General features: G+C 44.1%; 2 protein-coding genes across 7 annotated transcripts; one reads left to right on the top strand and one right to left on the bottom strand.

Moving 5' to 3' along the window:
* Positions 1-21,775: 21,775 nt before the first annotated feature.
* LOC141100009 (transmembrane channel-like protein 8) lies at positions 21,776-118,587 on the bottom strand. Of its 2 annotated transcripts, none has more exons than XM_073588184.1 (16): positions 118,461-118,587; positions 75,357-75,486; positions 69,617-69,762; positions 69,027-69,173; positions 68,855-68,931; positions 55,194-55,333; positions 53,011-53,158; positions 52,366-52,536; positions 52,135-52,286; positions 50,442-50,562; positions 47,902-47,999; positions 43,936-44,119; positions 42,410-42,540; positions 31,793-31,951; positions 26,126-26,204; positions 21,776-22,885 (listed from the first exon to the last, which is right to left on the bottom strand). In XM_073588184.1, exons 2-16 carry the CDS (start codon positions 75,470-75,472, stop codon positions 22,811-22,813), a joined length of 1,944 nt encoding a protein of 647 aa, XP_073444285.1. In that variant the 5' UTR covers positions 75,473-75,486; positions 118,461-118,587; the 3' UTR covers positions 21,776-22,810. The 2 variants fall into 2 exon arrangements, with proteins under 2 accessions (XP_073444285.1, XP_073444284.1); XM_073588183.1 differs by lacking the exon at positions 118,461-118,587 and adding an exon at positions 76,263-76,375.
* Positions 76,530-229,172, top strand: TMC6 (transmembrane channel like 6). 5 transcript variants are annotated; one of them, XM_073588181.1, is made up of 21 exons: positions 76,530-76,548; positions 118,909-118,989; positions 123,819-123,919; positions 144,086-144,163; positions 170,640-170,786; positions 171,734-171,839; positions 177,750-177,834; positions 177,938-178,192; positions 178,460-178,653; positions 178,744-178,888; positions 179,901-180,056; positions 182,428-182,600; positions 182,698-182,779; positions 183,667-183,764; positions 193,943-194,038; positions 196,128-196,203; positions 206,894-207,027; positions 208,075-208,251; positions 217,666-217,744; positions 221,301-221,378; positions 228,959-229,172. In XM_073588181.1, the coding sequence occupies exons 2-21, from the start codon at positions 118,952-118,954 to the stop codon at positions 228,977-228,979; spliced, it is 2,319 nt and encodes a 772-aa protein (XP_073444282.1). In that variant the 5' UTR covers positions 76,530-76,548; positions 118,909-118,951; the 3' UTR covers positions 228,980-229,172. The 5 variants fall into 5 exon arrangements, with proteins under 5 accessions (XP_073444282.1, XP_073444278.1, XP_073444280.1 ...); XM_073588177.1 differs by lacking the exon at positions 76,530-76,548 and adding an exon at positions 117,523-117,728; XM_073588179.1 differs by lacking the exon at positions 76,530-76,548 and adding an exon at positions 117,523-117,700.
* Positions 229,173-241,221: the final 12,049 nt, after the last annotated feature.

Consider the following 241,221-nt stretch of genomic DNA (forward strand, 5'->3'; position numbering starts at 1 on the left):
ACAATGGGTGCAATGTCCGCCCTGACGGACGCCACTAATCAGCCTGTCACGGTGCTGGAAAGTGCACAGAAGGCGCATGGCGCTACTGTGGCGGACGCTGCGGTAGCAGTGTCAGAGAGGCCTGTACTGGCCGATGCCCTAGGTGCTAGAAGACGATGTGGAGCAGCACTGCGGCGCTATGCAGTGTCAGAGCCTATGTGCTGACTCTAATTCCTAACCCTAACTCATATGTAATATCCAAGGAGGGGAGAATTATAATGAGTCAGTCATCAGGCTCAGTCATCCATCATCATACACACACTAAGTACCATAGCCTCAGAGTCTATCTTAGCGCAAGGCGGGGACCGGGACCTTCCTGATCCTCCAGATGGACCAATCAGAACTGGAGAAGGACCTGAGCATGTGACTCCCGATCCCCAATGGGAGATAGTCTCATGAGCATGCTCAGTAGACTGAAGGAAGGACTTAGACTCTGGAGTCTTTTGCTGCTGGACAGGTTGCATTGCCATAACAGGACCAGAGGTGACAGCAGCAACCGAACCCACAATGCTGGTGTGGGCATAACGCCAGGATCGTGGAGTCTGCTGAGCAGGCTCCACTGCGGCCGGAGGGAAATGGGAGACTGCTGACGGCAAGGCTCAGGATTCCTGCTGTGCAGCGCCCGGAACCCAACCCCTAACAGAGATTAAGGCATAGTGTTCATCCCTTATCTTTGTGGGCTAGTTCTTCTTGGAGGTAGTATACAAAGTCTAAACACTCTTCTATTGTAAAGAGAAGGCTATTCTTTCCCTTTGTGCCAAACCAGCAATTTAGTCAGAAATCCTCATCTATAGGGGGTTCCCAGATCTCTAAGTTTGGACGTTACTTCTCCAAAAGCCTTTCTAGCCTCCATCTTGGCTTTTGAGAAATCCAAGTAAATTTCGAGTTTGTTATATGAAGGTGGGAAGGATCCCTTTTCTCTAATGGATTTCAAGATTAGTTCTTTCATTTGGAAAAAATGTAAGCGCAAGATAATATCTCGCGGTTTGTCAGCGGCGATGCCTCGTGGACTCGGCAGCCTGTGGATCCTGTCTATAGTGAGCTGTAGCTCAGATAGAGAAGGAGCTGTTTTTTTAAAAAGGGACTTGGCGTAATCTGCAAGGTCATTCTGCCAGACATTTTCTGGGATTCCCCTGATCTTAATATTGTTTCTTCTGCTCCTATCTTCAAAGTCAGTTATTTTTTTTATCTCAGGAGTAGGAGCTCCATTTTTAATTCCAAATTTTTTTTTGCCAGGAATTCTGATTTATTTTCCACTTTTATTATTCTTGCCTCATTGCTTTCAAACCTCTATGTGAAGCTCCTACATACGTCTTATAGGGAGTCTTTGTTCGCTTCGAAGCCGAGTCTAATAGACTCGGTCAGGGCTTTGCAAAAGTTAGCTATGAATACCTCAGTAGCTACCTTGTTTGATGTCAAAAACTTATCAAAATTAACCAGTAAAAATGAAGGATCTGCTAAGCCAGTAGACTAGGGGCACCCCCTTTTTGGTTGTGGTTTAGTAGAACTATGGTTGGGGGAGCAATTATGCGACGCACAGGTTGAACCCGTTGCTCGAGGGCTGCCTCCCAACGCTCCCTCCTCTGGGCCCAACATTTAGACATTTGTGTACATTTTACTGTACAAGAGAAGTGGACACAATTGTATATAATTTCTATACTGATTTTGCATAATCCATTTTTCCTTTATTTCTTTATTGTTTTATTACTGAAGATATATTTTTGTTTGGTCTCAGTATAGCATTTGCATTTTTTCTTAAAATGATGCATCCTTTTTAAATACAGCAATTTCAAATCATTTCTGTGTGATTTAGTTTTGTTCTCACATCGGTATAGTAGGCTTGGTTTTGTTGCCATTTCTGCATAGTAAACTTGGTTCTCGTATTCTGTTATTTGTATCAGTGTAATTCGTTGGTTCTGTGACCAGATCACATTTTTATTTCTGTAGTGTTAGGGCTTTTGTGCTGACGCTGTATTATCGGTCTCAGTGCGATCCGTGAAATAAAACATTGGATCTCATTCGGACCAATGTTAGTGTAGGGGCCCTGCACCTGTCCAATTTTTTTTCCTCAGACAGAGCTAGCCGAAGAAACAATTGCTGCATGTCCAAGTTTGATCTGATATTCGGATTTTACTCAGTCATTCAAGTCAATGAGTGCATGGAAAACATTGGACTGTACTCCGATGACAGAATGGAGAAGATGGAGAAATTTCTCCTCAGTGTTCTCTGCTTCTCTCATCCTAGAGAATCGTACCACACTATGCTGACGCTCGGATCAGAGCTTGATCATGTAATTTGTATAATTGACCCGATTCTCTGAGATGAGAGAATATACAGTATTGTCGTCTGCATCAGCCCTTAGAGTAATTCTTGTATTCAGTGTTTGCAGGGTCCTGTAGCTTAGTGCTCGTATCTAAGGTACGTGTTGTGGTATGGAGACTGGTCATGTGATTAATGGGCGGTATGTATCACAGAGATGGGTGGCCCTGTGATGGAAGCCTTTGGCTTGTTTTCCTCAGCAGGTCAACTGCTGAGGGTTTTGCTATACATTGGGAAGGCTTCCAGGTGACTTGGAGAGATGGATGGGTCCAGTCACCTACATACCCTACCCAAGGGGGTGTGTCTGAACACCCAAGATGGAGCCTGTGTGTTTGTGTACGGGCAGCAGGGCTGTTAGTCTGAGCCAGCGTGAACAGGGCTGTGATATACCTATGGAGAGGATGCCTCTGAGGATAAGAGGTATCCGAGAACCTGTGCGGTCATCACAGACAGTTAATGGACACTAATCTGTGTTAGGCACACCAGGCTCAGCGAAGACCGTGGGTTCTATGAAGCTGAAAGGTGGTCTGGCGGTGCACGGGGTGCTGCATGTTACCAAGTACCTGAGATTCGGCTTATGCTGTGTACTAAACAACCAAATGGACTTGTTTTAACCCTGAGTGTCCCAGCACATTCCTTGAAGAGGATAATGGAGACGTGTTACAGTTGGTGGAGAATGCAGGCATCTGTCCAGGAGGTACCTGGGAGGACTACAGCAGGTTTTTCCTGTGGATAGGCGGGTCCATGAACTCCGGGCGGCTTGCTGTTGATCGGCGGGTCCATGAACTCTGGGTGGCTGCTGTTGATCGGCGGGTCCACGTAGTCTGCAGAGCAGAGTGGTGCAGAGCCATGCAGAGTGGAGCTGAGCCTTGCGGAGCCGTACAGTGTGGTGTGGAGCCTTGCGGAGCCATGCAGAGCTTTGCAGACCAGTGCGGAGCCTCGCTGTGCAGAGCCTTGCGGAGCCGGACAGTGCCTGGCAGAGCGGTGTGGAGCTTCACTGTGAGGAAGTGTTGGGGCAGATAGACTGCTGTGCACAGGCGGTGAGGGGCCTGAGAGGACCATGGGGAGTCCACAGCATGCATCCCAAGGAGGGATGGTTGCCTGAAGGGGGGTGGAATCTCAAAAGGAGGTGGTGACCCAAGGAGGGGTGGTTGCCAAAAAGGGTGGAGTCCCAAAATAGGGCAGTGCCCCAAACGGGTGGTGGCCCAAAAAGGGGCGGCGGTGAATGCGCCGAGAGACAGTTGCCGGGAACAGTGTTCAAACAGCATGTGTGTGGTATCCTGTATCAGTTATCCATCTGATAAGACAGCACAGAGGTGTTCTGTGGAAGTCAATGAAGAGAGCATGGCCAGACTTCTGGACTCAGGTTGCCCAGTGACCCTGGTGAGCACCACACTCCCTTTTTTATCTAATTCCCGGAAGGAAGATGGAAGTCCACTGCGTCCATGGGGTCCCTAGGGATTATCCGGTGTCTAGGGTAATCATTGAGATGCCCACGAATATCACCAGCCATGATGTTCTGTAGTCCGGGACTTGCCATACATTATTGTAATAGGTTGGGACTTTAAATTCTTTTTGGGAGTTGTGGGAGATGCATTATGAGGAGGAGGTAGTGCCCCCTCAGGTCGATGTCCCAGAGTTTGGGGTGACCAGGGAAAAGAGTGGGTCTGGCCAACTCAGGGACTTAGCTGGGGTGACCAAATGTGTGACCGTTGAAAACGGGGTAGCTACAGGAAAGGGGTACGACATCTGTTTTAGTGGGGACTTGTTGCTCCAGGGTGACAGCGTGAGTAGTGGTGACTCCCATTCAGACTGTGGCGCAAAGGGGAAAGAGTTTGGTAAGGTGGACCTGAGTAAAAATGGCAAGTCTTCCTTTCGGCGCCAGGGACACGTCGGCCTCAGAAAAGCAGGACAGGCTACACCATCTGAGAATAAGGATGAAGAAGAGACAGGGTCAGGTGCCAATCAGGTTGATATCCTTGATAAGGAGGTCACTTTACCACTAACAAACCCCTGCACAGAGGTAGACGATGATGTGACGGAAAATGACAACTGCGCCAAAACTCTGTAAAGAGAATGCAACTGTACTGAGGCTTGTGACACCAGGACAGTAGGTGGTGAGAACTCCAGAGAACCCGAGGCTGGGGAGATGGAGTCTGGGAACGAGGACATTGAATCTTCAGAGAGCCCAGCAGAGACCCTAGAGGCAGTTGAAGATAATGGAGGGAAGTCCCAAGAGACAGCTGAACCTGCTGATGAACAAACAGCCTGTCTGAATCATGTTCATTTAGACACTGTTCATATGTTCAGGTTTTAAATACACTAGATAGGGACTGCTCCGTTAAGGGTTACCGTGACGAGGTGGAGTAGCTTGGTATACATTTTTTTGCAAAAAACGTATCGACTAAATGCCCTGTATTTGTTATCATCTCTTTACCAGCACTTGCTGACTACTGTCATATTTTTTCGACTGCAGAGTATTTTTGCAAATTTGTCATTCTGTGTTTTCTTCTTGTGCTTCAGTCAGTGGGTGGTGTGAACACTGTCCGACCAGCTTGTTCACATTTGTGCATGTCACATGTGTTTTTAATCCATTTTTTCCTTGCTTTTGCATGATTTGGGAGACCCCACCCCTCTCTTGTGTGACATGCACATAAAGAGCTGTCTTACACCACGTGCTCACACTAGGAAGCACCTGACTGAGTCCTGTTCATTTAGACACTGTTCATATGTTCAGTGTTATGAGTGAGTCACCGAAGGAGGAAAAAACAAAAATACAAGCTAAGTCCAGAAAACCGGAGCGGTTGGTAGCTATCGGATTGCAGACCCCTGATCCTATCCACAACAACTAACAGTAGCCTTGGGGGGTTCCTACGATGCCCTAGACCCCTCGATCACAGCCGGAGAACTAAATAGGCCTAAAGAAAGGGGAAATCTAAACTGCCCCAGAGCAGAGCCCAAAGCAATAGGCAGCCCCCAACATATAATGACAGTGAAGCAAGATGAAAACACTAACACAGGTAGAAAGATAGGTTGAGCAAACGATGGGGCCCAAGCTAACTAAAAAGGACAGGATAGAAAAGCTGCTGTCTGCAATCCGTAAAAAACCCTACCAAAAAATGTCCCAACCGTCTGATAGGAAAAACAGGCCCTGAAGTCGCTAGGACTTCAAAAAGACTATATCAGCACTCAGGTAAATTCTGAAGACAGAGCAAAGAGACAAACTGATCAGATACAAAAATGGAACTCAGCACACCCCAGACCGGGGATGGCTGAACTCCAAAAAAACAAGGAAAACAAAGCAAAACTAATAAGTTCAATAGCAGAGCAAAAACTTATCTTTGGGAAGCAGGAATCAGACTGGTCTCCAAGAATCCAGCAGAGAAATCACCAGCGACTCAGAAGGGCGTCGGCTGCCTTATATCCAGTCAGAATTTCCTGTTACCCAGTCATAATCTACCAGATCAGGTGTTTGGTAATCAGCCTCACTACCTTCCTTCACCAGAAGAGGGAGTTCATCAGACATCGACGGTGAAGGGGAAAATGAACTCACAACAGTACCTCCCCCTTGAGGAGGGGTCACCGAACCCTCATCCACGCCACCAGGGCGATCAGGATGGGCCCGATGAAAGGCACGAACCAATCTTTCAGCATGAATATCGGATGCAGGGACCCAAGAATTATCCTCCTGGCCATAACCAAATACTGGAGTCTCCGTCTAGCCAGGCGAGAATCCAGTATCTTCTCAACCTCATATTCCACATTACCTTCAACCAATACCGGGTCAGGAGGTGCCCCCACAGGAACTACTGGCTCAACAAACCTCTTTAACAGAGACTTATGAAACACGTTATGGATCTTAAATGTAACAGGAAGAGCCAATCAAAAAGAGACCGGATTAAGAATCTCAAAAATCTTGTAAGGTTCAATAAATCTAGGTTTAAACTTTGGAGAAGCCACCTTCATAGCGATATTCTTTGATGACAACCAAACCATATCACCCACCTTAAACTGGGGACCAATGGTCCTATGCCGCTTGGAAAACCGCTGGGCCTTTTCCTGGGAGAGAGACAACTTATCCACCACTTGGTCCCAGATCTGACCAAGAAGGCTCCACCTGCCCTGAAGAGACATGAAGGATGAAACCCAAAGTTACAAAAAAAAGGTGACATCAAAGTGACAGAACTAGCTCTATTATTTAAAGCAAATTCGGCCAAGGGCAAAAATGAAACCCAATCATCCTGATCAGCAGAAATAAAACATCTCAAATACGACTCCAAAGTCTGGTTTGTTCTCTCCGTCTGCCCATTGGTCTGAGGGTGAAACGCAGAGGAGAAGGACAACTGAATTCCCAGTTTGGAACAGAAAGTCCTCCAAAATCTAGACACAAACTGAACTCCTCTGTCAGATACAATGTTCTCAGGAATCCCGTGCAAGCGAACCACCTGTTGCAAAAACAAGGGCACCAACTCTGAGGAAGATGGCAACTTAGGGAGTGGTACAAGATGGACCATCTTAGAGAATCTATCACAATTCACCCAAATAACAGTCATTCTCTGAGAGACAGGCATATCAGAAATAAAATCCATTGAAATATGGGTCCATGGCCTCCTGGGCACTGGCAAAGGTATCAACAACCCACTAGAGCGAGAACAAGGTTTAGACTGAGAGCAAGACCCACAGGACTGCACAAAATTCCTGACATCACGAGACAAGGCGGGCCACCAAAAAGACCAACTCACCAAATCTCTAGTACCAAAAATACCTGGATGACCAGCCAATGCAGAGCAATGAACTTCAGACATCACTCTCTTCCTCCACTGGTCAGGAACATACAATTTTCCAATGGGACAACGCTCAGGTTTGTCCTCCTGAAACTCTTCCAGAGCACATCTCAAATCGGGCGAGATGGCAGAAAGAGCTACCCCCTCACCTAAGATGGTAGCAGGCTTGGTCACAACTGGAGAATCAGCAAAGAAACTCCTAGAGAGGGCGTCTGCCTTGACATTCTTAGTGCCCGGAAGAAAAGAGACCACAAAATCAAAACGTGTGAAAAACAAGGCCCACCTAGCCTGTCTAGGATTCAAGCGTTTGGCCGACTCCAGGTAAATCAAATTCTTTTGGTCAGTGAGGACCACGACTTGATGTTTAGCTCCCTCCAACCAATGTCTCCAGTCCTCAAATGCCCATTTCATTGCTAACAGTTCCCGATTCCCCACATCATAGTTACGTTCGGATGGGGAGAACTTTCGGGAAAAGAAAGCACAGGGATTCATTTTAGATGTTACAGGATCTTTTTGGGACAAAACAGCTCCTGCACCAATCTCAGAAGCGTCCACCTCTGCCTGAAACGGGAGTGAGACATCAGGTTGCCGCAAAACCGGAGCAGAAGTGAACCTTCGCTTCAGCTCCTGAAAGGAAGAAACAGCCTCCGGAGACCAATTCAGCACATCAGCACCCTTCTTAGTCAAATCAGTCAATGGTTTGCAATACCAGAAAAATTAGCTATAAATTTACGATAAAAATTAGCAAAACCCAAAAATTTCTGGAGGGCCTTCAAAGAAGTGGGCTGAACCCAATCATAAATGGCCTGTACCTTGGCCGGGTCCATTTCAATAGTTGACGGAGACAAAATAAATCCCAAAAATGAAATCCTCTGTACACCAAAAAGGCATTTCGATCCCTTGACATACAGGGAATTCACCCTCAAAATCCGGAACATAGTCCGAACATGTTCCACATGAGAGTCCCAATCCTTGGAAAAGATCAAAATATCATCCAGATAGATGATCAAAAATGTATCCACCAAGTCTCGGAAAATATCATTCATGAAGCACTGGAAGACAGAAGGGGCATTAGTGAGCCCAAAAGGCATCACCAGGTACTCAAAATGTTCCTCCGGAGTATTAAACGCCGTCTTCCATTCATCCCCATGCTTAATGCGAATAAGATTATATGCCCCCCTGAGGTCAAACTTTGTAAACCAGCAAGCACCTTTAACTCTGGATAATAGATCAGAAATCAGGGGTAACGGATACTGATATTTAACAGTAATTTTGTTGAGGGAACGATAGTCTATACAAGGCCTTAATGACCCATCTTTCTTAGCCACGAAAAAAAAACCAGCACCTAAGGGTGAAGAGGATGGTCTAATATGACCCTTCTCCAACGACTCCTTAATATAGGATCGCATAGCCTCGTGTTCGGGTACAGATAAATTGAAAAGTCGACCCTTGGGAAATTTACACCCAGGGCTCGGCTCAATTGCACAGTCATAACTCCTATGAGGAGGCAAAGACGCAGACTCATTCTCACTAAATACATCATAATAATCAGCCAAATAGTCAGGAACATCATGCGACTGGGGAGAGGTGGAGAAAACAGGAGCATCACTAAGGGCATACCGACAACCCCAACTCACCACAGACACAGATTTCCAATCCAAAACTGGATTATGGATTTGCAACCAGGGAAACCCCAGAACGATGGTATCATGCAAATTATGCAACACCAAAAATCTGCAATTTTCTTGATGGTCTGGGGTGACCCGCATTACCACCTGGGTCCAAAACTGAGGTTTATTCTTCGCCAAAGGAGTAGCATCAATACCCCTCAAAGGGATAGGTGTCCGCAGAGGTGTCATAGGAAACCCACAACGTTTGGCAAAATCCAAGTCCATCAGGTTCAGAGCTGCTCCCGAATCCACAAAAGCCTTAGCGGAAAATGTGGACAGGGAGCAGATCAGAGTAATTGCCAGAAGAAACTTAGGTTGAACACCACCCACAGCAAATGTGTGTGCAAAACGTTTCTCTCGTTTAGGGCAGACAGAAATAATATGTGAGGCATCACCACAGAAGAAACACAGCTTATTACGCCTTCTGAACTCCTGACGTTGCGCCCTAGACAAAACTCTATCACATTGCATAGGTTCAGACATTTGTTCAACAGGTGGCAACACCTCTTGTGCGGTTTTGCGTTTACGCAAACGTCGATCAACCTGAATGGCTAATGACATAGAATGGTCAAGACCAGAGGGAACAGGAAATCCCACCATAGTATCTTTTACGGTTTCTGACAAACCCTTCCGAAAGAGAGCTGCCAAGGCACCATCATTCCAGGTAGTAAGGACCGCCCACTTTCAGAATTTTTGACAGTACAACTCTGCAGAATCCTGACCCTGGCTCAATGCCAACAGGGCCTTTTCAGCCTGATCAATAGCATTAGGTTCATCATACAACATCCCCAAGGCCTGAAAAAATGCATTCACATCAGTCAGAATAGGATCATCAGGTTTCAAAGAAAATGCTCAATCCTGGGGATCGCCGCACAGCAAAGAGATGACAATTTTAACCTGCTGCGCGGAGCTCCCCGATGAGTTAGGCTTCAAGGCAAAAAATAATTTACAATTATTCTTTAATTTCAAAAATTTAGACCGATCCCCAAAAAACACATCAGGAGTAGGGATCTTTGGTTCAGCAGCATGTGAATGAGCAAGATAGGCGGAAATTCCCCACACTTCAGCAGTGAGCTGCTCCACATGATCAGACAATTGCTTAATCTCCACTGAGAAAAAACTCTTCCTACGGCATCAGAGAAATAGAGGAAAAAATATACACACAAAAAAAAAAATTCTGACACTTTTTTTTTTTTACAATTCTTTCCTGCTATTGAGTACCCTAGAATCTGCGGTATGGCTGGTGATTCTGTTATGAGTGAGTCACCGAAGGAGGAAGAAACAAAAATACAAGCTAAGTCCAGAAAACCGGAGAGGTTGGTAGCTATCGGATTGCAGACCCCTGATCCTATCCACAACAACTAACAGTAGCCGTGGGGGGTTCCTACGATGCCCTAGACCCCTCGATCACAGCCGGAGAACTAAATAGGCCTAAAGAAAGAAAGGGGAAATCTAAACTGCCCCAGAAAAGACCCCAAAGCAATAGGCAGCCCCCAACATATAATGACGGTGAAGCAAGATGAAAACACTAACACAGATAGAAAGATAGGTTGAGCAAATGATGGGGCCCAAGCTAACTAAAAAGGACAGGATAGAAAAGCTGCTGTCTGCAATCCGTAAAAACCCTACCAAAAAATGTCCCAACCGTCTGATATAAAAAACAGGCCCTGAAGTCGCTAGGACTTCAAAAAGACTATATCAGCACTCAGGTAAATTCTGAAGACAGAGCAAAGAGACAAACTGAACAGAGACAAAAATGGAACTCAGCACACCCCCGACCGGGGATGGCTGAACTCCAAAAAAATAAGGAAAACAAAACTAATAAGTTCAATAGCAGAGCAAAAACTTTTCTTTGGGAAGCAGGAATCAGACTGGTCTCCAAGAATCCAGCAGAGAAATCACCAGCGACTCAGAAGGGCGTCGGCTGCCTTATATCCAGTCAGAATTTCCTGTTACCCAGTCATAATCTACCAGATCAGGTGTTTGGTAATCAGCCTCACTACCTTCCTTCACCAGAAGAGGGAGTTCATCAGACATCGACGGTGAAGGGGAAAATGAACTCACAACAGTTCAGGTTTTAAATACATTAGATAGGGACTGCTCCGTTAAGGGTTACCGTGACGAGGTGGAGTAGCTTGGTATACATTTTTTGCAAAAAACGTATCGACTAAATACCCTGTATTTGTTATCATCTTTTTACCAGCACTTGCTGACTACTGTCATATTTTTTCTACTGCAGAGTATTTTTGCAAATTTGTCATTCTGTGTTTTCTTCTTGTGATAAACAAACAGGTAGTACTCTGAAGCAGCAGAGAGGGGTGGGCAAGCTGCTCCATTTGAAAAAAAAATTAAAGAGTTTATAGTGCGACACGTGTTAGCGAAAAGGGAACAGGATCACAAAATGGACTTGTTTAAAGAGACAGTAAGAGATCATGTCGAGCGAGAAAAGGTCCTGAGGCAAGCGGCTGAACACCGAGTGGATGAGCTGGAGAAGGAAGTCTCGGAGCTCAGAGGTCACCTGTCAACGTGTCAAACCATGAACCAGGCCATTTTGAAAGATATGGAGGTGCTCAAAGAAACATTAAGAGGACTTCTACAAGAGAAGGAGATGGTGGTCTCAGACTTTCAGTACCCATGCCAGAGTGGTAAGGAGGTGGAGCTGCAAATGCCAATCTTGGCAAGGGGTCTTGAAGAGTGTAAAGCTCAGGGAGAGTTTGCACTAAGAGCTGAACAAGACAATCACCCGGTCGTGGCAGCTGATGGAAATGTCCAAGGCAAAGCAGGAGCCGTCCGTCCATGAAGAGAATGAGACCTCGTTCTTCAAGTGCATTGTCGAGGTACCTGAGGACGTGCGAGAAGCTTGTGCCCATGAGGCAGTGCATGAAGGATTTAGAAAGGCAGTGGAAGCGTGTAGTGTGTACTGGGTGCCAGAGACTAAACAGTTGATTATCCTGTCAACTAGGGAAGTCACAGTGAATAAGGTGGCTATCCCAAGTGATATACATCTACACTGTCTTGGCACCAAACGGATAATCCTAGTGAGGAATGAGGAAGCCGCTCGACGTCTGAAGCGTGCAAAGAAAGCTCAAAATCGGTTGGAATTGGTGGAGGACATCGTTCAACTGCCCTGAAATTTGGTGAGAAAGGTTACTGGGAGACGAGTAAGAGTCATGCAGGAAATCATAGATAAATCCAGTATGGCGAGAGTGAGGATTCCGGCTGATGACGAAACCCAGGTAGCTGGTGAAGATGGGATGGTCCCATTCTTCGTTGTCGGATCAATAGAGAGCCTTAAGAATATCCGACTGCTCCTGGAATATTGCATGGCGATAGAGGTAGAGCAGCTAAGACTTGAGAGACCGCAAATTAATAAACAGCTGCAGGAAATACGAAGAATATGGCGGCCACTTTCAACCCAAGGTATGGAGAGATGAAGGGGTTCTCTAAAGGGTGGAAGTGCTCAACCTGAAGATAAATGGAAAGACTGTTCTCTGGGGAATAAAAACAATAGCTATCTTTGCTACTTCTATACAGAAGGCAAGGCAACGGTAAAGTGGTAAATGATGCACTACACATGGGCCGGTGATGTGTACTTGGATCACCCCCAGGGCAAGTTGGGGTTTGCTTCACTCACTTACTCGGTACCGGGCCGGTGTCTTAAAGGGGAAGTGTCACGGCGGCAGTGACCTGGTCCGTGGCCCTGGGTGTCCATGTAAAATAGGTGGAATGAAGCTGAATTGTTGTGAGTTCATTTTCCCCTTCGTCACTGAGGTCTGGTGAACTCCCTATTCTGGTAAAGGAAGGTAATGAGCCTGATTATCAGGCACCTGAGCCTAATGATGATGACTGGCTGAGTGGAGTCACGGACTGGATATAAGGCTGCCGGCGCCCTTCTGCCCTGCGGGTGATTTCTCTGTGGACTTCTAGGAGACCAGTCTGATTCCTGCTCCTCTAAAGCTAAGATTTCTGCTTTGCCTGTTAGCATTTGTGTTTTGTTTTTGTTTTCCTTGCTTTTCTGGATTCTGCCATTCCCTGCTGGGGTGAGCTGAATCTCCTTTTGCCGGTTGCTCTGTCTTCAGAATATTCCTGAGTACTGACATAGCTTTTTTGAAGCCTAGCGTCTTCAGGGCCTTTTTCACTGTCAGTCTGTTGGCTCTTATTTTCATAGGGTTTTTCACGGATTGCAGACAGCAGCCTTCCTGTCCTTTCCTATCTAGTTAGCTTGGGCCCCGTCTTTGCTCAGTCTATCTTTCTGTCTGTGTTAGTGTTCTTTCTTCTTGCTTCACCATCATTATATGTTGGGGGCTGCCTTTTGCTTTGGGGTCTGCTCTGGGGCAGTTTAGATTTCCCTTTCTGTCTTTAGGTTATATAGTCCTCCGGCTGTGATCGAGGGGTCTAGGGCATCGTAGGAACCCCCCACGGCTACTGCTAGTTGTGTTGATAGGTTCAGGGGTCTGCAATCCGATAGCTGCCAACTTCTCTGGTTTTCTGGACTTAGCTAGCATTTCTGTTTTTGCCTCCTACGGTGACTCATTCATAACACTGAATAAAGTTTATAGGTAGATAGTTTGTGATGCCACCTGTGGTATCTGGTCAGAAGGGGGGACAAGCTCTGCAGTGCAGATCCTCTGGGATAGATGGCATGATGCAGCAAAGTTAGTAAAGCTCTCCACAGGCAGAGCTGTAGTCCCAGGGCAGTAGTAATAGATGCTGAGGTAGATTATGTAGTGTTGGGCACAGAGATGTAGCAGTGCTGAGTAGGTTGGCGCAGGAAGAAGGCAATGACACAGCTGAATGCAGTTCTGAAACTTTACTCACATTTCTGGCATAGACAGGTGCCCGCTTCAGTGCCGTGTCCTCCACGTCAGGGGCTCAGCCAACTCCCAGGTAGATGGAATAAACCCTTCCAGCACTCCCTTTCAAATGTGCCTTTTCTGAGCGTCTCCTTTCTAGGGCTAATCTGAAGTACTTGTAGTTATGAATTACACTCAAGTTCCTCTTTCTTCCTGTTACTTATAACTCCACTCACATGACAGGCAGCTGTAGCCTACTTCGGGGACTCCATACCATCATGTCCCGGCTCACACACGTTGCTGCTGTGTCTTTGAGTCTTAGGTGGGCATAAAGTGGTCACAACTTCTATTCCTCTGGTTTCTGCAGTAGGATCATTAGTATTACACACAGCCTCGGATACTGGCACCCGGCCTTTGGAGAATTAAACTTAGGGAAGGGCTCTGCTCTAGCCCTAATCCCCAGCTCTCTCCTCCTCACGTTCCGTATTTTTCTATCTTCCTTCTGAAGAACTGATCCTTCCTTCTTTCTCTTTCCTTGCCAGCAGCTCCAGCTCACTGCTGTCTACATCCTTTCCCTCCTTCCTCCAAAGGGGAACTCTCTAACTTCCTGCCAGCTTTCCCCTCTAGTGTAATCTAAGCTCCACCCACCACCCAGCACCCTTCATGAACCAAAGCAGCTGCCATAAAGGGTGCTCTGCTGTTCTAAGGTGTCTGTGCTGAATGTAGGTGCTGGAGTCTAGTTAGGTGTTACCATCTTACCTGAGGAGTGGGAGACTACACCTCTGGAGGAGGTGCAGTACATCTGTGGCAACTGAACCCTCAGGGGCGCAACATACTTCCCCCCAGACTGAAATGTGTCAGCCCCTGGTTTTTACCATCAGTATTTGAAAAAATATGTCACGGTAATTAAAAAGCTTCTCCTATACATTACAATGTTAATCACAGACCACGCAGACAGTACACTGGTGCTATTAGTGTGATGTCATTGATTGTCACAGGTTCATAGACTTGTATAGGTGATTTTGTCTGGGACACCGCTAAAAACAAAAACGTCTGATATTTTTGAGAGGGAGACACAGTTTGCAAAAACATAAGGGCCTATGAACAACAACATAGACTATAATGGAAAATAAATAATGAAAACCACAGAACATGTATGTGAGAAATGAGACTTTACTGTCATCATTGTATTATAGCACGTACATGACCACCGATCAGCTATACACATGTCAGTCAGCGTCCTATACGGCCAACTCACACAGGAGGACCGCACATCTCTGTACACAGCGACTGTTAATATGCTTTGTGCACATAGAATGTCCTGTTCTCAGGAGCACATGTCCTGTTTAAAGGGAGCAATATACTACCAAGAACCTTGATTTTTAAGCCAGCTAAAATCGTCGCATGTTACTAATAATCATTTTGCTCTTACATTAGGTGATTACTGACCTCTTTAAATGAGCCAATAACCAGGAAGCTGCGCTCTTACCATCACACATTTCATGATTATTGGCTCATCTAAATTGGCCATAATTCAGTGGCTGTTAGCTATGCAGGTCTGCAGCACAAATTGTTTTCATAATATGCTGCTGACCTGTAGTTAGACTATATAGAGAACAAGATTACAGAAGTTACAAGAAGTGGGCCTGTGTTCTTAAAAATGCCAGGGCTGAATTTGAGTCCCAGTCCGTCCCTGCTCAGATATACAATCAAATGTGGTAATATTTTTGGTTTACAAATGGTTTCTTAACTGCGGCACTGCAGGTTTCCTTGCGTGGCATCCACCGAGGTGTGCTGGTATTTTTCTCTCTTTTGAGCATTTTTTTAGTGATCACATCACATTTGAAGACTTTGAGGGGTCTATATGATAGAAAATACTGCAAAGTGACACCATTCTAAAAACTGCACCCCTCAAGGTGCTCAAAACCAAATTCAAGAAGTTTATTAACCCTTCCAGTGCTTCACAGAATTTTTGAAATATGGGGGTTAAAAAATGTATTATTATTATTATTATTATGCATTTATATAGCGCCATTTATTCCATGGCGCTTTACATGTGAAAAGGGGAAGTATAGACAAGTATAATAAACATGTGTAAGACAAGGGGCACACAAGTACATAAGGAGAGGGGACCCTGCCCGCGAGGGCTCACAATCTATAGGGATGGGTGAGAATACAGTAGGAGAGGGTAGAGCAGGTCGTGCGGTGGTTCAGTAGACCAAGGATCGTTGCAGGCTGTAGGCTTGTCGGAACAGGTGGGTCTTCAGGTTCTTCTTGAAGGTTTCCATTGATGGTGAGAGTCTGATGTGTTGCAGCAGAGAGTTGCAGAATATGGGGGAAGCACGGGAGAAGTCTTGTATGCAGTTGTGGGAAGAAGAGATAAGGGGGAGTAGAGAAGGAGATCTTGAGATGATCGAAGGTTGCTTGCCGGTATGTACTGTGAGGTAGCGTTGTCATTCGGGTAGGGGATACTCGCTTGGCAGCCACAAAACTAGATCCAGCATGGGTTTTCATAAACTCAACTCCATGCAGTTTATTAAAAATCATAAACCTACAGCAGCAACTGGAAACAGCATATGAACTGCAGAGCGTCCATGACAAAGCTTCACTCTGTAAACCCTGTGTTTATACAGGTTGTACAATGTGCAGCATACAGGCTCTCTTAGCCTTACTTATCTCACCCACATCCGGATTTCCTCATGGCTGCTTCAGCTTACTGCAGACGTTCATTCCCTCCCCTGGGAACTCTCAGACACGTGCAGCCATTCACCACAGCTACTTCACAGGCTGTTAGCCAGGAAGCTCCATCTCAGCGGGACCTTCCACACTGGACCAACCGGGTCCCAGCATTCACTCCATGTGACCTACCCTTGCCACATTATATGGTCCATAGCCACGCCCACCGGGTCACATGACTCTGACCTCATCACAGGTCCTTCAAGCCTTTACACACTCTTTACAATAGTGTTTTAAACACACCCCCTGGGTGGGTTTGTAGGTAACTGGTCCCTGACACATTGAACCAGCACCTCAGCAGTATCACTGCTGATTAACACACACAAAAATCTCCATCTCAAGGCCACCCACCTTGAGATACATAACGGTCATTCAGTATCTTGCCATTCATCCACTCTCCTGGGACATCCATACAGCGCCCCCTAGTGGACGCAGTGGTTACTACACCACAGTACCTAGAGACTATGTCACAGATGTATGGAGGAGACAGGTTGTGGATGGCTTTGTATGTCATGGTTAGGGTTTTGAATTGGAGCCTTTGGGCAATAGGAAGCCAGTGAAGGGCCTGGCATAGGGAGGAGGCTGGGGAATAGCTGGGAGACAGGTGGATTTGTCAGGCATCAGAGTGTAGGATGGACTGGAGCGGTGCCAGAGTGCTAGAGGGGAGGCTAGAGAGTAGGAGGTTGCAGTAGTCGAGGCGGGAGATGATAAGAGCATGCACTAGTGTTTTTGTGGTTTCGTGGTTGAGGAATGAGCGGATCCAGGAAATATTTTTGAGTTTGAGACGGCAGGAGGAGACGAGGGCTTGGATATGTGGTTTGAAAGAGAGCGCAGAGTCGAAGATCACCCCAAGGCACCGAGCGTGCGGGACTGGGGACAGAGAGCAGCCATTGCCATTGATGGATAGGTCTGGTGGAGGGGTAGAGTGAGATGGGGAAAGATGATGAATTCTGTTTTGTCCATGTTCAGTTTGAGAAAGCGAGCAGAGAAGAAGGCTAAGATAGCAGACAGACATTGTGGGATTTCAGTCAGTAAGGAGGCGAGGTTGGGTCCAGATAGGTAGATCTGCGTGTTATTGGCATAGAGGTGATACTGCAAACCGTGGGATTCTATGAGCTGTCCCAAGCCGAATGTGTACATGGAGAATAGTAGGGGTCCTAGGACAGAGCCTTGAGGAACACTGACAGACAGGGGGCGAGGTGAGGAGGTGGTGTGTGAGGGGGAGACACTAAATGTTTGGTCTGTTAGGTATGATGAGATCCAGGATAGGGCCAAGTCTGTGATGCCAAGAGATGAGTCTGTAGCAGGAGGGAATGGTCTACGGTGTCGAAGGCATAGGACAGATGACATTCCTGAGTCAGGGCTTCCTTTTTTTGTGGACTGAGTTGAAGATTTTATTGGGAACATTTTACATAACGTTTGGGATCACAGTTATCCAGCGCTGTATGCTGACTACTTACTTTGGGGTTTCCATCTAAATTTCTGAGTGACGTGATTCCGATGAAATCCCGAGGGATCCATTCACTATAATAAGGCAGCAGAGATACTCTGGACTCCTTCTGGCCTCAGTTCAGTGGTCTCCTTTTCAGAAGTGCACAAAACTGTTGCCGACAGTACTTTTATGCAATCCAAAAAAGACGGACACCGCCGGATCACAAGTCAGACGGCGTCCACAGTGCTTCCATCTGCCACATTACAGGGAATCTTCCGCCGGAGATTCCGTCTGATTCACGTACTTCAGAGATTTACATAGAAATCCCAATGCAAGTGCTCAGCAAAGAGCACAGGATAAATGTGCGCCGAGCCTTACTGCAATCTTTGGGAGGCAGAATGAAAAAATCAACAACAGGTGAAGAATTGGTTTTATTTATTTTTTTTACGTCATTCCTCGTGCAGTATAAGTGATTAGGCGACTTTATTCTTCGGGTCGGTGCGATTACAGCGATACCAGATTTAAATCAGGTTTTTATGTTCAGCTGCTTTCACACACTAAAAGACGCTTTGTATTACAAAAAATAGTTTTTGCATCACCACATTTTGTGAGCTATAATTTTTCCATATTTTGGCCCATAGAGTCACGTGAGGACTTGTTTTATTGCGGGATGAGTTGACGTTTTATTGGTACCATTTTCGGGCACATGACATTTTTTGATCGCTTTCTATTTCCGATTTTTGGCAAGCAGAATGAAAACTAGCAATTCAGGATTTTTTGGGGGGCGGGTTTATGCCGTTCCATGTGTGGTAAAATTGATAAGGCAGCTTTATTATTCAGGTCAGTACGATTACAGCAATACCTCATTTATATCTTTTTTATGTTTTGGTGCTTTACACAATAAAAACTATTTTACAGAAAAAATAATTATTTTTACATTGCTTTATTCTGAGAACTTTAACTTTTTTTATTTTTCCGCAGATGGAGCTGTATTGATGCTTGTTTTTTGCGGGACAAGATGATGTTTTCAGTGGTATGAAATTGGGTCACCATGGCAACAATCGGGATCCCGCGTCACGCCGTGTGGTCTCCGATCCAAAGGCAGAGGGTCTGTCAGCCCTCTGCTGGCTCCCGAAATGCTGCGATCGTTTTCGATCGCAGCATTTATGGGGTTAAAGTGCCGGAAGTGGTGTATGACTGCTCCTGGCACTTAGTGCCGGGTGTGATCACAAAAGTTGCCCAATAAATCACAAAAATCCCCCAATTAAGGGTAATATACCACCAAAATTCAGTATCATCTTATGGTAACCAATTAATCTATTAAAGAAGTCTGGTACCACACAATGGTATAAAGTTATAAAAACACATCTTTATTAATAAAAAAACACAATACAAGGGAAAGGTGTTAGACAATGAATAAGGGACTAAAAAAGTCCACAGAAGATCCTACCATAACAAATTGTCAGCGACATAAAGCACACCCACATGATGTGTAATAACAAAGAGGGACTTAAAGCAAATACAGCCACTGTTAGCAAGTGTTATTGTCCGTTACTGACATATATATAAAATACTAATAGCTGAATAACATGTAGTTCCCAAAACGGCACTAACTGCAGGAAGAGGTGAGCGATAAGGATAAAGTACCTTATGAGTGTCAGCTGGTGAGTCCCGGGATGATGGTGGGATCTTCTATGGACTTTTTTAGTCCCTTATTCACTGTCTAACACCTTTCCCTTGTATTGTGTTTTAGATTAATAAAGATGTGTTTTTATAACTTTATACCACTGTGTGGTACCAGACTTTTTTAATAGATTAATTGGTTACCATAAGGTGATAAATAGTGCCGGGTGTCAGCTATCAGAATCTGCTGACATCCGGCAGTGATCGCCCACGCACAGCCTGTGTGCGCGGGCGATCGTGATGTCATATTAATAAGTCCCAGGTCAGATAGACCAAGGGCACAGGGACGTATTATTAAGACAAATGTCAGAAAGGGGTTAAAAGTTCTTGTGGAGATGTTGAAGCTTCATTCTGGTGAAATGTGCATCTCAGACAAAGCCACCACTGATTTAAGGCTTTAGCTATGGGTCTTTTTAATCAAGTAAATTTTTATTAATATTATAACAGTTACCACATACACAAATAACATTCTCAACCAAAGGTGTTTACCCCCTCCCCCTCCCCTGGACACCTCCCCCCGCCCTAACATTTGTTATTCAGAATACCATATCATAGATATACAACCATACAAAACAGAATAAATCAGACCGGTCAAGACCAGCCATGTCGAAAGGCACACAGCCGATTGGCATTTGTAAACGCAATGCATAGTGATTCCATAGTAACTGATACACATCTAACAAGATCCTATCAAGGCTGATCGCTTGTTACCTCTAAACCAGGGACCCCAAAATATTTACAGTGGGGCAAAAAAGTATTTAGTCAGTCAGCAATAGTGCAAGTTCCACCTCTTAAAAAGATGAGAGGCGTCTGTAATTTACATCATAGGTAGACCTCAACTATGGGAGACAAACTGATAAAAAAAATTCCAGAAAATCACATTGTCTGGTTTTTTTTCATTTTATTTGCATATTATGGTGGAAAATAAGTATTTGGTCAGAAACAAGCAATCAAGATTTCGGGCTCTCACAGACCTGTAACTTCTTCTTTAAGAGTCTCCTCTTTCCTCCACTCATTACCTGTAGTAATGGCACCTGTTTAAACTTGTTATCAGTATAAAAAGACACCTGTGCACACCCTCAAACAGTCTGACTCCAAACTCCACTATGGTGAAGACCAAAGAGCTGTCAAAGGACACCAGAAACAAAATTGTAGCCCTGCACCAGGCTGGGAAGACTGAATCTGCAATAGCCAACCAGCTTGGAGTGAAGAAATCAACTGTGGGAGCAATAATTAGAAAATGGAAGACATACAAGACCACTGATAATCTCCCTCGATCTGGTGCTCCACGCAAAATCCCACCCCGTGGGGTCAGAATGATCACAAGAACGGTGAGCAAAAATCCCAGAACCACGCGGGGGGACCTAGTGAATGAACTGCAGAGAGCTGGGACCAATGTAACAAGGCCTACCATAAGTAACACACTACGCCACCATGGACTCAGATCCTGCAGTGCCAGACGTGTCCCACTGCTTAAGCCTGTACATGTCCGGGCCCGTCTGAAGTTTGCTAGAGAGCATTTGGATGATCCAGAGGAGTTTTGGGAGAATGTCCTATGGTCTGATGAAACCAAACTGGAACTGTTTGGTAGAAACACAACTTGTCGTGTTTGGAGGAAAAAGAATACTGAGTTGCATCTCAAACACCATACCTACTGTAAAGCATGGTGGTGGAAACATCATGCTTTGGGGCTGTTTCTCTGCAAAGGGGCCAGGACGACTGATCCGGGTACATGAAAGAATGAATGGGGCCATTTATCGTGAGATTTTGAGTGCAAACCTCCTTCCATCAGCAAGGGCATTGATGATGAAACGTGGCTGGGTCTTTCAACATGACAATGATCCAAAGCACACCGCCAGGGCAACGAAGGAGTGGCTTCGTAAGAAGCATTTCAAGGTCCTGGAGTGGCCTAGCCAGTCTCCAGATCTCAACCCTATAGAAAACCTTTGGAGGGAGTTGAAAGTCCGTGTTGCCAAGCGAAAAGCCAAAAACATCACTGCTCTAGAGGAGATCTGCATGGAGGAATGGGCCAACATACCAACAACAGTGTGTGGCAACCTTGTGAACACTTACAGAAAACGTTTGACCTCTGTCATTGCCAACAAAGGATATATCACAAAGTATTGAGATGAAATTTTGTTTCTGACCAAATACTTATTTTCCACCATAATATGCAAATAAAATGAAAAAAAAACAGACAATGTGATTTTCTGGATTTTTTTTATCAGTTTGTCTCCCATAGTTGAGGTCTACCTATGATGTAAATTACAGACGCCTCTCATCTTTTTAAGTGGTGGAACTTGCACTATTGCTGACTGACTAAATACTTTTTTGCCCCACTGTACTTCTATCCCTTTTGAGGTATATCCCTTTTTCCAATGGGAATCAGGTATCAGACTCAGGTAATCAGAATCAGGTATCAGAATCAGGTTTCAGAATCAGAATCAGGTATCAGTCAGGTATCAAAATCAGGTATCACACTCAAGTATCAGAATCACAGAATCAGGTATAAGACAGAGTATATCTGATGTTTGACTTTGATATATGATCATGTCCAGTATCAGAATCAGGTATCAGATAGAGTATATCTGATGTTTGACTTTGATATATGATCATGTCCAGTATCAGAATCAGGTATCAGACAGAGTATATCTGATGTTTGACTTTGATATATGATCATGTCCAGTATCAGAATCAGGTATCAGACAGAGTATTTCTGATGTTTGACTTTGATATATGATCATGTCTAGTATCAGAATCAGGTATCAGACAGAGTATTTCTGATGTTTGACTTTGATAAATGATCATGTGCTAAAATGTACACTGTACTCTCTGCCTGTCAGGGGAGTTGCAGAAATCCAGTTTTTAGCAATCAGTTTTCTAGCCATGTATAGTAATCGAGCTACGTCAAGTTTCCCAGTCTCAACAGTACACAGTTCATCTACAAATCCCAGTATGCGAGAGGATTACTAGTCACCACGCACCCATAGGCTGATTCTATATGACCCAAAACTACTCCCCAATATAAGTGCAGACGCGGGCATGACCATAACATGTGCAATATTCCTGCTTCCTGTTAGGCGCACCTCAGGCATCCAGAATCATGTCTAAGACCTATTTTAAACATCATTTTAGGTGATCTGTATACTCTGTGAATGACATAGAGCTGCGAGAATTGATTGGGCTCACAGCCATGGGTCTTTAATGTTACTTCGGAGGGTAATTTAAAAAATCACCAGGAAAAAATTCTTCTTCAATTACTACAGCTCCATGATAAAGTCTTTCGTTTTTTCTCCACCCATAAAGTGAAAGCTTTCCATCTACGCTTTAGTAGGTCCCATCACTTTTATGGAATTATTGATCAACCATATTACTCTGAATATCTTGTTCTTTCAGTCTTCGAACCAAGAATTCTTTATCTTCTATTTGCTAAGATGAGAAAACAAGATAGCTTTAATAAGTTCTTAACACATCAATTAACTATAGCTGGCAACCATTTTTATTCTTTCTTCTTTGAATTTTGGCCTTAAAGGGGTTTTCCAGTTCTTGCTTTGTTATTAAAGTGGAAACAATATACGGTAAACAAAAGAATAAAAGAAACTATGCTATACACTGGAATCCGCTCTCTACTACAGCGCTGCAGCTCAACCGGACCAGAAGTAATGACATCCCGACCACTTGTCTCCTGACCCTGCTACCAACCAGTCACTGGTGCTTGTAACATTATTAATTGTGGTTTAATGGAGCATCAGTGCTGGAGAGGGGAGTGGAAAATTAAGGTGAGTACAGCTTCTTTTCTTCTTACATGGTTTCCTACAATGAAATTTAAAAAAAGAAGCTGGAAGACCCCCTTAAAGGAAATTTGTCAATAGGATCAACCTTCCCAAGAGATCTATATGAGCATGTAGGTCATAAAAACCAGAATAAAATGATTCCTTGCTATCTGCAATCCGATGTCTTATTCCACAGATTCCATGTTTTGTAAATGAGGACTATGGGCCGGACACTGATGGGCGTGAAAATCTGCCTTCGGAGCTTAAAATGAGTTTTAAAATGAAAGGGGGTGTTCTTATATAGACAGATTAGGATGGCCTATCCTACTGACAGATTCCTTTAAAAAGATGTCGATCTGAAAATCATAATGACTTTAATTGCTTTTTAAAGCTTTATGTTTTAATTTTTTATTAATTTATAAAATTATATAAAAAATATCACAAAAGGGCCTCATTGAGTGTAAAAACACAAAAGCGGTCGGAGAGTTTTTTAACTAAACATATAGAGTTTATTAATTACACACATAAGATCCATATTATTCAATGTAACGCTACCAGAGCAGGACAATAGGGAAATAAATAGGAGTACGCCTATGGTATCGCATACAACTCAAATAGGAGTACAGCTGTAATGTACTATTCAATCTCAACGATAAATTAAGTATAAGAGCACTAGGCAAGAATTATTTTACCTATTATGCATCTAAACAAATAACAATATTAGAACTAATATGTATTGAGAACAAACCATAATAGATCAAATTTGCATGAGCATACCAGTAGACCTATGGAGGTATAATACTCAAATGAGAAGGTGCTTACGAAGTAATGATCCTGATTTAAAAAGTGCTAAAGTACATAATGAGGTGGCACAAAGGATATAATAATCCTAGTATGAAAGTGCTCTAATGCATAATGTGCAAATTAAGCAGTAAATTGAATAAAGTATCCATGCCCAGCTGTAACTCACATGGTGTCAGTAGGTGAAGAAGATTAAGCGAAACGCGCGTAGGGGCTGCAGACAGGGACTTTATCTACTGAAACTATGTGAGATACATCTGGGCACGGATACTTTATTCAAATACTTTAGCACTTTATAAGCGCACCTGGTTTTTTTGCACATTTTAGGTTAAACATATGTTAAACTATTTGCCCCAAAAAGCATAGTATTTTTTATATGTTTGAAACTTGCTCCTAAAAATTTAAATTGGGCATGGCATGGGAATGGCTACATTTAAGACATTATGACTAGTGATGAGCGAGTATACTCGATAGTGCTCATACTCACATGCGAGAAACTCGGACGAGTTTTGCACGTCAATACCTGACACTGCCGCTGGAACGTTCAGCTGCATGTATTTCTATGCAGCTGAATGCTCCGATCCGAGTGCCGTTGGCAGTGCTGGGTATTGACGTGCGAGACTCATCCGAGCTTTTCGCATGTGAGTATGAGCTCTTACTCGAGATTTCAAAGCATGCTCGGGTGTTCTCCGAGTAGTTTGGGCGTGCTCGGACATTTAGTTTGTGTCGCCGCAGCTGCATGATTTGCGGCTGCTAGACAGCCTGAATAAATGTGGGGGTTGCCTGTTTGTTAGGAAATCCCCACATGTACTCAGGCTGTCTAGCAGCCGCAAATCATGCAGCTGCAGCGCCACAAATAAAATCTCCGAGCACGCCCAAAAATATTTGAAGAACACCCAAGCATGCTCGGAAATCTCGAGTAACGAGTATACTCGCTCATCACAAATTATTGCTAGTTTTCAACAAAATGTGGCAAAAACTGGCAATACTATCAGGAAGGCACCTGATTGGTTCCAAGTTAATTCTGAAGAAGGACAACGACCCCAAACTTACAGCCTGTGTCACTAAGAACTAACTTTAGTGTAAAGAAGAAAAAGGAGTCCTGAAAATGATGACAAGGACCCTGCAAGGCCCTGATCTCAACATTAATGAGTCTGTTAGGGATGACATGAAGAGACAGAAGGAAGTGTACAAGCGTACATCTACAGAAGATCTGTGGTTAGTTCTCTAAGATGTTTGGAACACTTGTCCTGCTAAGTTCCTCCAAAAACTTTGTGCAAGTACCCAGAAGAACTGAGGCTTTGATGCTGTTTTGAAGTGAGAGGATGATCACAGCAAATATTGCTCTGATTTAGATTTGTCTTTATATTAACATGCTATAGTTTGCTATCTTAAGTTTATTTTCTGAATGATGATCACTTTTTGTCCACAATTTTTGCCCCTTTACAATCAATAATTTTGGCACAAGATACAAATATTGCTGCAAATGTTAACAGAAAAAGTACACTAATTCCTACTTTTGGACAAAACTGATGAATGTGAGTGTCACAGAATCATAAATATTTCTAAAACTTAGACTATGGGTCCGATTTATCAACATCTGCATCCATCACGCCAGTCTTGATAATGTACACACTTCATGAATCTGGAGTGTCTGATGAGTGGTGTTTTCCTCTGTGCAAAACGCCAGAAATCTCACCACAGTTAATGACTGGAGTGAGATTTCTGGCATAAGGAATGCCACAGCTTGTCATCGCCACACCCCTGTCCTGGACGGCTCCACCCATTTTGGTGGAGCTAGGAGAAACTAGTGTGAAAATGCCAAAAAACTAACTTAAGGTGCCACTTCGAGTTGGCTTAAATTTTGTGACTTTTCAAAGCTTTTACTCCAGAATTAAGTTGTGAAGGTTTTGGTGAATTGGGCCCTGTAAGGCTAAGTTTTACACTGTGCAATCTTAGACACTCTTCATAAATATACCCCAATGTCTTTTACTACTGTCTAAAGAAAATTTGAGAATTCTGCAACTTCCATCTACAGATGAAAAGACATCACATACTGTATAACTAGATCATTTTTTAATCTTATGTTGCTTACATTAGAAAGGTGGTCCTTGAGCAGCTCCACATCTAGTTCGTTCTGGCGGACACGGGAGACATAACAAGTGAGAACAATACTATAAAGAAGAGCACAAAAAAGGTCAAATTTTAGAATTTGTATAAGACTGGTATAAAGATTAAGTGTCCAATTCATTAACGTGGCAGATGAAAATTTGCTTAATAAATAGTTATGCTCCGGCATAAATTTGAAGCGGTCCCATCAGGTATGCCAGTACGAGCAAAGCATAGATTGAATGGAGGCTATGCACACCTGTCAAATTCATGAAAAGTTACACTATTTTTGACACATCAAACGTGGTGTAACTTACTCCAGAAATGTACTCCAGTTCTCGACAATTTCTGGTGGATGGCACTTATACGATGCACCTAATTCATTATGTGGCGAGTGCCCCTTAGTGAAGTGAATTAGGTGCCGGTTACTCCAGCAGTCCTGTTCATTAATTCAGGCGTGCACAACATCAGTCTTAATGAATCAGGGTCTAAGTAGCACTACACTTTTTAAAGGGAATTTGTCACCAGGTTTTTGATATCCCATTTGAGAGCAGCAAGATATAGGGGCAGGAACCCGGATTCCAGCAATGTGTCACTTACTGGGCTGCTTGCTGTAATTTTATAAAATCACATTTTATCTTCTGTAGCTCTACTAGGTATCTGAAAGCTGAGCTCTGTATTACCCCACCCACACCACTTTATGCGCATGTACAGAAAATACAAAAAGCTGCCAATTAGTGGTGGGTGACGATTTATACAGAGCTCATGAATATGCCTGACTACCTTGATGCAGGTTTACTAGTCCTGTAATGATAACCTCCTGCTGACAAAACAGTGCTTTTTTCAAAACTACAGCAAGTAGCCCAGTAAGTAATACATCACTGGAATCAGGGTCTCAGCCCTTATATCATGCTGCTCTCAGACTACATAGCAAAAATCTGGTGACAGATTCAATTTAAGAACCAGAGAAGTTTCTACACTTTTGTTTTCCCTTGCTTTCTTTTACAAGCCATTATATTTGTATTTTTCCATCGACATAGACATATGAGGGCTTGCTTTTTGGGGGACAAGTTGTAGTTTTGAATGGCACCATTCATTTTACCATGTAATGTACTGAAACACAAGAAAAATGTTCCAAGTGTGATAAAATGTTTAAAAAATGCAATTCTGTCATTTTTTTTATTTAATAGCGATCATTGTGTGTGAAAAATGACCTGGGAGCATGATTGATTATGTCAGTCTGATTATGGCAATACTAAACATGGATCGATTTAGTTTTTTTCTATTTAAGTGATAAAAAGAAAATGTATCACCATTTTCCAAGACGTTTAACACTTATTTTTTGTTAATAGGGATCTTTTAGGGCTCATTTTTCCACAATGAGCTGTTATTTCATTGATAATAATAATCTTTATTTTTATATAGCGCTAACATATTCCGCAGTGCTTTACAGTTTGCACACATTTTCATCACTGTCCCCGATTGGGCTCACAATCTAAATTCCCTTTCAGTATGTCTTTGGAGTGTGGGAGGAAACCCACGCAAACACGGGGAGAACATACAAAATCCATGCAGATGTTGTCCTTGGTGGGATTCAAACCCAGGACCCCAGCGGTGCAAGGCTGCAGCACTATTCACTGAGCCACCATGCTGGCCATATTGATACCAGTTTCATGTACATATGATACTTTGCTTATTATTTTATTTTATTTAATTTGTTTAGGGAGGCAACAAAAAATGCCGGGTGTAAAGGGAACTCATTAAAACCACACTAAGCAGTCAAGTAAGTGACACATCACTGAAGTCAGGATTTCTGCCCCTACATCATACTACTGTCACATTAAGGTTGTGTGCCCACAGTAACTTTTTGTGAGATTTTGATGCTGCTTATTTTCGTAGTGTCAAAAACACAACGTCTTACAGTTCCAGCAAAGTGGATGGGGTTTATAGAGATCCCGTGGCCACGGTGCTTCTTTCTTACTCAGCATAAACTGACCCACGGTGCGGGTTTCAAATCCACAACATGTCAAATTCTCTGGCAGTTATACTGAGTTTTCTGTGCGAATTTTCACCACAGACTTGCATTAGATGTGAAAAATCTACTGATAAAATGTATCAAAAACACATATAATCTGTATATGACTGTATCAATAAAGCTTTATCAAAGCCAAATACCAGTAAATGTAAAAAAAAAGCAGCTTTATTTAAAGCACAACATACCAAAAAGTGAAAAAATGCAGTAAGTAACCTAATTTACATAATACCGCTCAGCACCCTTAAGGTACTGTCACACTTAGCGATGCACCAGCGATCCCGACCAGCGATATGACACGGTCAGGATCGCTGGTGCATCGCTAAGTGGTCGCTAGTGAGCTGCCACACAGGCAGATCTCACCAGCGACATCGCTAGGGACGGGGGTCGCTACTTACCTGTCACAACAGGCGATCCTGCGTCCTCCCGCCCGGCTCCACAGGAAGCGCCGCAGGAAGCTGACGACGAGAAACAGTCCAGCCTGTTCTCGCGCAATCAGCGATAACCAGCGGGGGAGCGGGTCGGAGGTAAGTATCACACACAGCGATATCGCTAGCAATATCGCTATAACGTCACAAGTTATAGCGATATTGCTAGCGATATCTTTTAGTGTGACAGGCCCTTTATTCACTCAACCTTGAAGGTTTTATCTGCGAGCTATGCCTGGTTTCCTTTTCACTCCCCATGCAGATGAGGTCTGGTTCAGCACATGGAGAGAAAGGTCATTAGTGTTTAGGGATAAGATGCAAAAAGGGGGGCCTGAACACGCTGGCAGCCCGGTCCACTCGGGTCCCCCTCTCTTTGCTTCTGCTCATCGGGCAACTGGACATTTTCTTCAAGGCAAGCTGCCGAACGCCCGATGCATAACACTGTGGTCATTTAAAGATACACTTACAGTGTTGTTAATGCATCCAGCAAACGGAAATCGGCACTGTACCTTTAATGTTTTGCCCGGGTGCATCATGGTCTTGACGTGTGACGTCACACGCTGCTTGCACTTTGATTCCGAAGAGCAGCGTGCAGTGTGCCACGTGTGGGCGGACAGCGGAAGAGAAGGCGGCGGACAGACTGGACATGCAGGTGGAGGTGGCGGACAGACCGGAGGCACAGGCTGAGGCAGCGGGCCTCAGACGGACAGGCAAGCAGGGTGAGTCTCTCTCAGTGAGAAAAGGCTTCAGCTGGCTCACTGTGGCTGGCAGGCTGCGACTAATAGCAATAGCATGTGTGTGGATGATGAGAGAAGGCGAGTGGTGACTAGGGGCTCGCGTCCAACAGGGCCCAGGGGGAGGCTAGTGGGGACTGGGGGCTACGTCCAACAGAGTGAGGGGAGGCTTCTCAGTGGAGTGAGAGGAGGCTGCTCAATGGAGGTTCACTAGGTGGAGGCGGAGCTTGGTTGGAGGCAGAACTGGGGTGGAGCCTGGGCGGAGTCACAAGGGGGCCCTGAAAATTTAGACAGTATGAGGTCCCAAAATTCCTAGTGGCAGCCCTGTTGCTGCTAGCTGCTGTGTCGAAACTCTGCCCACTTATTACAAGCTAATAGACATTCAAATAAAATATAAAATTCTCTTGACTGCAGGTGGTCGATGTTTTAGATATGCGACCAGCAGCATAGTGAGGATGTACCCTTAAGAAAACGGTAAAACAAAACAATTTTGGTGATCTTGCTATACAGACAAATTCAGCTCATGTGGATAAAATTAAAAGCTACCAAATACTGTTCTGCAACTGATCTAAGACTAATATCCGCCATAATCCGAAACTCACACCTCTGTCTCCAAGACTTCTCTCATGCTGCACCAGTTTTCTTGAATGCACTACCCTGGATGGAACAACTAATGCCTAGCCACTACATTTTTAAACAAGCTTTAAAACACATCTATTTAGACATGATTATCATCTCATGACACTAATATAATTCTTCCCTGTTCCACCTTTGTAAATTTTCCTCAGAATCTGGTCCCGCCTGTTCATCTGTGTCCACATTTTCTATGCACCCAATAGCAATTGGTAACTGTTGTGGTGGATTAGCTCACTCAGATCTCACAGAGGCAGACGAAGGGATGTTCTTTGTGTTAATCTTCTGCTGGTTTATTAGAACACACTATAAATCAATTTGGGCTTCAACAAAATAAACATGGCTTTTCTGGCATGATGGGAAAACAAAAGATAACGTATAGCACCGTCCATATGCTAACGGGGTTCCGCCCGCTCAGAATATAACAACAGAGTTCACCTAAACAATTCTGTGGAGCTCTCCAGACTCCACAACCACAGACACAGAAAAAAATTCAGTGGCAGGACATTTAACTTGCCAAACCACATCCTTGGGGTGGAGAAGTGGTGTTTAACCGTCCCGCCCATCTCTTAGGCCCTTTTCACACGTCAGTGTCTCCGGTACGTGTGGTGACAATTTTCTCACGTACTGGAGACACTGACACACGTAGACCCATTCTAATGAATGTGTCTATGTACATGTCAATGTGTTTTGACGGACAGTGTGTCCGTGTGCATAACACGCAGACATGTCCGTTTTCACATAGACACACGGAACGCAAAACAGGCCGCACACTTGCACACGGAGAACAGTGCACACTGTCCTCCGTGTGCATGGACGACCGCCGGGGAAGAAGCGGCTACTGTAAGCCACTGTCCCCCGGCGGCTGGTGCTGAAGCCGGCTGTCATTCTCCCTGCTCTGCCTGCAAGCAGAGGAAAACGATGAACGGTATTTTAAAGTCCGAATGACTGCAGATGTTACCCCCATCATCCGACACCTGCTGTTGTTCGGACTTTAATATACAGCTTATCGTTCTCCTCTGCTCGCAGGCAGAGCAGGGAGAATGACAGCCGGCTTCAGCACCAGCCGCCGTGGGACAGCGGCTTAACAGTAGCGCTACTTCCTCAGCGGCCGTCTGTGTGGAACTGATGTGGCACATGGGTGGCACACGCTTGCCACAGGTGTGCCGCACGTAGTACACACACGGACACATGGACACTGATATATCCGTACAGTTTTTCCCGGTACCGGAAATACAACGTGTGAAACCGGCCTTACATAAACTAAAAAAAGAAAAAAACCCTGTCATGGTCAATTAACCCCTCCCAGCACATTACATGCTGGAGAGAAACTTCTTGGTTTTCACATCACGTAAGATAGTAATCTTTGTGATACATATAGTATCTCCCTCATTTTGTCAGTAACCTTGTCACGCTGTAATTAGTCAGGTAATGGTTGATAACTGTTTCATGCAGCTTTATATCATAACCCTTATTAATTATAGTCATGGATGGACCTTATATGACAAGCACTTTTTACCTATTGTGTCCCCTTATTTCCTTATAGAATGTAAACTTGCGAGCAGGCCCTCAATCCCTCTGTCACTGTTGATATGTGTTACTTTGCGTTGTCTTTATTGTCTGTATACGTCCCCGCTTAATTGTAAAGTGCTGGGGAATAGGTTGGTGCTATACAAATAAAAATTATTATTATTATTATTATATTTAACATATGGCATAATACATGAAGCAGGTAGAGAAAGAATATTAGTGATTACTAGTAACGTTACATATATCAATAATATACAAACATAACATTCTACTGAATTTGACTTAGCTAGACTTACCAAAGTATTAACAGCAGTCCATAAGCTCCTATGTCTGATGTCAAGTATGTAAGTGCAGTCACGGCTATAGGGGGCAGTGCTGAGCGAGTACTGTTTTGCAAAGCTTCCCACGGAGTATTGTAGTCAGTAAAAAGACCACAGGAGTGAGATGGGCGAGCACTGCCAGAAGAAACACATGAAAAAGAATTATTCAAAATGTAAAAGGTTTCGCTGCTTGGTCTAATGACTCTGTTGTTGCACAAGCCTAAAATGGTGTCCAATGTGGCTGCCAGTGGCTATTCTTCCCATTCCGCCGACTAGAGGTAAAGTCCAATTGTATATGAGTTCTGCCTTGATGTACAATTGTTAAAAGGGAACCTGACAGCTGATACATGGAGCCCAATATACGAGCAGCATGTATCAGGAACTGCTTGTATGATTTCAGCCATGTATATTTGAACACTACGGTGTTTTAGAGAAAAACATACTTCACCCCTCAACCTGTTTTCACCTTCCTGACTAGGCATAATTTTACAATTCTTACCAGTTTCACATTATGAGGTAATAGCTCTGAAGCACTTCAAAGAATTCCAGCGATTCTGAGACTGTTTTTAGTGACACAATGTTCTTTATGTGATTGGTAAATGTAGATCGAAATTTGTAGCATTCATTTGTAAAAAATATCAGAATTTTGGAGAAAATTTAGAAAATTTCGCAATTTTCAAACTTGCAATTTTTATATTCTTAAACCAGTTAGACATGCTGTACAAAATAATTTATAAATAACATATCCCATATGTCTACTTTACATCAGCCTCATTTTTTACATTTTTTTTTTGTTAGGAAGATTAGAAGGGTTAAAAGTTTATAATTTTTTCCTAGAAAAATTTTCGTTTAGCCCCAAATTTAGCTTTTTTTACAAAGGTAGCAGGAGAAAATGAACCATACAATTTGTTGTGCAATTTCTCATGAGTACGCCGATGCCCCATATGTAGTGGAAAACTTGGGCGCATGGAAGGATTTAGCACGAAAGGAGCGCCAATTGAATTCTGGGGAACAAAATTGGCTGGAATAGATAGAGGACGCCATGTTGAGTTTGCAGAGACCCTGATGTGCCTAAGCAGTGGAAACCCCCCACAAGTAGGCCGATTTTGGAAACTAAGCCCTCAAGGAATTTATCTAGAGCTGTTGCGAGCACCTTGAACTCACTGCTGAATGTGGCAATACCCTATATGGCTGCACGATATTTGACTCTTGGAGAACAAATTATTGTAGAATAGTTTGCGGACTCCATATACAGAGCCTCTAAGTGTCAGAAGAGCAGAATCCCACCTCAAGTGACTTCATTTTACAAATTACACCCTTTTGGGAATTTATCTACAGGTGTAGTGAAAATTTTGACTCCAAGGGTGTTTTCCAGAAACATTTAGCAGTGAATATTGCTGAGTGAAATCAGCCACTGTAGTGCCCATGTGTTATAGTGCCCTTACGTTGTAGTGTCCAGTATATTGTGGGGCCCAGTTTGTGCTTCTACATACATGAATCGCATAAGTTAAGTGGGATCTCATCACTACAGAGATGCCAAACATGTGGACACTAAATGTGGTTTAAGAACACTCTAGAGATCAGAAGGGAGGGGGGTATTTGGATTTGGGAGCACAGAATTTGCTGGATTTCGATTAAGGGACAAGGAGTCATAGCGCTTTTCCAGAGCCTTTGTGCCACCAGTAACATGGAAGCCCCATATTCTTACATTGACAATGACGGACCTGAGTAGGGACTTGCTTTTTTTGTGGATTGAGTTGAAGCTTTTATTGGGAATTTTTTTACATACAATTTTAGATCACATTTATACTGTATTCTAAGCTGAGCACTTACATTGTGGTTTCCATCTAAATCTCCGAATGACGCAATTCAGATTAAATCCCCGTCAGATCCATTCACTATAATGAAGCTGCAGAAAAACTCCGCCAGATGGTGTCCATGGTGTCTTCATCTGTCTCATTATAGGCAGTGTTCCATCGGGGGATTAGTCATAATCATGTATTTCAGAGATTTAGATGGAAACCCCGGTGAAAGCACTCAGCGTAGAGGGCAAGATAAATTTGAGCCAAGCCGTGGTCTTTGTGAGGCAGAATGAAGAAATAGCAGGTAAAGTAATGGTTTTATTTATTTTTTACGCCGTCCATTATACAGTAAAGTGATATGATTGCTTTATCCTTCAGGTCGGTGCGATTACAGCGATGCCAGATTCATATTTTCTTTTATATTTGGTTGCAGTCACATTAAAAGATGCTTTTTAAAAAAAAACAACATTTTTACATCTCCTTATTTTGACAGCTATAATTTTTACATATTTTTTGCCAACAGGGTCATATGGAGGCTGGTCTTTGTGGGAAGAGTTGACGTTTTTATTGTTACCTTTTTGGGGCACATAACATTTTTTGATCGCTTCCTATTCTGATTTTTGGGAAGCAGAATGAACAAAAAACAGCTATTCAGGAATTAGTTTTTTTTTTGGGAGGGGTTATGCCATTCACCTTGTGGTTAAAATGATAATACAGATTTATTCTTTGGGTCAGTACAGTTACAGCAATACCACATATATATTTTGCCGCTTTTACACAATAAAAATAATTTTATTAAAAATTTTTTTTTCGCATCGCTATATTCCAAGAGCTATAGCTTTTTTATTTTTCCGCTGACGGAGCTTTATGATGGAAGTGGCAATATCAAATATGTGTATTTCATTTGTCTAATTTTTTACATGAATATACCGTATGTATTTATTTGATTAATATTTTTTTTTTGCTCTTTATTTCGAGATTTTTAAAATATTTTTACAATTTTTAAAAACTTTTTTTTTTTTTTACTTTTTATCCTTGTCACAGTCTGGTACATCAACTTTCCCTACTCTGATTGCTGATCTAATACCCTGAAAATGCTTTTGTATTGCAGGGCATTAGATCTGTGTATTGTACACAGGGAGGAAGCATGTCCGCTCCTCATCTGAGCAGGTGCTTGCAGGCCACAGTACCTGGGTGTCACTGCAGCCATCTTTTACCCCTGGTTCACCATAAAGACCATCGGCACAACGCAATTGCATTGTGCCGATCGGAGCAGAGAGGGAGCTCTCCCTCTACAACCCGATCGATGTTGCTATCACTATTGACAATGGCATCACAGAGATTAAGTTCCCGTGAGCCACCCTAGCACCGATCTTGGCTGTTGCCGCAAGGGTTTCGGCTCTTATATAGCGCTGACACCCGCTATTGACTGTCTTCACACTCAGAGTGAGTGTCACACCGTACATGTATGGTAGCTTCCAGGAACGCACCTCCCGCAGCACCATACATGAATGGTGGATGTGGTGAAGGGGTTAAAAGCCGCTGGCTTCTCCCTGCTTGCTTCCCTTGAGTGACAAGTCTATCCTTGCGAGCATGCATAGAGAGAAATTTATTATTCCACAGCGGCTTTTAAGGAGGACCTTTCACCAAGTTTTCATGTTGAACTGGACAACACAGGATGTAATAGTGGTTTCAGAGCGGAATTAAACATTTTGTTTTTTCCTATTTCGCCTCTTTGTTGCAGAGATATTAGAAATTAAAGAACCATTGCAGACTTTCTTTATTTTACTGCTGGAGTGGAGCTACTAATATAAGTTCCCTGACACTAGTATTGTACCTACCAGCCATCATCTTCAGCTGTTCCCGTGCTGCTCAAGTCCCACTCCATTATCTTGTGACTACTGACCATAAGTCAGAGGTAACGTTCGCAGACTCAATGTAAGGCTGGAGTCACACTAACCTGCGCAAAATACGGTCAGTATTTTACATGCGTAATACGGATGACAGATCCCTAAATAGTGCTCCGTATGTCATCCGTAATCAAGGTGTGGTCGCGTATTTTGCGCATGTCAGCATCCGTATGTAATCCGTATGGCGAGAATTTCTCGCAGGCTTGCAAAATGGACATATAATGGAGTCCTATGACAGGGTTTCTAAAAGACACCGGGTGCGTATTTCTCGCAAGTCACACGTGTGGTCCGTGTGTAATGCGTATTTTTTGCGCACCCATAGACTTGCATTGGCGTACTACGGGCGTAGTACGCTGACAATCGCAGCATGCTGCGAGTGGCATGGAGCGTAGGATACTGAGGAGAAATATACGGCTGGTGCGAGTGACCCCATAGAGAATTATTGGTCCGTGTGTAATGCGTGCTTTTTGCGCCTCTCACTCTCCCGTATTCCTCGCCAGTGTGACCCCGGCCTAAGTTTATTAGGCCGGAGTCACACTGGCGAGGAATACGGGAGAGTGAGAGGCGCTAAAAGCACGCATTAGACACGGACAAATGATTCTCTATGGGGTCACTCGCACCAGCCGTATATTTCTCCTCCGTATCCTACGCTCCGTGCCACTCGCAGCATGCTGCGATTGTCAGCGTACTACGCCCGTAGTACGCCAATGCAAGTCTATGGGTGCGCAAAAAATATGCATTACACACGGAACACACGTGTGACCTGCGAGCAATACGCAGGTCTTTTGGCTGGTGAACAGGAAATGGGCCAATCCATCATCAGGAAGCCTAGACATGTAAATGAGCTCAAAAAGCGCTCCAGACATCCAGGAAGTACGCCTCCACGGAGTACAGCAGCAGCATGGCGTCCACATATATTAATGTAGAGATGCTAATTGTGCTGGTGCAGGAGCGTCCAGAAATATAGGACCCACGCGACGCAAACTATGCGAACCGCACAAGAAAGGAGGCGTCATGGAGGCGCATCTGTGGCCAGATGTACCATGACTTTGGTGACAGACCACGTGATGAGCAGCATAAAATTCGTAAGTGCAACCATAAAAATATAATTAACGTTAGCGCGCGCTCTAAAATGAATCTACAATCAGCCCCCCCCCTTCCTGTGCATGTACTTTTATTAGCCTCATGAGGCCGTTACATTAGGATGTGACACGTGGCTTCACACAGCCATAATTAGGGGTTAGGCCACAAGCTCCTCATCCTCCTAGCCAATAAAATTAGCTTCAGTGGAGCTAATGAGACCCTGGGTATCGGCCCAATTACATATGCCACCATGGGTAGAACGCACACCCCATAAGGCCCCATGCCTAGACTACTGTTTGAAAATGTGACCTCTCAAATATCTGATTTTGACAATCTTTCCTGTCACATTGCAGTGGAAGATGTGATGAAACGGTGGAGAAGCATCCGGGACCAGTACCGCCGGGAACGCCAGCAGCGGTCCAGGAGTGGGGATGCTGGCCATGTCAAGCGCAAATATATCTACTAGGACCGGCTGAACTTCCTCGCCCCAATTCTGGCTCTGAGACCGTAAGTACATACCTCACACCACATGACACAAAAACATTACACAAATACTTTACAGGGACAAAAATATTGATGTATTTTTGCCTCTGTTCGATTTCATAACAGAACTCAATCCAACCTTACGGATCGAGGAACGGCCTCAGAGGCAGAGCCCATTATAGATCCTGTAGGGGATGAGGTGGCTGGCCCATCTTCTCCCCCTACAAGAAGGATGGCTGAAGAGGAGGCATCACCAGAACACACAATGGCTGCCCTCCACAACACACCACCAGGACGGTCTGCAGCTGCAACCTCACCCATCCTGGAAGAGATGGGCAACTTGAGCAGCAGCCCAACTGCCCAGATCAGGCCCTCCCCACAGGCTGCTCTAGCATCACGGCGAATAAGAAGAAGGCGCCAGGTCACCATTCAAGAGAGCAGGACCAATGTGGACACTGGGGTGCTGAATTACTTGTCCAGAGTCACTACAGATGATGGTGAGGAGGCCTATGCACGTAGCCTCACCCTTTATCTCCGTGCCCTTACCCGTGAGGTCAGGCTCCGTATTAGGGGGTGTATTCAGATCCTGCTTGATGCCAGCACCCCCCCCAATACCCCATATGAGGTGTTTGAATTTCTGGAGAGGTGGCAGCTTTCACCAAGAAATTTAATGCGCATGAGACCATCCACACAGATGCTTGCTCAAGCAGGGTCTGAACAGCCCCTAATACGTGGGCCAACACCTCAACCCCTTCCTCCCCCTACCCATCCTTCTATTCCGCAGCCCCAAATGTCTTCATCAAGCCAACCCCACCAATATGGCCACTTGTACCCACCCAGTGTTGGAGGCTGGTCCCAACCTGGTTGGGGACGATCTGGCTATCTTGGTGGGTATGAGCCACGGGCCTACCAGAGCCAACAAGAAGCCCCTCACCATCATCATTATTACTCTGGCCAGTATCACCAACAGGCCCAGGAGGCTGGACAACAACAGCATCATGGGCAACAGTATGGCCCCACACAGGGCGATGTTGGCCACAATGTCCAGCAGCACCCACAGGCTGTTCCTCCCCGTTCCCCTTCCCCTACATATGAGGATTTATGAATCAAAAGTTTGGAGATGTCCAGTAACAGGTAACTGGTGCTTCTAATCTAGACAAAAAAACAGGTGTTCTCCTTCACCAACATTTAGAACATAATTTAACACTCACATTTTTAAACAAAGTTTTCCAAACATATGAAACAATCCATCATGACAGGCAACGCTACCTCACGCCTTTCACACAGATATTACATGTGTGTTTAAAAGAGAATATTTAAATGCGCTATACTGTTACCTGAAAGGATGAAAATACACTAATCACTTGCTAATGCATAGGAAAGGCGCGCTTGACTTTAGGTAAGTAGTCAACTTTGTTATTAGCTTTCTCTAGTAAACCAATTTGAGGCGACCAGCATTCACAATATCACGCTCTCTCTATGTCTTAACAAGTGAGTTTTGTATTTTCATGCTTTCCAGTATAGCATGCTTAAATATTGTCTGTTCTACAGTCAGGTAATATCTGTGTGAAAGATGTGAGGTAGCCTTGCCTGTCATGGTGGAATCTTTCTATGATTGGAAAACATTATGAGGAAATGTGAGTGTTATCTTATTGACTTTATTTATGTGATGGAGCTCACCCTTTGTTGCCTAATCAAGGTTAATGTAGGCATGCAGCAATGTTGTTATTGCATAATGTTTGTTGCAGTTTTTTTCTGTAATGTTAATGTTACACCAAGTTAAAGAAGGCCCAAAGGGTCATTTTGGCCATTGCCAAATTTGTGTTATGGCAAAATTATGTTTGCCTTTAAAACCAAAAAAAAAAGGCAAAACTAAAAATTTGGCTACTCTAGTTAACGTCTCTGTGCGATTTCTCACTATCCCTCACAACATACTAACAGACACCAACCAATGCAAAGAAACACTCATAGAATCATAAAAAGGCTTGAGTAATATATATTTAGACACACTTTGAAAAAAAAAAATTATAACATAGACACAGCATTCTCTTGCCAAGAAGTTGACCCTCAGGTGAGATAAAGTAATTTGTGAATATATCACGCACTTTGAGGCCAGAGAGCGGTCTACGTTGAGGGATGATAGGCGGTCTCACCCTGCGCACATTGTCCGGCCTACGCACAACACCATCAGAGGAGGAACAATCATGTATCCTGTTGAAGTTATGCAGAACAACACAGGCTTTGACAACTTCATTCACATTTTGCTCACTCAACTGAATGGCAGACTGGAGTACCCGCCATTTGGCACAAAGAATCCCAAAGGAACACTCCACCAGTCGCCTAGCACGTGATAGGCGCAAGTTAAAAATTCTGCGCCTGTGGTCAAGTTTGCGCCGGGGATATGGCCTCATGACATTACGTGATAACTGAAAGGCCTCATCTGCCACAAGGACAAAAGGGACTGATTGTTCGGGGGAGCCTGGTAGCTGGCGTGGTGGTGGTAGATCCAACTGGTTGGTGCGTAGCCGCCGACCCATTATGGAAGTATTGAAGACTCTAGAGTCTCCCGTCCTTCCATAGGCCCCAATGTCAACAATTATAAACTTGTATTGAGGGTCTACCAGAGCCAACAATACAACAGAAAAGTATTGCTTATAATTGAAGAATTGGGAGCCTGAGTTCGGCGGCTTACGCACCCTGATATGTTTGCCATCCAGGGCCCCAATACAATTTGGAAACTGGCAGTCCTCCTCAAAGTCCCTTGAAATCCTTAACCAGTCTTCCATCCTGGGCTCGGGTAGGACCACCTGATGGAGTCTTGTCCAGATTTCTGCACATGTAGACCTCACTATGCCTGAAATGGTTGACTTTCCAATGAGAAACTCATGGTGGAGGGCGGCATAAGACAGGCCAGTGGACAGGAAGCTGTAGAACAACAGAAATAGTACAGGTTAGAATGGGTAAAGTAAAAAAAAATCAGCTACATGCCGACCAAACTTGGTAGGGAATGAGAGAGAACAACACACACATATTTGGTGGCACAATGACTAAGTGATATGCAGTACATATTAGATGTAACATTCTGCTGTGTCAGGTGAAACATATTTTGAGTAAGATGAGGGTATTAAACTTTGTCCAAGAAGGCCAAAAAACATAAATTAACACACACATTATGAACATAGAGAATGTGGTCGTGGAGTACATACTGTATTGTGAGTAGAAGTCGCTCCTCTGCAGATATGGCTTTGCGCATCCTAGTGTCCTGAAAGGTGATCCCAGGGCGCACTGTCTCCAAGAGGCGATCAAATGTGGAAATGCTCATTCGACAGTACTGGTAAAATTTGTCCGGATGCTCCCGCAGAGACGAATAGAGGCGCTGAAAATGACCTCTTGTGAGTCGTTGCCTCAAAAGTGGATGTACCCACATGCGTCTCCTCCTCCGCGGATCCACTATCACAGGATATGGTTGGCCAAAGCGCCGTGACAAACGCCAGGTAAAGAGAACCTGCTCGGTTGTATTGAATGTCAGACCCTCAGCCATGCTGCACAAAGAACACCAACACACCTCGTGAAAGCAAGGTGAGAAATGTACAGAATGTAGGCAGCCACCTGTTTCTGAGTGTCTAAATAGGGTGCAGGCTAATGATTTAAATTCTTTGCAGGCCTCAAAACCGTTAAATGTCCATTTTGCAAGGCTGCGAGAAAATCTCGCCATACGGATTGATTACAGATTTCATACGGATACACACATGCGCAAAATACGCGACCTCACCTTGCTTACGGATGACCTACGGACCACTATTTAGTGGTCATTGATCCGTATTACGCATGTAAAATACTGACCGTATTTTGCGCAGGTTAGTGTGACTCCAGCCTTAGAGCCTTGTTCTGGCCTCATTATGGCTCTCATAGACTTACATTGAGTTGTGACTTCCAGATCCCCTAGGAAATGCTGCAGCGATCAGGCAGGTCACAAACCTGCTGGAGATCGACTGAACCATAATGCACAGACTGGCCATGGGTCTGCCAACACAAGCGTGACAGCTTCATATATATCTATGAATCTAAACGCTCAGGTCGAGAGACCTGCGACCAGTCCGTGCATTCGGTCCGATCTATATATTGTATATAGTTGCAATGTTGTCAGCCAAATGATTGTTTAGTAAACAGCTCTCCCATTATAATACTTGTTCAAATGTGCATGTTATTTCCATAGTAGAAATTATGTTATGTGTATTTTTGGGAAAGTGATAGGATTAGACAGCTATAAATACAACCTGTTTAGTGGTGCGGACTTACTTAACGCTGAATGTTGCTATATAAACAACAATGTAAGATAGATTCCTGTGTATTACAGAGCAGAAGAAGAGGCTAGCTCATAAACAACACAAGTAAGGCCGGGATCACACATGTGAGGAATACGGCCCAGTCTCGTATGTTAATAACCGGCACTGCCACCGGCACTCGGGAGCGGATCGTGCGGCCGCATAGAAATACATGGAGCCACAAGCTCCGCTCCTGAATGACGGCGGCAGTGCCAGGTATTAACATGCGAGACTTGGCCGTATTCCTCGCATGTGTAATCCCGGCCTAAACTGTGTCACAGTCACAGCCTTCTTGTCAGTGTGGTATGGCTACTGCTCACTCTGTCTGAATGTAGTAAGAAAATGACATTGACCCTTTACAAACAGCTATGACCTCTTTTAGAAATCTAACTTCTTAGTGGCAGCTGCAACATTTAAGCTTCTGGATTAAAATGGTAAAACTTTAAGTTTTGCGCATTCGTTGTCCATTGGTTAATTTACTTAAAAATAAAAATTGGTGAATTATTTCAGAAAAAAATCAAAGTAAAACTTGCATCTGTGTAATACTGAGAGAAATCATCTGATTCACTAATGATATGTATTTGAGAAGAGTCTTAAATAAGATTTAAATAAGTAGTATATAAAATGTCTTACATCATTTTAGCTACTATTTCTTTCAGTGTCATGGCTCGTGCACAATGCACATGAATGATTTTCTCCTACAAGTGCTATCTGTGGTTATCTGACGGACTGCCAGAAAGGAGAGGTTGGAGAAACTTTTACATCGTACGAGAAATACTGATGTCACTCAAACCACACTCTAATCTAATACTGATTAATACAATGGGTCCATTTTTCTCGTACGTGAGAAAAACAGAATTCTTAATGAGGCCTTGTTCACAGAACCAGCAGGTCGTCTTTATGATCATTCATGTTCACGTAATGAAAAAAAAAAAAAGGGTCCTCACCATCTACAACTTTTATCTAGGGTTTCTCTGCTCACTTACTTACTGTGTCAGCAGGTAGCATAAGGGAAGGAAAACTGTCAATAGGCCCAGGAGCAGGACAAAGTAAAACTGGATTCTCAGGGTTGATTCTTGAAATAATTTTTTGGAGACATCACACAGATGGATCAAGGAAAACTAAGAAAATGAAATGAACAGAGCAATATGCGAGATACATTAATATACTCAAAAATCTTGACTTCATACACTCTTCAACATTTTATGCAAACCTCAGTTCGTCATCCCTTGAATACACTGAAATGTTATGAGTATATTCACATGTGGCAGATATGCTGAACATTCTCCAGCTGGATTTGCAGGCACAAAATGTGCAGTATAAGATCATTTTATTTGGTACGTATACATTTGCTATCCCTTATTTTTAAAGACGTTCACCAACTCATTACAATCAAACCAACTTTTAACAGGTTTTTTTTTTATTGCGGACCAATATCCTATTTTGATCTGTTTGGAATCAAATTTGTCAAAGCAAGCCAAAACAATGGTTAGCACATGTATGTCACCTGTGTGCTATCCATATTGTACTGGTTAATGGGTTGGTGAAGCTATAACAGTTTTTTTCTTCATATGAGAAAAATGGATGCAACAAGGATTGTAAAATTGTCACGCCGAAAATGGGTCCAGCCCACTGAAAACAACACGGGACCATTTTAACATATGAGGAAAAAAATGGCATGTGAAACTGGCCTAATACACTAGAAGAAAAGTGGGTAAGGCTTTATAACATCTCATTCACAAGCTGCAGAAAAAAATCTTCTGCATAAAATTTCCTGTTTTGTGTCCAGGATTTGCGGTGTGGATTACATACTGCAAATCCACGGCTATTTACAGTCCACGTGAAAGGGTTTTCAAAACTGCATCCATATGTAGTGAAAAAAATTCTGCATGAAAATCAGAATAAACTATGGGTTTTCAAATCTGTAGAATGCACATTAACAAACCTCATTCAGACATACGTGTTTTCTATCTAGCATGTACCCATTATAGGCTATGGGAATGTTCGCATTTCCATGTTTGTTCATGGACCATGTGTTGGGGCAAAAATCACGGAGACATGTCCATTTTCTACCGGCATCATGGATGAAAAGTACAAGTATATGGGTCAGTGAAAGTCATGGATGACATCAATGTGTAGTCTGTGTCCTGTATGTGTTGCAAAGGATGGGAAAATATTTGTAATTTACTTATTCATGTGTGAAAATCACTGATAGTAAAAACACATCAAACACCAATGAAACTCAGACCCAAGACACTGATGACATCCAGACCATTTTTTTGCATGAGTGAGCAAACACAGTCAACTGAATGAGGCGTTATGGGGATTTTTTAGCATGGATTTCATGCAATTCTTTGTAATGCACTAAGGTGAAACATGCTGTATCACATTTGCTGTGGATTTCCACTTGTGAACAGTAGTTGTGGATTTTCTATGAAAATCTCACCTTTTATATAGCATAAATCACAATGTAATATAATAATATTTGTACATGTAGGCAGGTGTTGCCTTCAGACCTTTTTAATATAGAAGGTGATGAAGATAAAGATGAGGTTGAGAAGTGGTAGTAATGGGGCATAGAACATCCCTCCCCACACCAAAGTCTGACCATACACTGCATCCAGCACATTTTGGGATAGGTGAAATTTTTCCTTTCCAAGCCAACGAATCACCCAACACTGGTATCGGGAAAACAGGAAACTGGCAAATAAGAAAGAAAGTAGTAAGAGATGGTTGGAATTAGTAGATAGTATTTGTCATTAACCCCTTAACGTCCAATGACAGAGTCTGTCATTGGACGCCTCCCCCTGTTTGGCGCGGGCTCTGGCAATGAGCCAACACCTTTTCCGGGACAAGACAGCTGATCTGATCAGCTGACATGTGCCTGTAACAGCCGCGGGTGGAATCGTGATTCACCTGTGGCTGTTAACATGTTAAATGCCACTGTCAATCTCTGACAGCGGCATTTAACATGCCATGCGCAGGAAGTGCATCATTATCTCCTCCCATCGGCGCCATTGTCACATGACCGCGGGTCGCAGATAGTTTGGCATGACAGGAGAAGACCCCCGTGGTTGTCATTGCTGGTTCGCTATGAGCACCGCCTGGTGGTCGGCGCTCATAGCGAGTGAGCATTTCTGCTACATACAGAAGGGCTGCAGCCCTGCTCTATGTAGCAGAAGTGATCAGACAAATGCAGCTTCAAGTCTCCCATGGAGACTATTGAAGCAAGTAAAAAGTAAAAAAAAAGGTTTTAAAAATATTAAAAAAAATAAAAGTTCAAATCACCCCCCCTTTCGCCCCATTCAAAATAAAACAATTAAAAAAATCAAATATACACATATTTGGCATTGCCGCGTTCAGAATCATCCGATCTAGCAATATATAAAAAGAATTAATCCAATCGGTAAACGGTGTAGCGAGAAAAAAGATCGAAACACCAGAATTACGTTTTTTTTGGTCGCTGCAACATTGCAATAAAATGCAATAACGGGTGATCAAAAGAACTTATCTGCACCAAAATGGTATCAATAAAAAACGTCAGATCGGCACACAAAAAATAAGCCCTCACCCAGCCCCAGATCCTGAAAAATAGAGACGTTACGGGTCTCGGAAAATGGCAACTTTTTTTTTTTTTTTTACAAACCTTGGAATTTTTTTTCACCACTTAGATTAAAAAGAACCTAGACATGTTTGGGGTCTATTAACTCGTAATGACCTGGAGAATCATAATGGCAGGTTAGTTTTAGCATTTAGTGAACCTAGTAAAAAAGCCAAATGAAAAACAAGTGTGGCATTGCACTTTTGTTGCAATTTCACCGCACTTGGAATTTTTTTCACGTTTTCAGTTACACAACGTGGTAAAACCAATGATGTCATTCAAAAGTACAACTCGTCCCACAAAAAAACAATCCCTCACATGGCTATTTTGACCCAAAAATATAAAAGTTATGGCTCTGGGAAGAAAACCAAAAAATTAAAATGTAAAACCAAAAATACCCCTGGTCGTTAAGTGATTAAACACCTATTGTATATAACCATGCCATAAACCCAGAAGTCATATATACATACAGCCATACAAGGTCCTAAGATTAAAGGGGACATGTCAGCTGATTTATGCTGCCTGGACCAGTGACCGGCTCCTTAGTTAAAAAACATATATGTTTTACTCTGAGAAGCGGTAGTGCTTTAGGAAAAAAAACCTGTAAAGAGTGGATGGGAAAGGTGACTAGACCTAGAGTGGTGTCCATGCCATTATTTCTTCCCAGGCTCTGTTAGATTGACGGGTCTCCCCCTATAGGTACAGACCTATCAGTCTAGCTGAGCAGGTGGAAAGAAGACAGTCAGGACATACCTCTTGAACAAGTTCTCTGTCACGGGGTTATCGCAACAGAGAGGAGCCAGAAGGCTGCAGCGTCTGACTTCTCCTACTCCTGCACTGAAAAGAAGCACTTCACCTTCTTTTTAAATGGTGTTAATTACTTTTGGCAGAACAGGGGTTAATCGGCCATGTTGGGAGCTCTGGGAGTATGAGCTCCCTGCTGAGGTCGGTTAGCCACTCCCATCCCCTTTATAATCTGGGTCCTGATTGAAACCCATGTCAGAGCTAGCTTATGCTGCATGGCTTGGAGGAGAGGTGTTTATATGAGGAGTTTGGAGCAGTTATCTGTGACTGTTGAGTGGGTTTTTAAGTGTGAAAATTCCATTCCCTCTTCTTACTTTGGTTTTTCCCCGTCCTCTACTTCCCGATGCACTCCTCTGTTATATGTGAGTGAATATTTGTATTTCTGCCATTTTCAGTTACCCTTGTTCATGTTGCCTTGTTTGTCAGGTTAGTGTTCTGCGGTGCCCGGCAGTACCCCTCTTCCCTGGGTGGGGGAAGAGAACAGACCGAGGGCTGATTCAGGAGATAAGGCAAGTTTGGAGGCGCCGGCATCTTCACCTTCAGAAGTGTCCTGGGGAATAGGGCGAGCTATGGTGCCTCCTAGTGTTAGGGAGAGGGAAGGAGCCCCTAGTCCCAGATCATCTGGCAGCTGAGTCGTGACAATCTTGTTCTTAGCAGTTTTGTCAACTGTTTTTACTCTGAAGCTCTGCAGTGTTTCAGAGTAAGGCTGGAGTCATACTAGCGTGAAAAGTAGAGCAAGTGTAATACGAGTACAATGCGATTTTTATCAACTAACATCCGTATGCAATCCATATGCAATGCATATTTAACATCGCCTTTTACAACCTGTAATTATTTATGCAATTTAAAGCTAGCTTTAAAACTAAAAAAATAAACCTTATACACAGAGATAGATAGATAATAGATAAATAGAAAGATGTACTTGAGATACATAATTAGTGCCGTTCATGTGTAGCTTACTATACGTGTATTTAGCTATTAAATAAATAAATGGGGAAAAAAATGATATAGATGTCCTTCCTATTTTTAATAACCAGCAAAGGCTAAGCAGATAGCTGCAGGCTGATATATCTATATTAAGGACTACAAAGAAGAAGCGTATCATCATGGGACCTCCATTTAGATTACAGTGGACGGGTGTGGATTATATTTTTTAATAAATTAGTGAAAGAGGGAAATTGTTGGGGAGTGATATTGCAAATAAAGAATTTTGTGTCTGTGTTTCTTTCTTTTCACTACGGGGTGTGTATTGGGTGTCTGACAGACACCTCTCCATTACTAATCCCTGGGCTTGACATCAGCGAACATTATACAGCTGACATCAACCCCAAAACCATTACCTCAATTGCCAACACACCAGGGAAATCGGGAAGAGCTGACGCTAAGTGCCAGAATTGGTGCATATAATGGCTCAGGGCTGGTGTTATTAGTTTGGGAGGGAGCCAATATCCATGGACCTTTCCAGGCTATTAATATCAGTCAGTAGGTGTCTGCCTTGCCTTTGCTGGTTATTAAAAATAGGGTGGGGCCACATAATTTTTTTAGGGTCCTCTTTTTTAATAACCTGTAAAGGCATGACATTTATCTAATGTATCTATCTATTCTATATCTCTAATCTATCTATCCTTTCTATATAGCTATCTATTCTATTCTAACGGCTTCGACTGTGAATTTACTGTACTTGGCTGATGAAATATCAGGTTTCTTTTGAGTTGTGTGTGTAAAAATCGGACCGCACATGCATTGATCCATGTGCCTTGCGATTTTTTTTTGTTATCGCACCCATTGATTTGCATTGGTGAGTTGTGGATGTTCTACATGGCAATGTGCAGCATGCTGCAATTTTTTTCTCGGCTCAATTGCAGCTGAGGAAAAACTCGCAGATGAGTACTGCCTTATTTAATAACATTGGTGCAAGTGCAATGCAATTTTTTTCGCGTTGGATTTATACGCAGATGTGAGCAAACCCTATACATACAGTATATGCCCTCTATGGTTCATGAATCAGCTGATAGGTTCCAAATATATATTCCTAAAGGAGAATACAACAAAAACATTCAAGTAGGTCTGTATTTACCTGAGAGGCAATTGTAGCAACAAAAGTTCTACTAGTAGTTTAAGAAAGTTAAACATGGACAACTTGTAAAATTCTTGCCCCATCGTGGTCTCCCAGCACTGTGTGGACAACGAGATGTAGTAAATAACATGTGAAGGGATTAAGAGAATATAAAAAAGAGGTTTTGATTTTTTGTTTCCAAAATCAGTATCACATTTATTCAATGACTGTGTTGTCAAGAAGGCCCCATGAGGTTGATCTCAAATAGTAGACATTTGAGTGATTAAATAAACCACTCTTTCACTTTAACATTCTGGAGATTGCCAGTTTTTGATTCTTCATTGACTTTGTCTGCTGTTGCAGCTTAGGCCTGTTTCACACATCAGTTTTTAAGGTCAGTCGAAATCCGCCAAAATAGCGGAAAACGGATCCGCAGGCGCACTGACAGCAACGGGTGTCACCGGAGTGGCGGATGGACGGATCCGGGGAAGGTTAGAATTTAAAGGAACCCGGTCCCGATTGCAGAGAGAGATTTTAGCGGCTCCCGGGATGGTAGTCAAGGGTTAAATTGCCTCCCGGAGTGAAAATAGCGGACCGTCACTGCAAAAAAAGTTGCAGGGTCGGTCTCATCCGCCCGGGAGCCGCTAAAATCTTGGCGGATCCGTACAATAACGGGTGTGACGGACGAATGTCAGTCAGGATCCGCCAATAATGTAAGTCTATGGGTGTAAAAAACGGATCCGCCCCTTTTTTGGCGGATCCGTTTTTTACAAAAATTGGTGGATCTTGACTGATGGGAAAAAACTGATGTGTGAAACAGGCCTTACCAAGGTTTAATTTCAGGCACAGCTTGTGAAGAAATCTGTGGCTACTTGAAAGCAGACAGCATCTTTTAATAGAGTTAACCACCAATTAAACTAATTGTGTAAAAGGCAACCAGCTGAAAAAGTTTATTTACAGTGCATTAGCAAACTAAATCTGACCATATGTAAGGGTGGTGGACAATGACTATCATGTTCCTATCCCTCAAGACACTAATTGCGTTGTGGGTATTATGTCCTGCATGTGTTGTATATATTTTGTGTCATGTGATATGTTCCTGTGTGGTGTAGTAATATAGGATAACATAAGGTAAGATAAGTAAAGTATGATATAAAATGTGATAATGTATAGTTTTAGCAGTGTAAAATGTAGCATAAGACATAGGTTAGGACATAGGACATAAGGTGGGCAGCATAGATAGTGACTGTACTTAGGTAGCAATATTAGGGTAAGGCTAAAGTTCATCTTTGGGACTAGCCCATGGTGGAAGTTCCTTAGTGTTAGTGATCTGGGACATAAATTTTCTGTAGAGTGCCAGGGCGACATGAAGCAGCAACTTGCACAGGACTACTGCCCTCTGGCACCCTACACATACACAGTGGATACAAAGCTATTCTCCCTCACTTATCCATACACATGCATTCTAGGCTTAGCGTTTTACGTCATCCTCCTCTTCCACGGCATTGCATGTCTGCGCAGGCGCACTTCCCTGCCGAGTGCAGAACAAAGTATTGTAGTGCGCATGTGCCAGAGCTCTTTGTCCTTTCCCTGTGCATGCGCATTACAGTATTTTACTTTACCATCAGCAGGGCAGAGAAAAATGCACCTGCACAGAAGCATGATGCTGAGGACACAGTGTGGATAACATTGGACGCTTCATCCACATGACACAAAAAGAGAGGAGGCTTCGGATCAAGACCAGTGACACCCAATTGACCAGACTGCCCTGTAGATGAATATAATAAATGTTATTTTTGCGTTATGCAGAGCATATTAGGGACATATGCACAACATTGTAGAATACTGTCACATAGGGCTTACAGGTACTGGCCTGGGTGACAGGTGCCCTTTAAGCCACAGTTTGGACATGTGCACATATTGTCTTTAAGATTGCCAGCAGAGTACCTGAGGTTTTCCTAGGCAAAGCCATTTCAGGAAAAAGCCACCACTTTTTCCTGAAGTGCCTTTGCTGGCAATGTCTTTTCCATGTTCTTTCAACTATAAGGAGTAGATGGTTTCCATACCATGAATCAGTTTAAAGAAGTAAGAAAACTACTGAACATGTGCACAGCAATGTCATTTTTACATTGCTGTACACTATGGTCATTTTTTGCGGCACTTTTTCATGTGTGTTCCAGGTGGAATCTGTCTGAAAAAGATGTTGCCTGCAGAAACCCTAAAACACCTCTAGAAGGGGCTTTTCTCTTGTGGGACATCTGCCATAAGAAAATATCCATAAGGTAGTCAGCACATATCCTTTAATGAATATGGATGATGCTAGAATATAGTTTCCAATATTTATCCCAATTTGCAATGTTTCAAAATCTTATAAAAAGAAACAGAAGTGGTGGAATGTTACAGCTAAAACAAGAGGTATTGCACGTGGGTCCAACTATAAAAGACATGGGTGACCAGTTAACTGCTGTGACATTGCCAGCTGCCAGCCTGCGTGTTAGCGCTGCAGACTACTGATGGCACAAGTGTGCTCTCATAAATAGTTTACAAACGTTGATGCTCACCTGAAATTTTATATTGTAGCCACAAATCTGACATGGTGCCTTGGAACCTCCTAAGCATAGGATCTTTTGACCTAGAGTAAGTAAGAAGATTGCCAAAGTTCCGAGTCTGAGGAATACATACCTGTACAAGGAAGATTAATGTTTAAAACATTTTTATTGAGTTTCAAATGTAGCAAGAAACAAAAGGCAAAATATTAGAGGTCAAGTATACGCAGGAAAAGGCATTGAAGAAGCCAAGATGGTCAAGAAGAAAGCCGAATAAACAAGAAGACTATAGTTGTTAAGTCACATTTATCACTAAAGGGATCCCCTTCCCACAGCGAAGCAGAATCCTACTACATTCAGGAGTACAAAGGGAAAAGTACAAAAAACTTCCTTGGTAAGAGGCTTTCTGAAAAGTAATTCTTGGCAGCAAGAAACAAGGAAAACTTCAAGGGCGAAAAAATACAGTAGTTCACGTATCTGCATCATAAAGTTACTGGGCTGTCAGATGGATAGGAACTTAGTAAGATGATTTAAAATCCTCATAATAGTGTTCACCTCCTGAATACATTCTACTATAGATGGAGTTGTTAATGCCCCTCTAAGGTAGTGTTTCTCAACTCCAGTCCTCAAGACCCACCAACAGGTCAAGTTTTCAGAATTTCCTTAGTATTGCACAGGTGATAATTTCATCACCTGCTCAAGAATTAATTTTATCACTTATGCAATACTAAGGAAATCCTGAAAACATGCCTTTGTTATCAAAACCCACCTACCATGGACATCGAGTAGGACAAAAATGAAGGCCACACACCACTCATGAGACAGCATTGAGGAAAGGGCAGACAAATGAGAAGACAGATAATAATAGAGTGAAACTATGGCAGTGACCAATAAGTAATGCCCGTCTGGAGAGGTAAATATCAACTGAAGGGATGCACCTAAGGATCAGGGGAATGCCAGTCAGAGTTGCACAAGAACAGGATCTGGGAGCCGACTCCATACGTATCGCTGTGTGGACCGCAGCTTCATCAGGAGAATGCCAGATAGGCATTTCTTATTGGTCACTGCCACCAATCCTTCCTCTTGGCATACGTTCATATCAGGCTGTCTCTCTTATTTTGGTAACAGCCTCGGCCTTTTACTATTGGTATTTTAGGTACTATTTCCTCATTGTTCGCCTTACCTATGATCAGCTCAGTTCTTCATTTATTTATTTGCTATTAATAGACCTTTATTACTGCTGGGTTTGCTTGTTGCACACTCACTATATCACCATATGGTGCTCCTTTATTGTCTCATTTATTGCTGGATACTGCTATTTTTTGATATGTTATCACACTCACAAATGTCTGGCATTCGGGTTTGGGATTTTCCGCCAGAACGAAATTTGGGGCTAAATTTCTGGCAAGGAAATTCTTCCGGGCATGCTCAGTGTTAAAATGAGGATCCGTTGCCGGATTCCGTCAATTAACGGTTGGCAACGGATCCACCGCCCATAGGCGACCATTATAACGAATGGCGGATAGGTCATTTTTCTGAAGACACATTCCCTATAAAATGGAGTAAGAAGAAGATAAATTCAGCAAAATCAATGTATTAAAAAGGAATAAAGTGAGGAAACCAGTCTACAGTATGACAGGAAAAAGAAGATTTGGCTAATGGCTAGTCATTAGAAGTATGAAAAAATAATGCAATAATTGTCATTCACCTGATCAACGTTACGGTTATCTCTGCACTTGGGGACAAACCTTCAAATTTTACTAGTAGCCTGAAGAAAAATGGTAGGATCAGAAGAACCAAGGAGATGGCAATAGGCACAGCATACTGAGTCACCAGGCTGAGGATTGGGTCATCTGGCCTCTGAGGAACATACTGGCATTAAAGAATATGTCGCTCTATAAGCAGATGATGGACATTTGACAGATAACATTGTACTTACCTCTTCAAAGTCTTGAGAAACACCTGTAGCCAGATATATCAGATAAAATCCTCCAGCCATTAGAGCCAGGATGATACAGTTGATAAAAACACGCAAAGCAAGAGTGCGAGCTCTTTTACCCAGAGATTGTTGAGCCATTAACCAAAACCAATGATCCTCAGCCAAATGAGACTGCAAGAAGGGAAGATATTAGAGCACTACCGATTAAATAGATGAAAGACTGGATTCACAGTTTTGTTAGGAACTCCATTTGTCTGTTCTGTTCTAGGAATAGACTATTAGAATTCATATAAAAAATAGGTCAGTTGTAAAACTGATGCATCTAGAAGCAGAGGGGCCCTAGTGAATATTCCGAGGTTCATCTGGGTTCCATTATGTGTAATTGTTGAGAACTGATAAAAACACATTATCATACAGTACTTTTTTTTCTGTCCTAAAAACTAACACATATCAGTACCCAGAGGGACCCCATAAAAATACATAGCGCCCATCTCCATCAGTTTGTACCAATTATGCAATTGATCTGTTTTTGATGTGAATTCTTTTGTCTATTCCGAAAACAGAACTAACAATCTGAATTCCGGAATGCAAATGTGAAACCAAGCTAAAACATATAGGTAATGGTATGCAGACAGCAAGACAAACCTTGATATGATTACTGAAACTCTTCTGCTTAAGAATAGATGTCACAGTTCCTCTCACACAGAAATCCCAACCCGAAAACACTTTGCTGCTGATCGAGGTCCTGTACTCTCTGCTCCGCACTCGCCTTTGTGTTATTCCTTTCACTGCACTGTGTGTAAAAAGATCAAGCTATGACTTATGACAATCAAGCACACTGTCTCTCACTGACACTAATTTTAGATTTATTTTTTCTTCATGTAACAAATATTGTGCTGTGTGATTGTAATCCAAATGCAGCAGGACAAAGGCAGCTACACTATCTCACTAATCAACACTGAGTCTGGCACCTCTCCTATCTCTCTTTCCCCTATAAAATGAATCGCTGTATTAATCAACTACTACACTTATCTTCTTCAGTGCTGCAGTTGTACAACACATTACTATTTGGGAAATTTGTCCAGTTTGGGGTCTTTCTTACTCTGTCGCTGAGCTGTGATGTCCTCTCAATATACTAAATCACCCTAAAATGGCTGCTGCATTCCCTGCCTAGGCTTTTAAACAGGATGTGATAGTCCCTACTGAATGGCTGTACTGTCCCATGTGATATGGCAGCTGTAAGCAAAGCCCACACGGTCATGCCTGAGGTCATGTCAGCCTTTTGTAGCTGATGCAATCTTCTGCAATGAATAAAATAGTGGAGTGCATTTTTTATGCTATTTGAATCGCAAAGTGCTCAAATTTACTTAGACTTGCAAATTTCATAAAATTCAACACAAATTTAATTTGCACTGAATTGATTCGCTCATCTTTTGTATACAATCACTATTAGTTTTCTGATCATAGTTGCCTTGTATAATCTGTGCTGTTGACCATTGGTTCCCTGTATGTGCTACGTACGGGAATAGATGTGATTTATTGCTTTCATGTTGAAAATTAAATTACTAAATTATTAGCTTCTCACTGATGTTCGAATCTTGTTGATGATCTATATAACATATTGTATATTAAATTAGATAAATGTACAACGTATTATTTATAGTGTATCTACAGAGGTGCATGAGAATCAGCATACTATCACTGTTATTACACTCATTTTAATCTTATTGGCTGTTTTACCCTTGCATTTTGTAGAAATGGAATAAAAGGTAGCCAATGGATGTTTAAATTAGATTATTCAAGAGAAGGATGCGGCAGTCATTTATAACCGCCTCTAACTTGACGGCTGTCACGCTACGTTAAGAGCAAAGCATACTTAAATGCTCTATATAGTTTGAATGGCAAGGCTGATCTTGTTTGCTTAGAATGAGCAGCGTATTATGCTACTGCCATAGCCTGCCATTGCTTAGTTACTGCTTTATTTGTCCAACTTCAATTAATTAAATCTACATGAGCAACCCATCTGATATTACTATTGGTTAAATGCTCATTTTACTAGCAATTTATACCAGGATTGACTTTGTTGATTCATTGAACATCAGTTATAGTTGAATGCAGAAATTATTTAAAGGGAGTCAATCAGCAGGGTTTTGCTGTGTAATCTGAGAACAGCATGCTGTAGGGGCTGAGAGCCTGATTCCAGCAATGTGTCACTGTCTGTTTCAATAAAATCAGTGTTTTATCAGCAGGAGACTATCACTAGGTGATTTGTGCCTCCTAGTCAACTGCTCCATGTAACTCCGCCCCCCAACTGATTAGCAGTTTTCTGTCAATATACTCTGTACACCAAAAACTGCCAATCAGTGGTGTGGAGAGGTGATACAGAGCTCAGTGTTCTGAATACTGCGAGATCTGCAGCAGACAAAATAGTGATTGTATCAAAATGAGAGCATTCCTTACATAGCGAAAAACTGGTTACGACTTCCCTTTAAAGGATAATTTGAAAGGGTTTGTCTTTAATCTATGAATTTTAGCAGCGTCTTCTTCTACCCAGACTGTGCCAATCACTTTAATGCACAGGTAAGGAACTGAGCCTCATGAAAATGAATGTTGTTTGTTGAAAATAATGAAGCTGCCCAGTTTTTTTTTTCCTCTTTTAGACACATAATTCAGACAGCTAAAGAAACCTTGAAGGGTGCTCAGAAATGGGAACTCTACCAGTAACCAAAATGAAACAGCACCAGCTCTGAGCGAGGAGCATTAGAGAGCAGGTCAATGTTAGCAGTCAGGCTTCAATAAGACAAATCGAATAAGCAAAGGGTTTATACCACTGTAAGAGAACAAGGCTGCAGATCAATAAGAAGAAGAAGGGCGTCAGCAGGTAGGACAGCCGGACACTATAGGTATCTTTATGTTCCATCACATCAATGTAATGTCCATAGAAGAAGAAGGTGTCCTGCATAAAGCCCTGAAATGTGAACACACAAAGAGTAGGTATAAATAAGACAAGTTACAGATCTATACAAAGTGTTTCATCAGAAGTTTCATTCTGTTGTGGTGGACCCATAATTCAGCAGAATTAAAAGCACCTCTTCCAAATCAACTTTTATTCGGGTATTGTGCACTTTTGGAAATCAGTGGCAACCCAAATAAGCAGGCTACAATGACCCATTGCAGGTCATTGGATCATTCAAAGATTATATTCTCAGCCCCGTCAGAATTTACTTCCTGGCCAATGAACGCTAGAAGCGGAAAAATGGAAACCAAACCTACACCTGCAACATGAATGACTGCATTGCTCATGGTCAGCTATGGCAGGGGTGGCCAATTAATTTTCCCGAGGGGCCACATGAGAGACCGTGACTGTTGTGGAGGCCCGAATCAATAGGCTGTAATTCTAATCAATATTAATATCTATATATTATAATAATTATATTATTGATAATTATCTTAATATTAATTGTATCACATAATATTGAGCAGAATTAAGTATGCTGACATCCCCCTATATTTTTTTTTAACCCGAGTACAGCCCCTTCTGTATATCATATGAGCCTCCACAAAGAACCTTATATACTGTAAGAGCCCCCACACAGCCTCCCCATATACAGCATGAGCCCAACAAAGCCTCCCCATATACAGCATGAGCCCAACAAAGCCTCCCCATATACAGAAAAAGCCCCACACAGCCTCCCCATACACTGCATGAGCCCCGCACAGCCTCCCCATACACTGCAAAAGCCCCACACAGCCTCCCCACATCAGAGGCGTAGCTAGGGTTTTAGCTCAGGGGGGGCGAAACATCTGAGTGGGCCCCTAACCAGGTAACCCTGATTACAACTATAGTGACACACCCTAATTGTCACCATAGGGGAACTTGCTGATGACCATGGTATTACTGAAAATAAATCTGTATAAAAAAACACTGTTATTACCGCCATATGGTGCTAGATATCTCTACTGCAGAACATACATAACATTTAATATTGTCCTGAGTCCCAAAAGGTATAGCTCACCTATACACAGTATAAGGGACTCACAGATCCACTATACACAGTATATTTCGCCTACAGCTCCCCTAAATAAAGTATGGGTGGCTCACAGCTTCCATATATACAGTATTATGGGTCCACATGTTCCCTATACACAGTATGGTGGGTCCACAGCTCCTCCATGCACACCATGCACAATATAAAGAGCCTACAGCTTCCCTATACATAGCAGGGTGGGTCCACAGCTCTCCTATACACGGTATGAGGGGCCCACAGCTGCCCTATAAACAATATGATGGGCCCATTGCTCTCTCAACCACAATATAATGAACTCCACAGTAGTCCTCACAGTGTATAAAGGCCCCCACAGTAACACCGCACTATATAATGGCCTCCACACTGTCTAATGGCTCCCACAGTAACCCCAATACTATATATTGGCCCTCACACTTTATGTTAGCCTCTACAGTAGTCTCCACACTATATGATGGCCCCTTAACTGTAGAATGGCCCCCATATTAGCTCTCACATTGTACAATGGCCCTACAGTAGTCCCCATACTTTATATTGGCTCCCACACTGTATGAGGGCCTCTCACAGTAGTTCCCATATTAGCCCCCAAGCTGTATGATGGACCTCTCATTAGCGCCCAAACTGTATAATGGCCCCAACAGTAGTCCTCACACTCTATAATGGTCCCCACACCATATGAGGGCCCCCTGAAATTGTATTCACATTGGACTAAATGGATTGTGAATATAATGTAATTCGTGTTACATACCTCTCTTGCGTGCTGAGTTCTACTTATATTAACATTTAATAAAGTCTCCCGAGTCTCCCCATGGACAGTAATTTGGCCCCTTTATCGGAGATGTGAGCAGGCGGTCATGTGACGGCAGGTATACAATTTGCAGTCATGTGTCGACTACACTCTTTTGGCTTTTCGCAATTCTTTTTTATTGAAAGACGCCCAACGTGTCTAGTCGGCATGTGTAAATAGCAAACGTGCACCTGATCGCACCTGATCGGACTCATGGCAGCAGGCACAATGCACCTTGTCATATGGCAGTCTGTAGTCACATATAGTAGATTGACTGCAGACTTTTATCCCAAGCCTGGACTACCCCTTTACAGGGAGCCTGACAGGCGATACAGGCTGCTCAAACTATATGCAGCGTGTTTCAGCACCGGCTGTAGTATCTCACCAGGTATGAATGTCTCTGTAAGGGTATGTGCACATGTTGCGAATTCGTGTTTGAAATTTTTTTCATAGAATCTGCTATTTTTGGCAGAATCCGCAGGTAAAAATCAGTACGTTTTACCTGCAGATTTCCTGTGGATTTATTGCGGATTTATTTCGTTTTTTGTGCGGATTTCCCCTGCGTTTTTACACCTGCGGATTCCTATAATGGAAAGGGTGTAAAAATGCTGCGGAACACGCACAAAGAATTGACATGCTGCGGAAAATAAACCGCTGTTTCCGCGCAGATTTTTCTGCAGTATGTGCACAGCGGGTTTTTTTCCATAGGAAAACATTGTACTGTAATGTTTGGCGGATCTGCAGCGGATCTGCAGGGGCCATTCCGCTGCGGATCCGCACAGCAATCCACGTGTGCACATACCCTTAAGCTGTGATGTTTCAGAGAAAAAAATACTAATACTGTAGCTGCTGGGGAGCTTGCGGCGCTGTGCACTAGTCCTACAGACAGGTCCCTGGCGACCTCTTCCCGCCCGCTGACAGTGACTAAAAGGTGTCATCCTATGTGCATGTATAGCAGAGACTTGTCAGTCACCATCAGCAGCCGGGGAGAAGTCGCCGGAGACCCTTCTGTAGAATTCGTGCACAGCGCCGCAAGCTCCCCAGCAGCTATTAGCATGTTTTTCTCTGAAACGCTGCAGCTTTTTGGTATGTGCAGAAGTTCAGGAATTGGCAGTGCTTTTGATGTAGCACATCTCCGTCTCCGCAGGTGAGCTGCGGATGTCGGTGTACGCATAATGGACATAGGATTTCTTGAAATCCCATCCACTGTGCTATAACATCTGAATGCTGCGGGTTGGGCGCTGTGGATGGACGTGGGTCGCCCTCCCAGGGCTGTGGGGTACTCGGTACCGGGCCGGTGTCAGTTTGATGTGTCGCGGCAGCTGTGACCCGGTCCATGGCCCTGGGTGCCCATATAAATGGTGGCTTGTGATATAGTTTATGTGATAGTTCGTGACGCCACCTGTGGTGTTTGGCAAGCAAGATGTTAAGCCAACGCTGCGTGCAGATCCTCTGGGGCTGATTGTGTGTTGCAGCATAGATGGTGTAGCTCCCCACAGGTGAAGTTGTAACCCCAGGGCAGTATAATTGCAATAGATGAGGATAGGCGCAGGTGGTGTGAGGAATGCTGGTACCCAGATGTAGCGGTGCTGACGGTGTTAGCACACAAATTAATGGAAGACACCAGGTCTTGCAGTTCCAAAGCTTTACTCACAGTTCGTGGTACACACTGGTGCCTGCCTCCTTGCCGTGTCCTCCGGGGCAGAGACTCAATCAACCTCCCGGGCAAGTCAGGATTCTCCTCTCCAACACTCCGCCAACATGTACCTTTCCTGAACGACTCCTCTTCTGCCCCTTTTAGTGTGAAGAGCTCCAGTACCGTGGTACTCTGAAGTTCTTCCTGTCAGATGTTCCTAACAACTCTACTTGTATGACAGACAGCTGTAGCCTCTCTCGGGGACTCCCTTCTTCTCCGGAGTCCTGGCTCTCTATTTAGTTGCTGTTGTGTCCCAAGTCTTAGATGGGAGTAGTGCATTTACAGCCAACTACTCCACCGGTGTCTGCTGCAGAACCATAAGTGTCCATACAACCTCCGGGACTGGGCCCCGGCCTTGCGCTGAGAACCTATAGGCAGGCTTCCTCTTCCAACCCACGACTCCTCTCTGTTCTCCTACTCCTTCGTTCCGCACTGTTCCTTCTCTCTCTTATGGAAGCTTAGGTTGCAGTTCTACGTCTTTCTCCTTCTGTTCCTTTCCCGTGCCAGCTGGCTCAGGTCACTGAGGCAGCTGCAGCACTCCTTCCTCCAACTCTTCTTCCAGGGATCCTCACTCCTGTCTGAGTGACTTCTTACCCGCCTGACCTTCTGCCAGACTGAACCTCTAATTCTAAACCTTCCCAACCTTTTATATATCTCAACTCCACCCACCTCCCAGCACATCTCGTGTTATGAAGCAAGGAACCACGAAAGGTGCTCTGCTACCCTCTAAGCATGGAGCCGCAATGTGGTCAGTGCTGAACTATCCTGTGTGTGGGGTGCAGGTGTTGGAGTGTGGAAAGGAGTTCCCAACTTACCTAGTTGAAGGTGCAGTATCTCTGTGGCGACTGAGCCTCAGGGGCGCCACATACGCATCGTCCAACCCGCAGCGTTTACTGATCGTGGGAACATACCCGGCTGGGATACTGCAGCGACTGCTGATAGAAGCTGCACAACCCATGAGCGTCCTGTATCACTGTTCAGGAGAGCTTTAATAACTTTATTATTATAATAAGTCATTTACTATAACAGTATTACATATAATGCAGCTCATGCCGCGGTTACTGTATGGGGGCTTCTTATACTCACAGGCTGGGCTTATAATAAGACCCCTGGCTGTAAGAATGATAAGCCCCCTACCTCCCTCTCAGCCCCTCAAACAGCACATGTGCTGTAGTGCATGTAGTGCAAAACAGAAAGTAAATACTAATAATAAGCCCCCCCTGCCCTGTTCTCCCTCCACCACCCCTTCAGCTCCCACCCTACCCCATCTCATCACATACACCCCACAGTGATCATTACCTGAATTTACTTAGCATTATACATTCTGGCCTCCTTGGAGGGGTTCCTGGCAATTTCTCATCCAGTGTTGTAGGCTAAAGGGGCCTTTACACATAGCGATATCGCTAGCGATATCGCTAAAGCGTCACCGATTTTGTGACGCAGCAGCGATATCGCTAGCGATATCGCTATGTGTGATACTTACCTCCGACCGGCTCCCCCGCTGTCTGTTGCTGATCGCGAGAGATCGTGCAGCTCCATTTCTCGTCGGGCGCTTCCTGCTAGCGTCGACGAGCGACGCGTGGCCCCGGCGGGAGGACGTCTTCATCGCCTCGTCTGACAGGTAAGTAGCGACCGCTGCTGCGTCGCTACATCGCTGTGAGATCTGCCTGTGTGGCAGCTCACTAGCGACCATTTAGCGATGCACCAGCGATCCTGACCGGGTCGTATCGTTGTCGCGATCGCTGGTGCATCGCTAAATGTAAAAGGGCCTTAATAGAATGAGATGAGCTCAGGCCCAAGCAGTATCAAGCCCAGGTCCAGGAACTCAAAGGTGAGCACCGGGACCCAGAGGAGCTCCAGCCTGCATGAGCCAGAGCAAGGATCGAGCTGACTGAGCTGAGGCCAGCCCGTTAGAAAGTTATCAGGTCAGCTCCGTTACTCTGCACTGAGGACTCTACCACTCTGCTAGCCTGTGTGCAGATTCACAGGAAGGCAGCCTTATGACAGAAGCGATCATGGATTGAGGGGCCCCTTCATGGGATAGGGCCCGGGGCGACTGCCCCCTCTGCCCCCCCCAGTAGCTATGCTGCTGCCCCACATACAGCATAAGCCACACACAGCCTCCCCATGTACAGCATGAGCCCCACACAGCCTCCCTATATACTGCATGAGCCACACACAGCCTCCCTATATACAGCATGAGCACCAAACAGCCTCCCCATAAACAGCATGAGCTCCACACAGCCTCCCCATATACTGCATGAGCTCCACACAGCCTCCCCATATACAGCATGAGCCACATACAGCCTCCCCATGTACAGCATGAGCCCCACACAGCCTCCCTATATACTGCATGAGCCACACACAGCCTCCCTATATACAGCATGAGCACCAAATAGCCTCCCCATATACAGCATGAGCTCCACACAGCTTCCCCGTATACAGCATGAGCACCACACAGCCTCCCCATGTACAGCATGAGCCCCACCCAGCCTCCCTATATACTGCATGAGCCACACACAGCCTCCCCATATACAGCATGAGCTCCACACAGCCTCCCTGTATACAGCATGACCACCACACAGCCTCCGCATATACAGCATTAGCTCCACACAGCCTCTCCATATACAGCATGAGCACCACACAGCCTCCCCATGTACAGCATGAGCCCCACCCAGCCTCCCTATATACTGCATGAGCCACACACAGCCTCCCCATATACAGCATGAGCTCCACACAGCCTCCCTGTATACAGCATGAGCACCACACAGCCTCCCCATATACAGCATTAGCTCCACACAGCCTCTCCATATACAGCATGAGCACCACACAGCCTCCCCATGTACAGCATGAGCCCCACACAGCCTCCCTATATACTGCATGAGCCTCACACAGCCTCCCCATATACAGCATGAGCTCCTAACAGCCTCCCTATATACAGCATGAGCACCACACAGAATCCCCATATACAGCCTGAGCTCCACACAGCCTCCCCATATACAGCATGAGCACCACACAGCCTCCCCATGTACAGCATGAGCCCCACCCAGCCTCCCTATATACTGCATGAGCCACACACAGCCTCCCCATATACAGCATGAGCTCCACACAGCCTCCCTGTATACAGCATGAGCACCACACAGCCTCCCCATATACAGCATTAGCTCCACACAGCCTCTCCATATACAGCATGAGCACCACACAGCCTCCCCATGTACAGCATGAGCCCCACACAGCCTCCCTATATACTGCATGAGCCTCACACAGCCTCCCCATATACAGCATGAGCTCCTAACAGCCTCCCTATATACAGCATGAGCACCACACAGAATCCCCATATACAGCCTGAGCTCCACACAGCCTCCCCATATACAGCATGAGCATCACACGGCCTCCCCATGTACAGCATGAGCCCCACACAGCCTCCCTATATACTGCATGAGCCACACACAGCCTCCCCATATACAGCATGAACTCCACAAAGCATTCCCATATACAGCATGAGCTCCACACAGCCTCCCCATATACATAGAATCATAGAATCATAGAGTTGGAAGGGACCTCCTGGGCCATCTGGTCCAACCCCCTGCTCAAAGCAGGATTCGCTAAATCATCCCAGTCAGATGTCTGTCCAGCCTCTGTTTGAAGACTTCCGTTGAAGGAGAACTCACCACTTCTCGTGGCAGCTTGTTCCACTCATTGATCACTCTAACTGTCAAAAAGTTTTTTCTAATATCTAATCTGTGTCTCCTCCCATTCAGTTTCATCCCATTGCTTCGAGTCTTTCCTTGTGCAAATGAGAATAAAGTTGATCCTTCTACAATGTGACAGCCCTTTAGATATTTGCAGACAGCTATTAAGTCTCCTCTCAGTCTTCTCTTTTGCAAACTAAACAATCCCAAATCCTGCAACCTTTCCTCATAAGACAGGGTTTGCAGACCGGTCACCATTCTGGTCGCTCTTTTCTGAACTTGCTCCAGTTTGTTGATGTCTTTTTTAAAATGTGGTGCCCAAACCTGGACACAATATTCCAGATGAGGTCTGACCAAAGAGGAGTAGAGGGAAATAATGACTTCACGTGATCTAGACTGTATGCTTCTGTTAATACATTCTAGAATTGCATTTGCCTTTTTTGCTGCTGCATCACACTGTTGACTCATATTCAGTTTGTGATCTATTAGTATACCCAAGTCTTTTTCACATGTGCTGTTGCTTAGGCCTATTCCTCCCATTCTGTATGTGCTTTTTTCATTTTTGCCCAGATGTAGTACTTTGCATTTTTCCCTGTTAAAAACCATTCTGTTAGTTGCTGCCCACTTCTCCAGTTTATTTATATCTTTTTCAATCCTATCTCTCTCTTCTCTAGTATTAGCTATCCCTCCTAGCTTTGTGTCATCAGCAAATTTAATCAGTTTACCCTCAATTCCTTCATCTAAATCGTTGATAAAGATGTTGAACAATACAGGGCCCAGGACAGAGCCCTGTGGTACCCCACTTGAGACATTCTTCCAACTGGATGTGCAGCCATTTACGACCACTCTTTGGGTCCGATCACTAAGCCAGTTATGAATCCACCTAACAGTTGCCTTGTCCATTCCATACTTAGTCATTTTTTCAATAAGGATTGTATGATATACTTTGTCAAATGCTTTGCTGAAGTCAAGATATACTATATCTACAGCATTTCCTTGATCCACCCAATCAGTGATTCCGTCATAGAAGGAAATTAAGTTAGTCTGACATGACTTATTAGTTACAAACCCATGCTGACTCTGTTTAATCACTTCATTCTTATCTAGGTACTGACATACATGTTGTTTAATAATTTGTTCAAAGATCTTTCCTGGTATAGAAGTCAGACTCACCGGCCTATAGTTGCCTGGGTCCACCTTCTTCCCCTTTTTGAAGATAGGAACAACATTTGCTCTTCTCCAGTCTTCTGGGACTTCTCCTGTTCTCCTAGAATTTTCAAAGATTATGGAGAGGGGTTCAAAAATTTCTTCTGCTATCTCCTTCAGTACTCAGGGGTGTAAATCATGTGGACCTGGAGGCTTGAATTCATTTAGGTTAGCTACGTGTTTCCTCACTATCTTTCTGTTTATAGATATCCTGGATTCTTCTATTCCCTTAATAGGACAGTGAAGAACAGTTGATTTTACATTTCCTTTCTGAGAGAAAACAGATGCAAAATAGGAATTTAAAAGTTCGGCCTTCTCAACATCCTGTCTTACCATTTCATCATTTTCATCCTGCAAAAATCCTATAGCGTCTTTGACTTTTCTTTTACTTTTGACATATCCCCAAAATCCTTTATTATTGCTTTTGACATCTCTTGCAAGCCTCAATTCATTGTCAGCTTTAGTAATCTGATTTGTGCCCTGCAGGTTCTGCAGACAGCATTATATTCTTCTTTAGATATGCCTCCCTCTTTCCATTTTATAAACATTTTTTTCTTCCTTTTTAGCATGTGCTTAAGTTCTGTGTTCATCCATCCTGGCTTCCTTAAATGCTTCCTATTCTTCCCTCTTTTTGGATTTGTTAACAATTGTGCTTTGAGAATTTCATTTTTTCAAGATTTCCCATCCTTCCTGGACATTTTTGTCTTTAAGGATATCCAGCCATTGGATCCCTCCAATTCTCTTTCTGAATCCCTTAAAATCTGCCTTTCTGAAATCTAACCTTGACGTCTGAGTCTTCACAGGTCTTCCTCCTCTAGTTATCCAAAATTCTAAAATAGCATGGTCGCTACCTCCTAGGGTCCCAGCCACTTTTACATCCTCAACCATTTCCTCCCTGTTTATAAGGATTAGATCCAAGGTAGCAGTTCCCCTTGTTTTCTCCCCTACCTTTTGGAAGATAAAGTTGTCAGCAAGAGAGGATAAGAATTTCCTTGACCTGTTAGTTTTGCCTGAGAGAGATTCCCAACAAATGTCAGGATAGTTGAAATCTCCCATGACAACTATGTCATATTTTTTGGAGAACTTGGCCATTTGATGCATAAAGAGTTCATCCATATCTTCAGCTTGCACAGGCGGCCTGTAGTAAATGCCTACAATGGTGTCCTTTCCATTGTTCTGTCCTTGTATTCTTACCCAAACAGTTTCCACAGAACTCCCAGTCTCTGAAGCTTCAATCTCTGTGCAGATATACGCGTTTCTAACATACAATGCGACACCTCCTCCTCGTTTATCAAGTCTGTTTCTTGCAAATAAGTTGCATCCTTCTAGTCTTGTATTCCAATCATGTGTATTGTCCCACCAAGTTTCAGTGATTCCAATGACATCATATTTATTTTCCTGTGTTAGTAGTTCCAATTCTCCTTGTTTGTTGCCCATGCTTTGTGCATTAGTATAGAAACATTTTAGTTTGTGATTGGTTTCTCTTTCTCCAATATTTTTATTAATTAGATTCTTTTGTCTTTGTTCTTCCTTTCCACTTCTAATAGCAGAGTTCTCAATAGCATTTGTCAGGTGTATGGCTTTTTCTGGTCTTTTGCTTCCCTTCCCATGTTGTTCTAGTTTAAAGCTCTCCTTACAAGTGTAGCAAGACGACTTCCAAATACATGTTTTCCAGTCTTCGTAAGGTGCACCCCATCTCTAGCAAGTAGTCCATCGTAAAGGTAATTCACTCCGTGATCCAGAAATCCAAATCGTTGCTGACGGCACCATCGACGTCGCCAGTTGTTCACCTGCAGAATCTTATTCCACCTCCTTGTTCCATGGCCATCCACTGGGAGGATGGAAGAGAAGACCACCTGTGCTCCCAGTTCTTTCACTTTCTTGCCTAAGTTTTCAAAGTCTCTGCAGATGGTTTCCAGGTCGTTTCTTGCGGTGACATTTGTCCCCACATGTAGTAGCAGGAATGGGTAGTCATCTGTAGGTCTGAAGAGTCCTGATATCCTGTCAGACACATCTTTAATTTTTGCACCTGGAAGACAGCACATTTCTCTTGAAGTTATATCCGGTCTGCAGATAGCGGCCTCTGTTCCTCTCAACAGAGAATCCCCCATGACAACCACTCTCCGTTTCTTCTTCACAACATTTTTCTTTCTCCATCCAGGAGGACTCTGAAGGCGTACAAGGTTGCTGTTTGTGGGCAAAGTCTTATCCTGATGTATTTCTTCATCGTTTTCCTGCGTGAGAGCCTGGTACTGGTTCCTGAGAAGTATGGGTGCTGACTGCCTCCTGATCCTCCTGCTTCTCTGGGTCACATGTCTCCATTCCTCTGTTTCTTCAGGTGCACTTCGAATTTCTTCTCTTTCTGTAACATGAAGAGATAATTCTGCTCTGTCTAAGAACTCTTCACCTTCCTTAATGATCTTCAACGTTGCTAACCTCTCTTCGAGACTTTGCAACTTTTCCTCCAACAGGGACACAAGCTTGCATTTTTGGCATGTGAAGTTTGGCTTTTCCACTGGTAAGTCTGTGAACATGTAGCAAGAAATGCAGCTCACCAAATGGCTCCTGGCCTCTTCCATATTGAGATTTCTTAAAAACGATGAAAGATGAGTCGGCACGCATGAGCTCCACACAGCCTCCCCTTATCCAGCATGAGAACCACACAGCCTCCCCATATACAGCATGAGCTCCACACAGCCTCCCCATATACAGCATGAGCATCACCCAGCCTCCCCATGTACAGCATGAACCCCACACAGCCTCCCTATATACTGCATGAGCTCCACACAGCCTCCCTATATACAGCATGAACTCCACAAAGCATCCCCATATACAGCATGAGCTCCACACAGCCCCCCCATATACAGCATGAGCTCCACACAGCCTCCCCATATACAGCATGAGCTCCACACAGCCTCCCCTTATCCAGCATGAGAACCACACAGCCTCCCCATATACAGCATGAGCTCCACACAGCCTCCCCATATACAGTATGAGCACCACACAGCCTCCACATATACAGCATGAGCTCCACACAGTCTCCCCATATACAGTATGAGCACCACACAGCCTCCCCCTTATACAGCATGAGCCCCACACAGCCTCCCCATATACAGCAAAACCCCACACAGCCTACCCATATACAGCATAAGCCACACACATCCTCGCCATATACAGCATAAGCCCCACACAGCCTCTCCATATACAGCATGAGCTCCACACAGCTTCCCCATATACACTGCATGAGGCCCCCACAGCCACCCAATATACAGCATGAGCCAGACACAGCCTTCCCATATACAGCATGAGCCCCACACAGCCTCTCCATATTCAGCATGAGCCAGACATAGCCTCCAACATATGCAGCACGAGCCCCACACAGCCTCCCCATATATTACATGAGCCCCACACAGCCTCCCTATATACTGCATGAGCTCCAGCCTCCCTGTATACTAAATGAGCCCCACACAGCCTCTCTATACATGAGCCCCACACAGACTCCCTATATACTGCATGAGCCTAACACAGCCTCCCTATATACTGCATGAGCCCCACACAGCCTCCCCATATACATGATGAGCCCCACAAAGCCTCCCCATATACTACATGAGCCCCACACAGCCTCCCCATATACTACATGAGCCCCACACAGCCTCCCTATATACTGCATGAGCCCCACACAGCCTCCCTATATACTAAATGAGCCCCACGCAGCCTCTCTATACATGAGCCCCACACAGCCTCCCTATATACTGCATGAGCCTAACACAGCCTCCCTATATACTGCATGAGCCCCACACAGCCTCCCCATATACATCATGAGCCCCACACAGCCTCCCTGTATACATCATGAGCCCCACAGCCTTCCTATATACTAAATGAGCCCCACGCAGCCTCTCTATACGTGAGCCCCACACAGACTCCCTATATACTGCATGAGCCCCACACAGCCTCCCCAAATACATCATGAGCCCCACACAGCCTCTCCATATACTACATGAGCCCCACACAGCCTCCCCATATACTACATGAGCCCCACACAGCCTCCCCATATACTGCATGAGCCCCACACAGCCTCCCTATATACTAAATGAGCCCCACGCAGCCTCTCAATACATGAGCCCCACACAGACTCCCTATATACTGCATGAGACTAACACAGCCTCCCTATATACCGCATGAGCCCCACACAGCCTCCCCATATACATCATGAGCCCCACACAGCCTTCCTATATACTGCATGAGCCCCACACAGCCTCCCCATATACTGCATGAGCCCCACACAGCCTCCCCATATATATCATGAGCACCACACAGCCTCCCTATATACTGCATGAGCCTCACACAGCCTTCCTGCATACTTCATAAGCCCCACCCAGCCTCCCTATATACTGCATGAGCCCCACACAGCCTCCCAATATACTGCATGAAGCCCCCACAGCCTCCCCATATACTGCATTAGGCCCCCACACAGCCTCCCTATATATTGCATGAGGCCCCCATAGCCTCCTCATGTCCTGCATGAGGCCCCCCATAGCCTCTCCATGTGTAGCATGTCACTCCAATAGCCTCCCCATGTGCATCATAACACCCACATAGCTTCACCATGTGCAGCATGTCACCCCCATATGCAGCACCATGTGCAGCATGACACCCCAATAGCCTCCCCATGTGCAGCATAACACCCCCAATAGCCTCCCCTGTGCAACATGACACCACCATAGCCTCCCCATGCCCACCCAAACATCACACACACATGAAAAAAAAGAACACCATATAGTCACTTTTGGTCCCATTCCCCGGCACTCTGCTTCTCTCCCTGCCTCGGGTGCGCTGTCACTCCGCAGTACACAGCTGATGCGATGAAAAGGCATCATTGCGTCAGCTGTTTCACACGCTTATTGGTGGAGGAAGTGGCCGGAGACCACTCCTCCACCAATGAAGTCAACGCAGATGGAGACAGCGAGGGGGCAGACATGGTGCAGACCGTGGGTCTCTGTTTTCCAGCTCTCTGACTGCCGCACTTTGCCACGGTCTGATCTATAATAATCTATAGTGTAAAATAAAAATCTCAATGTCTCACTTCTCCGGTGAACACGTCCAAAAAAGTGCTCTGCAATAACTGGCTTTCAAAGTTGACTGATGAGTTTCCACAAGGTCCTGATGAGAACATAATAATAACAGTAATGGAGTCAAAGAACAGATTATAAACATAAAAACAGCCATAATTTCTATTCTTGCAAGTGGATTCATACCTATATAGTTGTAGTGGTGTCCTGTCCTATTAACTAATATGGTGGGAAAGATGATCAAACTAGTAGTCAGGATGAAGGAAGCAAAGTTCAAGATCAACAGGAAACGAAGAAACAAAAAATAGGAGCTAATACTCGCACCAAATTTAGCTGCAAGGGGATAAGAAAATACATAGTCATAGATTAGTACCATACGGTCTATTCTGCTGTGAGAACTATTTACATTGACAGTGCTGGGTAGATAGTATTGACCGGGTACATAATACCCTATGCAGGGTTGTCCTACTTTGTAATATACACGCACATTAGTCATTCTAGTGAAAAAATGTCAAAACTGTGAAAGCCACAGATCCTCCACCAAAGCACTTGCCAAATATCCCTCAACAAAAGGGCATCAGCCACAGATCCCTCCACACAGCACCTTCCAGAGCTACCCCAAAAACCAGCCCATACCTGCCTGCTCGGCTAGGCTTCTTCATAAAGAACAGCTTGCCTGCCATTATTTTATGCATCCTAGACCACTGGGCAGAGCTGCATTGTTTGTTCTATGATTAAACATGTCTGATACACACTTTTTTTTCTGAATCTCTCACCTCTGATTGCAATGAGTGTTTTTTCCCACAATATAAAGGATGAAACTAATTGTTGTCCCTTGTTCCAAGCTGGCAACACATAATGTTGTTTCTGAGTCCAAGGAATCCAAAAACTGGTATTATAGCCTTCCGACTGCTTTAGTTCTCTGTAAAAGAAAGGAACCATTACATAATATCATTCTGGAACTATTCTTTTCCTTTAATCCAGAATCAAATTCTGCAGCAAGTGTAGTTAAGCTGACACAAGATCAGTACTGCATTTAGATCTCAGGATCTAAAGTTGATGGGATTATCTCACAGTCTAGCATATGGCCTAATATGTGGCCATAATATGTCTAATGTGGGGGCCTCCCAAAATTGCCCTGACAGATGAGAGGGAGAAAAGAATTCAGATGTTCCTTTTCTTCCTCCAAGTGGTAAGCCGCCGCCTGAAGAGCCAAGTTTTCCTGTGTGGGAGTCAGCAGAGACAGTTTTAGGCCGGGGTCCCACTTGCGAGTGTAATGCAAGAAACTCGCGCGAGTCTCTCGCATCAATACCTGGCACTGCCGCCGGCACTCGGGACCAGAGTGTGTGACTGCATGTATTTCTATGCAACTGAACACTCTGGTCCAACCACCGGTGGTAGTGCCGGGTATTGATTCAAGAGAGTCGCGCAAGTTTCTCGCATTGCACTCACAAGTGTGACCCCGGCCTTATTCTGAGGAAAGCATTCCTGTGTAGGGTAGTCAAAAGACATAGCTGTTGGCTAAAAAATCATCCATTCGATAGCAATCTAATATTTATTTAGGCCTTTGGACTCAGTGTTTTCAATAATCCATACCTTAAAAAAGAACCTAACAGCAGATGCAGTCATGGCCAAGAGTGTTGGCATCCTTGAAATTGTTCCAGAAAATGAAGTATTTCCCCCAGAAAATTATTGTACGGTCATGGCCAACACTTTCGGCCATGACTGTACATGCTATTAAAACTACAGGCAGCATGTATCAGGCACTGGCTGTAGGATTTCAGCCATATACCGTATGTTTGACTTTGAAACACTGTGGCGTTTCAGAGAAAAACATACTTTGAAAACCTCCATTTCCCAGTAGTTTCTCCCTGCCAGATGAAAATGACTGACAGGTCTCTTCTTATACAGTACATAGATGTAGAGAGACATGTGACTCAAAGGGAGCTGAAAGGGGAAAATCCACTGAGAACTGACTATTTCAACTAGTTACAATTCAACTAGTCTGTCACATACGCAGGTTGCGCATGAGGTTTGTGGACCCACTGTGCCAAAGGGTCGGGCTTGCCTAAGAGGGTTGTAGCTAAGAGGCTACCTAGTGTTCACTGGAGCTTCTGATGGTGGAGTTAGGCTTGAGGTGCAGGTAGCCGTCATGGTACACATTCACAGATACGGACTCGGGCTCCATTCAGACTACTAAGTTCCGGATCCTCGGGCAGAACAGTTACTGACATGAAGTCACAGACAAGGCTGATATGGACTGATATGACAGACCGAATGCACATTATTCCGATAGGCACACACTCAGATACACGGGTCATGGATAAAAATAAAAGATTATTATTATTATTATTATTATTATTATGGATACTGACTCCATTACCGCCAGAGCGACTTCAGAGTACAGGTGCCGCCAATGCGGCTTTAGGCTTCAGGGGCCACTGGTATTGCTTCAGGGACTGGCCACACAAGGACTAGAGAGTTAAGTGACTGTCACACTAAGCGATATCGCTAGCAATATTGCTATAACGTCACTGTTTTTTGTGACGTTATAGCGATATTGCTAGTGATATCGCTATGTCTGATACTTACCTCCGACCGCTCCCCCGCTGGTTATCGCTGATCGCGCGAGAACGTCCTGGACCGTTTCTCGTCGTCAGCTTCCTGCTGGGGCTTCCTGCTGTGACGACGAGCGTCACGTGGACGCGGGCGGGAGGACGTCTTCATCGCCTCGTCTGACACGTAAGTAGCGACCCCCAACCACTGTGATGTCGCTGGTGAGAGCTGCCTGTGTGGCAGCTCACTAGCGACCACTTAGCGATGTACCAGCAATCCTGACCGCGTCATATCGCTGGTCGGGATCGCTGGTACATCGCTAAGTGTGACAGTACCTTAAGGTTCAGGGACTGGCCACGTGAGGACCAAGGAATCAGAATCAGGGCGCTGGCCACACAAGGATCAGGGGACCTAACTACTCACTAATTCCACTAACACACTAATGATACAATGTTGCATTGGGCCCTCACTATTGGGGAGGGTGCCTTTTATACAGGATGCCTCCAAGCTATTGGCTGAGATTCATCTTGCGGGAGCGCACACTGGCCCTTTAAGAACAGGGCAATGTTCGCATGCACTAGGCGCGCCACTGGGAACTCGGAGACACAGGACACAGGGAGCACGCTGAGGGACGCGTCGTGTGGCTGGGTCGGTGACTATGTTGGCATTCCTGCATGGAGGGACAGTAGCATTGCATAGTTATTTACAGCACTTGTCTGATGTACCTGCTGCCCTGTAGGTTTGGATTTCTTCTTCCCTTAATAATAAAAACCTTCATTTATAAACTGCATTTTGTGTTTACTTGTGGTATCTTTGTCTAGTATTTAAATTTGTTTGGTGATCTCAAACATTTAATTGTGACAAACATGCAAAAGAATAGGAAATCAGGAAGGGGGCAAACACTTTTTCACACAACTATATACAACCCAGTGGTCTATCAGAGGCCTGCAGTTGATGTTGGTATCCTGTTGCAGGCAGCAAAAATGATGTCACTGAATTGTGCTGCCCACGGCAGCTATGGAGAATTAAGAAGAACCGCAGGTTGATGGACCAGAGACACGTGAGCGGAATCGGTTTCTACTTTTTTAAATTACCATGTGAAGAGCAACAGAATGAGGGGGATATTATTTCTATATTGGAGCCATTATTGCGAACATTATTACTGTATTTGGACAGCCAGAATTGCTGTCTTTCAGTCATCCCACCTAAAAAAAAACTAACAGTAAAATGTGATCAAAAAGTCAAAGCAATAAAAATGTCACCAATGTGAGGTACAGCATATCCTGCAAAAAATAAACCCTCACACAGTTCAAGGGAAAAATAAAAAGTTCTGGCTGATTATGGCGATAGAAAAAATTTTTTTTGTTTGTTTATTTTTTACAAAAGTGCAATTATTATATAAAATTAGAAAACCTGTGCCATACTGTCATGAGTGGGTCACGTCCTCCTGGGAGATCTAGAGTTAGGGCCCCGTCACACATAGCGACTCACCAGTGATCCCGACAATGATATCACTTTGTCAGGATCGCTGGTTTGTCGCTACATGATTGCTGGTGAGCTGTCAAACAGGCAGCTTCACCAGCGATCAGGACCAGCGACACGCGGGTAACAAGCGACGCACGTCGCTTAGTTACCCACAGTGTATCTTAGTTACCAGCGCGCTGATGCAGGGAGCTGGTAACCAAGGTACACATCGGGTTTCTAAGGGGCGCGCTACACTTAGAAACCCGATGTGTGCCTTGGATACCAGCTCCCTGCATCAGCGCGCTGGTAACTAAGGTGCACATCGGGTTTCTAGGCGCCGCGCGCCCCTTAGATACCCGATGTGTACCTTGGTTACCAGCTCCTGCTTGCTGGTCTCCCGCCTGTCACACGCAGCGATGCGTGCTGGCCAGCTGGAGACCAGCGACCTCAAAAATGTCCAGACATTTCAACAACGATCAGCGATACCCGGCAGGGGGGCCGGTCACTGATAGCTGTCACACACAGCGATCTCGCTGGTGAGATCGCTATTGCGTCACAATTCTTGTGACTCAGCAGCGATCTCGCTAGCGAGATCGCTATGTGTGAAGGCGGCTTTAGAAAATCACTACGTATTGCGAATTGCAGATCTTCCACAGGCACTCATACTTGTTCAAAGCAGTTAAAACTTGTTTGAATCAGTGACCGGTAACCAGGTTACGATTTTACTTAAAAAAATGCTTTGTCCCAATTAATTTGCCAGCACTGTAACTTGAATCTGACAAAAGTGATAATAAATCAAAAATCTATGAAAATGAACAAATGAAAGTCAGACATTGCTTTTCAACTGTCCACAGAATTAAGAAAAAACAACTCATGAAATAGTCCTGGACAGAAATGATGGTACGCTTAACTTAATATTTACTTAATATTTTGTTGCACAACCTTTTGAGGCAATCACTGCAATGAAACGATTCCTGACTGTCAATAAGACTTCTGAACCTCTCAACAGGTATTTTGGCCCACTCAAACTGCTCCAGTTGTCTCGTGTTTGAAGATTGCCTTTTCCAGACGGCATGTTTCTGCTCTTTCCAAAGATGCTCAATAGGATTTAGGTCAGTGCTCATAGAAGACCACTTCAAAATAGTCCAATGTTTTCCTCTTAGCCATTCTTGGGTGTTTTTAGCTATGTGTTTTGGGTCATTATCTTGTTGCAAGACCCATGACCTTGTGACTGAGACCAAGCTTTCTGACACTGTGCAACACATTTCTCTCTAGATTCCCTTGATAGTCTTGAGATTTGATTGTACCCTGCAAAGATTCTAGACACCCTGTGCCAGATGCAGCAAAGCAGCCCCAGAACATAACAGAGCCTCCTCTATGTTTCACAGTAGGGACAGTGTTCTTTTCTAAATATACTTCATTTTTCCATCTGTTAATACATATAGAGCTGATGTGCCTTGCCAAAAAGTTCCATTTTTGTCTCATCTGTCCATAGGACATTCTCCCAGTAGCTTTGTGGCTTGTCAACATGTAATTTGTCAAATTCCAGTATGGCTTTTTATGATTTTTTTCAACAATGGTGTCCTCCTTGGTCGTCTCCCATAAAGTCCACTTTGGCTCATACAGATACAGATGGTGCGATCTGACACTGATGTTGCGATCTGACACTGATGTTGCTTGAGCTTGAAGTTTACCTTTGATCTGTTTAGAAGTTTTCTGGGCTCTTTTGTTACCATTCATATTATCCGTCTCTTTGATTTGTCATCAATTTTCCTCTTGCGGCCATGTCCAGGGAGGTTGGCTATAGTCCCATGGATCTTAAATTTCTGAATAATGTATGCAACTGTAGTCACAGGCACATCAAGCTGCTTGGAGATTGTCTTATAACTTATAAATTTAACATGTTTGTCTATCATTTTCTTTCTAATCTCCTGAGGCAACTCTTTCTTTCACTTCCTCTGGTCCATGCTGAGTGTGATACACACCATGTCACCAAACAGCACAGTGAGTATCTGTAGCCCTCTATACAGGCCCACTCACTGATTCCAAGATTGTAGACACCTGTGTTGGTAATTAATGGTCACACCTTGATTTAACATGTCCCTTTTGTCACATTATTTTCAGGGGTACCATGATTTCTGTCCAGGCCTACTTCATGAGTTTTAATTTTTTTTTAATTTTGTGGAAGCATGGTTGAAAAGCAATGTCTGACTTTCATTTGTGCATTTTCCTAGATTTTTTATTTATTACTACTTTTGTCAGATTCAAGTTATTTCTGTGACAATTGTGGGTTTTTCTGTCATTAAACAAGGGGTACCAACAATTTTGACCACGAGTGTAGTTGTTGCTACGGGAGAGAGTGGCACATGAGACAGACGCCGGCCGTTTCGTGCTTGTCTGCACTTCAACTGGTCCTTTCTATTCCATGTCATTCTTACAAAATTCAAGTAAAATTATACCATGTTTTTATAGGATGCCTTAGTATGATTCACTAACCTTAATCTACGTTTCTCTTTCAAGGGCCCAGGATTATTTCGGAGGTCATTATATTTAACTTTTGTCCCCCGCTCTTTATCCCCAATATTTGATTTTTTAGGATTCTTTTTGTTCATTTTTCAGCAATTCTCTGTAAAACAGACATTAGATTTTAATACAGTGGTCCTACAGTATTGGATAGCTTCATTTTGCTATATCAGTATTAAACAGATTTGGGCAAAGAAAAGGTTCTAGAGCTGCTAAGCTTATACTACTGACAAAATGCCATATGGAAATATGAACATGAAGATTGTAAATGATCTGTAACTTGGATGGTGATCTTGTCAGAGGTGAGCAGCACTAATACAAATATTTTGGATCTAGCGTAATACAATATGTAGAAGAAAGTGAGGGGGATGCAGTTGCAGTTGGCTTTACTAAAAGGGGTGCAACAGAAGGAGACAACTGCACCCTAACATCTGGTTAGAGCACAATTCTGACACACAAGCATTAAGATGTGTTCACATTTCACATATCCATTCAGAGCCTCCATAAAAAGTTCTGTCTGGGTTCTTATCATCATTGATGGCAGAAATAGTCCATCATGCAACACTTTTTGCTGTTAAAATGAATTACTCTCAGATGGAGCCATAATATAACTCAAAGAAGTCCATCAATGGCCATTGGGTTACATAACTAGAATAACATAGCCTTACAGAAACCAGAAGAGGGAAGGGAAATCCCTAAAATAAACAGGTTAGACACTATATTACTGACGGCAGTGCATCTTGTACACACAACTTGGCCTGTAACGGAAGCAGCTGCCTTCTTGACTACCGACCTTGTCTATACTTTGGTATAGTTTAGTATTATTTAGGCGTCATTTTCTAAGGCTGCGAGTCACATACAAACATAAATTGCCCTTACCTTATTTTTCCTTCTTATCAGGACCTAACTCTCGTTTCATGTCTTGCGTATGTTGTGCAGAAGATGTGACAGGAAGTTATGAGGCATAAATATGTACAGGAAACCACAAGAAGTGCAACATATCTTTCTTACCCAGCTTTGTATATGCGGTATATCTATTTGAGGCAGTGAACCCATTGGTGGCGCAGATAGGTAAATATTAGGAGGCGGCTGAGTATGACAATGTCATTTTGAGAGCACCGTAGACTTCCATGTCAGATCACTGCCACAACTGACGGCATAAAAGGTAAGAGGGTCCACACTCAATATTGGGGTAAACATTTTGTTGTTTGCCAGGGTTGCATACATTGGAAGCACTGGATTTTTAAACAGTAGAAATACACATTGTATCTTCCTGATACAATGTGTATTTCTAGGATTTGATGATTTGCAAGCTCATAATGCACAATGGATGAGCCTATCTGCTCTCTTAACTTTGCTAAAAGCCTAACTTATATGAAATGTAATATATGCAATAATAGATATATAGCAAATTAACTTCTCATTTGTACAATATAGAGGCACATATTTACTGTAAAGCAACAATCAATAAATGCAATGGAAAATCTGTTTAAAAAGAACCCAAAGGCTGCCCTAGCCCCCCTAAGCTGCCATATATGTATAGCAACCTGTCGCCACATTCTAACAAAGCAATTTTTGTGGTTTAGCAATTGCTGACTTACTGTAAATATCGAAGTTGCGCTATGCAAATTAGTGTTGATTAGTTGGGTGGGTGTTGATTACCCTGTCATAATCCTCCCTCTAATCATGTAAGCACACCCTTTTGGGTGAAATGTCACTGCCAGTGCCAGCTCCTTGTAAATCCCATAGCTGGCTGAAATCTATGGCAATACTATCTCCCTGCGCGTGAACAGTGCATTAATTAAGCTCGAGATATACACCTAGCTCCACTGCACTTTCCCATGGAGGGAGAACATTGCATACATGCACAATATTTGCACTGGGCTTGTGGTGATGTTGCTCATGCAAATCATGTAGCGCACACCCATAGGGTCGTACTTACATTATTACAGGGAGGTTTAGTAATCAATACTCTGTCCACCCTCCACCACCTGACTAATCAACCACTAATCTGCATAGCATGAGCTTAGATGCACAGTTAATTTTATATTAATTCAGCAATTTCTGCAAAGTACATAGTGGCGGTTTAGGGGGGCTAGGGCAGCTGTCAGATTTCCTTTAAGGTGATTTTATTAAGGGGGACATTACAATGAACTGACAAATGATTCTTTCATTCCAGAAATTGTACAAGGAAAGGCAAACATCAGTAAAGGAAAGGCTTCAGTACAGTTAGATCAGACAAGTGATGGAATGTGCCTCTTCAAGAAGTAGTGATGTCAGACACTATAATTCATCTAAGAGAGTTCAATCTGACAGATGGACAGTAGTTCTTTTTTATAATGAACTATGATCACTATAGGATTTTTTTTCTGCTATATGTTTTTCATGAACTCTGCTCTGTCATACAGTACTGTAATTTTTTCATCACATTTATTGTACTGTACGGTAGTTGTGGATTTTGGTGTGAATTTTTAATAATAAAAAAAACTGCAGTAATCTGACAAGTGCTGAGCTAAATAGGAGTACATCGGGACTGCAGGTATGGGGGTCGTGAGGTTCATTCAAGGGAAGGAGGTCACATGTCATTTGCTGGAAGAAGTTGAACAGCCCCATATAGACTAATAATTGGGAACTGTCACAAAGAGGTTTTCTCAAACATCTTCAACTGTCATGGCGGCGTCAGGATATGTGGATTCCATACAAAACAGAAAGGTTAATTTTTCTAGATACAGTTTTTGTGGTGGAACCTGGCAAGAAATCCAAGTTTGGAGGATCACTTTTTTGCAGCCTCTGATACTAAATGTGAAAGTGTTTTAGAACCTTTGTCACATTTGTATTTATTGGGATCTATCCAGCCAAACAAGCCCCAGAGTATGTCGAAGGGCAGAGAAGTAGTGGGGTGTTTTAAGACAAAGGCTCTGATCCTCAGCCAATATTCTCATGTTACTTTACACAAACACTAGTAGTGTGTAAGACGGTATCTGCTTGGGGGGCACTCACATTTGAAGAATGTATCAATGGATAGATACAGTCATATGTTAAAGTTTGGGCACCGCTATTAATGTTAACCTTTTTTCTTTAAAACAATTTTGGTTTTTGCAACAGCTATTTCAGTTTCATATATCTAATAACTGATGGACTCGGTTATATTTCTGGATTCAAATGAGGTTTATTGTACTAACAGAAAGTGTGCAATCTGCATTTAAACAAAATTTGACCGGTGCAAAAGTATGGGCACCCTTATCATTTCCTTGATTTGAACACTCCTAACTACTTTTTACTGACTTCCTGAAGCACTAAATTGGTTTTGTAACCTCATTGAGCTTTGAACTTCATAGCCAGATGTATCAAATCATGAGAAAAGGTATTTAAGGTGGCCACTTGTAAGTAGTTCTCCTATTTGATTCTCCTATGAAGAGTGGCATCATGGGCTCCTCAAAACAACTCTCAAATGATCCGAAAACAAAGATTATTCAACATAGCTTTCCAGGGGAAGGATACAAAAAGTTGTCTCAGAGATTTAACCTGTTAGTTTCCACTGTGAGGAACATAGTAAGGAAATGGAAGAACACAGGTACAGTTCTTGTTAAGCCCAGAAGTGGCAGGCCAAGAAAAATATCAGAAAGGCAGAGAAGAAGAATGGTGAGAACAGTCAAGGACAATCCACAGACCACCTCCAAAGACCTGCAGCATCATCTTGCTGCAGATGGTGTCACTGTGCATCGGTCAACAATACAGCACACTTTGCACAAGGAGAAGCTGTATGGGAGAGTGATGCGAAAGAAGCCGTTTCTGCAAGCACGCCACAAACAGAGTCGCCTGAGGTACGCAAAAGCACATTTGGACAAGCCAGTTACATTTTGGAAGAAGGTCCTGTGGACTGATGAAACAAAGATTGAGTTGTTTGGTCATACAAAAAGGTGTTATGCATGGAGGCTAAAAAACACAGCATTCCAAGAAAAACACGTGCAACCCACATTAAAATTCGGTGGAGGTTCCATCATGCTTTGGGGCTGTGTGGCCAATGCCGGCACCGGGAATCTTGTTAAAGTTGAGGGTCGCATGGATTCAACTCAGTATCAGCAGATTCTTGACAATAATGTGCAAGAATCAGTGACGAAGTTGAAGTTATGCAGGGGATGGATATTTGAGCAAGACAATGATCCAAAACACCGCTCCAAATCTACTCAGGCATTCATGCAGAGGAACAATTACAATGTTCTGCAATGGCTATCCCAGTCCCCAGACCTGAATATCATTGAACATCTGTGGGATGATTTGAAGCGGGCTGTCCATGCTCGGCAACCATCAAACTTAACTGAACTGGAATTGTTTTGTAAACAGGAATGGTCACAAATACCTTCATCCAGGAACTCATTAATAGCTACAGGAAGCGACTAGAGGCTGCTTTTTTTTGCAAAAGGAGGATCTACGAAATAATAATGTCACTTTTATGTTGAGGTGCCCATACTTTTGCACTGGTCAAATTTTGTTTAAATGCAGATTGCACATTTTCGGTTAGTACAATAAACCTCATTTGAATCCAGAAATATAACTGAGTCCATCAGTTATTAGATATATCAAACTGAAATAGCTGTTGCAAAAACCAAAATTGTTATAAAGAAAAAAGGTTAACATTAATAGGGGTGCCCAAACTTTAACATATGACTGTATATACCTATTTTATATCCCCTTCATTGACATATCTGGCCAATGTGTTTTTTTTATAAAATAGGTTTGCATGGTTAATAAGTGGGAGATCACAATGTCAGATATTGAGAGCTTCCAACAAGGAAGGCCTGTCGTGGTTGAGTTGTGTTCAGTGAGTATACGGAGATATCCGAACAGAGCAAATACTGTATATAACCTCTTGTGGTAGCTGAGGAGCCCATGGCCGTGTGGAATGTTTGGTCCCATTTGGAAAGTGAGAGGGTACAGAGGTGTCTACCTGTAACAACCCTGCCGGCATCACTGCATGGCTTCCCATCTCCCATCCCACTCACCACTCCAGGCCATGCTGTGAGTTCTGTCCTCTGCCGGTTCCTTGCTGTGGGCCTCATGTCCTTGCTTGCTGCATACTTCCTGGCTGTATGCTTAGGGCGGTGGCCCCAGCACTTCCTGTGTCTTATAGAGAATTGCCAAGAGGTCTCTGGCACTTAAGGCATCCCCACCCATAGGAGGATGCCTGAGCAACAAATTCTTTCAGTCTGTCTTTGGCTACTGAGTTTCCAGGTCCTGTCCTGCTATTTCTCTTGTTCTGCCTTCCAGGGGGCTGCATACCCTGGCCTGTACCGGTATCACGTGTCTTGTTTTTCGCCTCCCTGAGAGCTGCATACTCAGGCCTAAATCCTGTTTTGTATTTGTCCCGTGTCCATCCTTGTCTGTACTGAGTCCTATACCTGTACCCGTACTTGACCCTGTCTGAACTAAGTCCTATACCTGTGTCCATTTGTATCTGTAGTCTTCCCTATTCTGCTGTGTGTTTCCTTGGGTTCACGACTTCAGCTCTTTGTTCTGCATTCTGTGGTTCTGCTCTTTGCTCCACATCCTGCAGTTCTGCTCTTTGCTCTGCACCTTATGGTGCTGCTCTGCTCTTCGCTCTGCACCTTGCAGTTCTGCTCTGCTCTTCGCTCTGCACCTTACGGTGCTGCAGTGCTCTTCGCTCTGCACCTTACAGTTCTGCTTTGCTCTCCACACTCTGCGACTTTGCTCTGCTCCCGCCCTGCTTCCTGTGTATCTTTGTCCGTCCTGTCTGAACTGGTTCCTAATGGTTCCTGTCTCTTCAGTCTGAACAGGTCCCTACCTTTTCCCATATACCACTCATACCTGTCCGTGTTCCTGTATATACCACTCATACCTGCCTGTGTTCCCATCCCTTCCAAATCAGTGCCTGTCCCTTTAGTCTGAGCCGTGCCCGCCTGCCTGCCAGAGTACCAGCCGTGCTCGCCTGTCTGCCAGAGTGCCAGCCGTGCCCACCTGCCTGCCAGAGTGCCAGCCGTGCCAGCCTTCCTGCCAAGAGTGTCAGCTGAGCCCATCTTTAGTTGCCCGCACCTGCTATTGGTGTTCAGTCCCTCAGTGGGATCAGCTGCTACAGCCAGACACCGCCCTGGAGAGGTACCTGGCAGCTATCTGCCGCACAAGCCTGACCTCACCATCAGAGGCACCAGTGAACACCAAGGTAGCTGCTTAGTCCAGCCCCTTTCAGGGTAGTCTGGTTGTGGCGCAGTGGGCAAAAAATGATGTGGGTAGTGTAACTCTTGCGCCCAGACTGGATGGTGCGAGAGTTACACTACCCACAACATTTTTTGTCTGCAAGTAAGCAAAAAAATTGGATATGTATTTCTGGGTGTTTTTCCCTGAAAGTCTGTGAGCGAGTTGCTCTTCAGGTTTGGTCAACAAGATTACCAATTGAGTGAAGACCTTGTTTGTACCACCTGTCAAAGATTGTATGGAGAGATCTGTGTTGGAAGTCAGAGTTTCTCACAAATGTTTTGTGTAAAGATAAATGAGGGTTTAATTTTTTCAGTGTCCTAGTTTTGTTCCAGGCCTGCCATTGTGTAAGTGTAATGCCGGGGACACACATGCGAGAAACTTAGACGAGTCTCGCACGTCAATACCCGGCTCTGCCACCGGCACTCGGGAGTGGAGCGTGAGGCTTCATAGAAATACATGCAGCTGAATAGGAAGCGGAAAATACATGCAGCGGGAAGATAGAGTGCGCAGCAGGTAGAAGCAAGTGCTCCGTTCCCTGAACACCGGAGCAGTGCAGTCCCGCATCGTAGCATTCACGCTAGCATTGCCAGAGACTGTGATCGAGAACGTGCTGAGCGTCCGCTGCCTCCTGAAAGGCAGAGTGACAGAGACTCTAGGCCCGTAAGTGCCGCGCACTTGCTGCCTAAAAAAGACCAATCCCACTATCGAGAACAGTCTATACCAGCCAAGCCACGCTAAGCTCCGACCAGATTTTGAACTCTATTCTTCTTCTGACTCTGCTTTCCCGGAACCTGGAACCCATGACAGACAGCAAGCACTCACCGCTCCTGCAAGACCCTGCTCATCCATGTCTGGATGACTACGCCGGATTCACCGCACGCTGACTGCTGTTGGCGCCATCTTACTGTTTGTGGACATTCCACTCTGGGAGTCTCCTGGAATGGATAAGTTATACGTTTAAGAACTGCTTGTTGCTCTCCTTTCTACCTGCATCATTTCCTACTGTTTGCATACCCTGCTTCACCCCCATTTATTTTTCTTCTCCCTGCGTGAAGTACAAATCTGTTCATAGCAAAAAAACTGTTAACCATTGGCCTGCTTCCTCTCCGTTACTTCATCCCGCAATCTGCTCACACTTGGCGTAGTCGGCAGGATGCAGTCCAACAGCATGGAGGGGGCATTCCAAGCCTTTGGGGGTGCCCCAAGGTCTAGCATATCCCTGTGGGCAATGTTGAGTAACCTCCCAAAATTTACTGGAAGCAACATTCTGCTAAGGGACTGGACTGAGCGGGTCAGGGTTATGATGAGGATGCACCCCATGACCCTGACTTTAGAGTCAGAGGTTGCTATGATGGCTCTAGATGGGGAGGCGAGGAGTTCTGTTATTCTCCGACCTCCTCATGAAAGGGTCACTTTTGAAAAGGTGCTAAAAATAGTGGAGGAGATGCACGGAGACCCCACGGATGTCGGAGAATTGTGCATGCGTCTATTTGGCCGTATTCAAAGGGAGGATGAGACCGTAACTCAATACATGAACGTGCTACAGGAGATCCATGCTGCAGTTATTAAGCAAGATGGCATAGGTGTAGGGCTCCTTGATATAGTATTGCGTGATCAGCTGGTAGCAGGCTTGAGAGGTGCGCTGTTAAAGCAGGCCCTAAAGGAACGCTTGCGGGTAATGCCGCCCATGACCTTTTCAGAAGTAGGGGGGTGAAGCACGTGCACGCGAGCAGATCCAGGGGGTTACGGTCCCAGCGGGAAAGGTCCGAAGTGGGGAGGTATCCATGCCAATGATCACCGAACCGAGCTAGGTGGAAGAACTACGGAAGGAGAGTCAGAGCATACGAGAAGAGTTGTCCAATTCAAAGAAGAAACCCACTACACCAGTGAGCCCCCCTCCTGGGGGCGGAAGTAGTCTTGAGCCTCATCGAGAAATCAGAACGTCTCGCAGGGAAGTTACCACTACCTACCTGCTACAATTGTGGAGAAATTGGACATTTGGCCCGAGGGTGTGGACAACGGGAGCGACCCCACGACGAGTGGGTACAACTTCAACAAGATGAGGAACTTGCCCGGCTGAGACAGTGGGTGGCCCTACAACTCCTTCCCATCCAGAGGGAGAGGAATGCGCTGTCCCCGGGGCGCTGCAAATCCTTCGACAGTGGGAAAGGCTTCAGCTAAAAGAAGGTCTCCTATACCGAAAGATCCAGATGCGTCAGGAACTGGGAGTTACTTGCCAAGTGATGCTACCTGAGACACTGCTTCCCCAGGTGGCCAAGGAGGCACACGAGAGAGGAGGTCATTTCGGGCAAGAAAAGACGTTCCAGTGGTTGCAGAGGCTAGTTTATCATCCTCAACTAAAAGCTGTGGTGGAAGAGATCTGTCGGCAGGGCAGAAGCTGTGAATAGGCCAAGCCCCCGGAACAGAGAGCTCCCACACAGACTATCGTAACTTCGGATCCCCTGGAAGTGTTAATGATAGATTACCTGACCATTGGGCCGGCACATATGGGGTACGAGCATTGCCTAGTGATGACGGACCACTTTATTAAATTTGCTGTGGTGACACCGACCTGAGATCAGACGGCCGAATCGGCAGCACAAGCCAACTGCAGGGATTTCATCCAAGTATACGGAGGTCCGAAGAGAATCCACTCAGATCAAGGCTCCTGTTTCCAGGAGCAGGTGATGGAGGAATTACATTGCATGTATCAGACTGATAAGTCCCGAAGACACCTTATCATCCTCAAGGAAATGGGGCTAGTGAACGGTTCAATGGTACCTTGATTCAAATGTTGAGAACCCTGGACGAAGACCAAAAAATTCGCTGGCCTGAATTTGTACCCGAGCTCGTTTGGGTGTACAATAACCGAGTACATCGCACCACTTGGTATACATCATACACCTTACTATTTGGCCGGCCAGGAAAAGAAATCACCAAGCTGGTTTTGGATCCAGGGGAAGATTGCCTGCGGATGGGGGTGTCTACCTGGATCCGTGAACATTGTCATCGTTTGCAAACATTGCATCGACTTGTGCAGACTAGATATCGGGAACTTGAACATCCAGAAGTAGCTCCTCTGTGAGGGACAGCTCTCCAAGTTGGAGACCGTGTGTTGGTTTGAGACAAACACCCATGTGGTAAGCTGGAGTACCAGTGGGAGGGAACTCCATATCGGGTGAAACAAAGAATTGTCTCAGAAGGTCCCGTTTATGAAGTTCAACTTGAGGGGGAAAAAGATGCCCCTACTCGATTAGTGCACCGAAACGTATAACGCCCTTGCTTGTCGAAAGATCCTGATCGGGTAGAGGAGAAGTGTGCCAGAAACACCTCTTCCTACAGTTGTGGACTCTGATGAAGAAGAATGCCTAGACTTGCCACGTATGGACTCAGGGAAAGAACAGGCGCTCGAGACCCCTAGATTGACTGCTTCACTGGATTGCACGACGTAGCCCTATTCCTCCGCCAGATTCGACGGTTCCAACTAGCTTACGACGCACCAAACGAGCAGCCGCTGGAATACCCCCCAACAGGTACAATCGGGACCAATTTATTTGGCACAGAGTTTTCCAAGGAGTAGAAGAATGTCAACGGCTATTACGAGAACTCTCGCCCGTGGAATGGCGAGCAAAAGGGGAGAGGGAGTGTAAGAAGAAGGATCGAGCCGGGGTACCTCTTTTACGCCAAGTCTGGAACTGCCGGGGCCGTCTCATCTGTTGTCCCAGGGAAGGCTTAGAGACCCGGACTGACCTTTGCACTTGTTGGCAGGGGGTGTGGCTAGATTAGATAGGGGAGTGCTAGGCGTCGGGTTCCTGCAGCTGCACAGCGGGAATCCAGAGCCTTGCATCCTGCGGTCTCCCATTCTTCTCCGACCACTCAGGAGCCTGCACAGCAATCTCGGCGTCGCAGGCGCTCTGCTTAGACCAGCTCTGTAGGACTGGTTGTTGCTGTCACCTCTGGGTCAGCAATAGCAGCGCAGGCTGCCCTGCAGCAAGCCACTCCAGTGGCTAAGTCCTCTCGTCACGCTACTGGGCATGCTCACGAGATGATCTCCCATTGGAGATCGGGAGTCACGTGCTCAGGTACTTCTCCTGATCTGATTGTTCCATCCCAGAGATTTGGAAGGTCCCACACGGCTATAAAAGGTCCGCATGGCCGCTCGGCCATGCGCTAGTATAGTTTCTAATTGCTACTGTGTGAATGATGATGGATGCATGAACCTGCGAATGACTCATTAAGATCCCCTCCCTCTGATATTACGTGTGTGAATAGGGACTTAGCTTTAGAGTCAGCGACAGTCAGTGGCATGCTACAAGCCACAGTGCTCATCTCCACAGAGTTAGCGTCCGACAGTGCCCCCCTCCTGGGCATTGTCGTAAGGCATTGTTGTATAGCGGCTGAGTCAGTTGCCGCGCTGCAGTCAGCAGTACTTGTGGGCGTCCGCGGTAGCGACGCCGCACGCACGGTAGGTCTAGACGGACACCGACCCTTTGTCTTGGACCCGAGTCCTATGACCATATACCGTGCATGCACACCGCTGAGACCTGTGAGGTCAACAGGCTTGGCATTTATGTTTATGCCTTAAGGCGCCTCTGTGAATATAACAGAGTACGCCCAGTGCACACCGGGTGATGTTCAACCCGTGTGCAATATACCGCCATATTGTGCGTCTGCAATTATATAGCAGCAGTTTAACACCTCTGCACGGTGGACCCCGGGCAGTGATCGCACTTTCTATTATTTTATATTTAGTGCGTTCCGCCGTCCCTAACATTATACTAGCACCAGGGTCTGGCTAGTAATGGCGGACCTGCAGCAGCTACAGCGGTACATTCGGCAGCTGGAGAGCAGGCTGGCGGATATTGAGTGCTCCACCTCAGCTGCGAATGCTACAGTGGCCGCTGCTCAGGCAGTCGCAGAGGCTGTCTCACACGTGTCCACACCCACGCCTATGCCGACAATAACCTGCCTCTCGTTGCCCGATAAGTTTTCCGGTGACAGCACCGCCTGCAGGGGTTTCGTGAGCCAGTGCTCTATCCAGCTGGAGTTACTGGCCACGCGCTTTCCCACAGAGCGGGTAAAGGTGGGGTTTATTGTTTCTCTCCTATCAGGCAGAGCGTTAGAGTGGGCTACGCCATTGGGGGAGCGTGATGACCCCGTGGTTCAGGGTGCTGCTCAGTTCCTCACGGCCCTGAAGCAGGTCTTTTTGGGACCACGGATCACGCACGACACCTCTCTCCAATTATTGGCCCTAACACAGGGGTCTCTCTCGGTCAGCCATTATGCCGTCCGATTCTGGACATTGGCTTCCGAACTGGAGTGGCCTGATAAAGCACTCATCCCTGTGTTTTGGAGAGTGTTAGCGGAGCATATCAAAGATGCTCTAGCAACCAGAGAGGTCCCCACAAGTTTGGAGGAGTTGATTGCCATCTCCACCCGAATTGATCTCCGGTTTATGGAGCGCGGGCTGGAACGTGCGCAATCCAGACGAAGGGTTAATTTGGCTCCCACCTTCTCCGAGCCACTAAGATTTCCCTCTCTGGAGCTTACACCTTCTGAACCTATGGATGTGCCTCGCGCCGGCCCCAAGCCACGTCCGGCACGAAGCTCGGCACGCTGTTACCAGTGCCGGCAGTTTGGTCACTTGGCTAGCACGTGTCCTCTGCGGTCGAAAAAACGATCACGTCCAGTGGTCCTAGGTGGTGGTCTAACTAACATGAAAACCTTTTCCCCCAAACCAGTATTCCGAGGGATGTTAGATTGCTTCCACCTGGAAGGTAGAGGTCACGGTGGATTCCGGGGCAGAAGGAAATTTCATGTCCTCATCCTTTGCCCAAGAGCACGCTATTCCACTGGTACTACTGCCTCGTCCCTTGACCATCAGGGTGGTTGACGGTGCGCCTTTACCATCCCAAGTTACACACCAGACAGCACCTCTTGGTTTCTCACTCTCACCCTCTCATCACGAGACGTTGTCCCTGTTCATTTTGCTAGATGGCATTGACTAGGTGCTTCTCGGACTTCCGTGACTCCATTAACATTCCCTTCATATAGATTGGTCTTCGGGGAGTATACTGGGTTGGAGCAAGGACTGTGAGGGAAGGTGCATGAGGGGCAGTGTTCAAGTAGCATCCACGGAGGTGCCCACGGATCTTTCCGTGCTCCCTGGACACTACCGGCAGTACGCGGACGTCTTCTCCAAAAAATCAGCGGAGACGCTTCCGCCGCACCGTCCTTACGATTGCCCGATAGACCTATTGCCAGGCGCGGGGCCTCCTAGAGGTCGCGTGTACCCTCTATCTCTCCCGGAGACAGAGGCCATGTCACAATATATCCGGGAGAACCTGGCAAGAGGGTTTATCAGAAAATCGGTGTCGCCGGCTGGTGCAGGGTTCTTCTTCGTGCAGAAGAAGAGTGGGGAGTTGCGCCCCTGCATTGACTACAGAGGTCTCAATGCCATTACCGTAAAAAACAAATACCCTCTTCCTTTGATCTGAGTTGTTTGACAGGTTGCGAGGGGCCTGGATCGTTACGAAATTAGATCTACGGGGGGCGTACAACCTGATCCGCATACGCGAAGGAGACGAGTGGAAGACAGCCTTTAATACCAGGGATGGCCACTCTGAGTATCTGGTCATGCCCTTCGGCCTCTGTAATGCGCCTGCTGTGTTCCAGGACTTCGTAAATTACGTCTTTCGCGATATGTTCTCTACCTCGGTGGTGGTCTATCTGGATGACATCCTCATCTTTTCTCCAGATGTGGCCTCTCACCGGAGAGACGTCTGCAAGGTCTTCGACTTTTTGCGGGTGAATTCTCTCTTTGCCAAGCTGGAGAAGTGCCAGTTTGAGCAGGAGTCCTTGCCGTTCCTGGGCTATATCATCTCGTCCCAGGGGTTGGCTATGGATCCTGCCAAATTGCAAACGGTACTGGACTGGCAGGAGCCCCATTCTCTAAAAGCGGTGCAGCGCTTTTTGGGGTTCGTTAACTATTACCGCCAGTTCATTCCCCACTTCTCCACACTGGTAGCTCCTTTGGTCGCTCTCACCAAGAAAGGAGCCAATCCAAAGGTTTGGTCAGAGCAGGTCTCCACAGCCTTTTCGTCCCTGAAAACCCATTTTGCTGGTGCTCCCATCCTCCATCGTCCCGATGTGGATAAACCCTTTATCCTAGAGGTAGATGCCTCGTCCGTTGGTGCAGGAGTAGTCCTTTTCCAGAAGGATGCTCAAGGTCGGAAGAATCCCTGCTTCTTCTTCTCAAAGACCTTCTCACCGGCGGAGTTGCTGGCCATGAAATTGGCCTTTTCTGAGTGGAGACATGTCCTGGAGGGAGCCCGGTTTCCCTTCCAGGTGTACTCTGACCATAAAAACCTGGTCTACTTGCAAACGGCCCAGTGCTTGAACTCTCGTCAAGCTAGGTGGTCGCTCTTCTTCTCCCGCTTCCGCTTCACCTTGCATTACCTGTCTGGAGAGAACGTCCGTGCGGATGCTCTTTCTCGCTCGGTGGTCTCAGCGGAGGAAGAGGAGGCTGAGCCTCGGCTAATTGTCCCCATGGAGAGCCTAAGGACCGTGGCTCCGGTCGCTCTTGAGGCAGTTCCGCCGGGCAAGACCTTTGTCCCTCCTCTCCTGCGGCCGGAGGTCCTCACGTGGGCGCACGCATCCAGGGTGGGTGGTCACTTTGGCATTAAGCGGACCACAGAGCTCCTGACAAGGTCTTATTGGTGGCCACACATGGCTCTGGACACTAAAGAGTACATTCAAGCATGCGTCTCTTGTGCTCGGAACAGGTCCTCAAGGCAGAGGCCGGCTGGGTTACTGTATCCCTTGCCGGTGGCAGACAGACCCTGGGAGATGGTTGGCATGGACTCTGTGGTCAGTCTGCCCAAATCTGGTGGCAGCACGGTCATCTGGGTGGTCACCGATCATTTCTCTAAAATGGTGCATCTGGTGCCACTCGCGCGGCTGCCTTCCGCTCATGGTCTCGCCGCACTGTTCATAAAGCACGTATTTCGTTTGCACGTTATGCCAGACAAAATAGTCAGGGACCGAGGTCCCCAGTTTGTGTCTCGATTTTGGTGGGAGCTCTGCAATCTACTCAGTATCGAGCTCAATTTGCCCTCCGCATCTCATCCCGAAACGAATGGGTTGGTTGAGAGAGCCAATCAAACTCTGGTCACATACCTGCGACATTTTGTCTCTGCCAGGCAGGATGGCTGGGCATCCTTGCAACTGTGGGCTGAATTTGCCCTGAATAACGCAGTGGCTGATTCCATTGGTCAGACGCCGTTCCTTCTCAATTACGGCCAGCATCCGTGCGTCCCTGTCCCGAAGCCAGTGTCTTCCACTGATTCCAGGGTGGCAGACTGGGCAGTGGAGGCTCGCGACATTTGGGATCGCACCCAGGATGCTATTCGAGCCTCTAAAGAGAGAATGAGAGCGTCAGCCGACACACATCGGTGTCCCGCTTCAACTTTTGCCCCTGGCGACTTGGTGTGGCTCTCTGCGCGTAATATCAAGCTGCGGGCCGAGTCCTCCAACTTCGCTCCATGATACATTGGTCCCTTCAAGGTCCTCGAGTGCATCAACTAAGTGGTCTACCATCTGGATCTTCCACCACACTTGGCCATCTCTGACGTCTTCCACGTGTCCCTTCTCAAGCCTGTTCACATGGCTCGGTTTTCCGAGTCATCTGCCGGGACATCAGACCTGTCCTCGGATGAGTTTGAGGTCAACGCCATTGTGCGACGCAGGATTGTGCGTGGCAAAAAACTTTATTTGGGGGACTGGAAGGGTCATGGTCCGGACCTGGGAGTCAGTGGAAAACATCCACGCCCCGCTTCTGATCGCGGCGTTTGACCGTGCCCTAGGAGGGCGGTAATGTTAGGCATCAGGTTCCTGCAGCTGCACAGCAGGAATCCAGAGCATTGCATCCTGCGGTCTCCCATTCTTCTCCGACCGCTCAGGAGCCTGCACAGCAATCTCGGCGTCGCAGGCGCTCTGCTCAGACCAGCTCTGTAGGATTGGTTGTTGCTGCCACCTCTGGGTCAGCAATAGCAGCGCAGGATGCCCTGCAGCAAGCCACTCCAGTGGCTAAGTCCTCTCGTCACGCTACTGGGCATGCTCACGAAACGATCTCCCATTGGAGATCGGGAGTCACGTGCTCAGGTCCTTCTCCTGATCTGATTGATCCATCCCAGAGATCTGGAAGGTCCAGCACGGCTATAAAAGGTCTGCATGGCCGCTCGGCCATGCGCTAGTATAGTTTCTAATTGCTACTGTGTGAATGATGATGGATGCATGAACCTGCGAATGACTCATTAAGATCCACCTCCCTCTGATATTACGTGTGTGGATAGGGACTTAGCCTTAGAGTCAGCGGCAGTCAGTGGCATGCTACAAGCCACAGTGCTCATCTCCACAGAACTAGCGTCTGACAGTGCGCCACTCCTGGGCATTGTTGTATAGCGGCTGAGTCAGTTGCCGTGCTGCAGTCAGCAGCACTTGTGGGCGTCCGCAGTAGCGACGCCGCACGCACGGTAGGTCTAGACGGACACCGACCCTGTGTCTTGGGCCTGAGTCCTGTGACCATATATCGTGCGTGCACACCGCTGAGACCTGTGAGGTCAACAGGCTCGGCATTTATGTTTATGCCTTAAGGCGCCTCTGTGAATATAACAGTACGCCCAGTGCACACCAGGTGACGTTCAGCCCGAGTGCGATATACCGCCATATTGTGCATCTGGCATTATATAGCAGCAGTTTAACACCTCTGCACGGTGGACACCGGGCGTCGAACGCACTTTCTATTTTATATTTAGTGCGTTCCGCCGTCCCTAACAGGGAGAGCGTGCACGGAAGAGATAGCGCGCGGCAGGGAGAACCAAGTGCTCTGTCTCCTGAACACCGGGGCAATCCAGGCCCGCACCACAGCATTCACGATAGCATTGCCAGAGACTGTGATCGAGAACATGCTGAGCTTCCGCTGCCTCCCGAAAGGCAGAATGACAGAGACTCCGGACCCATAAGTGCCACGCGCTTGCCGCCTAAAAAAGTCAAGGCCCGCTATCAGGAACTGTACCCTGAAACCCAGGTCCATACCAGTCAGGCCACGCTAAGCTCCGGCCAGACGCTGCACTCTATTCCTCTTCCAACGCTTTCCCAGAACCTGGAACTTGTGACAGACAGCAAGGACTCGCCGCTCCTGCAGGACTCTGCTCATCCACGTCTGGAGGACTACACCAGATTCACCGCACGCTGACTGCTGTTGGCGCCCTTGCTTTGCTTCCTCTCCGGTACTGCATCCCGCAACCTGCTCACATAATCAGTAGAGGATTTTCCCTTACTGTTGATGGATGGTCTACATAAGGAGACTGTAAAAGGTTGGGTAGGGATAATCAGGGAGAGAAGGTCTGATCTAATAGAGGATAAGTGTAGTATGAAGTATTGTGAAGCCAGTCACTAGTTATTCAAAGCATTAAATATGCTTTTTTTCTTCTACCTTTCTTGTGCCGTTTTAGAGAAAGTCACGTGGTCTTTTAAAATAAATATCACAAGTTAGGCCCAGTACTTGGGATATATGCAGTGTAATGTACAGTATGTGACAAGAGCTGATCGAACACTACAGCTCCCATCTCACAGAGCTCTCATGCTGTGATGCTGTGAGATGAGAACTGTAGCGCGCGATCAGCGCTTGTCACATACAGTGATCGGCATCTATCCCAGGTACCCAGTGCAGTATTCCCGGATACCTAGGTTAGATACAGAGTGGTGTTTGCAATGACACACAGCTCTGCTTTACTCTTACACTATAATTTAAACATCTTTATTAATATAATCATTAAAAAACATAAGGGTCACATTATGGTCTATGATAGGACATGATACACTCTAATAAGAAAGTGGTTCTACTTCATTACACAATAAGTTTATTATTTCACATAGAAAATGACTTTGCCTTTGAATTAAAGAAAGTTACATACAGTCATGGCCAAAAGTATTGACACCCCTGCAATTCTGTCAGATAATACTCAGTTTCTTCCTGAAAATGATTGCAAACACAAATTCTTTGGTATTATTATCTTCATTTAATTTGTCTTAAATGAAAAAACACAAAAGAGAATGAAGCAAAAAGCAAAACATTGATCATTTCACACAAAACTCCAAAAATGGGCCGGACAAAAGTATTGGCACCCTCAGCCTAATACTTGGTTGCACAACCTTTAGCCAAAATAACTGCGACCAACTGCTTCCGGTAACCATCAATGAGTTTCTTACAATGCTCTGCTGGAATTTTAGACCATTCTTCTTTGGCAAACTACTCCAGGTCCCTGATATTTGAAGGGTGCCTTCTCCAAACTGCCATTTTTAGATCTCTCCACAGGTGTTCTATGGGATTCAGGTCTGGACTCATTGCTGGCCACCTTAGAAGTCTCCAGTGCTTTCTCTCAAACCATTTTATAGTGCTTTTTGAAGTGTGTTTTGGGTTATTGTCCTGCTGGAAGACCCATGACCTCTGAGGTAGACCCAGCTTTCTCACACTGGGCCCTATATTATGCTGCAAAATTTGTTGGTAGTCTTCTGACTTCATAATGCCAAGCACACGGTCAAGCAGTCCAGTGCCAGAGGCAGCAAAGCAACCCCAAAACATCAGGGAACCTCCGCCATGCTTGACTGTAGGGACCGTGTACTTTTCTTTGAATGCCTCTTTTTTCTCCTGTAAACTCTATGTTGATGCTTTTGCCCTAAAAGCTCTACTTTTGTCTCATCTGACCAGAGAACATTCTTCCAAAATGTTTTAGGCTTTTTCAGGTAAGTTTTGGCAAACTCCAGCCTGGCTTTTTTATGTCTCGGGGTAAGAAGTGGAGTCTTCCTGGGTCTCCTACCATACAGTCCCTTTTCATTCAGATGCCGACGGATAGTACGGGTTGACACTGTTGTACCCTCGGACTGCAGGGCAGCTTGAACTTGTTTGGATGTTAGTGGAGGTTCTTTATCCAACATCCGCACAATCTTGCATTGAAATCTCTTGTCAATTTTTCTTTTCCGGCCACATCTAGAGAGGTTAGCCACAGTGCCATGGGCTTTAAACTTCTTTATGACACTGCGCACGGTAGACACAGGAACATTCAGGTCTTTGGAGATGGACTTGTAGCCTTGATATTGCTCATGCTTCCTCACAATTTGGTTTCTCAAGTCCTCAGACAGTTCTTTGGTCTTCTTTCTTTTCTCCATGCTCAATGTGGTACACACAAGGACACAGGACAGAGGTTGAGTCAACTTTAATCCATGTCAACTGGCTGCAAGTGTGATTTAGTTATTGCCAACACCTGTTAGGTGCCACAGGTAAGTTACAGGAGCTGTTAATTACACAAATTAGAGAAGCATCACATGATTTTTCGAATTGCAGGGGTGTCAATACTTTTGGCCATGACTGTACTAAAAAGGGAGAGTACACGACCAGTAAACCTGTTTGTGCAGGTAATAGGGGAATATTTAATGGAAAGTGTAATTGAAACTCATGCACTACTTTATTTTTCACCCACTCCTGGTTTTGGCTCACAAATACTGATGTAAAATACTGACCAAATGCTGAACGTGTCCTAAAGTGCATACTAAACTCTAAGGGTGTGTGCACACTAGGGTGACCGGATCTCATATGGGGGGGAAAAAATGTCAGAATCTTGTTCGTCTGGACCCCACAAAACGATTCCCCTTTCCAGATATTGAGAGAGCCAAAATTTGAGCTCGATCAAACGACGTTAACCCGTGCCGCTCGTCGCTCAAAGTTTGAAAAAATCCAAATTGAGGTATTTTAAGATTTAGGTATTTTGCATAGTCTGTTAGACTATAAAGAATGTGACAACAACATTGCAGAAATAGCCCTGACCAAATTTTCGAACCATTTGTGGTATTTGAATGCAGAGTTGGTGGGATTATCGTTTTTTGATCCCACCATTACAGACAATGAAAAGTTGTTAATGGCTAATAAATTGCTCAGTAGCACAGATGAACCATCAGAGCACGCTAACCTACATGAGTTGATCATTTTACATACAGTAGTTATCTTATCTATTCTAGAGCTTTTGTTAAAGTAGTTTTTGAAACGTCAGAATATAATGCTCGGCATTTGCTTACAACTTGCAGGACATATTGCTTTTGTTCTTCATCTTTTGTCAGAAGGTCGTTAAAGTCGGTTACTTCCTACCTCTTTTAATTTTTCTTTCCTAACTTTTGGATTTACAACCCTAGCGTGCTCTGATGGTTCATCTGTGCTACTGAGCAATTTATTAGCCATTAACAACTTTTCATTGTCTGTAATGGTGGGATCAAAAAACGATAATCCCACCAACTCTGCATTCAAATACCACAAATGGTTCGAAAATTTGGTCAGGGCTATTTCTGCAATGTCGTTGTCACATTCTTTATAGTCTAACAGACTATGCAAAATACCTAAATCTTAAAATACCTCAATTTGGATTTTTTCAAACTTTGAGCGACGAGCGGCACGGGTTAACGTCGTTTGATCGAGCTCAAATTTTGGCTATCTCAATATCTGGAAAGGGGAATCGTTTTGTGGGGTCCAGACGGACAAAATTCCGACATCGATTTTTTGCGGTCACCCTAGTGCACACGCTGCTGATTTAGCAAAATCCGCAGGTCAAAAGACCTGCGGTTTATCTGCGGATTAGCCTGCGGTTTTGCCCTGCGGTTTATCACCTCTACAATGGAGGAGATGGTAAACCGCTGCGGAATCCGCAGAAAGAATTGACATGTCAATTCTTTCTGCGGATTAGAAACCGCAGCAAATCCGTGTGGAAAAATCTGCACCGTCTGCACTGCGGTTTCCATTTCCCATAGGATATAATGGTACTATACACCATTTTATGGACCAAACCGCTGCGGATGCGCAGCAGAATCCGCAGCGTGTACACACACCCTAAAGGTATAGTACTCCAAGATGTACTACTCTAGAGTAACAAAGGCACAAAAAAGATGGCTCAAGCATGCGCAAAACTATATACAGTCATGACCTAAAGTGTTGGCACCCTTGAAATTGTTACAGGAAATGTTTTGTTATACACGTTTATTTCCTTTTCCTGGAAAAACACAAGAAAAAAAGGTCAAATTGGACATAATTTCATAAAAAAATCCAAAAAATGGGCCAGACAAAATTGTTGGCACCTTTCCAATATTGTGGGGAAACAATTTTGTTTTAACCCCTTAAGCCCCAAGGGTGGTTTGCACGTTCATGAACGGGCCAATTTTTACAATTCTGACCACTGTACCTCTATGAGGTAATAACTCTGAAACGCTTCCATGGATCCCGGTGATTCTGACATTGTTTTCTCGTGACAAATTGCACTTCATGTTAGTGGTAAAATTTCATTCATATAACTTGCGTTTATTTGTGAAAAAAATCGCAATTTTCCAACTTTGAATTTTTATGCCCTTAAATCACAGAGATACGGCACACAAAAAACTTGATAAGTAACATTTCCCACATGTTTACTTTACATCAGCACAATTTTGGAACCAAAATTTTTTTTTCTTAGGAAGTTATAAGGGTTAAAAATCGACCAGCGATTTCTCATTTTTGCAACACCATTTTATTTTTACGGACCACATCACATTTGAAGCCACTTTGCAGGGTCTATATGATAGAAAATACCCAAAAGTGACACCATTCTAAAAACTGCACCCCTTAAGGTGCTCAAAACCACATTCAAGAAGTTTAGTAACCCTTTAGGTGCGTCACAGGAATTTTTTGAATATTTTAAAAAAATGAACATTTAACTTTTTTTCACAAAAAAAATAATTCAGGTTCAATTTTTTTTATTTTACCTAGGGTAACAGGAGAAATTGGACTGCAAAAGTTATTGTGCAATTTGTCCTGAGTACGATGATACCTGATATGTGGGGGGAACCACTGTTTCGGTGCATGGCAGACCTCAGAAGGGAAGGAGCGCCGTTTGACTTTTTCAATGCAAAATTGGCTGGAATTCAGATCGGACGCCATGTCGCGTTTGGAGAGCCCCTGATGTACCTAAACAGTGGAAACCCCCTACAAGTGACCCCATTTTGGAAACTAGACCCCCCAAGGAACTTATCTAGATATGTGGTGAGAACTTTGAACCCACAAGGGCTTCACAGAAGTTTATAACGTACAGCGGTACAATTAAAAAATCATATTTTTTCCAAAATAATGATCTTTTCACCCCCAATTTTTATTTTCCCAAGGGTAACAGGACCCTAAAAGTTATTGTGCAATTTGTCCTGAGTACGCTGATACCCCATACGTGGGTGTAAATGACTATTTGGGTGCATGGCAGAGATCGGAAGGGAAGCAGCGCCATTTGACGTTTTTGGCTGGAACTGAGATCGGACACCATGTCGTGATTGGAAAACCCTTGATGTACCAAAACAGTGGAAACCCCCCACAAATGACACCATTTTAGAAACTAGACCCCCCAAGGAACTTATCTAGATGTGTGGTGAGAACTTTGATCCCCCAAGGGTTTCACAGAAGTTTATAACGCCCAGGCGTGAAAATAAAAAAATCGTATTTTTTCCACAAACATGATCTTTTAGTCACCAATTTTTTTATTTTCCCAAGGGTACAAGGAGAAATTGGACCACAAAAGTTGTTGTCCAATTTGTCCTGAGTACGCTGATACCTCATATGTGGGAGAAAACTACTGTATGGGCACACGTCGGGGCTCGGAAGGGAAGTAGTGACGTTTTGGAATGCAGACTTTGATGCAATGGTCTGCAGGTGTCACGTTGCCTTTGGAGAACCCCTAATGTACCTAAACAGTAGAAAACCCCCACAATGAGCCCATTTTGAAAACTAGACCCACTAAGGAACTTATCTAGATGTGTGGTGAGCACTTTGAACCCCCAAGGGCTTCACAGAAGTTTATAATGCCCGGGCATGAAAATAAAAAAAATCTTATTTTTTCCACAAACATGATCAATTAGTCTCCAATTTTTTTATTTTCCCAAGGGTAACAGGAGAAATTGGACCCCAAAAGTTGTTGTCCAATTTGTCCTGAGTAGGCTGATACCTCATATGTGGGAGAAAACAACTGTATGGGCACACGTCGGGGCTCGGAAGGGAAGTAGTGACGTTTTGGAATGCAGACTTTGATGGAATGGTCTGCGGGTGTCATGTGCGTTTGGAGAGCCCCTGATGTACCTAAACAGTAGAAACCCCCCACAAGTGACCCCATTTTGGAAACTAGACCCCCTAAGGAACTTATCTAGATGTGTGGTGAGCACTTTGAACCCCCAAGTGCTTCACAGAAGTTTATAACGCCTGGGCGTGAAAATAAAAAAATCATTTTTTTCCACAAAAATGATAATTTTGCCCCAATTTTTTATTTTCCTAAGGGTAACAGGAGAAATTGGACCCCAAAAGTTGTTTTGCAATTTGTCCTGAGTAGGCTGATACCCTATATGTGGGGGTAAAACACTGTTTGGGCGCATGGCAGATCTTGGAAGGGAAGGAGCACCATTTGACTTTTCCAACGCAGAATTGGCTGGAATTGAGATCAGACGCCATGTTGCATTTGGAGAGCACCTGATGTGCCCAAACAGTGGAAACCCCCAATTATAACTCCAGCCCTAATCCCAACACACCCCTAACCCTAATCTCAGCCCTAGCCCTAGCCCTAACCCTAACCCTAATGGGAAAATGGAAATAAATTCATTTTCTTTTAGTTTTATTATTTTTCCCTAACTAAGGGGGTGATAACGGGAGGTTTGATTTACTATTTATGGCGGATTTTATGTTTGGCAGCTGTCACACGCTAAAAGATGCTTTTTATTGTAAAATAGTTTTTGCATCACCACATGTTGAGAGCTATAATTTTTCTGTATTTTGACCCACCGAGTCATATGAGGTCTTATTTTTTGCGGGACGAGTTGACGTTTTTATTGGTACCATTTTCGGGCACGTGACATTTTTTGATCGCTTTTTATTCCGATTTTTGGTACGCAGAATGAACAAAAACCAGCGTTTCATGAATTTCTTTTGGGGGGTGCATTTACAACGTTCCACATGCGGTAAAATTGATAAAGCAGTTTTATTCTTCGGGTCAGTACGGTTACAGCAATATCTCATTTAGGTCTTTTTTTATGTTTTGTCGGTTTTATGCAATGAAAACTATTTTATATAAAAAATAATTATTTTTGCATCGCTTTATTCTGCGAGCTATAAGTTTTTTATTTTTTGCGGATGATGCTGTATGGTCGCTCGTTTTTTGCGGCACAAGCTGATGTTTTCAGCGGTACCATGGGTATTTATATGCGTCTTTTTGATCGCACGTTATTGCACTTTTTGTTCGGCGGTATGATAATAAATCATTATTTTCTGCTTCGTTTTTTATTTTTACTTTTTAAGGGGTTCGCTAAAAGGGTTAACTAATGGGACAGTTTTATAGGGCGGGTCGTTACGGACGCGGCGATACCAAATATGTGTACTTTTATTGTTTTGTTTTTTCAAAAAATGAATTTATTGGGGAATATTTTTTTTTTTTACTAATTTATTTAGCAAATTTTTTTTTCTAATTATTTTTACACTTTTTTTTAACTTTATTATATTGTCCCAGGTGGGACATCACTGTCCTGTGACAGATCGCTAAACTGTCCACTGAAAGAATATTACAGCGCAGGTGCAAGAAAAAGAAATGAACGCTGCACCTGCGCTGTAATATTCTTTCAGTGGTGCAGCAGGACCTGTGATGACGTCAGCACCATGTGACCAGTAGGGGTGGAGCTCACCAGAGCAGTGGGTGCAAGCAGGACCTGTGAAGACGTCAGCACCATGTGACCAGTATGGGCGGAGCTAAGCAGAGCAGCGGTGCAGCAGGCACCAGAAAAAGAAATGAACGCTGAGGAGGCGGCGCCAAATTCAAAAGCAGGACATTACTGATGTATGTGAGGCGTCTCTGTCAGAAGGGGAAAGCCCTGCCCCCTGACAAATATCAGGTATGTCTGAACAATTTTTAAAACGATCATTTCGGCGGTGGAAGGGACGCTAAATAAAAGAGTCACCTTGACAGAATGCAGCATTAGTGTTGCACAAGGTGGCTCTTTTAGTTAAAAACGCCTGGGGGGGGTGACAGGTTCCCTTTAATATTAGACAGTGCAGGACCATCCCGATCAGAGTCACCTTGTCGATGGTGGGATGGCTTCTATACTATTTTTGATCAAAAACAGTATTACTAAGAACTCTGTGTTATTTATTTGCACATTTGCTTTTTACTTATTTAGTTATAGCAGGGTTTTTGCTCATTGTGACTTTTGTAGGTTTTGTATGTTTAATGGCCAATGAGAACATGCCTTTATGTGCTGCATGTTTACCAACTCAAACCAAGCTAATTTTTTGTGTTTTTTCTTTGTATTTTTGCATTCTGTGCAATCTGGGGTGTGGCCTCCCTCTCTTGAGATGGAAATTGTATTTAAAGGCTTCACAAGACTGGTGTTCACAAGTTGGGACCCGGTCCTTTTGTGTGCCCTTATTCACAAATTGAGGTCAACTCTGACACATGGTAAGGTTTTTAATACTAGACAGTGTAGGACCGTCCCGATCAGAGTCACCTTGTCGACGGCGGGATGGCTTTTATGCTATATTTGATCAAAAACAGTATTACTCTAAGAACTCCGTGTTATTTAAATGCACTTTTGCTTTTATACATGCAGCATATAAACGCATGTTCACATTGGCCATAAAATCATACTAAGAATTAATTCAACAGTTAATCTACCTTTAATGTCACCGATCTATTCAAATCCATTGAAAAACATGTTGGAGACACAAATCCGTTGCATTTCAAATCTGCTTGTTCTTACTCATGGCATGCCAGCTAATAAACAAAGATGAATGATAAACATAATGTGTGATACTGGGAATGCATCAGATGGACATTCTTAGTTATAATTTCCTATATAATATCAGAAACAACTCAGTCTACTACAGTGGTATCCAAATCCCCTTAAAACCAGTTTTATTCAAAGTATATTAAAAAACACACCTTTCCCAGTGAATCATTGGCAAATGCCACAAATGAAAAAAGACCTGTTTTGGGATGCTGCACAGCCCTATATTAAGGCTTTCTGATACCTATCAGAAAGCCTTAGGCTGGGTTCACACGTAGCGGAACTCTCGTGGAAATTACCGCGAGAATTCCGGAATTCCATTCCGCAGAAAAACTAGCATTTTGCAAGCGTAATTAGCTTGCAGAATTGCTAGCGTTTTCCAAGCGATCCGTAGCATCGCTTGGAGAACTGATTGACAGGTTGATCACACTCGTCAAACATAGTGTTTGACGAGTGTGACCAACTTTTTTACTATTGAGGCCGCCTATGCGGCATCAATAGTAAAAGATAGAATGTAAATAATAAAAAAAAAAATATTGTTATTCTCACCTTCCGACGTCCCGCCTCTCTCCACGCTCCCGGTCCCAGTAAACCTTTGCGACAATTATCGCGATGACGTCCGTTCTCACGGGATCGCGATGTCTCGCGAATGACCGCGAGACTTCGCGATCCCGCGAGAACGGACGTCATCGCTCGCAAAGGCTTACTGGGACCGGGAGCGTGGAGAGAGGCGGGAAGGCTGCGCGGGACGTCGGAAGGTGAGAATACCAATATTTTTTATTTTAAATTTTATTTTTTACAGGGATATGGTACCCAAAGCCCAGAGGACAGTCTCCTCTCCTCCGGACCGTGGGTACCATCCGCAAATGTTCTGCCACATGCGGAACGTAAGCAGAACAATGCATTCCTATGGGTGCGGGATCGCCGCGATTCCGCAAAATTAATGAGCATGCTGCGTTTTTTACCGCGAAGCAATTCCGCCGCGGTAAAAAACGCAGCATTAGCACAGCATTGCGGAATCCCATAGGAATGCATGGGATGCTTATTTTTCGTGGCAAAATCGCGCGGTTAAAACCATCGCGGAAACGCGAAAAAAACGCCACGTGTGAACTCATCCTTAATATAGGGCTGTGCAGCATCCCAGAACAGGTCTTTTTTTCATTTGTGGCATTTGCCAATGATTCACTGGGAAGGGTGTGTTTTTTGTTTTAATGTTTTATTTATTGAAATCTGCAAGTTACATCCGAAAGAAAGCAATCAACAAAGTAGCTTACAAAATTATTATATACGGTAACCTACAAATTCCACTTTTCGGGAGTTAAACAGATGGTTTGAAATATCAATTCATGGCAAAAACTATTGATATATAGAGGTTTAAGGACAACAACAGCCTTAAAGGAACTTCCAGTAGCAAGATTATCTGGGTTCAAATCTGGGTTCTTCCCATCCACACGCCCCTGCTACATCACATATGCCATGATTTCAAACAAAGATGAAGAAGAACAAAAAAGAAGAAAAGAAAAAAAAAAACAGTATAGGGAGTAAAGGGACAGGAGGTCAAGTAATGAAAGGGAGAAGTTGGGAGATAGGGGTGGAATATAGGGGAAGTAAGGGGAGGGGGGGGGGAGAGGGGAACACTAGGCAACAAGGGTTTCGTCCACTCTGATAAAGCCGAGCAAGGAGGCCACTATAGCCTTATCAACTTCTACTAATGGATCTGAATCGGGTCCATGGGTGCCATACTCTTTCAAAAGCTGAAAGTGAGCCATTCACCAAGGCAGCCAGTTTGGCTACTTGATATAGCATATCTACCTTCTCTTGCAATTGGGATATAGATGGAGTGGTAGTTGTCTTCCAGTTCATAGGTATCAAAAGTTTCGCTGCTGAAAGAATGTGTTGAGTCAACAGAGCAGTATTCTTATGTCCAGTCGGTGACAAAAAATTTAAGAGCACTATCTCCGGTGTCAATGTAAGCTTTTTGCCCACAATTTCCCCGATATAATCCTCTACTAGTCGCCAGAACTGCAGCAGGGGTGGACAGGACCACCACATATGTAAGTATGTTCCCTCCGAGTCACAGCATCTCCAGCATCTAGTAGAAGACCCCGTCTGCCAATAAGTGTTCTGCTGTGGTGTAATATACCATCTGGCGACAATTTTAAAAGAATTCTCTTGTGTTCTAACGCATTGTGATGGGCCATGAGAAGAATTATAAATGTGTGATATTTGATTTGGGGTAAACTTGTATCCCAAATCCTTTTCCCAATGTGTTATATAGGCTCTTTTGAGGCAACAGTCAGTTATATTTAAAATCTGGTAAATAGACGACATTATCTTTTTGGGTTTATCCTTTGTTGCACAGAGAGTCTCAAATGCAGTCAGTGGGCGGGTAACGTCTGCTCCTAAAAGATACTGTGCCAAGGAGTCTCTTATAGAGCCGAATTGTATAAAGGTCAAGTTGGAAAGCCCTGGTTGCTTCTTCAGTTCCTGAAAGGAGGGGAGTGCCCCGTCCGTTAAGAGTTCATCAACCGCTACATTTGCCAGGGAACCGGGTTTGATTAGATCATTGTCTCGGGAATAAGATGCGTGTGGCATTATATCTGCCAACTTGAGTAAGGGGGACAAAGGGGGAACTAGAGTTTTCACCAATCCCTTCCATAATTTTAAGGTAGCTTTGGTGTGTATATTAGGTAAATTTTTGTTTATGTTTTTACAAGGATATGCCAAAAGGATGGATCTCAGGGGATAAGGTGCTAGTGCTTCCTCCACCTCAATCCACTGCTTATTGTTAGGAGACCGCAACAGGTCTACCACTCTGGTAAGCATTGTCGCTTGGTAGTACCTTACTATGTCTGGTGCACCCATCCCACCCCTCGATTTGTTTAATGTTAATGTCCTGTATGCTAATCGGGGCTTCTGCTTTTTCCAAACATATCTGCGGAATAATGTATTAATTTTAAGAAGATACGATTTGGGGATGGTTATAGGGAGCATTTGGAAGATATATATGAACTTGGGTAAGATTAGGCTCTTCAGTAAATTTTTCCTTCCCATCCACGACACATACGAGTCCCTCCATGATTTCATGATGGTTTCTACTGAGGCAATTAGGGGGGGAATATTCTGTTGAAAAAGGTCTCTATCCGATCTTCCTATCTTTACACCTAAATATTTGATATATTGTTTTGGCCAGGTGAATGGGTATGTACTTTTTAGTTTAGCTAAGGTATTCGGGGACATATGTATGTCTAGCGCTTCCGACTTAGACATATTTACTTTAAAATTGGAAATTTTGCTATATTGATCTATGAGATCCATCAATGTTGGGAGTCCCAGCAAAGGATTAGTCATCAAGACTAAGAGATCGTCCGCAAATGCCGCTATTTTATAGTGTGTCTTATTGATACGAATACCCTCTATTCCCTCATGTATTTGTATGGCCTTTAAGAGAGGTTCCATTGCTAGCACAAATAACAACGGGGATAGGGGACAGCCCTGTCTTGTTCCGTTCTTTATAGTAAATGCATCTGTTGTAAAATCGTTAATCCTAATATGTGCCTTGGGCTTATCGTACATTGCCATTACGGCTGCTATAAACGCTTCAGGTATCTCAAACTTGATCAGCACTTCCCGTAGGTATACCCAGTCCACCCTGTCAAAGGCCTTCTCTGCATCTGTTCCAAGAAGCATCAATGGGAGTTTACGATTTTTTGCGTATTGAAGAAGGTGTAATACTTTGTGGACATTATCCCTTCCCTCCCTTCCACCCACAAACCCGGTCTGATTTAAGGAAATCAAATTTGGCAATGACTTGGCCATTCTTTTTGCCATCAGCCCTGCTAGGATTTTTAGGTCCACATTAAGGAGAGAGATTGGCCTATAGCTACTACATTGCTCAGGATCCTTCCCCTCTTTGTGTATTAGGGATATTCTGGCTGTAAGCATTTGGTTTGGCAATGGGTGGCCTTGTAAAACTGCGTTGCAAACGTTCAATAAATGTGGGAGTAGGAGGCCAGAGAAGGATTTATAGTAAAGTGCTGAGAATCCATCTGGACCGGGCGCTTTCCCCTTCGGGCACTTTGACAGGGCGGACTGTAACTCCCCTAGTGAAAAAGGTCTAGTGAGATATTGTTTTTGGGAATCAGACAAGACAGGCAGATCTAAAGTGCTTAGGAAGGACCTAGTGTCCATGCTTCTTTTAAGTGCGGAATCGGCGTTATCTTCCGGACGGAGATTATATAATTTCTTATAGTAGTCAAGGAATGCCCGCTCCATGTGCTCAGGAGTTTGCGAGCTTAACCCTTGTTCATTCTTGATTGAGTTAATCAGCGTACCTGACTGCCGCTTCCTTAGTTGTGATAACATTAATTTGGATGCTTTGTCTCCATGGACGTACATTCTGTTTTTCCATGTTGCATAGAGCTTAGCAGATCTCGAGTTTAATATGTCTTTAAGTTGCTGTCTTTTTTGTTGCAGCTTCTCTAAGCTATGTTGATCTATTTTATGTTTATGTGTAAGCTCCAGCTGTGATATACTATCATAAAGATCCTGGATTTCTTTTTGTTGAAGTTTATTTAGAAAGGAAGTGATAGATATCAACTCCCCTCTGACAACTGACTTATGTGCTTCCCATAGTATCTGTGAGGAAATTTCTGGTGAAGCATTTTGCTCAAAATATTGGGAAAGCACTTTGTTTATACGTGTCTGTACCTCGGTACTTCCAAGTACTGACTCATTGAGCCGCCATACTCTATGTCGGGGAAAGGCTTTAGATAATGAGAATTTTAACAAAACCGAAGAGTGATCGGAATAAATATTCGGGATTATTTTCGCCTGTTGTATATTGGCAAGCATTTTACTGGATATAAAAATATAGTCTAAACGGTGGTGAGATTTATGAGGGTGGGAGTAGAAGGTGTAGTCTCGGTCAGAGGGGTTTAGATATCTCCATGTGTCAATCAATTGTAGAGATCCCAATTGTGGCTTTATTCTGTAAAGATCTTTAGGTGAGAGCGAACTTTTCTGTTTGGTCGTGTCTAGCAAAGGCTCTAATGCAACATTCAAGTCCCCACCCACTATCAATGCACCCTCTCTAAAGCCATCAATTTTTCTCAGTGTTGAGAGTACCCATCTCAATAGTTTTTTATTTGGTGCGTATAAACTGCACAATGTTACAAGGGCACCGTTTAGTAGACCTTTAACAAAGATGTAACGACCCTGAGGGTCCGCCATAGTTTCTCTTAGCTGGAAGGGCACTCCCCTTGCCACTGCTATTGACACTCCTCTGGAACCGGATTGGGTGGTTGTCGCATGAAACCATTTATCATATATCGAGCTTTCAAAGGAGGGCAATTTATCCGGTTTGAAGTGCGTTTCCTGAATAAGCAATACTGCTGCCTGCTGTTTTTTGAATAGTTGTAATGTGTGGCGTCTAGTGTTTGGAGAATTCAGCCCATGTGCGTTAAAAGAGATGAATGTGTGTACCTTATCCGAATCCATCATGTTTCTGTACACAGCAGCATCCTTGCAGCTCACGACGGAGACGAATCCCTGTGCCTATGGGAGTGGGGAGGGGGTCTAGGACAAGTAGACCAGACGAAAGAAAGAAAAGGGTAGAGAAAACAAAAAGGTGAAGAGGGGGAGAACACAATATTAACATTATCCATGTTATTATGTTGCACAATATCATTGACCAATATGCCAACGTACCATAGTTACCTACTGACATTGTTTCATAGAGTGCCAGCTTGAGGAAAATTCCAATCAACCTTATAAACTAAATATGAAATATGAAATGCTCCATTCTAGGAGAATGCCCAGTTTGGGCTGTAACTAGATCTAGGTTGAAACCTTACAACGAATTATTGGATAGATGTGGCAGCAGTGCTTACCCATATTTGGAAAAGCACGCCAACCCCATCAGATTTGCTTCAACCATACTCAATACCCCAACTGGGGTAGACACCAAGAAAACTTAACTGCAAAATCTGGGTCTAACCCAAAGATCAAGTATTGTCTCTGGAGTCCTTAGGAAGCGAGGTCTTTGTCAGCTTCCTTTTCAGCCTTTGTGATTTTGGCGTCAGGGCTATCTGCCACGCCGGGTCATCTGGTAGCGGGTGCAATAGGGTCGCCGAATGGAAGGACTCCAGGTCCGGGTAGGCCTCCAGCTCAATCCCCAAGGATTCACATGCCTCTTTGATGTCTTGTGATGTTCTTGCTGAGATACCTTTGTCTCCATTTGTGATATGTACTCCAAACGGGAACAACCATCTAAAACGGATGCCTTTTTTTATCAATGCTTCAGTGAACGGTTTCAAGATCCTCCGCTTCCTGAGAGTGCTAGCCGATAAATCCTGGAAAAGTTTAATTTGTGAGCCTTCATACGAGATCTCCTGCGCCTCCCGCGCTCTGCGAAGAACTAAGTCTTTTGCTCGATAATCGAGGAAGCGACAGATCACATCTCGTGGAGTTTCCCCTTGAGAAGGCCTCGGACGCAATGCTCTGTGTACTCTCACCAGTTCGATTTCCTGTGGATCTGATTCATTAAGTAGATCTTTGAATATCTCTTGTGTTGCTTTCCATAACGCCTCAAAGGCCACCGTTTCAGAAAGGCCTTTAACTCTTATGTTGTTACGACGTTCTCTGTTTTCATGATCTTCTAGCACCGTGTGAATTGTATGTAGTTGGAGTTCATGGACTTTTAAAGAGTCTAGTACAGCGTTCGAACTTTGTGTCATGGCAACTTGCGAATTTTCCAATGTCTCAAGTCTGTGGCCTTGAAGTTTTAGGTCGTGTTTTATCTCTGCAAGTTCTTGTCCTATTGGCTCAAGAGCTTTAGACAATATACGTTTGATGAACGAACGAGTGACTAAGGCCTCTCTCGCTGTGCTGCCTGTGTCAGAGTCACTCTCCGGTTCAGAATCTGAATCTTCTAATGAGGTCAAATCACGAAGCTTGGGTGGTTTAAGAGAATCTGACGGAACCGTTTGTTTTTTAAGAAAGTCATCCATGTCTGTTTGCGTAGTGGATTTTGTAGGTTTGGGCATGCTCTTTTGCGTTTTTACGCTAGATCTCCCCATTTTTGCAGTTATCTAAAGCAGAGAAGAATAGAGCAGTTTGAAGATTAGAATTCCTCTCGCTGGCTATGAATTTAGCTAATGTTCCATTTTATGCCCAATCTTATAAGTGATAAACAATGGAAAGAGATGTCGTTCTGGCTCTGGTCACTAGATGGCAGTCTATAACCACTTTCTGCTGGTTTTCCAGAAAATCCTCTCATATCCGTTCAGCTAGGTATAACATGGGTTAATTAGAAAGCAGATAAGGGGGGGAGGAAAGGTGTAGGGACAGCACTGGTGGGGGGGGGAGCGCTTAATACAGATCTAAGGCTCCTTATATTACTCCCTTCTCTCCTCGCACCCCTCGGGTCAGACAGTCTCAGGCCCCCACTTGATTAATTGATTATCTCCTTTATTGCTACGGAGTTAGGGAGAATGACCATGCTCTCCTGATCCTCTGTCCCCTGAATCAGACCCCCCTGCTCAAGACACTCCGTCACCTTGCTTCTGTTATTTCAGCGTTACCTCAGCTCCCGGAGACGCTTGATTCCCTCAGATCTCTCTCACTGATTGCAGAGAGGGGAGGAGGCTGAAGCGTGCCGCTGCACGTCTATTCTAGGTCCCGGGCCGCGTGTCTTCTGCAAGCCCGACGGGACTATTTTCAATGCTGCGGCGTGATACACACTCTCTGTAGCCGTCCCCCAGCTATGAGAACAGTAGCGATTTTGTGTGTCCTGGTCTGGGGATTTCGCAATGGTACCTTATCTGCAGGGGAGGGTCAGCTCCGGGGTCTCTCTTGTCTGACAGCCTTAGGTCAGGGGTGAAGTCTTCTGCCCGAGGCGATGGTGCTGTTAGCAGTATATCCTTCCGCCACTCCGGCAATCTCCCGCCTGCAGGGCCTCAGTTAGATGAATCCCTTCTTTATCCCGAACGTGACTCACCACCCAGGGTCTATGCGATCCAGTGGGGTCCTGGTTTGGGTTGTAATGCGGGGATGGTATAAAAAGAAGGCTCTGGTGATATTAGAGCCCCTTTTGGTGCATTTGTCCGGGAGCTCAGGTTTCCTGCTTCTTGCTCCACCAACGTTCAGGCTCCGCCCCGGGAAGGGTGTGTTTTTTAATACATTTTGAATAAACCTGGTTTTAAGGGGATTTGTATGTTCACTCTACTTTCTGATTCCCATGAGATATGTTTTTTGTTCAAACTACTACAGTGGTATCCTCATGTTTTATGTTTTGATCGTTAAATATGTAAGTACCTTCGTTCTTGGTACACTTTTGAGTGTAAATCACTACACTGTACACCTAGTCTTGCCAAACAAACTAGATGGCTGTTGGCCAAACAATGCTTCGGTCGATTGTTTGGCCAACAATCATGTCAGCCATGTGCAGGTAAACTTTGTATATAATTACAAAGAGTTGACACACAATCTTGATAAATAATTTGCACCTTATTATTCATGATCAGGTGTTATGTGGCTCAGGACCACAAGGTGCCTTCACACAGAAAATAAAGTAATAGCTGTTGTGGATCCTGGGATAAAATAATATGAGTTAATTCACCTACAGTTGTGGCCAAAAGTATTAACACCCCTGCAATTCTGTCAGATAATGCTCAGTTTCTTCCTGAAAATGATTGCAAACACAAATTCTTTGGTATTATTATCTTCATTTAATTTGTCTTAAATGAAAAAACACAAAAAGAATTGTCCTGAAGCCAAATTGGATATAATTCCACACCAAACATAAAAAAGAGGGTGGACAAAAGTATTGGCACTGTTCGAAAAATCATGTGATGCTTCTCTAATTTGTGTAATTAACAGCACCTGTAACTTACCTGTGGCACCTAACAGGTGTTGGCAATAACTAAATCACACTTGTAGCCAGTTGACATGGATTAAAGTTGACTCAACCTCTGTCCTATGTCATTGTGTGTACCACATTGAGCATGGAGAAAAGAAAGAAGACCAAAGAACTGTCTGAGGACTTGAGAAACCAAATTGTGAGGAAGCATGAGCAATCTCAATGCTACAAGTCCATCTCCAAAGACCTGAATTTTCCTGTGTCTACCGTCCGCAGTGTCATCAAGAAGTTTAAAGCCCATGGCACTGTGGCTAACCTCCCTAGATGTGGACGGAAAAGAAAAATTGACGAGATTTCAACGCAAGATTGTGCGGATGTTGGATAAAGAACCTCGACTAACATCCAAACAAGTTCAAGCCGAGGGTACAACAGTGTCAACCCGTACTATCCGTCGGCGTCTGAATGAAAAGGGACTGTATGGTAGGAGACCCAGGAAGACCCCACTTCTTACCCTGAGACATAAAAAAGCCAGGCTGGAGTTTGCCAAAACTTACCTGAAAAAGCCTAAAACGTTTTGGAAGAATGTTCTCTGGTCAGATGAAACAAAAGTAGAGCTTTTTGGGCAAAGGCATCAACATAGAGTTTACAGGAGAAAAAAAGAGGCATTCAAAGAAAAGAACACGGTCCCTACAGTCAAACATGGCGGAGGCTCCCTGATGTTTTGAGGTTGCTTTGCTGCCTCTGGCACTGGACTGCTTGACCGTGTGCATGGCATTATGAAGTCTGAAGACTACCAACAAATTTTGCAGCATAATGTAGGGCCCAGTGTGAGAAAGCTGGGTCTCCCTCAGAGGTCATGGGTCTTCCAGCAGGACAATGACCCAAAACACACTTCAAAAAGCACTATAAAATGGTTTGAGAGAAAGCACTGGAGACTTCTAAGGTGGCCAGCAATGAGTCCAGACCTGAATCCCATAGAACACCTGTGGAGAGATCTAAAAATGGCAGTTTGGAGAAGGCACCCTTCAAATATCAGAGACCTGGAGCAGTTCGCCAAAGAAGAATGGTCTAAAATTCCAGCAGAGCATTGTAAGAAACTCATTGATGGTTACCGGAAGCGGTTGGTCGCAGTTATTTTGGCTAAAGGTTGCGCAACCAAGTATTAGGCTGAGGGTGCCAATACTTTTGTCTGGCCCATTTTTGGAGTTTTGTGTGAAATGATCAATGTTTTGCTTTTTGCTTCATTCTCTTTTGTGTTTTTTTCATTTAAGACAAATTAAATGAAGATAATAATACCAAAGAATTTGTGTTTGCAATCATTTTCAGGAAGAAACTGAGTATTATCTGACAGAACTGCAGGGGTGTCAATACTTTTGGCTACAACTGTACATTAATTCCTAAAGAAAACAAGTCAACCAGTTATTACAGGGAAAAAAATGTTGGGGTCTACGATATAATGACCTAACTTTAGGAACAGAATTATGGAAAATAATATGAGGGACCCTGGTCCAGATGCCATGTCGGTAGTCTCTGGCAGCCAGACCAGAGCTAGTGAATGACCTAATACTAGCCGACATCCTAGGCATCTTCCAATATTATCACTATACTCTTATGGAATAAGAAAGACATGTCTGTATAGGGGGGTCAGAAACCAGTTTTACATAGGCTGACTGAGGTAGAGTCTCATAGGGAACTTTTTTTGTGTATGTCTAGTTTCCAATAAAGAATATTGCACTAATTATTACTTAATAGTTAGCCATATGATTGTTTTGCAGTGTAATTATGGGTCATTTATGTTTTCTACAACGGTAAATGGCATAAACATGCAATGTGGATGCTGATAGTATTGTACCAACTACCGTACCCCTACTGTATCAGGCAACTCTCCCACTCATCCAAAATGGTGTGGTTTCCCAGATTTCAACACTAAACGGTGATTAATTATAAAGCTATGGGAAAGCATGTGAAAAACAGAATTAGCATGAAGCATTCCAGCTCGCATATATCACAGTAAACGTGAAGTCAAAGACAAGTCTGGGCACGAAGCATGGGATGTAAGTCAGCTCATATCGGTTTGGGAGTCGCCTGTACTATTTTTTTCTTCTTCCTTTTTTTTTAAGAAAAGATTAAAAAGTCCATAATGCTTCAAACAGGGGCACAGCTAGCTACAGCCATCAGATGTGCACCAATTGTCCACAACTTATTTTGAGCAAACGTGTCTGAATGATGTCTCATTCCTTATGATTTAAAATACACACTTACATAATAATATCTCAGTTATCTGAACTAAGAAACCCTGTAATTATTATACTTGGGTTTACTACATAGATCAGTCTTTTCCAATCTCTGCACAAAGGACTAATGTATACAGCCAAGCTGCGGAGTGCTGTGCCGTGATTCATCAGGCTCTGCATGTACAGACCATGGTGGCTCAGTGGTCAACACTCCTGCATTGCTAAAATCCTAGGTTTGAGGCTAGTTTCACACTAGCGCTACCGGGCGCAGTGCAGGGCAGCCGCTAAGCTCCGCCCCCAGCCATGCCCCCTCCGGTCAGCTCCTCCTCCGATCGCATGACGCTGCATGCGATCAGCGCACCCTATACTTAGCGTTGGGTACGCTGGTCGTGCGCTGCTACACTTTTGCCCACGCATCTGCCCTTTTTGCGCTGCGCTGACGTGCGCCAAACGCACTGTGTTGCATTTTTGTGCGCTCATATTAACTTTCCATTGAAAATCCATCCTACATCACATCACGCCCATGACTAGAATTTCCAAGCTGTGGTTTGAGTCCCTTGAGTAGGAAAAACTGGAGAACCTACAATGATGAATTAGGCACCGAGCGTCTAAGCAACAAATCTAGATTATTTTGCCACAAGAAGCAGTGAGGAAAAAAAAAGTTGTTCTGTGAATGCAACTACATTGTTGGTGTGGCCAACTTCCTGAGCGGGATGCTTCTTCACCACCCAGCACCCGGTGGCTTGTATTCTCATAGCATAGAAAAATAGTGACAGACTCTATTTTAGGATTCTTTTCCACATACACAAACCTAAAAACCAGGTGGTCACTAATAATAGGTAGTACACTTAAAGGGGCTGTCCAAGAAAGGAAGTTTATTCTGTATCCCATGGATAAGGGCTACGCCACATTCAGACATCCGTGATTTTCATGTTTTTTTTTTATCAGGACTTCATCAGAGATTGGTCAGTGAGTCAGTGTGAATGGAATATTGGTCGATTATGTGCACATCGCTCCACTCATTCTTAATAGTAGTGCCGAAGAGGAGCCAAACGATGCGCTCGGTTGTCTTGCGTGTTCCCATTTTGAGTGAATGAAGTGATGTGTATGATCGTCAACTATTTTATTCACACAGAGCTCCATCCAAAGCGCGGTGATTTTGCATGTGTTCATTGAACCATGCGGAATCACCACATCCTATACATAGGATGGTGATATTTTTCTTGAGCGTCGCCGCAAGATAAGTACTGTAGACATGCTGTGGTCTAGAAAGACGCACCGCATGTCTGGTTACTCAGCGTAGTGGAGATGGGATTTCATAAAATTCCCTCCACTATGCTGTACCATCTGGCCGCTGCGGATTGGACATTGTGGCTGTACGCAGTGTCCAATCTGCAGCGTTTACTGACCGTGGGAACATACCCTTGGGCTGATTTTCACAAACAGTGGCCGCACCACGGCTTAAAACCACACAACCTATGTTGTGTGGTCTTCTCACTGCTCCCCTGAACAATCATTTACTTTTGCAGTGAAATAGCTGATTATCCTCCAAGACCACGCAGCTGGGAAACAATGCAAAGACCCCAGTGGCACACAGTTTATAGAATACTTTTGTAGGCATATTCTGGGTGGTGAAAACAACGACATGCACACATACCCTCAAGGCTTGAGAATATGGACTGAATACAGAGCGGATTTTCCATCCAGAGAATGAACTTTGTTTTACTGTACTATGCGCTGCTGAGAAAATTCAAATCAGAAATTAACTCACGTTACGGATTTCAAACTAGGGCTTATACCTATCATCGTTAAAAAACACAGTCCGATTTCGGTCCAGAAAAAGTGGGACGAGTGTCATGCAAGGGTAATGCGATTTTCATGCGAGCACAAACCAATTTTTAACACCTAACATCCAAATTTTCATCCTATTTACATGTGAATGCGATCCGATTGTAATACGATATAAACGTGAGTGTTTACATATTCTCTGTGCCATTTACATGTAGGTTTTCAATGAAATATTATTCAAGATATATAAATATAGAGCGAGAGATTAGACATAGATATATAGATAGATAGATATATAGATAGATACAAAAAGATATATATAAATATATCCTGTGAGTAACAGTATGGAAGGTTACGAATAACATAATATTATAGGTAGATGGTTGACCCAGCTTAGGCCTGTTTCACACTTCAGTTTTTTGTGTCAGTTAAAATCTGCCAAAATGGCGGAAAGCGGATCCGTAGCTAAACTGAGGTGAACGGATGCCACCGGACCGTTTTTTTGACGGATCCGATTAATTTTAAAGGAACCGTAGCCCGTGGAGGAGAGAGAGAGATAGATAGATTGATTCAGGGTTAAATTTCCGGCTGACTTCTTTCTTCCGGGCATGCGCACTATAAAATACGGATCCTGCAGCACAAAAAAACGTTGCTTGGTCCGTCCGGGCATGTCGGCGGATGCAAAAAATTTGGCAGATCCGCAAAAAAGTGGATCCAACGGATGGCCATCCGTCAAGATCTGCCGGTAATGCAACTCAATGGGAAAAAAACGGATCCAAAAAACAAAATGGCGGATCCTTTTTTTTTGCAAAACGGCGGATTTTGACTTGATGGTCAGAAACGGAAGTGTGAAACAGGCCTTAGGAGTCGGGAAGGAAATTTTTTCCCTATGGAGAAAATTGGCTTCTACTCTGTGGGTTTTTTGCCTTCCCCAGGATCAACAATGCAGAACAGCTGCACTAAAAATAGGATGAACTAGATGGACATAAGGTCTTCCTTCAGCCTTCAAAACTATGTTACTATGTTAATATGTGAGATATATAATCAGTGCTTTGTGTGTGTAGTTTACTTTGGTTTTTTTTACTTGATAAATTATATATTTTTTTAAATATCGTGGGATCCTCCAACATTTCATTAACCAGCAGAGGGAAAGCGGACAGATGGGGGCTGATGTTTATAACCCGGGAAGGGGGTAATACCCATGAAGTTTCCCAGGCTGTTCATATCAACTCACAGCTGTATACTTAGCCTTTCTTGTTTATTAAAATGGAGGAGCCCCCCCCCCAAGAAATGATGTAGGGTCCCTCTATAATTAATAACCAGCAAAAATTAGGCAGACAGCTGCGGGCTGATATTAATAGCCTAGGAATGTGCCATTGATAATGGCCCCCTCCCAAACTAAAAAAGATCAGTTCTCAGTCATCTCAGAAAAAGCGCATACAGCTCAGGGCCTTGTGGTGGCCTCCTTTCACCTCACTGATATCACCACAAGCGTGAAAAAGTTCTCACCCTCGCATTGCCATCAGAAAGGTCCTGGGAGTTCACAGCCAGGGAACTCAGCTCAACTCACTGATGCCAGTGATTACAGGACACATTGGCTTCAGTGGATTGGATGATGACGTGAGTATAGCTGGTTTGTTTTAATTTAGATTCATTAAAGAGTCTGTGTCATTATTTCAATTAAAGGATTTTATTCAGGGTGTTTGCTTTTTTTTATACAATATCACTATGAGGTTAGTAATGGGGGCCTCTCCATTACTAACCACTGGACTTGTTGTCACCAATGCAAAGATGGTATCAACCCCCCCCAACTATCATCCCACTTGCCACCGCACCAGAGCAAGTGGGAAGAGCAAGGCTATGTGCCAGAATTGGCGCATCTTATGGATATGCCTTTTCTGGGGTGTCTGAGAGCTGATGTTTTTAGTCTGGGAGGGGGCCAATATCCATGGCCCTTTCCTATGCTATTTATCAGCCCGCAGCTGTCTGCCTAGCCTTTGCTGGTTATTAATTATAGGGTGAGCTGTGAGCTGATATTAATAGCCAGGGAAGCGCCATGGGTATTACCCCCTTCCCAGGCTATAAACATTTGCCCCACACCATTTTTTTCAGAAAACAATTTAGTAAGTAAAAAAAAAAGTACAGTAAGCTACACAATCACTGTACTAATTACCGTATATACTCGTGCATAAGCCGACCCGAGTATAAGCTGAGGCACCTAATTTTGGCACAAAAAACTGGGAAACCGTATTGACTCGAGTATAAGCCGGATATGCACTATCCCCTAATCCCTATTCTGGTATGCATGGCTCCTTATCCTCATCATTGTCTGCATGGCTCCTCATCCCTTGCCTTGTATGCATGGCTCCTTATCCCCATCCTTGTATGCATGTCTCCTTATCTCCATCCTGGTCTTCATGGCTCCTTATCTCCATCCTTGTATCCATGGCTCCTTATCCCCATCCTGGTCTGCATGACTCCTTATCCCCATCCAGGTATGCATGGTTTTTTATGCCCATCCTTGTATGCATGGCTCCTTATCTACATCCCTGTCTGCGTGACTCCTCATCCCTGTCCTGGTATGCATGTTTCCTCATCCATATCCTTGTATGTATGGCCACCATGAGAAAAGCATAAAAAAAACAAAAACATCCTACTTACCTTCCTTGTGCGCCCTCGCAGCATCTTGTTCTTGTGCCAGCAGCATCTGTGGCTGAGCCATCACGTGTCCTCAAGCATTAAGGTAATGAATATTCACCTCTCTCCACGCCTATGGGAGTGGAGAGAGGTGAATATTCATTACCTTAATGAGTGGGCACCCATGATAGCCGGCAGCTACTGGAAGCCGGCGACTGCTGCTGACACTATCATTTCTCTTTAGCAGCGAGCACAGGCTTTAGCCGCAGCCGCCAACCCCTGCCTCCTGTGACCCGCTGCTCCGTCGCTCCCCCGTCTTCTTCTGGGACAATGACTCGTACATAAGCTGAGGGGGGTATTTTCAACACAAAAAATGGGCTGAAAAACTCAGCTTATACGCGAGTATATACTGTATGTATATCACTGGCATCTTTATATCTATCTATTCTATGTGTATATATTTATTCTATTCTATTCTGTCGGGTCACACTGTAATTTTACTGTACGCTGCGGATGAATTGACATCTTTTCAAAGGACATCAATGTGTAAAAATCGGACAGCACTCGCATGGTCCAAGTGCTGTGCGATTTTTTTTCTAGCACCTATTGACTTCTATTGCCAAATGCGATCCAATTTCCGATTACAATCACAGTATGTTGCAATTTTTTTCCAGTCCGATCATGATCAGATTTGAGCTAGATAAAAAACATCGCAGATGAACACACAATGATAGAATAACATTGGTACGAATGCAATCCGATTTTTAATTGGATTGCATTCGTCCGAATTCATCGCAAGTGAGAATGAGCCCATACGAGGACAATCGCAGTATGCTGCAATTTTTTTCTCATCCCGATCTGAGGTGAGAAAAAGAAAAAAAAAAAAAAAAAAAAATCGCAGATGAGCAGGGACTCCTAGATTAACATTGGTCTGAGGGCAATCCGATATTTTATCAGATTGCACTGGTGCGTTTTCTTTGCAGATGAGTATGAGCCTTTGTTCTGTGGATTTTTACAAGTTTTCTCTTTGCATTGTAATTTGGAGCGGATTCTGTGCAGGTAATAATTTCTACATCTTTTTATTTTTTTTTACTTAAAATTTGTTACTAACCACAAGGCAAATGTAATCAAGCAAGTAGCAGATCAAACACAACTGGAAACCTGAGGGAAGTCAGAAATAGGTTTTACCACTTCCGTCTTCTTTGCTACTTGTGATTCCTTTGGGCACACACCCAGTTGCTGAATCTGCTATTACTACATTGCTGTTCACATGTTTTGTCTTTAGTTACTTCTTTCAACCACTTCAGATTTCTGAAACTATGAAGCGGTTAAAAAAAAGTACCATATACATTCTTCTGGCCACTTGTAAGAAGGACCGTGCCACGGGTACCTGTTCTGTGCCGATTCCAGAACTGTCGGGGCTGTCTCCTCTGTTGTTCGGGGGAAAGCTTAAGGAACTGGACCAATCCTTGCATGCGGAAGCAGGGGGCGTGGCTAAGGGGGTACAGCTTCAACGCGGGCGGAAACAAGCAGACTTGGCGGGAACATACAGTGTGCAGCAGGGACCAGTGAGTGCGCCGGCCCTGGAGCGTCCGTACAGTGCAGGTCTGAGCCCGAGCATCGCCACCGCCGCTGGCAGAGACTGTGAGGAGAGACGTGCAGTGTGCCTGTTAGTCCCCACGAAGCGAGGTGACAAACGATCCAGGCCTGTGAGTACCGTGCCACCTGAGAGACCGGGTAAGGGACCGTCACTTGCGCCCTGGTTCTCCAGTGTATATGAGTTGGACCACGGTGGGCGCAGACAGCGGGGTGGTCCGCACCCTCCCGGCTACATCAGTATATGGACTAGGGGCAGCGGGAAGTAGCTGAGACCAACCGCTGCTGCCAGAAGACGGATCCGCGTTAGACTTAGGATCCCCACCAGACAAGTGCCACGCCGGCCGTTGTTGGCATCATCACCTGCTCTGTGATTCATCCCATCCTGGGGAACAGCTGACAGGATAAGTGACCCAACAAGAACTGTGATACCCTTTCTGCCGTTCTTTAACTCTGCATACTATTTACACTTTGAACCACTTACGTCCCGTTAACCATTTACCTCCCCATGTCTGCAGGTTTTGCACACAGACACATGGTCTGTGTGAAGAACCTGACGTGTGCGCACCACCATTGAATACAATGGGTGTGCGTATTTCCGTATTTGCAGTCCTTAAAAAGCGGACATACAAACGGACGCGGTGGCCTAAAACCCCCATGACCTCCTCGCTGTACACAAGACACCGCCTGGGTTTCATAGCAACTGTTTTTCCCATTGTTTAATACAGTATATGGTAAAATGAGTGGTGTCATTCAAAACTGCAACTAGTCAGGCAAAAAAACAAAGCCCTCTTATGACTGTGTCAGGAAAAAAACAAAAGCACACACAGAAACAAACTGGCCGTGTCATGAATTGGTTAAAAAAAAACTTACTGCACTATAAAGGGTTTCTGTGTTCTCAGCCATTGCCAGCCCCTCATTCAGTCATGTACCCCTCCCATACACCGCACTGTCTGCACCGTGTGTGTCACCACCCAGCACCTGCTGTACACACCGTGAGCAGTCAATGAACCCTGCTCTGGCTCGGCTACACCCTGCAGAAATACGTCCCGGCAGGTCGGGGGGCGGGGATACGCAGTAACACATATCGCCCTGAGGATCCTATCTCCCCCCCGTACTTAGGATGGTAGGGCTTGGAAACAATGCCTGGAGGGGGTGGATCAAACTAAATAGTATCAAGGCTGGGTGTGAATCTGGTAGTATTGTGTTCGGTAGCACAGTCCAGGAGAGCAGGGCAGCAGCTGGAGCCATGTGGCATTGTCTCTGTAACTTTTCCTGTGTCCTGACTTGCTCAGCCATGTTCTGTGCCTCCTTCTCATAGGTGCATACAGCTCTACAGGGGAGTCCTGTGACTGGAGCTCATCATGTCCGTCACATTTCTGAGCATTCCTGAGGACTACAGGTAAGTGACTGCCAGGGTGGGTCCGCAGTGTGACAGTTACTGCCGGGCGACTGCCGGGGTGGGTCCGCAGTGTGACTGGGACTGCCGGGGTGGGTCCGCAGTGTGACTGGGACTGCCGGGGTGGGTCCGCAGTGTGACTGGGACTGCCGGGGTGGGTCCGCAGTGTGACTGGGACTGCCGGGGTGGCTCCGCAGTGTGACAGTGACTGCCGGGGTGGCTCCGCAGTGTGACAGTGACTGCCGGGGTGGCTCCGCAGTGTGACAGTGACTGACGGGCGACTGCCGGGGTGGGTCCGCAGTGTGACTGTGACTGCCGGGGTGGGTCCGCAGTGTGACTGGGACTGCCGGGGTGGGTCCGCAGTGTGACTGGGACTGCCGGGGTGGGTCCGCAGTGTGACTGGGACTGCCGGGGTGGGTCCGCAGTGTGACAGTGACTGCCGGGGTGGCTCCGCAGTGTGACAGTGACTGCCGGGCGACTGCCGGGGTGGGTCCGCAGTGTGACTGCGACTGCCGGGGTGGGTCCGCAGTGTGACTGCGACTGCCGGGGTGGGTCCGCAGTGTGACAGGGACTGCCGGGGTGGCTCCGCAGTGTGACAGGGACTACCAGATGTGGTGGTTTTGTCTGCGTAGTTTCTACAATTTATGGTAGCACTGCAGCACTATGGTCTCCACATATCATTGCTGAGCTCTGCCTCTTACAAAAAAAAAAGTTTACATTTTTATTTTCGTGTTTATTTACTTTTTACCTTCCATCTGCATTTCGCAGAAGGGTTCAGATTATTCAGATCTTGCAGGACCACCTGGCAAAACCCCCACCATCTAACTAGACCTTAAGAGCTGATTGGGATGGTTTGATAACTGTAGTTAAAAAAACTGTCACATTTGTGTATGTGACAATATTTGAAATAAACAAACAAACCCTGCATATGGAGGTGTGCACCACATTTGCACAATAATTTGAGTTTTTGCAGGTTTGAAGAGGGAAGATAGAAGTGCAGAAGTGTGTGGGGTTTAGCAGACGAGGGTGAAGGAAATCTGCCCACGGGAATTGCTATAGATTATGGAAAGAATGGTGTAAACTATGGCGCAAATCCCACAGCTGATGCGTAATCATCGCTTTATAGCTTTGGCCCATCTTAGGCTAGTTTCACACTAGCGGTTTTTTGCGCTGCGTTTGGAGCGCACATGAAACGCATGTTAAAAGCGCATACAAACGCTTGTAAACACTGCGTTTTTTGTAGCATTATTGTGCGCATAACGACCAAAAATCGCAGCGTTTTTATGCGTTTGTAAGCGTTTTTCATGCGTTTGCATTTTTTATGCGCAATAAACTAGAGAAAAATCCTTGGAAAATTCTTGCAACACAAATTTTCTACTGTACTGATGGCCATTGCGGATGCAGACTGTAAGTTTATTGCAGTGGACATTGGGGCATTTGGCCGTGGGAAGGACTCCCAGGCTTTTAAGACATCGGACATGGGCAGGAGGTTGTATGGCAACAACTTCGATTTCCCCATGCCACGGCCTCTTCCCAACACCGAAGGTCCGCCACAGCCATTTGTAATGGTTGGTGATGAAGCATTCCAGATGTGCCAAAACCTCCTCAAACCCTACTCCAGCCGGGACTTGGACCTACAAAAAAGAATTTTTAATTACAGGTGTTGGTGTTTTTAATGCAAGAATATATCTTGCCAAAAAAACACCAGCACCATCGGGACCATAAATCAATGCAGCAGTTGAAGACTAAAATCAATCACTGTTTTCCAGAAGGCATTTGTGTTTTTAATGCAAGAATATATCTTGCCGACAAAAAACCAATGCAGTATCACAGAGCATCTTTATACTAAGGCCTCTTTCACACTTCCGTTTTTGACAATCAGTTAAGATCCGCCAATTTTGAAAAAAAACGGATCCGCCATTTTTCTTTGCGGATCCGTTTTTTTCCCCATTGACTTTCATTATTGGCGGATCCTGACTGATTGCCGTCCGTTGCATCCGTTTTTTTGAGGATCCGCCACAATGTTAGTGTCCGTCAGCATCTCTCTCTCTCTCTGTATTTTAACTGATGCAAATAACTGAAGTGTGAAAGAGGCCTTACTGAACGCCCTTCTGGAAGCTGCAGAGGCGCTGTCCCAGCCATCCATCATCGCTGCGGCCACCTCATTCCAGAGCTGCCGGGTCACCACTGTGTCTTTGTACTGCTGGTCACGGCTGTCCCACAACGGGATACGCTCCTCAACGAGGCGAATCAGGTGCTCGTTGTCAATGTAGACTTCTTTGTCATCCCGTTGTGGAACCTAGAAAAAAAATAAATATATTAGAATGTTTGTAATTTTGGAGAATGAAAAAAAAAGAAACAGAGAAGAAGCAAGATAAAAGATGACAATAAAGACAGAAAAAAAAAAAAGCACATTATATACACACATTGCGTCTCCTCGCCACGACTTGACTACGCTGCTCCCGCTCAGACTGCTCCCGCACTCCATCTTCACTGCCCGTGTCCGATGTCTGTAAAGAAATCAAAAACTAAAACACATTTCTAGAGGCAGCTATACTTACCCAAAGGCAGCAAGATTGTCACCTCATGATCAGCTTGGGCCAGTTCTTGCCGAGATGGTGAATAGACCGATCCAGAAGAAGACATGCTGAAATGAAAACAAAATAAACATTAGTACATTATAAAATTGTACAGGACACACAGACATTATGTTGAAGAATACTCACATTTTGGCTCCTGAAGCTTGAATCCACACTTGGAAGGCTCTTCTGGGCTTTTGTCTGCTCTCTGCAAGGCTGTCTGTAGAGTAATTGTCTGACCCTGAAGACACCTTTTATCTACACTCCTCCCAAACAATGTTGCTTGTTTAGGGGGAGTTTTAGACAAGTGTCTAGACATTGTTTACTCAAAGCGCATGCGCGCACAAGGCGCTGACGTGCGCGGTGCCAAGCGCTCGTCAGCGATCACATAGACTGTAATGCTATTTTTGGGCGCACATCGAGCACACACGTGCGTGCGTGATTTTTTTTTTAAGTATGTAGGCGGAACAAAAAATGCAACATGTAGCGTTCGGCGCGTCTTGGCGCACACCTGTAAAATGCGCAGCGCACGCTAAACGCTGATGAGCGCGTGCATTCGCAAGACCCTGCGATCACCATGTTAAAGATAGGGGAACATTGCGCATGCGCCCGATAGAACATGATGCGCTGCGCGATCGAACGCTAGTGTGAAACCAGCCTTACTCCAATGCTGTTTAAAGGGTTAGGGCCTCGTCACACATAGCGATCTCGCAAGTTTTGTGACACAACAGCGATCTCACCAGCGAGATCGCTGTGTGTAACAGCGATCAGCGACAGGCCCCCTGCCGGTATCGCTGATCGCTGTAGGAAACCGCTGGACATTTCTTTTGTCGCTGGTCTCCCGCTGGCCACCACGCATCGCTGCGTGTGACAGGCGGGAGACCAGCGATCTGCTGGTAACTAACGTACACATCGGGTATCTAAGGGACGTGCGTCCTTTGGATACCCGATGTGTACGTTAGTTACCAGTGCGCTGATGCATGGAGCTGGTAACTAACGTACACATCTGGTATCCAAGGGACATGCGTCCCTTAGATACCCGATGTGTAAGTTAGTTACCAGCTCCCTGCATCAGCGTGCTGGTAACTAACGAACACAGCGATGCCGCGCGCTCGGCATCGCAGTGCTGATCGCTGGTGAAGCTGTCTGTGTGACAGCTCACCAGCGATCACATAGCGACTCACCAGCGATCCTGACACGTTGATATCGTTGTTGGGATCGCTGGTGAGTCGCTATGTGTGACTCCAGCTTTATTCCCATCTCTTCCTTTTATGACCGACACGGGCACAACTTCAGAGATGGGGTTACGAAAACAGCCAAGCTCAGCTGAGTTATGACGTTTTGCCTTTCTCCCATTGATGTGATTGGGAGTAATGGAAAGAGCATTGCAAAGTGACCACTGCTATTTCCGTAGCTCCCATTCATTTTGTGTTACCTAGACGGCGTAATACAACTGTGCCCAGCTCTTTCAGTGCCCCATATCTGGTGCCTGGAATTTAGATGCAGGTATCCCTGTCTCAGCCATGAAATATAGAAATGGGAATTAAAAAATAACTTTCTAATATAGTTGGAGCAGCCACAGTACCCCAAGCCTCCCAAAGCCGCTATTTCCAAGATCCCATTATATCCTGTGCTTGACATAGACCAATGGTGTCAAAACACGAAAGGGCTTGGCTGACTGTTTATTTAATTGCTAAAGCCATCCCCTTCCATCGTGGCTCCTGTATGGACAGGGAAGTGAAGCCACTTAGCTCTTGCAATATGCTGTCAGCCAGCCCCCTTCACACGTTGCTCTAGTCCCGGTGCCATGAAGCACACAAAATTGGGTCATTTCAAACTACTGCCATAAGGTGAATAGAAGAGCTGAACAGAATTGCTTAAAAAATTGAGACTTGTCCTACTTTTTTTTTTTTTTTTTTTGTCTGTGACTGTCACATTTCAGTGGTACATGGGAAAAAAATTTGCACACCACAGTCAGCCAGCCCCCTTTACACATTGCTCTGGCTTGGTCTCATGAGAATGTTTATGTTAGAAAAGGATGTGTTTAGTTTGTGTGTAGAAATATGAAAGAGTGACAAGAAGCGCACTATAGGGCACGACGTGGGCACACTGAGCCTCACCTTGCCAGTGTACGGCATAACGCCTGTATGACCATAGATAGCTCTGCGGGTTGGGCTGCACCACAGCGAAATGTACTTTGTATGTGACATATGTATAGTGCACTGACGCGCCACTGATTTGTGTCCCTTGCAGTCCTTGTGATGAGCGGGAAGTTCACGATTCCTTCAACAGCGTTATTGAAGATGTGGAGAATGAAGCCCTTCTTGAACTTCAGGAGCGTTTCCACAATTCAGGTATTCCTAAAATCGAAAACCTTTAAATGGGACCTCATTTATCAGAACTCTGCTACACAGGGATCAGCGATGGTGATTAGTGTTCCTACCAGTCTGAGTCACAAATGACAAGCACTTTCTACTCTGCATTTTGCAAGAAAAAAACCTCCCCCACTCAGTTTCTTGACTGTATATTCATACAACGCCTGTTTCAGGCTGTTTCTGCCCATTTTAAAGGCGGCCCCAGACACTCACTGTTTTACATATAAGAAAAAAATTAGCGAAATGACCAGGAAGATACTTCAGGAAGTCCTCAGCCACGTGCACATGGCCTGCGGCTAATTTAGATGGACGAAAAATAGGGGAATGAGCGTTCCTAGGAATACTCATTCCCAACTATTGCTCGTTTAAACATGGCAGCAGTCACCCCACGAAAGAGCAAAATACTCATCTTTCACAGTATAGGATGTTTAGGTCTTTTAAAAAAAGAAACCTAGGATGACCTGTGGCTGATAAACAGGTGATGTGCTACAGATTACGTGACATTCTATGCACGCAGAATAATTTATTAATGATTGTTATGTGCAAATTCTAAACAGGTTATTGTACAATCCACTTGCATGTATCTGATTGGTGGTTGTTTAATGGCCTGGATCATACTATATAAACGGAGCAATGAGTAAAGGTAAATATCATTACTAAAGGTAGGGCCACAGCTGCCCACAGTCATCCGTATGCTCTCACCTTTAGGCCTGAGTCATCTATTTTTTTTTTTTCTTTTGTTGCTTTCTTGTATAAAAAAGTTGTTTTTTTTTTTTTAATCAGTTTTTAATATTAGTGATTTTCTCATATGCAAAAAAAAAAAAAATTTGGTAACTAGGAGGAAAATTGGTCTCGTCTCTATAATTTTTTTTGCATACACACTGGCTCGATTCAACAGAATTCTGGTGTAAATTGTTTTGAAAGGTCAATTTAAAAAAAACGTGTAGCCAGGGGCGTGACGCCATAGCTAGTCTGGAGTAAGATTTGTTGTTGCATACATCCAGAGGAAATGAGAACCGCAGCTCTGTCTTCCTCCGGAGGTATGTGATTTGACCAAAGGCGGGAAGAGTGAAGCAGCCGCTGATTGGCCACAGGGATTGCGTGGCGTAACAATGTTACGCGATACCTGGGAGAACCAGTACCGACACGGCTGGAACAACACTAGCTCCAGAGCTGACAATGCTAATTTGGTAAATCTTAGTATTCCCCATGAAATGATTCTGGAGCATTTCTTACAACTCTACATATGTTCCTGTGTTATTCCTCCTGTAAATACATGGATAAATTTACAACTGGGTGTTACCATTGTCAGTGCTGTATGAGTTTTTCACTCCAGAGGAAGCCATTAATGCTGACTTAATGTTTTGGATAAAGTGCTCCTACCTCTCCACGCCTGGAGACTCTTTATTCTGGTTTTAATATACTGGTTTAATTTTTAATTGCGGTAGTTTGCTGTTATTACTTTCCCTTGAATATACTTGCATACTCTTTCTCACCATCTTATTATTTTTGCATCATTAGGGGGTGGGGGGTCCAAGGCTTCTTAATATTTCATGTGTGTCTGGAGCACGACACTTCTGGTGGTGTAATTCCTTTATTATCATTGAAGCTACTGCCCGGCTTTTATTTGTAGGACCTGTAATTACTGTTTTGATTGAAGCTTATTTCTTTTGCATTTATCTGGGAGTTTGTGCAGTATATTTTTCCTGTGCCCTTATCACCTCTTTTTTTCCTTGTTTGTCTTTGCATCAGTCTGTATAGACGCACCCTATTGTGTATGTATACTCTAGTAACAAACAGAACAGTCAGACAAAGAACCCATATGGTAGACTGGCCTCTAACTATCTCATGCACTGAGAGATCAGTGCCAGTCTGCACACGCTAGTGATGTAAAATGGATTCCCATAAACATAAAATATGTATCGCTTTAGGCTGTGTGCACACGTTGCGGATTGGGCTGCGGATTTTTCCACTCGGATTTGGCAAAATCTGCAGGTAAATCCGCAGGTCCAAAGACCTGCGGTTTATCTGCGGATTAGCCTGCGGTTTAGCCCTGCGGTTTCACGCCTCTACAATGTTGAAGGTGTGAAACCGCTGCGTTTTCCGCACAAACAGTTGACATGCAGCGGATTGTAATCCGCGGAAAAATCCACAGCATGTGCACAGCGGTTTTGCTTTTTCATTGAAAATAATGGCACTGTACAACGCAGCTAATTCTGCTGCGGATCCGCAGGGCCAAATCCGCTGCGGATCCGCAGCAGAATCCGCAACGTGTGCACAGACCCTTAAAGATCAATGTTTCCTGAAGGAGACGGAAGTGTTTTTCTCAGATGGAACATAATATATTCCAGGAGGTTCTCCGCCTAAAGGCCTGGTCACACACCGAGATCGCTGATTTTGTGACGCCACACCGATCTCGCCAGCGATATCGCTGTGTATGACGGGGATCAGAGACCGCCCCCCCCCTCCCCCGCCGGGTATCGCTGATCGTGGTCAATTGGCCTGGGCCATTTTTTCATCGTTGGTCTCCCGCTGGCCAGCGCGCATCGCTGCATGTGGCAGCGGGAGCCAACGATCAGCGACGCTCCCAGCACTCTAAGCAGGCACTGGGAGCTGGGATCTAAGGTACACATCAGGTAACTAAGTGACGCGCGCCGCTTAGTAACCCGATATGTACCTTAGAAACCAGCGTCCTCGCTAGTGCTGATTGCTGTTGATACGACCAGGTCGTATCATTGTCTGGATCGCTGGTGCATCTTTATGTGTGACGGGGGCCTTAAGGGTATGTGCACACGTTGCAGATTTGCCTGCAGAATTGTCTGCACAGAATCTGCACCTCTTGGCAGAAAACGCAGGTAAAAATCCACACGTTTTTGAAGCGTTCATGCATTTTTTATACGGATTTTCAGATTTTTTTTCATGCGGATTCTATGCGTTTTTGTAAGCTAAATAAAGATATGTTATTTAACAAAAAAAAAAAGAGATTTGTGATGTCATTTCTGTCCAAGCTCCTCTTTTACATTTGTCCAACCCACACTCCATTACACACAGATAGATATGGGATAGATAGATATGGGATAGATAGATATGGGATAGATAGATATGGGATAGATAGATATGGGATAGATAGATATGGGATAGATAGATATGGGATAGATAGATATGGGATAGATAGATAGATATGGGATAGATAGATAGATATGGGATAGATAGATAGATATGGGATGGATAGATATGGGATAGATGGATAGATATGGGATAGATGGATAGATATGGGATAGATGGATGGATATGGGATAGATGGATGGATATGGGATAGATGGATGGATATGGGATAGATGGATGGATATGGGATGGATGGATGGATATGGGATGGATGGATATGGGATAGATGGATATGGGATAGATGGATATGGGATAGATGGATATGGGATAGATGGATATGGGATAGATGGATAGATATGGGATAGATGGATAGATATGGGATAGATGGATATGGGATAGATGGATATGGGATAGATGGATATGGGATAGATGGATATGGGATAGATGGATATGGGATAGATGGATGGATATGGGATAGATGGATGGATATGGGATAGATGGATGGATATGGGATAGATGGATGGATATGGGATAGATGGATGGATATGGGATAGATGGATATGGGATAGAGATAGATAGATATGGGATAGATTGATAATTAGATAGATAGAAAAAAAATAAGAAACAACAGCACAGGAAAAAGTAGGGTGCAAAGCCTCCCAGGCACATACCAGTCCTTATGAATAGAAAATCAAAAAAGATGGAGTTAGCACACCATATGAAATTTTAGAAAAAAGTGCTTTTTAATAGCCCATGTGGCGACGTTTCGGTCTCAAGTGCAGACCTTTCTCAAGCAGTAACAATAGTGCATATGCTCAGTATTTAAGGCAACCCAAATAACAAGTATTTAGTAGCAATTAGTACACTGTGTAGCATTGTGATAATAATTTCATATAATTTATACAAAAGTGCAATATAGCTCAGTGGTATAAAGTGACACAGTGCAAAATATTGTGCAAAAATATATAATCTAACATACAAAACACATATATAGAGTAATTGCTCATTAAGACCAGCTGTGCATAATCATACATCATGGCTCACCCCATCCTAACACATTGCACCAAAAACCTACTACTAAATACCAGGGCTGTGGAGTCGGAGTTAGTTTTGGTTGGAGTCGGAGTCGGTAGAAATGTTCAGACTCCAGCTTTAAAAAAAATGTATTAATATTTCATAATTGAACTTTCATATGAATTTTATAAATGTTACTCAAATATATATGTTCTATCAAACTATGAACAACAGTGATAAGCAGTTCTGCTGGAGATAGAGACATTTCTTACTTCTTGTGTGTCACTGTTCTCCACTGCCCTTATCTAATCTTATACTTGGTTAACCTCATGCTGCCCCAACCCCCCTACTTACAATGTATGAAACTGAAAGTGAAAATGTGTTGCAAATTCTTAGTAGTAAAGCTCCTCCTCTAGACTAGATCATACTAGGTGTGCATCTTCCAAGCATCTCACAGCTGCCTGCTACTCAGAAGAGGAAGACTGTAAGAAGTATTATCCTTTCAACAAACTTTGCATCAGTTAACTGTGAGTACATGAGGAATAATAACAGTATTACTGACCACTATATCAGTTGTACGACCTGGCAATAATTTTGTACAATTGTTTTTAGGAAAAACAATTGTCATTTGGATTGTGAATGCAGAATTAAAAACCTGAGAATGTCAAAGAAGCATCACATTAAATCAGCTGTATTTGAACATTTCACCATCACTCAAGATAGAAAACATTATGTCTGTCAGTGTATGACAAATGATCCAGACGAAAACAAATGCTGTGAAGCCAAGATGAGTGCATATTCAGGCAAAGATAAAAATGCTCCTACCAGAGCTTCTAATCTAAAGAGACATTTACAGCGCTTTCATCCAGAAGTACTGAAAGCAGTGGATGAGAAAGACTGCATCCAAACCAATGAACCAGTGCCCAGCTCTTCCAGCCAAACAAAGGAGCAGAGAACTTTGCAGCCATCAGTTGCAAGATATTTTGTCAGTGACAAAGTTACTGTGACAATGACAGTAGATACATTTAAAAAACAGATCATAGAGCTTGTTGTAAAGGATAGTGTGCCTATTTCATTATTTTCACGACCAGCTTTTATGTGTCTGAATGGGGAAATGGCCCGCAAGCTTGGTGTTTCTCTGGAGAGAGAGAGTATTAGAAAATTAGTAATCGAAGAAGCTTTTAAAGAAAAGGAAGAACTTAAAAAAACTCTCAAAGGACGCTTTCTGTTTCTTAAAATGGATGCCTGCACACGTCACAGAGTGAACTATTTTGCCATCAATGTCCGATTTGTTTGTGACAAAAATGAAATAGTTACCAAGACATTGGCAGTAAAAGACACCAAAGCTCATCACACCAGTGAGTTTCTCCAGGTCTTGGTGGAAAAGGTTCTGCAAGACTATGAACTTAAAAAAGAGCAAGTTCTTTCTGTCGTAACTGACAATGCTTCAAATATGATAAGTACTATTAAGCTAATGAATGAGAGTAATGATGGTGACCAGCAGCTAGAAGAACATTCTGGGTCCACAGACACAGAAATGTTTGAAATAGAGGAACACAGTATTGTAACTGAGGAGCAAACTGAAGTTGCTTCAGATGAACAGCAACATGATAGTTTAGATGATCTTGTTGAAACTGTGTCAATATGTTCTTTCATTCATCACATGCGCTGTGTTGTGCATACGCTACAGCTGGCTATAAGAGACAGTCTGCAAGAAGGACATGCTGCTGCACTGATTGGCAAGGTGAGAAAATTGGCTACTGTTGCCAGATCCCCCTAAAGTTGACTCAATTTTGAAGAGACATGCTGGAAAAGGGGCAATTATTGATCAAGCCACACGATGGGGCAGTACTTACTTAATGTTTCAGCGCTTGGTTGAACTGAAAACCTTTCTTGTAGACATGTCTAACCCTCAACTGACGCTAAATGAAAGTCAGTGGAATCAGGTGACTGAGCTGGAAAAATTGCTAGAGCACCCATTTACAGTGACTAAAAAATTACAAGCAGAGGACTTAACTCCAGGTATTTTCTTAAAGGAGTGGAAGAACCTGATGTTTCGCCTGTCCCAAAGAGGAGGGTTAATTGCAAGTGGCATTGCTACATCAATGAAATGGAGAGAGGAGCTACTATTACAAAATAACATTCTTTTGGCAGCTGTTTATGTAGACCCAATGCATCGGATTCTTCTAGATGATCAACAGCTAAGTAAAGGAAAAGAAGCTCTGTTTGAAATAGCAGTAAGGATGAAAGGGTTGCAGAACAGTCAGGAGGAACAAGAAGAATTTGGTCGTCCTGCCACATCTTCACCCTCATCATCAACTGATGAAGAATTTAATTTCGAAAAATATTTGGATCACAAGGACCGTGCAAAGCGTTCCCGCATAGAAGAAGAGTCATCCCCATCAAGGAACACAGCCAGTACATTTCAGCAGAATTTTTCATGTGCACTAAAAGAAATTGAGAAATTTGACCGTTCATCAAAAATAACAGTGCAATAAGCGATTCCTCTGTATCCTGACATTGTCAGAGATGTTGCCTGAGTGGTTACTGCTTTGCCACCAACACAAGTTAGTGTAGAGAGGTTGTCCTCTGCTCTCAAAATAATTAGATCAGATTTGAGGGCATCCATGAAGGAGGATCTGACAGAGGCAATACTTTTTCTGAGGACAAATTTATAGATTTCTTCTTATTAACTGCATAAAAGTGTTTATTGCATATTTACTTACAGTTTAGAAAAGTTTATAAAAGTTATTTGCTATATTCTAATTGTATTCTAATAAGTGTAGTTTTTGCTCTAAGTGGTCTGATTACTTATATGATGGTGAGAAACTGAATAAGCATGATGTTTAATATTTTACAACAGTAAATTTGTTGTTATGAATTGGCCATTTATGAAGAAGTCGGAGCCGGAGTCGGAGCCGGAGCCTGATAAAATCCAGGAGTCGGAGTCGCAACTGTGGCTTACCGACTCCACAGCCCTGCTAAATACTTGTTATTTGGGTTGCCTTATGCATATGCACTATTGTAACTGCTTGAGAAAGGTTTGCACTTGAGACCGAAACGTCACCACATGGGCTATTAAAAAGCACTTTTTCTAAATTTTCATATGGTGTGCTGCCTCTATTTTTTTATTTTATTTTTTTTATATCTATCTATAGATATATCTATCCATAGGCATATCTATAGATATATCCATAGACATATCTATAGATACAGTTGTGGCCAAAAGTATTGACACCCCTGCAATTCTGTCAGATAATACTCAGTTTCTTCCTGAAAATGATTGCAAACACAAATTCTTTGGTATTATCTTCATTTAATTTGTCTCAAATGAAAAAACACAAAAGAGAATGAAGCAAAACATTGATCATTTCACACACAACTCCAAAAATGGGCCAGACAAAAGTATTGGCACCCTCAGCCTAATACTTGGTTGCACAACCTTTAACCAAATTAACTGCGACCAACCGCTTCCGGTAACCATCAATGAGTTTCGTACAATGCTCTGCTGGAATTTTAGACCATTCTTCTTTGGCAAACTGCTCCAGGTCCCTGATATTTGAAGGGTGCCTTCTCCAAACTGCCATTTTTAGATCTCTCCACAGGTGTTCTATGGGATTCAGGTCTGGACTCATTGCTGGCCACCTTAGAAGTCTCCAGTGCTTTCTCTCAAACCATTTTCTAGTGCTTTTTGAAGTGTGTTTTGGGTCATTGTCCTGCTGGAAGACCCATGACCTCTGAGGGAGACCCAGCTTTCTCACACTGGGCCCACCATTATGCTGCAAAGTTTGTTGGTAGTCTTGAGACTTCATAATGCCATGCACACGGTCAAGCAGTCCAGTGCCAGAGGCAGCAAAGCAACCCCAAAACATCAGGGAACCTCCGCCATGTTTGACTGTAGGGACTGTGTTCTTTTCTTTGAATGCCTCTTTTTTTCTCCTGTAAACTCTATGTTGATGCCTTTGCCCAAAAAACTCTAGTTTTGTCTCATCTGACCAGAGAACATTCTTCCAAAACATTTTAGGCTTTTTCAGGTAAGTTTTGGCAAACTCCAGCCTGGCTTTTTTATGTCTCGGGGTAAGAAGTGGGGTCTTCCTGGGTCTCCTACCATACAGTCCCTTTTCATTCAGACGCCGTCGGATAGTACGGGTTGACAATGTTGTACCCTCGGACTGCAGGGCAGCTTGAACTTGTTTGGATGTTAGTCGAGGTTCTTTATCCAACATCCGCACAATCTTGCGTTGAAATCTCTTGTCAATTTTTCTTTTCCGTCCACATCTAGGGAGGTTAGCCACAGTGCCATGGGCTTTAAACTTCTTGATGACATGGCGCACGGTAGACACAGGAACATTCAGGTCTTTGGAGATGGACTTGTAGCCTTGAGATTGCTCATGCTTCCTCACAATTTGGTTTCTCAAGTCCTCAGACAGTTCTTTGAGCATGGAGAAAAGAAAGAAGACCAATGTGGTACACACAAGGACACAGGACAGAGGTTGAGTCAACTTTAATCCATGTCAACTGGCTGCAAGTGTGATTTAGTTATTGCCAACACCTGTTAGGTGCCACAGGTAAGTTACAGGTGCTGTTAATTACACAAATTAGAGAAGCATCACATGATTTTTCGAACAGTGCCAATACTTTTGTCCACCCTCTTTTTTATGTTTGGTGTGGAATTATATCCAATTTGGCTTTAGGACAATTCTTTTTGTGTTTTTTCATTTAAGACAAATTAAATGAAGATAATAATACCAAAGAATTTGTGTTTGCAATCATTTTCAGGAAGAAACTGAGTATTATCTGACAGAATTGCAGGGGTGTCAATACTTTTGGCCACAACAGTATATAGATATAGATATAGCTATAGATGCGGACTGGTATTTGTAGCCGGGGGGGGCAATATCCATTGCCCCTTCCTAGGCTATGAATATCAACCTGCAGCTGTCTGCATAGCCTTCACTGGCTATTAAAATAGAGGGACCCCCCAAAAAATGACGTGGGGTCCCCTTATATTTTATAGCCAGAAAGGCCACGCAAACAGCTGCGGGCTGATATTCATAGCCTAGGAAGGGGCCATGGATATTGCCCCCCCCCCCCCCCCCGGCTACAAATACAAGCCTGCAGCTGCCCCAGAAATGGCGCATCTATAAGATGCGCCAATTCTGGTGCTTAGCCCCTCTCTTCCCACTGCCGTGTAGCGGTGGCATATGAGGTTATAAGGGGTTAATGTCACCTTGCTATTGTAAGGTGACATTAAGCCTGGATAATAATGGAGAGGCGTCAATAAGACACCTATCCATTATTAATCTTATAGTAAGAAACACATAAAAATAAAGTATTTTAATGAAAAAATACACGGCCCAGTTTTTCATTATTTTTACTGTCCACCTAAATCCATTGGAAGCCATCGTCTCCTGTAAAAAAAAAAAAATATATATAAAAAACAAACCAGCAATATACTCCCTGTCCGACGTAATCCCATTAATAACGATTGTCCCAAGATGATCTCCCCTATAGAGCTGTCACATCAGCAAATGTGACCGCTTTATAGGCCTCTGATGGCACACTGACCGTAGATAACTCTCCGGGAGTGTGTCATCGGAGATAAGCCTCTCGCTTTATGGCACTACAGCGTGAGAAAATTCTCACAGTGTAGTGCTGCAAAGTGACAGGTGAACTAAGGTGACCTGTCGGCGGCGGAGTGATTCAACGCGGAGGATTATCTCCGTCATGGTATAACTGGAGCCCCTGGAGGGCGGTCGCATCAGCTGATGTGACAGCTCTCCAGGGGAGATCGTCGTGGGACAATCGTATTAGTTGGATTACGTCGAACACAGGAAGTATATTGTTTCTTTATTATTTTAATTTTTCAGGTGAGCAAGGGCTTCTGGGATTAGGTTTAGATGGTAAGTATGTACTGTGTGTGTTTTTTCTTTTTTTTTTTTTTTACATTCAACACATTAGCTGGATGATGGGACTACTACTGTCCCATCATTGGCTAATGTGTCAATCACTGTCAGTGTAGCAGGCATAGCCGGATGGGACTTGTAGTCCCATCGGACGATGCCTGCCTACACACACACGCGCACACACAGCCCCGTCAGACCACCGAACAGCCCCGCCAGACCCCCGCACACACTATACACGCACACAGCCACCGCCCACACTCTTCCCTCCTCCTGATCTGCAGCGTTTCATCAGCAGCAAAATCGCAGATCTTTTTTAGACCAGCGGTTTTGCTGCGGAAGTGCCTGACTCAATGCAAGTCAATTGGTGCAGAAACGCTGCAGATCCGCACAAAGAATTGACATGCTGCGGAAAATAAAACGCTGCGAATCTGCGCGCGTCCACAGATGCCGAGGAAACGCATCAAAAACGCAATGTGTGCACATATCCTAAGGCCTCATGCTGATGTCCATTTTTTATGTATGTGTACAATCAGTGTTTTTCATGGAGAGAGCACATACATTGTAATCTATGGAGCTATCCACAAAAAAAAATTAGATGCATGTACAGGGCTGTGGATTCAGAGTGCTCATTTTGGTGGAGTCGGAGTCGGAATAATGGACCGACTCCAACTCCTAAAATATATAATAAATTGGGTACAGTAGTTGAATGCAGAATGTGCTGAATGTTTTTTCATAGGAATTTGGGAAAGTTATAAAATGTCCTATAAATCGCTGTTCTATTCCTGATCTAAGGCTACATTCAAACACAGCGTTTTTGCTGCATTTTTTGAGGATACGTTTTTCAGCTGCAAAAGCAGATCAGCTTTTTAAAAAACCGCATCACCTGAAAGGTTTTTGCGCTCATAGATGATGTTTTCAATAGCAAAAGCAGATTAGAAAAACACCACACAAACTGACATGCTCATTCAGCCCAAAAACGGATCCTCACAAAACAATGTGTCTGAATGTCATATCTTGAAACCCATTGACTTTGCTGGGATGCCCAGAGTCACTGCAAAAAAAACGGATCCGCAAAAACGCTGTGTGTGAATCGTAGCCGTAGCCAGCGAGCGGCAGGGGGGGCAGCTGCCTCCCCCCCCCAGAAGCAGGGGCACACACCTATCAAAACTCGTATGCTGCAGTTCTCCCGTCCTGCACCGGCTCCATACTGCAGGGGGCAATCTCCCCTCCTCTGTCCTGTCTTCTGCCATCTTCAGAGAGAGGAGGGGGAGGGGTGCCTGCCCTGCACAGGATCCGATTCCTGGGCCCCGAGCTGGAGAAAGTGAGAAAGTTGTGCACACGCTGTAGCTGGCAATAAGAGATAGTCTGCAAGAGGGACATGCTGGAAATCTGATTGGAAAAGTGAGGAAATTGGTTATTGCCGCCAGAACCCCCTAAAATTGATTCCATCTTGAAGAGACGTGCTGGGAAAGGGGCAATTGTCGATCAAGCCACTCGGTGGGGCATCACCTATTTAATAATTGAGCGCTTGTTTGAACTAAAACCGTTTCTTATAGATATGGCGAACCCTCATGTAACCCTAAATGAAGGTCAATGGACACAGGTGGCTGAATTGAAGGAATTGCTTAATCACCCATTTACCGTGACTAAAAAATTACAAGCTGAGGATTTAACTCCTGGTATTTTCATAAGGGAGTGGAAGAACTTACTATTTTGCCTGTCCCAAAGAGGAGGTTTAATCGCAGATGGCATTTCTGCTTCAATGAAACAGAGAGAGACACAGCTATTGGAAAATAAAATTCTTCTGGCAGCTGTTTATGTGGACCCAAGTCATCGTATACTGCTTGATGATCAGCAGCTTACTAAAGGAAAAGAAGCTCTGACTGAGGTAGCAGTTAGGATGAGTGGCCTACAGGAGGACTGCCTGGTGCAAGAGGACTTGGGTCCTGACAGTGCTACTGCTGCCATATCTTCATCCTCATCAGATGAGGAGTTTGACTTTGACAAGTATTTGGATGACATGGAGCAGGCAAAGCGTTGCCGCAAGGAAAAAGACTTCACTCCGTCTCCTATAGCAAGCAGATTAACCATATTTCAGCAAAATGTTTCACTTGCTCTCAAAGAAATAAAAAAATTCAACCGTTCATCAAAACTGACTGTGCATGAGGCTGGAAATTGTTAGAGATGTTGCCCATGTGGTTACGGCTTTGCCTCCAACCCAAGTTACTGTAGAGAGGTTGTTCTCTAGCCTTAAAATTATTAGATCAGATTTGAGGTCCTCTATGAAGGAGGATCTGATGGAGGCAATTCTGTTTCTTAGAACAAATTATATATATATATACATACAGTGGGGCAAAAAAGTATTTAGTCAGTCAGCAATAGTGCAAGTTCCACCACTTAAAAAGATGAGAGGCGTCTGTAATTTACATCATAGGTAGACCTCAACTATGGGAGACAAACTGAGAAAAAAAAATCCAGAAAATCACATTGTCTGTTTTTTTTCATTTTATTTGCATATTATGGTGGAAAATAAGTATTTGGTCAGAAACAAAATTTCATCTCAATACTTTGTGATATATCCTTTGTTGGCAATGACAGAGGTCAAACGTTTTCTGTAAGTCTTCACAAGGTTGCCACACACTGTTGTTGGTATGTTGGCCCATTCCTCCATGCAGATCTCCTCTAGAGCAGTGATGTTTTTGGCTTTTCGCTTGGCAACACGGACTTTCAACTCCCTCCAAAGGTTTTCTATAGGGTTGAGATCTGGAGACTGGCTAGGCCACTCCAGGACCTTGAAATGCTTCTTACGAAGCCACTCCTTCGTTGCCCTGGCGGTGTGCTTTGGATCATTGTCATGTTGAAAGACCCAGTCACGTTTCATCTTCAATGCCCTTGCTGATGGAAGGAGGTTTGCACTCAAAATCTCACGATACATGGCCCCATTCATTCTTTCATGTACCCGGATCAGTCGTTCTGGCCCCTTTGCAGAGAAACAGCCCCAAAGCATGATGTTTCCACCACCATGCTTTACAGTAGGTATGGTGTTTGATGGATGCAACTCAGTATTCTTTTTCCTCCAAACACGACAAGTTGTGTTTCTACCAAACAGTTCCAGTTTGGTTTCATCAGACCATAGGACATTCTCCCAAAACTCCTCTGGATCATCCAAATGCTCTCTAGCAAACTTCAGACGTGCCCGGACATGTACAGGCTTAAGCAGTGGGACACGTCTGGCACTGCAGGATCTGAGTCCATGGTGGCGTAGTGTGTTACTTATGGTAGGCCTTGTTACATTGGTCCCAGCTCTCTGCAGTTCATTCACTAGGTCCCCCCGCGTGGTTCTGGGATTTTTGCTCACTGTTCTTGTGATCATTCTGACCCCACGGGGTGGGATTTTGTGTGGAGCACCAGATCGAGGGAGATTATCAGTGGTCTTGTATGTCTTCCATTTTCTAATTATTGCACCCACAGTTGATTTCTTCACTCCAAGCTGGTTGGCTATTGCAGATTCAGTCTTCCCAGCCTGGTGCAGGGCTACAATTTTGTTTCTGGTGTCCTTTGACAGCTCTTTGGTCTTCACCATAGTGGAGTTTGGAGTCAGACTGTTTGAGGGTGTGCACAGGTGTCTTTTTATACTGATAACAAGTTTAAACAGGTGCCATTACTACAGGTAATGAGTGGAGGAAAGAGGAGACTCTTAAAGAAGAAGTTACAGGTCTGTGAGAGCCAGAAATCTTGATTGCTTGTTTCTGACCAAATACTTATTTTCCACCATAATATGCAAATAAAATGAAAAAAAAACAGACAATGTGATTTTCTGGATTTTTTTTTTCTCAGTTTGTCTCCCATAGTTGAGGTCTACCTATGATGCAAATTACAGACGCCTCTCATCTTTTTAAGTGGTGGAACTTGCACTATTGCTGACTGACTAAATACTTTTTTGCCCCACTGTGTATATATATATATATATATATATATATATATATATATATATATATACCGTATATACTCGAATATAAGCCGAGATTTTCAGCCCGTTTTTTGGGCTGAAAGTCCCCCTCTCGGCTTATATTCGAGTCATATACACCGGGGGGTCGGAGGTGTCAGGTCATACTTACCCGTCCTGACGCTGTCTCTTGAGCCCCCAGCTTCTCCGGGCTCTCTCTTCCTGCCTTCAGCGGTCAAGTGGTACCGCTCATTAAAACTCATGAATATGCGCATATTCATGAGTTTTAATGAGCGGTATCACATGACCGCTGAACGCAGGAAGAGTGAACGCGGAGAAGCTGGGGGCTCAAGCAACAGCGTCAGGACGGGTAAGTATAGCGATACTCACCTGTCCTGCATCCATGGCTGCTTGCTGCTGTCTGTCATCGGTCAGTGACTTCAGACAGCAGAGGGTGCGGTGACGTGGCTAGTGCGCGCCGCGCCCCCTGCAGTCTGAACGTCACTGACCGATGACGTGGCAGATAGCGGTGAGCAGCCATGGACGCAGGACAGGTGAGTATCTGACACCCATCGACGGAGAGGTGAGTATGTCATTTTTTTTATTTTTACATGCAGCAGCAGCAGCGGCAGCACACGGGGGGATATAATCTAAGGAGCTTCTTATGGGGGCAGCATATGGGGGAATAATCTATGGAGCTTCTTATGGGGGCAGTATATGGGGGAACAATCTATGGAGCTTCTTATGGGGGCAGCATATGGGGGAATAATCTATGGAGCTTCTTATGGGGGCAGTATATGGGGGAACAATCTATGGAGCTTCTTCTGGGAACACCATATGGGGGAATAATCTATGGAGCATTTCCCACCCTAGGCTTATACTCGAGTCAATAAGTTTTCCCAGTTTTTTGTGGCAAAAATAGTGGGGTCGGCTTATACTCGAGTATATACGGTGTGTGTGTGTGTGTGTGTATGTGTATATATATATATATATATATATATATATATATATATATATATATATATATATATATATATATATATATATTGTAATCAATATTACATATTTACAATTTATTACAGTTTTTGTGTTCTAAAGTTGTATTCCAATAAATATATATTATGTTCTATCTAAATATCTTGATTATTGCATCATAAAAATGATTAAATATCTGATGTTCACATTGTACTACAATACATTTTTCACTTAAAAATAAGCAGTATATGTGGGAGTCGGAGTCGTGGAGTCGGTGTAAGGGAAATTGAGGAGTCGGAGTCGCAGGTTTGGCTTACCGTCTCCACAGCCCTGGACATGTATGACTTCAAGTGACAGAACAAAATTACAAATACAGTCTATAGGACCGTGAAATCACTACCCGCACACATGACTATCTGTTTGTTGTCCTTTTTTAATGTTGCAGTGGAAAGGAGAAGCTTTTAATTTTTTTTTATTTATTTTTTTAATATGAGAAAATAACTGAAGAAACACTGGTGGTAAAAACTGACCAAACACTGATGGAAATCGGTCAGTGGTTTTACTTACAATTCCATTTTGTAATTGGTGTAAAAGTACCTTGACCTGCCAATCGATGCAGTTCCCCAGTGGTGGGACACTCTCTGATCACCAAGTTACTATCTATCCTGTGGATAAGTGATAACTTTTTTTAACCAGACAAACCCTTTGATACTGCTTTCAGAGGACTTTGACTTAAACCCCTTCACCCAAAGCCTGTTTAAAGGGAACCTGTCACCCTCCCCAGGCGTTTTTAAGTAAAAGAGCCACCTTGTGCAGCACTAATGCCTCACATCCATCAGTCATGTCCTCCTTTTGAATTTGGCGCCGCCTCCTCAGCGTTCATTTCAATTCCTTGGGCCTGCGCTGTAATATCTTTTCTTGGGCATGTGCAGTTAGCGCTGCCCGTGCCCTCACATCATATCATGGCCTTCCTATCGCGCCTGCGTGGACGCGTGGCCAGAGATCCCACCCCGCAGTCACTTATGATTTATTCACACTGCGGGGCTGGGAATCTTGGGCATGCATGCGCAGTAGTTCTCTGCGGCTCTCATGCCCAAGATTCCCAGCTTTGATGGTTCTATATGACAGAAAATACCCTCAAAATGACACCATTTTAAAAACTGCACTTCTAAAAAGGTGCTCAAAAGCACATTCAAGAAGTTTATTAACTCTTCATGTGCTTCACAGGAATTTAATGGAATGTGGAAGGAAGAAATGAACGTTTGACTTTTTTCACAAAAATTTTACTCTAGACCCAATTTTTTTTTATTTTCACAAGGGAAAATGGACCTCAAAATTTGTTGTGCAATTTTTCTTGAGTACGCTGATATCTCATTTGTGGGGAAAACCACAGTTTGGGCGTTTGGCAGGGCTCGGAAGGGAAGGAGCACCATTTGACTTTTTGAACTCAAAATTGGTTGGAATCGAGAGCACATGCTATGTTGAATTTGGAGAGCCCCTGATGTACCTAAACAGTGGAAACCTCCCACAAATGACACCATTTTTGAAACTAGACCCTTCAAGAAATTTATCTAAACGTGTGGTGAGCACCTTGAAGAACCCAGGGGTGCTTCACAGAAATTTATAACATTGAGCCGTGGAAATAAAAAAAATCTAATTTTTTTACACAAATTGTATTTAGCCCCAATTTTTGTTATTTTCACAAGAGTAACAGGTGACATTAACCCCGAAAACTTTTGTGCAATTTACTCTGATTGTGCTGCATATGGGGTATATGTGGTGTAAAACGACTGGGCGCACCACAGGGCTCGGAAGGGAAGGAGTAACTGTTAGAAGTTCAGACTTGGATGGAATGGTCTGCACACCCCATGTGTCACCTTTGGAGAGGCCCTGATGTGCCTAAACAATAGAAATCCCCCACAAGTGACCCCATTTTGGAAACTACACAGTTCTAGTAATGTTTTTAATGCTTTTGGTTCTACTGGTGTATGAAATATAATGTGGTGTTATGTGTAAGTTGTACGGAGTACATCAGATTATAAAAGTGTGTTGTGTCAACAGGGAAACAGCAAATTTTATTAATTTATGGACCTGTGGTTCGCTTTGAGGCTATCATTAATGCAAAGGCCATGTTTCTCAGGACAGGTTTCACAATGGCAAATTTTGTATTTTCGTATTTCCCTCTTGGAGCATGCTCTGCATCTTTTTTGTGATTGTCCCTTCTTCACTGTTTGGAGAATTTCTCCTGGAAAACGTTGACATGGGACAATGCAGGCACCATCATTTTCATAAGTACTGATACCCTCACCTTCCTGAGTGCAAAATATTAAGGCCTTGATGCCTACCTCCTGAAACTGAAGGAAGGTCACCATGTTGCCTGCAGATCGAAACAGCACAAAAGCGTTGTACAGTGCCATGTGAACAATGTGCACGGCCAATTTTTTTTGTATCATACTTTAGCTTTTTGCATTGCACTGTATGGTTTAAGGCCCTAATTTGCGAGATCTACTCCCCATGTACTTATTATAATCCAGTATACAATCTAGCTTTGGGACTTGTTTTGTGGTACCTCTGACATTGACAAGGGAGCTGTAGTCACGTGTATGGTGGTCAAGATGAGATCTCTTTTGTTCTTATGCTTGATCACCAGCATATTGTCGCTGCATTGGGCTCTGCTTTTGCCCTTTTTCAGCAGTTGCCCAGATAGTGGCTTAGGTTGGGTTCACATTGCGTTTAGGGGATGCGTTTAGCGCATCCGTTACATAGCGGCATTAACGCTATGTAACGAATGCGTTAACGCACCCATAGACTGCAATTGACGAGCGCATCGCCAACGCATGTCAAAATCGGCATGCATTAGCGATGTGCCGTCATTCTGTGACGGACCTTTGGACGTGGTCTGCAGCGTCCGAGGGTCCGTCACTGCGACCTTTATTAGGCAGTAGCGTTAACGCAGCCCGTCAACGCTATGCGTTGAACGGACTGCATTAATGCTATGTGAACCTGGCCTTAGGGAGGCCTCTCTTTTTTTTTTTTCCACACGGTGCCGAAGGCAACTGTACCTCTGACAGAGAAGTTCTTGATGAGTTGGATACTGGTGTAAAAGTTATCTACGTAGAGGTGATAACCCTTATCCAGCAGTGGGTGCAGAAATTCCCACACAATTTTCACACTTACCCCCCCCCATGACAAGGAGGCACTCAGTGGGGGTCAATCTGGGTGTCCTTCCCTTAGTAGTCCCTAAATCTGTGGGTGTACTCTGAGGTACTCTCACAGAGCTTGTACAGTTTAATTCCGTAACTTGACCTCTTAGGCTAGTTTCACACTAGCGTTTATGAGCGCAGCGACGGCCTGCGCACGGCCGCCGCTAAGCCCCGCCCCCTGCCGCGTCCCGCCGGTAGCTCCGCCCACCGGCACATGACGCTGCATGCGCCCTGCGTCCCCTATCTTTATCACAGGGGGCGCAGGCCGTGCGCAGTATGCGTTTGGCGGTGCATGCGCCTTTTTGACGGTGCGCCGACGCAACCAAACTGCAGCAGGTTGCGTTTGGCGCAGGGACGCGCACCGTCAAAAGGACGCATGCGCCGCCAAACGCATACTGTGCACGGCCTGCGCCCCCTGTGATAAAGATAGGGGACGCAGGGCGCATGCAGCGGCATGCGCCGGTGGGCGGAGCTACCGGCGGGGGCGGGGCTTAGCGGCGGCCGTGCGCAGGCCGTCGCTGCGCTCATAAACGCTAGTGTGAAACTAGCCTTACTCAGCAGGTATCATCGGAATTTTAGCCTCACTTGAAATGAGCCAGATATTCATCTATGCCCCCTTTTGAGGATTGTATGTCTCTGCAAATTTTCTAATGAAGTGGTCAACTACTGGCTGAATTTTATATAGATGATCAAAGTTAGGATCGTCTCGTTGAGGACACTGTGCATTATCACTATAATGCAGAAAATTTTGGATCGTCTTAAATCATGTCTTTGTCATGGCCATACGGAATACCAGTGTGCTTTAGAGTATATCAGTACTCCAGTATTGCCGAAGCTCTGGTTTTCTGACAATGCCGATATGCAGCACAATGCCTCAAAATGTCATCATCTCTGCTGCATTTATGGGGTCAATCTGGCGTATGATGACATGGGATTTGGGGTGAAAAATTTATGGGCTTACAAATTTCTCTGGGCCACCATAAGATTTTTTTTATTTCCTTACTGAAAAAGAATTTGAAAAAGTCAATTTCAGTGAGGCCGTTGATATCAAATTGGATTCCTGAGCTGCCCAGGATATCTGGAATAACAGGATGATAATTTTCACGGGGTGGATTCCCATATGGGATCAATTGTTGTAGGGGTGGCCTGTTCTAGAGCGCTTTGCTAGATAAGGAGGAGGAAGAGAAATAGAGGAATGTGGGATCTTTCTCACTGCCTCAATCCGTATCAGAGGCAAGGAAAGCTTATTAGGGTTTGATCGAATAACTTTGGATAAGTGCTTATCCGAATAGCTATAGCACTTACCAAATAGCTACATCGGTAACTCGGATACCTGGAGCGCTCCCGATAATCAGTTGTTTGGCGCCGTAGCTGCATTTGTCACGGCTGTATGACAGTCACAACACATACATGGAGAGCCCAACAAACAGGTTCTCCATATGTTTTTGGTCTGGTAAATTTTATTTTCTTCTGATTTTTATATAAAAAAATGTTAATAGGCTTATGTGAACTTAGCCTGAATGTAAGATATCTGTCGGGTTTTATATAGAAGCTTTATACTATTTCTTACTGAGATAAAAAATTAGAACACATTTGTTGGTCCCATCGGGGCTTACGTCCGGACCTCCGGAGGGGGTTCTGCATCTGTTTCTACACTTTTGACACTCAGACATAGTAGACTGCGTCTGGGTGTCCGTCTCCAGTAGGTGTATAAGCCCTAAAATGATGCACCTCATAGCACACGTTGGCCTTGTCGGCACCATTATAGTCTATGGCCCAGTTGGAGCATACGCCTGAATTCCGTTTGGGGGGGCGGGATTTGAAACTTAGCCCCAACAGGACCAGCAAAAGTGACTAAACGCAATGTTGAAAGAACCATAACATTCGAAGGTTAGTTATGGCCTCTCAGCAAATTGCTTCACACCTTCATGAAAACCTACCCTAAGTGCTCCATTAACTTCTAATTGCGTTACATTGTGTTTTGTTTTTTTTCTAGGGACCAGTCCTGATTCAATGGGTGACCACTACTCTGCCACCATGAGAATCCTCGCTAATATGCCAAGTCGTACAATTGGTAAGTATGGCAATTTTGGGATGTGCTACCTCTTGATAAAATAAAACCTCAGGTATTCCAGGTATAAGGTCCACTTAAACAAGTAATGCTCAGACTCGCACATTAAACTTTGTTAATGATAAATTTAGGAAGATGCTGTTGATGTAATATCACCACTGCAGCCAAAACACTGGTGTCGGAACAGTAGCGGGGAGCTGGTGCTGGACCCAGGGAGGTTGAGTACCTGCTGAATTTATTTTAGCGTTTGGAGTCCACTTTCCTGAAAGGGGGCAAGCCCTTTAAGAAGTGGAAACAAGTTTGGATTCTCACAGCCTTAGGGGCTCATCTTAGTTTCTAACACAGAGGAGACGAAACAGCACTTCAAACTTCTGAGAGGAGATATCAGTACAGTAACATTGTAACGTTCCTGACCAATAAGGTGGTTCTCCTTTCTTTGTTTTTCTCATATCCGGATTTCCTAAAGAAGGTTTTCATGGGTGCAGAAATGCTGTTTAGGCACCCTACTGCAAGGCTCTCAAACCAAGGACCACCATTTATATTTCCCCTGTTGGAAACAGCAGTCCATCTGTATGTCTTTTTTTTTTTTACTGCAGGGAGTGTGGAGTTTATGAAAGATGTAATTTCCTGGCACTCGCTGTCTCTTCCTCTTTGTCTCACCAGAAGAAATGGCTACAATGTGTTTACAGGGAGTAAAATACAGCATTTATCACCTCACAGAACTGGGCAAACTCTCTTCACACACCATGTACTGATGTAGTGTCGTCTGTCTCGCATAAAGAGGATGGTATTACCTCAGACATTGTGCTCCTCTACCATTCCCCTTCACTATCTGCCTCACTTGCTCTTCCTGTATTTCCACCAAACATGGCTGACACCTCATACATTAATGGTATTATACACCACATGTGAAGGCTGCAGCTTGTTACCTTCACACTAGGCAAGGTGGAAGTCCCAGAGTGGACCCTCTGGACCGCGGTACCGAGGGGCCCCGGACGAGCAACCAGGTGGACCCGACCCCTATACAGGGACCGTTAGGAGCAGGTCCGGGGATTCGGATGCCGTGGTAGCCGGAACCAAGAGGGGCGGCTCGGAGCGTGCTGGGGAGCTAGGCCCGGGTAGGCGAACTGGAGTAGGACGGCTGGAACGAACCACGGGCAGCGGGACTGAGACTGGAGCACGGACCACAGAAGGAAGGCTGGAGCACGGACAACAGGAGCGGAGGCTGGAGCACGGACAACAGGAGCGGAGGCTGGAGCACGGACAACAGGAGCGGAGGCTGGAGCACGGACAACAGGAGCGGAGGCTGGAGCACGGACAACAGGAGCGGAGGCTGGAGCAAGCACAAGGCAGAGAGGTTAACGCAAGGGGGCCCAGGGTGCTAATGGAACATTAACGATCAGGCGCCTCCACTAAGGGAGGGCGGCCTGATATAGGCAGGGGCCCGCTCCCATTGGTCCGGCGGTGCTAGCCGGTCAGGGCACCGCCGGAATAGTGAGTCAGCCAGGGAGAGCCGGCCGCGGCCTAGGACGCATGCGCAGGATTCGCATTGACGTCACAGGCCGCGGACCGGCCAGAGGAGGACGCTGCCGCCGGCGCTGGGAGGAGGAATGCTGCGGAGCCGACAGGTGAGTATGGAGGCAAGCGGCAGAGTGCGCGGTGGAGACCGGAGCAGGGCGCGCGGCGGTGGTGGCCGTAACACAGCTTCTCCTGGTTCTTGCATGATGGTGACTGTGGGGAAAGTAATGTTACTCTGCTCAATGTGGTGGAGCAGGAAGGATACATGTATTCTTTACACTGCTAGGAGAGGAGTAGCCTGGGGGCCAGGGGATGTCACATAGATGTCAATATGGAGAATGCACTGCTTTCATTGTGCCCCATTTCTAGCCTGCTGTGTGCAAGTTATAAGCCCGGTTATTAACAATTTGCCAAAGGCAATTAATCCGTAACTAAAGACTATAATAACATTTTACTTTTAATCATACTATTAAAGGACCATTTAAAACTTGCTAAGTTAGTGTGTATCCTTGACCAAGATATTATTAAGTAGACCTGTCTATTCCATTTAGGGTTATATGCCTAGTCTTATTTACAATAAAAGGCCTCACCAACATGTTTCACCAAGTATACTGGCTTCATCAGGGTATGAGGCTGAAATGGCAATCAAAGCATGTTACATGGTTTTTTTTGTAACTTTACAAGTTTATAAGCCCCTCTCCATGTATATGGCCTACAGTCAGGGGTGAACATATCATTGGTGCAGCCACACAGGGGCCTGAGAGATAAGAGGGGACTTTCTCAACTCCAAAACAGGGGGAATTGTGCATTATGATGGACTATTGGACTGTAAAGACTATGAAAAGGAGGATGAATGAACTCATGGAGATCAACATCCGACACTGCGGAGACACCATCACGTGTTTCTCAACGCAGTGATTCTAGAGCACTGCCCCCATCCCTTATGGGAAATATGTAAAACATGCAAAACAGAAGCCGCGGAGACACCATCACATGTTTCTCAACGCAAGCAGTGACCAGCCAGGTCTTTGCCCGGGAAGGAACAACCACGGGGAAGGGCAGTCTCCAATGAAGGAAACCACCTATGCCAAAACATGGTATCCATCCACATACAACTGTTTCGGGGTATTGCCCCTCATCAGTGTGGAGTAGGAAACTGGCTGGTAGGAGCAATGCCTAGTAAAAAGACTATGAAAAGGAGGATGAATGAACTCATGGAGATCAACATCCGACACTGCGGAGACACCATCACGTGTTTCTCAACGCAGTGATTCTAGAGCACTGCCCCCATCCCTTATGGGAAATATGTAAAACATGCAAAACAGAAGCCGCGGAGACACCATCACATGTTTCTCAACGCAAGCAGTGACCAGCCAGGTCTTTGCCCGGGAAGGAACAACCACGGGAAGGGCAGTCTCCAATGAAGGAAACCACCTATGCCAAAACATGGTATCCATCCACATACAACTGTTTCGGGGTATTGCCCCTCATCAGTGTGGAGTAGGAAACTGGCTGGTAGGAGCAATGCCTAGTAAAAAGACTATGAAAAGGAGGATGAATGAACTCATGGAGATCAACATCCGACACTGCGGAGACACCATCACGTGTTTCTCAACGCAGTGATTCTAGAGCACTGCCCCCATCCCTTATGGGAAATATGTAAAACATGCAAAACAGAAGCCGCGGAGACACCATCACATGTTTCTCAACGCAAGCAGTGACCAGCCAGGTCTTTGCCCGGGAAGGAACAACCACGGGAAGGGCAGTCTCCAATGAAGGAAACCACCTATGCCAAAACATGGTATCCATCCACATACAACTGTTTCGGGGTATTGCCCCTCATCAGTGTGGAGTAGGAAACTGGCTGGTAGGAGCAATGCCTAGTAAAAAGACTATGAAAAGGAGGATGAATGAACTCATGGAGATCAACATCCGACACTGCGGAGACACCATCACGTGTTTCTCAACGCAGTGATTCTAGAGCACTGCCCCCATCCCTTATGGGAAATATGTAAAACATGCAAAACAGAAGCCGCGGAGACACCATCACATGTTTCTCAACGCAAGCAGTGACCAGCCAGGTCTTTGCCCGGGAAGGAACAACCACGGGAAGGGCAGTCTCCAATGAAGGAAACCACCTATGCCAAAACATGGTATCCATCCACATACAACTGTTTCGGGGTATTGCCCCTCATCAGTGTGGAGTAGGAAACTGGCTGGTAGGAGCAATGCCTAGTAAAAAGACTATGAAAAGGAGGATGAATGAACTCATGGAGATCAACATCCGACACTGCGGAGACACCATCACGTGTTTCTCAACGCAGTGATTCTAGAGCACTGCCCCCATCCCTTATGGGAAATATGTAAAACATGCAAAACAGAAGCCGCGGAGACACCATCACATGTTTCTCAACGCAAGCAGTGACCAGCCAGGTCTTTGCCCGGGAAGGAACAACCACGGGAAGGGCAGTCTCCAATGAAGGAAACCACCTATGCCAAAACATGGTATCCATCCACATACAACTGTTTCGGGGTATTGCCCCTCATCAGTGTGGAGTAGGAAACTGGCTGGTAGGAGCAATGCCTAGTAAAAAGACTATGAAAAGGAGGATGAATGAACTCATGGAGATCAACATCCGACACTGCGGAGACACCATCACGTGTTTCTCAACGCAGTGATTCTAGAGCACTGCCCCCATCCCTTATGGGAAATATGTAAAACATGCAAAACAGAAGCCGCGGAGACACCATCACATGTTTCTCAACGCAAGCAGTGACCAGCCAGGTCTTTGCCCGGGAAGGAACAACCACGGGAAGGGCAGTCTCCAATGAAGGAAACCACCTATGCCAAAACATGGTATCCATCCACATACAACTGTTTCGGGGTATTGCCCCTCATCAGTGTGGAGTAGGAAACTGGCTGGTAGGAGCAATGCCTAGTAAAAAGACTATGAAAAGGAGGATGAATGAACTCATGGAGATCAACATCCGACACTGCGGAGACACCATCACGTGTTTCTCAACGCAGTGATTCTAGAGCACTGCCCCCATCCCTTATGGGAAATATGTAAAACATGCAAAACAGAAGCCGCGGAGACACCATCACATGTTTCTCAACGCAAGCAGTGACCAGCCAGGTCTTTGCCCGGGAAGGAACAACCACGGGAAGGGCAGTCTCCAATGAAGGAAACCACCTATGCCAAAACATGGTATCCATCCACATACAACTGTTTCGGGGTATTGCCCCTCATCAGTGTGGAGTAGGAAACTGGCTGGTAGGAGCAATGCCTAGTAAAAAGACTATGAAAAGGAGGATGAATGAACTCATGGAGATCAACATCCGACACTGCGGAGACACCATCACGTGTTTCTCAACGCAGTGATTCTAGAGCACTTCCCATAAGGGATGGGGGAAGTGCTCTAGAATCACTGCGTTGAGAAACACGTGATGGTGTCTCCGCAGTGTCGGATGTTGATCTCCATGAGTTCATTCATCCTCCTTTTCATAGTCTTTTTACTAGGCATTGCTCCTACCAGCCAGTTTCCTACTCCACACTGATGAGGGGCAATACCCCGAAACAGTTGTATGTGGATGGATACCATGTTTTGGCATAGGTGGTTTCCTTCATTGGAGACTGCCCTTCCCGTGGTTGTTCCTTCCCGGGCAAAGACCTGGCTGGTCACTGCTTGCGTTGAGAAACATGTGATGGTGTCTCCGCGGCTTCTGTTTTGCATGTTTTACATATTTCCCATAAGGGATGGGGGCAGTGCTCTAGAATCACTGCGTTGAGAAACACGTGATGGTGTCTCCGCAGTGTCGGATGTTGATCTCCATGAGTTCATTCATCCTCCTTTTCATAGTCTTTTTACTAGGCATTGCTCCTACCAGCCAGTTTCCTACTCCACACTGATGAGGGGCAATACCCCGAAACAGTTGTATGTGGATGGATACCATGTTTTGGCATAGGTGGTTTCCTTCATTGGAGACTGCCCTTCCCGTGGTTGTTCCTTCCCGGGCAAAGACCTGGCTGGTCACTGCTTGCGTTGAGAAACATGTGATGGTGTCTCCGCGGCTTCTGTTTTGCATGTTTTACATATTTCCCATAAGGGATGGGGGCAGTGCTCTAGAATCACTGCGTTGAGAAACACGTGATGGTGTCTCCGCAGTGTCGGATGTTGATCTCCATGAGTTCATTCATCCTCCTTTTCATAGTCTTTTTACTAGGCATTGCTCCTACCAGCCAGTTTCCTACTCCACACTGATGAGGGGCAATACCCCGAAACAGTTGTATGTGGATGGATACCATGTTTTGGCATAGGTGGTTTCCTTCATTGGAGACTGCCCTTCCCGTGGTTGTTCCTTCCCGGGCAAAGACCTGGCTGGTCACTGCTTGCGTTGAGAAACATGTGATGGTGTCTCCGCGGCTTCTGTTTTGCATATTGGACTGTAAAGGGCCCATATATTGTTCTTGCACTGGGCCCTCTCCTGTCTGAGTCTGCCACTGCCTTCAATTAGATAGGGATGCTGCTGTACAGGTTTCGTCCCCCTCCTTTTATATGACCTGTAATGTTATATACTGAGCCTGCTGTGTGCAGGTCATGAGTTCCCCTTCATGTACTGTATATCCCTCTGTATATACCGAGCCTGCTGTGTGCAGGTCATGAGTTCCCCTTCATGTACTGTATATCCCTCTGTATATACTGAGCCTGCTGTGTGCAGGTCATGAGTTCCCCTTCATGTACTGTATATCCCTCTGTATATACTGAGCCTGCTGTGTGCAGGTCATGAGTTCCCCTTCATGTACTGTATATCCCTCTGTATATACCGAGCCTGCTGTGTGCAGGTCATGAGTTCCCCTTCATGTACTGTATATCCCTCTGTATATACTGAGCCTGCTGTGTGCAGGTCATGAGTTCCCCTTCATGTACTGTATATCCCTCTGTATATACCGAGCCTGCTGTGTGCAGGTCATGAGTTCCCCTTCATGTACTGTATATCCCTCTGTATATACTGAGCCTGCTGTGTGCAGGTCATGAGTTCCCCTTCATGTACTGTATATCCCTCTGTATATACCGAGCCTGCTTTGTGCAGGTCATGAGTTCCCCTTCATGTACTGTATATCCCTCTGTATATACTGAGCCTGCTGTGTGCAGGTCATGAGTTCCCCTTCATGTACTGTATATCCCTCTGTATATACTGAGCCTGCTGTGTGCAGGTCAAGAGTTCCCCTTCATGTACTGTATATCCCTCTGTATATACTGAGCCTGCTGTGTGCAGGTCATGAGTTCCCCTTCATGTACTGTATATCCCTCTGTATATACTGAGCCTGCTGTGTGCAGGTCATGAGTTCCCCTTCATGTACTGTATATCCCTCTGTATATACTGAGCCTGCTGTGTGCAGGTCATGAGTTCCCCTTCATGTACTGTATATCCCTCTGTATATACTGAGCCTGCTGTGTGCAGGTCATGAGTTCCCCTTCATGTACTGTATATCCCTCTGTATATACTGAGCCTGCTGTGTGCAGGTCATGAGTTCCCCTTCATGTACTGTATATCCCTCTGTATATACTGAGCCTGCTGTGTGCAGGTCATGAGTTCCCCTTCATGTACTGTATATCCCTCTGTATATACTGAGCCTGCTGGGTGCAGGTCATGAGTTCCCCTTCATGTACTGTATATCCCTCTGTATATACTGAGCCTGCTGTGTGCAGGTCATGAGTTCCCCTTCATGTACTGTATATCCCTCTGTATATACTGAGCCTGCTGTGTGCAGGTCATGAGTTCCCCTTCATGTACTGTATATCCCTCTGTATATACTGAGCCTGCTGTGTGCAGGTCATGAGTTCCCCTTCATGTACTGTATATCCCTCTGTATATACTGAGCCTGCTGTGTGCAGGTCATGAGTTCCCCTTCATGTACTGTATATCCCTCTGTATATACTGAGCCTGCTGTGTGCAGGTCATGAGTTCCCCTTCATGTACTGTATATCCCTCTGTATATACTGAGCCTGCTGTGTGCAGGTCATGAGTTCCCCTTCATGTACTGTATATCCCTCTGTATATACTGAGCCTGCTGTGTGCAGGTCATGAGTTCCCCTTCATGTACTGTATATCCCTCTGTATATACTGAGCCTGCTGTGTGCAGGTCATGAGTTCCCCTTCATGTACTGTATATCCCTCTGTGTATACTGAGCCTGCTGGGTGCAGGTCATGAGTTCCCCTTCATGTACTGTATATCCCTCTGTGTATACTGAGCCTGCTGTGTGCAGGTCATGAGTTCCCCTTCATGTACTGTATATCCCTCTGTATATACTGAGCCTGCTGTGTGCAGGTCATGAGTTCCCCTTCATGTACTGTATATCCCTCTGTATATACTGAGCCTGCTGTGTGCAGGTCATGAGTTCCCCTTCATGTACTGTATATCCCTCTGTATATACTGAGCCTGCTGGGTGCAGGTCATGAGTTCCCCTTCATGTACTGTATATCCCTCTGTATATACTGAGCCTGCTGTGTGCAGGTCATGAGTTCCCCTTCATGTACTGTATATCCCTCTGTATATACTGAGCCTGCTGTGTGCAGGTCATGAGTTCCCCTTCATGTACTGTATATCCCTCTGTATATACTGAGCCTGCTGTGTGCAGGTCATGAGTTCCCCTTCATGTACTGTATATCCCTCTGTATATACTGAGCCTGCTGTGTGCAGGTCATGAGTTCCCCTTCATGTACTGTATATCCCTCTGTATATACTGAGCCTGCTGTGTGCAGGTCATGAGTTCCCCTTCATGTACTGTATATCCCTCTGTATATACCGAGCCTGCTGTGTGCAGGTCATGAGTTCCCCTTCATGTACTGTATATCCCTCTGTATATACCGAGCCTGCTGTGTGCAGGTCATGAGTTCCCCTTCATGTACTGTATATCCCTCTGTATATACCGAGCCTGCTGTGTGCAGGTCATGAGTTCCCCTTCATGTACTGTATATCCCTCTGTATATACTGAGCCTGCTGTGTGCAGGTCATGAGTTCCCCTTCATGTACTGTATATCCCTCTGTGTATACTGAGCCTGCTGTGTGCAGGTCATGAGTTCCCCTTCATGTACTGTATATCCCTCTGTGTATACTGAGCCTGCTGGGTGCAGGTCATGAGTTCCCCTTCATGTACTGTATATCCCTCTGTATATACTGAGCCTGCTGTGTGCAGGTCATGAGTTCCCCTTGTACTGTATATCCCTCTGTATATACTGAGCCTGCTGTGTGCAGGTCATGAGTTCCCCTTCATGTACTGTATATCCCTCTGTATATACTGAGCCTGCTGTGTGCAGGTCATGAGTTCCCCTTCATGTACTGTATATCCCTCTGTATATACTGAGCCTGCTGTGTGCAGGTCATGAGTTCCCCTTCATGTACTGTATATCCCTCTGTATATACTGAGCCTGCTGTGTGCAGGTCATGAGTTCCCCTTCATGTACTGTATATCCCTCTGTATATACTGAGCCTGCTGTGTGCAGGTCATGAGTTCCCCTTCATGTACTGTATATCCCTCTGTATATACTGAGCCTGCTGTGTGCAGGTCATGAGTTCCCCTTCATGTACTGTATATCCCTCTGTGTATACTGAGCCTGCTGGGTGCAGGTCATGAGTTCCCCTTCATGTACTGTATATCCCTCTGTATATACTGAGCCTGCTGTGTGCAGGTCATGAGTTCCCCTTCATGTACTGTATATCCCTCTGTATATACTGAGCCTGCTGTGTGCAGGTCATGAATTCCCCTTCATGTACTGTATATCCCTCTGTATATACTGAGCCTGCTGTGTGCAGGTCATGAATTCCCCTTCATGTACTGTATATCCCTCTGTATATACTGAGCCTGCTGTGTGCAGGTCATGAGTCCCCTTCATGTAATGTATATCTCTCTGTATATACTGAGCCTGCTGTGTGCAGGTCATGAGTTCCCCTTCATGTACTGTATATACTGAGCCTGCTGTGTGCAGGTCATTAATTCCCCTTCATGTACTGTATATCCCTCTGTGTATGCTCATCTTGGGTCATGGGTGTGTCAGAGGCTGCAGACAGTAGCACAGCATCTGGCTGCAGAAGGTCTCTATGGTTGGCTTTGCAGACGCCTTCCTCGTCCTTCTGACTCTTGGACCCAGTGGCAACCTCCCCCAGCTCTAATTGACACACATGAACCTGGGTGTTTATAGACTTCCTGCCTGCTTCTGGGAATCGCCGGTGATATTTCCATTCTCCCCTGTTGAGGTTTGAAGCTATAACAGTCAGCTATCTTGTCTTTGGTGCTGTTGGGAGGACGTCTGTGTTATCTCTCTGAGTCTACTCAAGGTAAGAGTTCCCCTTGTTTGTCTATCCCATCTGTGTTTAGTTGTAGTGGGGATTGACTAGTGCATACCCCGTCTTTCCCGAAACAGGGCTTAATTGCCAGGGTCAGGCAGGGATTAGGTTCCTGATTGGCGATAGGTGCAGAACCTATATATGAATGTTTAGGGCAGACAGGGTGACTTTAGATCTGCCTAGGGGTCCCCTCTTCCCTAGTGTTGAACCCCCTTCCCCTCATCTCTTGCACTTAGTCTTCCCACACTGTTCGTGACAACTTGCTGCATGCAGGTTATTAGTCTCTCTAGGATAAAGAAGCAGTCTGCTCACCTACAGTTGGGTCTAGAAATATTTGGACAGTGACCGAGTCTTCATGATTTGACCTCTGTATATCACTATTTTTTAAAAAATTTTTAATTTAAAATGAAATTGAGATGCAGTTGAGGAGTAGAATTTCAGGTTTAAATGAAAAATTAGGGGTTGAACAGAAATATCCTGTGACACCTTTAAGGATTGCAACAATGTTTCCACAAAGCTTCCTCATTTCAGGGGTTCAAACGTCATTGAACAAATTCATATTACCATAAATAAAATGTTCGTTTTTACTACTTGTTACTTTGTAGAGAATCCTTTGTAGGCAATGACTGCCTGAAGTCTGGACGCCATGGATGACACAAAAACTGGGTTTCCTCCTTGTGATGCTTTCCCAGACCTTTACTGCAGCTGACTTCAGTTGTTCCTTATTTGTTGGTCTTTCTGCCTTAAGTTTTATCCTAAGCATGTCTTAAAGTTTCTGTCGACCCTTTAACGAGCATTGCCACATGACTTAGGATAAAAGCCAAACCAGAATCTCAATTTGCAGACACTGTGTTTTGGGGTACTGCCACTCATCAGTGCAAAGTGTGAGATCTGGTTTGGCTATGTGAGAGGCGTCTGATCAGGATCCAAGAAGTATCGCTTCTCCTTGCGGAGAGTGACATATTAAGCAAGCTAAGATGAGGAGACTTAAAGCTGCAATGCTCCTCTGGGAAATATGCAAATTGTCTCTTCAGAGAGGACTAGAACTCTAGTGCCACCTATTGGAAGTAGCAATCCTAAAGGTCATTGTTGACCCTTTAACGAGCCTTGCCACATGACTTAGGATAAAAGCCATTGCGGCTTTAAGTCTCCTCATCTTGGCATGTTTAACATGTCACTCTCCACAAGGAGAAACGATACTTCTTGGATCCCGATCAGACGCCTCTCACACATCCAAACCAGATCTCACACTTTGCACTGATGAGTGGCAGTACTCCGAAACACAGTGTCTGCAAATTGAGATTTTTGTTGAATATTAGCAGAAAGTATCGCCCCTGTACACTACAGAATTCATCTGGATGCATCTGTCTTTAATCGCTTAATAGATAAACACTAGAGGCCCAGTGACATTGGAATCCATGCATGCCCATGTCATCACACTGTCTTCACCATGTTTTACAGGCCATGTGATATGCTTTGTATCATGACCGTTACAATACCTCTCCATACTTTTTTTTTCTTCCCATCATTCTGGTACAGGTTGATCTTAGTTTCATATATCCAAAGAATGCTTTTCAAGAACTTTGCTGGGTTCTTTAGATTTCTTTTTGGCAAAGTATAATTTGTCCTTTCTATTTTTAAGGCTGATTAATGTGTTGCACCTTGTGGGGAACCCTCCATAATTTTCTCTCATGAAGTTTTCTTGTTATGGTAGACTTAGATATTGAAACCGCTACTTCCTGGACAGAGTTTGTCACTTGGATGGATGTTGTAAAGGGGTTTTTCTTCACCATGGAAAGGATTCTGCCTTCATTTACCAATGTTGTCTTCCATGGATGTTCATGACTTATTCAGTTCCCAAGACTACCTGTGCACTTTTTATTTATTTTTTTATTTTGTTTTGCAGAATGTACTAAACTTATTTGGCAACTAGTAACATTTCTGTTATCTCTCTGTTATAGATTTTGTTTCCAGCCTAATGATGGTCTGTTTATCTTCCGTTAAGAGCTCCTTTGCCTGCATGTTGTGGGTTCTCTGTAACAGCTTTCAAATGCAAATGCCACACCTGCAATGAACTCCAGACCTTTTACCTGCTTGACTGATGATAGATTAACAAAGGAGCACCCCATTAAAGAGCTTTTAAAATAACTGTCCAAATACTTTCGGCTCCGTTTAAAAAAGAGGCAGCTACATATTAAAACTGTAATTACTAAACCCTTACTCGAATTAGGTAGAAAGCTAAAATGCCAAAACTTGTGTTTCTGCCAAATATTTCTGGACCTAACTGTATATACTAGCTCGATAGTGTATTCTGTGTATTGGGGGAACATAGCTGTTCAATTTCAATTCATAAAATCAGATATGGCAACACTAAAATAGGCATAGGCTTGATTGGGAATAAGGGGTGTAAGGAGGTGAAACCGGACGTATTTCAAACGACTTCTGCGTTCTTAAACCGTTTAAATACACAGCAGTCGTTTGGAACTTGTCTAGTTTTACCTCCTTGCACCCCTTATCCCCAATCATGCCTGTATATATTTTAGTGTTGCCATATCTATTTTAATCATGAAATAAATGGTCTGATTTTATGGATTGAAGCTGGATTCACTTCCTTCACAAGCAATACCAACGTCTGGCGCGTGACGAGACTCCGGGCTTCTCCGCACAAGAACTTGCCTGGTTTCCATCAAGGGTGATCTGAATTTTTTTTTTTTTTTGTTGCTCAGATATTTTTTGATACTGTACCCAGGTCTCCTCTTTTTAGCCACTCATTTATCAGATTTAATACAATACAAGACCTATTCAGGATATGTACAGTATTTCTATGTAGTTAGTAGCCAGGTCTGTTACCTGGCTGGATCCTGACTCTGCCAACTCTACACAGCAGCTTTCATTACTCTGATAGGTGATTAGGTTCCATCGGTGCACCATTGTCTGTGTGGCTGGAAAAGCTGTTCAGTATATTCTTGCACATCATTAGATGCCCCCTTGTAGGGCAATTGTCCCTACAGTCAGTCTGCTTATCATTCATAGCCACTCCATGTGTATTCTCCCCTTGGGTATTATTGGTTGACCTGAACGTTGGCTGCTTGAATCTTTCAGTTGCTTCTCTACGGATAATATGATTTTGCTGTTAGTTATATTAATTTTATTGATGGAATTTATATTTCTGTAATATAATGGTAATATTCCAGACTGCAAGTGTAAGGATCCTTGAATTTACTGAGCAACTTAATTTGAGGGGACGTCTGTAGTGTATTCCTTGGTGTGAAGGATGTCGTGCCCCCTTTTTGAGGCAGGTTTCAAGGGTTGTGATTCCATGTGCCTGCAGGATACAGGTGTGTCAACCCTAAAGCAGAGAAATCTATCCGGATGGCTAGGATGCAGTCCCATATTTTTTTAAAAGTTTGCTGCTTGAAGGACTTGGTTGACATGTTTTTAGCATTACACTCCTAAGGTGGTTAGATTTATTAATTTTCATGTCTACCAGCACATGCAGTAAGTACAGCAATGATGCTCAGAGGACACATAAATATGGGGCCCAGAGCTGGAATTAGCAAGGCTTCTGCCATCATCTGTCAGTGTTTTTCACTTGCATGAGCTGTCCATTTTCCCAGGTTCTGAAATTGACCTAACTGGTGGCGAGGGTATTCAGCTTTCAAATGGCAATCAGACCTGCTTGGGAGCAGATAATTTCTCATAATATACTGTTTTTTCTTTAAAGGGGTTGTCTGGTCAAAACCGATAAGTCTGCAGTGACTCTGTGTGACTGCAGACTTATGAATCCCCCAGTGCATGCACTGTGCGCTGCAGGGATTCGCCAGTTTCAGACTGGGGACCGGTATGTATAAGTTATACATACTGGCCTCGCTCTCCATACACTTGTATGGAGCGAGGCGGCGCCCTATAGTCAAACACGCCTGCTTGCGCACGGCCTTGGCTCAATACAAGTGTATGGAACAATGCCATGCCCGCTACCTACATACCCCCAGTCCCCGGTCTGAAACCGGTAACGCTCCTCAGCGCACAGTGACACAGATTGACTGACTGCAGACTTGTCAGCTTTGACCAGACAACCCCTTTACTAATGTTTGAATCGGCTTATTATGTATTAGCTTCTCTAAGGGGGAGGACATCATGAAGATGGCTTCACTAAACAGTTTAATATGCTGTTTTACTGTTTACAATTCAAGTAAATTTGTTTTTCAGATTCTGGCTACAATTTTTTGATTATACATTGTAGTTTGATGTGTTTAAAGGTTGCAGCCCTAAGGCTGTGGGCACACGGTGCGGATTCTGCTGTGGAATTAAAATGACCTGCGTTTTACCTGCAGTTTTTGTGCGGATTTCCCCTGCAGTTTTCACCTGCAGATTTCTATAATGGAGCAGATGAAAAACTGCAGCAAAACCGCACAAAAGAAGTGACATGCTGCAGTTTTAAATCTGCGCGGAAAAATCCGCAGCATGTGCACAGCGTTTTTTGTTTTACATAGCCTTAAATGGTACTGTACTTCACGTGCAGTTCTGCAGGGCCAAATCTGCTGCAGCACTGCACCAGAATCTGCACCGTCTGCACATACCCTAAGGCTGTGCCAAGCGGGGTTGGTTTGCAATTAGTGGTTTGTGGAATCTACAGGCTGCTAAAAAAAAAAAAATTTGTTTTCCTAATGGAGCATGCATGCTGTTCCAGGTTTTTGTTGACAAGTAGGGGCTCTGTTACATAACTGTTTCACTTAACCATGAATCAGCCATCCAGAATGGTATCCCCTTTAAATGGGCGGACACTGGTGAGTGTTGGCTGATATTTTCCAGAAGCTGAGTAGTGGTGGAGGCTATAGCTGCACATATCTTTACAAATCGGCATATTCATGGAGACTTATATCTATTTTTGCAAACTTTGGTGGTTTAACCCCAATACGCATTAAAACGTCGGCCATTAAGGGGCTTTATTAAAGGGCTAAGTCACTTTTGAGTTTTCTGTGCTGGAACCCTAGAGGCTCCACAAATATCACTCCTGCACACTGTTCTAAGGATCCAAAAGCAACATACCTCTTCTGCCTTCTTAGCCCTGACGTTTGGCCACACAATAGTTTATGACAACATATTTTGCATCATTGCGTATGGAAAATTAGGTAATTGTGGAGTCCAGTTTCACCTATTAACCCTTGTGTACCTGACAAATTTGCAGCAAATAAAAATATTGTATTTCCACCCCCCAATGTTAATAAAATTCTGTGAGGCACCTGTGGGCTCAAAATACTCACTACACCCCTACATGAATTCCTTATGCAGTCAAGTTTCAAATATGGGGTCACCTCAAGGGCTCGCAATTGGAGCTAACAATCTATTCAAGCAGGATCTACGTTCAAAAATTAAAGTTAAAAAAACCAAGCTCCTTCTCATTCAATGCATGCCATGTGCTCAAACAGTTGTGTACAACTACAGTACAGACCAAAAGTTTGGACACACCTTGTCATTCAAAGAGTCTTCTTTATTTTCATGACTATGAAAATTGTAGATTCTCTCTCACCCATGACAGCACCACAGAGAGAGGGGATCCGCCCTTCAGGGACAGGAACCTAAAGATAAAAAGGGCGGTACCTCTCCTCCGCCTTCAGTTGGGTTCCTGTCCCTGACAGTTGACTCACAGGACGGCAGTACCTGTGTGTTCTTGGAAATCCGGGGCCGACCTGACTGATGCATGGCAGCGGGGAGGCCCCTGCCACGGCGGGTGCGGTGCCCGAAGCCGCCACCGCTGGGGCTGATGCGGGCTGCCAGGTGAGCGGGGGAGAGACGTCGGTCGGAGCCGCCGCTCCGGAAAGGAGGTTGGGGCTCGCAGGGACCCGGTAAACATGCGAGCAGCGCCATGGTACAGAGGTGTACCAAGATGGCCGCTGCCCCAGAAATAGAAACCGACTTCCGGGAACCGGCGCATGCGCAGGAGCACTCTCCCCGGCAGACGCGGTGCAGGATGGGAGCGGTGACTTCACACGCCGGGAAATTTAAAATGGTGGGGCTAGAAACACTCCTGGCTGGAAGCGATCCTGAGCAATGGGGGATAGCGACCAGCAACAGGAGCAGCAAGCCAGGCAGCAGCTTAAGCAGCAGCAGCACCACCACCACCATCATCGCCAAAAGGAACGAGACAGGAATGGCCGTTCCAGAAGTCACTCCACGCAGCGCAGCACGTCATCTGCAAGGAGCAAATCGCCACCAGGAGATCAGCCTGTACAGGACCTGACTCCATCTCTCGAATCGGTACCTGCAGCCGCTTACTTTTGGGTGAGAGATCTTCGTGAATGTTCACCATTGTAATAGAATTCCTTTCCCTTACTAGGGAAAGAAGGGGAAAAAGAACAGGGAATGCCCCACTTGTACTAGACCCCTACCTATATCATGGGAGAAAATACTCTGTGAGTCTTGTAAAAAAGAAGTCCTCTGTCAGGAAACCCCGGATTTCGCCTCTGACCTAAGAGCCGCAATCAAATCGGAGGTTCAGAGTGCCCTTACATCCCTTAAGCACAAGGACAAAACAAAAAAGAAAGACACAATAGTGACTTCCCAGTAGGACTCTTCGACGTCGGGAGAAATCACGTCTTAAACCTCAGAATCCGGTTCCTCATCCTTGGACGAGGAAACAGAGGGGCGTCACTGCTTTACCCTAGAAAAGGAAGACAAACTAGTAAAAGCGGTAAGGTCTACCATGGGGGTGTTGGACCCTAGGCCCGATAAAACAGTCCAGGACATAATGTTCGGGGGACTAGGCCAGAAAAAGCGGAAAGTGTTCCTGCTAAATGAAAATGTTCAGGGCCTAATCAAAAAAGAATGGGACAAACCGGACAGGAAAAACACTACTGTCCCTTCTCCTAAAAGAAAATATCCCTTTGAGGAAAAGGCATCTACATCTTGGGATAAAGCCCCGAAGCTCGACGTAGCTGTCGCAAAGGCCTCAAAGAAATTTGCCCTTCCCTTTGAGGACATGGGCACCCTCAGGGATCCCCTAGATAAAAAGGCAGATACCTTTCTTAAAGGGGCATGGGAGTCAGCAGGAGGTAATCTCAGGCCAGCCACAGTAGTGACATATACCTCAAGAGCCCTAATGGTATGGGTGGACCAACTTGAAAAGCAACTAAGGGAATGGACACCAAGGGATAAAATCCTAGACTCTATCCCAGTAATAAGGGGAGCGGCTGCCTTCTTAGCGGACTCATCGGCCGATTCAGTCCAGTTATCGTCCAAAGCAGCAGCACTCTCAAATGCAGCCCGGAGAACACTATGGCTCAAAAGTTGGCCAGGGGACCTACAGACCAAAATGAAATTGTGTTCAATCCCCTGCGAATGGAAATTCCTTTTTGGGGAGTGGTTTAATTGACATCCTCCAGAAAGCGGGGGACAAGAAGAAAGGGTTCCCAAATTTGGGGCCTGCAGCGTTTAAAAGGCCCTTTTGGAATAGAAAGTTTTTTTCAGAGGATACCACCAAGGGAACAAAAGTGGGATGACAGAAGAAGAGAGAGAGGGTTCCTCTTTGGTAACTCGTCCCGAGACAATAAGCCCTCTAAGTGACAGTTTACCCAGGGTGGGGGGAAGGTTAACCCTTTTCCTTCCAGCCTGGAAGAGAATCTCCAACTACCCATGGATAGTAAACCTAATCCAGGAGGGCATAAGAATAGACTTTCTCTCTCTCCCACCTCAAAAGTATGTAATGACTCCGCTGAGATCCAGTACGCAAAAGCAGGAAGCCCTAGAAAGCGAGGTCCTAAGCCTGGTAGAAAAAGGAGTCCTCCAGGAGGTTCCCCTGCAAGAAATGGGCAGAGGGTTCTACTCCCCTCTTTTCCTGGTGACCAAACCAGACGGCACTTTTCGGACGATCATAAATTTAAAAAAATTAAACAGGTACGTCAGGAATCAAAGCTTCAAAATGGAGTCGATCAGGTCCACCACCAAAATCCTGTTCCCGAACTGCTTCATGACGGTGTTAGATCTCAGCGACGCCTATTATAACGTCTCCATTCACAAAGACTCCAGAAAATATCTCGGGTTAGCCGTCTCAATAAAGGGCAAGGTAAAAGAATTCCAGTACAGAGCCTTGCCGTTCGGAATATCTTTAGCTCCACAGGTATTTAACAAAATAGTAGCGGAAATGATGTCCCATATAAGGGAGCAAGACATAATAATAATCCTGTATCTAGATGATTTTTTAATAGCAAGCAGCTTGGCTCAAAAATGCCGGGAACAAAGGGACAGGGTGATGGACACTCTACAGGGTCTGGGCTGGCTCCTAAATCTGAAACAATCAAGATTGGAGCCCAGCAGAGTACAGGAATTCTTGGGTCTAACACTGGACTCAAACATTCAAGAGTGCCACCTCCCACACCGCAGGAGGGAAAAAATCGCTCAAATTATAACAAGAGCAATCCAAAATTCCTCCATGACGTTAAGGAAAGCTGTCACTGATGGGTTCTCTCTCCGCCTGCCTGCCAGCAGTCCAATGGGCTCAGATACACACGAGAGATCTCCAGTGGGACGTATTAGCCAACCAGTCAGCAGTAGGGGGACACCTAGAGGGTCGTATTAGCCTAAATTCAAAAACTATTCATTCCCTAGCTTGGTGGAGAATCCAAGACAATCTTTCCAAAGGGATACCCTGGGTAACAAAAATAACACACATAGTTACCACAGACACCAGTCCCACAGGATGGGGAGCACACATGAACAACGAGGTGGCTTAGGGTGCGTGGGGAGGTCAAGAATTAGAAGTCTCCTCAAACCAGAAAGAGCTCTTAGCAGTGGGCTACGCGTTAACACACTTCCTACCCCTGCTCCAGAATCATCATGTCCGCACATTTTCGGACAATCGAGTCACAGTGGCCTATATAAATCATCAGGGTGGAACCAGGTCCCGAGCCCTAATGGACACATCCTCCAGAGCCCTCAAACTAGCAGAGGCAAACGTGCTATCTCTGCCAGCAATACACATCAGAGGCACGGAGAATCAAAGGGCAGACTTTCTGAGCCGCACCCAATTACGGCAAGGGGAATGGGTCCTAAAGTGGTCCGTTTTTGGCAGATGGTAAAAATGTGGGGGGCCCCGGACATGGATCTGTTCGCCAACTTCATAAACAAAAAAGTGGAAACTTTCTGCTCCCTAGACCCCAGGGGGAATCCTCTAGCTCTAGACGCATTTATGCTTCCATGGACACACAGCCTAACATATGCCTTTCCCCCGATCATGCTTATTCCAGCAGTCCTAAGGAAAGTCAGGGAGGACGAGGCAAGAATGATATTAATAGCCCCCTTCTGGCCCAAAAGAACCTGGTTCTCCTGGCTAAGAATGCTCTCGGTAACCGACCCATGGATCCTACCGGATATCCCTGACCTGCTATCGCAGGGCCCAGTGTTACACCCTCAGGCAGGGAACCTCCATTTAACAGCATGGAATTTGAGAGGGCGCTGATGAGAGACAGAGGATTTTCAAAGAACCTGATAACTACATTACAAAAAAGTAGAAAACTGGTTACGATGAGAGCTTATGGGAGAACGTGGAAAAAATTCTTATCCACTTCCGGGGTAAAGGTTCAGGACGGGGTTCACATTGATAAGATTCTAGAATTCCTACAAAGGGACTTAGACCAGGGTCTGGCGGTCAACACATTAAAGGTACAAGTAGCTGCTTTGGGCGCCCTTTATAACCATGATGTGGCAGGTAACCCTTGGGTGGCACGATTTATTAATGCCGCAACCAGATCTAGGCCAATAGCGAGTCAAAGATTACCGTCATGGGACCTGAATCTTGTACTGTCCACACTGACAGGCCCTCCGTTCGAACCTATTCACTCGGCATCCCTAAGAATCCTGTCATTAAAAACAGTGCACTAACATCAGCTCGCAGGGTGAGCGATATTCAAGCTTTATCAGCAGGGCCACCTTTTACAAAAATTCTAGAGGATAGTCATTTTAAAACCTGACCTGGCCTATCTACCTAAAGGGTCATCACATTTTCATAGGTCCCAAGAGGTAGTCCTTCCTTCCTTCTGCCCAAATCGTAAAAATAAGGGAGAAGAAAAATTCCGCACCTTAGCTGTGAAGAGGTGCCTAGTACACTATCTAGAGACCACCAAAAAATATAGGAAGGAAGGCTCTCTCTTTGTGTATTTCCAGGGACCTCGGAAGGGGCTCAAAGCATCTAAGAGTACCCTGGCAAGGTGGATAAGGGATGTGATTGACCTGGCATATTCATCCAGTGGAAATACCATCCCGGAAGGGTTGAGAGCCCATTCCACAAGAGCAGTGGCGACCTCATGGGCTGAAAGATCTGAGGTATCGATAGAACAAATCTGTAAGGCGGCTACCTGGTCATCACCTTCAACCTTTTTCAAACACTATCGATTAGATCTAGCCTCTACGTCTGACCTGACTTTCGGGAGAAGGGTCCTTCAGGCGGTGGTCCTAAGCTACCAATCTCTGTAATTCTCTCCGTGGTGCTGTCTTGGGTGAGAGAGAATAGCTTAGTTACTCACCGATAACGGTGTTTCTCAGAACCCATGACAGCTCCCGCTTATTGCCCTCCCCTTCACGAGTGTGGGGAGCACGTTTTACTGTTCGTAGAGTGTTTCCGTTTAGGCACAGTGCTTCTGATAAATAAGTGATACTATAATGTTGTGCATATATTTCTGTTGTTTAACTAACCTGGAGACCCTCTGATGATCTGTAACCAACTGAAGGCGGAGGAGAGGTACCGCCCTTTTTATCTGTAGGTTACTGTCCCTGAAGGGCGGATCCCCTCTCTCCGTGGTGCTGTCATGGGTTCCGAGAAACACCGTTATCGGTGAGTAACTAAGCTATTTACTCTGAAGGCATCAAAACTATGAATTAACACATGCGGAATTATATAATTAACAAAAAAGTGTGAAACAACTGAAAATACTGTATGTCTTATATTCTAGGTTCTTCAAAGTAGCCACCTTTTGCTTTGATTACTGCTTTGCACACTCTTGGCATTCTCTTGATGAGCTTCAAAAGGTTGTCACTGGAAATGGTTTTCACTTCACAGGTGTGCCCTCTCAGGTTTAATAAGTGGGATTTCTTTCCTTATAAATGGGGTTGGGACCATCAGTTGTGTTGTGCAGAAGTCTGGTGGATACACAGCTGATAGTCCTACTGAATATACTGTTAGCTGCTTTTTTCTTGCCATAATACAAATTCTAAGTAAAGAAAAACAAGTGGCCATCATTACTTTAAGAAATGAAGGTCAGTCAGTCTGAAAAATTGGGAAAACTTTGAAAGTGTCCCCAAGTGCAGTGGCAAAAACCATCAAGTGCTACAAAGAAACTGGCTCACATGAGGACCGCCCCAGGAAAGGAATACCAAGAGTTACCTCTGCTGCGGAGGATACGTTCATCCGAGTCACCAGCCTCAGAAATCGCAGGTTAACAGCAGCTCAGATTAGAGACCAGGTCAATGCCACACAGTTCTAGCAGCAGACACATCTCTACAACAACTGTTAAGAGGAGACTTTGTGGAGCAGGCCTTCATGGTAAAATAGGTGCTAGGAAACCACTGCTAAGGACAGGCAACAAGCAGAAGAGACTTGTTTGGGCTAAAGAGCACAAGGAATGGACATTAGACCAGTGGAAATCTGTGCTTTGGTCTGATGAGTCCAAATTTGAGATCTTTGGTTCCAACCACCGTGTCTTTGTGTGACGCAGAAAAGATGAACGGATGGACTCTACATGCCTGGTTTCCACCGTGAAGCATTGAGGAGGAGGTGTGATGGTGTGGGGGTGCTTTGCTGGTGACACTGTTGATGATTTATTCAAAATTGAAGGCATACTGAACCAGCATGGCTACCACAGCATCTTGCAGCGGCATGCTATTCCATCCGGTTTGCGTTTAGTTGGACCATCATTTATTTTTCAACAGGACAATGACCCCAAACACACCTCCAGGCTGTGTAAGGGCTATTTGACCAAGAAGGAGAGTGATAGGGTGCTACGCCAGATGACCTGGCCTCCACAGTCATCAGACTTGAGCCCAATCGAGATGGTTTGGGGTGAGCTGGACTGTGAAGGCAAAAGGGCTAACAAGTGCTTAGCATCTCTGGGAACTCCTTCAAGACTGTTGGAAGACCATTTCCGGTGACTACCTCTTGAAGCTCATCAAGAGAATGCCAAGAGTGTGCAAAGCAGTAATCAAAGCAAAAGGTGGCTACTTTGAAGAACCTAGAATATAAGACATATTTTCAGTTGGTTCACACTTTTTTTGTTAATTATATAATTCCACATGTGTAATTTCACAGTTTTGATGGTGTCAGAGTGAATCTACAATTTTCATAGTCATGAAAATAAAGAAAAAGCAGGTTTTTTTCTTTTTAATTTTGATAATTTCTCATTTTCAGAAAAAAACCCTAAATTTATTGCTTGGAAATTCAGGGACATGTTGTTAGAAGTTTGTAGACTAAAAGAACATTTTACTCAAAAATATACCTATAAAGAGAAAAATCAGACAAACTGAACATTTGGAAGTGGTCTCTTAATTTTTGCCAGAGTTGTATATATACTGCACAGTTTTATAAAAATCAGCTTCTCTACGTGTCTGACAGCCATTCCATTCCAGTGTCAGTTGAATTCCAACCAGTAAAGCAGTAATCAAAGCAATAGGTGGCTACTTTGAAGAACCTAGAATATAAGACATATTTTCAGTTGTTTCACACTTTTCTGTTAATTATATAATTCCACATGTGTTAATTCATAGTTTTGATGCCTTCAGAGTGAATCTGCAATTTTCATAGTCATGAAAATAAAGAAAACACTTTGAATAAGAAGGTGTGTCCAAACTTTTGGTCTGTACTGTATGTTAAAAATGCCCAATACACCCCTAGGTCAGTTCCTTGAGAGGTCTAGTTTCCAAAATAGGTTAACTTGTAAGGGATTTCTGCTGTTTTGGTACCTAAGGGTCTCTGCAAATGTAACATGGCATTCAAAATTTATTCTAGGCAAATTTACGCACCAAAAATCAAATGGTGCTCCGCCAGCAGTTTTTGACCATCATATAGGGTATCTTTGTGTCCGGTAGAAATTGCAAAACAAATTATGGGGCCTGTTTCCTATTGTCCATTGTAAAGATTACGAATGTGGGCTAAAAAAAAAAACATTGTAGCAGGAAAAAACTTAAGTTTTTGTTTTCACATCCAAATTTTGAAAAGTTCTGTGAAGCACCTACAGGTACAACAAGCTCAACACACCCCTAGATGAATTCCTTGATGGGTCTGGTCTCCAAAATGGGGTTACTTGTGTTGGTTTCTGCTGTTTTGGTCCCTAAGGGGCTCTGCAAATTAAGGCCCCGTCACACACAGCGATCTCACTAGCGAGATCGCTGATTTTGTGACGCCACAGCGATCTCGCCAATCGAGATTGCTGTGTGTGACGGGGATCAGCGACCGGCCCCCCTGCCGGGTATCCCTGATCGTGCTCGATCGGCCTGGACCGTTTTTTGATTGCTGGTCTACCACTGGCCAGCATGCATCGCTGCGTGTGGCAGCAAGAGACCAGCGATCAGCGACGCTGGTTTCTAATGTAAACAGCAGGTATCCAGGAGCCGCGCGGCTCCTGGATACCCGATGTTTACATTAGAAACCAGCTTGCTCGCTGGTCCTGATCGCTGGAGGGGCTGTCTATGTGACAGCTCACCAGCGAGCAGCCTAACGATGTCCCAGCAATCCCATCCATGTCGGATCGTTGGTGGGATCACTGGGACATCGTTATGTGTAACGGGGCCCTTAGACATGGTGTCTGCAATCTTCCAGCCAAATACCAAACTTCCCTTACGAGCCCTGCTGTGTATGCAAACAGAACCTTTTGACTATATGTTGGATATTGTTGTTTTTTTGCTAGTGTTGTTTTTTTTTCCCACAACTTTATTGCATTGTTTTTTCGCTAACTGCAATATTCAGAGTATATCACCGTAGCTAGATTGGTTTTGTGGCTAGTGGTCTGATGAAAACAAAATTTGGTTACTTAATAACTATTTGTTACTTTTTTTATCATTGCGATGCCCAACTGATTTCCCTATATCTGATTTTGGTTTTGTGTGTAGTGGTTTTTGGTATTTGTTGTTGTCTGTCCTCATCATGTCAGTTTCGTTACATTAAAGGGTTTTTTCCCCTCAAACAAAGTTTATTTTAATCAATACATCTTGGATTAATAATACCTTCCACAATTGCATGTGTTTAAATAAAATATTACTGTGCTGAGATAATCTTTTAAAAGAGCCCCTGTTGTGTATTGTGTAATGGCCGTGTCTCACCGTACAGTAACATGGTCTGATCATACCACAGCTCCTGGGCATGGGAGGAAGCAAAAGAGTATAGAGACATGAGAGCACTGGATAGCAGCTGATTTATAAAAATAAATACCTGTCCATCTTAGCTGTAGGCCAGGCTTATTGCAGCAAGCTCCCGTATCTTCCTAGGCTCTGACTTGCTCTCTACACTAGGTGTAGACATTTGTAAACCTCAGTTACAAGCCCAGCTTTTCATGCGCTAAATGGTCTTTCCCCAACATACTTACTGGATTCAGAGACCTCACTACTTTCCATTATATAAATAGCCACACGCTTTACCAAACACTCATAGTTTTGCAGAGAAAACAATTTCCTTGGTATTTTCATATTCTCGAGTACTTTGACAACAAGCTTACATATTGTAAGCCAGCAGCTGGAGGAAGTCATATCTGTTATTTGTGATCTTCCTTATTCTCTTTACACATTGCACAACCATATTCATGTTCAACAACAGCTATTTATTATTATGCGTTGCTTATATAGCACTATCTTATTCCCCAGCGCTTTACACACATTATCATCACAGTCCCTGATGGGGGTCCCAATCTAAACTCCATATGTATATTTTTGGAATGTGGGAGGAAACCGGAGTACCCGGAGAAAACCCACACAAACACGGGGAGGACATACAAGCTACTTGCCGATGTTGTCCTTGGTGGGATTTGAACCCAGGACCCCAGCACTGCAAGGCTGCCGTGCTAACCACTGAGCCACAGTGCTAATATGACAGAGTGTACATGCCAAATTTTCAAGAAGCTGGCACTGCTCAGATACAAGGTAACATGGCCAAGTGCTGACTGACAAATGAATCATAATTTACACCAAAAGTGGCGTAAATTACTTTAGTTGGAGACTAAAGTACTTCATTTGGGGACCAGAGTAATTTTTCACACTGTTGCACACCTACTGAAAGAAGTGGCAAATTCTTTACAAGGCCTGGAGCACTGGCTCAATCCTACCAGCCCAGCCGACATCAGTGAAGTGTGTCTCCGAAGTGACGTTTGGTGGTGCCGACCTCCAATTTTCTCAAAGTACGCATAACGGTGTAAGATGTGTCCTTCAGCCATGTTGGAGAAGGGAAAAAATATTATTTTTAGCTAAGGCGCAATGGAAAGAAATTTAAGGTTTTTTTTTTTTTTCTCTTTTTTTTTTTTTTTTTACTCAGCTGTATACCAAATTAAAACCCTATAACAACTGGAAAAAAAACCTGTTGCATAGAATAAGAAATAGCAGAATGCCACTGCATACATTTAGTGAATAGAAAAAAATAAAATAGATGCATGAACTAATACATATATTTAGAGATCTAGCTAGGGGTTTGGCACTTAGGTGTCAAAACACATCAGAGTGGGGCCCTAACCAGATAACCGTGTCTACAACAGTTTTGTGACATAAACACTTTAATGAATCAGAGCCTTGGTGGCCTGTGATCAGAAGATAGGATACAAGACTGCTGGAGAGTTAACTTTGACACTACACATAGACGGAGAGTTAGAAAAAATCAGGCCGTAGGCATTGGTAGGGACAGAGAGAAGTGAGGGAAATTTGGTGGAGGAGAGCTGTTGTGTAATAAGGTGCTTTGTTTTTACCTGTCCTAATCGTCCATGTGACTGCCAGTGGGGTTCCAGTACATGAGTCAGGCACATATAAGGGCTAATGTTGTCAGCCATGAGCCTGTAAGCACTATCACTACAAAGTATTCCACAATGGTGGCTGAGTAAGCGGTTTGAAAGAAGTACATGAGAAGCTTTATGTGCTTATTTGTACCGTAGAGTTGAGATGGCTGCTCCATCTGTAGAGGCCACGTGGCTATAGGTCTTAAACCTAGCTACAGCAAAGTGAACAAAGAATGGTCCAATGCTTGAGATTCTGGTCACACAAATATGTTATTGCTGCAATCAATCAATGGCTGCAGTTCAGTTTGACAGCCATTAATTAGCTGCAGCAGTCACATGGTGTGCCCACCAAAAAAGAAGCTTCTGAGATGAGATGAACAGGTGAACAAAAAAAACAAAACTGGACAGCCCCTTTAAGATTATTATGTACCGGGTTTGGGAAACCAGAAGAGCTCTGGGAATAATCTAGTTATAGAGAGCTCTGTCACCAGAGACTAGTAGAATGGCTTATCAGTAATGCATAAAATGCTGACTTGATAATTTGGGTAGATCTTGTGAGCACTGCATAATTATTTTTCATATGTTTTGCCTGTAACTTTCCTTCATATGCGATGAATATTAAATGGTTTTTTTTCTTCTCCCCCAAAATTGTTTCTAAAGGGCGCTGTCGAGGGGGTATGCTTTCAGAGTATTATAACCGCACTGTGAGGAAACGACAGTCCAAGAAGCGTCCATCTTTGTACACTATGGAACGATGTGCTAGACCCAGCATAAGGCAGCGGGATGCATCTGCAGAAGCCGAAGAAGGTAAGGATTCGGCTATAGAAAATGAGCAACACCAACCTGGACCAGGTATAACACAATCTATACGTTTTTTCCGGAGAAATCTTTTGGCTCCTCACACAAGTACAGTATATTCTTCTCATTAACCATGATGTTTTTAAAATTTAACCAGGTTGAATTGAAATTACAGTACGTTTTTTCTGTGTTAAGGAATATTAGATTGGCCAATTATCACAATTAACTATTTTCCAAGTGAATGTTATTTGACCTCTTTTTGGCAGATTGGATTACTGAATAGAATTTTTTTTTTTTGTCTCCTAGATCAGTAAGGGCATACAGAGTATTTAAGGAAAATATTGTGTTAAAGGGGTTGTCCACTCCTTGGACAACCCCTTCTCATTCCTCATGTATGGCCCCGTTAAAATATAACCACTTATATTCTCCTTCCGTACCGGTGCCATTCCAGCAACATTGCCATTCACGTTCCCGGGGCTCGTGGGAGGTTGTTATGTCATACAAGCCGTGTCCAGTCAGTGCCGACATCCTTGTCTCCACATTCAGACAAGTAGATCATCAAGAGGAAAACAGAGAGCAGCCATCGCTTCCTGTTGATGTTCATTAGGAGGGCGGGGAGAGTGAAGCCGGCACTAATTTGGGCGCAGGGCTCGTGTGACGTAACAATCTCACGTGTGCCAGGAAACGCGAGTTCCCACACTTGCTTATTTAGCAACATCGTATTATAAATTATCATCACTGTTCCCATTGGGGCTCACAATCTAAATTCCCTAACACTATATCTTTGGAGAGTGGTAGGAAGCCGGAGTAGACCCACGCAAACACTGAGAGGACCTAAAAACTCCTTGCAGATGTTGTCCTTGGTGGAATTTGAACCTAGGACCCCAGCGCTGCAAAAGCAACAGTGATAACCACCATGCTGCCTAAACCTATAACCAGTAAAATCTTTTTACTAGAACATCAAAGATTGCTGGTGTCAGAACTGCGGAAAACATCAGGAGCACAGCGCATCCGACTGCTTAAGAACTTCCCACTGAGCCTTCGCATAAAGAGAGAGCTGAGGTGAGGAATCTCAAACAAGCCCCCACTACCTCTCAAACTGCAGTGAAAGACAGATTAAAGAACCGTACAATAGTAGGCTTAAGGGGGTTTTACACATAGCGATATCGCTAGCAATATCGCTAAAGCATTACCGATTTGGTGACGCAGCAGCGATATCGCTATGTGTGATACTTACCTCCGACCGGCCCCCCCGCTTTCTGTTGATCGCGCGAGATCGGCCTGCTCCATTTCTCGTCGCACGCTTACTGTGGCGACTTGTGGAGGCGGGCGGGAGGATGTCAGGATCGCTGCGTCTGAAAGGTATTGTCCGCTGTATCGCTGCTGCACCGCTGTGAGATCTGCCTGTGTGGGAGCTCACTAGCGATCATTTAGCGATGCACCAGCGATCCTGACCGGGTCGTATCGTGGTCGGGATCGCTGGTGCATCGCTAAATGTAAAAGGGCCTTTAGAGTCGGTGTTGGACAGCATATCAAGCAATCCAGTTAGTAATAGTCTATACAGTACAGCAATAAACTCTTTCCACATTTTCTTACCACTTCTTGTCAAAAGCAGTACTTTGGCTTCAGCCGAGTGTCTTTTCTTGCTGTTCCGGACTGTAAGTAATGATTCCTCTCCTAATTCAGAATGATACCATAGAGTGGATGCGCTTTTGTCTCTAAACTACTCCTACGGAAGCCATTTAATTTCAGAAGAGGCGAGTTCTCAAAGTTACAAATCCAACAATTCTCCAAACACTGTTGCAATTTTTATTTGGATAGCTATATGTAGAAAATAGGAAGAGGACACTGGACATTGGGAGGACGGAAAGAAATCTGCTTCTTAAATCTTTGACAAAAGTTACTTTCTCCCACTTTAATGTTTTACTTATAGGATGTATAATTAACACCAGTTAATCAAATAAAGCTACAATTGCGCATATCCTGACATGTTTCACCTCATTGAGCTTTCTCAAGGGTCCAAAGACTTCCACACCTGATGTTTAATCCTTACAATTAATTATATCCAGGTCAGGATTCATAGAGTAGTTCTATACAGCAAGAAATAAAATAAAAACTAAATAAAAAAGAAAATATATGAAAAAGTACGGTATCTAATTATGAAATAATCTACAATTACACGTGGTGATTATAACAAAGGGTGTTTTATCTAATTTTATTATTTCTTTAATATTCAGTCTCCTTTTGTGATCATTTTCTAATTATTCACCTCCTCTCCAATCTCTTTCTATAGTGCAGTTATCAATACCTTGGCAGAACAGAAAGACAATTTAACTCGAGAGTAAATTAACACATCAGGAACATTGAGAAAGATCTGAAGTCCACTTTTACAATCCAGATGGCATAATGGCAATTTGTCATATAAAAGGAGATTAGAGACTTGGTAGTATTTAGAAAGCTATCGCAAAAGGAGACGGAATTTATTTAAAAGCTAAATACATTAACCCTTGATGGTGTAAACATCGAGATTAATATACATTGTTTTCTAAACTAAAAACTTTTTTTTTAATATACATAATTTCCTACCTATAATTTATTGTAAAGTTTAAAACTCAGGTGTGAATGTCTGTCAGTATGGACCGGAGAAACAAGTCGGATTATGTGCAGTTGTTTAATGAACTGGTTTTAATTGTATATCCTGTAGTTATAACGTTAAAGTGTGGTAAAGTCACCTTTAATCAGCATCTATGCAATATATTTCTTTCTGACCTCCCTATGTCCAGTATTGTCTTCCTAACATGTTTGGCTACCCGAAGTAAAATCACAACAGTGTTTAGAAAAGAATTTAGTTTATAACTGCCATAGATGTAATGGCAAAATGGGACCAAAATCCATGCAGCCTCATATTGAGGTTTAATCATTGCTTCATCATAAATTTAAGAAAACTAGAGCAGAGCACTCCACATGACCCCTATTCAGCTAGGATCCCCCCTGCTGTGAACAGGTAATTGAAGTGGGTTATCCCGTGGAGCAGTCATGAAGTTTATACCAGAGGTCCTGTTAGGCATATTGGGTTTTTTTGTGACAGGCATAGGTCTTACAGTCATGGGATACTTATTTTCGGCATACTGGTGAACATATTGTACTTACTTAAAACATTCGGCAGCCTGCGCATCAGTCCCAAATTAATAGCTGACAGTTTCCAATCTATGGAAAGCTAAAATCATGATGGGAAATACAGCATTAATATCTCCCACCTGGGGATCTCATAATAGGACCTAGCCACATCCCATTGACCAGCCCCCATAGAAGCTCACCTAGGGGAGGTGTGTGGAAATGACTGTTATAATAAATACAGATTCTGAATTTTAATATCATTGTCATTCTTCGAAGATAAAGCTCGTAGTAGTTGTTTACGATTTTCATAGGAGAGGTTCCCTCCATAAAGATCAGAGGCCATTCCTGCTACCACAGGTTTAGTAATTTTTCTTTTGTAATCTCTTGTTTTTTTTTATGTAATTGTATATACTCAGTTGTTTTGTCCCATTTTGTAACATCTTTTTTATATATATATATATATATATATATATATATATATATATATATATTTATAAATACTGCCTACTTTTTGGATTACATATAAAATATACTGTAGATTAAATATATATTTTATAGATTCGTCACTCTTGCTCTGTATAATGCATCCCTGAGGCCATATGCTACCCATATGCTACCCGTAGTGGGTGTCCAATCGGCCTATATAAACGATTGGTGGTGTCAGCTAGTTTTCTTGGGTTGTTGTGAAGCTTGACAGTGACCTTACCAGAGTGAGTGTGTGTGTGTGTGTGTGTGTGTGTGTGTGTGTATATACATATACAGTAGAGACCAAAAGTTTGGGGACACCTTCTCATTCAAAGAGTTTTCTTTATTTTCATGACTATGAAAATTGTAGATTCACCTTGAAGGCATCAAAACTATGAATCTGTGCTTTGGTCTGATGAGTCCAAATTTGAGATCTTTGATTCCAGCCACCATGTCTTTGTGCGACGCAGAAAAGGTGAACGGATGGACTCTACATGCCTGGTTCCCACCGTGAAGCATGGAGGAGGAGGTGTGACGGTGTGGGGGTGCTTTGCTGGTGACACTGTTGGGGATTTATTCAAAATTGAAGGCATACTGAACCAGCATGGCTACCACAGCATCTTGCAGCGGCATGCTATTCCATCCGGTTTGCGTTTAGTTGGACCATCATTTATTTTTCAACAGGACAATGACCCCAAACACACCTCCAGGCTGTGTAAGGGCTATTTGACCAAGAAGGAGAGTGATGGGGTGCTACGCCAGATGACCTGGCCTCCACAGTCACCAGACCTGAACCCAATCGAGATGGTTTGGGGTGAGTTGGACCGCAGAGTGAAGGCAAAAGGGCCAACAAGTGCTAAGCATCTCTGGGAACTCCTTCAAGACTGTTGGAAGACCAATTCCGGTGACTACCTCTTGAAGCTCATCAAGAGAATGCCAAGAGTGTGCAAAGCAGTAATCAAAGCAAGAGGTGGCTACTTTGAAGAACCTAGAATATAAGACATATTTTCAGTTGGTTCACACTTTTTTTGTTAATTATATAATTCCACATGTGTAATTTCACAGTTTTGATGGTGTCAGAGTGAATCTACAATTTTCATAGTCATGAAAATAAAGAAAAAGCAGGTTTTTTTTTCTTTTTAATTTTGATAATTTCTCATTTTCAGAAAAAAACCCTAAATTTATTGCTTGGAAATTCGGGGACATGTTGTTAGAAGTTTGTAGACTAAAAGAACATTTTACTCAAAAATATACCTATAAAGAGAAAAATCAGACAAACTGAACATTTGGAAGTGGTCTCTTAATTTTTGCCAGAGTTGTATATATACTGCACAGTTTTATAAAAATCAGCTTCTCTACGTGTCTGACAGCCATTCCATTCCAGTGTCAGTTGAATTCCAACCAGAGTACACCTCATTCTACTTAATGTGCTTCTGATTAGATGATCACCTGAACCAAATCTTATTTAATGAAGAAAAGTATAAAAAAAAAAACCCTGCTGTGGTGTTCACAATCCTCTTGCAATAGGACAAGCTGAATGGCAAAACAAGTGCTAGTAATATCCCAAAATTAATAGGAATGAAAAAATAACTTTTAACCATGCCAAAGGAGTTGAAAAGAAAAGTCTTGAGTGAGGAAAATAAGGGCTCAATTCTGGCTTTACTAGCAGAGGGATACAGTGAGCGTCATGTTGCCTCCATCCTTAAAATTTCTAAGATGGCAGTCCATTACAACAAGGTCAAGGAGCAGACATTGGGGACAACAAAGCTACAGACCGGCAGAGGGCAAAAACGACTCTCCACTGACCGGGATGACCGTCATCTTATTCGATTGTCACTCGGCAACCGCAGGATGACATCAAGTGATCTACAAAAGGAATGGCAAATGGCAGCTGGGATGGAGTGCACGGCAAGAACAGTTTGTAACAGGCTCCTAGAGGCAGGGCTCAAGTCATGTAAAGCTAGAAAAAAGCCTTTCATCAATGAGAAGCAAAGGAGAGCCAGGCTGAAATTTGCCAAAGACCATAAGGATTGGACCATAGAGGACTGGGGTAAGATAATCTTCTCTGATTAGTCTAATTTTCAGCTTTGCCAACACCTGGTCATCTAATGGTTAGACGGAAACCTAGAGAGACGTACAAGCCACAGTGTCTTGCACCCACTGTGAAATTTGGTGGCGGATCGGTGATGATCCGGGGATGCTTCAGCGAGGCTGGAATTGGGCAGGTTAATCTTTGCGAAGGACGTGTGAATCAAGCCGCATACAAGGTTATCCTGGAAAAACAGTTGATTCCTTCTGCTCAGGCAATGTTACCCAACTCTGAGGACTGCTTTTTCCAGCAGGACAATGCGCCATGCCACACAGCTAGGTCAATGTATGGATGAAGGACCACCACATCAAATCCCTGTCATGGCCAGTCCATTCTCCAGACCTGAACCCCATTGAGAACCTCTGGAATGTAATCAAGAGGAAGATGGATAGTCACAAGCCATCAAAGAACTGCTTAAATTTTTGTACCAGGAGTGGCATAAGATAACTCAAAAGCAGTGTGAAAGACTGGTGGCAAGCATGCCAAGACGCATGAAAGCTGTGATTAAAAATCATGGTTATTCCACAAAATATTGATTTCTGAACTCTTCCTGAGTTAAAACATTAGTATTGTTGTTTCTAAAGGATTATGAATTTGTTTTCTTTGCATTAATTGAGGTCTGCAAGAACTGCCTTTTTTTGTTATCTTGACCATTTCTCATTTTCCGAAAATAAATACAAAATTTAGTGCTTGGAATTTCGAAGACATGTTGTCAGTGTTTTATAGAATAAAAGAGCAATTTACATTTTACTCAAAAATATACCTATATAGAGAAAAATCAGACAAACTGAACATTTTGCAGTGGTCTCTTAATTTTTACCAGAGCTGTATAATCATCCATTTTGTTAGTATAGTTATGCAATTTACTGATGATTGGTGGATGAGGCAACGGCTGCTTTCGCTATTAGGCCAGTTATACGGAAACTTACAGTGAATGTATAGTATATACATATCCAATTTCAAAACATGGAGTGTTATATATAATCACGTCTTCTGAACTGAATTGGCTTCTGTGACAGTATGTTCATTCGTCCACCCTATGGCGCAAACCTGAACTAGGAGGAGAGGAAGTATCACTTCAGTCCAGAATCGCGATGAAAGGCACTTGGCTAAAGCCAAAGAACGGTTTCCACTGAAGTGTAGTGATAAATATTGGAAAGTGGAATTGCATAAAAAATTCATTACCTTATTGCTGCAGGGGAAAGACTATTACAATACTTGACAATCATAACTCCAAGCCTTTTATTAGGGAGCTCTCCATTCTTTAGTGCATCACTACAGTCAGTTCTTGCCTGTTTCAGGTACTTAACATTGGATGGTGGAGGAATTTGGAAGGGGAGAAATATTAACCCTTGCTGCAGCTCTGTATTAGACAATATCAGCCTGGTGAGACACATGAAAATTGCTATTATTTATCTATATATTTTTTAATATATGCTCACTTAAATTGTATATTTAATATGATTTTTTTTTTCTTCTCTCTGTACAGACTATCCATAAATGCTGGCTCACGCTGCTGTCAGCGCTTTGTGCTCTGCGACCCTGGCATGTGGCTCTAAAGCAGATTGGGGGAAGATTTGGATCCAGCGTTCTCTCATATTTTGTTTTTCTGAAAACCCTTTTGGGGTTTAACATCTTCATGAGCCTTTTGTGTGTCTTGTTGATTGTCACTCCACAGGCTGTCCATCCTCATGGGTCACCAAACCCACGGACATTTACTAGTCTGGAGCTCCTGACAGGAGCGGTGAGTGTGTATGGAGACTCTAATATACTACACTAACCATTTCGACTCCTATACTCCATTCACCTCGACTAGGTGAATGAAGTATGGTCATGGCCGATGTCCAGAGATAGCCAAAAGAGTTGAGTTTGGGAGTAAGTCAGACAGCTTCAGAGGCCAGTATGATTATTTTTAAGTGGTTTGCAACAAGTTCTTTCATAGTCACCAATAGAAAACAACCCAAAGAGTTGATTTTTCTTATTCTTTAAACACCTTTCTCTTGTTTTTTAGGGTTATTTTACAGATACGATCATGTATTATGGTTATTACAGTAATTATACCCTAAATGATGGCTGTTCCTCAAAGTCCAATAGTTCTTCAATATGTCCAAAGGACAAGGCCTTGCTTCCATATCACATACCTCTGGCTTATCTTTTCACTATTGGATTTGGTTTCTTGAGTACATGTATTATATTGGTGTATAGGTAAGATCATGGTGTATATATTGACAAATTCATTTAATATTTTCACAAGTTTTGATTATTTAATAATCCGATTTCTTTTCTTATACGCAGAATGTCTTGTTCATTTGGTGAAAATTTCAGAGTAGGATTTTTCACCAGCGTTTTGGCTCTTAAAGTATTCAGCTCCTGGGACTTTAAAGTGAACAGAATCCATTCTGTGCAGCGACAGAAGCAGAATATTCATATGCAGCTGAAGGTGAAGTCAGTCCTCCTAAATCGATCAGTCCATGTCCTCAATCTGTTAGATTTCGCAAAACAGTGGTGACTGTATCATGCAGATTTCAGGAAAACAATGAGATTATAGATCAGCATTTAAAAGCATACTAACCTTTCTTCTTTAAAGGGGTTGTGTCACGAGATCACTTCTAGCCTAATGAATATAAAGGAATATGGATGTTTTAGGCGTTGCGCATAGTGCGTTTTAGGCAGAATGAACACTATCTGAATGCTGCCGTGCATTTTCTTCTGTCTCATTTCTTCTGACACCAATCCCTATATTTCCGGGTATATTAGTGTAGTAAGATGTGTCAGAATTAAGGAAACAGAGAGGAGCCACTGGGAGCGCACATGCTCTGGAAGGACTGTGCTCACTGTGGGAAGCGAGCGCTGTAACTGTCGATCAAAAGTGGGAAAAGGCCTCCAATATGCAAATGAGGAGGTGTAACGGTGCATCAAACCCCAAACTAACGGTGCTCTGCGGCCGCCTTATCTGCATATGAGTTAAAATTACTTTCACAGGCGCTGTAACAGGTACAGTGCTAGTATACCGTAGTTGTTATAGGGACTAAGACCCCTTCAACACTGTATAGCTCATTTAAAATGAATTTTTGGGGTGACGGGCTCCCTTTAACCGATTGGTGGTCATTTAATAGTCTGTTTACACAGGCAGACCACTGTTAATGATGTGCACTGAGCAATTTGTAATAGATCCTTTAGTGCACATAGGGTGCCATAGTTTTCAGGAGCCCGAGCCTTGTTTACACAGGACGATGTGTTGCCGACAATGTTGATTTTGTGTGTGGCACAAAAGACCACATCACCCAATGAGCGAGCATTTTCCTCATTCTCTCGAGTAATCGGCAGCCGGTTTACACAGAGAGATTATCTTGAATGAGCATTCACATCTTTAAGTGTAATTGCACCTTTAGTCAATTATGATAGGTTAGTCATGTTATTTATAAATCTGTGATACTATTTGTTGTTTTCAGGAGTTACTCAGTGAGCGGCGACCGAATATGCATAATCATGGCTTCAGAAAGAGACTACAGCATGTGTGTGTCCTGATCTTCTCCTGGATATTGTGTGTAGGCAGTTGGTTGGGGTCAGCATTGGCGGTGTACGTCATTGCAGAGAACCTGCACAAGGTCAGTGCTACATCCTAGTACCTGTGCCAGATCTTCCCTGCCATATAGATTGCAAGTAATTCAAGCAAGAGATGACTTAATTTAAATCAGTATGTTATTATTTATATGCTGGGGGGGGGGGGGGGCAATATAAATTGCCTGTTCTGTGTGCTCGGTGGCGTCTTCTGTCTGCAGGGGATGGGTAGGTGGCCTGTTCTTTGCACTAGGGATGTGATATGTGGTGTCTTCTGTGCACTGTGGGTGGGATAGGTGCTGTCTTCTGTCTGCTAGGGATGGGATGGGTGGCCTGTTCTTTGCACTAGGAGTGTGATAAGTGGTCTCCTAGGGGCGGGATGGGTAGATTGTTCTTTGCACTAGGAGTGTGATGGCGTCTCCTGGGGGCGGGATAGGTGATGTCTGCTGTGGGCTGGATAGGTGGCCTGTTCTTTGCGCTAGGGATGTGATATGTGGTGTCTTCTGTGCACTATGGGTGGGATAGGTGGTGTCTTCTGTCTGCTAGGGATGGGATGGGTGGCCTGTTCTTTGTACTAGGGGTGTGATTAGTGGTGTGTTCTGTGAACTGTGAGTGGGATAGGTGGTGTCTGCTGGAGGCGGGATAGGCAGCCTGCTCTCGGGGAGGCGAGATAGGCGGACTGTTCTCGAGGACGGGATAGCCAGTGTGTTCTAATATGAATCACTTGCTATTAATCAGGATTTTTTTTAGCAAGTGATGTGCTATGTAGAAAACCCACTCACACATAAATATTAGTGATTTGAAGATCTAATAAATAAAAAGTACATGTACTCATCCTTGATGGATAGTTCTGGTCAGCATCCTTCTACTGACATTAACCTCCTACTGCGATGCACTCAGGTTTTGCAATGTGCTTATTATGAAGGCTACACTGTTATCAGTGTAGTGTATCTGTTAAACTGTAAAGTGCTGCGGAATATGTTGGCGCTATATAAATAAAGATTATTATTATTATTATTATCATCACTATACAGCTCTGGCAAAAATTAAGAGACCACCACATCAAAACCCTGTTATGGGCAGCCCAATCTCCAGACCTGAACCCCATTGAAAACCTCTGGAATGTAATCAAGAGGATGATTGATGGTCACAAGCCATCAAACAAAGATGAACTGCTTACATTTTTGCACCAGTAGCTGTGTGAAAGACCGGTGGCAAGCATGCCAAGACGCATGAAAGCTGTTTTAAAAATCATGGTTATTCCACAAAATATTGATTTCTGAACTCTTCCGGAGTTAAAACATTAGCATTGTTGTTTCTAAATGATTATGAACTTGTTTTCTTTGCATTGTTTGAGGTCTGAAAGCACTGCATTTTATTTTTAAATTTTGACCATTTTTCTTTGTCAGGAAAAAAAAATACATTTTTTTCTTGGAAATTCGGGGACATGTCAGAAGTTTATAGACTAAAAAGAACAATTTAAATTTTACTCAAAAATATACCTATAAAGAAAAAAATCAAACAAACTGAACATTTGAAAGTGGTCTCTTAATTTTTGCCAGAGCTGTATTTGCATATAGAGCTAACAGGCCTTTGAAGAAACACACAACTCAATTTACACTGTAGGAAGAGACATGTGGTGGCTGGGAGAGGGGCAGGGACGTTTATATACATAAGTTCAGTGAATGACTGCATGCAGAGATAGCTGTCAGTCACTAATAGGACCAACCACTGGACTTGCATGTTTACAAACGCAAGGGACTTCAATGAATAAAATTCAGATTACGCTGAACCTTTTCCCTACGAACCTATAAATCATTCTGCCCAGTTTCTAATTCTGTATACCATGCTGTCCACAGAGTGGACTTCATTTACAACCTGAGAGGTTCCTTTTAACTCAGCCTGGAATACAGCTATTGCGCATACTTTTCCAGGCTCTGGAGGCCTATTTCCTTGGCAACCAACTGTAAACTTAGTGAAGCAAAAGCTCTCGTAGCAGCAGAATGACTGCGTATAGATAGAGCAAGTCAATCGGAAACATGCTTATTTTCATATTCAATAAACCAGTGTTATAAAATTAGAATAATCCATTGAATAGACCACCAAGAAATAAGACTATAAGTAACTCATGATGGGAATTCTGTGAAAGTGTGGTAATACATGCCCCCTTCGTTTGCATTTTTAAGGGGTGGGGACCACACACTTTTGACATGTACATGTTTTGTTTTTTTCATACATAGTAGTTTGCAGACGTGAGGAAAATGCTATGCCCTGAACATGGCGTTTATTAATAAAAATGACAGAAACATTAAAAACACAGTCAAAAATTTTATGTTTCTATTGCATTTAATTTCCCATTGCCTGCCTGTTCGTTTGAGGCCTAAGCTTCCTGATGTTTTTTTTATTTTATTTTTTTAGGATCATCGAGATCGACTGAGAAAAGGAGGCGAGCCAGAAGTAGAGGCAATGCTTTTGCCACTGCCATTGGCTGTGTCTTGTTGTAACCTTCTTCTGCCATACATGTATCATGTGCTGGGACTTTGGGAAAAGCTGGATTCCCCCATACTAGAAGTCTATATTGCTATTTGCAGGTTACAACCCGTCTAATATATTCTCACTTTTCTCATTCCTATTGTACTTTTTCCTCTCATTCTGAACTATCCCTTCTCTTACTCTACTTTGTTATAGAAATCTTCTACTAAAGGTTGTTATCCTTGGTGTACTGTGTTATCACTGGATATTACGAAAAACAAACTACATGGAGAATAAGGTACACCTTTATGAGGGAGTGTTCATAGTTATCGTTTTGTGTAACTGGAATATGTGCTTCTGTCTAATGGAAATAAGTTTTATTGGCCGTAACAATTTTAGGACCTTTGTCTATAAAGGGCCAGCATCCCCATATTGTAAAAATAACCATTTGACAATGGTCCAAACATAGTTCTACCAATTCACAAATTATCATACCATGCTATTGTGTAAAGTTTGAGCAAGAATAGCCAGAAAAATAAGATTTTTTTTAAAACAGGTGGATAGGAACACTTGAGGAGTTGCCCAAACCAAACAATCAGATTGCACTCCTTACTTTACTTCCGGACAACCCCATAAACTGTAAACCTTCTGGCAGCCTACACTTTACACTAACCAGTGTAAGCAGATTGTATGAAGTTGTGTGGTTAGGGAGCTGACTTTCATAAGTAGCCAGACTACCCACAGGAAATGTAAACATAGTTTATTACCATGTTAACCTTTTCAGTCTTGGTATACACAGCACTGAACCAGCGGTTATGTTTACCGATTAGGAAGCACTGACAGTGCTTCCTCCTCCAGACATAGCAGTCATGTAGTCATTGGGTGTAGGGCGGTAGCATGACCTACTGGGTCCTAAGAGACCCAGTCAGCTCTACTATTTCAGGAGTATAAATTTCTCCTGTAACTGGGGCTATTAGATCAACCCCAGTTGTAGCAAGTAAACAAATGTATTATGTTAAAATCCCCCCCCAAAGGACTTTTAATATCTCATGTGTAACACATTGTATGGTGGATAAATACTTCATGTCGCTCTGTATAAGACGTGCTGTCGTCTTGTTGTCTGCCACTTATTTTCTAATACCATCCTGATATTGTCTATATTCTTATATTCTTCCTAATCATTAGTGCTGGGAGACATTTGTTGGACAGGAACTGTTTCGCTTTGTGATAATGGACCTGATTTTCACATTGCTGGACACTTTGTTTGGTGAGCTACTTTGGAGGTAAATGGGGTTTATTTTGTTTATTAATTATAGCTAAAGTAAAACATTATTTTTAACTATGTACTGTAACATTATTTTATATACATATGAGGGCAGTCATGGTGTCATAGAGAAGTGAACAGCAGTTCACAGATTTGCTTCACAGCAGCCGTATGGGCTGAAGAAACTTTAGGCATTTAGCCATTTCTATGGAAGAGATTTGAGGCGTTGCTGTGTACAGAGGTCCCTGCGCAGAGAGAGGGAAGTTGAAGAGTTTGTATCTCCTTTTTAAAAGGATTGCAGAGTTCTTGTAAAAGCAGTTCATCAATGGTGTCCAGCCTGTTAGGGGGTGCACAATTTGCACTCTGAGGGCCACTACTGCTAGTTACGGCCTATGCAGTGATGACCAGAAAAATGACTGATCACTGTGTGAAGACAATCAGGGAACTGACGGCTACTGTGCTGGTACAGTAACCAATCAGTGCATTCCTTCACTGCAGAGAAGAGTGCTCATTGGATATTACAGGCTTCTATTAGTGGCAGAGACTGTGACATGAGGCTACATTAACCAATGAGCGCTCTTCCTGGTAGTAGCACAAGACCCTGATTGGCTATGAGAGACTCCTATTACAGAGTCACATCCGTGCTCTTTGGATGTTCCTTTTGTATTCCGGCATCTTGTTTCTCTTCATGCTGGGGAAGAAGGCAAAATGACCTATGGAAATGCTGCTAAACAAGAAAAAGATGATGTATGTGCCCAACCTGCCAGAGAAATCAGGTAAGTATGACAATATGCCTATGGGCCCATTTACACTTTCCGATCTTGGCTGTTACAACCGTTATTTTTTTACAGCTCTGGAAAAAGACCACCACATCAAAACCCTGTCATGGGCAGCCCATTCTCCAGACCTGAACCCCATTGAAAACCTCTGGAATGTAATCAAGAGGATGATGGATAGTCAAAAGCCATCAAACAAAGAAGAACTGCTTACATTTTTGCGTCAGAAGCAGTGTGAAAGACTGGTGGAAAGCATGCCAAGAGGCATTAAAGCTGTGATTAAAAATCATGGTTATTCCACAAAATATTGATTTCTGAACTCTTCCTGAGTTAAAAACATTAGTATTGTTGTTTCTATATGAATTATGACCTTGTTTTCTTTGCATTATTTGAGATCTGAACGCACTGGGTTTTTTATTTTTTATTTTGACCATTTCTTCTTTTCAGTAAAAAAAACAAACTTTATTGCTTGGAAATTCGGAGACATGTTGTCAGAAATTTGTAGACTAAAAGAACAATTTACGTTTTACTCAAAAATATACCTATAAGGAGAAATATCAGACAAACTGAACATTTGGTCTCTTAATTTTGCCAGAGCTGTATAATGGCCTATTTAAAAAGGCCAACCACATTTCCATATTCAGAGATTGATCATTAACGTGATTGTTCTCTGCGCACAGAACATCATGTTGTTTGCATCTATGCATTTTATTTGACTGCAGACATCTGAAATATGACAGCGTGTGATGCACACACTGTCATGATTGCGGTGTATTCTGTGCAGAGGTGGGTGGTCACCTTGCTGCATGTATTTAATTTGGATACTTGTGGTCACATGCCGACTCACTAGAAGAGAACTCTTAGAAGCACTGGAGTCTAGTTGGCACATGACAGAAAGTGTGTAAATCCCATACATGTGGTCATAGAGAGCTTGTAAGCGCTGCCCTGTAGCTTGCTGGATTTGGAAAGCTCGACTGCTGCAGAGTTGGCCTGCACAATAGAAACCATTGGCACAACCATGCTACTGATGCAAGCCTTCAATTATCAGGAACACGTCAAGCAAGAAGCTGAAGACTGAACATGGGACAAACCTAATTTTCTGCTACGCCTCATTGGGGGACACAGAGACAGTGGGTGTTATGCTGCCTGCCACTAAGTAAACCAGAAAAAAAGTTAACTCCTCCCCTGCGGTATACACCCTCTCGCTGGATGAGATTTCCCCAGTTCATACTTAGTGTCTATAGGAGGCACTTGGGTCTGCCTTCAGACCCCACCGTTTTTATTTTCATTTTTGATTTTCTGTAAATTTTTATTTTTTAATTAACGCAGTGAAGGGGGCGACGGTTCCTTTCTACGGCCCGCTCTCCCCCGAACTAAGCACGCGGAGTATACCTCCCCGTACACTTTCCTGCGATGAATGGGGCTGATTCCTCTGACGATGGTACGGACACGAGAGCAAGCGCAACAGGACGAAGCACAGGAGTGCATAGAGAGGACTTGAGCAGCGCTTTTCGGATGCCTTGAATCAGCCCCAGAGCTGTCCATCCCCCTGCCACATGGTGGATCGATTGAGAAATACCCCTTTAAGAACTCCTCCAGCTCTGCTACATCGCCCGGAGGATGAGACACCTGCAAGGCCCCGGACAGCACGACCTGTCTGAGCACAGGAGTGGAGGTATGGGGTCGGGTCCTTGTCCCCGGGAGAAGTGCTGACTTAGCATCAGCGGCGGTACACTGGTGCCCGGTCGCACCCCCCCCGCCTGACGCTTACCGCGAGGAGGCCAGAAATTTAGTCCCCGGCTTTTAGGCCTACTAGGTCGTAATTTACATAGTGCCGCCCACGGTTAGCGCCGCCGCCCACGACTTTGGCGCTCCTCGCTCTGTGCGAAAGGCGCCCTGCTAGTCTCGGGGGCCATGTTCTTTTACCTCAAAAGCTTAACCCCTTCTCTGTATGATCTGGGACTGCCGCAAAGCGTGCACACTTATGGACAGAATCTGGTGTCACACAGGGCCACCGTTATTCCTCCCGGGAACACAGCACAGGACCGTGGGTAAGCTGCATCTGCCCTCAGATTAAAGCTTAACCCCTTCTCTGCACATTCTCTGCAGCTGCAGCCTAGGCTCTGCCCTTAACCCTTTCAGGGGAGCGATGTCTCAATCTAAAGAAGCTAAACGGGCTGCTAAGAAGCACACTGCGTTTTTTTACCGTGTGTACCACTTGCAAGACTGCCTTGCCCAGACTAATCCGTTATGCACGGATTGCGACCCGACCTGCGCTCAAACGCCATCCGCCGCCGCTGCTGCTGTGACCCCTGCGTTTAGTCCCCCTGAGTGGGCTGCGTCCCTTTCACGGTCTATGGAGTCACTGACCCAGGCTATAGACGCCCTCCAGGAATCCTCTTTAAGTCAGAAAGCGTCTTTACCGCCCGAGGAGGGCTCTGGCGACTGCCAGGAACCGTCCACCAGCAGGGGTTGTATTCGTTCAAGGGATGGTCAGGTCTCTAGAAAGCGGACCCATGACGCGTCCCCTAGTCACGCTCGTGCTTCAGCATCTGCGAGTTCTGTCTCTCGCTCTCCCTCTCCTAATGTTCGCAGCGAGCATGACTCCGAATTCGAATCTGACACGTCGGTCCCTCCGAATCCTCCAACTGACCAAGTGTCGCTCGATTCTCTTATAGAATCAGTCAACAGGATTGTGAAGTTGGATGAGGAAAATATTCCCGCTCCAGAACACGCTATCTCATTTAAGAGGACCAAACGTGTGCGCAGGTTTTTTACCAGCCATCCGGAGTTTAAGGACATTGTCCAGAAACATAGGGATTGGCCACATAAGCGGTTCACAGGGCAAAAGTCTACTGACGCTAAATACCCTTTTGCTCCAGACCTAATAAAGGATTGGTTACAGTTCCCTTCCATGGACCCTCCTGTATCGCGTCTTGCTTCTAAAATGCTCCTATCCGTTTCTGAGGGCTCCTCAGTCAGATGCCCCTCCAATCGTCAAATTGACTACCTGGCCCGCTCAGTTTTTGAAGCTTCAGGAGTGGCGCTTTTTCCATCTTTTGCGGCGACTTGGGTCGCTAAGGCAATGGCCGTTTGGGAAGAAGTCTTAATTACCGCCTTCTAGGGTAGCAATCTTCCTTCGGGGACAACCAGCATCACCAGGCAGATAATTCACACAGGGGACTTTGTAGTGGACACTTCTTTAAATGCCGCAATTGCGCTGCTCAAACTGCCGCTAATGCGATCTCCATTAGAAGAGCCCTATGGCTCCGCAACTGGCGGGCGGATGCCACATCGTTAACTTCTTGGTTAGTTTCTCGCCTTTTTGGAGAGAAACTGGACCAGCTCATTTCTGTTACTACCAGGGGAAAGAGTAAATTCATTCCCCAACAAAAGGCTGGTCGGCCGTTTCGCAGCCAACAGCCGACGCGTTTTTGATCTTTTCGCCACAATTCTGGTTGGATCAGGCCGATCCCCGCGCGGAGACAGAGGCTCCCAGGTTTCATCAGATCTAACCGCTCTTGGAAGCCCAGGCCAAGAGCATCTGGATCTAGGGGAGCCAGATCTCATAAATCTTCTACGCAATGACTTGTTGCGGTATCCAGCGAGCACCGACAAAGTAGACGGTCATCTATTTTCCTTCAGTCACACCTGGCCCGCGGTCGTCCACGACAAGAGGGATGAGGGAGGGAGCTGGTGTCCTCTGGATATAAGATGGAATTTTCTCCCCCCCCCCCCCCCAAGAAAAAGGCAAGAGCCACCTTTCGGACTGTTCAGGCTCTGCAAAGGGACGGAGTCATCATTCCGGTCCCTCAACACGAAATGTTCGGGGGTTTTTTATTCAAACGTTTTTGTGATTACAAGGAAGGACAGGACGATACGGCCCATAATGGCTCTCAAACTGTTAAATCAGTTTGTCGAGGTGCGGCAATTCCGATTGGAATCTCTTCGATCAGTTGTCGCTTCCATGGAAAAAGGAGAGTTCCTAGCATCAATCGACATCAAAGACGCTTACCTTCACACTCCGATCTGCCCGACCCACCAGCAGTTCCTGCGTTTGCAATTCACGACAAACACTTCCAGTTCATTGCCTTGCCCTTCAGACTCTCCACCGCCCCCAGGGTCTTTACCAAGGTCATGGAGGCTGTCATGGCCATTCTCCACTCTCGGGGAGTAGTGGTGTTACCATATCCGGACGACCTGCTCATCAAGGGTCCGTACCTTCCAGCCTGCGAGGAATCCATGGATATAACAGTTAATACACTTTCTCACCTGGGGTGGAAGATAATCTTCGAAAATTCTTTCCCAAAACCGGCTCAGAAGATTTCCTTGTTAGGAATGATCTTGGACACTTTCCGCGGGTTGGTCATTCTCCCTCCAGAAAGCACCCAAGCCTTATAACAGGCAGCGCGGACTCTTTCCCGACCAGTTTCTCACTCCATTTGTTTCAGCATGAGATTTTTCGGAAAGATGGTGGCAGCGATGGCAGCAGTCTCATTCGCACAGTTCCATCTCCATCCCTTACGATATGCGTTGCTGTTAGCTTGGGACAAGAACCCGTTCTCCCTGGACCGTCGGTTCCTTCTGTCCCTGCGGGTCAGACAAGTCCTAAAGTGGTGGACACTGAGGTCCTCCCTGAATCAAGGGAGGTCTTTTTCTTCCAGTAAGATGGTTGGTTCTAACCACCGACACAAGTCTTCTGGGCTGGGGTGCGGTCTTTTGTCACCACACGACACAGGGTCTTTGGTCAACTCGAGAGTCACGTCTCCCCATCAACATTTTGGAGATACGAGCGATCAGATTAGCTCTATGGAGTTTCCACCATCTCCTCGCAGGTCACCCCATCAGGATCCAATCCAACAACGCCACGGCTGTAGCTTTTATCAACCTCCAGGGAGGTACTCGGAGCAGGATGGCCATGCACGAAGTGAGTCACATCCTCCATTGGGCCGAGATCAACCATTCGCCCATCTCAGCAATCCACATCCCAGGCGTAGAAAATTGGGTGGAAGATTTTCTTAGTCGCCAAGGCCTTGCCTCGGGAGAGTGGTCTGTTCATCATTGCCCGATCGCGCGATCCATGCGCCATCAGAGCGGACGCCCTAGTTCTGCCATGGCATCGGTTCCGGCTCTCGTACATCTTTCCCTCTCTCTTGCTTCTGAGGGTCATCAAGATGATAAGAATGGAGGTAGTACCAGTGATCCTAGTCGCACCGGATTAGCCGCGCCATGGATCTTCTCGCACAGGGCCCAATTTACCACCAGAACTCCGGGGCCCTGTTTTTGACGGCATGGCCGTTGAATCCTGAATTTAAGCACAGGCTGGGTTCTCTCACGACGTGATTTCCACCATGATTAGTGCTAGGAAGCCTGTGTCCATGCGCATCTATCACCGCGCCTGGAAAACCTTCTTTTCGTGGTGCAAGGATCATGGTCGATCCCCTCTGGTGTTTCCATTCTGGCCATATTGGAATTCCTTCAATCCGGATTAAAGTCAGGCCTCAAGCTTAGCTCGCTCAAGGGCCAAATTTCGGACTTGTCAGTGCCATTCCAACGCAAAATTGCCACACAAATTCAGGTCAAGACGTTCATTCAGGGAATCTCCCGTGTGGCGCCACCTTATAGAAGGCCATTGGAATCATGGGACCTTAACCTGGTTCTTGGGGCCTTACAGGAGGCTCCTTTCGAACCGCGTTTCACTGACCGGCCTCTCTTGGAAGGTGGTCTTTCTAGTGGCAATTACATCAATTAGACGAGTTTCGTAATTGGAGGCCCTGTCCTGCCGTTGGCTCGGAGAAAAGGATTTTACGGTGAGTACACAAAATCCCTATACCTTGTTATCCTGCCGATGATGATGAGATGACTGCTAGTGATTTCTTCAGAGTAGGAAGTGTAGTTTGTGAGGTTACTTAGCCAATGTGAAAATTGCAAGATTTCAGGACTTCCTAAAGATAATGTGCAAAAAAATTGTTAAACTTGGATATTTTAAGAAAAAGAGAAAAAGTGATTTTCTGATAATGGACTCCTTTTGATTGCTTAAGTATTGGATGATTAAACTTTTGCAACGTTCAAATAGTACAGTACATTACTTCATATCAATATCATTCTCCAGATTTCTGCTTTTTTTTTGTGGATGTTTTTGTCTTCGCACTTTCTGACCACAAGTTGTACACGATGACAGAAAAGAGATCGGTTAGGCTGGTTTCACATTTGCGGTTGTGTACGCAGCGTTTCGTCCACATCCATCAGCATGCGTACCTATCTTTAACATGGTGTACGCATGGACATGCGTTTGCATGCGTTCATCTGTGGATGCGTACACATGTGTAATTTCCAGGGGTGCGGCGTGGTGTGGAAAACACAACATGTTGCAATTTTGGGGGCATCAAATATCCACGGCCATACGCATGCGGACGCTTGCGGATGGGGACAGCGTGCATCAAAACAATGCATTAAGTCTATGGGAACGCAGGCGTATGCAAGCACATGTGGACGCTTTTGCGTTTGCATACGCAAGAATTTATATAGATACGCCCTTTGGGCGTGGCTTGTGTACATTCAAAAATTCGCCGGGAAAATAGCACTTCCAATCGTCCGCAACCGCAAATGCATGCATGCGTTTTTGCATGCGGTTGCGGACGATATGCTGCGGATTCAACCACAAATGTGAAACTAGCCTTATGTTGCTGTGTGTAAGTTAATAAGGGCTGACTAGGGTAATCGGGGCTACAGTTTGTTGCAAAAGTATTCGGCTCCCTGGAACTTTTCAACCTTTTCCCACATATCATGCTTCAAACATAAAGATACCAAATGTAAATTTTTGGTGAAGAATCAACAACAGGTGTGACACAATTGTGAAGTTGAACGAAATTTATTGGTTATTTTAAATTTTTGTGGAAATTCAAAAACTGAAAAGTGGGGTGTGCAATATTATTCGGTCCTTTTACTTTGAGTGCAGCAAACTCACTCCAGAAGTTCATTGTGGATCTCTGAATGATCCTATGTTGTCCTAAATGACTAATATAATCCACCTGTGTGTAATCAAGTCTCCGTATAAATGCACCTGCTCTGTGATAGTCTCAGGTGTTATGAATGGGTCACCGAGGAGGATAACAGGACCAGGCCAAGCCACAGAAAACCAGAGAGGTTGGAAACTAAGCGGATTGCAGACCCCTGATCCTATCCACACAACTAGCAGTAGCCGTGGAGCGTACCTACGATGCCCTAGACGCCTCGGCACGGCGGGAGAACTACCTCAGCCAAAAGCAAGAAAGGTGAAATCTAAACTGCCCCAGAGCAGACCCCAAAGGAATAGACAGACCCAAACATATATTGTCGGTGAGACAAGATGAAAACACATACGCAGGCAGAAAAATAGACTGAGCAAATGATGGGGCCCAAACTCACTAGACAGGACAGTAAAGGAAAGACACTGTCTGCAATCACGCAAAAAACCCTAAAATCCAACACGTCTGATGTACAAAAAACACTGAAGTCACACGACTTCGCCCCCCACTATATCAGCACTCTGGTATATACTGAAAGCAAAGCAAAAAGAGACCAATATAACAGGGGACAAAACAAACTGACACAAGCAGTAACATATGGGCAGTGATCCAGCACAGCTCCAGCAAGAACAAGCTGACCCGCACAAAGCAGAGATAGACAAAACCAGATCAAATGCAAAAAGACTAGCAAATGAGCCACTTAGCTGAACCATGCAGGAACAGAGCAGGAGACATTAGACGTCAGAAGGCACAGGAAGAAAATCACCAGCAGGGATTGAAGGAAGTCAGCTGTCTTAAATACACCAGTCAGAAACCCCAGATCTCCAATCGTCATCATCATTATCAGGTGGCAAGCCTCTGTCAATCTGACCAGCTCCACTACCTCCAGTAACCACCAGAGGGATCCCAGAAAGAGAACTCGCAACACCTCTGTTAATCTGACCAGCTCCACTACCTTAAGTAACCACCAGAGTGATCCCAGAAAGAATTCACAACACTCAGGGTTCTGTTTGAAGCACAGAGAGCATCATGAAGACCAAGGAACACAACAGGTAGGTCCGTGATACTGTTGTGGAGAAGTTTAAAGCTGGATTTGGATGCAAAATGATCTCCAAAGCTTTAAACATCCCAAGGAGCACTGTACAAGCAATCATATTGAAATGGAAGGAGTATCATACCACTGAAAATCTACCAAGACCTGGCCGCCCTCTAAACTTTCATCTCAAACAAGGAGAAGACTGATCAGAGATGCAGCCAAGAGGCCCATGATAACTCTGGATGAACTACAGAGATCTACAGCTGAGGTCAAGCAGTCTGTCCATAGGACAACAATCAGTTGTACACTGCACAATTCTCGCCTTTATGGAAGAGTGGCAATAAGAAAGCCATTTCTCAAAGATATCCATAAAAAGTGTTGTTTAAAGTTTGCAACAAGCCACCTGGGAGACACATGAAACCAAAATCGAACTTTTTGGCAACAATGCCAAACGATATGTTTGGCGTAAAGGCAACACAGCTCATCACCCTGAACACACCATCCCCACTGTCAAACATGGTGGTGGCAGCATCATGGTTTGGGGCTGATTTTCTTCAGTAGGGACAGGGAAGATGGTTAAAATTGATGGAAAGATGGATGGTGCCATATACATGACCATTCTTGAAGAAAACCTGTTGGAGTCTGCAAAAGACCTGAGACTGGGACAGAGATTTGTCTTCCAGCAAAACAATGATCCCAAACATAAAGCAAAATCTACAATGGAATGGTTCACAAATAAACATATCCAGGTGTTAGAATGGCCAACTCAAAGTTCAGACCTGAATCCAATCGAGAATCTGTGGAAAGAGCTGAAAACTGCTGTTCACAAACGATCTCCATCAAACTTCACTGAGCTCGAGATGTTTGCCAAGGAAGAATGGGCAAGAAAATCATTCTCTCGATGTACAAAACTGATACAGACATACCCCAAGTGACTTGCAGCTTTAATCGCAGCAAAAGGTGGCGCAACAAAGTATTAAGTTAAAGGGGCCGAATAATATTGCACGCCCCACTTTTCAGTTTTTGAATTTTCAAAAAAATTTAAAATAACCAATACATTTCGTTCAACTTCACAATTGTGTCCCACTTGTTGTTGATTCTTCACCAAAAATTTGCATTTGGTATCTTTATGTTTAAGCATGATATGTGGGAAAAGGTTGAAAAGATCCAGGGAGCCGAATACTTTCGCAAGGCACTGTATGTTGAGGAAAGCTTCCATCCATACATGTCTCGAAAATGGTGATGAATTGAAGAAAAATATGAGCCAAACCTTTCATCTTATAATGGATTGTAAAATTTTTTACTTGTAGATCTTGCTTCATAAGATGCTCTTTCTCTAGCATTTTTTTTGCTCAGACACCACCATCTTTTGTTACAGGTTAATCCTGCAAAAGAGGCAGAAACAAAAGTGTCGGACAGAATTTGACATTGCTCGAAATGTGCTAGAGCTCATCTATGGACAGACACTGGCATGGTGAGTCTGTCTGTCTTTTACAATTTCCTGGTTATGATTGAGTTAGTTAAAAGCACCACTCCAGAATTTTTTTTTATTGATCCAAGTTTCCTGCCCCTAGTCTTATACTTACCAGCTGCCTTCTTCAACTTCTATTAGCACCGCTCTGGTCGTCTTCTGCAATTTGTTACCTGTAAGTCACAATGTATGTCTGTGAGAGCCAGAACGAGGGTCTCATAGGCTAACATTGAGACCTTGTGACTGTTAGCTCTGACTTCCGGTCATTCAGAAGGGGCGATCACAAGATGGTGGTGTGGGACTGAATCCGCGTCGGGAAGAGGTCAGGGAAATTTGACTAGTAGCACATTAAGATAATTTTGTTTTTGTTCTTTGCATCCTGTAAAAACAGATTGAAATGGATATGTGCACAACGGATGTCAAACAGATACCAATTTACCATACAGTACATTTTCCCCATCATATTCTATATAATGGCAAACATCCATTTAAATATGGTGTATTTTTATAGTACAAACAGATACGTCAAGTACACCACAAAAGCACGGAGTGAATCAAGCCTTAGTTCTCAACAGACACCAGGTTACTGCTCATTGGCTCCCATCAAAACGGCTCATAATAGGAAAAATTCAAAAACTCATACCACAAGATATGGCCTTCCCAAAACCTTGTCTGATGAACAAATGCACATGTAGCAGGATGCAGCTCATTGGCTCCCATCAAAGACACGCCAGAAGAAAAGGCATGGCATTTCATGGTTATTAGCAGAGTTGAGCAGTTTTCGAAAATACATATGAAATGAAATGTAGAATGTTAAAAAAGGAATCTGTCATCAGGTTTTCATTATGTAGTGAGACTAACATGATGTACGGGCAGAGCACTGATTCTAGTGATATGTCACTTTCGGGGCTGTGTTTTCAGGTTTAAATAAAATCAGTGTTTTATCAGCAGTAGATTATCACTAGAGCTAGTTGCCTCCTGCTTCCTGATCCAACCACACCCCTACCATTGATTCCCAGCTTTCTGTGCACAATGTATATTGACACAAAGCTGCTAATCAGTGGTGGTGGAGAGGGTTACACAGAAAGATCAGAGCATGCCTAGAAAGCTGCTTTTTGTAAGTATGAGGAAGTTTATTGCTGGAACAAGAGGAATGAGTTTAGTATGGGGCCTAGTTGCCAGTGTGAAGATTACAAAATTTAAGCAATACATTATTTTTTTTATTGACACATTCACTTTAAAGAATAATCATCATAAAAAAAATTTCTGAATTAATACTACTAAGTACTAGTGAAGTAATTACAGAAATGACAATTTCTTCCAATCATAAATAAATGATAAATGAGCTAAGAATTGCTTATCATATAAATCTGTGAAGATTAGAGAAACTTGAGGCAGAAACAGATAATACATAAATGACTCGGGCTCCCTTTTCATGTCCTGTTAAACCGGATGTCGTACAGATACTTACTGCACAATAACAGTCAAATGTCAACAGGATACATACGGTCTTTTAAAGATCGTCACCAATACTAATTTCTAGCATATTTAGTAAAGAAGCATATGTAAAGTAAAGTTTCCCTTTTAATACAAGCCCAATTCCCAAAAAGTAGGTGTAAAATGTAAAGAAAACCATAATGTAGTGATTTTCAACTCTAATATGTAGCCATATTAAAAAAGAAAAACTCTTTTATAAAGTTGGGACAGGACTAACAAAAGCCTAGAAAAGTAAGTTGTACTGATGAAAAACAACTGGAGGGTCAATTTTCAACTAAGAGACATGGCTATAAAAAAGAGCATGTTAGAGAGGAAAAGGCTCTCAAAAGGAAAGATGGTCAGAGGTTCACCAATCTGTGAACAACTGTGTCTAAAAATTACAGTTACAGAAGCTTGTCATCTGTTTAACACAGCCAGGACCAGCCGTACTTGTAGCAGTGTCAGCTCCTGAGCCCACTTTATGCCTGACACATGTATAAATGGTGGATGGCAGAAAAAAATGTGATAATGGTGCAATAGAACAGTTTTATTTTATGTGTTTTAACAAAAAAAGTACAATGTGTAACCATGTTCCTGTGTATTCCCTTTCGGACAGGCTGGGTGTTCTCTTTTGCCCTCTTATCCCTGTTGTGCAGACTCTAAAATTGCTCCTGCTGTTCTACATAAAGAAGGTGAGGTGTCAGATCTGAAGTGCACAGCACTCTAAGGCCTCTTTCACACATCCGGTTTTTGTAATCCGGCACGATGCGGCAACATTTTTCATAACCGGATCCGGTTTTGTCCCATAAGCTTTCATGGTCGCCGCATCGTGCCAGATGGTTGAGTCGTGTCCGGTTGTTGCCGGACACGGCAAAAATTAGTCGTCCGGCATCTGCAAAAAACGTTCTCTGCAACGTTTTTTGTCAGCGCCGCACCGGCTTTTTCCACAGCGCATGCCCGGACTCTGTTAACCCCACAAGTGCCCGGCGAGAGAGAGAGAGATCTCTCTCTGTCACCCGGACACTTGAGAGATCTCTCTCGCCGGGCACTTGTGGGGTTAACACTCAGTGTCTGGGTGAGAGAGAGAGATCTCTCTGTGGGGTTAACCCCACAAGTGCCCGGCAAGAGAGAGAGATTCTCTCGCCTGGACACTGAGTGTTAACCCCACATGTCTCTCTCTCTCTCTCCACCCCCCTCTCCTCTCCCCTCCCCTCTCCTCTCCTCTCCTACCCTCCCCTCACCTCCCTTTCAGCAGCTGTCTCTCTCAGCGGCTGCCTCTGTCCACCTCCTCCTGCGGCTCCTTTAAATCACATCCGAGCTGTATCAGACGCCGCACACACATCCGGTGTCACGGCTGCAGGCCGGATCCGGCGGCCCGGCTTTTTGCCACCGGACCCCACACACCGGATGTGTGAAAGTAGCCTAAGCATGGTTACAAATGACTTCTATTAACTATTTATTATGCATTTATATAGCGCCATTTATTCCATGACGCTTTACATGTGAAAAGGGGAAATATAGACAAGTATAATAAAATGTGTAAGACAAGGGACACACAAGTACATAAGGAGAGGGGACCCTGCCCGCGAGGGCTCACAGTCTACAGGGATGGGTGAGGATACAGTAGGAGAGGGTAGAGCAAGTCGGGCTGTGGTTCAGTAGACCGAGGATCGTTGCAGGCTGTAGGCTTGTCGGAACAGGTGGGTCTTCAAGTTCTTCTTGAAGGTTTCCATTGATGGTGAGAGTCTGATGTGTTGAGGCAGAGAGTTCCAGAGTATGGGGGAAACACGGGAGAAGTCTTGTATGCGGTTGTGGGAAGAAGAGATAAGGGGAGAGTAGAGAAGGAGATCTTGAGATGATCGAAGGTTGCGTGCGGGTAGGTACCTGGAGACCATGTCACAGATGTATGGAGGAGACAGGTTGTGGATGGCTTTGTATGTCATGGTAAGGGTTTTGAATTGGAGCCTCTGGGCAATAGGAAGCCAGTGAAGGGCCTGGCATAGGGGGGAGGCTGGGGAATAGCGGGGAGACAGGTGGATTAGTCGGGCAGCAGAGTGTAGGATGGACTGGAGTGGTGCCAAAGTGCTAGAGGGGAGGCCAGCGAGTAGGAGGTTGCAGTAGACGAGGCGGGAGATGATAAGAGCATGCACTAGTGTTTTTGTGGTTTCGTGGTTGAGGAATGAGCGGATCTGGGAAATATATTTGCGTTTGAGGTGGCAGGAGGAGGCGAGGGCCTGGATATGTGGTTTGAAAGAGAGTGCAGAGTCGAGGATCACCCTAAGGCACCGAGCGTGCGGGACTGGAGAAAGCGAGCAGCCATTGACATTGATGGATAGGTCTGGTGGAGGGGTAGAGTGAGATGGGGGAAAGATGATGAATTCTGTTTTGTCCATGTTCAGCTTGAGGAAGCGAGCAGAGAAGAAGGCTGAGATAGCAGACAGACATTGTGGGATTTTGGTCAGTAAGGAGGTGAGTCGGGTCCAGATAGGTAGATCTGCGTGTCATCGGCGTAGAGGTGATACTGCAAACCGTGGGATTTTATGAGCTGTCCCAAGCCGAAGGTGTAGATGGAGAATAGTAGGGGTCCTAGGACTGAACCTTCAGGAACACCGACAGACAGGGGGCGAGGTGAGGTGGTGTGTGACAGGGAGACACTAAATGTTCAGTCTGTTAGGTATGATGAGATCCAGGATAGGGCCAAGTCTGTGATGCCAAGAGATGAGAGAATCTGTAGCAGGAGGGAATGGTTCATGGTGTCGAAGGCAGAGGACAGGTCCAGGAGAAGGAGGACAGAGTAGTGTCGCTTGCGCTTGGCGGTTAGTAAGTCATTAGTGACTTTGGTTAGGGCAGTTTCAGTTGAGTGATGGGCTCGGAAGCCAGATTGTAACCGGTCAAAGAGGGAACAGGAGGAGAGGTGGAGAGGTGTTCCAGTAGTTTTGAGGCGTAAGGGAGAAGAGATATCGGGTGATAGTTAGACACAGAGGATGGGTCAAGGGAGGGCTTTTTGAGGATGGGTGTGACTGAGGCATGTTTGAAGGGTGAGGGAAAGACACCATTTGTAAGTGAAAGGTTTAAGAGGTGTGTTAGAGTTGGGATGAAGACTGTGGCCAAGTTAGGGATGAGGTGGGACGGGAGCGGTCGAGGGCATAAGTGGTGAGGTGTGATCTTGACAGAAGGGTGGAGAACTGATCTTCTGTCATGGTGGAGAAGCTGGCTTTTGCAGGACAGGGCTGAGCGGCTAAGAGGGGCATTGGGAGCTGCGGGCCAAAGCTTTGTCTGATCGTATCGATCTTCTGCTTAAAGAAGGAGGCAAAGTCTTCAGCAGAAATGAGAGGGGAGGTAGGAGGTGCTGTGGGACGGAGCAGAGAATTGAAAGTGTTGAAGAGCTCTTTAGGGTTGTGAGACAGGGAGGATATGAGAGATGCGAAGTAAGTTTGTTTTGCAGCAGAGAGCGTGGACTTAAAGCTGGCAAGGGACTGCTTGTATGCGTTGAAGTGCTCAGTAGAGTGGGTTCTCTTCCATCTCCGCTCAGCAGCCCTGGAAACCCATCTCAGTTCTTTGGTCAGGCTGGTCAGCCAGGGCTGCCTGTTGATTGTTCAAGTTTTGTTCTGTGGAGGGGGGGGGGGCAGCCAAATCAAGTGTTGCTGTTATTGCGGTGTTATAAAAAGTGGCAGCAGCATCTGTGTCATGAAGGGAAGCTATGAGGGAGAAGGGACTCAGAGACTGATTGCAAATTGAGGTGTGGGAGATTCCTGCGAGGGTGAGCGAGTTTATGGAGCGGGGGTTGCGCAGTGGGAGAGGAGAGGGAAGAGAATGTCAGTAGGTTGTGGTCAGACAGGGGGAAGGGTTAGTTATTGAGATTAGTGAGGGAGCAGAGACTGTTGCAGATAAGGGCCAGTGTGTGACCATCTTTGTGAGTGGCCGCAGAGGACCATTGAGTGAGGCTGAGGGAAGCCGTGAGCGATAGAAGTTTAGAGGCAGCCAGGGTGGAAGTGTCAATGGGGATGTTGCAATCGCCCGTGATGATGGTGGGGATGTCAGCAGAAAGGAAATGGAGTAGCCAGGTGGTGAAGTGGTCGAGAAAGGTGGAGATGGCTAGTTCTGGGGGGTGGTAGATGACAGCCAGTTGGAGGGGGAATAGATGCAGATGGAGTGCTCCTCGAACGAGGGAAGAGTAGCTGGAAGTTGAATTGGGGTAAAGGAGCAGGTATCAGACAGGAGCAAGCCAACTCCTCCACCACGTTTGTTGCTGGGGCGAGGGGTGTGAGAGAGATGGAATCTGCCATAGGAAAGCGCAGCTGGAGAGGCTGTGTCAGAGGGAGTGAGCCAGGTTTCAGTGATGGCAAAGAAGGAGAGTTTGTTGGTGATAAAGAGGTCATGGATAAACGACAGCTTGTTGCAGACAGAGCGTGCATTCCATAGAGCTCCAGGTAAGGGGGTTGGGGGAGTGGGGGCTGGATGAATGGGTATGAGGTTATCATGGTTGCGAAGACGTGTAGAGGATCGTGGCAGGGTGTTGGAAGTGAGTGTAGGGATGTGTTGAGGAGAGCCAGGATTTGGGGATACGTCGCCAGCAATGAGGAGTAGTAGACAGAGCATTAGAAGGTGGGCGCAGGATAGGACATGATGTGACCGTGTGTGTCTGGATAAAAAGGATGGTATGTGGAGGAACAGTTCTGACGAAGAGGTGAGATGGCTGGGAAGGATGGAGGGGGAAATGACTAGTTCCTTACTAGGAGGGGGGATTACTGGAGTTAGGGAAAAATAGAGTAGTATGGGGGTGATAGTAAAAAGAAGCCGAAACATTGTTGTGATGTTATAGTCTGTTACCTTACAGTCAATTCTAGTCCAATTCTAGTCTAATTCAGAGTAGTGTACTTAGAAATCTGTACTTTGAAATATGGATTTTGAAATAGATGGAGCCGACTACGTCTGGAGCAGACCCATGGTACTGAATATATGTGCAGCTAAAGACAATCAGGTGTGAGTGAAAGTGGGGTGTGACTGCCCAGACCAGATGTACTGAGTTAAGCAGAGGTCATAAAAGGGTGAAGGAGTTATACAGACCACTTAGATGTGTGGCAAAGATAGCAAGATGGAGTACAAAAATATCAAAAATTAGTAACTGACAAGTGTCATTCTGTCAACATGAAGAGCTAATTCAAAGGTGCAAATAAACATGATTGGGCTGTAAAAAAAACAAATGCCATTATCATTGTAAGATAATAAAACATCATTACCATATTGATGCTTTAACTCCATATACAGGCATAATAGTAAACTCATTAGCCAAAAATACAATCTCCTGCCAAATATTGTATAGTTTTCCTCATGCCAGCAAATCCGCTCTGACCCCTTGAGGCAATGACTCCACAACTCCTGTGAATATTTCTTGATATCTGGCACCGAGATGTTAGTGGCAGATGCTCTATGTTCTGGAAGTTGTGAGATGCGGCCTCAGTAGATTGCTCGTTTTTCCAGTAAGGGTATGTTTCCACGTTCAGTATTTGCTGCGGCCAGATGTTACAGCATAGTGGAGGGGATTTTATGAAATCCCATCTCCACTATGCATTCAAAGACGCAGGTGGCAGACCTGCGTAGACGCACATATGGCGCGTCTTTATAGACCGAAGCATGTCTATTTATCTTGAGGAGACGCTCAGTCTTCACAAGATAAAAAGCACCGATTGTATAGGATGCGGTGATTCCGCATGGTTCAAGGAACACATGCAGAATCACTGCTGGACAAAAGCCGGCAGCACTTTGGATGGAGCAGGCATGTGCTGCTTCCAAAGCGCTGCCGGTACATAACGTGGAAAGATACCATAAATCATATAGTGCAGAAGTTTAATATCAAATAAATGAAACTATTTGGTGTAAATACCCCCATTGATCAGCCCTTCCAAAATGTCAAGAAGACTCTGAAATCAAAATCCTTCATAATTCCGTTTAGTCACACAGTGTAGAACACAATTATTAGCCATTTGTTTGGCACTTTGGTGTCTGCTTAGTAGTTGTATTTGTACCCACTAATATAAATGTAGCATATGAGAATGGAGACCATGTTCTATTAGGTCTATAGTTGCCGGGGCTCACGTGAGGTTAAGTCACACAATCTCTGCCCCAATTAGCACTGGCTTCATTGTCTTCATATTCAGAGAAATAACTTCTTAAGAGGAAGTGAGAGCAGGGATGCTTCCTTAGCTCCTTTTGATTATATGTCTGACGGCAGAGACTTGGACGCAAAGCTTAGTAAGAAGAAGAAGAGCAGCATCCAATCCAGGTGAGAATTGTATAAATTTATTCAGCCATGAAGAAATGCAACGTTTCAACCACCAAGTGGTCTTTTTCAAGCATATAAAACAGCATAAATGGCGGTCTTATATAGGCCCAGATGGCCAATCAATATCAGATACCCGCCCAATAGACAAAAAACAACAGTGATACATATAAAACATAATAACATACAGTGTATATAGAAAGAGGTGGGTGAGCTGGACAATGCCATGACTTTTTCATATACTGAGGATGATGCATTACGGATTCTATCCGGATCCCAGACAGATATGTCATTTTTTAACAAACCGACTGCTGATATGCTCAAGAGGAAATATGAAAATGAGAAGAGGAAACTCATTTCCTTTGAGCTGCATGTTACAACATTATGTGAATATTACAAAGTGCACAGAATACCACGTGGGTTAAGACCACATTTACGTCCGACTTTGCTTGCGGACAATGCAATGTTTTGTAGTCGGTTTGAGTCTATTACGAATAAGTATGCTTTTGACTTAATGCTTCTCAATATTGAGTTTCTTCGACTAGAGATGGAGACTATCAGGAAATCTATTCTTGACCTTGAATTACAGCTAACATCCCAGATGACTACACGGGAGATGGATATCGTTAAGACCCAGTTGGATGAAAAATTATTGAAATACCGGGCTGATATCGAAAAGACCAAGAGAACGAAGTGGTTTCGGGATGCTGAGGACTATAAATCTGGACATATTTTTTCATGGCATATGAATACAGGGTCCTTTTCCTTCAGAAAAAGGGAGAGACCAACACAGATGCGTAAACGAAGAAAACCACAAGATAGACAACATCGCAATTTTGGATTCACTACAGCTGAATCTGATTCTACAGATGATACAAACATGGGTGCCTCTTCTTCCTCCTCTGTTTTTTTAGGGAAGGACAGAACCGATACAACAATGGTAAAAGAAGGTACCGACGTGGTGGCAGGAAACATGGGCGAAAGAAGAGACTTGCAGAAGCAGGTGAAGGGTCACAATCCCTCAATGAGGACTCGCAATATGGAGGGGAGACGGAAAGGCCTGTGAAGTTTGATAATTTGGTGGTCAATATCTCCTCTTGCGAGTTATCTAAAGTTGATTGTGACATTTTATCGAAAGGACTTTCATTTTGCCCTATGAATTCTCCCGATTGGTTTGAGATTGAATGTGATCTTTTTTTCGTTCTTTAGGAGACTTCGGTTAACCTCCTTTTTTGCAGGGAAACAGGTGACATCGGATCCTCGACCTGTTGATGATTTGTCTTTGTTTACTCTTCAGAGTGTTAGATTGCACTCTAAGAGTAATTTTCAACCGCCTGCCAAGAATAACTTTGTGGAGTCATATATTCAGCTTGTTGAAAGGGATGTTGCGCAGTTGAGAAAAAATACTCGCCAGTTTGGCAGACATAACGTCAGTTTGGCTGAGAAACAGGCTGTGCAGAGATTATCCGGTAACGCGGCTATTACAATCAAAAATGCTGACAAGGGTGGGGCGGTGGTTGTAATGGATACTAATAAGTACAAGGCTGAGATTTTACAACAATTGTCAGATGAGGATGTCTACCTGAAATTAACTGGTGATCCCACTTCTCGGTTTCTTGGTGAGCTGCGCTTTCTGGTTGATGATGCCTATGCTGAAGGGTTGATTGACCAGAAACTGCATGATTTTTTGATTGTAGACACCCCGATAACACCAATCCTATATACTTTACCAAAGATCCACAAGGATCTCTATAATCCTCCCGGACGTCCAATTGTGTCCGGGAGGGGTTCACTTTTTAATAAAGTGGCCATTTTTTTGGATAAAGTTTTGCGACGGTTTGCTACTTCAGCACGGTCTTACATCATGGATACCAATGATTTTTTGAATAAGATTAAGGATGTGGAGGTTGATTCTGATACAATATTAGCCTCATTTGATGTAACCTCATTATACACGTCTATCCAGCATGATAAGGGGTTGGAGGCTGTCGATGTGGTGCTTTCAGGCTCTAACGTGACCCCAGAGTGTGCACAGATGATTCTCTCTCTGTTAGGTTTCATCCTCAGGAAGAATTATTTTCTCTTTGGGGATGATTATTACCTGCAGATTAGGGGTACCGCCATGGGGTCCAATGTGGCCCCGACATATGCAAACATCTACATGGCGGTATTCGAGGATCGTTTTGTGTACAATTCCAACTTTTGGGGTCACGTTCGGGCCTGGTGGCGCTACATCGATGATGTCTTTTGTGTATGGGATGGGAGTTTGGAGGATTTATGTAACTTTCAAGTTGAGTTGAATAGTGTTTATCCGGAATTGAAGTTTACTTTGACACAATCCCCTACTCAAGTCCAATTTTTGGACACTTTGGTATACAAGGAAGGGAATGTATTGTGCACGGATTTATATGTGAAAGAAACTGATAGGAATAGCCTTTTGCTTTTCAGCAGTAATCACCCAAGGAAGATGGTAGAGTCCTTACCCTGGAGTCAGATGCTACGAGTACGTAGAATAGTTAAGAATGAGAATAGGTTAAATAATAGACTTGATGAGATGTGTGAAAAATTTGTCAATAGGGGGTATCCAGTGAGGCATGTCAAATGTTTTAAAGATAGGGCTATGAACTTGTCAGCTGATGATATTTGTCAGAAACGGGACAGGATGTCCGTTAAACGGGTTCCATTTGTATCTACTTTTTGCCCTATTAGTGATAAAATCAATGGGATTCTAAATAAATATTGGGGTGTATTGCAGAAGGGATTACCTGAGATCCCTGAGTTTACCATCAGACCTATTTCATCCTACCGACGTGGACGTAATTTACGAGATACATTGGTAAAGTCGGACGTGGGGTCTAGTAAAATGTTGCGACAATTGACATTGGGCCCCTTGACTGTGGGTAATTTTCCGTGCCTTGGATGTGCCTGTTGTGGGAATATGATCAAAGGGGATTGTTTCTTTCATCCACATACCGGAAAAAAATTCTTGATTAAGGAAAGGTTTACATGTACCTCCAGTTTTGTTGTCTATATGATTGTCTGCCCATGTGGGTTGATGTACATAGGGGAAACTACTATGGAAATCAGGGCACGTATCAGTAAACATAAGAGCACTATTAGAACACAACTTTTGGAACTTCCAATACCGAAGCATTTCGTCGATTGTAGACATTCTGTGAATCAATTAAGATTCAGGGTGATAGATGGGGTCCCACTATTGAGACGGGGTGGTGATAGGATTACATTGCTGAAAAAGAAAGAACTTAGATGGATTTCGATCTTGGGTACCCTTCAACCGAAGGGTCTGAATCTTGATTATAATTTGCAGATTTGTACTAAGTAGTTCATATGAGTCTTGATGCATCATCCTTTGGTTTTCAACAGTGTTGATTGGTTTTAATTTTTTGCTTCTTTTTTTGTTTCTTTAGGAATGATGCGGTGGAGTGACTGGAGGACATGGGGACTGAATTTCCCTGAAGACTTGTTGGTCTATTTATGTAAAATCATATTGTTAAATCCCCATGCCCTCTTGCCCTCCTCTTTCTTGTGTGAATATGATAATAAAGTTATTACATGTTAAAATCATTAAATTGGGCTATTTATAGTGTCCTTTATTATCATTGTTTTATTTCTCTTCTGTGTGGCTAATCCTTTTTTGGACGGCCTTTTTTGTATGATGACCTTGCTGTTATTTTTTTCAATATGGAATCATATGACGGTATCATGGGATTGGTGACCATTGTTATTCTAGTGATGGGATCAGTCATGTGATTGCCTGAGTATTATCTTATAGATAAATTATATTTATATGCTGAATTCTCTATGCTACTATATTGAAAGTGTTAGTGTATAGATTTGATATCTGTATTGGTGTGGGGTTTTATAATGGTGCTGGTTATGTAACCTTTCTCGTGGTTTTGTTGAACGTTTTGTGTGCTCCTGCGCAGGCGCGGCAAGTTCAGTGATGCTAGTTGCTATGGTTTCCATTATGTGCGACGGCGCTGATTATGCGCCCGCTCTCTTGGTTTTGTTGAACTCTCTGTGTGCCTTTGCGCAGGCGCGGCAAGTGCAGTGACGGTGGTTACTATGGTATTCTCTAGGCGCAATTGCGCAGACGCGGGAGTAGCATGGTATAGTACCGCGAGATTTGCGGTTGATGTGATCTTCTAGGAATTTGCCAAGCGCTAATGCGCATGTGCGAGATCTTGAGGGTATCGCGGGATCTTTACTCCTGCACTGCTTTTGTATGTCACGGCATCGATGTAGTTTAGCAACTCTTTTAGGCTGTTGAAGGTTTCGGGAATGCTGGGAATAAGAGGTTATGTGCTGGTAACTATTATAGGCTATTTGTTTCGGCGCCGATTTCAAGGAGGTGATGTAATTGGCTTTGCACCGTGACTGATAATACCAGTTGTTAGCTTATGATTCATTGGTCGGGGGTTGCTAGGACAACGGAGGATGCGACTTGATGATTGGCCTCTCTAGAGAAGTGAATAGTTATATGTTTCTTTACACTGCGTCATTTCTATTAGTGTTTTTAATGATGTTTTATATGTAACATTATCTTTCTATATACACTGTATGTTATTATGTTTTATATGTATCACTGTTGTTTTTTGTCTATTGGGCGGGTATCTGATATTGATTGGCCATCTGGGCCTATATAAGACCGCCATTTATGCTGTTTTATATGCTTGAAAAAGACCACTTGGTGGTTGAAACGTTGCATTTCTTCATGGCTGAATAAATTTATACAATTCTCACCTGGATTGGATGCTGCTCTTCTTCTTCTTACTGGGATTCCTGCTGTCCGACTGGGTCATTGGACTTTGAGCGTGCATCCCCCTGATCCTGTAAGTGCTGTTTGCCATTTTTTCTACTTATTGGACGCAAAGCTGACGTGACATGACATAACCTCATATGAGTCCCAGCAACGCATGTGTCGGCACCGGAGGGGAGTATAGGCGTTTTTATTTTAACAGGGGTAAACAGATTGAGAATAGGTTGTCCTAGTCTTAGAAACCCTTGTAAGTATATTTATCCCTAAATATTTTATTAACCAACTTGAATAGTGTGAAATACATGTTCTTGTTCTCTTATAGGCCAGTCTGGTGAGGAACTGTCGTTCTCCAAGCAAGCCCTGGAGAGCCTCACATATGAGCACGGCATTTCTTACACTACTGTGCTTCCCCTCTTTCTTAGGAGCATCGGTGTTCCTTACCTACACTGTATGGTCGTAAGTAGAAATGTTGACGGGGTGACAAGTTAATGGAATAGATACAGAAGGTCATGACCCCATAATTAAATGTTTCTGTCTTGGATATGAATACTATAGTAAGCTGTGTTCCTGGTGTAGATCTGTTTCACAACATCATTTCCAACTCCATTGATGAATTTGTGAAGAAATGCTTGTTTCGGTAAAGTGTAACCTATGAAACTTCATGAGCAGTCATGCTAGAATGCTGTCAAACCCGCCACGTGTGCTGACCAAACGTATCAGTTCTACAACGATTTCACATTATCTGTAGAAGGTTTAGGGTTTTCACATCAGCTATCAAATAGTAACTACTATTGCCAGCTAGGCATTTTCCAAGCAGGGAAATGTAGTGTATGGAAAGCCAACAAATCTGAGAAACGAGCCTGTATCTGGGATTCACAGAATTGCATGGACAGATGTTTCAATTGGAGCCACCCCATTTGAATGGAGAGAAGGAAGGTGCACATGCTCTACCTCTGCTCCATTCATTGTCTATGACAGGGTTCCCCAATTCTAGTCCTCAAGGCCCACCAACAGGTCATGTTTTCAGGATTTCCTTCGTATTGCCCAGGTGATAATTGCATCACCTGTACAATACAAGGGAAATCCTGAAAACATGACCTGTTGGTGGACCTTGAGGACTGGAGTTGGGGAACCCTAGTCTGAGACTGCCAGAAGTAGCCGAGCTCTATAATCATGTTTTTCCAGCAATCCCATAGAGAATGATTGGAGCGGAGGTTGAGAGTGTGCACTTCTGCTCTACCCAGAAGGGATGCTCTCGAAGGTCCAGAGGCCTTTTCTGGAGACCTGATCTGTCATTCCATAATGCGCTGCTTTCTGGTAACAGGAACACATCTGAATTTAGAAAGTGGCATCAAAAAGTCATGAAAAAAAAACCAAAAACATGTAAATAACATCTGTACAAGCAAAATATTCCCAAAGTTAGACTTTTACATTTACTATCTATATAGGATGAGTAAACTGTACTCTTCTATTTCTTGTGCTCCATATCTGTCTCATTCTTAGTGTGAAGCCTTCGGTGTCTTGTGGTCCATTCCGCTCTCTAAATACTATGTACGAGGCAGGGAAGTTCTATGTCCGGCAACTGGAAGTATCAAATCCCCGACTCAGTTGGGTCAGCTGGATTCACTACTACCTTTGGGAAAACACATTCTTCATTTATCTTGCGGCTATGGTCCTGCTGTGAGTACTTACTAACAAAAGAGTCATAGGAAATTTATTGTTAAATTATGTTAGATGTTTTTAGTAACATGGCCTGATTTATATTTCATTTTCCGCATTGGGGGGTTTTAGACTGTGAGTAATCACTACTAATGTAGAGTGGGGGGAAATAATTATTTGATCCCTTGCTGATCTTGTAAGTTTGCGCACTGACAAAGGCATGGACAGTCTATAATTTTAAGGGTAGGTTATTTTTAACATTAAGAGATAGAATATCAAAAATAAACGCCAGAAAATCACATTGTATAAATTATATAAATTTATTTTGCTTTTTGCAGTGAGAAATAAGTATTTGATCCCTCTGGCAAACAATACTTAATACTTGGTGGCAAAACCCTTGTTGTCAAGCACAGTAGTTGGACGTTTTTTGTAGTTGCTGAGGTTTGCGCACATGTCAGGAGGAATTTTGGTCCACTCCTCTTTGCAGATCATCTCTAAATCATTATGATTTTGAGGCTGCTGCTTGGCAACTCGGAGCTTCAACTCCCTCCATAAGTTTTCTATGGGATTAAGGTCTGGAGACTGGCTAGGCCTCTCCATGACCTTAATGTGCTTCTGTTTGAGCCACTCCTTTGTTGCCTTGGCTGTATGTTTTGGGTCATTGTCTTGCTGGAAGACCCAGCCACGACCCATTTTTAATATCCTGGCGGAGGGAAGGAGGTTGTCAGTCCGAATTATATGGTACATGGCTCCATCCATTCTCCCATTTGATGCGGTGAATTAGTCCTGTGCCCTTAGCAGAGAAACAGCCCCAAAATATACCGTAATGTTTCCACCTCCAAGCTTGACAGTGGGGATGGTGTTCTTTTGGTCATAGGCAGCATTTCTCTTCCCCCAAACACAGCGAGTTGCATTAATGACAAAGAGCTCAATTTTCTCACCCATGACAGAACCACGGAGAGAGGGGGTCCGCCCTTCAGGGACAGGAACCTACAGACAAAAAGGGCGGTACCTCTCCTTCGCCTTCAGTTGGGTTCCTGTCCCTGACGGGAGACCCACAGGACGGTACCTGTTCGTTGTATCCAGGATCCGGGCCGGCCTGACTGGTGATGGCAGCGGGGAGGCCCCTGGGGTGCGGTGCCCGAAGCCGCCACTGCTGGGGCCGATGCAGGCTGCCAGGTGAGCGGCCAGGAGAGACGCCGGAGCCGCCGCTCCGGAGAGGAAGTCGGGGCTCGCAGGGACCCGGCAAACATGCGGGCGGCGCCAGGGTACAGAGGTGTATCAAGATGGCGGCCGTCCCGGAAATAGAAACCGGCTTCCGGGAACCGGTGCATGCGCAGGAGCGCTCTCCCCGGCGAACGCGGTGCTGGATGGATGCGGTGACGTCACAGCCGGGAAATTTAAAATGGTGGGGCCACAAACACTCCTCGCTGGAAGCGATCCTGAACATGGGGGATAGCGACCAGCAACAGGAGCAGCAAGCCAGGCAGCAGGTTAAGCAGCAGCACCACCACCATCATCGCCAAAAGGAATGAAACAGGGATGGCCATTCCAGCAGTCACTCCACGCAGCGTAGCACGTCAGCTGCAAGGAGCAAATCGCCACCAGGAGAGCAGCCTGACTTCTTCTCCCGAATCGGTACCTGCAGCCGCATACTTCTGAGTGAGTGATCTTCTTGAATGTTCACCATTGTAATAAAATTCCTTTCCCTTACTAGGGAAAGAAGAAGGGGAAAAAGAAGAACAGGGAGTGCCCCACTTGTACTAGACCCCTACCTATTTCTTGGGAGAAAAAACTGAGTCCTGTACAAAAGAAGTCCTCTGTCAGGAAACTCCGGATTTCGCCTCTGACCTAAGAGCCGCAATAAAATCGGAGGTTAAGAGTGCCCTTACATCCCTTAAGCACAGGGACAAATCAAAAAAGAAAGACACAATAGTGACTTCCCAGTCGGATTCCTCGACGTCGGGAGAAATCATGTCTAAAACCTCAGATTCCGGTTCCTCATCCTCAGACGAGGAAACAGAGGGGCGTCACTGCTTTCCCCTAGATGAGGTAGACAAACTAGTGAAAGCGGTAAGGTCTACCATGGCGATGTTGGACCCTAGGCCCGATAAAACAGTCCAGCACATAATGTTCGGGGGACTGGGCCAGAAAAAGCAAAGAGTGTTCCCGCTAAATGAAAATGTTCAGGGTCTAATCAAAAAAGAATGGGATAAACCGGACAGGAAAAACACCACGGTCCCTTCCTTTTAAAAGAAAATATCCCTTTGAGGAAGAGGCATCTACATCTTGGGATAAAGCCCCGAAGCTCGACGTAGCCATCGCAAAGGCCTCAAAGAAATTTGCCCTTCCCTCTGAGGACATGGGCACCCTCAGTGATCCCCTAGATAAAAAGGCCGATACCTTTCTTAAAGGGGCATGGGAATCAGCTGGAGGAAACCTCAGGCCAGCAATAGCGGCAACATGTACCTCAAGAGCCCTAATGGTTTGGGTGGACCAACTCGAAAAGCAACTAAGAGAAGGGACGCCAGGGGATAAAATCCTAGACTCTATCCCAGTAATAAGGGGAGCGGCTGCCTTCTTAGCGGACTCATCGGCCGATTCAGTCCGGTTATCGTCGAAAGCAGCAGCACTCTCAAATGCAGCCCGTAGAGCACTATGGCTTAAAATTTGGCCAGGGGACATACAGACCAAAATGAAACTGTGTTCAATCCCCTGTGAAGGGAAATTCCTTTTTGGGGAGACGTTAGATGACATCCTCCAGAAAGCGGGGGACAAGAAGAAAGGGTTCCCAAATTTGGGGCCTGCAGCATTTAAAAGGCCCTTTCGGAATAGGAAGTTTTTTCAGAGGAGACCACCGAGGGAACAAAAGTGGGATGACAAGAGAAGAGATAGAGGGTTCCTCTTCGGTAACTCGTCCCGAGACAAAAAGCCCTCTAAGTGACAGTTTGCCCAGGGTGGGGGGAAGGTTAACCCTTTTTTCCTTCCAGCCTGGAAAAGAATCTCAAACAACCTATGGATAGTAAACCTAATCCAGGAGGGCCTAAGGATAGACTTTCTCTCCCTCCCGCCTCAAAAGTATGTAATGACTCCGCTGAGATCCAGTACGCAAGAGCAGGAAGCCCTAGAAAGCGAGGTCCTAAGCCTGGTAGAAAAAGGAGTCCTCCAGGAGGTTCCCCTGCAGGAAAGGGGCAGGGGGTTCTACTCCCCTCTTTTCCTGGTGACCAAGCCAGACTGCACGTTTAGGACGATTATAAATTTAAAAAAATAAAACAGATACGTCAGAAATCAAAGCTTCAAAATGGAGTTGATCAGGTCCACCACCAAAATCCTGTTCCCGAACTGCTTCATGACGGTGTTAGATCTCCGCGACACCTAATTATCACATCCCCATTCACAAAAACTCCAGGAAATATCTCAGGTTAGCAGTCTCGATAAAGGGCGAGGTAAAAGAACTCCAGTACAGAGCCTTGCAGTTCAGAATATCTGTAGCTCCACAGGTATTTACCAAAATGGTGGCGGAGATGATGGCCCATATAAGGGAGCAAGACATAATAATCCCGTATCTGGACGACTTTTTAATAGCAAGCAGCTTGGCTCAAAAATGCCGGGAACAGAGGGACAGGGTGATGAACACTCTACGGGGCCTGGGCTAGCTCATAAATCTTAAAAAAATCAAGATTGGAGCCCAGCAGAGTCCAGGAATTCTTGGGTCTAACATTGGACTCAATCATTCAAGACTGCCGCCTCCCAGACCACAAGAAGGAGAAAATCGCTCAAATTGTAACGAGCCATCCTAAATCCCTCCATGACATTAAGAAAAGCTATGTCACTGCTGTGTTCTCTCTCCGCCTGCCTGCCAGCAGTCCAATGGGCTCAGTTACACACGAGAGATCTACAGTGGGACGTACTAGCCAACCAGTCTGCAGTAGAGGGACACCGAGAGGGTCGTATTACCCTAAATTCAAAAACTACTCATTCCCTAGCCTGGTGGAGAAGCCAAGACAACCTTTCCAAAGGGATCCCCTGGGTAACAAAAATAACACCCATAGTTACCACAGACGCCAGTCCCACAGGATGGGGAGCACACATGAAAAACGAGGTAGCTCAGGGTGCGTGGGGTGGTCAAGAATTAGAAGCCTCCTCTAACCAGAAAGAGCTCTTAGCAGTGGGCTACGCATTAACACACTTCCTACCCCTGCTCCAAGGTCATCATGTCTGCATATTTTTGGACAATCGAGTCCCAGTAGCCTATATAAATCATCAGGGGGGAACCAAGTCCTGAGCCCTAATGGACACATCCTCCAGAGTCCTCAAACTAGCAGAGGCAAACCTGCTGTCTCTGTCAGCATTACACATTCGGGGCACGGAGAATCAAAGGGTAGACTTTCTGAGTCACACCCAATTACGGCAAGGGGAATGGGTCCTAAAGCGGTCTGTTTTTCGGCGGATTGTAAAAATGTGGAGGGCCCCAGACATAGATCTGTTTGCCGACTTCAGAAACAAAAAAGTGGAAACTTTCTGCTCCCTAGACCCCAGGGGGAATCCTCTAGCTCTGGACGCCTTCATGCTCCCATGGACACAGAGCCTAACATATGCCTTCCCCCTGATCATGTTTATCCCGGCAGAAAAGTCAGGGAGGATGGGGCAAGAATGATATTAATAGCCCCCTTCTGGCCCAAAAGAACCTGGTTCTCCTGGCTAAGAATGCTCTCGGTAACCAACCCATGGATCCTACCGGATCTCCCGGACCTGCTATCGCAGGGCCCAGTGTTACACCCTCAGGCAGGGAACCTCCATTCAACAGCATGGAATTTGAGAGGGCACTGATGAGAGACAGAGGGTTTTCAGAAAACCTGATAACTAAGTTACAAAAAAGTAGAAAACCGGTTACGATGAGAACTTATGGGAGAACGTGGAAAAAATTCTTATCCACTTCCGGGGTAAAGGTTCAGGACGGAGATCACATTGATAAGGTCCTAGAATTTCTACAAAGGGCCCTAGAACAGGGTCTAGCGGTCAACACATTAAAGGTGCAAGTAGCGGCCTTGGGTGCCCTTTATAACCATGATGTGGCAGGTAATCCTTGGGTGGCAAGATTTATTAAGGCCGTAACCAGATCCAGGCCAATAGCTAGTCAAAGATTACCATCATGGGACCTAAATCTTGTACTATCCACACTAACAGACCCTCCGTTCGAACCTATTCACTCAGCATCCCTAAGAATCCTGTCGTTAAAAACCGTGCTTCTGGTGGCACTTAAGGCCCTTTTACATTTAGCGATGCACCAGCGATCCAACCAGCGATCCGACCCGGTCAGGATCGCTGGTGCATCGCTAAATGATCGCTAGTGAGCTTTCATACAGAAAGATCTCACAGCGATGCAGCAGCGACGCAGCGCACGATACTTACCATTCACACACAGCGATCCTGCGTCCTCCCGCCCACGTCCAGCGTCGCTCGTCGTCACAGCAGAAAGTCTCAGCAGGAAGCGCCCGACGAGAAATGGAGCCGGACATTCTCGCGCGATCAGCGATGGACAGCGGGGGAGCCGGTCGCTGGTAAGTATCACACATAGCGATATCGCTAGCAATATCGCTATAACGTCACAAAACCAGTGACGTTTTAGCGATATTGCTAGCGATATCGCTTAGTGTAAAACCCCCTTAACATCAGCTCGCAGGGTGAGCGATATGCAAGTTTTATCAGCAGGGCCACCTTTCACAAAGATTCTAGAGGATAGAGTCATTTTAAAGCCTGACCCGGCCTATCTACCAAAAGTGTCGTCACATTTTCATAGGTCCCAAGAGGTAGTCCTTCCTTCTGCCCAAATCCTAAAAATAAGGGAGAAGAAGAATTCCACACCTTAGATGTGAAGAGGTGCCTAGTGTAGTATCTAGAGGCCACTAAAAAATATAGGAAGGAAGGTTCTCTCTTTGTGTATTTCCAGGGACCTCGGAAGGGGCTCAAAGCATCTAAGAGTACCCTGGCAAGGTGGATAAGGGATGCGATTGCCCTGGCATATTCATCCAGTGGAAATACCATCCCGGAAGGGTTGAGAGCCCATTCCACAAGAGCGATGGCGACCTCATGGGCTGAAAGATCTGAGGTATCGATAGAACAAATCTGTAAGGCGGCTACCTGGTCATCACCTTCAACCTTTTTCAGACACTATCGATTAGATCTAGGCTCTACGTCTGACCTGACCTTCGGGAGAAGGGTCCTTCAGGCGGTGGACCCTCCCTAAGCTACCAATCTCTGTAATTCTCTCCGTGGTGCTGTCATGGGTGAGCGAGAATAGCTTAGTTACTCACCGATAACTGTGTTTCTCGGAACCCATGACAGCACCCGCTTATTCCCCTCCCCTTCACGAGTGTGGTGAGCACGTTTTACTGTTCGTAGAGTGTTTCCGTTTAAGCACAGTGCTTCTGATAAATAAGCAATACTATAATGTTGTGCATATATTTCTGTTGTTTAACTAACCTGGAGACCCTCTGATGCTCTGTAACCAACTGAAGGCGGAGGAGAGGTACCGTCCTTTTTATCTGTAGGTTCCTGTCCCTGAAGGGCGGACCCCCTCTCTCCGTGGTGCTGTCACGGGTTCCGAGAAACACCGTTATCGGTGAGTAACTAAGCTATTTGTCTCATTTGACCACGGCACCTCCTCCCAATCACTTACAGAATCATCCAGGTAAAACTTCAGTAGAAATAAAAAAAAAACTTCAGAAGAGCCTGCACATGTGCATTCTTAAGCAGGGAGACCTTGCAGTTATTGCAGGATTGTAAACCTTTAAGGCGTAATGTGTTACCAATGGTTTTCTTGGTGACTGTGGTCCCTGCTGCCTTGAGATCATTAAAAAGTTCCCCCAGTGTGGTTTTAGGCTGATCTCGCACCTTCCTCATGATCAAGGATACGCCACAAGGTGAGATTTTCCATGGTGCCTGAGATCGATGTCTATTGACAGTCATTTTGTATTTCTTCCATTTTCTTACTATTGCTCCAACAGTTGTCTCCTTCCCATCCAGCGTCTTACTTATGGTTTTGTAGCCCATTCCAGCTTTGTGCAAGGTCTATGATCCTGTCCCTGACATCCTTAGAAACCTCTTTGGTCTTGCTCATGTTGTAGAGGTTAAGGCCCTTTTACATTTAGCGATGCACCAGCGATCCAACCAGCGATCCGACCCGGTCAGGATCGCTGGTGCATCGCTAAATGATCGCTAGTGAGCTTTCATACAGAAAGATCTCACAGCGATGCAGCAGCGACGCAGCGGACGATACTTACCATTCACACACAGCGATCCTGCGTCCTCCCGCCCGCCTCCACGCGTCGCTCGTCGTCACAGCAGGAAGCCCAGCAGGAAGCGCCCGACGAGAAATGGAGCCGGACATTCTCGCGCGATCAGCGATGAGCAGCGGGGGAGCCGGTCGCTGGTAAGTATCACACATAGCGATATCGCTAGCAATATCGCTATAACGTCACAAAACCAGTGACGTTTTAGCGATATTGCTAGCGATATTGCTTAGTGTAAAACCCCCTTTAGAGTCCGACTGATTAATTGAGTCTGTGGACAGGAGTCTTTTATAAAGGTGACTATCTAAGACAGCTGTCTTTAATGCAAGTGACGAATTGATTTGGCACTCGTGACCCGAGTGTGCAGCTGCATGTATTTCTATGCATGCAGCTGAGCACTCCGGTCCTGAGTGCCGGCGGCAGTGCCGGGTATTAATGCGAGAGACTCGTGCGACTTTCTCACAAGCGTGCCCCCGGCCTAATTGAATATGTGGAGAGGATTCTTTTATAAAGGTTACTATGTAAGACAGCTGTCTTTAATGCAAATAACGAGTTGATTAGGAGCCTCTAACTGGTCTGTAGGAGCGAAAACGCTTAATGGTTGGTGGGGGATCAAATACTTATTTCTCACTGCAAAATGCAAATAAATTTATATAATTTATACAATGTGATTTTCTGGATGTTATTTTTGATATTCTATCCCTCAATGTTAAAATTAACCTACCCTTAAAATTATAGACTGTTCATGTCTTTGTCAGTGGGCAAACCTACAAAATTAGCAAGGGATCAAATACTTATTTCCCCCACTGTATATGGAAGAAAAGCAGCCCTCGTTATATTAACCTGGACAAAGTGTTTCTTCCTGTTTGGTTGCATAATACAGATGACTTGAATATTTTAAACTCATTTACTTGAAAATAAGAAATGAGCTCAGCGTGGGGTTAAAGCAGAGTTTCTATGTTCTTGACTTCCATAGTAGGAAATGTAATCCTATTTATTGTGTGATTTTTTTTTTGTTTTTTGTATTTTTTTTCCACCATTCCCTTTATATTTTTTTTTTACAACATCCTCTCCACTTGTGTAAACCATACAAGTATAAAGCAAACCAGCAAAAAAATGGAAGATGGTACATGAAATCTAGCACAATATAAGATATCCCCTTATTACAGTGATTTTGTGTTTAAAAATAAAGTCGTGCACCCTGTGTCTAATATCTGACTTTGACTTACAATACAGTGAAATACAGTAGCTTACCACATATTATGGACACCATATAACGTAATATAGAACAATCAACTCTTACACATACTGTACAGTACATATCTGGGAAACATGATCCCTGCTTAAGAAGGTATAAGCTATATAAGAAAATGCAGCAATAATTTAGAAAGTGTATAAGTTGTGAGCACAAAGCATACCAATAGTTAAGGGTGAATACATCCAGCTATACCGAATGTAGGAATAAGGGTTGCAGTTCATGAGGCTCAGAAGATCCCACCAGTGTTTCACCATTCTGCCCGCTTTTTCAGGGGCTTTTTGACAGTCATGTATAAAAGTGCTTAGCACTGACTTGAAGATTTGTGGTTTCATCAAGCAGGTGAGCAGCAGTATATTGGGGTGCCATTTACTAGGGCCTGGTACACATAGATGTCACGGTTTCCTTTATTACCGAAGATATGAAAACTTTTGTAACTGTTCCATTGAATATATCATTAAACTTTTTGAAAGTTTGTCAGGTTTTGCTTTTTATTTTGTTTTGTTTTTTTTTATACATTTTTAAAGCAAGTTACACAATAAGATTGTCAAAAATGTGAAAGGTGTCTATTAGGTAAACACTATGAAAATAGTACACCATAAGGGCGAAACCAAACAGCATAGTTGATTGCACGTTTGCAATTCATGTCCACCCCGGGAGTCAACTCTGTATCCATTGGGCAACCAAATTCTAAGACGAGTGGGCACGATTTGGAAAAGCAGTTGTGCCCTTTGATTCAAAGCACCACTGTTGTGTTATTTTTTTGTTTCACTGTTGAGTAGTATTACTAATGCATGTTGAAAAAAGACATGGATCCTTTAAGTACAAATTTTCTCCACTATTTATATATTCTCGATAGCTAACGATGAAGTCTTTTTTCTTTTTCAGGATTGTAATTTATTTCCATATTCAGATTGTGAATGGACAGAGGAGAATCATACGGCTACTAAAGGAGCAGATTGCAAATGTAAGTAGTTCTAGTGATAAGTCACATAACAGATAAAGCTGTGCGTTCTTCTGAATTTTCTTTGAAACACGAGTTTGGTAGCCTTCTATATTGTATGATTTATTGATTTTCAAAGGGATGGGACCGACTGTTAAAGGGAAACTGTCATTAGAATTTGGAGCCTGGCTGAATGGATGCAGCTTGATGTGTTTTAGGCTGGATTTCCACATCTGTGTGTCATGTACAGTGTACAGACAGAGATGCACAGGCTGGCCACGAGGCTCCTGAACTGAACTTGAGAGCCTCATAAATGCCTGTGAGGCTCTTGATTTCAGATTGGGAGAAACATGGCTGCTGCACAAATCTGCGATCATGACACAGATGTGTGAATGCAAAGTTGCTATGAAACACTGCCGGGTGTCAGAGAAAGCATGGTTTGATAAGCTGGCTATGGACTATAGACAGATACCTGACTTATTGGGGTGGGGAGAAGCTGTCCGAGATCTGCACCAAACTAGTCAATTCCCTACCTATAGTGTCCGACCGGCTTCTCAAACTATTATTTTTTCTGAATCACACATGACTACAATTGCAATATACTTCCCGTTGTTGCCACGTTTCATTTTTGCACGTTTTGTGTTTTGCTTATCTTCTTCCAAGATTCATAACTTTTTTTCTCTTTGAGCTTACATATTACAGGGGCTTGGGATTTTTGCAGGAGGACTTGTAATTTTGAATGACACCACTTTAACCCCACTTTGACTTTTTTTTTTTTTTTACTCTTTTTTTAGACCCAAAGTATGGTAAATTGTGAAAAAGCTGCAATTCCACCATTGTTTTGAGGGTTTTATTTTCTATAGAGTTAAATGTGTGGTAAAAATCAACATAAGGCCTCTTTCACACGTCCAGATATTTCCGGTACCGGAAAAAATGGTACCGGAGATGTCCGTGTGTACACGAGGCACATCCATGTGGCACACGTGTGCCGCTCGTGTCCCACATCAGTACCACACGGACGGCCACAGGGGAAGTAGCGCTACAGTCAGCGCAGTCCCCCTGCATGTGTTTCTGAACTTGGCTGTCATTCTTCCCTGCTCTGCCAGCAACAGCTTGAGCAGGGAAGAATGAATGAAAAAAAAAACGACATGGGGTCCCCCTTATTTTTTTAACCAACCCGGCAAAACTATACAGGTGCAGGCTGCTATTCTCAGGCTGGTAAGGGGCCATGAATATGGGCCTCCCCCAGGCTAAAAACAGCAGCCTGCAGCTGCCCAGAAAAGGCACATCTATTAAATGCGTCTATTCTGAAGCTTTGTTGGGTTCTTCCCACTTGCCCTGTAGGCGAGTGGGGTAATAAGGGGTTAATGTCACCTTGCTATTGTAAGGTGACATTAAGCCCAGGTTAGTAATGGAGAGGTGTCAATAAGACACCTCTCCATTACTAATCCTATGGTAAGTAAAGGGTTATTTAAACACACACATTAAGAATAAAGTATTTTAATGAAATAATACAACACACATTTTTCCAATCTTTATTAGACTGCTAATTACATCTTGAAGCCATTGATCACCTGTAAAAAAATGAAAAAAACAAACCAACAATTATAGCATACCTGTCCGGCGCTCAGTCAAGTCCCATGGCGTAAATCCATCTTTGGGGGTTAATAAGTTTACAGGTGGAGTGGTGCTAATGTGACCGCTCGGGCTGTAAACTACTGGGGAATGAATGGGAAGCAGCGCGCATAGGCTCAGTGACGAGCGGTGACATCACTGAGTCTGCGTTCGCTGCCGGCATGAACTCCTGTGACTTCAGCCCCGTCATTTTCCTACGGTACTGAGCTGTCGCTTTAGGCCCACGCCAAATGTAAACTTATTAACCCCCAGAGATGTATTTACACCGTGGGACGTGACTGAGCGCCGGACAGGTATGATATATTGTTGGTTTGTTTTTTTTCTTTTTTTTTTTTTTTACAGGTGATCAATGGCTTCAAGATGGAATTAGCAGTCTAATAAAGATGGGAAAAATGTGTGTTGTATTATTTCACTAAAAGACTTTATTCTTAATGTGTGTGTGTTTAAATAACCCTTTATTTACTATAGGATTAGTAATGGAAAGCTGTCTTATTGAAATCTCTCCATTATTAAGCTGGGCTAAATGTCACCTTACAATAGCAAGGTGACATTAACCCCTTATTACCCCACTTGACACCTCTACAGGGCAAGTGGGAAGAACCCGACAAAGCTCCCAGAATAGGCGCATTTAATAGATGCACCTTTTCTGGGCAGCTGCTGTTTTTAGGCTGGGGGGCCCATATTAATGGCCCCTTACCAGCCTGAGAATAGCAGCCCGCACCTGTATAGTTTTGCCTGGTTGGTTAATAAAAATAAGGGGGACCCCACGTCGGTTTGTTTTCATTCATTCTTCCCTGCTCAAGCTGTTGCAGGCAGAGCAGGGAAGAATGACAGCCAAGTTCAGAACCACATGCAGGGGAACAGTGGCTTACAGTAGCCGCTTCTTCCCTGGCGGCCGTCCGTGCTCAGAGGACAGTGTACACTGTTCTCCGTTTGCACGCGTGCAGCATGTGTTGAGGGCCATGTGTCTGTGTTAAAACGAACATGTCTGCGTGTTTTGCACACGGACACACGGTACGTGAAAACCCGCTTACATCTGCATAGACACATTCAGTTGAACGTGTGTACGTGTCTCCGGTATATGTGAAAACTGTCACCACACGTACCGGAGACACGGACGTGTGAAAGAGGTCTAATTCTGTGTTTCAATAAAGCATGGAAATGTTTAGATGGCTGCAATCAGAGCTAGCTCCGGTGGCTCCTGTAGAACTCGTCTCCTGGGCCTGATTCATACACGTAGGAAATGTTTGATATTTTTTTCTCACTTTCCTTCTAAAACTAGAACAACTAAATGCTAAGAAAGATGTACCATTAAATATAACCCTCATATATTAGAAATAAAAGGGCTTGCTGTCTGAACACACTGAAGGAAAACAAACAGTTCTTCATTCTCCAGGCAGTTTGATTCAGTACCAATTCCCTTCTTCCTACAGGCCACTTATCAGTTGTACACTTTCTGTGTACTATATTCCATACAATTCAGTGTGTGACTCAAACTCATAATACATAGACAGCAGTACAACCCTGTAGTGACAGATTCTGAGCATGTTTTATCAATTTGTTAAAACTAATGATGAGCGAAAGTGCTGGGAAAAGGTGTTATCCGAGCATGCTCGGGTGGTAACCGAGTGACTTCGGTGTGCTTGGAAAAATATGTTTGAGTCCCCACGACTGTATGTCTTGCAGCTGTTCGACAGCCACAATACATGTAGGAATTGCCTAACAAACAGCCCCATCCCTGCATGTGTTGTGGCTGTCGAACAGCTGCGAGACATGCAGGCACGGGAACTCGAACATATTATTTGAGCACGCCAAAGTCACTGTTAGCACCCGAGCATGCTCAGATACCACCTTATCAGAGCGTGTTCGCTCTTCACTAGTTAAAACCAGAGGTCCGATCTAAGCATTTATTAAAATATGCTTGTGGTTTACCTTGTTGCTGTAGGAAGGAGAAGACAAACGCTTCCTCATCAACAGACTCAATTCAGTTTATGAGAAGAAGAGCAGAGCGCTGCAGCCAAAGGTGTGACCTGCTACCTATTCCGGGTAATTATGTGATGTAGGGAAGCTCTTTCAGTAACATAATGAAGAGGATATGAATAGTTTAGATTGTAGCTAAAGCTACAAAATGCACGTTAAATAAATGTAATCCCTTAACAGGGTTTTACTATCTCAAAAAAGTGTTGGCTTATTCCTGGGATAATCCTTCCTGGTGAATGAGAGTAACTGCTGGAGCCTCCACTGTCTGAAAATGAGGAGGTTGCAGTACAGGTTTAGTGCACTGCTCTTTGTAAGGGTTCTTTCAGATGTCCGTGATAAAATGTCCAATGTCTGATTGCAATGTACGCACTGGCTGCACATTTCCCAACCTGAGCATGATGGCCTCATATAAATATATAAATCTATGAAGTTGTCACGCTTGGGTCAGAAGATGTGCAGACAGTCCGTGCATTGCGATCTGACATTGGATTGATTATCAAGAACATCTGAAAGAACCCTAAAGTGTTTAATTGGATATTGGAGCTCGCAGCTACCATCTATAAAGGGGACTACAGCTGGTCCCATTCACTTAAAGAGAATGTGTCATTAAAAAAAAAAATAAGTGAAGAAATGTAAAGTATGAATAGTTTACTAAAAAAACCCACCTTTTTATTGGTATAAAATATGAAACCTCATTTATAAAGTTTTACATTACATTTTTTTCCCACTTTCAAACACTAGGGGGAGCAGCTGAAATTTGCCATAAAAATCAAATTTAGAGCTAGCTTTCATTAAAACTGCTGTAAATGTGGGTAGGATCTGCTGACGTGTGTGACCCCCTCCTCTCCTCCCCTTCTGGAAGGGGAGAAAAAAGGAGAAATGAGGATGAAGCTTAGCTTAGGATCACAAAGCAGAAACATATTGTTGGTAACTGCAAAGTGATACTGAGATATGGAAAGTTTCACCAAGGACGGCTTGCAGTGCTGATTCTGTTAGCTGGTACTGCACTGCTCACTGTATCACAGGCTGGGATTACATACGCAGACTGTCTTGCACTGGGATTACATAAGTGGAGCGTATCGCATGCTGGGATTATATACACCGCTCTGCTATGTCAGCGTTAAAGACTCCTTCAGATGTCTAATACAGTGGTCAGAGCACATCAGCGTGGTCTGAACAGTGCAGCGTTATCTGCACCTGTGAGCAAAAGTTGGCATTGTCCTACTAATTCCAGGCTACCATGCTGTTCTCATTGCCCGAAGAAGTCTCTGCCATATGCAGTGTTCTCACCGCTCTGTGGCGGTGCCTGCTACCTGTGAGAACCGCTTGGTAGCCTGACATTCTACTACTGTCGAGTGCTGCTCACTGACCACCACACTGATGCTCTGCTCCTTGCTTGCCACATTTTGGCACCTCCTGTCCCCTCTCACCCTGAGCACTGTGAGTAGTGATATGGGGAAATTATAGCTTGCAGCACAACTGTGAAATACACCAAGATGGTGCCTGGCTCTCCCCACAGCTGTGAACTGGACTGCCCAGGGGGCAAGCCCAGTTCATCGCTGAGCCAGCCACACTATAGGACATACAGCTGGACACCAACTGCATCTCCTATGGTCTGGGACTGCCATATTTTCAGTGTTGTGCTCAGACACTTACACACCAGCAAATTAAAATGGCAGCCTCCAGCAGCTGCAGACATTTTTTTTTAATAAATTAAAAATATATATTTTAAAAACGTATATTTAATTTTGTATTTAAAATAATTGAGGAAATAATGATTAATACAAAACTAAAAATCGTGACAACTTTCCTTTTAAAGAGAATCTATCACCAGTTTTGACATCTTAAACTGAATATATTAAGGAATGGTGGCTTATGACCTGACTGAAACATTGTTTTTATTTATTTCTTCTATCTGTTGCAGAAAAATTAGCTTGTAAAGCTTAGGTGATAACTTTATGATAAGTCCCAACGGGGCATTACCAGAGATTTTTCCGTTGGAGCATGTACTTCTTCCCCTGCTTGATGTTGACCAGTCATAAACAGGAAGCAATACATCGGGGAAAGAACAGTGTATTCTCAAAATAGCTTGGAACACATTTTCTCCTGTGTGGGACATGTAATGACAGACACTGCTTTCCTCACTGCAGAACTGTGTGTGATTAGAGGGACGGGCACAATTCACATCAGTGTGTGTGAGACGCAGGACAGCAGAATGGAGATTTCTCATTACAGATACTGCTGCATCGGCAGCTCTTCTCACAGTGCTGTCAGCTTTGCTGTAGTGCCTCTCCCCTATACCGATTTAGTGAACTAAAAGCTGAACTAGTGTTATTAATCACACGCCTCTTTTCTCTACTCCCATTATTTGTAATAACACACAGCTCTGAAGTGAGATCAAGTGAGAGCAGAATCTGTTATTACATGTCTCACACTAAGAAACATGTTCTAAGCTATTGTGGAAGCATGTTCTTCATTCACCTGCATGTGATTGGTTAATGTAATGCAGGACAAGAAGGAAGCTACCCCGGAGACAAAACTCTGGTGACACCAATTTGCACCTAGTAGAAATTAGAACATAAACTTTACAAGCGAATATCTCGGCAATGGAGAAAAAAAATTAAAAAAAAAATACTTTTTACTCCACTCTGCAGCCACTATTCCATGATGTGACCAGTTTAACATGCTAAATTAAAACTGTAAAACTGGCGATAGTTTCTCTTTAACCCCTTCACTACCAAGGGTGGTTTGCACGTTAACTACCGGGCCAATTTTTACAATTCTGACCACTGTCCGTTTATGAGGTCATAACTCTGAAACGCTTCCGTGGATCCCGGTGATTCTGACATTGTTTTCTCGTGACATATTGTACTTCATGTTAGTGGTAAAATTTCATTCATATAACTTGCGTTTATTTATGAGAAAAACGGAAATTTGGCGAAAATTTTGAAAATTCCGCAATTTTCCAACTTTGAATTTTTATGCCCTTAAATCACAGAGATATGGCACACAAAAAAGTTAATAAGTAACATTTGCCACATGTTTACTTTACATCAGCACAATTTTGGAACCAAAATTTTTATTTGTTAGCAAGATATAAGGGTTAAAAGTTGACCAGCGATTTCTCATTTTTGCAACACCATTTTATTTTTACGGACCACATCACATTTGAAGCCACTTTGAGGGGTCTATATGATAGAAAATACCCAAAAGTGACACCATTCTAAAAACTGCACCCCTTAAGGTGCTTAAAACCACATTCAAGGAGTTTATTAACCCTTCAGGTGCGTCACAGGAATTTTTTGAATATTTAAAAAAAATTAACATTTAACTTTTTTTCACAAAAAAAATTACTTCAGGTTCAATTTTTTTTTATTTTACCAAGTGTAACAGGAGAAATTGGACTGCAAAAATTATTGTGCAATTTGTCCTGAGCACGCTGATACCTGATATGTGGGGGGGAACCACTGTTTCGGCGCATGGCAGAGCTCAGAAGGGAAGGAGCGCCGTTTGACTTTTTCAATGCAAAATTGGCTGGAATTCTGATCGGACGCCATGTCGCGTTTGGAGAGCCCCTGATGTACCTAAACAGTGGAAACCCCCCACAAGTGACCCCATTTTTGAAACTAGACCCCCTAAGGAACTTATCTAGATATGTGGTGAGAACTTTGAACCCACAAGGGCTTCACAGAAGTTTATAATGCACAGCGGTACAATTAAAAAATCATATTTTTTCCACAAAATGATCTTTTCACCCCCAATTTTTATTTTCCCAAGGGTAACAGGACCCTAAAAGTTATTGTGCAATTTGTCCTGAGTACACTGATACCCCATATGTGGGTGTAAATGACTATTTGGGCACATGGCAGAGCTCGGAAGGCAAGCAGCGCCATTTGACTTTTTTTGGCTGGAATTGAGATCAGACACCATGTCGCATTTGGAAAGCCCCTGATGTACCAAAACAGTGGAAACCCCCCACAAATGACCCCATTTTGGAAACTAGACCCCCCAAGGAACTTATCTAGATGTGTGGTGAGAACTTTGAACCCCCAAGTGCTTCACAGAAGTTTATAACGCCCAGGCGTGAAAATAACAAAAAAGATTTTTTACACAAAAATGATATTTTTGCCCCAAAATTTTTATTTTCCTAAGGGCAACAGGAGAAATAGGACCCCAAAAGTTGTTTTGCAAATTGTCCTGATTAGGCTGATACCCCATATGAGGGGGTAAAACACTGTTTGGGTGCATGGCAGGGCTTGGAAGGGAAAGAGCACCATTTGACTTTTTCAACGCAGAATTGGCTGGAATTGAGATCAGATGCCATGTTGCGTTTGGAGAGCACCTGATGTGCGCAAATAGTGGAAACCCCCAATTCTAGCCCTAGCCCTAGCCCTAACCCTAGCCCTAACCCTAACCCTAGCCCTAACCCTAATGGGAAAATGGAAATAAATACATTTTTTTAATTTTATTATTTTTCCCTAACTAAGGGGGTGATAACGGGGGGTTTGATTTACTATTTATGGCGGTTTTTATGTTTGACAGCTGTCGCACGCTAAAAGACGCTTTTTATTGTAAAAATAGTTTTTGCATCACCACATATTGAGAGCTATAATTTTTCCATATTTTGACCCACCGAGTCATGTGAGGTCTTATTTTTTGCGGGACGAGTTGATGCTTTTATTGGTATCATGTTCGGGCATGTGACATTTTTTGATCGCTTTTTATTTCGTTTTTTGGGACGCAGAATTTACAAAAACCAGCGTTTCATGAATTTCTTTTGGGTGGTGCGTTTACGCCGTTCTGGGTGCGGTAAAATTTATAAGGCGGTTTTATTCTTCGGGTCAGTACGGTTACAGCGATACCTCATTTAGGTCGTTTTTTTATGTTTTGGCGCTTTTATGCAATGAAAACAATTTTATATAAAAAATAATTATTTTTGCATCACTTTATTCTGCGAGCTATAACTTTTTTATTTTTTCGCTGATGATGCTGTATGGTGGCTCATTTTTTGCGGGACAAGATGACGTTTTCAGCGGTACCATGGATATTTATATGCGTCTTTTTGATCGCGCGTTATTGCACTTTTTGTTCGGCGGTATGATAATAAATCATTATTTTTTGCTTCGTTTTTTATTATTTTTTAAGGGGTTCGCTTAAGGGGTTAACTATTGGGACAGTTTTATAGGGCGGGTCGTTACGGACGCGGCGATACCAAATATGTGTACTTTTATTGTTTTTGGGTTTTTTTATTTCCAAAAAATGAATTTATTGGGGAATATTTTTTTATTATTTTTTTTTTTTTTTTTTAATTTATTTGGCGATTTTTTTTAAATTATTTTTACACTTTTTTTTTTATTTTTTTTTTTACTTTATTACAATGTCCCATGGGGGACATCACTGTCCTGTGACAGATCGCTGATCTGTCACATCACAGGTCACTGTGACAGATCAGCGATCTGTCACAGGCACTGCACAGGCTTCCTCATGCCTGCGCTTTGCAGGCACTGAGGAAGCCAGCTTCCTGCAGGCCCCCGGAGGTCCCCGTCGCCATATTGGATCCGGGGACCTGCAGGAAAGGAGTCCCCCGCAGCAGCGCTGCACATTGCGCTGCCGTGGGGGGCTCAGGGAAGCACGGAGGGAGCCCCCTCCCTGCCGATGCTTCCCTTTAACCCCCGGTACACCGCGATCGTGTTTGATCGCGGTGTGCAAGGGGTTAACGTGTCGGGGGCGGTCCGTGACCGCCCCTGACACATTTGTGCAGGGTGTCAGCTATGATAATTAGCTGACACTCGGCCGCGATTAGCGGCGCTCACCACGTGGGCGCCGCTGATCGCGATGACGTAATATTCCGTCCATGGTAATTAGGTCCATGGTCACATGGACGGAATATTACGTCAATTGTAGGTAAGGGGTTAAATAAAACTGGATTGCAGTTACTTGCAGAACAGGTAACCATGAAAAACAGTGACTAAACCAGTGAGTTTTAATTCTCAGGATAGAAAATCCCCTTTAAGGCCAAAACATAACATAAGAAAGTGGATACAAAATGAATACACTTAGTCCACTTTGTCGTTTGGGCCTTTTTGCAACCATTTTAATTGGTTGAATACATCTAAAGTAAAATCTAAAGTAAAACAAATTTGAAAATAAGCTTGGTTATAAATCTGCTTATCTGCAACTTCTATGCAGACCTACCTGTCTTCAAGGATACAAACGACATATAGTAGAAGAGGCGCCTGTTGGGGCAGAGTTCACCTATAAATTTTATACACTGAATCCCTATTACCTGAATTGTTCTACTACTGGGAACCCTGTACACAGGAGAAATAGATATATTACAGGGAATCAGGTCAAATGTAGTGACAATCTAAACTATAAATATAGGCATACAAGTTATAGAAAAGTCCTCCCTGTATGCCTAATATCAGATGCCTTGTTGCTGACAAATCATCTTTTATCACTTTATGTAAATCACCTCTTCCAGGCTCTGAGGAGGACACTGCCTGGAAGATAACTCTGCCTCCAGAGCTTGTTTTACATGAAGGGAGATTTACCAGTGTGATATGTAATGGCCGCTCTCTGCTCTCTTGAGTTCACTGCAGAGCTGTGTGTGATTATACATGACACATTTGCAGGTTCCACTGAGCTTCAGCTTCCAATTCACAGGCAGACAGACTTGTAATATTGTTGCAATACAGCAGAGCTCAGAGAAGCAAAAATGTGTTTGCAAGAAGAGAAATTTAATTTATCCTATTCTATGTTAGTTACTTGTCTCACACTGGTAACTCCCCTTTCATTTAATATAAGCTCTGGAGTTAAGGTACTGTCACACTTAGCAATGTACCAGCGATCCTGACCAGCGATATGACGCGGTCAGGATCGCTGGTACATCACTAAGTGGTCGCTAGTGAGCTGCCACACAGGCAGATCTCACCAGCGACATCGCAGGGGTCGCTACTTACCTGTCAGACGAGGCGATCCTGACGTCCTCCCGCCCGCGTCCACACTCGTCGCTCGTCGTCACAGCAGGAAGCCCCAGCAGGAAGCTGACAATGAGAAACGGTCCAGGACGTTCTCGCTCGATCAGCGATAACCAGCGGGGGAGCCGGTCGGAGGTAAGTATCAGACACAGCGATGTCGCTAGCAATATCGCTATAACGTCACAAGTTATAGCGATATTGCTAGCGATATAGCTTAGTGTGATAGTACCTTTAGTATTGCTCAGGTGATAATTGCTTCACCTGTGCAATTCAAAGGAAATCCTGAAAACATGATCTGTTGGTGGGCCTTGAGGACTGGAGTTGGGGAACCCAGTTCCAGGCAACGTCCTCCCCATATACTGGAAGAGGTCATTTATGTAAAGTGAAAAGATGATTTCTCAACAACAATGCATCTGATATGAGACATAGGTAGGACTTTTTTCAGCATTCTGCAACCTGTATGCCTATATTAATAGATTTTAGATAGATCAAATGTGGTGACAGATTCCCCTTAATTCAGATGTAAATATTGGCTAATCAAACATATGTTCTCTTTAAGAAAAATGTAGATTATTAACATAAATGTGGATTATTACCATTTGTATTGACAAATTTTGAAATTCTAAATTATCATTATTTTCAGCCAAACACTGGAACTGACTGATACTTTAAGCAAACTGGAGAATTAACTTGCCCACCTAACACTGGAAAATGGAATCTGTGCCAAAGACTGTCATCTCATCTCACCTCACCAAAAGCGTGATGTGACTTTATGTTCCTGCCAAACACTGTACATTTCAATGACTGAAAGAACCACTTTGTTATATTTGTCTATTTATAATAAATGTTTTACTGTCGGTCTGCTGTCTTCATTGGGTCATAGACACATGTAACCTGCGTAGTCATGCATAGATTGTAAATTATAGTTGTGAATTACTATGTTGGTTTGACTGACTTCTCTTTTGTGCACGGATATCGGCTCACTCTCTTTTAGGCTAGGACTTTATAGTGTCACCTATAAAGTGATATTTTAGCTGCACTTGTGCTCGAATTTCTATGTTTTAATTTATGGGAGGTAAAGTTGAGCTTCTCTCCTAAGGAGCATATATTGGACTTACAGTTCATGTCACAGTAATGCAGAAAATTGCAGGCAATGCTGTATTACTGTGGGGCACTAGCCCTATAAGCATGCAAATTTGAGAATCTGATAGTCAAGCGCTAAACGTCAACCCAAATGTATTATCACTGTTCTACATAGATTCAAGAGTTGACAGGTTCAGTTATGAAATGAGCCATTTCTTAAAGATTTTGACCTCCTGAATTCAAATCTGACAATGACAATTTTTAGATCGCTCTTGTTTGAATACTATCAAAGACTTTACCTTTTACTGCTGCATGTAATTAATGCATAAAAGTTTCAGTACTTTGAAACATTATTATTTTTACAAATATAAAATATTCTGCATCTTTGTTGTGTCAGTTTTCTGATATTTATTTAGAGGGAACTTGGCAACAATTCAAATAACAAATACATGTCCAAACAATATTGCGAATTACAGAAACTGCACTACAAAATTAGGTCCTCATTCAGTGATAACTCTTTTTTGCTTGTCTCTTGTACTTCTGCATCAGATCTCTTACAATTGCCCTACAGTAATCTCCAAGCATTGATGGATTCCATTTTCCTTGATATCTTTTCTCTATAGCCACAATATCTTGGTGAAATCTCTCACTGTGCTCATTGCACCGCAGTTTGATTGAACTCATTTTATTGGTGGGCAGCCTTCTCTTGACAGGTTTGTTGTGTTACCATGTTCTTTCCATTTGATGATAATGAATTTGATGAATTTGTCAGGGATTGGGATTTTTTTTTTTTTATAACCCAACCCTAACTTGTAATTTTCAACAACTTTGACCCTGACTTTTTTGGAAATCTCCTTGGTCTTTTTGGTGTTTGGTTAGTGGTGCCTCTTGCTTAATGGTGTTGCAGCCTCTGTGGCCTTTTCAGAAATGTGTATATGTACTGACAGACCATGTGACACTTAAGATTGCACACAGGTGAACTTCCTTCCACTAAGGGTATGTGCACACGCTGCGGATTCTGCTGCGGATCTGCAGCGGTTTTGGCCCTGCGGATCCGCAGCAGAATTAGCTGCGTTGTACAGTACCATTATATCCTATGGAAAATGGAAACCGCAGTGCAGAACGGTGCGGAATTTTCCATGCTGTTTTTGCTGCGGTTTCCAATCCGCAGAAAGAATTGACATGTCATTCTTTTCTGCGGATTCCGCTGCAGTTTGCCATCTCCTCCATTGTAGAGGTGATAAACCGCAGGGCCAAACCGCAGTCTAATCCGCAGATAAACCGCAGGTCTTTTTGACCTGCGGATTTTGCAAAATATGCGCGGAAAAATCCGCAGACCAATCCCCAACGTGTGCACATAGCCTAAGCATGTGACTTATGAAGGTAAGTGCTTGCACCAGAAATTTTTAGGGGCTTCATTGCAAAAGGGGTGAATACATATGTACATGCCAATTTTTAGGTATAAATTTAATTTATACCTATATTTTTCTCACTTCACCAACTTAGACTATTTAATGCTGATGGATCACAGACACATCGGATTACCAAAATATGTAAACACAGATAGTAATGTAACAAAATAGGTAAAAAGGGGGAATACTTTCACAAGCCACTGTACTGTAAGGGTAGCTATGGTGACCATCATGCCATGTAGGAGGACAGTATGAGAAGGGGATGCAGTTTGGAGAGGACAATGTGGTGTGCAGTATGAGGGCACAGAGTGAAGAGGGGGCACAGAATGGATATGGCGAGGGGACATCGTGAAATGTGGGCACAGTATGGAGAGAAGTTAGCCTTTCGGGGGCGGGGATAGTGTGGAGATATAGAGAGCGTAAGGGAAAACAGTGGTGAGGGGACAGCCATGGTATATCATATAGGCCATTGTTCCCCAACTCCAGTCCTCAAGGCCCACCAACAGGTCATGTTTTCAGGATTTCCTTTGCATTGCCCAGGTGATGGAATTATCACCTGGGCAATACTAAGGAAATTCTGAAAACATGACGTGTTGGTGGGCCTTGAGGACTGGAGTTGGGGAACCCTGATATAGGCCAAAACCTTTAGGCCAAGGTTCACAATTGCGGATGGTGTGGCGGTTATATCTGATAATGGCAGACAGTAGGGTGGTTATAGCTGATTATGGCAGACAATGTGGAGGCCATATACCATAGGAGGCTTATTTAGGGCATAGTAAGTACAGATATTAAAATGTTCTCTGCATAAAAATAACACTTATTTTTAAGGGCACTGTGTTGGACTTTGCTGCAGAAGAGTGAAGAGGGAAGTCTGCAGACAAGAGCTGTGGATGTGAAATGTCATCATTGCATCTGGAGATGAAAAGAAAGAAACAACTCAGTCAGAGAAGATGTCATGTATAAGGTACCTGGATGTAAATGTTTACTTGTTGATACTAACTGTCTCATCAATACTGTGGTTCCTGAATGGTTCTCAGTCTGGTAATAACTGATAACAACAACTCCTAGCATCTACTTACCATTTTTAAAAAACATACCGGGAGTTATAGGTTCATGAGACACAAATGTATATGGCCTGACTTAACATTAGAACTGATTGCTGTACTAAACTTGGTGATGTAGTCATGTACTTATGGTGGTTGTGGTGATATAGTCATGTACTGATTGTGGTTCTGGTGACGTATCCATGTACTGAGGATGGTACTGGTGTTGTATTTATTTACTGACGGTGGTTCTGGTGATGTATTCATGTACTGATTATGGTTCTGGTGATGCATTCATGTACTAATAATGGTTCTGGTGATGTATTTATGTACTGCTAATGATTCTGGTGATGCAGTTACCTACTGATAGTGGTTCTGAGGTTGCATTCATGCACTGATGGTGGTTCTAGTGACCTATTTATTTACTGATAATGGTTCTTGTGCCATATATATTTACTATTCATGGCTCTGGTGTTCTGTTTATGTACTGGTGATTTTGGTTTCGTAGTCCTGTAAGGATTATGGTTTTGGTGATGAATACAACACCACAACTATCAATACATGAATACATCAAAAGAACTACCATCTGTACATGAATACATTACCTCAACCACTATTGGTTTTGGAATACAGCATCAGAAGCGCCATCAGTTTTGTTGCAAACTGTATTTGTCACATGATAACCATAAAAACCATCAAACGTGGGACTTCCGATTCAGGCGCGCACATGAACAGAGCTGGTGATTGCAGCTCCGTGTCTCCTTCATTCTATATTGGGGGGGGTGCCTGCTTCCTAATTACACAGAAAAGTGTGGAAACCTGAGACAAACTACCAGAAGACCTCCCAGAGTGTATGGAGAGGTTTCTCACAAGGAACAGGACCATTGCACAACACGCACCATTACCTCACCGAAGCGCCACACGAGGCAAGATGGCGCTGGACATACCAAAAGACAAGAAAAACGTTAAATTTTCGCTGCCCATAACAGATACAAGGGAGCAAGGAGAGGGGGAGGTATAAGCAACTAAGCTAAATGTTTCTTGCAAAACATTGGCAGCTGAAGTTGCCAAATTACTTGCCCCAGAGATAAAGCAATCTCTGGAATCCACAGTCACCATTGCACTGAAGCAGATGCAGGGTGATATATCACATCAAAGTGAGAGAATTGATAAAGCTGAAGAGAGAATCAGCTATGAACTGGAGAGAGCCTGTGGAGATCTTCAAAAAGCCATAAACTAACTCACCAACTGACTGATAACGTTGATGACCTAGAAAATAGATCCGGAGAAACAATCTGAGGATCATTGACCTTCCAGAATCTATTACTCCCAGTCCACTCATATTGATATGCACAGAAGACTTACCTAAGGCATTGGGCATCAATGCACCGTTGAAAGTGGAGAGGGCTCACAGAATAGGTCCCCCCACGACAGACCCAGACCAGTTATAGTGAAATATCTGGACTATGCAGACAAAATTAACATCCTACAGAGATACAGAAAATCCTCACCACCTTTGAGATTAAAAGGACATAAAGTGTTAATCTTTGGAGATTACTCGGTGGAAGTTACGAAAAGAAGATGTGCATTCAGTGGAATCTGTACTGAGCTGGTAAAGAAGAAAATCCGCTTTTCACTACAATTCCCAGCGATCCTCAAAGTATTTTCACCAGGTGGTGGAACAGAAGTATTCTCAGCTCCAGACCCAGCACTGGAATTTCTGAACAATATGGAGGACTATCACAAAGAAAACAGAACAAGAGACAAATACCAAGCTGACTAAACACCAGTGGTGGTCTTGCTGGTCTGGTTACTTTGATCCAGGGGCATAAGGTTTGACATATAGTCATGGTATAAAATAACGTGAAATAGATAATATAACATGCATTATAATATACCAGAAGCTGTTGGGGAGATGATACCTTTAAAAATTGTCGTGTATTTATAATACACTAGATGGTGGCACGATTCTAACACATCGGGTATTCTAGAATATGTAAGTAATTTATTTATGAAGAATTAAGAATAATGCAATGAATACACAGGATTTTACAGGTAAAATATATACATTATCATTAAATGTTATTGCTCATAGAAATTAAAACATCTGACTGAAATTATTAAACAGATTATCAAAATATATAAACCATTACATGAATATCTAACTGTATTTAAATAAATCATCTGACGAAAGAAGTACATCGACACTATAATATATTTTTTTTTACAAAACCCAAAATATTTTTGTACACCACATTGCTTGTGAATACCTTTTGACTATCTATAAGCAACTTTCCTTGTAAAGGGGTATCAAGAATCTGCACCTTGACGTTGGATCTCATTTTAACTCTTGAAAATGCAACGTAGAGTTGTCCATGACCAAAAACGGGCTCCGGTAGATATATGCCAACACAGTGTAGAGTTTGACCTTGTGACTTGTTTATTGTCATGGCAAATGCTGGATTTACTGGAGACTGTCAATGCCGAAGCCTAAATGGAAGACCAGTGGCCGAAGGACATAAATCAATGCGTGGAATGAACACATCGTCTCCTTTTGCTGATCCAGTGATCACTCTTGCTTGAAATACGTGGGAATGGAGTCCAGTAACAATAAGGCGCGTTCCATTACATAGACCATTTTTTGTATTTAGATTCCGCAACAACATTACGATTGTTCCAACTTTAAGTTGTAGTCTGTGGGATGGCATTCCTGATGGCGTAAGACTATTTAAAAATTCAACTGGTTAATGCTCTCGTTCATCTTCATTGTCTACATCCACCGAATCATCACTTTTGTACAAATTATACTCTCCAGGCATTCTATCCATCACACGGTAACTTAGCAGAGCCACATTATCGTTTTTGGTACAGAGAATTGCATAGGAAGAGGCTCTCTTAACACTGCTTTGGTCGTTCACATCAATTTCAACACGTTGTCCAAAAACATCACTTACGATGCAGTCAGTGCACCACATCTTCTGGTATTTCAATAATGTCTTCTCGAAGGTTGTATTGATTGCGAAGTTCACCGTTACCAAGTTTAAGAAGCCAGTTGCTGTACTCTGGGTCAGAAGATCGCATGTTGTTAATTAGTTGGAGTTTATTAAACTGTTTCCAAAGGTCAGCCATTTTTAAGCTGAACTCGATAACATCCGTTCTTGTTCCATTTGGTATGACAGGAAGGCATTGCCTAAAATCTCCGCCAATGACAAAAACTTTACCTCCAAACGGAATTTCATTTTTTCCGCAACATTTGTAGTCATTACTTCACGCAGAAGTCTGTCAATTAAGCTCAAAGCGTATTTGGTTGCCATGGTGCACTCGTCAAGTATCAAAAGACTTGCATTGTTTAACTGTCTTCATGCAAATGTGTCTTGTTTTATTCTGGAAACGGAGATTTCATTGACTGGAACTGGTATCCCAAAGAGTGAATGCATAGTGCGACCTCCTCGTAAAAGGTTTGCTGCAATACCTGTTGTAGCCGATGGCAATACGACTTCCCAACCCTCTAACGTGATGCATTAAAACTTCATAGAGGTATGTTTTACCGCTCCCTCCTGGACCGTCAATAAAGAAACATTTTGGCCTTGCATCTGCTTGGTTTTCTATAGTGCTCACAATAGTGTCTTATGCAATCCATTGTTGTTCATTTAAGGAGTTTCTTTTCTCTGTTGCCAACAATAATGCAGAAGCTTCGTCATACTCTGGAACTTGTGGAACTTGAATTTCAGGCTGTGGCAAATTAAAGTCTGAAAACGTTTTACCATGCAGTAGTAAGACATTTTAAACATCTTGCATGGCATAAGATTTGCAATTTTGACAATTTCCACTTCTGTTGTGAAGACGTAAGCAGTATCCTCGATTATATGTTCTTTGAAATTTGTCCAAAGTTGAGCCGGATTTGTAGGCGGTATAAATACGCAGATGTAGGCAAGCAATTTGCGAAGTTGCTTAGGCATATGTAGGGTAACTGCATCTTCTAAAGTAAGTCTCCACACAGTATCATCCAATAGAAGTCCTAAAGCCAAAGCTGCAGCTTTAAATGTATCATGCAATACTCCGTTAACTGTTTTCAAATCGTCATAACTTGTAGCTCCTTTGACATGCAGTAGTAACAGCCGAAGGCAATATCTTTCTTGATCCTTGGCACTCCTCTCATCAATATTTTTATTCTATTTATATTTATTTATAATGTGGTCATATTATATAGCACTCTATACTTACAATCACTCATTTTACACTTCCACCAGGCTAATTCTTCCCTTTTCCATCAGGTCTATGACATCATCTGATTAAAACATTTATATCTCATGAACCTATACAGTGGGTACGGAAAGTATTCAGACCCCTTTAAATTTTTCACTCTTTGTTTCATAGCAGCCATTCTTGACTGAAAAAAGAAAAACTGAAATCACATGGTCATAAGTATTCAGACCCTTTGCTCAGTATTGAGTAGAAGCATCCTTTTGAGCTGGTACAGCCATAAGTCTTCTTGGGAATGATGCAACAAGTTTTTCACACCTGGATTTGGGGATCCTCTGCCATTCTTTCTTGCAGAGCCTCTCCAGTTCTGTCAGGTTGGATGGTGAATGTTGGTGGACAGCCATTTTCAGGTCTCTCCAGAGATGCTCAATTGGGTTTAGGTCAGGGCTCTGGCTGGGCCAGTCAAGAATGGTCACAGAGTTGTTTTGAAGCAACTCCTTTGTTATTTTAGCTGTGTGCTTAGGGTCATTGTCTTGTTGGAAGGTAAACCTTTGGCAAAGTCTGAGGTCCAGAGCACTCTGGAAGAGGTTTTCATCTAGGATATCTCTGTACTTGGCCACTTTCATGTTTCATATTTGGGCTTTCATATGTCTGGCACTGAGGAGAGGCTTCTGTCAGGCCACTCTGCCATAAAGGCCCAACTGGTGGGCTGCAGTGCAAGTTGACTTTGAGGAACTTTCTCCCATCTCACTACTGCATCTGTGGAGCTCAGCCACAGTGATCTTGGGGTTCTTCTTTACTTCTCTCACCAAGGCTTTTCTCCCATGATTGCTCGATTTGGCTGGACGGCCAGGTCTAGAAAGACCTCTGGTGGTCCCAAACGTCTTTCATTGAAGGATTATGGAGGCCACTGTGCTCTTAGGAACCTTGAGTACTGCAGAAATTCTTTTGTAACCTTGGCCTTGCCACAATCCTGTCTCTGAGCTCCTTGGCCAGTTCGTTTGACCCCATAATACTCATTTGGTCTGACATGCACTGTGAGCTGTGAGGTCTTATATTGACAGATGTGTGCCTTTACAAATCAAGTCATATCAGCTTAATTAACCCCTCTACCCCCAAGGGTGGTTTGCACGTTCATGACCGGGTCAACTTTTACAATTCTGACCACTGTCTCTTTATGAGATAATAACTCTGGAATGCATCCATGGATCCCAGTCATTCTGACAATGTTTTCTCGTGACATATTGTACTTCATGTTAGTGGTAAACTTTCATTCACATAACTTGTGTTTATTTGCGAAAAAAACCCAGAAATTTGGCAAAACCTTTCAAAATTTTGCAATTTTCCAACTTTGAATTTTTATGTTCTTAAATCACAGAGATATGACACACAAATAATTTAATAAGTAACATTTCCCACATGTCTACTTTACATCAGCACAATGTGGGAACCAAAATTTTTTTTGTTAGGAAGTTAAAAGGGTTAAAAGTTGACCAGCGATTTCTCATTTTTACAACACCATTTTATTTTTAGGGACCACATCACATTTGAAGTCACTTTGAGGGGTCTATATGATAGAAAATACCCAAAAGTGACACCTGTTATGATTGGGTCACCGAAGAGGAGAGCAAGACCAAGCAAGCCACAGAAAACCAGAGAGGTTGGTAACTAAGCAGATTGCAGACCCCTGATCCTATCCACACAACTAGCAGTAGCCGTGGAGCGTGCCTACGATGATCCTAGACGCCTCGGCACAGCTGGAGAACTAAATAAGCCTAAAGCAAGAAAGGGGAAATCTAGACTGCCCCAGAGCAGACCCCAAAGGAATAGATAGCCCCCAAACACATATTGTCGGTGAGACAAGATGAAAGCACAAACGCAGGTAGGAAAATAGACTGAGCAAACGATGGGGCCCACACTGACTAGACAGGAAAGGAAATACACTGTCTGCAATCATGCAAAAAATCCTGCAAAAAAGTCCAACATGTCTGATAGAAAAATACTGAAGTCGCACGACTTCGCCCACTATATCAGCACTCTGGTATATTCTGAAAGCAGAGCAAAAAGAGGCCAATCTAATAAGGGACAAAAACAAACTGGCACAAGCAGTAACATATGGAAGGTGATTCAGCACAGCCCCAGCCGGAGCTGGCTGACCCACACAAAACTGAAATAGACAAAACCAGATCAAATGTGAACAATAGCAAAAAGACACTTAGCTGAGCATACAGGGACTGAGCTGGAAACGAAGACCTCAGGAGGCAGGAAGAAATCACCAGCAGGGATAGAGGGAGTAGTCTTAAATCCAGTCTGAAACCCCAGATCTCCAATCGTCCTCATTATCAGGTGGCAAGCCTCTGTTAATCAGATCAGCTCCATTACCTCCAGTAACCACCAGAGGGAGCCCAGAAAGAGAACTCGCAACCCCTCTGTCAATATGACCAGCTCCACTACCTTCAGTAGTAACCAGAGGTAGGCCAGAAAGCGAACTCACAACAGACATTATTCTAAAAACTGCACCCCTCAAGGTACTAAAGACCACAGTCAAGAAGTTTATTAACCCTACAGGTGCTTCACAGGAATTTTTTGAATGTTTAAAAAAAATGAACATTTAACTTTTTTTCACAAAAAAAATTACTTCAGGTTCAATTTTTTTTATTTTACCAAGGGTAACAGGAGAAATTGGACCGCAAAAGTTATTGTGCAATTTGTCCTGAGTACGTTTATACCTGATATGTGGGGGGAACCACTGTTTCGGCGCATGGCAGAGATCAGAATGGAAGGAGCGCCGTTTGACTTTTTCACTGCAAAATTGCCTGGAATTCAGATCGGACGCCATGTCACTTTTGGAGAGCTCCTGATGTGCCTAAACAGTGGAAACCCCCCACAAGTGACCCCATTTTGGAAACTAGACCCCCCAAGGAACTTATCTAGATGTGTGGTGAGAACTTTGAACCCCCAAGGGCTTCACAGAAGTTTATAACGTACAGCCGTACAATTAAAAAATCATATTTTTTTCCAAAAAATGATCTTTTCACCCTCAATTTTTAATTTTCCAAGGGTAACAGGACCCCAAAAGTTACTGTGCAATTTGTCCTGAGTACGCTGATATCCCACATGTGGGAGTAAACCACTATTTGGGCGCATGGCAGAGCTTGGAATGGAAGCAGCGCCATTTGACTTTTTTGGCTGGAATTGAGATCGGACGCCATGTCATAGTAACATAGTAAGGCCGAAAAAAGACATTAGTCCATCCAGTTCAGCCTATAAAATTCTGTCAGAATAAATCCCCAGATCTACGTTCTTCTAAAGAACCTAACAATAACTGTAAGATACAATATTGTTACGCTCCAGGAAGACATCCAGGCCTCTCTTGAACCCTTCGACTGAGTTCGCCATCACCACCTCCTCAGGCAGGGAATTCCAGATTCTCACTGCCCTAACAGTAAAGAATCCTCTTCTATGTTGGTGGAAAAACCTTTTCTCCTCCAGACGCAGAGAATGCCCCCTTGTGACTGTAACCTTCCTTGGTATAAACAGATCCTCGGAGAGATATTTGTATTGTCCCCTTATATACTTATACATGGTTATTAGATCGCCCCTCAGTCGTCTTTTTTCTAGACTAAAGAATCCTAATTTTGCTAATCTCTCTGGGTATTGTAGTTCCCCCATCCCCTTTATTAATTTTGTTGCCCTCCTTTGTACCCGCGTTTGGAAAGCCCCCGATGTGCCAAAACAGTGGAAACCCCTCACAAATGATACCATTTTGGAAATTAGACCCCCCCCATGGAACTTATGAAGATGTGTGGTGAGCACTTTAAACCCCCAAGTGCTTCACAGAAGTTTATAACGCCCAGGCGTGAAAATGTGAAAATAAAAAAAAATCATATTTTTTCCACAAACATGATCTTTTAGTCCCCAATTTTTTTATTTTCCCAAGGGTAAGAAAAGAAATTGAACCCCAAAAGTTGTCCAATTTGTCTTGAGTATGCTGATATCCCATATGTGGGAGAAAACTACTGTATGGGCAAACGTCGGGGCTCGGAAAGGAAGTAGTGACGTTTTGGAATGCAGACTTTGATGGAATGGTCTGCGGGTGTCATGTTGCCTTTGGAGAGACCCTGATGTGCCAAAACTGTAGAAACCCCAACAAGTGACCCCATTTTGGAAACTAGACCCCCCAAGGAACTTATTTAGATATGTGGTGAGCACTTTGAACCCCCAAGTGCTTCACAAAAGTTTATAATGTAGAGCCATAAAAATAAAAAAAAATTTTTTTCCACAAAAATTATATTTTTGCCCCCATTTTTTTATTTTCCCAAGGGTAACAGGAGAAATTGGACCCCAAAAGTTGTACAATTTGTCCTGAGTAGGCTGATACCCCATATGTGGGGGTAAACCACTGTTTGGGCGCATGGCAGAGCTTGGAAGGTAAGGAGCACCGTTTGACTTATTCAACGAGAATTGGCTGGAATTGAGATCAGACGCCATGTTGCGTATGGAGAGCACCTTATGTGCCTAAACAGTGGAAACCCCCAAATTCTAACTCCAACCCTAACCCTAATGGGAAAATGGAAATAAACCGGATTACTTACCGGTAATACTCTTTTGTAGAGCCACGACAGCACCCACTGAGAGAGGGGATCCGCCCCTAGGAACAGGAAACCTACAGTTTCCCTCAGTTGGATTACAGAGAACAAGAGGAACCGCCACACATGCTTTAGTCAATTTGTTCAGTAAGCGATTCTAGCATATATATGCTTGTATTTTTTGCTGTATACATTTCACATATTTATATACAGCCTCTATCCTTCACCCACCAGAGTGACCCACGTGTACATATATTAAGGGAGGGAAGTGAGCGGGTGCTGTCATGGCTCTACAAAAGAGTATTATCGGTAAGTAATCCGTTTTTTTCTCTTCGCCATGACAGCACCCACTGAGAGATTTTCAGAGATAATCACCTGGGAGGGCCCACCGTGTCAAGGATAGATCTACCAAAGGCTAAGTTATTGGAAGAAGATACAGTAAATCTGGCCTGTAGTGACTATAAAAGGCAGAGGGAGAAGACCAGGTTGCAGCCTTACATGTTAGCTCAATTGGGACATCCGTCCTTTCGGCCCAGGAAGAAGATATGGCTCGTACAGAATGTGCCCTCACGCCCT

The sequence above is a fragment of the Dendrobates tinctorius genome, unplaced genomic scaffold (genome assembly GCF_039654945.1).
Source record: "Dendrobates tinctorius isolate UK_male_01 unplaced genomic scaffold, ASM3965494v1 ptg000103l, whole genome shotgun sequence".
NCBI classification, from domain to species: domain Eukaryota; kingdom Metazoa; phylum Chordata; class Amphibia; order Anura; family Dendrobatidae; genus Dendrobates; species Dendrobates tinctorius.

What these genes read in the sequence shown, in the direction of transcription:
- TMC6 (XM_073588181.1), top strand. Translation starts at nt 118,952, where the DNA reads ATGTCCGTCACATTTCTGAGCATTCCTGAGGACTACAG. An exon ending in TGGAGCTCCTGACAGGAGCG is followed by an intron (nt 178,193 to 178,459) that starts GTGAGTGTGTAT and finishes CTTGTTTTTTAG; the next exon opens with GGTTATTTTACAGATACGAT. An exon ending in GTCTATATTGCTATTTGCAG is followed by an intron (nt 182,601 to 182,697) that starts GTTACAACCCGT and finishes ACTTTGTTATAG; the next exon opens with AAATCTTCTACTAAAGGTTG.
- LOC141100009 (XM_073588184.1), bottom strand. Translation starts at nt 75,472, where the DNA reads ATGAACAAAAAGAATCCTAAAAAATCAAATATTGGGGATAAAGAGCGG. An exon ending in ATAACCGTAACGTTGATCAG is followed by an intron (nt 50,563 to 52,134) that starts GTGAATGACAAT and finishes TTCCTTGTACAG; the next exon opens with GTATGTATTCCTCAGACTCG. An exon ending in GCTACAATATAAAATTTCAG is followed by an intron (nt 48,000 to 50,441) that starts GTGAGCATCAAC and finishes TTGTCCACACAG; the next exon opens with TGCTGGGAGACCACGATGGG.